Source organism: Dendrobates tinctorius, unplaced genomic scaffold (assembly GCF_039654945.1).
Source record: "Dendrobates tinctorius isolate UK_male_01 unplaced genomic scaffold, ASM3965494v1 ptg000116l, whole genome shotgun sequence".
NCBI lineage: Eukaryota > Metazoa > Chordata > Amphibia > Anura > Dendrobatidae > Dendrobates > Dendrobates tinctorius.
Window position 1 is genome coordinate 22443443 of NW_027361784.1, and position 241856 is coordinate 22685298.

Below are 241856 nucleotides of genomic sequence, written 5' to 3' on the forward strand. Positions count from 1 at the left end.
TGACCACAAAAGAAACAAAAAGACGACGTGGAAGAGACTATAAAAAAAAAGGCAAAAATTAAAAGAACGAAGCAAAGAACGCCGAACAGTAGACGAAGAAACATGTCCATGTAATTTAGAACTTAACCCCTTCCTGTCAAGGCCAGTTTTAGGTTTTATGCCAATTTTTTTTTTTGTTGTTGTTGTCGTTGTGCCTCAGAAGCGAAATATTCGTGGTATTATTCCTATATGTTCTATATGAGGTCCTGTTGTGTTTATTTTTTGGTGGGGGAGGACTGTGACGGGGGTGATGATTTGTGTTTGTCAGGGACATCATTTTTGGGAACCAAAAAACCTATTATCAAACTGTAATTAACTTTTTGTAGGCAGGAACGTCAGTATTGTATTGTTTTGTTTAAGATTACTGTACTTGTATGTATTATGTATACCCCTCCTCACATGTAAAGCGCCATGGAATAAATAATAATAATAATAATAATAATAATAATAATAATAATAATATTGGGTAATTGGGTATTTTTCGCCATGTTAAAATGTGTTTGTTTTTGTGTCGCCATTTTCTGAAAGACACAAATTTTCCGTAAAGACTTTCACTTTTCTTACTGTTTTTGGATACATATGACTTTTTGATCACTTTTTATTTCAGCTTCTCCCATAGGACCTGGAGAAACCCTCTCACCTCCCACACATGTGACTGATCACATGGCCGTGACATCATCACTGCTCATTTAGCTTCCTGCAGCAGAGGGAGCAGCATGGCCGGTCTGGAGCTGTTGTCGGATCAGGGCTACCGTGTGGACGGGAGGAAGGCCGGGGAGCTGCGCAAGGTCCAGGCCCGGATGGGGGTGTTCGCACAAGCTGACGGCTCTGCGTACCTGGAGCAGGGGAACACCAAGGCGCTGGCGGTGGTGTACGGACCCCACGAGGTGATGCACTTTGGACTGATTCATTTTTGCATTTGTACCTTTTTTCTTTGTTTACTTTTTTGGTGTTTTTTTTTTTTTTTTTTTTTACCTGTTTTTGATTTGCGCCTTTTCATGTTGATTTTTACTTTTCCAGATTTTTGCATGTGATAAATCAATTGCAACTTTTTATAACGTTTCATAATTTTCGTGCAGATTTACTCCAGTCCCACCTCCCCTACCATTGTAGTTATTTTATAGTCGCCTGACTTTTTTTTTTTTACTCAAATTTTGCAACCATAAGAAAAGGTGAAAAACAAAAAGCGCATTGTTTTTATTCACAAATCCACGTGCGTGATTAACGCCAAAAGAAAACAAATGATGAATCTCCCCAAGTTGTGTTGAAAATTTACTTCACGTTTTACTTTACCACAGTGAAGCTTTATTGACATTGTGCAGCGCTGACACTGGCTCCGTCCTTTCTGTTTCTTCTCTTAGATCCGCGGCTCTCGGGCCAAAACCCTCCATGACCGTGCAGTGGTGAACTGCCAGTACAGCATGGCCACCTTCAGCACCGGGGAAAGGAAGCGCCGGCCGCACGGAGACCGTACGTCCACAGAGATGACCCTGCACCTGAAGCAGACGTTTGAGGCCGCCATCCTCACCCAGCTGTACCCGCGCTCTCAGATTGATATATACGTACAGGTGAGAAGGGGCGACGCACGCGGTATCGGAGCACCATGTCCTTCTGTATTGTGCCGCCAGCTGTGTACAGTGCGAGCCATCAAAGCGCTGCAGGTTCAAAGCACTAAACCCCTTCACCCCCCAAGGGTGGTTTGCACATTAATGACCGGGCCAATTTTTACAATTCTGACCACTGTCCCTTTATGAGGTCATAACTCTGGAACGCTTCCATGGATCCCGGTGATTCTGACATTGTTTTCTCGTGACATATTGTACTTCATGTTAGTGGTAAAATTTCATTCAAATAACTTGCTTTTATTTGTGAAAAAAAACTGAAATTTGGTGAAAATTTTGAAAGTTTCTCAATTTTCCAACTTTGAATTTTTATGCCCTTAAATCACAGAGATACGGCACACAAAAAACTTGATAAGTAACATTTCCCACATGTTTACTTTACATCAGCACAATTTTGGAGCCAAAATTTTTTTTTGTTAGGAAGTTATAAGGGTTAAAAGTTGACCAGCGATTTCTCATTTTTGCAACACCATTTTATTTTTACGGACCACATCACATTTGAAGCCACTTTGAGGGGTCTATATGATAGAAAATACCCAAAAGTGACACCATTCTAAAAACTGCGCCCCTTAAGGTGCTCAAAACCACATTCAAGAAGTTTATTAACCCTTTAGGTGCATCACAGGAATTTTTGGAATATTTAAAAAAAAAAAAAATGAACATTTAACTTTTTTTCACAAAGAAAATACTTCAGGTTCAATTTTTTTTTTTATTTTACCAAGGATAACAGGAGAAATTGGACTGCAAAAGTTATTGTGCAATTTGTCCTGAGTACGCTGATACCTGATATGTGGGGGGGAACCACTGTTTCGGCGCATGGCAGACCTCAGAAGGGAAGGAGCGCCGTTTGACTTTTTCAATGCAAAATTGGCTGGAATTCAGATCGGACGCCATGTCACATTTGGAGAGTCCCTGATGTACCTAAACAGTGGAAACCCCCCACAAGTGACCCCATTTTGGAAACTAGACCCCCCCAAGGAACTTATCTAGATATGTGGTGAGAACTTTGAACCCACAAGGGCTTCACAGAAGTTTATAACGTACAGCGGTACAATTAAAAAAAATCATATTTTTTCCACAAAAATGATCTCTTCACCCCCAATTTTTATTTTCCCAAGGGTAACCGGACCCTAAAAGTTATTGTGAAATTTGTCCTGAGTACGCTGATACCCCACATGTGGGGGTAAACCACTATTTGAGCGCATGGCAGAGCTCGGAAGGGAAGCAACGCCATTTGACGTTTTTGGCTGGAATTGAGATCGGACACCATGTCGCGATTGGAAAGCCCCTGATGTACCAAAACAGTGGAAACTAGACCCACCCCCCAAGGAACTTATCTAGATGTGTGGTGAGCACTTTGAACCCCCCCAGTGCTTCACAGAAGTTTATAACGCCCGGGCGTGAAAATAAAAAATTTGTATTTTTTCCACAAACATGATCTTTTAATCACCAATTTTTTTATTTTCCCAATGGTAACAGGAGAAATTGAATCCCAAAAGTTGTTGTCCAATTTGTCCTGAGTACGCTGATACCCCATATGTGGGAGAAAACTACTGTATGGGCACATGTCAGGGCTCGGAAGGGATGTAGTGACGTTTTGGAATGCAGACTTTGAGGGAATGGTCTGCGGGTGTCATGTGCATTTGGAGAGCCCCTGATGTACCTAAACAGAGGAAACCCCCCACAAATGACCCCATTTTGGAAACTAGACCCCCTAAGGAACTTATCTAGATGTGTGGTGAGCACTTTGAACCCCCAAGGGCTTCACAGAAGTTTATAACTCCTGGGCATTAAAATAAAAAAATCATTTTTTTTTCCACAAAAATTATATTTTTGTCCCCAATTTTTTATTTTTCTAAGGGTAACAGGAGAAATTGGACCCCAAAAGTTGTTTTGCAATTTGTCCTGAGTACGCTGATACCCCCACATGTAGGGTAAAACACCATTTGGGCGCATGGCAGAGCTTGGAAGGAGCACCATTTGACTTTTTCAATTCAGAATTGGCTGGAACTGAGATCAGACGCCATGTTGCATTTGGAGAGCCCCTGATGTGCCCAAACAGTGGAAACCCCCAATTATAACTCCAACCCTAACCCCAACACACCCCTAACCCTAATCTCAGCCCTAACCCTAATGGGAAATTGGAAATACATTTTCTTTTAATTTTATTATTTTTCCCTAACTAAGGGGGTGATAACGGGGGGTTTGATTTACTATTTATAGCGGTTTTTATATTTGGCAGCTGTCAGACGCTAAAAGACGCTTTTTATTGTAAAGATAGTTTTTGCATCACCACATATTGAGAGCTATAATTTTTCCATATTTTGACCCACCGAGTTATGTGAGGTCTTATTTTTTGCAGGACGAGTTGACGTTTTTATTGGTATCATTTTCGGGCACGTGACATTTTTTGATCGCTTTTTATTCCAATTTTTGGGACGCAGAATGAACAAAAACCAGCGTTTCATGAATTTCTTTTGGGGGGTGCGTTTACACTGTTCCGCCTGCGGTAAAATTGATAAAGCGGTTTTATTCTTCGGGTCAGTACGGTTACAGCGATACCTCATTTAGGTCGTTTTTTTATGTTTTGTCGGTTTTATGCAATGAAAACTATTTTATATAAAAAATAATTATTTTTGCATCGCTTTATTCTGCGAGCTATAACTTTATTTTTTCGCTGATGATGCTGTATGGCGGCTCGTTTTTTGCGGGACGAGATGACGTTTTCAGCGGTACCATGGATATTTATATGCATCTTTTTGATCGTGCGTTATTGCACTTTTTGTTTGGCGGTATGATAATCATTATTTTTTGCTTCGTTTTTTATTTTTTAAGGGGTTCACTAAAGGGGTTAACTAGTGGGACAGTTTCATAGGTTGAGTCGTTATGGATGCGGCGATGCTAAATATGTGTACTCTCATTGTTTTGTTTTTTTTATTTACATAAATTAATTTATTGGGGAATTTTTTTTTTTTTTTTTACTTTATATAGTAATGTCCCCCCTCAGCGATCTGTCAGGCAATGTAGGAGGCTTCTCAGCGCCTGCTCTCAACAGGCGCTGAGAAGCCACCTCCCTGCAGGCCCCCGCGGCCATTTTGGATCCGGGGGCCTACAGGGAGGAGGCCCTCGGAGCAACGCGATCACATCGCATTGTTCTGAGGGTCTCGGAAGCACGCAGGGAGCCCCCTCCCTGCGCGATGCTTCCCTATGCCGCCGATACACTGCGATCATGTTTGATTGCAGTGTGTCGGGGGTTAATGTGCCGTGACCGCTCCTGGCACAAAGGGCCGAGAGTCAGCTGTGATAATCAGCTGACACCCGGTCGCGATCAGCTGCGCTCCCCCATGAGCGCAACTGATCACTATGACATACTATCCCGGCCATGGGCATACGGGCCCAGGGCACATAGACGGGATAGTATGTCAAATGTCAGGAAGGGGTTAAAGAAACCCGCTCTCGACCCATCCTGCACAAATAACTACAGACCAGTCTCCAATCTCACCTTCATCTCTAAACTTTTGGAGCGCCTAGTCTACTCCCGCATTACCCGTTACCTCTCCACTCCCTCCCTCCTAGACCCTTCACAGTCCGGCTTCCGCCCCCTTCAAAAAAAAAAAAGGCAAAAAACAATGCTTTATCATCATTCTGCCAAACAAAAAGTGCAATAACACGTGATCAAAAAGACGGATATAAATAACCATGGTACCGCTGAACACGTCATCTTGTCCCGCAAGAAAAGAGCCCATATACAGCATCATCAGTGAAAAAATAAAAAAGTTATAGCTCGCAGAATAAAGTAATGTAAAAATAATTATTTTTTATATAAAATTGTTTTTATTATATAAAAATATATAAAAGCTCCAAAACATTTAGTAAATGATATAAATGAGGTGTTGCTGTAATCGTACTGACCCGAAGACTAAAACCACTTTATCATTTTTATCACATGCGGAACGGTGTAACCCCCCCCCCCCCCAAAGGAAATTCATGAATTGCTGTTTTTTGTTCAATCTGCGTCCCAAAAATCAGAATAAAAAGCGATGATAAAGTCATGTGCCCAAAAATGGTACCAATAAAATTCAGCTCGTTCCTGAAAAAATAAGACCTCACATGAGGCTGTGTGTACACATTGCGGATTCTTCTGCGGAATTTTCCACGCGGATTTGTATAAATCCGCAGGTCAAAAGACCTGCGGTTTATCTGCGGATTAGCCTGTGGTTTTCTCCTGCGGTTTGACACCTGTCATGGAGCAGGTGCCAAACCGCTGTGGAATCCACACAAACAATTGACATGCTGCGGATTTAAAACTGCGGAAAATTCCGCAACGTGTGCACTGTGTTTTTCATTTTACATAGCTTTTAATGGTACTGTACACCGCAGCAGAAACTGCTGCAGATCCGCAGCAGAATCCGCAACGTGTGCACACAGTCTGACTCTGTGGGTCAAAATATGGAAAAATTATAGCTCTCAAAATGTGATGATGCAAAAACTATTTTTTGCAATAAAAAGCGTCTTTTAGCGTGTGACAGCTGCCAAATAAAAAAAATAAGCGCTATAAATAGTAAATCAGACCCCCCCCTTTATCACCCCCTTAGTTAGGGAAAAATAAAAAAAAATGTATTTCCATTTTCCCGATAGGGTTAGGGCTAGGGGTGTGTTGGTTACGGTTGGAGTTAGAATTGGGGGGTTTCCACTGTTCATCCACATCAGGGGCTCTCCAAACGTGACATGATGTCTGATCTCAATTCCATCCAATTCTGCTTTGAAAAAGACAAACGGCGCTCCTTCCCTTTCAAGCTCTGGTATGGGGTATCAGCATACTCAGGACAAATTGCACAACAAATTTTGGGGTCCAATTTCTCTTGTTACCCTTGGGAAAATAAAAAATTGGGGACTAAAAATCATGTTTGTGGAAAAATATGATTTTTTTTTATTTTCACGCCCGGGCGTTATTAACTTCTGTGAAGCCCTTGGGGGTTCAAAGTTCTCACCACACATCAAGATAAGTTCCTTGGGGGTTTTAGTTTCCAAAATTGGGTCACTTGTGGGGGGGTTTCCACTGTTTAGGCACATCGGAGGCTCTCCAAACATGACATGGCGTCCAGCCAATTCTGCGTTGAAAAAGTCAAACAGCGCTCCTTCCCTTCTGAGCTCTGCCATGCGCCGAAACAGTGGTTCCCCCCCACATATCAGGTATCAGCGTACTCAGGACAAATTGCACAATAACTTTTGGGGTCCAATTTCTCATGTTACCTTTGGTAAAATAGAAAAAATGGACCTCAAGTCATTTTTTTTGTGAAAAAAGGTAAATGTTCATTTTTTTTTAAACATTCAAAATATTACTGTGAAGCACCTGAAGAGTTAATAAACGTCTTGAATGTGGTTTTGAGCACCTTCAGGGGTGCAGTTTTTAGTATGGTGTCACTTTTGGGTATTTTCTATCATATAGACTCCTCAAAGTGGCTTCAAATGTGATGTGGTCCCTGAAAAAAAAAAAATGGTGTTGTAAAAATGAGAAATCACTAGTCAACTTTTAACCCTTATAACTTTCTAACAGAAAAAAATGTTGGTTCCAAAATTGTGCTGATGTAAAGAAAACGTGGGAAATGTTACTTATTAAATATTTTGTGACATTTCTCTGTGATTTAAGGGCATGAAAATTCAAAGTTGGAAAATGGCAAAGTTTTCACCAAATTTCCCCTTTTTTTTTTTTTTTTTTTTTTTTTTTTTCATGAAGTACAATATGTCACGAGAAAACATTGTCAGAATCACCGGGATCCATGGAAGCGTTCCAGAGTAATTACCTCATAAAGGGACAGTGGTCAGAATTGTAAAAATTGGCCTGGTCATTAACATGGATACCACACTTGGGGGTTAAGGGGTTAATAATGTTAGTGTGTTTGAAGGAGGAGGGGAAAATGCCCGAGGAGAGATTAAAGATTATAGTTTGGTGAGTTGGGACGACTGGAGAGAGAGACTGGAGGAGATGTGAGGGAATGGGGTCGGTAGTGCATGTAGTCGGACAAGAAGAAGAATGGAGCCTGGAGAGACTTCTTCTCTAATGGAATCAAAAGTGGAGAGTGAGCCAGGGGAAATGCAGGTAGGGAAGGGAGTCACAGCACTTAGTGGCTGGGAGCGGATTTCCTGACGGATGTTATCTATTTTCTCTATAAAGTGGGAGGCCAGGTCATCAGCACAGATGTCTGTGATAGAGGCTTGTGCTTTTGGCCTGAGCGGGGAGTGGAAAGTGTCAAAAAGTTTCTTGAGTGTTGGCTAGTGAGGAGATCAGGGTGGTGAAGTAGGTCTGTTTGGCGAGGTGAAGTGCAGCGTTATAGGTTCCTAACATAAGTTTGAAGTGGATGAAGTGTTATGGTGTGCGAGATTTTCTCCATCGGCGTTCAGCACTCCTAGAGCATCGCTGGAGAAGTCGAGTTTGCGATGTGAGCCAGGGCTGTTTTACTCTGTGTTTGGAGGTTCTGAGGGTGAGGGGAGCTACTTGGTCAAGGGTGCTTCTAAGAGTGTCATTGTAGTGATGAACAGCCAGATCAGGACAGGAAAAAGAGGAGATTGGGGACAGTGATGAGTGTGGGGAGTCTGAAAGTGTCCTGAGGGTTAATGGCTTGTAGATTTCTGTATTTGTGGTAGGAAGGAGTGTGCTGGGGTGGGCGAGGATTTGGGAGCGTGAAGGAGAGAATGTTGTGGTCAGAGAGGGGAAACGGTGAGTTATCTAGGTAGGAGATTGAACAAAGCTGGACAAAGATCAGGTCAAGGGTGTTACCGTCTTTGTGTGTCTCAGAGGTTGAGAGGCCGAGAGAAGTGGTTAGAAGCTGGGACGCAGCTGTGGAAGTGGGGCTGTTAACCGGGGTGTTGAAGTCTCCCAAGATAAGGGTTGGTAGTTCTGAGAAATGGTCAATGAATTGGGTGGGTGAGCCTGGGGGCCGGTATATGACCGCTACTGTGAGGGAAAGGGGAGGGAAGAGACTGGTGTAGACCTCAAAAGAAGAGAATGAGAGTGATGGAACTGAGGGGATGACCTGGAAGGTGCATTGTGGGGACAGGAGTATGCCGACTCCACCACCAAGTCTGTTTATGGGTTTCGGGGAATGGGAGAATTGTAAGCCACCATGGGAAATGGCAGCAGAGCAGACAGTGTCAGAATCCTGAATCCAGGTTTCAGTGAGGGCCAACAGATTCAGTGAATTAGTCATAAAGTAGTTGTGCAGGCAAGGAAGTTTATTACATACAGACCATGGATTCCAGAGGCACAATTAAAAGGAGATGAGGGAATGCAACTTATATTAATAAGGTTAGTAGGGTTTTGATGTGAGGTAGTGTAGGGGTTGAGGTTGGGAGATGGTGGACTGGGGTTGGGGGAGATGTCCCCTGAGATCAGTAGGAGTAGGAAGAAAAATGGCAAGTAGCTATTGGAATTATCAAAAGTTTTTTTCTGCAATGTGTTTGCGCAAGACGGGCTGAGGTTTTTCAGGGGTGAGAAGTGCATGGCAGCTGTACATGGGAGAGGGAAGTATAGAGGGGCTGAGGTGTATGGGTCGTGATGGAGGGGGGATGGGGCAGTGAATGTGGATGGCAAGGGAGCACAGGAGGATAGAAATAAAGCACATGGATAAAAGGGAGAGCAAAGTGTGGGTTACCTGTCTTCTGCCTTGACTAACTGCCATGGATTAACTTCTTTTTCTAGATGCTTTGCTAAAGGAATGCCTGCGCCCCACACTGCGTGCACCCCTTAGAATGCTTCTAAAGTTATAGGCCACACTACAGGGACAGCAGAGAGGGATTGTGGGAGCTGATTTGGGATAAATTAGCAGCAGCTGGTCTACACATCCTGGTGTGGACAGATGATCAGACGCAGTCCTGGCTCCATCTCTATGCTATAACACCTTTCCCAAGATAATATCTACACTGACTCCCCAACCATGGATATACAGCAGTGAGTACTGAGTACAATGGAACAGATTAAATATTCAGTAAGCAGAGTTCATTAAAATATATTGCAGGTGATGTGCAGCAGATGAGACAGCAGGCAGAGATGTGGAGTTGTACCATTAAAATATAATGCAGATGATGTGAGCGATATAAGAACAAAAAATGAACATCAATGGTGGGGCTTTTTGTTTTTATTTACCCCATTTGGATTCTTTCCCTCTTTATCAGTATGTTATATAGTATAATAAATGATGCCATTCAAAAGTACAACTTGGCCTGAAAAAAACACGTTCTGGTACGGTGATGTGGATGGAAAAATGAGAAATTTGTGGCTGTTGGAAGAAGGGGATGAAAAAAACAAAGCACAAAAATAAAAATTGGTCAAAAAGGGTTAAATGTGATGCAGAAAGTGCCAAATGCTGTCCCTTTCTGACCCCATCGCGGAGGATCCCTAGACCAATGGGTTATATAGGGGGAGGGGCTACTGATCTTTAAGGATCTGATTATAATGGAAGCCATAAGCATTAGATGGCTGTTTGCTGAAACCATGCTCCAGCGCTTCCTCTGCCTACGGCCGCCTCTCCCAGGCAGGGGAGCGCTTCCTCTGCCTACGGCCGCCTCTCCCAGGCAGGGGAGCGCTTCCTCTGCCTACGGCCGCCTCTCCCAGGCAGGGGAGCGCTTCCTCTGCCGACGGCCGCCTCTCCCAGGCAGGGGAGTTCTCTCCTGTATTCTCTGTGAGAAAGGCACTGACTTATCTCATGGAGAGGAATGTGATCAGTAGTCAGAAATCCGACATCTCCACTTGACATCTCTCCGGCCATCAGTCGGATGGCGCCCCATACAAATTAGACCGCTGGCCAAAACTGTCGATATCACCGGGACATCAATCTAATGTGTACAGAGCCTTATCTGAGCGGTGTTCAAAGCCCGGAGTCTTCTCCTACCTCTGTTTGCTGTATTACTATTGTGCTCTATTATCAGCCAAACAGACTGAATCTCCTCTTGTATCAGGTCAGGAGTGCCGGGCTGTCATCTGTTGCTCTCTGTTGTCAACCGTCTGTGACTGGGGACGGGCCATGTAGCAGAAATTTAAGTTGTAATACAGTATAATTATTTGATATTTTCCCCCTTTTAGATCCTGCAGGCTGATGGTGGCAATTACTGCACGTGTGTGAACGCAGCCACCCTGGCGGTGATCGACGCCGGCATCCCCATGCGGGACTATGTGTGCGCCAGCTCAGCCGGCTTCATTGAGGACACGCCGCTGGCGGATCTCAGCTACGTGGAGGAGTCGGCGGGGGGACCCCACTTGTCTTTAGCGCTGTTACCCAAGTCTGAGCAGATTGCGCTGCTGGAGATGAACTCGCGGCTACACGAGGATCACCTGGAGCGAGTGATGGATGCGGCCAGCAAGGCGTGTAAGGACGTGTACGCGGTGCTGGAGCAGGTGGTGCGCGACCACTTACAGGAGGTGTCGGCACTGGTCGGAGATCGGGGGACAGCGTAGATGAGACTCTGGATCAGTGTGTGGAGAGAGGAGCCATAAAAGCCGGATCTCCGCACCGATTGAGGGGAAGGAGCCGAGGACACCAGGGACAGATTCTTCTATGTTTTGGTTTAATAAATGTGAAAAGTTTTTGGTTTTTTTTATATTATTGCTCAAGTTTTTTGTTGAAGAGAAAATTTTCTTAAAATGGAATTTTCGGTTAATAATGAAAGCTATTTTTTCTGCAGTATTTTTTTTTTTCTGCTTGCTGTCAGTGAATGGAAATGATCTGATTTACATTCAATGGCTGTGAAGCTGTCCAGGTCTTCTCCTGCCCATAGAGCTGAGGGTTAGTGACAGTGTGTCAGTCCGTGATGTACCTGAGTTCACCAGCATTTCTTCCTGTAAAAAACGCTGACGTGTAAGAGGAAATGTGAACGGGAATATTTTCATTCTCTGACTGGTAGCAGAGGTTTGGAAATGGCGAGAAATCGAAGTGTGATGTACAGAATGCAGGAAGTGGCAGAAAGGTATCATGTGCGAAAAAATCACTCATTCAAATTTGGAGATAAAAGAAAAGTTGGGACATCGCCCAGTGCAGCCGCCTTTCCCTCTCCCATTGTCGGGGCCGTCTCCTGGTTCAGTCGCCTTTCCCTCTCACGTCGGGGGGTCGCTGCCCGGTATGGTCGCCTTTCCCTCTTCTTTCGGGGGGAGGGTCATTGGTCTTTCCTATTGTGGTCATCGCCCGGTATGGACACCTTTCGCTCTCCTATTGCCTGGTTCGACCACCTTTCCCTCTTCCGGCTGGGGGAGGGGTCACTGTCTGGTATCGCCGCCTTTCCTATTGTGGTGATCACCTGGAAAGGCCACATTTCCTTCTCCTGTCGGGGGTCATCGCCCGGAAAGGCCACATTTCCTTCTCCTGTCGGGGGTCATCGCCCGGAAAGGCCACATTTCCTTCTCCTGTCGGGGGTCATCGCCCGGAAAGGCCACATTTCCTTCTCCAGATTGGCCTACTCATCATTGCCATATGAGATGAGATGATGTGAGACCATAGATGGGGGCAAGTAAGTTCTGTGTTAAATATTTATCTTAAACTTTTTTTTGTGCTGGTTTTCATTTTTTTTTCTTCCATTTTTTTTTTTTTAAAGTTCCATAGAGCAGCTCAAGTAAAGGAAAAAAATCACTAGAAGGGTAAGTGCACAGGACTTCTTTTTTCTTTAAGTGAAGACTACTTTTTTTTTTTTTCTTTTTTATTTATATAAAATTTCTTGTCTCCTGTTTAGAAGATTTTTTTTTTTTTTTTCTTTACGTCTGGTGAGGTATTTCCAGTGTTTTAGCTTTTTGTGGGCATCTTCTGAGAATCCCCAGCTGCGTTATAAGCGAGTGCAACAATCCTCACAAGCAGCAGAACTGTCAGTGCTTCATCGCCAGGGCTGCGGCCAGAACAGCTGCTGTTAGGCCCGATGGTCATTGGGGAAGGAGCGGCTCCCGCTCTGGGGGTCTCTGTAATGATTCAAGGACCTAAATTTGAAGAGGCAGGAAAATTTCCTACAGTTCCCCAATTCTGAGCTGACATGTTCCTTTATTGTGTCTGGTGCTCGGCACAATGGCTCCTATGTGGCTTTATATAGAGAAAAGAGCCGCACTCAGCACTGCAGGATAATAATGGACAACCACTCCTATCATCTGCTCTCACTCCCGACCAACATCCCCTCAACCCGCTCACCCTCCCGACATCCCCTCACACTCCCAGACGTCCTTTCGCTTTCCCGACCGACATCCCCTCAACCCGCTCACCCGACCGACATCCCCTCAACCCGCTCACCTTCCCGACATCTGCTCACCCTCCCGTCATCCGCTCATACTCCCAGACACTCTTTCACTTTCCCGACCGACATCCCCTCAACCCGCTCACCCTCCCGACATCCCCTCATACTCCCAGACATCCTTTCACTTTCCCGACCGACATCCCCTCAACCCGCTCACCCTCCCGACATCCCCTCATACTCCCAGACAACCACTCACCCTACCACCGTCCCCTCATCCTCCTCCTGTACAGGATGCGGCCGGGCCTCGTAGTGTTCGGGATATTGGGGTGTTTGTCCTTGTGGGGTCACTTACACTGCTGGGCAACTGCCTGAACTAATAGCCTGGATGTCACAAGCAAGCTGTGGTGTAGAACACTTGTCTGTGTGACTGGCGCTTTATGTGCATCTGTAATACTATGGGATAGTGAGCGGATGATGGGAGTTGTCCACCTGCACCACCTCTGCCTTCGGGAGTTGTCCACCTGCACCACCTCTGCCTTCTCTCGGTCCTGCAGTGCGGCTGAGCTTCCAGCTGCCTTTTTCCTGCAGTTATTGACACCAAAATCCATTGTCTGTTCTGATTATTGCTGGATTTTTTTTGTTTCCCTTTTCTTGATGCGTTTGTGCTGCAGATTTGAACCTGTCACCCCCCAAGAGGTGCAATTTACCTCCAGATGTAGGGTTAATTTGCAGGTGTGAAGCATGTAAACCATGTCTGGATGCTGCAGCGTCTGCAGGGAAGAAAGTAAGGCTCTGTTCTCCCTGCGGCCACTCACTTCGAGTCACTGGGGCGGAACAGGGGGAGAAGTGTACAGTCACTGATCACTACACACTGAGCGCAGCTGTAATCACTCTCCGGCACTGACTAACAGTCTCTCTGCACACACACGCGGCAGAGCACAGATTACAGCTGCGCGCTCTGTATATTGATCGGTGACAGAAGAAGCATCACAGGTGAAAAAAACGCAAAGAAAAACACTGCATCGTGTGAATGAGATTTTAGAAAGGTGAGAGGTAATGTACTGTATAGTGCAGGACATTGGGAGCAGCTGAGGACAAGATATATTTTAGGGATGAGGACATGAGATAGGTAGGACCACTCGGACAACACAGGGTGAAGATAACACAGTGCGGTAATAATTTATTGAACCACAAATCAGGCAAATAACACACGGAACAGTCAGCAAAATACCCCAGATGGTGCACGTTACAGTCTCACCCTTCCACTCACTTGCTGGGATTAGAGCAACTGTTACTTCAGAGATTAGTGGGCCAACTACACCAACCAGTGGCTCACCGCATTTGGTAGGCACCCACAGAAAGGAGGTAACGAGAAGCTTAGGAAGTCGACAGTCCATCGAGGTAAGTGGCCAGGTGACCTGATTGTCCCAACTTGGCTTCTTGGAACGGCTCTCCATGGGGCCAGGTGATGGGAGGGTCCCAACCTAGCTTCTCCAAACATCTCCATGGGTTCAGTGATGGTCAATGGAGAAAATCTGTTTTCCTCCAGCCGGGTCCATGGTCCCTTAACCTGGCCTCCTGTAGAATGTCTAATCTGTATTCGTCTTGATGGAGCCACAGTGCCTAGCTGTTATTCTGTAGAGTCTCACTGGGAACAGAGGCAGATCCCTCCACACCATCATCCACAGGACACGGGGAAGGTGGGATGAGGTCAACTCTCATTGTTCGAGTATTCAATCAATCTGCATAGTTTGTCCTTCACTGTTTGCAGTTCAACAAGCTACATGGACTTATACACTCAACATATTAGCAAATCATTTACCATGCAACCCTGACCTCCAAAAATATCAACACAATGACCCCTAGGAGCTGTTATAATGGGTTACTTCAATCTGCAACAAGAGTCAATGTTCAGACTGATAGGAACACTAGCTCATGTCCCTGAGACTACTATATGGCGGGCATAACTAAGAATAAATGCAATAAGGCAATGACTGTAGTTTAGGCAGTGACACTAGGGTAAGACTAGAGTTAATCTTTGGGACTAGCCCATAGTGGGAGCGGCTTAGCCTTAGGGAAAGTGACTGCTTCCTGTATATAGTTAGATAGGGACAAGTTCAAGTACAAGTAGAACGTATTCTGTGAGCAGTGCTGCTATTGTGGAGGAACTACAGCCGAAGAGACTAAACAGTAGCGCGACCTACAACTGACTGAAGAGACAGAGTGGCCTTCCACCTTAAAGGGGTCCTTGGATAAGATGACATGTCATGACTGGTGGGGGTCTTGAGCGCTAGATCCAGGGTGCCACTAGTGGAAGAAATGAGATGTGGAGCTGCTGAGTGAGTGGAGCGACTTGCTGATCAAGACTATGGGGAAGAGCTGGGCTGTGATGAAGTACGGCGAAACACTGTGCTGCACCCCGGCCATGGAGTAGAACTCAGAGGGAGGAAACTGTGTGTGAGCGAAACGTCCATAAGACAGTACCCTCCACCCCGTGTCTATAACCCTAACCGAGGTACCGTTCTGTAAAGACTCGAGGGTCTCCTTTACTGAACTGGACCCACGCCTTCATGTAATGTGACCGGTGGAGACCACTGCCTCACCCACGGCTACCGTCCCACGGCGCACTACACGTGAGCAGAAAGGATGAGCTTCAGGCTGCTGCCATTACATCAATAAGTTCTGCTATTATAGGGGCACTGGATATCGCTGTTATTATGGGGGCGCTGTGGATATCGCTGTTATTATGGGGGCGCTGTGGATATCACTGTTATTATAGGGGCACTGGATATCGCTGTTATTATGGGGGCGCTGTGGATATCGCTGTTATTATGGGGGCGCTGTGGATATCGCTGTTATTATGGGGGCGCTGTGGATATCGCTGTTATTATGGGGGCGCTGTGGATATCGCTGTTATTATGGGAGCGCTGTGGATATCGCTGTTATTATGGGGGCGCTGTGGATATCGCTGTTATTATTGGGAGCACTGTGGATATCGCTGTTATTATTGGGAGCACTGTGGATATCGCTGTTATTATGGGGGCGCTGTGGATATCGCTGTTATTATGGGGGCGCTGTGGATATCGCTGTTATTATTGGGAGCGCTGTGGATATCGCTGTTATTATTGGGGGCGCTGTGGATATCGCTGTTATTATTGGGGGCGCTGTGGATATCGCTGTTATTATGGGGGCGCTGTGGATATCGCTGTTATGGGGGCGCTGTGGATATCGCTGTTATTATGGGGGCGCTGTGGATATCGCTGTTATTATGGGGGCGCTGTGGATATCGCTGTTATGGGGGCGCTGTGGATATCGCTGTTATTATTGGGAGCGCTGTGGATATCGCTGTTATTATGGGGGCAGTGTGGATATCGCTGTTATTATTGGGAGCACTGTGGATATCGCTGTTATTATGGGGGCAGTGTGGATATCGCTGTTATTATTGGGAGCACTGTGGATATCGCTGTTATTATGGGAGCACTGTGGATATCGCTGTTATTATGGGGGCACTGTGGATATCGCTGTTATTATGGGGGCAGTGTGGATATCGCTGTTATTATTGGGAGCACTGTGGATATCGCTGTTATTATGGGGGCAGTGTGGATATCGCTGTTATTATTGGGAGCACTGTGGATATCGCTGTTATTATTGGGAGCACTGTGGATATCGCTGTTATTATGGGAGCACTGTGGATATCGCTGTTATTATGGGGGCACTGTGGATATCGCTGTTATTATGGGGGCGCTGTGGATATCGCTGTTATTATGGGGGCGCTGTGGATATCGCTGTTATTATAGGGGCGGTGTGGATATCGCTGTTATTATGGGAGCGCTGTGGATATCGCTGTTATTATGGGAGCGCTGTGGATATCGCTGTTATTATGGGAGCGCTGTGGATATCGCTGTTATTATTGGGAGCACTGTGGATATCGCTGTTATTATTGGGAGCACTGTGGATATCGCTGTTATTATGGGAGCACTGTGGATATCGCTGTTATTATGGGGGCGGTGTGGATATCGCTGTTATTATGGGGGCGCTGTGGATATCGCTGTTATTATGGGGGCGCTGTGGATATCGCTGTTATTATGGGGGCACTGTGGATATCGCTGTTATTATGGGGGCGCTGTGGATATCGCTGTTATTATGGGGGCGCTGTGGATATCGCTGTTATTATAGGGGCGGTGTGGATATCGCTGTTATTATGGGAGCGCTGTGGATATCGCTGTTATTATGGGGGCGCTGTGGATATCGCTGTTATTATGGGAGCACTGTGGATATCGCTGTTATTATGGGGGCACTGTGGATATCGCTGTTATTATGGGGGCGCTGTGGATATCGCTGTTATTATGGGGGCGCTGTGGATATCGCTGTTATTATAGGGGCGGTGTGGATATCGCTGTTATTATGGGAGCGCTGTGGATATCGCTGTTATTATGGGAGCGCTGTGGATATCGCTGTTATTATGGGAGCGCTGTGGATATCGCTGTTATTATTGGGAGCACTGTGGATATCGCTGTTATTATGGGAGCACTGTGGATATCGCTGTTATTATGGGGGCGGTGTGGATATCGCTGTTATTATGGGGGCGGTGTGGATATCGCTGTTATTATGGGGGCGCTGTGGATATCGCTGTTATTATGGGGGCGCTGTGGATATCGCTGTTATTATAGGGGCGCTGTGGATATCGCTGTTATTATGGGAGCGCTGTGGATATCGCTGTTATTATGGGAGCGCTGTGGATATCGCTGTTATTATGGGGGCGGTGTGGATATCGCTGTTATTATGGGGGCGCTGTGGATATCGCTGTTATTATGGGGGCGCTGTGGATATCGCTGTTATTATAGGGGCGCTGTGGATATCGCTGTTATTATGGGAGCGCTGTGGATATCGCTGTTATTATGGGAGCGCTGTGGATATCGCTGTTATTATGGGGGCGGTGTGGATATCGCTGTTATTATGGGAGCGCTGTGGATATCGCTGTTATTATGGGGGCGCTGTGGATATCGCTGTTATTATGGGGGCGGTGTGGATATCGCTGTTATTATGGGGGCGGTGTGGATATCGCTGTTATTATGGGAGCGCTGTGGATATCGCTGTTATTATGGGAGCGCTGTGGATATCGCTGTTATTATGGGGGCGGTGTGGATATCGCTGTTATTATGGGGGCGGTGTGGATATCGCTGTTATTATGGGGGCGGTGTGGATATCGCTGTTATTATGGGGGCGCTGTGGATATCGCTGTTATTATGGGGACACTGTGGATATCGCTGTTATTATGGGAGCGCTGTGGATATCGCTGTTATTATGGGGGCGGTGTGGATATCGCTGTTATTATGGGGGCGGTGTGGATATCGCTGTTATTATGGGGGCGGTGTGGATATCGCTGTTATTATGGGGGCGGTGTGGATATCGCTGTTATTATGGGGGCGGTGTGGATATCGCTGTTATTATGGGGGCGCTGTGGATATCGCTGTTATTATTGGGAGCATTGTGGATATCGCTGTTATTATGGGGTCACACACTCACTGGCGGTAGCTCCTTCTATAGGTAGAGACTATTGGTGCAGTTCCTCTTTCTGTCGGTAGGTGTCGCTGTCTCCCCCTAGCAGTTTCCATGGTCACAACTTGTGGCCGCTCTGTCTTTTTCTTCCAGGTGGTCTCTATGATGCGGAGTTCTCTCTCTCTGGACTCTGCAGTGACAGTAGCTGCAAACGGAGAACGTGAGAGAGTGACGGGGTGCGGGGTCTGTGTGATAATTCGGCCCCTGTGTAATGACCGGACACTACAGTCATCGGGAGCGGTGTATGATAGGTGCACGATACACGGTGACCGGGACAGTGATGACTGCTGTGTAATTACATTAGTAATGGCTCCGATCACCTGTATATTATTATAGTGTCTCCCCTCAGCCCCCCTGTACATTATAGTGTCTCCCCCTCAGCCCCCTGTACATTATAGTGTCTCCCCTCAGCCCCCCTGTACATTATAGTGTCTCCCCCTCAGCCCCCCTGTACATTATAGTGTCTCCCCCTCAGCCCCCCTGTACATTATAGTGTCTCCCCCTCAGCCCCCCTGTACATTATAGTGTCTCCCCCTCAGCCCCCTGTACATTATAGTGTCTCCCCCTCAGCCCCCTGTACATTATAGTGTCTCCCCTCAGCCCCCCTGTACATTATAGTGTCTCCCCCTCAGCCCCCCTGTACATTATAGTGTCTCCCCCTCAGCCCCCCTGTACATTATAGTGTCTCCCCCTGTACATTATAGAGTCTCCCCCTCAGCCCCCTGTACATTATAGTGTCTCCCCCTCAGCCCCCTGTACATTATAGTGTCTCCCCTCAGCCCCCCTGTACATTATAGTGTCTCCCCTCAGCCCCCCTGTACATTATAGTGTCTCCCCCTGTACATTATAGAGTCTCCCCCTCAGCCCCCTGTACATTATAGTGTCTCCCCTCAGCCCCCCTGTACATTATAGTGTCTCCCCCTGTACATTATAGAGTCTCCCCCTCAGCCCCCTGTACATTATAGAGTCTCCCTCTCAGCCCCCTGTACATTATAGTGTCTCCCTCTCAGCCCCCTGTACATTATAGTGTCTCCCCCTCAGCCCCCTGTACATTATAGTGTCTCCCCCTCAGCCCCCTGTACATTATAGTGTCTCCCCCTCAGCCCCCTGTACATTATAGTGTCTCCCTCTCAGCCCCCCTGTACATTAGTGTCTCCTCCTCAGCCCCCCTGTACATTAGTGTCTCCTCCTCAGCCCCCCTGTACATTAGTGTCTCCTCCTCAGCCCCCCTGTACATTATAGTGTCTCCCCCTCAGTCCCCTGTACATTATAGTGTCTCCCCCTCAGTCCCCTGTACATTATAGTGTCTCCCCCTCAGCCCCCTGTACATTATAGTGTCTCCCTCTCAGCCCCCTGTACATTATAGTGTCTCCCCCTCAGTCCCCTGTACATTATAGTGTCTCCCCCTCAGCCCCCTGTACATTATAGTGTCTCCCTCTCAGCCCCCCTGTACATTAGTGTCTCCTCCTCAGCCCCCCTGTACATTAGTGTCTCCTCCTCAGCCCCCCTGTACATTATAGTGTCTCCCCCTCAGTCCCCTGTACATTATAGTGTCTCCCCCTCAGTCCCCTGTACATTATAGTGTCTCCCCCTCAGCCCCCCTGTACATTAGTGTCTCCTCCTCAGCCAGCCCCCTGTACATTATAGTGTCGCCCCCTGTACATTATAGTGTCTCCCCCTCAGTCCCCTGTACATTATAGTGTCTCCCCCTCAGCCCCCCTGTACATTAGTGTCTCCTCCTCAGCCAGCCCCCTGTACATTATAGTGTCGCCCCCTGTACATTATAGTGTCTCCCCCTCAGCCCCCCTGTACATTATAGTGTCTCCCCCTCAGCCCCCCTGTACATTATAGTGTCTCCCCCTCAGCCCCCCTGTACATTATAGTGTCTCCCCCTCAGCCCCCTATACATTATAGTGTCTCCCCCTCAGCCCCCTTGTACACTATAGTGTCTCCCCCTCAGCCCCCCTGTACATTATAGTGTCTCCCCCTCAGCCCCCTGTAAATTATAGTGTCTCCTCCTCAGCCCCCTGTACATTAGTGTCTCCTCAGCCCCCTGTACATTATAGTGTCTCCCCCTCAGCCCCCCCTGTACATTAGTGTCTCCCCCTCAGCCCCCTGTACATTATAGTGTCTCCCCCCTCAGCCCCCCTGTACATTATAGTGTCTCCCCCCTCAGCCCCCCTCTACATTATAGTGTCTCCCCCCTCAGCCCCCTGTACGTTATAGTGTCTCCCCCTCAGCCCCCTGTACATTATAGTGTCTCCCCCTCAGCCCCCCTGTACATTAGTGTCTCCTCCTCAGCCCCCTGTACATTATAGTGTCTCCCCCTCAGCCCCCTGTACATTAGTGTCTCCCCCTCAACCCCCTGTACATTAGTGTCTCCCCCTCAACCCCCTGTACATTAGTGTCTCCCCCTCAGCCCCCTGTACATTATAGTGTCTCCCCCTCAGCCCCCTGTACATTATAGTGTCTCCCCCTCAGCCCCCCTGTACATTATAGTGTCTCCCCCTCAGCCCCCCTGTACATTATAGTGTCTCCCCCTCAGCTCCCCTGTACATTATAATGTCGCCCCCTGTACATTATAGTGTCTCCCCTCAGCCCCCCTGTACATTATAGTGTCGCCCCCTCAGCCCTCCTATACATTAGTGTCTCCCCTCAGCCCCCCTGTACATTATAGTGTCTCCTCCTCAGCCCTCCTGTACATTAGTGTCTCCCCTCAGCCCCCCTGTACATTTTAGTGTCTCCCCCTCAGCCCCATGTACATTATAGTGTCCCCCCTCAGCCCCCTGTTTATTATAGTGTCTCCCCTCAGCCCCCCTGTACATTATAATGTCTCCCCTCAGCCCCCTGTACATTATAGTGTCTTCCACTCAGCCCCCTGTACATTATAGTGTCTCCCCCTCAGCCCCCTGTACTTTAGCGTCTCCCCCTCAGCCCCCTGTACGTTAGCGTCTCCCCCTCAGCCCCCTGTACGTTAGCGTCTCCCCCTCAGCCCCCTGTACGTTAGCGTCTCCCCCTCAGCCCCCTGTACGTTAGCGTCTCCCCCTCAGCCCCCTGTACGTTATAGCGTCTCCCCCTCAGCCCCCTGTACGTTATAGCGTCTCCCCTCAGCCCCCTGTACGTTATAGTGTCTCCCCCTCAGCCCCCCCTGTACATTATAGTGTCTCCCCTCAGCCCCCCTGTACATTATAGTGTCTCCCCTCAGCCCCCCTGTACATTATAGTGTCTCCCCCTCAGCCCCCCTGTACATTATAGTGTCTCCCCCTCAGCCCCCCTGTACATTAGTGTCTCCCCTCAGCCCCCTGTGCATTATAGTGTCTCCCCCTCAGCCCCCTGTACATTAGTGTCTCCTCCTCAGCCCCCCTGTACATTATAGTGTCTCCACCTCAGCCCCCGTGTACATTAGTGTCTCCACCTCAGCCCCCCTGTACATCATAGTGTCTCTTCCTCAGCCCCACTGTACATAATAGTGTCTCCCCCCTCATCCCCCCTGTACATAATAGTGTCTCCCCCCTCAGCCCCCTTTACATAAGTGTCTCCCCCCTCAGCCCCCCTGTACATTATAGTGTCTCCCCCCTCAGCCCCCCTGTACATTATAGTGTCTCCCCCCTCAGCCCCCCTGTACATTATAGTGTCGCCCCCCTGTACATTAGTGTCTCCCCCTCAGCCCCCTGTACATTATAGTGTCTCCTCCTCAGCCCTCCTGTACATTATAGTGTCTCCTCCTCAGCCCCCCTCTACATTAGTGTCGCCCCCTCAGCCCCCTGTACATTAGTGTCGCCCCCTCAGCCCTCCTGTACATTATAGTGTCTCCCCTCAGCCCCCTGTACATTATATTGTCTCCTCCTCAGCCCCCTGTACATTATATTGTCTCCTCCTCAGCCCCCCTGTACATTATAGTGTTTCCTCCTCAGCCCCCCTGTACATTATAGTGTTTCCTCCTCAGCCCCCCTGTACATTAGTGTTTCCTCCTCAGCCCCCCTGTACATTAGTGTTTCCTCCTCAGCCCCCCTGTACATTATAGTGTCTCCTCCTCAGCCCTCCTGTACATTATAGTGTCTCCCCCTCAGCCCCCCGGAACATTATAGTGTCTCCCCCTCAGCCCCCCGGAACATTATAGTGTCTCCCCCTCAGTCTCCTGTACATTATAATGTCGCCCCCTGTACATTATAGTGTCTCCCCCTCAGCGCCCTGTACATTATAGTGTCTCCCCCTCAGCCCCCCTGTACATTATAGTGTCTAGCCTCCTCAGCCCCCCCTGTACATTATAGTGTCTCCCCCTCAGCCCCCTGTACATTATAGTGTCGCCCCCTCAGCCCTCCTATACATTAGTGTCTCCCCTCAGCCCCCCTGTACCTTATAGTGTCTCCTCCTCAGCCCCCCTGTACATTAGTGTCTCCCCCTCAGCCCCCTGTACATTGTGTCGCCCCCTCAGCCCTCCTGTACATTAGTGTCTCCCCTCAGCCCCCCTGTACATTATAGTGTCTCCCGCTCAGCCCCCCTGTACATTATAGTGTTTCCCCTCAGCCCCCCGGAACATTATAGTGTCTCCCACTCAGTCCCCTGTACATTATAGTGTCCCCCCTCAGCCCCCTGTACATTATAGTGTCTCCCCCTCAGCCCCCCTGTACATTATAGTGTCTCCTCCTCAGCCCCCCTGTACATTAGTGTTTCCTCCTCAGCCCCCCTGTACATTATAGTGTCTCCTCCTCAGCCCTCCTGTACATTACAGTGTCTCCCCCTCAGCCCCCCGGAACATTATAGTGTCTCCCCCTCAGCCCCCCGGAACATTATAGTGTCTCCCCCTCAGTCTCCTGTACATTATAATGTCGCCCCCTGTACATTATAGTGTCTCCCCCTCAGCGCCCTGTACATTATAGTGTCTCCCACTCAGCCCCCCTGTACATTATAGTGTCTAGCCTCCTCAGCCCCCCCTGTACATTATAGTGTCTCCCCCTCAGCCCCCTGTACATTATAGTGTCGCCCCCTCAGCCCTCCTATACATTAGTGTCTCCCCTCAGCCCCCCTGTACATTATAGTGTTTCCTCCTCAGCCCCCCTGTACATTAGTGTTTCCTCCTCAGCCCCCCTGTACATTAGTGTTTCCTCCTCAGCCCCCCTGTACATTATAGTGTCTCCTCCTCAGCCCTCCTGTACATTATAGTGTCTCCCCCTCTGCCCCCCGGAACATTATAGTGTCTCCCCCTCAGCCCCCCGGAACATTATAGTGTCTCCCCCTCAGTCTCCTGTACATTATAATGTCGCCCCCTGTACATTATAGTGTCTCCCCCTCAGCGCCCTGTACATTATAGTGTCTCCCCCTCAGCCCCCCTGTACATTATAGTGTCTAGCCTCCTCAGCCCCCCCTGTACATTATAGTGTCTCCCCCTCAGCCCCCTGTACATTATAGTGTCGCCCCCTCAGCCCTCCTATACATTAGTGTCTCCCCTCAGCCCCCCTGTACCTTATAGTGTCTCCCCCTCAGCCCCCTGTACATTGTGTCGCCCCCTCAGCCCTCCTGTACATTAGTGTCTCCCCTCAGCCCCCCTGTACATTATAGTGTCTCCCGCTCAGCCCCCCCTGTACATTATAGTGTTTCCCCTCAGCCCCCCGGAACATTATAGTGTCTCCCACTCAGTCCCCTGTACATTATAGTGTCCCCCCTCAGCCCCCTGTACATTATAGTGTCTCCCCCTCAGCCCCCCTGTACATTATAGTGTCTCCCCCTCAGCCCCCCTGTACATTAGTGTCCCCCCTCAGCCCCCCTGTACATTAGTGTCTCCCCCTCAGCCCCCCCTGTACATTATAGTCTCCCCCTCAGCCCCCCTGTACATTAGTGTCTCCCCCTCAGCCCGCTGTACATTATAGTGTCTCCCCCTCAGCCCCCCTGTACATTATAGTGTCTCCCCCTCAGCCCCCCTGTACATTATAGTATCTCCCCTCAGCCCCCCTGTACATTATAGTGTCTCCCCCTCAGTCCCCTGTACATTAGTGTCGCCCCCTGTACATTATAGTGTCTCCCCCTCTACCCCCTGTACATTATAGTGTCTCCCCCTCAGCCCCCCTGTACATTATAGTGTCTCCCCCTCAGCCCCCCTGTACATTATAGTGTCTCCCCCTCAGCCCCCCTGTACATTATAGTGTCTCCCCCTCAGCCCCCCCTGTACATTATAGTGTCTCCCCCTCAGCCCCCCTGTACATTATAGTGTCTCCCCCTCAGCCCCCCTGTACATTATAGTGTCTCCCCCTCAGCCCCCCTGTACATTATAGTGTCTCCCCCTCAGCCCCCCTGTACATTAGTGTCTCCCCCTCAGCCCCCCTGTACATTAGTGTCTCCTCCTCAGCCCCCCTGTACATTATAGTGTCTCCCCTCAGCCCCGTGTACATTATAGTGTCTCCCCCCTCAGCCCCGTGTACATTATAGTGTCTCCCCCCTCAGCCCCTGTACATTATAGTGTCTCCCCCCTCAGCCCCCCTGTACATTATAGTGTCTTCCCCTCAGCCCCCTGTACATTAGTGTCTCCCCCCTCAGCCCCCCTGTACATTATAGTGTCTCCCCCTCAGCCCCCTGTACTTTATAGTGTCTCCCCCTCAGCCCCCCCTTACATTATAGTGTCTCCCCCTCAGCCCCCCTGTACATTATAGTGTCTTCCCCTCAGCCCTCCTGTACATTAGTGTCTCCCCCTCAGCCCCCTGTACATTATAGTGTCTCCCCTCAGCCCCCTGTACATTATAGTGTCTCCCCTCAGCCCCCTGTACATTATAGTGTCTCCCCCTCAGCCCTCCTGTACATTATAGTGTCTCCTCCTCAGCCCCCTGTACATTATAGTGTCTCCTCCTCAGCCCCTGTACATTAGTGTCTCCCCCTCAGCCCCCCCTGTACATTATAGTGTCTCCTCCTCAGCCCCCTGTACATTAGTGTCGCACCCTCAGCCCTCCTGTACATTAGTGTCTCCCCTCAGCCCCCCTGTACATTATAGTGTCTCCCCCTCAGCCCCCCTGTACATTATAGTGTCTCCTCCTCAGCCCCCCTGTACATTAGTGTCTCCCCCTCTGCCCCCCTGTACATTATAGTGTCTCCCCCCTCTGCCCCCCTGTACATTATAGTATCTCCCCTTCAGCCCCCCTGTACATTATAGTGTCTCCTCCTCAGCCCCCCTGTACATTATAGTGTCTCCCCCTCAGCCCCCCCTCTACATTATATTGTCTCCCCCTCAGCCCCCCCTCTACATTATAGTGTCTCCCCCTCAGCCCCCTGTACATTATAGTGTCTCCCCCTCAGCCCCCTGTACATTATAGTGTCTCCCCCTCAGCCCCCTGTACTTTAGCGTCTCCCCCTCAGCCCCCTGTACGTTAGCGTCTCCCCCTCAGCCCCCTGTACGTTAGCATCTCCCCCTCAGCCCCCTGTACGTTAGCGTCTCCCCCTCAGCTCCCTGTACGTTATAGTGTCTCCCCCTCAGCTCCCTGTACGTTATAGTGTCTCCCCTCAGCCCCCTGTACGTTATAGTGTCTCCCCCTCAGCCCCCCTGTACGTTATAGTGTCTCCCCCTCAGCCCCCCTGTACATTATAGTGTCTCCCCTCAGCCCCCCTGTACATTATAGTGTCTCCCCCTCAGCCCCCCTGTACATTATAGTGTCTCCCCCTTAGCCCCCCTGTACATTATAGTGTCTCCCCCTCAGCCCCCCCTGTACATTATAGTGTCACCCCCTCAGCCCCCTGTACATTATAGTGTCACCCCCTCAGCCCTCTGTACATTATAGTGTCTCCCCCTCAGCCCCCCTGTACATTTGTTTCTCCTCCTCAGCCCCCTTTACATTATATTGTCTCCTCCTCATCCCCGTGTACATTATATTGTCTCCCCCCTCAGCCCCCCTGTACATTATAGTGTGTCCCCCTCAGCCCCCCTGTACATTATAGTGTGTCCCCCCTCAGCCCCCCTGTACATTATAGTGTGTCCCCCCTCAGCCCCCCTGTACATTATAGTGTCTCCCCCTTAGCCCCCTGTACATTATAGTGTCTCCCCCTTAGCCCCCTGTACATTATAGTGTCTCCCCCCTCAGCCCCCTGTACATCATAGTGTCTCCCCCTCAGCCCCCTGTACATTATAGTGTCTCCCCCTTAGCCACCCTGTACATTATAGTGTCTCCCCCTCAGTCCCCTGTACATTATAGTGTCGCCCCCTCAGCCCCCTGTACATTAGTGTCTTCCACTCAGCCCCCTGTACATTATAGTGTCTTCCACTCAGCCCCCTGTACATTATAGTGTCTCCCCCTCAGCCCCCTGTACATTATAGTGTCTTCCACTCAGCCCCCTGTACATTATAGTGTCTCCCCCTCAGCCCCCTGTACGTTAGCGTCTCCCCCTCAGCCCCCTGTACGTTAGCGTCTCCCCCTCAGCCCCCCTGTACATTAGTGTCTCCCCCTCAGCCCCCCTGTACATTAGTGTCTCCCCCTCAGCCCCCCTGTACATTAGTGTCTCCCCCTCAGCCCCCTGTACATTATAGTGTCTCCCCCTCAGCCCCCCTCTACATTATAGTGTCTCCCCCTCAGCCCCCCTCTACATTATAGTGTCTCCCCCTCAGCCCCCCTGTACATTATAGTGTCTCCCCCTCAGCCCCCCTGTACATTATAGTGTCTCCCCCTCAGCCCCCTTGTACATTATAGTGTCTCCCCCTCAGCCCCCCTGTACATTATAGTGTCTCCCCCTCAGCCCCCCTGTACATTATAGTGTCTCCCCCTCAGCCCCCCTGTACATTATAGTGTCTCCCCCTCAGCCCCCCTGTACATTATAGTGTCTCCCCCTCAGCCCCCCTGTACATTATAGTGTCTCCCCCTCAGCCCCCCTGTACATTATAGTGTCTCCCCCTCAGCCCCCCTGTACATTATAGTGTCTCCCCCTCAGCCCCCCTGTACATTATAGTGTCTCCCCCTCAGCCCCCTATACATTATAGTGTCTCCCCCTCAGCCCCCTTGTACACTATAGTGTCTCCCCCTCAGCCCCCCTGTACATTATAGTGTCTCCCCCTCAGCCCCCCCGTACATTATAATGTCGCCCCCTCAGCCCCCCCGTACATTATATTGTCCCCCCCGTTACATTATAGTGTCTCCTCCTCAGCCCCCTGTACATTATAGTGTCTCCTCCTCAGCCCCCTGTACATTATAGTGTCTCCTCCTCAGCCCCCTGTACGTTATAGTGTCTCCCGCTCAGCCGCCCTGTACATTATAGTGTCTCCCCCTCAGCCCCCCTGTACATTATAGTGTCTCCCCCTTAGCCCCCCTGTACATTATAGTGTCTCCCCCTCAGCCCCCCCTGTACATTATAGTGTCATCCCCTCAGCCCCCTGTACATTATAGTGTCACCCCCTCAGCCCTCTGTACATTATAGTGTCTCCCCCTCAGCCCCCCTGTACATTTGTTTCTCCTCCTCAGCCCCCTTTACATTATATTGTCTCCTCCTCATCCCCCCTGTACATTATAGTGTCTCCCCTCAGCCCCCCTGTACATTATAGTGTGTCCCCCTCAGCCCCCCTGTACATTATAGTGTGTCCCGCCTCAGCCCCCCTGTACATTATAGTGTCTCCCCCTCAGCCCCCCTGTACATTATAGTGTCTCCCCCTTAGCCCCCTGTACATTATAGTGTCTCCCCCTTAGCCCCCTGTACATTATAGTGTCTCCCCCTTAGCCCCCTGTACATTATAGTGTCTCCCCCCTCAGCCCCCTGTACATTATAGTGTCTCCCCCTCAGCCCCCCTGTACATTATAGTGTCTCCCCCTTAGCCACCCTGTACATTATAGTGTCTCCCCCTCAGTCCCCTGTACATTATAGTGTCGCCCCCCTGTATATTATAGTGTCTCCCCTCAGCCCCCCTGTACATTATAGTGTCTCCCCCTCAGCCCCCCTGTACATTATAGTGTGTCCCCCTCTGCCCCCTGTACATTATAGTGTCTCCCCCTCAGCCCCCTGTACATTATAGTGTCTTCCACTCAGCCCCCTGTACATTATAGTGTCTTCCACTCAGCCCCCTGTACATTATAGTGTCTCCCCCTCAGCCCCCTGTACGTTAGCGTCTCCCCCTCAGCCCCCTGTACGTTAGCGTCTCCCCCTCAGCCCCCTGTACGTTAGCGTCTCCCCCTCAGCCCCCTGTACGTTAGCGTCTCCCCCTCAGCCCCCTGTACGTTAGCGTCTCCCCCTCAGCCCCCTGTACGTTAGCGTCTCCCCCTCAGCCCCCTGTACGTTAGCGTCTCCCCCTCAGCCCCCTGTACGTTAGCGTCTCCCCCTCAGCCCCCTGTACGTTAGCGTCTCCCCCTCAGCCCCCTGTACGTTAGCGTCTCCCCCTCAGCCCCCTGTACGTTAGCGTCTCCCCCTCAGCCCCCTGTACGTTAGCGTCTCCCCCTCAGCCCCCTGTACGTTAGCGTCTCCCCCTCAGCCCCCTGTACGTTAGCGTCTCCCCCTCAGCCCCCTGTACGTTAGCGTCTCCCCCTCAGCCCCCTGTACGTTAGCGTCTCCCCCTCAGCCCCCTGTACGTTAGCGTCTCCCCCTCAGCCCCCTGTACGTTAGCGTCTCCCCCTCAGCCCCCTGTACGTTATAGTGTCTCCCCCTCAGCCCCCTGTACGTTATAGTGTCTCCCCCTCAGCCCCCTGTACGTTATAGTGTCTCCCCCTCAGCCCCCCCTGTACCTTATAGTGTCTCCCCCTCAGCCCCCCCTGTACTTTATAGTGTCTCCCCCTCAGCCCCCCTGTACATTATAGTGTCTCCCCTCAGCCCCCCTGTACATTATAGTGTCTCCCCCTCAGCCCCCCTGTACATTATAGTGTCTCCCCCTCAGCCCCCTGTACATTAGTGTCTCCCCCTCAGCCCCCTGTACATTATATTGTCTCCTCCTCAGCCCCCCTGTACATTATAGTGTCTCCCCCCTCAGCCCCCTGTACATTAGTGTCTCCCCCCTCAGCCCCCCTGTACATTATAGTGTCTTCCCCTCAGCCCCCTGTACATTAGTGTCTCCCCCCTCATCCCCCCTGTACATTATAGTGTCTCCCCCTCATCCCCCTGTACTTTATAGTGTCTCCCCCTCAGCCCCCCCTTACATTATAGTGTCTCCTCCTCAGCCCCCTGTACATTAGTGTCTCCCCCTCAGCCCCCTGTACATTAGTGTCGCCCCCTCAGCCCTCCTGTACATTAGTGTCTCCCCCTCAGCCCCCCTGTACATTATAGTGTCTCCACCTCAGCCCCCCTGTACATCATAGTGTCTCCACCTCAGCCCCCCTGTACATTATAGTGTCTCCCCTTCAGCCCCCCTGTACATTATAGTGTCTCCTCCTCAGCCCCCCTGTACATTATAGTGTCTCCCCCTCAGCCCCCTGTACATTATAGTGTCTCCCCCTCAGCCCCCTGTACATTACAGTGTCTCCTCCTCAGCCCCCTGTACATTATAGTGTCTCCCCCTCAGCCCCCCTGTACATTAGTGTCTCCTCCTCATCCCCCTGTACATTATAGTGTCTCCCCCTCAGCCCCCTGTACATTATAGTGTCTCCCCCTCAGCCCCCTGTATATTAGTGTCTCCTCCTCAGCCCCCTGTACATTATTGTGTCTCCCCCTCAGCCCCCCTGTACATTATAGTGTCTCCCCCTCAGCCCCCCTGTACATTATAGTGTCTCCCCCTCAGCCCCCCTGTACATTATAGTGTCTCCCCCTCAGCCCCCCTGTACATTATAGTGTCTCCCCCTCAGCCCCCCTGTACATTATAGTGTCTCCCCCTCAGCCCCCCTGTACATTATAGTGTCTCCCCCTCAGCCCCCCTGTACATTATAGTGTCTCCCCCTCAGCCCCCCTGTACATTATAGTGTCTCCCCCTCAGCCCCCTATACATTATAGTGTCTCCCCCTCAGCCCCCTTGTACACTATAGTGTCTCCCCCTCAGCCCCCCCGTACATTATAATGTCGCCCCCTCAGCCCCCCCCGTACATTATATTGTCCCCCCCGTTACATTATAGTGTCTCCTCCTCAGCCCCCTGTACATTATAGTGTCTCCTCCTCAGCCCCCTGTACATTATAGTGTCTCCTCCTCAGCCCCCTGTACATTATAGTGTCTCCTCCTCAGCCCCCTGTACATTATAGTGTCTCCCCCTCAGCCCCCCTGTACATTATAGTGTCTCCCCCTCAGCCCCCCTGTACATTATAGTGTCTCCCCTCAGCCCCCTGTACATTATAGTGTCTCCCCTCAGCCCCCTGTACATTATAGTGTCTCCCCTCAGCCCCCTGTACATTATAGTGTCTCCCCTCAGCCCCCTGTACATTATAGTGTCTCCCCTCAGCCCCCTGTACATTATAGTGTCTCCCCCTCAGCCCCCTGTACATTAGTGTCTCCCCCTCAGCCCCCCTGTACATTATATTGTCTCCCCCTCAGCCCCCTGTACATTATAGTGTCTCCCCCTCAGCCCTCCTGTACATTATAGTGTCTCCTCCTCAGCCCCCTGTACATTATAGTGTCTCCCCCTCAGCCCCCCCTGTACATTATAGTGTCTCCTCCTCAGCCCCCTGTACATTAGTGTCTCCCCCTCAGCCCCCTGTACATTGGTGTCGCCCCCTCAGCCCTCCTGTACATTAGTGTCTCCCCCTCAGCCCCCCTGTACATTATAATGTCTCCCCCTCAGCCCCCCTGTACATTATAGTGTCTCCTCCTCAGGCCCCCTGTACATTATAGTGTCTCCTCCTCAGGCCCCCTGTACATTATAGTGTCTCCACCTCAGCCCCCCTGTACATCATAGTGTCTCCTCCTCAGCCCCCCTGTACATTAGTGTCTCCCCCTCTGCCCCCCTGTACATTATAGTGTCTCCCCCCTCTGCCCCCCTGTACATTATAGTATCTCCCCTTCAGCCCCGCTGTACATTATAGTGTCTCCTCCTCAGCCCCCTGTACATTATAGTGTCTCCCCCTCAGCCCCCTGTACATTATAGTGTCTCCCCCTCAGCCCCCTGTACATTAGTGTCTCCCCTCAGCCCTCCTGTACATTATAGTGTCTCCCCTCAGCCCCCTGTACATTATAGTGTCTCCCCTCAGCCCCCTGTACATTATAGTGTCTCCCCCCTCAGCCCTCCTGTACATTATAGTATCTCCCCTTCAGCCCCGCTGTACATTATAGTGTCTCCTCCTCAGCCCCCTGTACATTATAGTGTCTCCCCCTCAGCCCCCTGTACATTATAGTGTCTCTCCCTCAGCCCCCTGTACATTAGTGTCTCCCCTCAGCCCTCCTGTACATTATAGTGTCTCCCCTCAGCCCCCTGTACATTATAGTGTCTCCCCTCAGCCCCCTGTACAACATAGTGTCTCCCCCCTCAGCCCCCCTGTACATTATAGTATCTCCCCTTCAGCCCCGCTGTACATTATAGTGTCTCCTCCTCAGCCCCCTGTACATTATAGTGTCTCCCCCTCAGCCCCCTGTACATTATAGTGTCTCCCCCTCAGCCCCCTGTACATTAGTGTCTCCCCTCAGCCCTCCTGTACATTATAGTGTCTCCCCTCAGCCCCCCTGTACATTATAGTGTCTCCCCCTCAGCCCCCTGTACATTATAGTGTCGCCCCCTCAGCCCTCCCGTACATTGTCTCCCCTCCGCCCCCTGTACATTATAGTGTCTCCCCCTCAGTCCCCTGTACATTAGTGTCTCCCCTCAGCCCCCTGTACATTATAGTGTCTCCCCTCAGCCCCCCTGTACATTATAGTGTCTCCCCCTCAGCCCCCTGTACATTGTCTCCCCTCCGCCCCCTGTACATTATAGTGTCTCCCCCTCAGTCCCCTGTACATTATAGTGTCTCCCCTCAGCCCCCTGTACATTATAGTGTCTCCCCCCTCAGCCCTCCTGTACATTATAGTGTCTCCTCCTCAGCCCCCTGTACATTATAGTGTCTCCCCTTAGCCCCCCTGTACATTTTAGTGTCTCCCCCTCAGCCCCCTGTATATTATAGTGTCTCCCCTCAGCCCCCCTGTACATTATAGTGTCTCCCCCTCAGCCCCCCTGTACATTATAGTGTCTCCCCCTCAGCCCCCAGTATATTAGTGTCTCCCCCTCAGCCCCCAGTATATGTGTCTCCCCCTCAGCCCCCTGTACATTATAGTGTCGCCCCCTCTACATTATAGTGTCTCCCCCTCAGCCCCCCCGTACATTATAGTGTCTCCCCTCAGCCCCCCTGTACATTATAGTGTCTCCCCTCAGCCCCCCTGTACATTAGTGTCGCCCCCTCAGTCCCCTGTACATTAGTGTCGCCCCCTGTACATTAGTGTCTCCCCCTCAACCCCCTGTACATTATAGTGTCTCCCCCTCAGCCCCCCCTCTACATTATAGTGTCTCCCCCTCAGCCCCCCCTCTACATTATTGTGTCTCCCCCTCAGCCCCCTGTACATTATAGTGTCTCCCCCTCAGCCCCCTGTACATTATAGTGTCTCCCCCTCAGCCCCCTCTGTACTTTAGCGTATCCCCCTCAGCCCCCTTTACGTTAGCGTCTCCCCCTCAGCCCCCTGTACGTTAGCGTCTCCCCCTCAGCCCCCTGTACGTTAGTGTCTCCCCCTCAGCCCCCTGTACGTTATAGTGTCTCCCCCTCAGCTCCCTGTACGTTATAGTGTCTCCCCTCAGCCCCCTGTATGTTATAGTGTCTCCCACTCAGCCCCCCCTGTACATTATAGTGTCTCCCCTCAGCCCCCCTGTACATTATAGTGTCTCCCCCTCAGCCCCCCTGTACATTATAGTGTCTCCCCCTTAGCCCCCTGTACATTATAGTGTCTCCCCCTCAGCCCCCCCTGTACATTATAGTGTCGCCCCCCTGTATATTATAGTGTCTCCCCTCAGCCCCCCTGTACATTTTAGTGTCTCCCCCTCAGCCCCCCTGTATATTATAGTGTCCCCCCTCAGCCCCCTGTATATTATAGTGTCTCCCCCTCAGCCCCCCTGTACATTAGTGTCTCCCCCTCAGCCCCCCTGTACATTATAGTGTCTCCCCCTCAGCCCCCAGTATATTAGTGTCTCCCCCTCAGCCCCCTGTACATTATAGTGTCTCCCCCTCAGCCCCCTGTACATTATAGTGTCTCCCCCTCAGCCCCCCTGTACATTATAGTGTCTCCCCTCAGCCCCCCTGTACATTATAGTGTCTCCCCCTCAGCCCCCCCCTGTACATTATAGTGTCTCCCCCTCAGCCCCCCCCTGTACATTATAGTGTCTCCCCCTCAGCCCCCCCCTGTACATTATAGTGTCTCCCCCTCAGCCCCCTGTACGTTAGCGTCTCCCCCTCAGCCCCCTGTACGTTAGCGTCTCCCCCTCAGCCCCCTGTACGTTAGCGTCTCCCCCTCAGCCCCCTGTACGTTAGCGTCTCCCCCTCAGCCCCCTGTACGTTAGCGTCTCCCCCTCAGCCCCCTGTACGTTAGCGTCTCCCCCTCAGCCCCCTGTACGTTAGCGTCTCCCCCTCAGCCCCCTGTACGTTAGCGTCTCCCCCTCAGCCCCCTGTACGTTATAGTGTCTCCCCCTCAGCTCCCTGTACGTTATAGTGTCTCCCCTCAGCCCCCTGTACGTTATAGTGTCTCCCCCTCAGCCCCCCCTGTACATTATAGTGTCTCCCCCTCAGCCCCCCCTGTACATTATAGTGTCTCCCCCTTAGCCCCCCTGTACATTATAGTGTCTCCCCCTTAGCCCCCCTGTACATTATAGTGTCTCCCCCTCAGCCCCCTGTACATTATAGTGTCACCCCCTCAGCCCCCTGTACATTATAGTGTCTCCCCCTCAGCCCCCCTGTACATTTGTTTCTCCTCCTCAGCCCCCTTTACATTATATTGTCTCCTCCTCAGCCCCCCTGTACATTATAGTGTCTCCCCTCAGCCCCGTGTACATTATATTGTCTCCCCCCTCAGCCCCCCTGTACATTATAGTGTGTCCCCCCTCAGCCCCCCTGTACATTATAGTGTGTCCCCCCTCAGCCCCCCTGTACATTATAGTGTCTCCCCCTCAGTCCCCTGTACATTATAGTGTCGCCCCCCTGTATATTATAGTGTCTCCCCTCAGCCCCCCTGTACATTATAGTGTCTCCCCCTAAGCCCCCCTGTACATTATAGTGTCTCCCCCTCTGCCCCCTGTACATTATAGTGTCTCCCCCTCAGCCCCCTGTACATTATAGTGTCTTCCACTCAGCCCCCTGTACATTATAGTGTCTTCCACTCAGCCCCCTGTACATTATAGTGTCTTCCCCTCAGCCCCCTGTACATTATAGTGTCTCCCCCTCAGCCCCCTGTACATTATAGTGTCTCCCCCTCAGCCCCCTGTACATTATAGTGTCTCCCCCTCAGCCCCCTGTACATTATAGTGTCTCCCCCTCAGCCCCCTGTACATTATAGTGTCTCCCCCTCAGCCCCCTGTACGTTAGCGTCTCCCCCTCAGCCCCCTGTACGTTAGCGTCTCCCCCTCAGCCCCCTGTACGTTAGCGTCTCCCCCTCAGCCCCCTGTACGTTAGCGTCTCCCCCTCAGCCCCCTGTACGTTAGCGTCTCCCCCTCAGCCCCCTGTACGTTAGCGTCTCCCCCTCAGCCCCCTGTACGTTAGCGTCTCCCCCTCAGCCCCCTGTACGTTAGCGTCTCCCCCTCAGCCCCCTGTACGTTAGCGTCTCCCCCTCAGCCCCCTGTACGTTAGCGTCTCCCCCTCAGCCCCCTGTACGTTAGCGTCTCCCCCTCAGCCCCCTGTACGTTATCGTCTCCCCCTCAGCCCCCTGTACGTTAGCGTCTCCCCCTCAGCCCCCTGTACGTTAGCGTCTCCCCCTCAGCCCCCTGTACGTTAGCGTCTCCCCCTCAGCCCCCTGTACGTTAGCGTCTCCCCCTCAGCCCCCTGTACGTTAGCGTCTCCCCCTCAGCCCCCTGTACGTTAGCGTCTCCCCCTCAGCCCCCTGTACGTTAGCGTCTCCCCCTCAGCCCCCTGTACGTTAGCGTCTCCCCCTCAGCCCCCTGTACGTTATAGTGTCTCCCCCTCAGCCCCCCTGTACGTTATAGTGTCTCCCTTCAGCCCCCCTGTACGTTATAGTGTCTCCCCCTCAGCCCCCCTGTACATTATAGTGTCTCCCCCTCAGCCCCCCTGTACATTAGTGTCTCCCCCTCAGCCCCCTGTACATTAGTGTCTCCCCCTCAGCCCCCTGTACATTATAGTGTCTCCCCCTCAGCCCCCTGTACATTATAGTGTCTCCCCCTCAGCCCTCCTGTACATTATAGTGTCTCCCCCTCAGCCCCCTGTACATTATAGTGTCTCCCCCTCAGCCCTCCTGTACATTATAGTGTCTCCTCCTCAGCCCCCTGTAGATTATAGTGTCTCCTCCTCAGCCCCCTGTACATTATAGTGTCTCCTCCTCAGCCCCCCGGAACATTATAGTGTCTCCCCTTCAGTCCCCTGTACATTATGATGTCGCCCCCTGTACATTATAGTGTCTCCCCCTCAGCCCCCCCTGTACATTATAGTGTCTCCCCCTCGGCCCCCCTGTACATTATTGTGTCTCCTCCTCAGCCCCCTGTACATTAGTGTCGCCCCCTCAGCCCTCCTGTACATTAGTGTCTCCCCTCAGCCCCCCTGTACATTATAGTGTCTCCCCCTCAGCCCCCCTGTACATTATAGTGTCTCCTCCTCAGGCCCCCTGTACATTATAGTGTCTCCACCTCATCCCCCCTGTACATCATAGTGTCTCCTCCTCAGCCCCCCTGTACATTAGTGTCTCCCCCTCTGCCCCCCTGTACATTATAGTGTCTCCCCCCTCTGCCCCCCTGTACATTATAGTGTCTCCCCCCTCATCCCCCCTGTACATTATAGTTTCTCCCCTTCAGCCCCCCTGTACATTATAGTGTCTCCTCCTCAGCCCCCTGTACATTAGTGTCTCCCCCTCAGCCCCCTGTACATTAGTGTCACCCCTCAGCCCCCTGTACATTATAGTGTCTCCCCTCAGCCCCGTGTACATTATAGTGTCTCCCCCCTCAGCCCTCCTGTACATTATAGTGTCTCCCCCTCAGTCCCCTGTACATTATAATGTCGCCCCCTGTACATTATAGTGTCTCCCCTCAGCCCCCCTGTACATTATAGTGTCTCCCCCTCAGCCCCCTGTACATAATAGTGTCGCCCCCTCAGCCCTCCTATACATTAGTGTCTCCCCTCAGCCCCCCTGTACATTATAGTGTCTCCTCCTCAGCCCTCCTGTACATTAGTGTCTCCCCTCAGCCCTCTGTACATTATAGTGTCTCCCCCTCAGTCCCCTGTACATTATAGTGTCGCCCCCCTGTATATTATAGTGTCTCCCCTCAGCCCCCCTGTACATTTTAGTGTCTCTCCCTCAGCCCCCTGTACATTATAGTGTCCCCCCTCAGCCCCCTGTATATTATAGTGTCTCCCCTCAGCCCCCCTGTACATTATAGTGTCTCCCCTCAGCCCCCATGTACATTATAGTGTCTCCCCTCAGCCCCCATGTACATTATAGTGTCTCCCCCTCAGCCCCCTGTACATTATAGTGTCTCCCCCTCAGCCCCCTGTACATTATAGTGTCTCCCCCTCAGCCCCCTGTACATTAGTGTCTCCCCCTCAGCCCCCTGTACGTTAGCGTCTCCCCCTCAGCCCCCTGTACGTTAGCGTCTCCCCCTCAGCCCCCTGTACGTTAGCGTCTCCCCCTCAGCCCCCTGTACGTTAGCGTCTCCCCCTCAGCCCCCTGTACGTTAGCGTCTCCCCCTCAGCCCCCTGTACGTTAGCTTCTCCCCCTCAGCCCCCTGTACGTTAGCGTCTCCCCCTCAGCCCCCTGTACGTTAGCGTCTCCCCCTCAGCCCCCTGTACGTTAGCGTCTCCCCCTCAGCCCCCTGTACGTTAGCGTCTCCCCCTCAGCCCCCTGTACGTTAGCGTCTCCCCCTCAGCCCCCTGTACGTTAGCGTCTCCCCCTCAGCCCCCTGTACGTTAGCGTCTCCCCCTCAGCCCCCTGTACGTTAGCGTCTCCCCCTCAGCCCCCTTTACGTTAGCGTCTCCCCCTCAGCCCCCTGTACGTTAGCGTCTCCCCCTCAGCCCCCTGTACGTTAGCGTCTCCCCCTCAGCCCCCTGTACGTTACAGTGTCTCCCCCTCAGCCCCCTGTACGTTACAGTGTCTCCCCCTCAGCTCCCTGTACGTTAGTGTCTCCCCTCAGCTCCCTGTACGTTATAGTGTCTCCCCTCAGCCCCCTGTACGTTATAGTGTCTCCCCCTCAGCCCCCCCTGTACGTTATAGTGTCTCCCCCTCAGCCCCCCTGTACATTATAGTGTCTCCCCCTCAGCCCCCCTGTACATTATAGTGTCTCCCCCTCAGCCCCCCTGTACATTATAGTGTCTCCCCCTCAGCCCCCCTGTACATTATAGTGTCTCCCCCTCAGCCCCCCTGTACATTATAGTGTCTCCCCCTCAGCCCCCCTGTACATTATAGTGTCTTCCACTCAGCCCCCTGTACATTATAGTGTCTCCCCCTCAGCTCCCTGTACATTATAGTGTCTTCCACTCAGCCCCCTGTACATTATAGCGTCTCCCCCTCAGCCCCCTGTACGTTAGCGTCTCCCCCTCAGCCCCCTGTACGTTAGCGTCTCCCCCTCAGCCCCCTGTACGTTAGCGTCTCCCCCTCAGCCCCCTGTACGTTATAGTGTCTCCCCCTCAGCCCCCTGTACGTTATAGTGTCTCCCCCTCAGCTCCCTGTACGTTATAGTGTCTCCCCTCAGCCCCGTGTACATTATAGTGTCTCCCCCCTCAGCCCCCCTGTACATTATAGTGTCTCCCCCTCAGTCCCCCTGTACATTATAGTGTCTCCCCCCTCAGCCCCCTGTACATTATAGTGTCTCCCCCCTCAGCCCCCTGTACATTATAGTGTCTCCCCCCTCAGCCCCCCTGTACATTATAGTGTCTCCCCCCTCAGCCCCCCTGTACTTTATAGTTTCTCCCCCTCAGCCCCCTGTACATTATAGTGTCTCCCCCTCAGCCCCCCTGTACATTAGTGTCTCCTCCTCAGCCCCCCTGTACATTAGTGTCTCCTCCTCAGCCCCCCCTGTACATTAGTGTCTCCTCCTCAGCCCCCCTGTACATTAGTGTCTCCTCCTCAGCCCCCCTGTACATTAGTGTCTCCTCCTCAGCCCCCCTGTAGATTAGTGTCTCCTCCTCAGCCCCCCTGTACATTATAGTGTCTCCCCCTCAGCCCCCCTGTACATTATAGTGTCTCCTCCTCAGCCCCTGTACATTATAGTGTCTCCTCCTCAGCCCCCCGGAACATTATAGTGTCTCCCCCTCAGTCCCCTGTACTTTATGATGTCGCCCCCTGTACATTATAGTGTCTCCCCTCCGCCCCCCTGTACATTGTAGTGTCTCCCCCTCAGCCCCCCTGTACATTATAGTGTCTCCCCCTCAGCCCCCCTGTACATTATAGTGTCGCCCCCTCAGCCCTCCTATATATTAGAGTCTCCCCTCCGCCCCCTGTACATTATAGTGTCTCCCCCTCAGCCCCCCTGTACATTATAGTGTCTCCTCCTCAGCCCCCCTGTACATTAGTGTCGCCCCCTCAGCCCTCCTGTACATTAGTGTCTCCCCTCAGCCCCCTGTACATTATACTGTCTCCCCCTCAGCCCCCCTGTACATTATAGTGTCTCCCCTCAGCCCCCCGGAACATTATAGTGTCTCCCCCTCAGTCCCCTGTACATTATAGTGTCGCCCCCCTTTACATTATAGTGTCTCCCCTCAGCCCCCCTGTACATTATAGTGTCTCCCCCTTAGCCCCCTGTACATTATAGTGTCTCCCCCTTAGCCCCCTGTACATTATAGTGTCCCCCCTCAGCCCCCCTGTACATTATAGTGTCTCCCCTCAGCCCCCCTGTACATTATAGTGTCTCCCCTCAGCCCCCCTGTACATTAGTGTCTCCCCTCAGCCCCCCTTGTACATTTTAGTGTCTCCCCCTCAGCCCCCCTGTACATTATCGTGTCTCCCCTTCAGCCCCCCCTGTACATTATAGTGTCTCCCCCTCAGCCCCCTGTACATTATAGTGTCCCCCCTCAGCCCCCCTGTACATTATAGTGTCTCCTCTCAGCCCCCCTGTACATTAGTGTCTCCCATCAGCCCCCCTTGTACATTATAGTGTCTCCCACTCAGCCCCCCTGTACATTTTAGTGTCTCCCCCTCAGCCCCCCTGTACATTATAGTGTCTCCCCCTCAGCCCCCCTGTACATTATAGTGTCTCCCCCTCAGCCCCCTGTACATTATAGTGTCTCCCCCTCAGCCCCCTGTACATTATAGTGTCTCCCCCTCAGCCCCCTGTACATTATAGTGTCTCCCCCTCAGCCCCCTGTACATTATAGTGTCTCCCCCTCAGCCCCCCTGTACATTATAGTGTCGCCCCCTCAGCCCTCCTATACATTAGAGTCTCCCCTCAGCCCCCCTGTACATTATAGTGTCTCCTCCTCAGCCCCCCTGTACATTAGTGTCGCCCCCTCAGCCCTCCTGTACATTAGTGTCTCCCCTCAGCCCCCTGTACATTATAGTGTCTCCCCTTCAGCCCCCTGTACATTATAGTGTCTCCCCTTCAGCCCCCTGTACATTATAGTGTCTCCCCCTCAGCCCTCCTGTACATTTTAGTGTCTCCCCCTCAGCCCCCCTGTACATTATCGTGTCTCCCCTTCAGCCCCCCCTGTACATTATAGTGTCCCCCCTTAGCCCCCCTGTACATTATAGTGTCCCCCCTTAGCCCCCCTGTACATTATAGCGTCTCCCCCTCAGCCCCCTGTACGTTAGCGTCTCCCCCTCAGCCCCCTGTACGTTATAGTGTCTCCCCCTCAGCCCCCTGTACATTATAGTGTCTCCCCCTCAGCCCCCCTGTACATTATAGTGTCTCCCCCTCAGCTCCCTGTACATTAGTGTCTCCCTCTCAGCCCCCTGTACATTATAGTGTCTCCCCCTCAGCCCCTCCTGTACATTATAGTGTCTCCCCCTCAGCCCCCCCTGTACATTATAGTGTCTCCCCCTCAGCCCCCCCTGTACATTATAGTGTATCCCCTCAGCCCCCCCTGTACATTATAGTGTCTCCCCCTCAGCCCCCCTGTACATTATAGTGTCTCCCCCTCAGCCCCCCTGTACATTATAGTGTCTCCCCCTCAGCCCCCCCTGTACATTATAGTGTCTCCCCCTCAGCCCCCCCTGTACATTATAGTGTCTCCCCCTCAGCTCCCTGTACATTAGTGTCTCCCTCTCAGCCCCCTGTACATTATAGTGTCTCCCCCTCAGCCCCCCTGTACATTATAGTGTCTCCCACTCAGCCCCCCTGTACATTAGTGTCTCCCCCTCAGCCCCCCTGTACATTATAGTGTCTCCCTCTCAGACCCCTGTATATTGCCCCACACTGAGCTCTCTGTCTTCTACTGTTTATTATTCTCCTCTTATTCCTCCCGACTGTAATATCTGATGCTCATGACTCCAGCATGCTGGGTGCTATAATGTGCAGTCTCCAGTGTATTATGTAGGGTTCAGCAGGTTCGCAGGATGCAGTGACGAGACACGAGACTGAGTATGGTTTGTGGAATAAACTTTTATAAACTGTAGCCGCTGGGGCTATCTTGAGCAAACCAAAAGCTTTAACAACAACTAGTCCACGCAGGGACTCAACAATCCTACCAACACTTTCTTATTGCAATGCGATTAACCCGGTTTGCCCGGGTGCTCTAGGCCACATATGACCAAACTACGGGTCCTTAGCTCCTATATTAAACTTATCCTTCCAGGGGGTCTGTTAGGATCACAAGCGTGGCCACGTTGAGATCGCTGATGCCGCTGCCTTGACACCTCGATATTCCGGGACGGAACTGGGCTCGACAGGCCCTGAAGAGGCGATGCCGGTGGGGCGCAACAGGCCCTGAAGAAACGATGCCGGTGGGGCGCAACAGGCCCTGAGGAAACGATGCCGATGGGGCACAACAGGCCCTGAAGAAACGATGCCGGTGGGGCACAACAGGCCCTGAAGAATCGATGCCGGTGGGGCGCAACAGGCCCTGAGGAAACGATGACGGTGGGGCGCAACAGGCCCTGAAGAAACGATGTCGGTGGGGCACAACAGTCCCTGAAGAAACAATGCCGGCGGGGCACAGCAGGCCCTGAAGAAACGATGCCGGTGGGGCGCTGCAGGCGTCTCCTTGCGGCTCTCGTCCCGCCGCGGAGTTATGACGCAGTCTCTAAATATAGGCGTTCACTAACCTCTGCCTGAGGCCCCTTAGCCAACCGGACGGGGGACTCTACTGCCACCTGTAGCGAGGTGGCGCCTCCTGGGCCCGGTGATGACAGGGCCGCAGCTGTGGGAGAAGGCAGGGGGGCAGTGTCCTGACCTCTGTCAAGGAATGGTCTGTCATTGCAGCGGTCAGTGGAGATCGTGGACCTGTCACAATAGGGCGGGAAACAGCGGGGGCGGCTGAATGCGACCGTATGAGGGAAGCGGCCGCCGGTGAACGACTCTCAAGTCTCACGTGTCGGTGAGTCCGCAGTTTTCCTTTCACAGGCCCCTGTCGGTCTCTCCACAACACACCGTCCGCTCCCTCGGTTCTCTCTGTCTCCCCCGTCTTCCTGTCTGTTGTCCGGCTCCCTGTCAACTGCCACTTCAGCGCGCCCCCTGCTCCCTTTAAGCTTGCCCCGCCCCATTTTTCCCTGACCACTTCAGTCAAGTCTTTCCTTTTACTGTCCTCCCAGTATCGTTCCCTCAAGAACCCTGAAGGCGGTCCCCTGGGTACCTGCCCATTCACTGTCTGGGAGTCCTCCTCCCCACAATTATACTCCTATTATCGCTCCCTGGCTGTAATATCCAGCGTCTCCTGACTCCAGCACGCTGGGTGCTATAAAAGGAGTTTAATGCACAGGTGTGTAGGCCGCAGATTATAGCACCCAGCGTGCTGGAGTTAGGATTCACCGGATAATACAGGACACTGGGTGTTATAATGTGCGGCTTTCCCACAAGTGTATTATTCTCCTTTTATCCCTCCCAGCTGTAATATCCGGCGTCTCCTGACTACAGCACGCTAGGTGTTATAGTGTGCGGTCTCCACACAGGTGTATTAGGCTGTGCCTTTTCAACCACATGGAAATGGGCGAAAAATGCTATGCAATCCTTATCCCAGCTAATTCAGTGACAATCCTGAAGTGCATTGCACATGATTCCTTTGAGTTTTTGCAGTGCGTTTTTTTTCTGCAGCATCTCAATTCTTTGAGAATTTTTAGTGTTTTTTCACCCATTGACTTCTATTAAGTCCGTCAAATCCGCAGCAGAAACGCAGGTATAAAAATGATTGCGGATTTGCTGAGTTTCTGTTCGCGTTTTTACAGACTTCCTGTGGTTTTTCCCACCCTGTCATCTGTGCTACAGTGCGGGAAACATCGGCGAGGCGGTTGTGATCGGCAGTAACTTTACCACAGGTAAGATTGTTACTGTCAGTCAGAGCTCTGCGGGGTCACGCTGTCAGATGTCCGTGTGACCCCACAACTGTGACTGTGACCAACGGTAAAAAGCTAACTGCAGGTCACAGGCATCGGCTGATGAGAGACTTCTACTCCCATCATCTGATGCCTGTGTTTAAAGTAAAAAAAAAAATAATGAAATACATATTCAAATAAAAACATATACTCACCAAAAGCCCAATCCCCAATGCCATTGTCTCCTGTAAACAATCAAAAATAATAACCACCATATACTCTCCTGTCCACCGTGATCCAGTGTCCCACGGCGATCTCACTTGTAGAACAGTCACATCGGGAGATGTGACCGCTCTAACTGGTTGCCAGCGATGCACTGACACGAGGTAATCGCTCCCGCAGTGTATAGCACTGAGCTGCCGTGAGAGAGGTCATACGAGTTCATCAGCTGATGAGCGCCGGTGATCTCGCTTACGGCACCACCGCTGGCAAGAACCCCAATACTATTACCCCACTTATTAACGCATCAGAGCAGGTGGGAAGAGCAAGCCTAAGCGCCAGATTTGGCGCATCTTGTTGATGCGCCATTTCTGAGGTGGCTGAGAGCTGATGGTTTTTAATCTGGGTGGGGGCCAATATCCATGGCCCCTTCCTAGGCTATTGCTATCAGCCCTCATCTGTCTGTCTAGCCTTTGCTGGTTATTAAATATAGGGTGACCCTACATCATTTTTTTTTTCTGGGGTCGGCTTTCCCTCTGCTGGTTATGAAAATTACGGGGGACCCCATGCTATTTTTTTTCCATTTTTGTAAAAATTAACAGGTATTGTGGCGCATTCTGATTTCTGCCAGTTGCTGTTTGGTTACAGCCTATGTAGGTTTATTCTGTTAATTCTCCTACATAGGCTGGTGACTGTGTGTGTGTGTGTGTGTGTTTGTGTTTAACTAATTCCTTACCGGTTTAGTAATGAGGGTGTCTGGCTGACACCTCTTCATTTCCTAGGGCTTGGTGTCAGGGACAGCTGCTGACACCAAGCCCTAATCCCATTACCCTGATGCATTTCATTCTGATAATGAAAAAGAAGGGGTTGAACCAGAAAATTTACATTACAAAGGATTTTTTTTTCAAATATATTTTATTTAGCGCAAAAAAACATTCTTTGCTGTACAAAACTGCATGCATAAATGCACCAAAAACTTGTTTTTGCAGCCATGAGATGCAGAAACCTTGCAGAAATTTCTGAAAGCAAATGCTCAATGTGCGCACATAATCTTATTCTATTCTTCTGTAATGTCCGTCGTCTCCTGACTCCAGCACACTGAGTGCTGTAATGACCGGCCTCAATACCGGTATATTATGCTTCTATTATCGCTCCCCGGCTGTAACCCCAGCACCTCCTGACTCCAGCACGCTGAGTGCTGTAATAACTTGCCTCAATACCGGTATATTATGCTTCTATTATTCCTCCCCGGGTCTAACACCAGCATCTCCTGACTCCAGCACGCTGGGTATTATAACTTTCGGTTATAACGGTGCAGTCACTGACCTCTCGAGTTATCGTTTCTCCGCTTCATTCAGTTTTGTGTTTTATTACAGGGAGCAGACTGACACCATGGGCAACCTCTCCGACCCGAACCGGCGACAGGTGCTGGCACGTCTCATCACACGGCTCAACTCCCCGCTCTGGTGAGTGCACGAGCGGAGCTGGGGAGAGAGCGCGCGAAACTCTGGAGGAGAGAGTGAAACGCTGGGGGGGGAGAGAGAGAGAGAGAGTGAAACGCTGGGGGGGGGGAGAGAGAGAGAGAGAGAGAGTGAAACGCTGGGGGGGGAGAGAGAGTGAAACGCTGGGGGAGAGAGAGTGAGAGTGAAACGCTGGGGGAGAGAGAGTGAGAGTGAAACGCTGGGGGGGAGAGAGAGAGTGAGAGTGAAACGCTGGGGGGGAGAGAGTGAGGGAGAAACGCTGGGGGAGAGAGAGAGAGAGAGTGAAACGCTGGGGGAGTGAGAGAGTGAAACGCTGGGGGGAGAGAGAGAGTGAAACGCTGGGGGGGAGAGAGAGAGTGAAACGCTGGGGGAGAGAGAGAGTGAAACGCTGGGGGAGAGAGAGAGTGAAACGCTGGGGGAGAGAGAGAGTGAAACGCTGGGGGAGAGAGAGAGTGAAACGCTGGGGGAGAGAGAGAGTGAAACGCTGGGGGAGAGAGAGAGAGTGAAACGCTGGGGGAGAGAGAGAGAGTGAAACGCTGGGGGAGAGAGAGAGAGTGAAACGCTGGGGGAGAGAGAGAGAGTGAAACGCTGGGGGAGAGAGAGAGAGTGAAACGCTGGGGGAGAGAGAGAGAGTGAAACGCCGGGAGGGAGAGAGAGAGAGAGTGAAACGCCGGGGGAGAGAGAGAGAGAGAGTGAAACGCCGGGGGAGAGAGAGAGAGAGAGAGTGAAACGCCGGGGGAGAGAGAGAGAGAGAGAGTGAAACGCCGGGGGAGAGAGAGAGAGAGAGAGTGAAACGCCGGGGGAGAGAGAGAGAGAGTGAAACGCCGGGGGGGAGAGAGAGAGAGAGAGTGAAACGCCGGGGGAGAGAGAGAGAGAGAGTGAAACGCCGGGGGAGAGAGAGAGAGAGTGAAACGCCGGGGGGGAGAGAGAAAGAGAGAGAGTGAAACGCCGGGGGGAGAGAGAGAGAGAGAGAGAGTGTGAAACGCCGGGGGAGAGTGAGAGAGAGTGAAACGCTGGGGGAGAGAGTGAAACGCTGGGGGAGAGAGAGAGAGATTGAAACGCTGGGAGAGAGAGAGAGATTGAAACGCTGGGGGAGAGAGAGAGATTGAAACGCTGGGGGAGAGAGAGTGAAACTCTGAGGGAGAGAGAGAACATTGTGCTTTTCCGCTCTTTCTGTAATGGTCTGTCGGGGGCCTCCGTCTATGAAGGGTCTTCATTAAATCAGGGGTCACTCATAATTCTGTGCTCCCCCCCCCCCCCCAGCATCATCAGCTACCTGATCGGGGTCGGCTGGTTCCTGGGTTTGGCTGACACATTGTAACACGCCATTGGTACAGGAGGCAATCAGTGCTCGGAGCAGGGTGACAGCTGACGCTCGTCTGCTTTCTGCGCAGGGGTTCTCCTGTCGCCTGGCTGGAGAGTACGATGCGCAGGATCGGGCTGGAGGTTTACATCCAGAGCTTTGTCCGGATCTGCCGTTCCCTGACGAGTCCACGGAGCGCTACGTATGTGTATACTGGGGGATACGGCTGTGGCCGGAGGGGACGGCACCTGTAATAACCTTATCCTGCACTTCTGTTGTCAGATGGTGAAAGGCACCAACGTGTTGCCATCCTGCGGGCCCCCCACTCCGCCAGTACCGAGTCCCTGGTGTTCAGCGTCCCCTGCAGCGAGGGCCAGAACAACAACCAGGCGGTGGGGCTGCTGCTGGCGCTGGCCTCCTATTTCCGAGGTGAGACCACCGGAGAGGGGCTGCGTTATAATACGTGGCAGCCCCGGGGGTTCTCTGAGACCCCTGATCAATCACAGAGGTACCCTAACTTTTCTAATGTTCTTATGCAGCTCTTATAATTCATAGACCATTTTTGGAGACCCTCAACTTTAATTTTCCGTCGATGGAGCCGTGTGAGAGTTTGGGGTCTGAGCTCTGAGCTGATGTTATTAGCCCAGTTTTCGGTACATGTGCCTGATCACTTTTTTTGCAATTTTGGGAGTGGGGGGGAGTGGCTGCTGAATTTCTGCACTTTGGGCTTTTGCCTTCATGAATGTTTTAAAAACTTTATGGAGTTCACTTCAGAAGTTCTAACTTTAACTGTCATATTGTAAAAGTTGTTTTTATATTGCAGTCGCTGCATAGTGTTTCTGTTTGGTGGGGTTCCGGTCCTTAGACACCCCAGCGATCGCTCAAAATACCATTCTGCGCACACACATCATGTAGAAGCGGCACACACGTCTGTGTAAGGACCCGTACACTTACTATTGAGCCCATGCAGGCGCTGCACACTGCAGAGCGCTGCTTTGACTTATCGGTGAGGGTCTCGGGACCCGGACCCCCTCCGATTAGTGACGCAATGCAACACCTGCCACACATACTACACTTTTCCATAAGAGCAGGCAAACTTTACACCCTTTGGTGCACTATTTACCCCCCCATTAAGTGCTCGTTAGCCCCTCTGACGTGCTCCTTGACTGCTCTGTATGTCCTGGAGCGTGAAGGTGTTAATTTTCCCGCTGGTTCTGACTTTTAGGTTGGATTAGATGGAAGTCACCTCTGAGAGCTTCACATCAGTATAATCCATAGCACCTCCTAGTGTCAGATCATCAGATATTCCGGATTATTGGACAGTCACCATAAGTACATTAGATTCTCTGGATTCTTACGGCAGAAGCGGCGGCGGTCTGCACTGTATGTGAGGGGCCATGTACGGTAAATGGTAACATAGTAATATGGTTAATAAGGCCGAAGAAAGACATTTGTCCATCCAGTTCAGCCTATAAAATTCTGTCAGAATAAATCCCCAGATCTACGTCCTTCTAAAGAACCTAACAATAACTGTAAGATACAATATCGTTACGCTCCAGGAAGACATCCAGGCCTCTCTTGCACCCCTCGACTGAGTTCGCCATCACCACCTCCTCAGGCAGGGAATTCCAGATTCCCACTGCCCTAACAGTAAAGAATCCTTTTCTATGTTGGTGGAAAAACCTTCTCTCCTCCAGATGCAGAGAATGCCCCCTTGTGACCGTCACCTTCCTTGGTATAAATAGATCCTCGGAGAGATATTTGTATTGTCCCCTTATACATGGTTATTAGATCGCCCCTCAGTCGTCTTTTTTTTAGACTAAATAATCCTAGTTTTGCTAATCTCTCTGGGTATTGTAGTTCCTCCATCCCCTTTATTAATTTTGTTGCCCTCCTTTGTACCTGCTCTAGTTCCATTATATCCTTCCTGAGCACCGGTGCCCAAAACTGTACACTGTACACAGAGATTTGTACAGAGGCAGTATAATGCTCTCATCATGTGTATCCAGACCTCCTTTAATGCACCCAATGATCCTGTTTGCCTTGGCAGCCGCTGCCTGACACTGGCTGCTCCAGGTAAGTTTATCATTAACTAGGATCCCCAAGTCCTTCTCCGGGTCAGATTTACCCAGAGGTTTCCCGTTCAGTGTGTAATGGTGATATTGATTCCTTCTTCCCATGTGTATAACCTTACATTTATCATTGTTAAACTGCATGTGCCACCTTTTGGCCCAAGTTCCCAACTTATCCAGATCCATCACATAACACATCACATCACATAACAAGTGATCAGGCACATGTATCCATTCATAACACGCCTGTCACTCTGGTCCCGTGCACTCGCAGGTCAGATCTCCTGGGCGAAGGACATCATCTTCCTGGTGAACGAGCACGACCTGATTGGCATGGAGGCCTGGCTGGAGGGCTACCACGACGTCAACGTGACCGGTACCTACTGGGTTTTATAGTGCTGCAGGTCCACATGTAAATGCTAAATTACCCTTGATGTATGAGGTGCTGTTGTGTACCTGGCTTATTAGCAATATTGGAGCTGATCCTCTATCTAGAGCAGGGACGCCCATCTGATATCTTGACATGAGTGCAGTGTGAATGCCCCTCTAGTGCTGGGTGGGCCCCTTACATTCTTTTAGTGTCTGCTGCCATCTAGTGGCTGTCCTGAGTATTGCACGTGTGTTCTTTGCACTTTACAGACATACAGTGATGATAGGATGAGCGGGAGCCATCCAGGCCGCCTTGTCCCTAGAGATCAGCAGCGACGTCATCACCAGCTTTGATGTGGTCATGGAAGGGCTGAACGGGCAGCTGCCCAACCTGGATATGGTCAACCTGTTGCTAGTGTTCTGGCAGAAGGACCAGCTGCTGTGCACCATCCAGGGCAAGGGGAGGCACAGAGAGGCCGCTGCCGCCCCCGTCAGCTTTAGGCTATGTGCCCACGTTGTAGAAATGCTGCGGAAATGTCCGCAGTATTTCCGCAACTCCCCACCACGGGTAAAACGCATGTGGAATTCGCACAAGCGTTTTGAGCTTACAGAATGCTTGCGCTTTTCCAAGCGATTTGAAGCAAAAGTGATTGACAGGTTGGTCACACTTGAAGCGCTCACTTCACACATGGAGGGCATAGCCACATGAGTAAAGCGAACGTTTCAATGGAATCCTATGGCGGCGGAATCACCGCGATTCTGCTGAAATAATGGACATCCTGCGGATTTTACCGCTATGCGATTCCTCAGCATGGGCACAGCAACTGCGGAATCCCATAGGATTGCATGGGAGTGCGTTTTTTAAGCGTTTCTGCGGCCGCAAAAATGCTAAAAAAAGCAACGTGGGCACACAGCCTTACAGTGTCACATGTAGATGTAACTCTACTTTCTAGGCATCACTAACTTACACATACACCATGGCCCACCCCACCCCCTCCCGGCGTATGGGTGAAGTGCGGCGCTCCTTACTTTTCCTCCTGCTGACATCGCTTCCTTCTCTCATTGATCAGCTGCAGCGCAGTGACTACGACACCTTCCCCGGATACCTGCACACAATGCTGCTCATGGTCCTGAAGCAAGGCTCCGGCCAACCTCAGGGAGACCACAGCCTCTTCCTCCGCTACCACATCGAAGCCATCACCCTGCGCGGCATCAACAGCTTTCGCCAGTACAAATACGAGATGGTCACCATCGGAGAGTAAGTAACGGACAATGTGGTCCTGTGACTTCCTGGTACTGCACACGGTGGGTTCAGTAACACCATACATCTAGTACTGCACACGGTGGGGTCAGTAACGCAACACTTCTAGTACTGCACGCTGGGGGGTTCAGTAACCTCATGCTTCTAGTACTGTATGCGGGGGGTCAGAAACGCCATGCTCTTAGCACTGCACACGGGGGGGGTCAGGAAGGCGACGCTTCTAGTACTGCACATGGGGGGTCAGTAACGCCACGCTTCTAGTACTGCTGCGGTGACGGTGCCCTCCATCAAGCGTCCACTAGAGGAGGCCAAACAATCCTGGACCGGAACTGTTTCCTTTCTTTTCATTCCCAGGACTATTGAAGGGATGTTCGGCAAACTGAACAACCTGTCGGAGCGGCTGCACCAGTCCTACTTCTTCTACCTGCTTCCTTCCCCCTCCAGATTTGTGTCTATCGGGATTTACATGTCGGCCATTGGCTTCATTATCCTCATTCTCATCCTCCGAATATCATAAACTGCAAAGCTGTGTGTACAATAATGATTGGTTCATTTCCTGACACCCCCCGTATTGCTCTGACATTACCAGGGCGATGGCTGCACTCACTGAATCTTTCCTGATATACGTTGTTCTTGTCCTTCAACAGAAAAGTGCAATGATAACTAGCCACCACTAGAGGGAGCTTGTATACAGCATTGACTTCAATGGGAATTGTACACATTAGTATGTAGATGGCGCCCCTAGCGGTAAAAATGGTAAGAAAATGGAAATAAAAATCAAAGTAAAACAATCGATGAAAAGGAAAAATATTCAGCACCAATCTCTAACAGCTGCAAATGGTGCCAGCTCCGATTGCTGCTGTTTTACACATTTAGATCAATCACTGACTGCAACATTTATGTGGTTCCTTTGCTGGTACACATTGACCTCCATCAAAACAGGGTACTGATGGGTTGTAATGGCAGCCGGGGGCCAACGGAAGGCTCACATCGTAGCCATATTTGTCACCTACCTGTGTCTGGGCTTCATATGAGACCATTAATGTTCCCTATATTCTGCAGTGCTGGGATATTGCAGCATATAGTACACTGCTCAAAAAAATAAAGGGAACACTCAAACAACAGAATATAACTCCAAGTAAATCAAACTTCTGTGAAATCAAACTGTCCCCTTAGGAAGCAACACTGATTGACAATCAATTTTACATGCTGTTGTGAAAATGGAATAGACAACAGATGGAAATTATTGGCAATTATCAAGACACCCTCAATAAAGGAGTAGTTCTGCAGGTGGGGACCACAGACCACATCTCAGTACCAATGCTTTCTGGCTGATGTTTTGGTCACTTTTGAATGTTGGTTGTGCTTTCACACTCGTGGTAGCATGAGACGGACTCTACAACCTACACAAGTGGCTCAGGTAGTGCAGCTCATCCAGGATGGCACATCAATGCGAGCTGTGGCAAGAAGGTTTGCTGTGTCTGTCAGCGTAGTGTCCAGAGGCTGAAGGTGCTACCAGGAGACAGGCCAGTACACCAGGAGAAGTAGAGGGGCTGTAGGAGGGCAACAACCCAGCAGCAGGACCGCTAACTCAGCCTTTGTGCAAGGAGGAACAGGGTGAGCACTGTCAGAGCCCTACAAAATGACCTCCAGCAGGACACAAATATGCATTTGTCTGCACAAACGGTTAGAACTGACTCCATGAGGATGGTCAGAGGGCCCGACGTCCACAGATGGGGGCTGTGCTCACAGCCCAACACCGTGCAGGACGCTTGGCATTTGCCACAGAACGCCAGGATTGGCCAATTCGCCATTGGCATTGAGTGCATGTGACAGAGTCTGCAGATGCCGCGGAGAGCGATCTGCTGCCTGCAGCATCCTTCAGCATGACCGAGTTGGCAGTGGGTCAGTAATGGTGTGGTTGGCTTTTCAGTGTATAAACCCTAGTGCTGGGAGCGAGCAGGAGCTGCTGGATCTTGGGGGAAGGAAACCCGGATCAGCTCTGCAGTGCAGGCGAGAGGGTGAATTTCCCCTGTAACTGCAGTTAATATGGAATCCCAAGTTACAGGGGAAATCCGCAATAAATAAATGTGTTTAAGGCTATGTGCCCACGTAGCGTTTTAAAACGCTCAGTGAAAACCGGACTCCTTCCCAGAAATCGCGCGTTTAATTCCGTGCGATTTCACCGCGATTCTGTTCGCGATTTTGCCGCGATTTTCTCAAGCACTTTCCGAGCGATTTGAAGCATCGCTTGGAAAGTGATTGACAGGTTGGTCACACTCGTCAAACATAGTGTTTGACATGTGTGAGCAGCTTTTTACTATTGAGGCCGCCTATGCGGCTTCAATAGTAAAAGATAGAATGTTAAAAATGATAAAAAAATAAAAAATCGGGGTATATTTACCTTCCGACGTCCCGCGCTGCCATCCTGGGCCTCAGCGTTCCCAGCGATGCCTTGCGAGACCTGTGATGACGTTGGTCTCGCATTACTATAGCGATCTCGCGAGGCCACGTCATCACAGGACCTTGCCGCAAGGCATTACTGGGAATGCTGTGGCCCGGGAATGCAGCGCGGGATGTCGGAAGGTAAATATTTTTTATTCTTTTTTTTACAGGGGTATGGTACCCAGGGCCTGGAGGACAGTCTCCTCTCCTCCACACCGTGGGTACCAACCGCACATGAGACGCTTAACTTCCCGCATGGTGGGCATAGCCACATGCGGGAAGTAAGCGATTCTCATGCATTCCTATGGGTGCGGAATCGCGGCAATTCTTTGCGATTCCGCACAAAAGAATGAGCATGCTGCGATTTTTTCCGCGATGCGATTCCGCCGCGGAAAAAAGCGCAGCATTAGCACAGCATGTGCGGTATGCCATAGGAATGCATGGGGGGCGTTCTGTACACGATTTTTAAATGTTTTCGCGCCGAAAATCGTGGCAAAAACGCTTAAAAATCGCATCGTGGGCACACAGCCTAAATGTTGGTGTCTTCCAAAGGCCTTTATGACAAGAAAGATAAAGCAGGAAAAGAATAAAACAAAATTTAAAAAGAAGAAAGCGACAGCCAGTCTGAATCTCAGTCTCATGTAGAAAGTAATTGTTATGGAAAGTAGAACACAAATAAACATGTATTTAGTGGTCTGATTCCTACACTGTCATAAACTAGAAGAAAACATGAACAATAGACTCGTGTTTCCTTTATTTGCTTTAACTAAAGGTATAAAATAGAAATAAAACAATTTACATCAAAATTAGCTCCAACTAACCATGGAAAAAGGCAAAAGATATTTAATTGAATGATAAATAATTTTAGATATACATGTGTCATACAAAATGTGAATGTGTCCAGTCATAGAGGAAAATGACCGGATGTGGAATTAGTAGATGACCAGCCGCTACTGATGAGTGTCACCATAATATACTGTATAGTGCCGGTAGGTGAGAGGCCGCGCCGGCAGATGGGATGCTGGACATAAAGACATGGCACCAACCAGTGCAGGAATTGGAAGATCAAGGCCCACAATATAAAATCTCCAATACGGCCCCCAACTATTACAGTTTTTAACAGTTACTGGTCTCCTCATTTGGTCAAAAGAGACCTTTTTTTGAGAAGGAGGGCTCAGGGGTAACTGCAACGCCTGCACCTACGATAGTTACACCCCGAGACCAACCTGGAGGTCAGTACAGGCAATGATGGAGGAGAATCCATCAACAGAGCCAATTATTTTACCCACAATGCACCACTATGTGGAGTTAAACATCTGGAAGTTTCTGGTGGAAATACATCTCCATAGGATCCCATGTGTGTCATACATGTGTAGCTGCTGGCCGTACCCAATAATACACCATTATACGCATGGCTCCATCTATATAAGGCCCAGAGCTGAGCTGTAGGCCTGAGGTGGGGACCGGTTCATAAACTCATTACTGCGGACATCACATCAGCGTCTAGGAATTTGTGAGATTGCTTAAATCTCTGTCTGATAATGGCACTCTGTATATCATGTATACAGCAGTGATCAATATATATTATATGTCCATCACTGAGGCGCAGCAGGGGTCACTGACGTGGAGGACAAGGCATTGTACAACCCCTGTCCGGGGTCATTAGCTCTCCGAGTCCTCACACCCGTCCAGTATTAGACTCCTTATCCTCCAATCTAGTTTGCTCTCTGATCTTGTATTTTTCTTCTATTTGCTTGAATCTGACATAATTTTTTAATAATTGAAAGTTATACAATAAAGCGTCCCTGAAGTATGTTTTTAGTTTCACTCGCAGAGTGGTGTCACTAACGGCTGATCCCTGCCTGCAGTAAAATACATACCAGCTGCCATCTTCTGCTGTTCCTTGCGCTGCTCCGGTCCCAATCCGCTATCTTGTGACCACAACCTCTGACTTGCCGGACGTCATAAGCTCACAATGTAAGTCTATGAGAGCATCATTCTGACTCTGATAGACGTACCTTGAGACGTGACTTCTGCTCCGCCCAGCAAACTGCTGCAAAATCCGGCACAGAGAACAGCAGAAGACAGCAACCAGTACGTTTATAACAACTGGCAGGGAATATACACTAGTAACACAGATCCGGAGTGTAAATAAAAGACAGGACACTGGAGTGATGCTTTAATATAATTTATTTCATTTTTTACTTTATTTTTATTTTTTCATACATTTTTTATGTAACTATTTCCTTACTCCATTCCTAATCCCTTCCTAAACCGTTTTTGTGCCAAAATTATTCAAAATGGCGCATGCCGTTAGATTTGCTCAAAAATTTTGAGACTTTTCAAACAAAGAAGCAAATGGTGAATCGATGAATCATTTGTTTTCAAATAATTTTATTGGTTTTTTAGAAATAAACAGGGTAGGGAAAGGAAGGTAGGAAGGGAGGGAAGGGAGTGGGTAATAAACAACCTTGTACAGCTACGGAAAAAAAATTTAAAAACTAGAGAACCCACAAATAATCATTTGTAAACATCTGCGAAGCCTAACGCACACCCACAATGGTGAACCTAAAAAAACAGAAGGAAACATAAAAGTGATTTAAAAAAGGCAAATGAAATGAATGAATCTGGCACAAGCAAAAGAAAAAAACACACAAAACTGGAGAAAAAAGGAGCAAAAACAATAACGAATTGGCCTCTATGTGCTGATTATTCCAATGCGGTCCCTCTGTTCTCTTCCTCACTCCAGTTGCCTTCTATGTACACAAAATTGGAGAGACCTGGCAAAAAAATACAATCTACATAAATACTAATGCCATATAATGGCCAAACAATAACACCATATATGAGGGGTCTTTGGCTTTAAAGACCCAGAAAGAAACGAGATAGGAAGATGAAACTTTACATTTATTCCACATCCTCTCCACTGATCTCAACACACTTCTTACATCGGTATTCCAAGTTCTGTAAGCCTTGCGAAAAGATGGAGTTCTGTTGTGCCTCGTAACAGACATAGCATCAGAAATGGTGTGAAATTGGTACCCTTTGTCATGATCTCAGTGCGGGGTTGGTTCATTGGAAGGGGTATGGACCGGAAGACAGGTCCTGGGTACCGGCCCGGTTGATGCATGCTGATCGCCTGGTGCGGGCTTTCCATGCTAAGTACCCGGGCAAGCCTGGGGTCCAGAGGCCCCCCTGTTGAGAGGGGGGTACTGTCATGATCTCAGTGTGGGTTTTACTCGCACATGTGGGGAAAATGTCTGGAACCAGTGCTGATGACTGGCATTTCTGGAGTTAAAGGTTGTGGGGCTATGATTGTGGCCTCTCCCTGGTTCTGGGAGAGGCTTCTTACAGCCTCAGGACGCTCCCATCCCTGTCAGTTATACTTTCGCCCTTGGCATTGTGTGGTGACCCCTGAGTGTGTTTGTGCTGTGTTCTGGTTGCTTGATTATCTGTGTATGACTCGGTCTGTTCTCTGGATATTGCTTTGGATTCTGCTTGGTACCTTCTATGTCTGTTTGGTTTTGATCTCTGCTTGGCCCTGACTATCCGTTCTGTCTCATCCCTGGTACTTTACTGATATCTCTGTGTATGACCTCCGTTTTGCCTGACTCTGAGTATTTTTGTATAGTGTCCTGCCATCTCTGAAAGCAGGACGCTAAGCCCCGCCCCCTTGCAGTCACATGACCGTAGGTCCTGTGACTGCTTGCTAAACTTCAGCGTCCACAGGTCCTGTATATCTGTACTTTCCGGCTCTACCTGACCCCGGGCCCCCCTCCAGTGCGGGTGAGTCCCTGCTCAGCGGAGGCTGCACGCCAGCGCTGACAGGTTCCTGACATACTTGAGGTGTTTGTTCAGGTTTGGAAACTGATGATAGTCGGAGGGAGCAAGATCTGGTGAATAAGGTGGGTGGTCAACCAGCTGGAAGCCCAGCTCCGCCAGTTTGGTCTTGGTCGCTTGTGCAGTGTGAGCGGATGTGTTGTCTTGCAGGAACGAGATTCCTTTGGACAGCTTGCAACACCTTTTGACCTTCAGAGCTGCCTCCAATCGGTCCAAAAGTTCAATGTAATACCTTGCATTGCTGGTGAAACCCTTTTATAGGTAGTCCACTAGCAGCACGCCCTCCTCATCCCATAACACAGATGCCATCACCTCAGTGGCTGATTTTAGCACCCTGAACTTCTTTGGCCGAGGAGAACCACTGTGCCTCCACTCTTTTGACAGCTCCTTGGTTTCAGGGTCATACAAATGAATCCAGTTCTCGTCCATAGTGACCAGTCGATCCTGGAAGCTCTTATCAGTATGGAAATGCCAACAAATGGACCAGGAAGTTTTCACTCACGTGCTTTTCTGATCTGTTGTGAAACATTTGGGGAACCACTTTGCAGATAGCTTCTTCATGTCCAAATGTTCATGGATAATTACACAAACACGTTCACAGGAAATCCCTATGATGTCTGCTATTGCTTTAGCTGAAATTCGCCGATTCTCCAGTATGAGGTTGTGCACAGCATCGATGATCTCCAGAACAACAACCACTCTTGGTCGTCCAGGATGTTCCTCGTCGTTGGTGCTGAAGTGGCCCGTTTTAAATTTGGCAACCCAGTTCTTAACTGTAGAATATGAAGGGTATTGATCCCCCAATGTCTGCGACATATCACCATGAATATCCTTCACGGGCTTTCCTTGCAGGAACAAAAATATTCAGAATTAAGAGTCCTCAGTGGTTGATACCTTTTAATGGCTAACTGAAAAGATGGTAACAAATTGCAAGCTTTCGAGACTACTCAGGTCTCTTCATCAGGCTCTCAATCCTGAATATTTTTCTATCTACTGGCTAACACAGTACAAAGATATACATCTTTCCTTGGAGAAACAAGAATTTTATCACTGCTCTGTGATTGTTAGGGCTGTCGGAACGCACCAAATAATAACAGATGATCATAAGGTGCATTCGCAGCCCAGGGTCCACAGTGCAGAGATGGTAAACTGCTGCTTGGTAATGGCAAACGCTATATGGCGGTATAAAGGAAGACCACACGCGGGTTAACGTCACCCGGTGTGGACTCTGTTACTTCACAGAGCCGCACTACCGCGCAACATATATGCCGGAGCCTGTGTAAGCTCACAGAGCTCGGCAAGAGAGCGCTCAGTATATGGTCACAGAACTCAGCCCCAAGGACACGGGGTCAGAGTCCCTCTAGACCTACTAATCGTTCGGCGTCACACCTGCGGATGCCACTAATGGACGCTGGCTACCGTGGAGTACCGACCACGTGCACCGTGGCATACAGACAAAGCCACCGGTGGACACTGATGCCAGTCTCTGACTCTGCCTCCTACCTGCACATAAACCTGGGCGCTTAACAGGCTAGGCTACACAACACATGCCTACCAAGGGTAGGGGGTTTCATAATGCGTCATTCATCAGAGACATTCATGCATGCATACAACACTCACTCCACATCGTCTATAATCCATTTCTATATTAGCGCATGGCCGGGCGGCCATGCAAACCTTTTATAGTTGCAGCCTTCCGCTACCTTCCTGGAGGTCCAATCGGAGCAGCAACAGGACCTGAACATGTGACCTCCAATGAGAGGTCGTCCCACGGGCATGCTCAGTAGGAGAAAAGCAAGACTTAGTCCCAGGGGCGTCTGCTCACCACTGACTCATGCATGGTACAATAGCTGAGCCTGGAGGAGCAACCAGACGCCTATCATCACCCTAGGCAAGATGCTGGGACTGATGTCTCTGCTGAGCAGGAACCTCTGTGGCTGCAGAAGAATGGGAGACCGCAGAGGACACTGCTTAAGATTCCCCCTGTGCAGTGATAACTTAGTAAATTGATTAACTCCTGCTAGGCCATCGTGGAGCCGCCATTTTCTTCTCAGTGATTTTTTGGGGATAGGCTCGTTATGCGACAGGTGTGAATAGTTTTGCTTTGCTCTATAAGATTGTTTCATTAGGAGCCTTTATGATGTTTGAGTGACAGGACTCGGGCGAAGGGTCATATTTAGGACTAGAGGAATGTATCATCGTGTCTAGTCAGGCAGATGGTATGGAGTTCTGAAGTGTCAATTATCAGGAGATCCAGCTCTCACATAACTCGACGATCCTCACCTTCACCACTGACAGACGGGGGTAACATTGTACCGTGGTACAAACACGCGCAGGACCCTCAGGCTCACAGGGGATAGCGCCGCCTGAATGTAACACATTCTCATGATAATCCTTCTATGTATTTGCCGTTCTTTAAGTGAAGGGCTTATGAGGCAACAACAGAACTAATTACTTTTAAGGCTCCCTCATCAGGTTGACAAGGTCAATCCCTTAATACCTCCAAAGTGCATTTGACACCTATATAAAAATTGCCGCCTTTTCAGGAATACTGACATCGTCACAGTAAACAAAGGCACAAGTAAGCTCAAGTACAGATGTACGAGAGTCCATGGAAATTTATGGATATGCAACTTTTTTGATTATCCATAAACCCAGCCGTAATTGCCTCCATTAAAGTTGCCACCTCTACAAGTCCCCATAAAAGTTTGATGTCTTCATACATGAAAAAAATCTTTTTAAAGAAGTTGTTTCACTGGATTTTTTTTTAATATAAACTTAGTATTTCCTCCAATTGCAACAGCTCCACTGATTCTGGAACTTTTTCTTCTGTGATCCTCCATTCCAAAGTTAAAGGTTCTCTTTAAGGGGTGTTTGAAGACTCTAGAATCATAGAATGTTGGAAGGGACCTTCAGGGTCCTCGTGTCCAACCCCCTGCTCAATGCAGGAGGACAGGAGGCCTGTCCAGCCTCTGAAGACTTCCATTGAAGGAGAACTCACCACCAGATGTCTGTCCAGCCTCTGTCTGTAGACTATAGAATTGTCTACAAATGTACAACTATTTTCATATGAAGGACCATCATAACCAAGGTGGCCATGTCCTTAGCACTTGTTATTAGTGTGCGCATCTTTATAAGAGGGTCAGCTGTTTTAAAGGGGACATATTCATATTTAATATAAAATCAATTTTCTTAGCAGCAACCATTTTTATAAAGGATGGAGGCATAGATTAAGCAACCACCCAAGTGTACAATAAGATAAAGTGGATGCAGAAAGTAGACATTACCTATAAAGTGCCAAGTGCCAGGGAACCAGCTGCCATGTTTACTCTCTTTATCCACTTCACCTTTTATATTTGAATAGTGGGTATGGCTATCATGTTCTCAGGAGTTACATACTGCTTGCCTTGGTTGTGCTGCTATGCACTAGTCACTTTACTTTGAACTTCATACTATGGACAATTCCTGATTTCTTTTAAGTATTTATATTTTGCACTGTGCACTTTTTTTATATTCTTATGAATTAGTATTGTCTTTTTTCACTCTGTGTAAAGATTTAGATGATGAATTTTACTATTTGTTACATTTTGCAAATATATGAGTGCTGGCACTACTTAGCATGAATTCCTGCTCCCGTGCTCCTTTTCTCTTTTGTTCCTAAGGTTGATTACATAGAATATTTTTTTTTATCACTTATGTGTTTAATCTTTAATAAAGATTTCTTTGAATCTTTATTATCTTTTGCCATTTTATCGTCTTAAAACCTCAATATACACCTTTGAGGTTGTGTGTGTCATTTGTATGAATAGACGCTTTTTTGCTGTAAGGCTAGTTTCACACTAGCGCTTTTGAGCGCAGCGATGGCCTGCGCACGGCCGCCGCTAAGCCCCGCCCCCTGCCGCGCCTCCGCCGGTAGCTCCGCCTAACGCATACTGCGCACGGCCTGCGCCTCCAGTGATAAAGATAGGGGACGCAGGACGCATGCAGCGTCATGCGGCGATAGGCGGAGCTACCGGCGGAGGCGCGGCAGGGGCGGGGCTTAGCGGCGGCCGTGCGCAGGCCGTCGTTGCGCTCAAAAGCGCTAGTGTGAAACTAGCCTAACAAAGTTTTTTGAGACTGTGCTAATACATGGGCAGCACGGTGGCTCAGTGGTTTGCGCTGCAGCCTTGCCGCGCTGGAGTCCTGGGTTGGAATCCCACCAAGGACAACATCTGCATGGAGTTTGTATGTTCTCCCCGTGTTTGCGTGGGTTTCCTCCGGGTACTCCGGTTTCCTCCCACATTCCAAAGACATACCGATAGGGAATTTAGCTTGTGAGCCCTAATGGGGACAGTGATGACAATGTGTGTAAACTGTAAAGCACTGCGGAATATGTTAGCGCTATATAAAGATTATTATATACATGTCCCTTACCCACGCTCCTTGCGCATTTTATATTATGTTTGCAGCTGAGAGTGGTATTATTATAGAATAGAATCTAATTAATTTGGCTCTGAAATGAGTTTTGGTTCTATGTGGCAGCACCAAGGACTGTAACACAATGAACCCTGTCTAAATGCCTGAAGTGCACTCTCCCTACTCCAGCAGCTAATCCTACAGTCACTGCAGCTAAGAGCAGTCTTATAGAATAGAATCTATTTGAATTAGCCCTGAAAAGATTTGTTGGTTTGAACTTTCTTCTGCAAAGCCGATAACGCTCACTTTTCCTCCTGCAGCTCCTCTCCGTACTCCGTTTCTGGGGTACAGTGCAGTGTGGTGAGCGTCGCATCACTAGGTCTTGACGTGATGCAACCCGCCAAACCCTGGAATGCCAGTACCCAACATGGCTATGACATTACCATGATTGGCAGGCAATCCACGCATGTTTGATGGATGAAAAACAGTCACAAAACAAGCAGGGCGTTGAATCGAGCATGGAGCCCGAATACCCGGATATTCGATCGAGTATGAAGCGTCTCCAACACCATGATGTTCGACCGAGTAACGAGCAGTGCCAAGCACGGTCGCCCACCTCTGATGACCATCTTTATAAGGAGGATCATCTTTATAAATGTGGCCTTTTTTATAAGGAGGACCTTCTTCGTAAGCATGATCATTTTTATAAGGACCTTCGTTATGAAGGTGGTCTTTTTTTTTTTTCAGGAGGATTTCCTTCATACGGATGATCATCTAGATAAGGGTGACCATTTTTATAGGGAGGACCTTCTTTTTGTCAAGCCCAGCTTTATCAGATGCCAATTCAGTAAGAGAAACCATTTCCATAGCAGTGATCATTACTATAATGGAAGCATCTTCCAGGCCTTTCTTCTACTGTCGCCTCTAGGATGTGCTCATCATATCTGTGGTTCCTAAATTCCACTTTAAAGTGCCCCTCGTTTACGTTGTGTGGGAACACGCGGGTTCCTGTCTCTTACCAGATGTCATTGTGTTTATTGGCATGTAATAGCCGCGGATTGGACTGGATGAAGTATTTACAATTTGTGTATAATGGTCCATACGTGGCTCCGCATACCTCGCCGTCTTCTAAGGGATGGGAGAAATCACGTTGTCAGCAGCAACATAAATCACGTTAATTACGTGTCCTTGTGATGAAAGGTGAATGTCAAGTGTGGCCATGTTTATTTACGACGCTCGAAGTAACCCTCTATCTCATAGCCGATGTCCGATGTAATGGGCTAGCCTGCGGCAAGGAGCAGAGCCGATATTGTCCTGCACAAGTGGCATTGCTGGGGATAGGGACCTACAAAATACACCAGCAATATCTGCCGAAAGTGGTGACAATAATTGCGAGTGCTCTTCTTTTTCGCTGTTTTGGCATAGAATCCTAGAATGGTAGAGTTGGAAGGGACCTCCGGGGTCATCGTGTCCAACACCCCTGCTCAATGCAGGATTCACTAGCCCATCCCAGTCAGATGTCTGTCCAGCCTCTGTTTGAAGACTTCCATTGAAGGAGAGCTCACCACTTCTCATGGCAGCCTGTTCCACTCATTGATCACCCTCACTGTGTAAATGTTTTTTCTAGTATCTAATCTGCATCTTCTCCTTTAGGTTCTTAAGTTACACAGATTAGAGGTTACAGATACATCTTCTGATCTTTTCCCGTTGCTGGATCAAGGGTGTGAAGCCGTAGAACCATTTTTTAGAACCTACAAAAATGGCACAGAGCTATGTAAAATCAAAAACCCTACTTGGTATAGTTATATTACAAAAAAAATTATATATATATAGACAAAAAACCTCCTAGTGTGAACACGTGCAAGCTGAAAAAACTGAACAATATAGACAAGAATACAGCAGCACATGTACATGAATCTAGGCCATGTGAAAACACAGAAACACATTAAAACCATTCAATTTAGATAATAATCCTCAAAAATATTTTTTTCAAAAAAATGTTTTTAAACTTACAGTAAGATGAAAAATGAAGGTTCTTAGTGCACAAATTGACCAATTCATGTAAGCCCATCAACCACGGCAAGGTGACCTCCCCCTGATGGGTCCCTGCTCTACTGTACATAAGCCACTCCTGGGCCACCAGCCTTTTTTTTTAGACATATGAAAACCTCCAAAAATGCTGAGTTTAAAAAAAGGGTGTCACAAAAACATTAATTTGATCAGTAACATCAATTCATACTGATATACCGAAAGTTTAGAAAAGTTGAAAAATAATTTTGTTTCAATTTAAAGTCGTGGTACTAGGTAAGTAAATAATTAGTTATCAGAATGTGATAGTCATGGAAAAACGACCCGGGTGTGGAAATGTGGATCACAGTATTTAGTATACCACTGAATGAGATCTATACGACCCTACACTATAAGGGCATAGTGCATGAAATAAATATAGTAAAAAAAAAAGTAAATACGCTCATCATGACAAAGTGCACATTACAAGGCAGTAGGAAGTTGATCCATAGGCAGCATAATAAATTACACCATAATAGAAGAGTAATATTTACCAAAAACCACCATCTCACAGCTTTCTGTGTCTGACGCGTGTTTCGCCGTTGCTTCATCAGGGGACACGCATCATAGAAAAGGTGTTTTCACCACAAGGTGTTTTTCACGCATCATCATTAAAAGTTGTTTATAAATAGTGTTGAGTAATTCAATTATGATATTTATTGATTAACATATCTGGTCCTGTGCAAAACATGTCATTGAAGGACCTGAGATCCGTTGTTAAGTCAAAGAGTCACCCCAGACTCATAGAAATGTATTGACTCTGCGCACTCCGCTTCTTGTCTCTGAGCCTCTGTCTCCTTGTTTCCCACTGATTTCAATGTAGCTCCTGATACACTGCAGCCTGGGAATGAAAAAACAGATGGGACATTTGCTATTGAAACCTTAGAAAACTGGAGATGCTTCCCCACGGGAAAAAAAAGCCTCAGGCGACATCCCAACTATCGCTAATAATGAGATTTCAATTCGTTGGGTTCCCTTATAGCCTTTGGGCAAATTATCTCTATGCCGTTCTTTAATGCCTAGAAAAAGGGGGGAGACAACAAGCGCAATAGGGTCTTATGTGGTGGAGAAATTGTTTTAGGTGGGAGATATAGGAATTGCTCACCTTTTTGGGGTTGTATAACCCTCAGGTGTGCAGATCCCTCCTTATGGAGCAACCGGTAGGAGAAAAGGAGTAATAGTCTAGCTGCTGTATTAAAGAAGTCCAGAGGACGAGATAGGAATTGGACCATGCGGTTTATTCTCAACGCGTTTCGCAGTTTAAATCAACTCCGTCAGGGGAACCATCATTTCTTCAGTTTCTAAGATTGGACAACTCTTTCTTGTACCAACCTGACCACCGTAGTTTCAGCCATTCATTTTCTGGCCTTGCGCCCGCTACTGGAGGAATGAGGTATTACAAGGCTCCATTTCAAATGAATGGCAGGCAATGTAATGTAACGCATCACTACTTGTTTTTCTGGCTGCTATTAAAGGTTTCTGAGCAAACATCCCCCCACCGCCCAAAAATGTCCATATGGGGGGGGGTCTCAGAACTTGAAAACCCACCAATCATAAAGTGATGGCACTTTTATACCACCTTATAGGATGGGAAGACCCCATGAAAATATTGTATTTTTGTGTTTGTATTTTAGTTCTTGCACACGTTCAGCCCCGACTGTATATATGCACATTTAAACTCTGTAAAAAGGCACAGAGATCTCAGACTTTTTACTACTGCATCGATGATAAGCTATACAGAACAACGCGGGATGCGTAGATTACACCTGTATTCCATTGCTTTCTTCTGTTACAGTTTGCACAATGACCACTGGATGGCGCCTGCGCTTTACAGAAAACCATTTTTATACATCAGCAGTGAATAAAGTTTACGGGACAAAATACAGTTTCCTAGGCTAAGATTTGCAATTAATCTGTAAAAATCGGACGCTATATGGATGATCTGATTTTTTTTTTTTTTTTGGGGGGGGGGGGGGCCGCCATTGACTTGAATAAGTGAGTCGCAATCAAAATAAGGAAGGGACTAGTGCAGGCTTCGATTCGGTCCAGGTGAAAAAAAAAATGTCATCCAAGTGAGCTAATACATTTTAACAAATTGTCAGTTATGTGAGCAGAGCATCGTCAAAAAAGCCAATCTATTTAAAGTGCCACTTCTCTTTTAAACCCCATGTCATTCATTTTGTGCCTTTTAGTTTCTTAATAGATCTTCATAGGAGTAAAAGCTCAATTCTCTGATTAAGAGTTCCAAATCAACTACAAGGGTAACATAATAAAATTTACACTACTTGCAGCCACCACTAGGGGGGAGCAGAAGAGCTTACTGCATACTGCTTTATCAGTAGCGTAAGCTCACAAGCTCCCTCCAGTGGTGACTACAAGCAGCCAGAATGTTGAATTTTGATGCAGGGGATTTGGTGTTCTGGACATTCACCTTAATGAACTGTTACCATTCCGAACTAGGTTATCCTTTTTGCGTTATATTTAATGAAATGTTCAGATTTTAAGGATTTTTTTAGTGCACATTATACCGTCTCAGCCAAGCAGAAGCTTGTACTTTAGCTGCAGTTTCTTATATAATAGTAGCAATTTCTCGGTTTTGGTCCTGGATAGATTTTATTATTTATTCATCCTTTGAACCCTCCGTGCAGGACACCACATCTGTGCTGTTTGACTCTCGCCTTTGATGATAAATGGAAGGAGTTAATCACAGGTCTCATTGGCTACAAATGATCCCTTCCTACCTCATGCTGATAGAAGCGGCCACCACATGACAGCAAAAGGTAATAGCTGCTGCGTTTATGAGTTCCTGTAAATGGCGGCGATGACTACAGGATCAATGGGTATGGAGACATCGCGTCTGACGCGCCTGCACATAACATGACTGCATGATTAACCTAGGACTGAGCATGCATGGTGCCAACCCAGGGTGCAAAGTAATGGTGGCACACAGTGCCAGGATAACACCACCATACAATGTACAAAATAATGCCGCCACTTTGCCCAAATAATACAGCTATATAGTGCCATAGAAATAATGCGATATAGAGCCCCACTAATACCACCATACAATGTACAAAATAATGCCCAAATAATACAGCTACTGTATATAGTGCCATAGAAATAATGCCATATAGAGCCCCAATGATACCACCATACAATGTACAAAATAATGCCGCCACTGTGCCCAAATAATACAGCTATATAGTGCCATAGAAATAATGCGATATAGAACTCAACTAATATCACCATACAGTGTACAAAATAATGCCCAAATAATACAGCTACTGTATATAGTGCCATAGAAATAATGGCATATAGAGCCCCAATGATACCACCATACATTGTACAAAATAATGCCACCACCATGCCCAAATAATACAACTACTGTATATAGTGCCATAGAAATAATGGCATATAGAGCCCCACTAATACCACCATACAATGTACAAAATAATGCCACCACCATGTCCAAATAATACAGCTACTGTATATAGTGCCATAGAAATAATGGCATATAGAGCCCCAATGATACCACCATACATTGTACAAAATAATGCCACCACCATGCCCAAATAATACAGCTATATGGTGCCATTGAAATAATGCCATAAAGAGCCCCAATGATACCACCATACAATGTACAAAATAATGCCGCCACCGTGCCCAAATAATACAGCTATATGGTGCCATAGAAATAATGCCATATAGAGCCCCACTAATACCACCATACAATGTACAAAATAATGCCACCACCATGCCCAAATAATACAGCTACTGTATATAGTGCCATAGAAATAATGGCATATAGAGCCCCAATGATACCACCATACATTGTACAAAATAATGCCACCACCATGCCCAAATAATACAACTACTGTATATAGTGCCATAGAAATAATGCCATATAGAGCCCCACTAATACCACCATACAATGTACAAAATAATGCCACCACCATGCCCAAATAATACAGCTACTGTATATAGTGCCATAGAAATAATGCCATATAGAGCCCCACTAATACCACCATACAATGTACAAAATAATGCCACCACCATGCCCAAATAATACAACTACTGTATATAGTGCCATAGAAATAATGCCATGTAGAGCCCCACTAATACCACCATACAATGTACAAAATAATGCCACCACCATGCCCAAATAATACAGCTACTGTATATAGTGCCATAGAAATAATGCCATATAGAGCCCCACTAATACCACCATACAATGTACAAAATAATGCCACCACCATGCCCAAATAATACAGCTACTGTATATAGTGCCATAGAAATAATGCCATGTAGAGCCCCACTAATACCACCATACAATGTACAAAATAATGCCACCACCATGCCCAAATAATACAACTACTGTATATAGTGCCATAGAAATAATGCCATATAGAGCCCCACTAATACCACCATACAATGTACAAAATAATGCCACCACCATGCCCAAATAATACAACTACTGTATATAGTGCCATAGAAATAATGCCATATAGAGCCCCACTAATACCACCATACAATGTACAAAATAATGCCACCACCATGCCCAAATAATACAACTACTGTATATAGTGCCATAGAAATAATACCATATAGAGCCCCAATAATACCACCCTACAATGTACAAAATAATGCCGCCACCGTGCCCAAATAATACAGCTATATGGTGCCATAGAAATAATGCCATAAAGAGCCCCAATAATACCACCATACAATGTACAAAATAATGCCACCACCATGCCCAAATAATACAGCTACTGTATATAGTGCCATAGAAATAATGGCATATAGAGCCCCAATGATACCACCATACAATGTACAAAATAATGCCACCACCATGTCCAAATAATACAACTACTGTATATAGTGCCATAGAAATAATGGCATATAGAGCCCCAATGATACCACCATACAATGTACAAAATAATGCCACCACCATGCCCAAATAATACAGCTATATGGTGCCATAGAAATAATGCCATAAAGAGCCCCAATGATACCACCATACAATGTACAAAATAATGCCACCACCATGCCCAAATAATAGAGCTACTGTATATAGTGCCATAGAAATAATGCCATATAGAGCCCCACTAATACCACCATACAATGTAAAAAATAATGGCAACACAATACACAAATAATAGAGCTGTATAATGCCACACTAATACTTCCATATCAAATCCTAATTATACCCACCATACACAGAACATACCACTGCAATACCCAAATATCAGAGCTATAAATTGCCTCGAAAATATTACACCATGGAGTCCAAAAAATAGCACCATACAGTGAACAAAAACACCACCACAATACTCAAATAATAGCTGTCCAGTGCCTCAATAATACTGACATGTAATACCACAATACAATGCACAAAATAATACCACCACAATACCCAAGTAATAGAGCCATATAGTGCCATGGTAATACTGACATATATTGTAGTGCCTTAATAATACCACCATACAATGCATAAATTATTGCTGCCTCAATATAGAGTTCTAAAATAGAGCTATATAGTGCCTCAATAATACTGCCATATAGAGTTCTAATAATGCCACCAAACAATGCACAGAATAATGCCACCACAGTATAGTTATATAATAGAGCTTTTTAGTGCTTCAATAATACCGCCATATAGAGTTCTAATAATACCACCAAACAATGCACAGAATAATGCCACCACAATACCCAAGTAATAGAGCCATGTACAGTAGTGCCTTGGTAATACTGACACATAGTACCCTAATAATGCCACCATACAATGCACAGAACCCTGCAACCGCATTATACAGAGTTATGTAATAGAGCTATACACTGCACCAATAATACTGCCATAGAGTGATAATAAATGAAGGTACATCCCTTAGCTGTGGAGGATCCGACTCATCCATGGATTACCTAAACAACTCATTGATTTAACTGATTTATGTGCAATGCCTAATCTTTCCTGCGGGGGCACTGCAGGGAGACTGAACACTGTTTGTGGGTTACAGATTACGGTTGATTGCTGGATCACAATACTCTGTAATTTTTTGTAGTTGGAGGACCCGGCTAACAAAAACGGCTTATCCAAAGAAGACAACCCCTTTAAGAGCAGATAGCACTTCTTTCCCCAAGCATACTATGCAGCTGTATTGTTGTATATAACAGACTCAGCTCTGCTACTTCTGTATCTGTGCACTAGATTCCAATAAAGCGGACCTGTCATTTGCCAATATATTTTTACCTGGTGTGAACGCCACTGTTCTCCTGAATCTGGCGATGTTTCTCTTTTGTTTCTGCGTCTCTTTGTTCCTGAGATACGGCCTTCTCTTCCCTGTGTATAAATCTAGGCTTTTAAGACAACTGGGCGTGGTCATCAGCCGTTATCTGTGGGCGTCGACTTGAGGACGACGCCCTTTTGGCTAACAAGAATAGATTTTTATACACGGAATAAGTGGCCGTATCTCAGGAACGGAGAGGCGCAGGAACAAAATAAAAACATCGCCGGATTCAGGAGACCAGCGGCGTTCACATCAGGGAAATAATAAAAAATATGTATTAATAACACGTAATATGTACTTTTTAAAGTTTTTTTTTTTTAACATCTGCCATCAATCTCCAATCATATGGCCTGCCCAGAATGGTGTTCCAGAAGTGCTAGAAGAGCTCAGTGCTCCCCTCCAGGCTGCCCATAAATATTTAGGGTGGGGGGGTCAGTGGTATAGTCTCCAAAAAGAAGAGACAAAGAGGCTTAAAGTGATTTCATAAATATACACAATTCATCTAATGTCTTATTATGTGTATTTTTTCCTATTTTGTGCCATAATTTCCTCTTATTTTGCTCTGGATTCCCACATGCACCTGTGCACTGGTGAGGGGGGAGGACAGTGAGGGTCCTGGCATTATTCAGAGCTGGGGGGGGATAGTGGAGGGAGGGGCGGCCCCAGATGTGAGTGTCAGGGATTAGCTGCTCGCTCCCTCCATCCACCTTCTATTCTATAATTGCCGTCTTCCCTCGTCTCCAGTTCTCTATCTGATCCAGTGCAGAGCAGCTGCCGGGGAAGGACCCTCACACCTCACCCTGAGGGGCCCAGGACAACCTCTGGAGGAGCTGGAACCTTTCTGTGACTTTCTGGAGGACATTACCAATCCACAGCTAACAATCACTAATGAAGGTACAGGTAAGACATCTGCTGGAGTGACCGTGTGTGATGTCGTGTAATATCTGTGGCTTTACATAGGACTGCTGGCAATATTATCGTGACTTAGTAATCGTAGTGTGCAAAGAATGCAGAAAACAAAACAATGCAGCACTGCTATATCTGTATATCACCATCATATCAGACAGATAGAGAATAGATAGATAATAGATACATTGTGTTCGGAAAGTATTCAGACCCCTTTACATTTTTCTCTCTTTGTTTCATTGCAGCCATTTGGTAAATTCAAAAAAGTTCATTTTTTCCTCATTACTGTACACTCTGCACCCCATCTAGACTGAAAAAACAGAAATGTAGAAATTTTTGCAAATTTATTAAAAAAGAAAAACTGAAATATCACATGGTCATAAGTATTCAGACCCTTTGCTCAGTGTTGAGGAGAAGCACCTTTTTGAGCTAGTACAGCCATGACTCTTCTTGGGAATGATGCAATACGTTTTTCACCCCTGGATTTGGGGATCCTCTGCCATTCTTCCTTGCAGATCCTCTCCGGTTCCATCAGGTTGGATGGTGAACGTTGGTGGACAGCCATTTTCAGGTCTCTCCAGAGATGCTCAATTGGGTGAAGGTCAGGGCTCTGGCTGGGCCAGTCAAGAATGGTCACAGAGTTGTTCTGAAGCCACTCCTTTGTTATTTTAGCCGTGTGGTTAGGGTCATTGTCTTGTTGGAAGGTGGACCTTCGGCCAAGTCTGAGGTCCAGAGCACTCTGGAAGTGGTTTTCATCCAGGATATCTCTGTACTTGGCCGCATTCATGTTTCCTTCAATGGCAACCAGTCGTCCTGTCCCTGCAGCTGAAAAACACCCCCATAGCATGATGCTGCCACCACCATGTTTCACTGTTGGGATTGTATTGGGCAGGTGATGAGCAGTGCCTGGTTTTATCCACACATACCACTTAGAATTATTACCAAAAGTTCTATCTTGTCTCATCAGACCAGAGAGTCTTATTTCTCATAGTCTGGGAGTCCTTCATGTGTTTTTAGCAAACTCTATGCAGGCTTTCATGTCTTGCACTGAGGAGGGGCTTCTGTTGGGCCTCTCTGCCATAAAGGCCCGACTGGTGGAGGGCTGCAGTGATAGTTGACTTTGTGGAACTTTCTCTCATCTCTCTACTGCATCTGTGGAGCTCAGCCACAACAATCTTTGGGTTCTTCTTTACCTCTCTCACCAAGGCTCTTCACCCACGATTGCTCAGTTTGGCTGGACGTCCAGGTCTAGGAAGACATCTGGTAGTCCCAAATTTCTTCTGTTTAAGGATTATGGAGGCCACTGTGCTCTTTGGAACATTGAGTACTGCAGATATTCTTTTGTAACCTTGGCCAGATCTGTCCCTTGCCACAACTCTGTCTCTGAGCTCCTTGGCCAGTTCCTTTGACCTCATGATTCTCATTTGGTCTGACATGCACTGTGAGCTGTGAGATCTTATATAGACAGGTGTGCGCCTTTACAAATCAAGTCCTATCAGTGTAATTAAACACAGCTGGACTCCAATGAAGGAGTAGAGCCATCTCAAGGGGGATCACAAGGAAATGGACAGCATGTGACTTATATATGAGCATGTGAGCAAAGGGTCTGAATACTTACATGTGATATTTCAGTTTTTCTTTTTTAATAAACTTGCAAAAAATTCTACATTTCTGTTTTTTTTTCAGTCAAGATGGGGTGCAGAGTGTACATTAATGAGAAAAAATGACCTTTTTTGAATTTATGAAACGGCTGCAATGAAACAAAGAGTGAAAATTTTAAAGGGGTCTGAATACTTTCCGTACTCACTGTATATAGATAGATAATAGATAGATATTAGCTAGTGCTTCATTGCTGCCCGGTGTCAGTGAATGAGGCGGGCTCTAGCTCCCTGCACGGCCCGGAGATCCGGTACACCCTCACCCTCACTCGGGCTCTCAGACGTTGGCCGCCACCGATCATCGTTCCCCTTTCATCTACAATCATTTATTATTATTTGTGTATGATTTTCCAGCTTTGTGTCGTCTCTCGTCTGTCCCTGATCTGCTGACAGTGATTGACTCTTGATTTATCCACACCGTCAGCAGGAACCTTGCTCCTCGTAATGGCTACCACTGGCCTATGACACCCTCAGCTCTGAGCTGAGCGCAGAGTGTGACGGTCTTGTGTCGCTCTCACGCAGAGCTTGTGTCTTCCTCCGCCGGTCGGTAGGAGACTCTTATGGACTTTGCATTTCTTGGACTTTGTGACAGATGGTTTATTACTGACTTTTCCATTATCAGGAGGGTCAGCGTTTGTCTGGGGGGCCGGCTTGGTGCAGGCGGACTTCTCCGTCATTGTGCAGATAGTGTAGTTGTCTTACCTGTTGCCCTATGGAAAGTCAGAAAGCACGTTGTAAAGCTTCGGTGGATTAGACCAAATGACACACTCAGCTCTGCTTCATTGTGCGCCCCTCCATGGGATTTACTGTGCTTAGTGACAGATCAGTGGAGTGTTACTGCTCCAGATTCCTCAATTACGCTCTTTGCACTGGTTGGGCTCTTAGTCTTATCTTACATGGCGGTAATGCAGAATGGACAGATTTCTATATCGGCTCCGATCTTGGAGGAGAGTAATAATATTCCCAGCTCCATCAGGTCCTAATATCTGCTGCTCTGGGTGACACAGGTTTATTGCTCGACCTGAAGAAAAAGAGATGAGTGTTTCCTTAAGAATTCCACTGAGAAAGGTGTTTTGGCCTCAAGCTACAAATCTGAGAATCTACTCATCAGTAAGTGTCGCTGATGAATGCGTGGAAGCTCCTCCGCCCTGCGCTCATCTCCTGCGCCTGACACATCACTCTGTAGGTATCAGCACATGGATTACAGCACCGGAGTCTCGAGAAGCTTGTCAGGACACAGTCACCAGTAATGTATGTACACAGTGACTGCACCAGCAGAATAGTGAGTGCAGCTCTGGGGTATAATACAGGATGTAACTCAGGATCAGTAATGTAATATATGTACACAGTGACTGCACCAGCAGAATAGGAAGTGCAGCTCTGGAGTATAATACAGGATGTAACTCAGGATCACTAATGTATGTACACAGTGACTGCACCAGCAGAATAGGAAGTGCAGCTCTGGAGTATAATACAGGATGTAACTCAGGGTCAGTAATGTGATGTATGTACACAGTGACTGCACCAGCAGAATAGGAAGTGCAGCTCTGGAGTATAATACAGGATGTAACTCAGGATCAGTACTGTAATGTATGTACACAGTGACTGCACCAGCAGAGTAGCGAGTGCAGCGCTGGAGTATAATACAGGATGTAACTCAGGATCAGTAATGTAATGTATGTACACAGTGACTGCATCAGCAGAATAGTGAGTGCAGCGCTGGAGTATAATACAGGATGTAACTCAGGATCAGTAATGTAATGTATGTACACAGTGACTGCACCAGCAGAGTAGCGAGTGCAGCGCTGGAGTATAATACAGGATGTAACTCAGGATCAGTAATGTAATGTATGTACACAGTGACTACACCAGCAGAATAGTGAGTGCAGCGCTGGAGTATAATACAGGATGTAACTCAGGATCAGTAATGTAATGTATGTACACAGTGACTACACCAGCAGAATAGTGAGTGCAGCTCTGGAGTATAATACAGGATGTAACTCAGGATCAGTAATGTAATGTATGTACACAGTGACTGCACCAGCAGAATAGTGAGTGCAGCTCTGGGGTATAATACAGGATGTAACTCAGGATCAGTAATGTAATGTATGTACACAGTGACTGCACCAGCAGAATAGTGAGTGCAGCACTGGAGTATAATACAGGATGTAACTCAGGATCAGTAATGTAATGTATGTACACAGTGACTACACCAGCAGAATAGTGAGTGCAGCTCTGGGGTATAATACAGGATGTAACTCAGGATCAGTAATGTAATGTATATACACAGTGACTGCACCAGCAGAATAGTGAGTGCAGCTCTGGGGTATAATACAGGATGTAACTCAGGATCAGTAATGTAATGTATGTACACAGTGACTGCACCAGCAGAATAGTGAGTGCAGCTCTGGGGTATAATACAGGATGTAACTCAGGATCAGTAATGTAATGTATGTACACAGCGACTGCACCAGCAGAATAGTGAGTGCAGCTCTGGAGTATAATACAGGATGTAACTCAGGATCAGTAATTTAATGTATGTACACAGTGACTGCACCAGCAGAATAGTGAGTGCAGCTCTGGAGTATAATACAGGATGTAACTCAGGATCAGTAATGTAATGTATGTATGGGTCGCCCTCCCAGGGCTGTGGGGTACTCGGTGCCGGGCCGATGTCAGCGGGATGTGTCACAGCAGCAGGGACCCGGTCCGTGGCCCTGGGCGCCCAATTAACAGGGGAAGTTGAATGGTGGAATGTAGTTAATGGAATAGTTCGTGACGCCACCTGTGGTGCTTAGCAAGTGAGATGTTAGGCCGATGCTGCATGCAGATCCTCTGGGACTGGTGGTGTGTTGCAGCCAAGATGGTGAAGCTCCCCACAGGTGAAGCTATAGCCCCAGGGCAGTGTAGATGTAGGGGTAGAGGAGAGGCACAAGCGGTGTAGTAGCTGGTACCTAGATGTAGCGGTGCTGGGTGTGTTGGCGCAAGAGTGAGTGGAGGACACCAGGGCTTGTAGTTCCAAAGCTTTACTCACAGTCTGTAGTACACACAGGTGCCTGCCTCCGTACTGTGTCTCTGGGTCAGAGGCTCAATCAACCTCCAGGCCAGATGGAATGCTCCCTTCCAACGCTCCGCCAACATGTGCCTTTCTGAACATCTCCCTCTTATAGCGCCTTTGAATGAAGTACTCTCAGTACTGAGTTACACTGGAGTTCCTCCTGTCAGATGTTCTTATGAACTCTACTTGAACGGCAGACAGCTGTAGCCTGCTTCGGGGACTCCTTACTCCTGAGTCCTGGCTCACTATCAATGTTGCTGTTGTGCCCCAAGTCTTAGTGCATTTACAGCCCACTACTCCACCGGTGTCTGCTGCAGAACCATTAGTGTCCATACAACCTCGGGGACCGGGCCCCGGCCTTGCGCTTAGAACTTCTAGGCAGGGTTCTCCTCTAACCCACGTCCTCTGTTCTCTTTTACTCCTTCGTTCCGTACTAATCTGTCCTTCTCATGGAAGATCAGGTTTCAGTTCAATGTCTTTCTCCTTCTTTCCTTTCCCGTGCCAGCAGACCCAGGTCACTGAGGTCTGCTGCAGCACCTCCTTCCTCCATCCCTCTCTCAGGGATCTTCTTTCCTCACTCCTCTCTGAGTGACTCTCCGACTGACTGAGCGCTCATCCTAAGGCCTGTTTCACACTTCCGTTTTTGACCATCAGTCAAAATCCGCCAGTTTTTTAAAAAAACGGATCCGCCATTTTTTTTTTTGCAGATCCGTTTTTTCCCCCATTGACTTGCATTACCGGCGGATCTTGACAGATGGCCATCCGTTTGATCCATTTTTTTGCGGATCCGCCAAATTTTTGGCGTCCGCCGACATGCCTGGACGGACCTTGCAACGTTTTTTTTGCTGCAGGATCCGCATTTTACAGTGCGCATGTCCGGAGGAAGGAATTCAGCCGGAATTTTAACCCTGAAATCCTTTCTGGCGGATGGAAAAAATTCTCTCTCTCTCTCTCCTGTGTTGTGTGGGGTGCAGGTGTTGGAGCGTGGTCAGGAGCCTCCAACTTACCTGGATGGTGGGGTACCACACCTCAGGAGGAGGTGCAGTACCTCTGTGGTGACCGAGCCTCAGGGGCGCCACATGTACACTGTGACTGCACCAGCAGAATAGTGAATGCAGCTCTGGAGTATAATGCAGGATGTAACTCAGGATCAGTAATGTAATGTATGTACACAGTGACTGCACCAGCAGAATAGTGAGTGCAGCTCTGGAGTAGAATGCAGGATGTAACTCAGGATCAGTAATGTAATGTATGTACACTGTGACTGCACCAACCGAATAGTGATTGCAGCTCTGGAGTATAATACAGGATGTAACTCAGGATCAGTAATGTAATGTATGGACACAGTGACTGCACCAGCAGAATAGTGAGTGCAGCTCTGGGGTATAATACAGGATGCAACTCAGTATCAGTAATGTAATGTATGTACACTGTGACTGCACCAGCAGAATAGTGAGTGCAGCTCTGGAGTATAATGCAGGATGTAACTCAGGATCAGTACAGGATAAGTAATGTAATGTATGTACACAGTGACTGCACCAGCAGAATAGTGAGTGCAGCTCTGGAGTACTTTATAATGCAGGATGTAACTCAGGATCAGTAATGTAATGTATGTACACTGTGACTGCACCAGCAGAATAGTGAGTGCAGCTCTGGAGTATAATACAGAATGTAGCTCAGGATCAGTAATGTAATATATGTACACAGTGACTGCACCAGCAGAAGAGTGAGTGCAGCTTTGGAGTATAATACAGGATGTAACTCAGGATCAGTAAGTGGGAAGTAGTAGAGCTGAGCTTGTGGGATGTAGTAGAGGTTAGCTTGTGGGATGTAGCAGAGCTGAGGTTGTGGGATGTAGCAGAGCTGAGCTTGCAGGATGTAGTAGAACTGAGCTTGTGGGATGTAGAGTTGAGGTTGTGGGATGTAGTAGAACTAAGCTTGTGGGATGTAGTAGAGCTGAGCTTGTGGGATGTAATAGAGCTGAGCTTGTGAGATGTAGTAGAGCTGAGCTTGTGGGATGTAGTAGAACTGAGCTTGTGGGATGTAGTAGAGCTGAGGTTGTGAGATGTAGCAGAGCTGAGGTTGTGGGATTTAGTAGAGCTGAGCTTGTGGGATGTAGTAGAGCTGAGCTTGTGGGATGTAGCAGAACGGAGCTTGTGGGATAAAGCAGAGTTGAGCTTGTGGGATGTAATAGAGCTGAGCTTGTGGGATTTACTAGATCTGAGCTTGTGAGATGTAGTAGAACTGAGCTTGTGGGATGTAGTAGAGCTGAGCTTGTGGGATGTAGTAGAGCTGAGCTTATCAGATGTACAGAGCTGAGCTTGTGGGATGTAGTAGAGCTGAGCTTGTAGGATGCAGTAGAACTGAGCTTGTGGGATGTAGTAGAGCTGGGTATGTGGGATGTAGCAGAGCTGAGCTTGTGGGATGCAGTAGAGTTGAGCTTGTGGGATGTAGCAGAGCTGAGCTTGTGGGATGTAGTAGAGCTGAGCTTATCAGATGTAGCAGAGCTGGAAAGACTAGAAGCAATGGGATGAAACTGAATGGGAGGAGACACAGATTAGATATTAAAAAAAACTTTTTGACAGTTAGAGTGATCAATGAGTGGAACAAGCTGCCACGAGAAGTGGTGAGTTCTCCTTCAATGGAAGTCATCAAACAGATGATATGCTTTATGCATCCATTAGCCCTCTGTGTCTGTACTGTTACACACTTAACATTATGGCTGGTCCATACAATCAGAGCAACTGTTACCACCCACCTTTCGTGTCTACCTCTTTCCTCATAGACTGTAAGCTTGCGAGCAGGGCCCTCACTCCTCTTGTTATTTGTTATAATCTACTGTATGTGATTATTGTTATGCTGTAATGTCTATTGTCTGTACAAATCCCCTCTGAAATGTAAAGTGCTGCGGAATATGTCGGCGCTATAAAAATAAAAAATAAAATGTATTATTATTAAACAGAGGCTGGACAGACATCTGACTGGGATGATTTAGCAAATCCTGCTTTGAGCAGGGGGTTGGACCAGATGGCCCAGGAGGTCCCTTCCAACTCTACGATTCTATGATTCTATGATTCTATGAGCTTGTGGGATGTAATAGAGCTGAGCTTGTGAGATGTAGTAGAACTGAGCTTGTGGGGTGTAGTAGAACTCAGCTTGTGGGATGTAGTAGAGCTCAGGTTGTGGGATGTAGCAGAGCTGAGGTTGTGGGATTTAGTAGAGCTGAGCTTGTGGGATGTAGTAGAGCTGAGCTTGTGGGATGTAGCAGAACGGAGCTTGTGGGATAAAGCAGAGTTGAACTTGTGGGATGTAATAGACCTGAGCTTGTGGGATGTAGCAGAGCTGAGCTTGTGGGATGTACTAGATCTGAGCTTGTGAGATGTGGTAGAGCTGAGCTTATCAGATGTACAGAGCTGAGCTTGTGGGATGCAGTAGAGCTGAGCTTGTGGAATGTAGTAGGGCTGGGCTTGTGGGATGTAGCAGATCTGAGCTTGTGGGATGCAGCAGATCTGAGCTTGTGGGATGCAGTAGAGCTGAGCTTGTGGGATGCAGTAGAGCTGAGCTTGTGGGATGTAGCTGAGCTGAGCTTGTGGGATATACTAGAGCTGAGCTTGTGGGATGTAACATAACTGAATTTGTGGGATGTAGTAAAGTTGAGCTTGTGGGATGTAGTAGAGCTGAGCTTATCAGATGTAGCAGAGCTGAGCTTGTGGGATGTAGTAGAGCTGAGCTTGTGGGATGTAGCAGTGCTGAGCTTGTGGGATGTACCAGAGCTGAGCTTGTGGGATGTAGCAGAGCTGAGGTTGTGGGATGTACCAGAGCTGAGCTTGTGGGATGTAGCAGAGCTGAGCTTGTGGGATGTAGCAGAGCTGAGCTTGTGGGATGTAGTCAAGTTGAGCTTGTGGGATGTAGTAGAGCTGAGCTTCTCAGATGAAGCAGAGCTCAGTTTGTCGTTGCGATGTCTGGACGTACTGTCTGGCTTTTTACTTCTCATATATGTATTGCATGTTATTGACTCCGAGAGACCCACAAATTTAGCAGCCGCAAACATTTCAGCTCAGCTACATCTACTACATATTTGGTTACAACAAGTAGAATACTTATTTTGCAGTTTTTATTGTAAAAAGTAGGCAGATTGCACAGGGGATTTAGTACAGAGGTGCGGCATAAAATACCATCCTATCCTGCCAAATCCTACATAGGAGGCCGTAGTAGGTTTCTATGAAGCACAGATTATAGAAGATGGGAATTAGATGTAAATGGATAGCGGAATGTCAGGGCTGTCAGTCAGAATGTTCCTCCAGGTGAGACTGCAGAATGTATGAGAAATGGGAAAATAAGGCAGAGGCCCCTAGTCATGTCCCTGAGATCCACCACAATCCATAGGTATCTGGGCATTGCCAGGAAGAATCACACATTCACTTTGGCTAAAATATGTCTGGTCATGGTCGACCATAATAACCAAGCACTGCACTGGTTAAAGGGGGTCTTCAGAGGTTTAACGGAAACCTTCCAGCATGTTTTTTTCATATGAAAATAGTGATAAGGGATGTGTAGGGACTTGTCATTCAAGAAAAATTATATTTTTTTGTAGAGACCTGATGTCAGAGCCTTGAAAAATCTGGTATAAGAGCCATATGCAAAAGGGGCTGGAAGTGCATATTGACAGAAAGCTGCCAATCAGTACTGGGGGTGTGGTTGGACTAGGAGGCACAAGACAACTAGTCATGTGATAATTTCCTGCTGATAAAAATATTGATTTTATTGATATAAATACACAGCCTAGTACATGACACATCGCTGGAATCAGGGTCTCTGCCCCTACATAATGCTGCTCTCGTATTACATATAAACAATCTGCTGATATATTCCCTTTAATATCTATTGGCTTGGGGTCCAAGCACCAGCTGAGTGAAGAAAGCTCCATATTCCCTTCATTTTGTGGCCAGGCACAGTACTATACCAAGGTTAGTCTCTGTCTCTGACTTCAGCTGGACACCAAGTGAACAGACCTGAGCTACAGTTCCAGGCACAGTCACAACTCTATGTATGGTGCAGTGTCTGGCAAAAGAATTAAAAGTAATCTGTCAGCAGGTTTTTGTTATTTAAACTGAGAGTAACATATTATAGGGCACAAGAGCCCGATTCCAGGAATGTATCACTTTTTAGACTGTGTGTTGTAGTTTCAATACAATCAGTATCTTACTAGCAGGAGATTATCACTACAAGACTACATCCCACATGCAGACCAATCAGGCTAACTTGTGTAACTCCACTTCCACTACTGATTGGCAGTTTGCACACAGGAGGCTGCCAATCAGTGGTGTGTGTGGGGGGGGGGGTTTATACACAGCTCAGCAGTCTGAACTCTGCTACATCTACATCAGAGAAACAGGGATTCTATCAAAACTGCACCAATCAGCCCAGTAAGTGACACATCACTGGAATCTGGCTTTGTCGCCCTATATTATTCTGCATTGAGATTATATAGCAAAAACTACTGACAAGTTCCCTTTAAAAAAAGAGAAAGGGCTTTTAATGATGCTCTGATCCCTAAGGTCCTCCTACAATCAAATTTCTATTCATCGCCAACAAGTAGCAATCTTGAAAACCCTGATTATTTAATACATATTTAATCTGTTCTATTTCCATACCAAAAAATTTCTTTGTTTGATGGCTTGTGACTATCCATCTTCCTCTTGATTACATTTCGGGGGTTTTCAATGGGGTTCAGGTCTGGAGATTGGGCTGCCCATGACAGGGATTTGATGTGGTGCTCCTTCATCCACACATTGAGTGACCTAGCTGTGTGGTATGGCGCATTGTCCTGCTGGAAAAACAGTCCTCAGAGTTGGGGAACATTGCCTGAGCAGAAGGAATAAACTGTTTTTCCAGGATAACCTTGTGTGTGGCTTGATTCATATGTCCTTCACAAAGATTAACCTGCCCAATTCCAGCCTTGCTGAAGCATCCCCAGATCATCACCGATCCTCCACCAAATTTCACAGTTGGTGCAAGACACTGTGGCTTGTACGGCTCTCCAGGTATCCATCTAACCATTAGATGACCAGGTGTTGGGCAAAGCTGAAAATTAGACCCATCAGAGAAGATTACCTTACTCCAGTCCTCTATGGTCCAATCCTTATGGTCTTTGGTAAACTTCAGCCTGGCTCGCCTTTGCTTCTCTTTGATAAAAGGCTTTTTTCTAGCTTTACATGACTTGAGCCCTGCCTCTAGGAGCATGTTATGAACTGTTCTTGCCGTGCACTTCACCATTTGCCATTCCTTTTGTAGGTCACTTGATGTCATCCTGCGGTTGCTGAGTGACAATCGAATAAGACAACGGTTATCCCGGTCAGTGGAGAGTAGTTTTCGCCCTCTGCCGGTCTGTAGCTTTGTTGTCCCCAATGTCTGCTGCTTGACCTTGTTGTAATGGACTGCCGTCTTAAAAATTTTAAGGATGGAGGCAACATGACGCTCACTGTATCCCTCTGCTAGCAAAGCCAGAATTGAGCCCTTCTTTTCCTTACTCAAGACTTTTCTTTTCAACTCCTTTGGCATGGTTAAAAGTTATTTTTTCATTCCTGTTACTTTTGGGATATTCCTAGCACTTGTTTTGCCATCCAGCTTGTCTTATTGCAAGAGGATTGTGAACACCACAGCAGGGTTTTTTATACTTTCCATCGTTAAATAAGATTTGGTTCAGGTGATCACCTAATCAGAAGCACATTAAGGCTGTGTGCCCACGTTGCGTTTTTGTAAGTGTTTCCGCAGCGTTTGTACCGGGACGCTGCAGAAATGCTTACAAGATGCTTCTAATTCATTTGCATGCGTTTTTGGCTTTTTGTGCCAATGCATGCGTTTTTAACCGCTCAGGAATCGCTTAGCGGCTAAAAACGCAGCATGCTCATTATTTTCCGCATAGCTGAGCGTTTTTAGCCTTCCCCAATGTTCCCAGAAATCGAGTGTCAAAAAACGCGTCAAGAAACGCGCGTCTTTTTCCGCGCGTTTTCTGGGAAAGGGGATCCTTTTCCTGAGCGTTTAAAAACGCTAGCATGGGCACATAGGCTAAGTAGAATTATGTGCACTTTGGTTGGAATTCAACTGACACTGGAATGGAATGGCTGTCAGACATGTAGAGAGGCTGATTTTTATAAAACTGTGCAGTGGTCTCATGCCAGAGCTGTATATATATATATATATATATATATATATATATATATATATATATATATATATATATTAGAGTAGATGTCCCTGCAGTCCTATGTAAAAGTACAGATAGCATAATACCGTCAATTGGGCTACATCACACACTCAGCTCAGCTGCCTGACACATGAATGGTCGCTGACTCATACAGTAAGTGAGGCGGATTATATGGCTCGGATGGTGGAGCGCTGCCATTACCAGTGTCCATTAATATATAACATTAGACATGTGCTGTCCCAGTGGTCGGACTCTGTGACTCGCGCTCACACGTGGCAGTGCTGTGACTGCTGCTCACCAAAGGCAATGTTCTCCAACCTGCGACTCTTCAGCTGTTGTGAAACTGTAACTCCCATCATCCGTGACATCAGCTCAAGCTCATGGGTTCCAATGCAAAGTTTCCAACCAAGCCCCATGGGTATTTAAAAGATTCTCCGTCGGTTATTGTCTGCAGCGCTGACTTCATGTTGACAGCACTGCAGCCAATCAGTGAGCTCAGTGGTTCTGCTGATGTAGACAGCACGTGATGCCGAGTACACTGATTTGCTGCCACTGGGATCTGAGCCGTCGATGTGATGTCACTGCCGCAGCCAAAACACTGAGAATGGAGAGGTGACGGGGAGCGAGTGCCGGACCCCGAGGAGGGCCACTACCTGCTCTGCTTGTTGTGTTACATATATAAAAGCATTTATAGTCAGCTTGACTTAATATGGAAAACCCCTTTAAGTAATGTGCCGAAACTTTCAACCGTCCATCTGATACCTCTGATAATAATAATAATAAATTTTATTTCTATAGCGCTGACATATTCCGCAGCACTTTACATTTCAGAGAGGATTTGTACAGACAATAGACATTACAGCATAACAATAATCACATAGATTATAACAAATACCAAGAGGAGTGAGGGCCCTGCTCGCAAGCTTACAGTCTATGAGGAAAAAGGTAGACACGAAAGGTGGGTGGTAACAGTCGCCCTGATTGTATGGACCAGCCATAATGTTAAGTGTGTAACAGTACAGACACAGAGGGCTAATGGATGCATAAAGCATGTGGGAACATGATGCGGGGAACCTGGTTATGGTAAAACTTTTGGCTGTGCCACACAGGGATAGATTAGGTTAATGTGTTGAGGCGATAGGCCTGTCTGAATAAATGTGTTTTCAGGGCACGCTTAAAATTGTGGGGATTGGGGACTAATCGTATTGACCTGGGAAGTGCATTCCAAAGAATTGGCGCAGCACGTGTAAAGTCTTGGAGACGGGAGTGGGAGGTTCTGACTATTGAGGATACTAACCTCAGGTCATCAGCAGAACGGAGGCCGCGGGTAGGGTGGTATACTGAAACAAGGGAGGAGATGTAGGGTGGTGCTGAGCTATGGAGGGCTTTGTGGGTGAGGGCAATAAGTTTGTACTGGATTCTGGAGTGGATGGGTAGCCAGTGTAATGACTGGCACAAGGTAGAGGCATCGGTGTAACGATTGGTGAGGAATATGATCCAAACAGAAGCGGTAAATACCAAGAATTGTGAATGGGATGTCCTCTATTCCCGGCGACCAGAATTCTGCTGCATTGAGAGAAGAGGATGAGAATCTATTCGACACAGGACGTCCATTATGGCGGTCACATGACCATTAGCGTCTATCATCTATAGAGGGCTATCCTGACAGTGTGCCTAAAGCGGAGTGTCGGAATCCACCAATCTGCAGTCACATAGAGTGACAACAAAAATACACCCCTTTAAAGGGGTACTCCCATCTCCAAGATCCTATCCCAGTATGTAGTAGGTATAATAATAATAATATTAGCAAATACCTCCAATTAGAAACGTAGTATAGTTCTTCTGATTCGCTATGTGTCTTTCCTCATGTGCAGACATTGCAGAGCCTTAGGTATCCATGGTTATGACCACTAGCTAACTGTCACTATATCCGTTGCCGTAACCATGGATACCTAAGGTCCTGCAATGTCTGCACATGAGGAAAGACACACAGCGAATCAGAAGAACTATACTACATTTCTAATTGGAGGTATTTGCTAATATTAGTATTATTATTACTACACCGTCTACATATTGGAGATACCTTCTGCGAGGTCTCCTGTTTGCGACCCCAGGATGCTTCATAGTACACAGTGGTGCAAAAATGTAATTAAACAACATCCCTGCAGGACTTCCCGATGCTCCTCTGTACTAATACTTGTCCCCTGTAGAAGTAGTAGTCATGAGACTGACAGGACCCCCATCCGCGATGCAGAGGAATGACAGGGGGGTTTTTTTGACTATGGGCTAAATTTTAACATCGTGAAGGAAGTGGACAATCCCTTTAAAAATGTTTACAGATTAAAAACAATTAAAGAACCCAGAGGAACCTCATGAAAAAAAGTGCATGAGCTCTTGTACAGTGGCGGGTAGGACCCTTCCAGCCCTGTTGGTGAGGTGGTTAGTGAACACTTAAAGGCATACACACGTTAGACAGACATTGCCACTGTCATAGGTAGAAGCTGCTGTGAACAGTGAGGATCAGTAGAGGGCAGCAGAGAGGGCAGAGCAACACAATACTAACCTAAAGTATAATCTATATATATATAAACGCCTTATCATGTCTGTCTGTAACTAAAATCCCGACACGCCGCAACCAATCAGCAACAGGCACAGTGCGCAGGTGCAGTCTGCAATTGGCAGGACACACGCCACCACTACTGTGCCATCGGGAGATTGTGCCATCTCCGGGCGCACGGGCGTCAGCGGCGACGCAGCTGGAGATGCCCGGTGCCAGCCGGTACCCAGGGTCTGGAGGAGAAGAGACTCCTTCGGACCCTCGGTACCATAAACATGTAAAAAATAGAATTAAAATAAAAAATAGTGATCTACTCACCTTCCGGAATCTGTCCCTCCTCTCCACACTGCCGGCATCTTCCGTTCCCAGTACCGCTTTGCGCGAAATACCGCTGATGAAATTGAGCTCTCGTGAGAGGACGTCAGCAGCGGTCTTTGGCGCAAAGCAGTACTGGGAACGGAAGATGCCGGCAGTGTGGAGAGGAGGGACAGATTCCGGGGGCCGTCGGAAGGTGAGTAGATCATTTTTTATTTTAATCTGCTGCTGGCCATATTCTAGAGTACCCGATGCTTTAGAATCGGGCCAGCAGCTAGTAGTAGTAATAAAACTCTAAAATGTCACAAAATGTGGATGCGATATTGCGTCTGGGGAAACATAAGGAATCTGCTTGGAGTTGCAATTTCTCAGCTGGCGAGCCACAGGTTGGTTATCTGATGGGGGATTAGTGCCCATTCTACTATTCAATACGAGCTCATGTGCAATATGCGGTGATTTGATCCATACAATGTGTATATCTGGCCAGAGCTAGTAACAGGTTATTATGGGGGTTGCTGGGTATCGGACCCCCACATCTGACATTAGTGTCTTATCCTGAATAAAGCTCATTCATATCCTGAGGATAGGTCATTATTATCATAGTATTGGACAACCCCTTTAATTGTGATTTAATAGTGGGAAGTCTTCTGCTTAGTTCCCTGGTTTATTATCTAGAGTGGAAAGAAGCTAAGTGGAGTATCTCTCTATCTGTCGGACCCATCATTTTGATGTGTATACCAATGGTGTGTTGATTTTAATGGGAAATGTGTAATACTCTACTTGCCCTGCGGAGGCAGTGTAGGGAAATGAAACACTTGCTGCATTAAGATCCTACATTATGGATGTATCTACAATCCATTTCCTTTATTGATTCCCAACCCTCGGTTGGAACCATCAGGGTTGGTATTATTACCTCTTCATTGCCCTATACTTCTAGGAATGTTATTACTGACTCCTTTATTGCCATAGACAATGGTAGGATTAATATCGTAGAAATGGACATCCCCTTTAATTGTAATTTAATAGTGGGAAGTCTTTGGCTAATAAACCAGGGATCTTAGCAGGAGAGGAGAAAAGCTACATAGAGTATCTGCCCATTTGGAGGACTCGGCTTGTTGGTGTGTAGTAATAACCTGTTGATTTCAATGGGAACTGTGTAATACTCCACCTTCCCTGTGGAGGCGCTGCAGAATAATTGAAAAATTGCTTCTATGTTCAAAGAGGTTACCATTGTTTTTATGATGTTCTAGATCATTGTTTTTGTGATGCTTTGCTTATATAGCGCCATCTTATTCCCAGCGCTTTCCAGATTTAATCATCGCTGTCCCCATTGAGGCTCACAATCTAGATGCCCTATCAGTATGTCTTTCGAGTGTGGGAGGAAACTGGAGGAAACCCATGTAAACACACGGAGAACATGCAAACTCCTGGCAGATGTTGTCCTTGGTGGGATTTGAACCCAGGATTCCAGCGCTGCAGTGCTAATCACTGAGCCACCGTGCTGCCGTAGGTCATCAGAGATGTTACCACTTTCCTTTCACTGCTATAGACCACTCGAAATGTAACTGTAAGGCCTCTCTGTCCTCCCTAAATGGAAACTGTCACTTCTATCTCTGGCCATTAATTATCACTTTTCCTCTCCAAAGGCTTTATCTCTTTAAAGGGAATCTGTCGGGAGGTTGTTGCTATGTAATCTGAGAGCAGTGTAATGTAGGGACAGATACCCTGATTCTAGTGATGTATCACTTAGTTTACTGGGTTCAGCAGTTATGATAAAATCACAGATTTCTCTGCTGCAGATCTAGCAGAGCTCTCAATACTGAGCTGTATATAGCCCCGCCCACGCCACTGATTGGCTGCTTTCTGTCTACACTGTATATTGTCAGCAAGCTGCCAATCAGTGGTTAGATCGTGGCTAGACCAGGAGGCACGAGACACCTAGTCCTGTAGTGATAATCTCCTGCTGAAAAAACACTGATTGTATTTAAACAACAAAACACAGCCTAATAAGTGACACATTGCTGGGTCTACATCATGCAGCTCTTAGATTACATAAAGAGCTAATCATGTCTGGGCTCGATTAGTGGAGAAGTGGCCACAGGGTACAAATTTAGCTATGTTCTCCCAGCAGCCTCTAGTTTCCTGTATCAGGGTGATGGAGGGAACTGTCACAGCCAACTCTCGCTATACAGGGAGCGAGGCTATAATCCCTCCCCGGCACATTGATTGATAGCGTGCTCTGCAGCCAGTGTGTGCAGCGTGTGTGTGCACAGAGCAGGCTGTCAATCAATGTGCCGGGGAGCGGCTACAGGGAGGATGTAGCTTCATTTTCTCTCTGTAGCCGCTGCTCCAGTAAAGAAGCCAGACTTGACTGAAATAATGCTTTTTACCTGCAGACTAACCCTATATTTGCAGGTAAATCGTGTTTCTGGGGATGACAAGTTCCTTTTTAATATCGAAAGGTCCCATTGGCAGCCAAAAGAAACAGTCCGTGGCTAGCTTTAACATATATGTATTTCTTTGCAGACTTGCTGACTGGGTTCCTGTGGAGAAAATGAGGACGCAGCACAGCGCACACACCATGGTCTTTGTGTCGCTCCTGGCGGTGACATTTTTCTTATCCAATCTCGGACGCAGCCAAGGTAATAATTGTAGAAGTGCATTATATTCTGTCTTATATCTCGCTGGTTATCTGGTGTGCAGAGGTTAAACATATGTAAAGGTTACCCTTAGCTGAATATATTTGTTATTTATAGGTACAAATTGGTGTAATGTTTCTCCATGTGGATAGTGACATGCCAAGCTTGGCAAGTCAGAGTGAAGAGATTTATAGGCCATGCATGCTCCTCTGGGAAATTAAATATGCAAATTGTCTCTTCAGAAAGGAAGAGGACTAGAACTCCACCTATTGGAAGCAGCAATTTTAGGATCACTATTTCCAGTAGGTGGCGCTAGAGTTCTAGAACTCTTCCTCTCTGAAGAGACAATTTGTATATTTAATTTCCCAGAGGAGCATGCATGGCCTATAAGTCTCTTCACTATGACATGCCAAGCCTGGCATGCCACTCTCCACATGGAGAAACGTTAAGCCTTAGAACCTTATTTAGATGTGTAAATGCTGATATCTAACATATTCCTTTATGGATCTGTATTACACGGGATATAATAACCATTATTTCATTACAGGGCTCCTGATTCTGTAACACCTTTTTGCTGTTGCTTAATATATTTACTAGTTGATAGATAATACAGTAGATTTGTGTCGCCTTTGTACCATCACATAATACGTACAATGTTGGTCTATTGACTTGTTTTATCCAGTATTTTTTTCAAGACCGATGTTGCCTTATACGCTCTTTTTTTTTTTCACTGCACATATGTTGATCTGAGTTTTGAAAAGTTTCAAATTCACACAAACTTCAAAGACGAATGAATGATATGATGTAGTTATCTGTTGTAGAACTCATACTACCACCCTTATACTAGAGGTCTTGAATGTATTTTTTGTCATTTATTGAGGTTGCGAACACAGACGTGTAATTTATTATTAGGATATACTGTATGATTGACTGATAGACCTTTGGAATTTTGAACATAAAATGCTGTTAGAAAACGACCCTGGCAATCACAGTGTTAATCTTGCAGTATAGAACTGTCTTCTTAGTTCACAATACAATTAAATGTTCGCTGTAATTTTCACAAACTTTGCATAAATTAATAGTACAGGTAAATCTAAGAAACGTTGTAATACACCTTATCAGAGAAATAAGCTTCTTTCTCCACTAATGAGCCCTTTTGTGCACTATGAAAAAACCCCCATCTCAAATCCATTTTAGTCAAAGCAAGAGCAACAGCTAGTTCACTGAGGTGTCAGATTACAGAGACTGTTAACCTCTATAGATACTTTATCAGCTATATAAGCATCTTCCTCCCCTCATGAGCCACTTTTTCTCCACCCTCTGCCTCCTGAAAAAAAGAAAACATCCCAAATCCTTCTTAGTCAAAGCAAGACTAAAGGCCCCGTCACACACAGCGATCTCGCTAGCGTGTGACGGGGATCAGCGACTTGCCCCCCCCCTCCACTGGGTATCGCTGATCGTCCAGGATCGTCCTGGGCCGTTTTTTGATCGCTGGTCTCCCACTGGCAAGAGCGCATCGCTGTGTGTGGCAGCGGGAGACCAGCGATCAGCGACGCTGGAAGCTGGTTTCTAATGTAAACGTTGGGTATCCAGAAGCCGCAGCTCCTGGATACCCGCTGTTTACATTAGAAACCAGCTTGCTCGCTGGTCCTGATCGCTGGAGGGGCTGTCTATGTGACAGCTCACCAGCGATCAGCCTAACGATGTCCCAGCGATCCCATCCATGTCGGATCGTTGGTGGGATCGCTGGGACATCGTTATGTGTAACGGGGCCTTAACAGCTACCTCACTCAGGTTTTAGATTAAAGAGTCTTTTAAATTCTATGGCTTCCTTATCAGAAAAATAAGCTTATTTCTCCACTTATTAGCCACTTCTTCTCCTCCGCCTGAAATCAAAGCTGACAGCCAGCTTACTGAGGTGTCAGGTTACAGAGGCTTTTAAATTCTATGGAGGGGGAAAGGGGAAAGAGGACTGAGGAGCACTCGGCATCGTGACAGACCAGGTGGATAAAAGCAGATCATGCTGCAGATTCCATCAAATGTATTTCACTTTAGTGCTGGATGCACAGCCACACATCTCAGTACTGCAATAAAGTGTCTTCCATGCTTCTGCTACCTCTGTGTTCTATAAATAAAGAAGAGCGGGAATCCAACATGTCTCTGTGCGTACTGTATATAGAAGACAACATACTGTAGCTGCTAGTCTCTATCCATTAGCTCAGAGAGAGCTGAAAATTAAAGATAATTTGGGCAGAGGGGAAAATTGGTGAAAAATTCAGGATACAAATAATTTTGTTCCTCACGCATGGCAGCTTATTCTGAAAACTTGGCTGAACTTTCAGAAATGCTATGACTGCAGGGAAATAAAAACTCTGAAGAAGACAATTTTTTTTTTTACTTTATATACTGCTATTATTGTTGGGACTTTTTTTTCTGGGATAGAGGCCGGGGAAATGTTTCCTTCAGAGCTTTGAGAGAGTAGAAGGAACATTACTGCCACTGAGGTCTTATACTGTTGAGTAGGAGCTGAGTTACAGTTCTCAGCACCAGTCACTACACAATATACAGAGATATTCAGTCCCTTCAACTCTGTACATCCGACCGGCACTGGCACTAATACCAGCTGATCAGTCAGGAGCGCGGCACCAGTCGGGATCCCACCTGTCTGACATTGATGACCCCTTTAAGCCTAGAAGTACGTTGCACGTGCAGGAATACAACTTTGATTTTACCCCCTATCAAGGGGTGCCTCCTTTTCGACAAGAATTGCACAGTGTCCATTCCGATAAATGGGGTAAAGCGGTGTAATACAAGGCAGGACAGAACAGGTCCTCCAGATAGGACCTCTCCACTACCATCTAATGATGAGGCTCCTCAACTGGAGACCACTCTCGATTAACTCAGTATTTCCTAACAGGCGTATATTAAATATGGATTTTCGAGGCAAGAGAACCCCTTTAAATGCCCTTTTGTACATAACTGATTCATCCACATTGTCTTTATATAAATCTGCTTGGCTTTATTTTGAGTTGTGGATGCCCCAGTGTAAAGTTGATTTCCCAGATGATATTTTTTTTTGTTCCAAACACATTTCAATCTTCCCACAATTGTGATTTGGTTCGAGAAAAATGTCATTATGCCTCCAAAATATTTGGATGACCAACAATGGGTCAAGATAGGTCAAACCTGAAGGAGTTTCTTGTTTTTGAAGGGTGCGTAGAGATTTTCCACAATGATTTTTAGTTGAGTCTCATTGTGACAATAACCTAGTTGTTTATTAAACTTTTTTCTGCCATGTTTTTTTTATGGTCTTGGTTTATTCTCTTGAAGCCCATTCATACACTTTAGATGGAGCTCGGAAGCATCCATTGATTTGGCCGGCCATGTAATGTCTACCGGAGCCTTTTGACTCTTTTCGATGAAAGATGGATTGGCCAGTTGGAATTTTGTTGCCTGATTATTTTGTTTTGAGGCAGATTAGGCCTTTGACAGAGTTGTCAAAACACATGAATGCTCATCCGAGAGTGCTCAAGCTTTAAGGTCACAGTCATCTTCATGTATTTAGGACATATAAGAAGGATGCCAAATATTTTTATCTTGGAGGAACCCCTCAAAAATGTGTGTCCTTCACTGTAGGGTTGGATTACTATGTAACACACGTCGCCCAACTTTTGGTCTTCACCACTAATATCAATGATTCCAAATCTTTTTACAATGGGAGTTCCTTTATATATGTTTCCTCTTAGGTAACCTCAACAGGGTTAGCATCAGCAGCCAGAAAACCTAAGCACATGCCAAGGCCAAGGGCACAGAAGCACCATTAGGGGTATTTGGCTTAATATTTGTCACATTTTTTGCATTCAGTATCCCACTGTAATATGATTTGGTCTTTATCATATTTAGCATGTCAAGATCAATGTCACAGTCAGCCATCTTTGGGTCTTTATCAGATATAAAAATGATTTCTAATCCTATTACCATGGGGGAAATGTCACGTCCATGTCTGAACCTGCTTCTATTACCTTATCATATTGCTAGGCAGCGCTTCACTAATATTGTGGATGCCGTTGGGTGATGGCAGCATGTTTCAATGCAACTTTAGGATAGGGAGACTTATTGTCCCTACTGACATTCAACCTGTGTGTTTCTAATTATATCAGATGTGATTAACCCTCAACAGGGATTTTCGTATGTTGAATCCCTAGCAGTCTGTTTCTTGCTGCCGGTTATAAGTCATACTTACCTGGTTCACGCTTTTATTACTCAGCTCCTGCTCAGCTTGTTTATTTCCTGTTACTGATCTTGCCATTAACCTGAACACATCCCTGATCTCTGTTTTTGACTTTGAGCTCCTTGAGGCAACTTAGCTTGGTGACCCTTCTGTCTCCCAGCTTGCTCCACAGGCCAGCAGCCACTCTGTAGATGTAACCCAGGGAGTCGTGTATAAATCTATATCCTTATACAGAAGATAAGGGTGAAGTCCAGGGTTCCCCTCGGACTTGCTTAACACAAAGGCTTGAGCAAAGCTTGTCTGTGAAACCCTATTAAAAGCTGGGAGCTTTCCTCAGACAGTGCATTGATACAGAAAAGCATTGAAAAATAGCTTTTCACCCAAGAATTGTCAGCCAGGTTGGCAGCAGAAACTAAGACCGTTAAAAGCTAGGTACAACTGGAATATGTGCCATGGTGATTTGGGTTCACATTTTTTGGATTAACAATTGTTTTTCCAAAGAGAAACCAATGTAAATTTTAGTCTTCGTAGAAAACCCCTAGTCAAAGCGGTGACATGCAGCTCACACGCACCCATTACACAATTGTGTCACTGTTGAGCAACCATTATATAAATTGACTTGAGACCCTGACTCAGTACCCCTGATGAAACTGCAAGCGAAACGCGCGTCAGGGTACTAGGCAGTGTGGTCTTTATCTATTATGGCTCACTGTGGGTATAGAATTGTTTTGCTTTTAATCTACCTATTGTGAGTTCTGCTTCTTATTTGGGATTTATATAACGTATCCATTGATATTGCTGGTTATGCAATGCTTTAGAACCCTTTGGCATTTAGGGACCATTTATACTGTTCAGTGTCCTTATAATCTGTAGGTTTCTATAATTAGTGTTTATGAATATGTTCCCTATACCCTCATTATTCTAATGTAATGATGGGTTGCACTTGTCTTGATTTTTTTTTTTTTTGCATATTTGACAACACTGCTCGTTTTATTTTGGTTTTATGGTGTATTTTTTAATGTTTTTTTTTTCTTTAGTATTTGTGTATTATTATTTCTAATTAATAACAAAATGACAGATTTTGGATATTGGTTTCTTGGCCTTTTTTATTTAATTTTCTTTGGTGTGGTAATTATATTTTTACAATATAAAACCATAGTGAAGCCTACAGAGGTTCAGTCAATGGTAGTTTGATTTAACATGTTCTACACTTATCAAGATCGATGAAACAATCAGTCATCTTAGGGTCTTTATTCATTATAGGAATGAGTCCCAACCTTTATTTCATGGGAGAACCCTTGAAAAATTGATTATCTCTTATGAAACCTCCTGAAACAAGCCTAATAGGTGGGCCGTGTTGACTCATAGAATCATAGATTCTATGAGTCAACACGGCCCACCTATTAGGCTTGTTTCAGGAGGTTTCATAAGAGATAATCAATTTTTCAAGGGTTCTCGAAAAATTGATTATCTCTTATGAAACCTCCTGAAACAAGCCTAAGACTGTTGCTCTTTTCTTTCTGGGGCTCTTGGCCATCGTTGTATCGCGGTGAACACCTGAACTACATTTCAAGTTGGGAAACACTCCTGTATAAAGACAAAAATCCAGTAAAGTCAATATTAGATTGTTCGATTTACAAAGATGCAACATTAGGGCTTATCATGGTACATGTTGTAGAAGACCAAGTCAAACACCAGGGGTGACAATAATGGCAAGTGCTGAAAGATTTAATTTTAAATGTTGAAACGGCTTTTCTAAATATTTTATGGAAGGAATCAGCAACAAGTGACTGATTTCAATCAGATGATTTCAGTTTTATCACAAAATGCAAATCATTATATCCCTTAGCCGACGGCTATCTCTCCCAACCGGCGTCCTATGTCTCTGTTGGGAATGGCTGACGTAAGGAATCAACTCACTGACACTTTTTGCATCGGCCAAACTATCCAAGAAATAAAAAGATTCAGGGTGTTGAAATCCAGCTAACCCGATCCTTATCTACTACTGACATCTGCCATGATGGGATATTGAGGAGGCCCCATGCACATCAGATGGTCAGTCATGGTGAAATCGACAGGTTTGTCTGAAACATCAGGGAAAAAAAGGCACCGCTATCAGATCACCAGGTATGGCCAAATACCTTGAATAAAGATGTGGTGCACAGAGGCTCCAGACTGGCTTTTGGGCAATGAGGACAGCAGGAAGGATGAGTATGGTTCCAGAATCCACAAAATGGTAAGTGAATTAAAACATCATGTTTAAAGTAAGCCTAAAATCTAAATCAGAATGAAAAATGAGGATGGAGAGACACCGGTTCTCTCCTGACAAATAATGTGTCATCTCATTGTATATTGTAACTCTCTTCTAATCGGTCTCCCTCTTACCAAACTCTCCCCCCTCCAATCTGTCTTGAATGCTGCAGCCAGGATCATATTCCTCACCAATCGTTACATCGATGCCTCTACCTTGTGCCAGTCATTACACTGGCTACCCATCCACTCCAGAATTCAGTATAAACTTATTACCCTCACCCACAAAGCCCTCCATGGCTCAGCACCACCCTACATCTCCTCCCTTGTTTCAGTATACCACCCTACCCGCGCCCTCCGTACTGCTGATGACCTGAGGTTAGCATCCTCAATAATCAGAACCTCCCACTCCCGTCTCCAAGACTTTACACGTGCTGCAACAATTCTTTGGAATGCACTTCCCAGGTCAATATGATTAGTCCCCAATCCGCACAATTTTAAGCGTGCCCTGAAAACGCATTTATTCAGACTGTCCTATCGCCTCAACACATTAACCTAATCTATCCCTGTGTGGCACAGCCAAAAGGTTTTACCATAACCAGGTTCCCCCACATCATGTTCCCACATGCTTTATGCATCCATTGTCCCTCTGTGTCTGTACTTTTATACACATAACATTATGGCTGGTCCATACAATCAGGGCGACTGTTACCACCCACCTTTCATGTCTACCTCTTTCCTCATAGACTGTAAGCTTGCGAGCAGGGCCCTCATTCCTTTTGGTATTTGTTACAATCTATGTGATTATTGTTATGCAGTAATGTCTATTGTCTGTACAAATCCCCTCTGAAATGTAAAGTGCTGCGGAATATGTCGGCGCTATAGATATAAAATGTGTTGTTATTATTATTATCTCAATGGAAATTTAAAAAGAAACCAATTGGGACAAGTAAAATGCCCTGTGAAAACCCCTCGGAGAAGATTAACCCTGAGTGGTTTTCAGACAGGCATGGTGTGTGTAGGCAGGTATGGCTGGTATACAGACTGGCATGGAAGTTGCAGGCAGGTACAGCTAGTATGCAGACAGGCACGGCAGGTGCAGACAGGTACGGCTCGTATACAGAAAGGCATGGCGGGTGCAGGCAGGTACGGTTGGAACACAGACAGGCAAGGCAGATACAGGCAGGTATGTTGGAAGGTATAAGCAGGACAAGTAGGAACAAGAAAAAGCAACTGGGTACTGATAGGTACAGACAGGTGCTATTTGGAACTAGTCGGTACTTGAAGGTACATACATACATGGGACTTAAGAACTAGCAGGCGTGCAGACTAACTGATTAAACAGGTTGCTCAGGCATCTCCCAACAGGTGGAGGTGCCTTAAACGATAGGTGTGTCACAGCCATTGGCTGGGGACTTTTTAAGACAGTGTGCACTGTCCTTTTAGGAGGGCGTGAGAGTGTGCCATAAAAATAGTGCCCGGGAACGGCGAGCAGTGCGAAGACCCCAGGCAGCAGAAAGAGAGGGAGGAAGTGCAGGACGGGGCCCGCTGCGGTGATTAAGTCAGCATCCCTGCCGGGGCGAGAAGGAAGCATGCAGGGATGCCTGCTCTGCAGGCAGTCAGGGAAATTGAGGATTCAGAGTTGGATGTTTGGCTTACCGACTCCACAGCCCTGCTTCTATATCTGGATGACATCTTGGTTAAAATTCTATCTTCTAGAGTTAGGATTTCTGCACGCGGAGCTCTATCATTGGGTAACATTCTTTCACCGAGCCTTTTTTCTAATGAACCTAGTTTATTAGGTATAATGTAATGACACCAGGTCGCCCAATCGTCTAAATTTCAAAATTTACCTCATGTACCTATACGAAGGCGGCTATAACATCACCTGTTGATCAATCATTAAATTTACTTGTCCCCTTTTCTAAACCTTTTTTTATCTGCTTATACATTGATACATCATTAGATTAATCTATTGCTATACACATTTATGTATTTCACAAGCTTATATTTTATAATTACGGTATAAAGCAACACCAACCAGATCCTTAAGTTAAAAGTCCTTTATTGCATACATCTGGACATCATTCTAGTGGCGTGCAGGTAAAACAAGGGAGTTAGGCCAGGGGAGGAACATGGATTACGGCCGTTTAACGTCTTGCTGATGCTTTTACGGGTGTCTCTCCATCCTCATTTTTCATGCTGATTTTAAATTTTCCTTGTTTTTAAGTTTAACAATAAACATGACGTTTTAATCCACTCACCATTTTGTGGAGGCTGGAATCATACTCAACCTTGGCCGATCTATACCTAATTTTTGCCAGCTTTACTAATAAACAGAATCTCACTGTCTATTTGTTAAAAGGGATTTCCTTTTTTGGAAAACTCTTGTTCCCCAGTTATTCACTGTTCTGGGGTCTGGCACTGAGTCTCCGCCTTTACTCCCGACGTCTGTTACTGTCTGCAGTGGTAAGACCCAATCAATGAGCTTAGCGGCTCTGTCCAGTTTACGGCACAACCTTCTTAAAGCGTTGTAGACAATAGACATTGGAAGCATCGAGAGAGATTGAGATTCAGCTCTGAGCATGAGAAAAGTAAGTAAAGTACAGATCTGATAGTGGAAAACCCCTTTAAGGTGGTCATACATAATATGTAAGTCCATAAAGGCTGTTATCTTCAGTATAACCAATTATTCCTATCAGTCTACACAGGAGGGAACATAAAAGCTTTGTGCAGATCGTGTCCGTGGTTGGCTTTGAACCAGGAGGGCTCCTAGAGCTGCAAAGAAACTCTGAACGAGTCTGGGGCCCCTAAAAGTGACATGTAAGCCTGACATTTGTGTCTTCTGGTCCAAAAGTCCTAAGAATAGTTAACGAGAGAGCATCAGGAAAGCATGGACTTCATGTGAAGATGCAGGGATGGAGGAGAACTGGACCTCTGTGTTGATCTCTTTGCCTATCTTCAGACTCCTCACCCCTACTTTTTCACTTCCCTATTCCTAAAGATCAACTACTCAAACAACTTTTAGCACTCATGAATTTTCAATATTATGACACGTTTATGGCCCAAAGTATGTTGGATCAACAAGTTTTTGGAACAAGGTTAAATAGTTCTTAATGCTCACATTCATTTCCAAGCCTAACTGTTACTGAGATCATTAGATGCTTATAACACATACTGATTTTATATTAGAGTGATGTCCCGGCCAAGAGTAGTTTGCTACAGGGCCTATGAGTAGGTGACTGATGATTTCAATTCATTTGCGGGTAGGCTGGAATAAATGCCAAAAAAAATACACTCCTTGAGATCCTGATGATTTACAGAGCTCATAATCATAGATTGCCCCCCATTCTACCAATAATGTCAATTTTTTGCTTTTTTTTTCAGCAGGATTATAATAATTAGTAGCAGTAAATATGCAGCTAAGAAACCCAGTATACTAGTCTTGGCGGGAGGAAATCTGACAGGTTTCTACACGTCTCAATCCCGAAGCCAATCCAAGATTGTTCAAAAGGACCGGTTTATTGCCTTGTTAAAAAGCAAGGAGCTGCAGACAAGGTACAAGCAATATTTTTCTTGGGCGAGGTCTTACTTAGTCTTAGCCAGGGGTGAAAGATGTAGAATGTATAGAACACGGTGGGAATTTTCTGCAGATGGTATATCAATATACTTTATATATACAGATGAAACCAGAAGTTTCCATATACTATGTAAAAAGACACATCTGCATATTTTTTGTCAATCTCTGACATGAAATCAGAATAAACCTTTCCTGTTTTAGGTCAATTAGGATTACCATAATTATTAATATTTGCCAAATGCCAGAATAATGAGAGACAGAATGGTTTAATACATTTTTATTACTTACTTCAAAGTCAAAAGTTTCCATCCATTTCATTAGTATTTGGTACCATTGCCTTAAGGGCTCGTACTCGCTTTCGAGAGACTTGCACGATTGTCATGCGAGTCTCTCGCATGAAAACCTGGCACTGCCACCGGTACTCGGACCAGAGCGTGCGGCTGCATAGAAATACATGCAGCCGCATGCTCCGGTCCGAGTGCTTGCGGCAGTGCCAGGTTTTCATGCGAGAGACTCGCACGAGAATCGTGCGAGTCTCTCGAAAGTGAGTATGAGCCCTTAAACTGAATGACTTGAATCAAACGTTTGGGATCTCCTTCCACAAGCTTCTCACAATACTTGGTCAGAATTTGGGCCTATTCCTCCTGACAAAACTGGTGTAACTGATCCAGGTTTTTAGGTCGACTTGCTCGCACTGGCCTTTTCAGCTTTGTCCATAAATCTTCAATAGAATTGAGATCAGGACTTTGTGATGGCCGCTCCAAAACATAAAACTTTGTTATCCTTAAGCCACTTTGTTCCCATTTTGGTAGTATACTCCAGGTCATTGTCCATTTGGAAGACCCATTTACGCCCAAACTTTAACTTCCTGGCTGATGTCTTGAAATATTGCTTCAGTATTGCCACATAATGTTCTTTTCTCATGATGCCATCTATTTTGTGAAGTGTACCAGTCCCTCCTGTAGCAAAATAACCCCACAACATGATGCTACCACCACTGTGTTTCACAGTTGGGATGGTGTTCTTAGGCTTCCAAGCTTCTCCCTTTTCCCTCCAAAAGTAAAGATCGTCATTATGCCCAAATAGTTATTTTAGTTTCATCAGACCACATGACGTCTCCAAAAATTAAGGTCTTTGCTCTCATGTGCATTTGCAAATATTAATCTGGCTTTTTTATGTTTCTTTTGGAGTAATGGCTTATTCCTGGCAGAGTGGCATGCCACTTGACTACCGAGTCAGTCTGTCCATTGTCAGGAGGAGATGCTGCGGTATGAATGGAATGAGCCTTAGTCTCTGTATCCCGATCCCCCTGAGATTTAGTCTGTTCTTTGGACCGACTAGGAGAGCCCAAAGGATTGGCGAAACTGGGTGCCAACCTAATCCTTTGCCTACACTGCGCTCCTTACAACCTTCGTTCAGCAAACCGAAAGTCAATACAAGTGGATATGGTGATTAACTTTTCCAGTGTAGTGGGAATCTCCCTCGTGGCCAGCGCATCCTTAACATGGTCAGCAAGTCCTCTCCAAAAAAACGGAATCAGGATCTTGTATGACCATTCCAGTTCGAAGGCTATAGTCCGAAACCTTATAGCGAACTGGCTGGTTGGTAAGGAGCCCTGCGTAACAGCCAGGAGTTTGAGTGCGGCGTCATGGGTGACCTGTGGTCCCAGAAAGACCTGTTTCAGAGTGCACAAAATGCGTGCGGTTCTCCGAACCACCAGGTCCTTACGTTCCCACAACGGCTTAGCCAACTCCAACGCCCTGTCTGTTAAAAGAGATATCACAAATCCTACTTTGGCCCGCTCGGACGAGAAACTTGAACCCAGTAGCTCTAACTGAATCGAGCACTGGTTCACGAATCCCCTGCAAGCCTTGCTATCCCCAGAGAACTTATCGGGGAGTGGGAGATGCGATAAAAACGGAACAGGGGTCGCAGCAAGAACCCTGGTAGCGGCTTCGCTGGAAAAGTTTGAGATTATTGGCACAGACTGCCATGGCTCTGTGAGATGTAAAAAAGGTGACCCTGATGGTTTTTACTTGTGTGGTGCCCATGAAGCATGATGTGGGGGGTAACAACATTCTGCAATGACATGCCATCTCATCTGGTTGGGACATGGCCTCCACAATCAACTGACCTCATCTCAAATTAGATGTTTGGGATGAGTTGGAGGCAGAATAAAGTTAAAGCAGCCCACAAGTGCCCAGCACCTCTGTGAACTCCACACTGTTGGAAGCCATTTCAGGTGACGATCTGATGAAGCTGCGTGACAGAATTCCAAGGGGGTGTAAAGTTGTCATCAGAGTAAAATGGGGGTACTTTCAGGAATCAAAGGTATAACACATATTCTGTTTTGTTTTTCTTTTCTCCTTGTTTCTATGTATTATTCTCTCGATAGCGGCCAGCCATAATAGGTAAAGACAATTCTCCATTTTAGTAACCTATGGAGGTCCCAGCTGTCAAATCTCAACTTATCTAACATTATTAGTAATCCTATTCTCAGTAATGGAAAATGCTTGATGAGGTTGGCGGAACGCACCAAATGAAATATAATAATAAGGTGCATTCGCAACCCGGGGTACACAGTGCAGAGATGGAACCTGCTGCTAAGTAATGGCAGAACAAGATGGCGGTTGAACACCGAAAACATGCGGGTTAAATGTCACCCGGTGTGAACAGCGGCGAACTCTGTTGCTCCACAGAGCTGCAGCAACAACATAATAGAACGCTGTTCCCTGTCAAACGTCACAGGGCTCAGCAGAGATGGCGCGAGTGAGGTCTCTAGGCTCAGCCCCTAGAACAAGGGGACTCGAGTCTGACCGGACCCACAATGCGCACGGCGTAGCACAAGCGACGCTACTACTTGGCGCAGACGCTAGGCACTGACTGTGCCTCCTACCTGCACTATCAGCCTGGCACTAGCTGGCAGGGCTGAGAAACTCATGCATACCAAGGGTAGGGGATCTTAATGAGTGAGTCACCAGAGACAAGCATTCGTGCATACAACACACACCACATGGTCTATACGAGCACACGGCCGTGTGGCTGTGAGATGCCTTTTTAGATCCCAGTCTGCCAGAACCTTGTTAGTGGACCAATCCGGGCTCGCTTGAGGACCTGAGCAGCTGACCGCCGACCACCAATGAGAAGTTGCCACCTCATGAGCATGCTCAGTAGGGTGAAACCCGGACTTAGTCTCAGGAACGACTGCTCGCTGCTGTTTGCTGTTGATTGCTATAGCTGAACATGGAGAGGCAGCAATCAATCACACAGCACGGGTCTGAGCAATACGCTGAGACCGACATCTCTGCTGAGCAGGATCCGCTGCAACTGAGACTAAATGGGAGACCGCAGGAGAAGACATGGCTTCGGATTCTTCCTGTGCAGAGGGAGAATCCCGGCGCCTAACACTGCTCTACTGCATTCCTGGACATTTGTCCATTTTTACCTTTTTGCAAATGTTGTCATAGATACCAGTTTCTCAGTGTACAAGTCTGAATACTTTATGGTGAGGTGCTATCAAGACCCGGGACGGACTGCAGTTCACACCATTACTACTGACTGTCTACATATAGGCACATAGGGCATAAACATCTCCCATTATATTATCTCACATTATATTATTTTACCAACTGTCCTGAATTTCATAGAGCATCATAAAGGAGCAAAGTTTATGTAATCCCTGAGCAAAAGCAGGCATTTAGGGGCTGACTGGGGCATGGAGGATGTTCACAAGAGGGCTGAGGTTGGGTTTGGAAGCAGAGTTTAAAAAAAGATCTGTCATCAGATGAAAAGTAACCAGTGTTTCTTTTTATTTTATTTCTGCTGCTGTCCTGAGTAAGCCGATTTTCTTTTTTTTTTTTTTTTTTTTTTTACTTCTGCCATACGGTTCCAAAGATATGGGGTCTTTTTATTTAGTTTCAATTTTTTAAGTGACTCACTGGATCCTCGGGGGCGTGTCTTTAGTCTGATTTGCATAATTGCTCTGTGAACCACGCCCGCTTGTAAAAACAGTAAAAAAAAATTGCATTAAATGGAAAAGTCTATATCTCTGGAACCATATGGTGGATTTGAAAAAAAAACAACTCGGGAAAATAAGAGCCAAAAACGGATGATTTTTCAACTGGTAACAGGGTCCCATTTTAACCATCTTTCCTAATGTTGGCAACTATGCCATTACTATCCAGTCCATAGTGCAAACCAGCTGAATATACTGTATAGATCTTGATCCAAAAAGGAATTGCTGAGAGACGTGTAATCAGGAGGCAGCAGAATTGTGAATACAGCTCTGGATGAGAATTGTTAGGATACAGGATAAACAAATCAATGTACGGTGCTCTGTATGGAGTTTTATTTCATACAGTATATGTAGAGGAATAAAAACTACACTTAACAAAAGAAGCGGTACTGTGCGGCTGCTATAACATGGAAAAATATGATGCTGAAAGTACAAAAATTGGCCAAAAATCCAGTTTTTACTGTAGGTGCTTTGAGGTGACTTGAACATCACCAGGAGTTCTCATGACATATTATTACAAGTGATAAATCACGCAGATCTTGGCACTGACTGGGAATTCCCGCACAGACAGGTTTTATTAGCGGGATTAAAGCCAGATAAAGGTAAATTAAGTTATTCCTTTCTGCGGGAGGGCGAATGAAGACGCATGCCATCATCAAGTGGTTGATTGAGGTTTTATTATCTGATATTCTTTAACATCCTGCCACACAGGAGGCTCGTATGCAAAAATGTTGTATTATGCACTAAATAAAAAAAGATAATATATACAATACCGTTCAAAAGTTTAGGGTCACTTAGAAATTTCCTTATTTTTTAAAATAAAAGCACAGTTTTTTCCAATGAAGCTAACATTAAATGATTCAGAAATACACTCTATACATTGTTTATGTTTGCTAACTGTGTAAGAAAGCAAATGGATGGTTAGAATACCCTTGAAAACCCTTGTGCAAGTATGTTAGCACAGCTGAAAACAGTTTGGCTGATTACAGAAGCTATAAACCTGACCTTCCTTTGAGCTAGTTGAGAATCTGGAGCATTACATTTGTTGGTTCCATTAAACTCTCAAAATGGCCAGAAAAAAAGAAGTTTCATGTGAAACTCGACAATCTATTCTTGTTCTTAGAAATGAAGGCTATTCCATGTGAGGAATTGCCAAGAAACTGAAGATTCCCTACAATGGTGTGAACTACTCCCTTCAGAGGAGAGCACAAACAGGCTCTAACCGGAGTATTATTAGATTTTATGTGAATTGCAAGTATTCTAATTGCCCTGGAATTATGAGAGCAGCTCAGAGGGCTCCTCAGATGAATCCAGCGCATTTCAAGCTCAATAATGCAAACATCCTTCACAACCACAAAACATATCTGGCTGTGGGTGAATGGTTGGTAACTGTTCATTGTTCATCACTGCGGTGCTGTCACACACTATCAGCAATGTTTATTCAGTATCTTTATCTCTAAACTGTGAGCTGTGATGTCCCCTCACTATCCAGATTGACTGAAAAATGGCTGCATTTATACAGACTATGATAATCCTTTGAGATGTCAGCCACACTGAGGCCATATGGGCCGGCTCTGGCTGATACAATCTTCTGCAGTGATTTGATCACAAATTATTCAAAATCACCTAGTACAGCAAATTCTTACAACTTCATCAGGAATCTCATCTATTAACTATCATCTGTCTATCTATGTATCATCTATCTGTTATCTATCTATGTATCATCTATCTGTTATCTATCTATGTATCATTTATCTATTATCTATCTATGTATCATTTATCTATTATCTATCTATTTAACTACCTATCTATGAAAAAAGAGAACTAGAGCAGCGCAATAAAAAAGAGTAGAAAGTCCAGGTGCAACGCTCACACAGGCTTAAACCTTGTAATGCAGGAATCCAAAATACAGGAACCGCACACCATTGTCAGAGTGAATAAGAGCTGTTCGGTTTTGGTTCAGAAACTTGAAAAAGGTTTGCTTTCTGAACCGAAACATCGCACTCATGGGCTAAATATAACAGCTCTAATTCACTCTGAAAACGGTGTGCGGTTCCTGTATTTTGGATTCCTATCTATCTATTATCTATCATCTATCTATTATCTATCTATCTATCTATCTATCATCTATCTACCTATCATATCTATCTATTATCTATCTATCTGTTATCTATCTATTCTATCTATTATCTATCATCTATCTAGCTGTTATATAGCTATTATCTATATATCTATCTATTTGTTATCTATCTATCTATTATCTATCATCTATCTAGCTGTTATCTATATATATATATATATCTATCTATTATCTATCATCTATCTAGCTGTTATATAGCTATTATCTATATATATATATCTATCTGTTATCTATCATCTATCTAGCTGTTATATAGCTATTATCTATATATCTATCTCTCTATCATATCTATCATATCTATCTATTATCTATCTATCTGTTATCTATCTATTATCTATCTATCTATTATCTATCATCTATCTAGCTGTTATATAGCTATTATCTATATATCTATCTATCTGTTATCTATCTATCTGTTATCTATCTATTATCTATCATCTATCTAGCTGTTATATAGCTATTATCTATATATCTATCTGTTATCTATCTATCATATCTATCTATTATCTATCTGTTATCTATCTATCTATCTATTATCTATCATCTATCTAGCTGTTATATAGCTATTATCTATCTATCTATATATCTATCTGTTATCTATCTATTATCTATCTACCTATTATCTATCATCTACAGTATCTAGCTGTTATATAGCTATTATCTATATATATCTATTATCTATCTATCTATAATATCTATCTATCTAAAATCTATCTATCTGTTATCTATCTATCTATTATCTATCATCTATCTAGCTGTTATATAGCTATTATCTATATATCTATCTGTTATCTGTCTATCTATATATCTATCTATTATCTGTCTATAATATCTATCTATCTATCTATCATCTATCTATTATCTATTATTTATCTATTATCTATCTCTCTCTGTATTTATCTATCTATGTAAATAATAAATGTCTATATTAGTTCTGTCACTTATCCGTTCATGGCTCTATGTCACTTATGGCATTGATGGGTCTGTCTATAAGGTACTTTTGTCACCAATTCCTTTGGCACAATTTTTAGCCACATTGTCGTTAACAACGGTTTTCTTTGAATTATTTCTGTAGGAAATGCCATTAAACATAAACTTTCATTTATTTATTTATTTTTGTATCTTAAGCATCTTTGTAGATGTAAGCCTGTGATAAGCATTGTACTCAGTGTCAGGCAGCAGCTGTAAAGGCCGTCAATCTCGTTTTAGCCGCAAACCGACACAAAGCTCTTTTTAATAACCTTGAGAAGAAAACGTGAAAGATGTTTTTGTATTCTAAAAAGGCAGTCTTTTGTGTGTATATACTGTACCTACTTATACATACATAGATATATTGGTGTGTGTCTTTTTTAATGTGTCAATTCATAATTTTTTGACTTTTTCATCATATTCTCTTATCTTGGATCCATATGTTTATTTCCAATCACTTTGCTGGAATTTAAAAAAAAAAATGTAATTTAAAAAACTTTTAAACAGGCGATGGATAGACGCTATTTTTTCACATTGCGTGTACTAATGTTTGTGATACCTGCTTGTTTTATTATAGGTGTGTTCCATGCTTTTTTATGCTTCGTATATTCTTTTATGTACACTTTACTTCCCACAAGAAAGCAGGAGCCATCTGGACAACTGGTCTTCAAGTTGGGACATGACGTGAAAATACCTTTGTCCTAAAACGCCGAAAATGCTGAAGGGATCCCGCCGCGGAACGATCACTATTTCTCAACAAATCTATTAATCTTATCTGATGAACTGAATGCTGAGTTTGTTACATTTTCAGGAGTCGGGAAGAGCGTTTTTATCCCATTTTTTAATTTATTTATTTTTATTTTATTTTATTATGAAATTAAATGTATTAATGATTTTAAATATTAAATTTTTATTTATCATTTATTTATTTTTATAAGTTTTTTTTTTTTTTTAAACCATAAGAAATTAGTTTTATTCCACTAGGTGCCCACTGACATAAAAAAAAAAAAGACAATCCGCACAGGTTGGTGACTCAGAAGAGTAATCCCAGTTTTATTTTTTCGTGTAGATTTATGTCTTAGTCGTTTGTGTGTTTTTTTGTGTTTTTTTTTGTGTGTGTGTGCCAATTCACATAACTAGTTGTGCAATGAAAAATATAAAATAGTAAAAAATACATACATATTTTATATATATAAATTGTTAATAAACATAATTGAATATAAATGAAAAAAATGTAGTTTTTTTCATCTGCTTATAATTTTTTATTTTTTTACATCTTTTTGGCTTAGTTTTTTATACACTAGTGTTGTGACTATTGGCACAGATACTGTAGTCTCGGAAATCTACGGTAGTCTATAAAGTGTGGGCAAAATACGTCTTTTCTTGTTTAGACGGTTGGATGGTGTCGTCTGTGACGGGTATTGGGCAACTTTTTTGTTCTTCGTGGTGATGGTTATTTCCTTGTTGTTATTTTTGCTGTTAAGTTTATCGTTATATGTAGAATTTTTTATATATTTAATGGTTTGGATGATTATTTATTATTCATATGTAGATTAAAATTTCATGATATTTTAACACTTTGACAAAAGCAACTAACTTCCATTACATTACAAGAAAGTTTTATTTTCAGAAACAGCGCCTCCTCTGACTAGGATTTGTGTCTGGTATTGCAGCTCGGACCAATTAGCTTAAAAGGGGTATGTAATGTTATCAAATAAAGACAAATCTATTACTTACCCCTTTAATCCCGACCATTCCAGCTCTGGTAGTCCCCACCTGTCCACCAGTCATGGCGTCCAATCGATCATTAATGTGACTGCTGCAGCCAATCACAGGCCTCAGCAGTCACATGGTGTACATGCACACATGACCACAAAGGCAAGTGATTGGCTGCGGTGGTCATGTGAATAATTGATGGGACGTCATTACTACAGGATCGGTTGGAATCACCGGAGAAGTGGTGTCGTTATCGGGTAAGCAATTGCAAAGACCCCTATTAAAGGGCCTAATACCACATACAACCCTTAGACAAGGGGGGCACCGTTTCTGGAAAGAACAAAAAAAACAACAACTTTTTTTTTTTAACTTTAACATACTTTTTAAATCATAAAAAAAAAAATATTGGTACAGAATTAAAATTTGAGTGGAATTCTCCGGTACGAAGGACAACTGTACACGTCTTATTTCTGATGATAAAAGTTGTCCAATTATTGCCTTCAGGAAACTCGCGTGTTTTTTTTTTCCATGTGTAGCATTTTTTTTTTCGTTTTCTGAGCTCTTGACAATTTTTTCAGCCAACTTATTTTTGAGAATTTTTCCAGATTTTTTTTTTTTTTGTCATTTTTAAATTATTATTATCATTATTATTATTATTATTATTAATAATAATAATTTAAAAACGACAAAATCTAAAAAAAAAATCTGGAAAAATTCTCAAAAATAAGTCGGCTGAAAAAAATTGTCAGAGCTCAGAAAACTCTAAAAAACAAAAAAATGCTAAACATGAGAAAAAAATCTCCATTCAGCAATGAAAAAAAACAAAAATGCTGGCAAGACGCTGATAAAGAATCCTGATAGTCTTTGGAGCTTTTGCCATTGACTTGTATTAAAGGACTATTCCCACCTCCAAGACCCTATCCCAATACGTAGTAGGTGTAATAATAATAATAATAATAATAATATTAGCAATTACATCCAATTAGAAAAGTAGTATAGTTCTCCTGATTAGCTATGTTGCTTACCCCAGAAAAGGCATTGCGGTAGCTTAGGTATCCATGGATACGACCACTAACAACTAACTGTCGCTATATGAGTGGTCGTAACCACGGCTACTGCAATGTCGTGCATGGGGTAAGCAACGTGGTGTAAAATCCATGATAAACGAGGGAATAAAGTACGTGAAAACCAATCGTCTGAATGCGCCCATACAGGTTTTAGGGTCGTAAAGATCATGGACAGCACATGGATGCCACCTGTGTGCAGTCGGTGTACTTTCCTTTTTTTATCATGCTTTATTACTAGTGGCTGTTTTTGATATTGCAGCTAAGCTGCAATACCATTCACAGCCACTAACACATACAGAGCGCTGTGACTCACAGTCTGGGCTGGAGCTCCGTGGTTCCTTCTCTCAGCTGATAGGTTGATATTTTTTACCTATCCAAAAGGGCCTGGATCCCTTTTTTTGGGGTCCACATTGCAGTAAAAGAGGCTGAACTGTCTTTCCAGCCTTACAAACTACGTTACCATCACGCAATATTCTAAATCCAGAAAATCCCTTTAAGGCTCCACTAAAGCTCCGACAGCTGTATGAAGAAATAATTAATTGTATAATTAGGCATTAATTTAAATTTAAAAAATATATCCAGAATAATATGGAAGGTTTTACATTGACTATATATTAATTTCTATTTTTTCTTTTTTTTTTTTCAAAATTTTTGACATTTTTCGTTTAGAATTCTTACTAGAAAGTTGCGAGCAGCGTGTCCGTACATTTGTTTGATCTTGCAGATAAAGAATGGAAAGTATGTAGGTTCATTAACATGGGCCGTGCGATAGATATGTCGCCTCGGAGCTACTCATAATGGAATATTCCCGCCAGCGTTCTGCGCATCTGAATGTATTAGATGCTAGGAAGGAAGCGGACGGCTCACCTGAGCGTCAGTGCTGCTCCGGATTCCTGTCTCATCTTGCCCGAAATCTACAACTTCCAAAAAGAAGTCACTCACCAAATTAAACATTGCGCCTAATGAATTCCTATTTGAGTCTCATTGCAGCAGATAAAGGGTTAAAATAAAGTTCAAATTGGTAACGACTCACCATGAAGATGACAGGTGTTCTAATAGTATGAGGGTCTGTAACAGGAGCCCAATTATTACACCCCCTCCCTAAGTGCTTGCAGACCATGGGGCCCTTGGGTGTTGGCAGTTCAAGAATTTTAAGGAGTTAAAAGAAGTTATCTTCTAACCATTGGAAAGGTGAAAACGTATAGATTGGTGGGGGAGGTCTGAAAGTTGGGACCCCACCGATCTCCAGAACAGGACACGTTTATCATTCTTATAATGAAGGACAGAGTGTATGCTCAACCACTTCTTCATTCATTCTCTAAGGTGAATTCCTGGAAGTCCTATAGAGGAGAAATGAGTCGGTGGTCGAGCATACGCACTGTCCTCCAAGGGCTCTTGTGAGAAACGGGCCGAATTATTCAAATGACACTCTGATCACAGTTTGATCCGATTCTTTCAGATGAGAAGACAGAGAAAAGAATTTCCAATTGGGCTGCACTCAGATGTCATCCGAGTGCAGTCCGATATTTTCCATCAGTGACTTGCATGGCCGAGTGCGATCCGAACTGTGATTTTTTTTTTTCCTTGCACAGTTTCTCCGAGTAAAATATTGGACATGTGCGCAGCCCCATAGAATAACAATGGTCCGAGTGTGATCTGATGCTTTATCGGATCGTTCTCTGCCTGCACCTGCTTTTTACAGTGAGAAGTGTCCTGTTCTGGTGATCAATGCCCGTTCTAGTGCATTTGGTCCCCTACCAATCTATAAATCACCACCCATCCTGTGGATAGGTGATAACTTGAGACAAATCGGGCACTTGGCTTACAACATACAGAGGGGGAGATAAGCCATCCGGCGCCTGGCAGCAGCTTACTCCCCTCACCCCATTTAGAACATGTGTACTCTTACCCAAGCTGAGCGTGCATGTGAGTCAAGTGGAATAGTCCTTGGTTGAACAAAACGTTGACCAACGACTATGTGAAGTCTTCAGCCATCTTTGCTCTTGTTCATGGGTTGTATGTGACAGTGTTGCTCAGTCAAGTGAGGCCGAAGACCCCCCAATGAGGCTGAAGACCTCATAAGGCCGTCCATCTAAGGCCCCCGAACTGTCCCCTGACAGATTATCTAAGGGGACGTCGACCAGTTGGAATTCAATTGCGCAATGCTTGTGTTCTTCCTCTAGATAAGCCGATATCAGAGGAGTCTGATAGTGGGTCTCTGATGTAGAACACAGGCACGCTCCGCTGAGCCGAGCATCCAGTGTACGGGGGGGGGGGGGGAGTCGGGAGAGGAAGGTGCCAGCCGAATAGTCATTTAGCCGACCGCTATCTAATGTGAATGAGCAGCTATAGAAGTAATACGAGACCCAACCACTTTCTGGAAAAAGAACATTTGACCTTATAAAGTCAATAGTCACTTTTTTTATTTAAACTTTAAAAAAAATTAGTTTATTTCCTACAAATTCATTGAATTTATATATATAAATATATATATACAGTATATATATATATATATATATATATATATATATATATATATATTATCCACACAAAACGACCAAATGATAGCCAAATATCCAAAACCTTTTAGCTGAATATTCCCGGATAACATTTGTAGACCTCTATAATTCAAAAGCTTAAAGTGTTTTTTCATCAAAAATGTAAAGTTCTGAAAAACAACCCGTCCGTCTGTGTTTCGTCGGTGTCGTTGACTAATGTCCAAACCTCTAACATGATTCGTCTTGTCCTAATTTAGGGGGATTGTCAGTGGTATGTCATGCGGGATGTCATCCATGTTGGTTTCCAGATAGTAACCGGTGGGGTTTCTATAGAACATCATCTCTCTCTGGTTTATTTACTTTTGTTTCTTTGGTTTTTTTGCAGTGACCCAACCGACAAAATTAAGGTTCCATGTAATAGCGCAGGATAGTGTGCAGATATCATGGAAGGCCTCCAAAGATAAAATTAAAGGCTATAAACTTCTGGTGACCCCAAAATCAGGTAAATCCGTATTTTATCCCCAACAAGCCAGCAAGAATTCTGTCTCTCACAGATCTGTTAGTTCTTCCTTAAGAATCTCTCTAACTCTGCACTCATTACCTGTATTAATTGTACCTGTTTGAACTTGTTACCTGTCAACACACTCAATTAAACTCCAACCTCTCCACCATGGCCAAGACCAAAGAGCTGTCTAATGACACCAGGGACAAAATTATAGACCTGCATAAGGCTGGGATGGGCTACAGGACAATAGGCAAAATCCTAAAAAGAAAAATGTACACGTGAACCAAAAATAGTAAAAAAGTAAAAAATTTTATTGGTGAAACAAAAAACAACACAATGACAGACAAGGTTAAAAAGTGGGAAATCACCAATTGCACCAAAACCCATCATATATCAAATAGAGGCTGTACACAATAGGTTATATACTAGAAAAAACTTTCCAAGGTAATGTATACAAAAAAAGAGAAAATCATGTAGTCATGGTACTCACAAAGGAAAGTACAAGAAATCCAAAAAGCAGATGTTCAGTAGAGTACAAACATTACCTCTTGTGGGTGATGGTGTCCATACACTCAATCACACTCCAGCCTCTCCACCGTGGTCAAGACCAAAGCACTGTCTAATTACATCAGGGACAAAATTGTAGACCTGCACAAGGCTGGGATGGGCTACAGGAAAATAGACAAACAGCTTGGTGAGAAGGCAACAACTGTTGGCACAATTATTAGAAAAAGGAAGAAACACAAGATGACTGTCAATCTTCTTCAATCTAGAGCTCTATGCCGAATCTTGCCTTGTGGGGTAGGAATGATTCTGAGAAAGGTCAGGAATCAGCCCAGAACCACATGGGAGGATCTGGTCAATGACCTGAAGAGAGCTGTGACCACAGTCTAAAACATTACCATTAGTAACACACCACGCCATCATGGATTAAAATACTGCAGGGCACGCAAGGTCCCCCTTCTCATGCCAGCACATGTCCAGGCCCGTTTGAAGTTTGCCAGTGACCATCTGGATCATCCAGAGGAGGCATGAAGGAACATCATGTGGTCAGATGAGATCAGAATAAAACTTTTTGGTAACAATTCGACTTGCAGTGTTTGGAGGAAGAAGAAGGATGAGTACAACCACTAGAACACCATCCCAATCATGAGGCATGGTGGGGGAAACATCACACTTTGGGAATGCTTTTCTGCAAATGGGACAGGATGACTGCACCGCATTGAAAGGAGGATGGATGTATTGCAAACTTTTGGCCAACAACCTTCTTCCCTCAGTGAGAGCATTGTAGATGGGTCGTAGCTGGGTCTTCCAGAATAACAATGACCCAAAACACACAACCAGGGTAACTAAGGAGTGGCTTTGTAAGAAGCATTTCAAGGTTCTGGAGTGGCCTAGCCAGTTTCCAGAAATGAACCCAATAGAAAATGTTTATAAGGAGCTGAAACACATTGCTGCCCAGCAACAGCCCTGAAACCTGAAAGATCTGGAGAAGATCTGTATAGAGGAGGGGGCCAAAATCCCTGCTGCAGTGTGTGCAAACCTGGTCAAGAACTACAGGAAACATCTGACCTCTGTAATTGCAAACAAAGGTTTCTGTACCAAATATTAAGTTCTAGAGTTAAGCAGCAGGTGGTCGTGAAGAAGGAGTCAGTAGACTCTGAAACTCGTTGACGATAAGCCCCACAGTTCAATTTATCTATATATGTGACTTTATTATCTATCTATCTATCATCTATCTATCTATTATCTATCTGTTATCTATCATATATCTATTATCTATCTATTATCTGTCTATCATTTATCTATTATCTATATATCTATTTATCTATCTATCTATTATCTATCTATCTACCTATGTCTGTCTAAATATTTCTTTTTTTTTATTCAATAGTTTTTTATTAAGGTTTTCTGAGTATAACAGGTATAAAAAGGGGGGGATAAATGAACAGGTTCATCATAAGTACAATATAGTGTACAGTGTTGATACATTGAAGAATAATATAACAAAAAATACACTGAAGTAATGAACCAGGGAACGAGAGAGGATAAACTGAAAATGTTGAAACTTTCCTCTCGGCTGGGGAAGGGGGAAGAACAGGAAAATCAAAACAGTAAGTTAGCAAAGGGGAAAAAAAAAGAAAAAAAATATGTATATATATGAAAGGGTATACTCTCCAAGTGTAAAACTCTATAGGAATCAACCAAGTAAGTTGACTAGTTCAAAATTCCACAGACTATCAGATCGTTTCCCTCAATGGTGGAAGGTGTACTTGCTATACATAGATTTGTTAAGTACAGAATAATTTTTTTACGTCAGGCCACGCGCTCCATCTTTGTTGAGTTTTATCCTTTTTAGTAATGTCCCATGATAGAATTAGTTCATGTGAATAGAATGAGTCCATTCTCCGCCAAATGTCATCCAGTGATGGGACCAATTGGAGGCGAGGGCTTGTCTTGCGGCAGTTAGTACAAAAGAACAGATCCATCTATTAGCATAAGGAAGATCAGTGATGCCTATGTTTAATAAAGCTAATGCGGGGCTCATTGGAACTGCGCATCCAGTACAAGCTGATAGCATCTGAAATATATCATCCCAAAAGGGTTTTAATTTACAACAAGACCACCAAGAGTGTAAAAGCGTGCCTATTTCGCCACAGTTTTTCCATCAAAGAGGGGAAGATCCTTGAAAGAAATGGGCTATACGATTAGGGGGAAGGTACCAGCGAAGTTGACTTTTTTTTGCAATTTCCATATGGTTAATACACGTGAGCTTTTAAGGGGCCAGGATATGGCTAATTGCCATTGTTCTTGGGTAAAGGAAGTGCCTAGGTCATTTTCCCATTTGACCATGTATTGAAGCTTATAATTTGTGGGAGAGTTAAGATAATTGTAGGCGACTGAGACGCCTCTAGAAAATCCTTTTTTCCCCAGGATAAAATGTTGGATTGAAGACGGAGCTACTTGGGAAAAAATTGGATGAGAGGATAGGAAACTTTTCAATTGGACATAGGAGAAATAAAAATTACCTGGGAGTCGGTATGATGATCTTAGGTCCTCAAATGTTTTGAGGAAGACTCCTGAAAGTATGGCTTGCAAATTAGGCACACCATAATCATCCCAGCGATGGAATTGGGAAAATGGGACCACCAAATCAAAGCTCTTAACTGAGACATATTTGAACGGGATGTGTATCAGCTTTCTAGAGTTCAACTCTTTCCACATTTTGAGGGCGTGTTCCATCACAGGAGCAAGACTGTGATCCCGGGTGTAAGAACTCCACCTCCATCATTAGTCTAGTAGAGTGGAGTTTGGTGTTGGATTTTTCCATTTGCACCCAAGAGTGTTTGAATGTAGTATCCCACCACTCTTTAAGGGCGTCAATCATGCATGACTTATACTAAAGATGGATATTCGGCAGTCCCAAGCCTCCCTCTCCCGTCTTATAAAATAGCAAAGAGCTCTGAAATCTAGACTTTTTACCACCCCAAATGAAGCGGAGTAGCAGGGACTGAATCTCATCCAGCAATTTTCTAGGTATGGGTAGTGGGATACATCTTAAAATATATAAAATTTTTGGCAAAAATATCATCTTACAAGTCTGTATGCGTGCCATCCATGAGATTTCTAGGGCACTTATTCTATTTAATTCAGGCTTAATGGAATGTATTAATTCCGCAATGTTTTTGGACACTAATTCATTGGAAGGGGAAACCAGGTGAATTCCCAGGTAGGTAATAGAGTTTTTAGCCCAAGTAAACGGCAAGGAGTTTTTTAATCTAGTAATCAATCCGGGAGGACAACCAATCGGAAGGGCCATCGACTTTGAGGAGTTCAGTTTGTAAAATGATACTTTAGAAAATTGAGAGAGTATAGATAAAAGAGCTTGAAGAGAGTTTTTGGGATTTGTCACAATGTCTAAATATTTCTATCTATTTATTAATTCCAATTAAGAATTAAAAAAACTAAATTGAAAGATGGCAGCACTTATATAAGGACCGTAGTCCGGCGTTGTTCTTGAGCAGACTTATCTGGGGAGAGAACATTCCTCGGTCTGGATGATCCAACATCAATTAATTATGCCAATGAGATTAAGGAATTTACCAAATGATCCAAAGGTCCCATATTGGTCTGAAGATCTAGAAGATCTGGACATTTCTACACTCCCCATATTCTTTATCTGCTTCTGTTATTAGATGGATCTGTGTCTGTGAAAACATGTTTAGTGTCTGAGACACAATAGTAGATTGTTCCCAAATAGTCTTGTCTCATTTCATAGGCAGCTGACATATGATGGGAACAATACACCAGTTTATTCCTGTCCTATCACAATATTCACTGTCCTCGTTCACGCCGAACACAAAGCATCCGAGGAGACGTCAGAGCTTCTATACTGCGATCTCAAAGCAAAACAGAATGTGGAGTTCTGATAGAGCACAATGTCAGTCTGTGGGCAGAAAGGAAACTATTATGTAGATGTCCGTAACGATTTCCTATTTTAAAGACCATTACACATTCTATCATCAGACAAAAGAAAAATGATTGTTACAGAAGTAGGACCGTAAATGGAGATGACCAAGTGCAAGCAAAAAACTCAAAAACTACAGTAAATAGTTGGGTGGTTGACTAGAAAAAAATAATTTCCTCTGCTTGTCCTTCAGCATAAATCCCTTACCTAGATGGCCACTGCTCCTGTGTACAAGAATATAACTACTATAATACTGCCCCCTATATACAAGAATATAACTACTATAATACTGCCTCTATGTACAAGAATATAACTACTATAATACTGCCCCTATGTACAAGAATATAACTACTATAATACTGCTCCTATATACAAGAATATAACTACTATAATACTGCCCCTATGTACAAGAATATAACTACTATAATACTGCCCCTATGTACAAGAATATAACTACTATAATACTGCTCCTATGTACAAGAATATAACTACTATAATACTGCTCCTATGTACAAGAATATAACTACTATAATACTGCCCCTATATACAAGAATATAACTACTATAATACTGTCCCCTATGTACATGAATATAATTACTATAATACTGCTTCTATGTACAAGAATATAACTACTATAATACTGCCCCCTATGTACAAGAATATAACTACTATAATACCGCTCCTATGTACAAGAATATAACTACTATAATACTGCTCCTATATACAAGAATATAACTACTATAACACTGCTCCTATGTACAAGATTATAACTACTATAATACTGCTTCTATGTACAAGAATATAACTACTATAATACTGCTCCTATGTACAAGATTATAGCTACTATAATACTGCTTCTATGTACAAGAATATAAATTCTATAATACTGCTTCTATGTACAAGAATATAACTACTATAATACTGCCCCCTATGTACAAGAATATAACTACTATAATACCGCTCCTATGTACAAGAATATAACTACTATAATACTGCTCCTATATACAAGAATATAACTACTATAACACTGCTCCTATGTACAAGAATATAACTACTATAATACTGCTCCTATATACTATATACAAGAATATAACTACTATAATACTGCTTCTATGTACAAGAATATAACTACTATAATACTGCCCCTATTTACAAGAATATAACTACTATAATACTGCCCCTATGTACAAGAATATAACTACTATAATACTGCTCCTATGTACAAGAATATAACTACTATAATACTGCTCCTATATACAAGAATATAACTACTATAATACTGCTCCTATGTACAAGAATATAACTACTATAATACTGCCCCTATGTACAAGAATATAACTACTATAATACTGCCCCTATGTACAAGAATATAACTACTATAATACTGCCCCTATGTACAAGAATATAACTACTATAATCCTTCTCCTATGTACAAGAATATAACTACTATAATACTGCTCCTATATACAAGAATATAACTACTATAATACTGCTCCTATGTACAAGAATATAACTACTATAATACTGCCCCTATATACAAGAATATAACTACTATAATACTGCCCCTATGTACAAGAATATAACTACTATAATACTGCCCCTATGTACAAGAATATAACTACTATAATACTGCCCCATGTACAAGAAAATAACTACTATAATACTGCTCCTATATACAAGAATATAACTACTATAATACTGCTCCTATGTACAAGAATATAACTACTATAATACTGCCCCCTATGTACAAGAATATAACTAATATAATACTGCCCCCTATGTACAAGAATATAACTACTATAATACTGCCCCCTATGTACAAGAATATAACTACTATAATACTGCTCCTATGTACAAGAATATAACTGCTATAATACTGCCCCTATGTACAAGAATATAACTACTATAATACTGCCCCTATATACAAGAATATAACTACTATAATACTGCCCCTATGTACAAGAATATAACTACTATAATACTGCTCCTATATACAAGAATATAACTACTATAACACTGCTCCTATGTACAAGAATATAACTACTATAATACTGCTCCTATATACAAGAATATAACTACTATAATACTGCTTCTATGTACAAGAATATAACTACTATAATACTGCTCCTATATACAAGAATATAACTACTATAATACTGCTCCTATGTACAAGAATATAACTACTATAATACTGCCCCCTATGTACAGGAATATAACTAATATAATACTGCCCCCTATGTACAAGAATATAACTACTATAATACTGCCCCCTATGTACAAGAATATAACTACTATAATACCGCTCCTATGTACAAGAATATAACTACTATAATACTGCCCCTATGTACAAGAATATAACTACTATAATACCGCCCCTATATACAAGAATATAACTACTATAATACTGCTCCTATGTACAAGAATATAACTACTATAATACTGCCCCTATGTACAAGAATATAACTACTATAATACCGCCCCTATATACAAGAATATAACTACTATAATACTGCTCCTATGTACAAGAATATAACTACTATAATACTGCCCCTATGTACAAGAATATAACTACTATAATACCGCCCCTATATACAAGAATATAACTACTATAATACTGCTCCTATGTACAAGAATATAACTACTATAATACTGCCCCTATGTACAAGAATATAACTACTATAATACTGCCCCTATATACAAGAATATAACTACTATAATACTGTCCCCTATGTACAAGAATATAACTACTATAATACTGCCCCTATGTACAAGAATATAACTACTATAATACTGCCCCTATGTACAAGAATATAACTACTATAATACCGCCCCTATATACAAGAATATAACTACTATAATACTGCTCCTATGTACAAGAATATAACTACTATAATACTGCCCCTATGTACAAGAATATAACTACTATAATACTGCCCCTATATACAAGAATATAACTACTATAATACTGTCCCCTATGTACAAGAATATAACTACTATAATACTGCCCCTATGTACAAGAATATAACTACTATAATACTGCTCCTATATACAAGAATATAACTACTATAATACTGCTTCTATGTACAAGAATATAACTACTATAATACTGCTCCTATGTACAAGATTATAGCTACTATAATACTGCTTCTATGTACAAGAATATAACTACTATAATACTGCTTCTATGTACAAGAATATAACTACTATAATACTGCCCCCTATGTACAAGAATATAACTACTATAATACCGCTCCTATGTACAAGAATATAACTACTATAATACTGCCCCTATGTACAAGAATATAACTACTATAATACTGCCCCTATATACAAGAATATAACTACTATAATACTGCTCCTATGTACAAGATTATAACTACTATAATATTGTCCCTATATACAAGAATATAACTACTATAATACTGCCCCTATGTACATGAATATAACTACTATAATACTGCTTCCTATATACAAGAATATAACTACTATAATACTGCTCCTATGTACAAGAATATAACTACTATAATACTGCTCCTATATACAAGATTATAACTACTATAATACTGTCCCTATATACAAGAATATAACTACTATAATACTGCTCCTATGTACAAGAATATAACTACTATAATACTGCTTCTATGTACAAGAATATAACTACTATAATCCTTCTCCTATGTACAAGAATATAACTACTATAATACTGCCCCTATGTACAAGAATATAACTACTATGATACTGCTCCTGTGTACAAGAATATAACTACTGTAATACTGCCCCTATGTACAAGAATATAACTACTATAATACTGCCCCTATATACAAGAATATAACTACTATAATACTGCCCCTATGTACAAGAATATAACTACTATAATACTGCTCCTATGTACAAGAATATAACTGCTATAATACTGCCCCTATGTACAAGAATATAACTACTATAACACTGCTCCTATATACAAGAATATAACTACTATAATACTGCTCCTATGTACAAGAATATAACTACTATAATAGTGCCCCTATGTACAAGAATATAACTACTATAATACCGCCCCTATATACAAGAATATAACTACTATAATACTGTCCCCTATGTACAAGAATATAACTACTATAATACTGCCCCTATGTACAAGAATATAACTACTATAATACTGCTCCTATATACAAGAATATAACTACTATAATACTGCTTCTATGTACAAGAATATAACTACTATAATACTGCTCCTATGTACAAGATTATAAGTACTATAATACTGCTTCTATGTACAAGAATATAACTACTATAATACTGCTCCTATGTGCAAGATTATAACTACTATAATACTGCTTCTATGTACAAGAATATAACTACTATAATACTGCTCCTATGTACAAGATTATAACTACTATAATACTGCTTCTATGTCCAAGATTATAACTACTATAATACTGCTTCTATGTACAAGAATATAACTACTATAATACTGCTCCTATGTACAAGATTGTAACTACTATAATACTGCTCCTATGTACAAGATTATAACTACTATAATACTGCTTCTATGTACAAGAATATAACTACTATAATACTGCTCCTATGTACAAGATTATAACTACTATAATACTGCTTCTATGTACAAGAATATAACTACTATAATACTGCTCCTATGTACAAGAATATAACTACTATAATACTGCTCCTATGTACAAGAATATAACTACTATAATACTGCTTCTATGTACAAGAATATAACTACTATAATGCTGCTTCTATGTACAAGAATATAACTACTATAATGCTGCTTCTAGGTACAAGAATATAACTACTATAATACTGCCACTACAAGAATATAACTACTATAATACTGCCCCTATGTACAAGAATATAACTACTATAATACTGCTCCTATGTCCAAGAATATAACTACTATAATACTGCCACTATGTACAAGAATATAACTACTATAATACTGCTCCTATGTACAAGAATATAACTACTATAATACTGCTCCTGTGTACAAGAATATAACTACTATAATACTGCCTCTAATAATAATAATAATAATAATCTTTATTTATATAGCGCCAACATATTCCGCAGCGCTTTACAGTTTAACAGTTTCAAAACACAAGTCATAAGTAACAACGCTAACAATACAATAATTAAAGCAAAATAAGACGAAATAAGACGACCCTGCTCGTGAGAGCGTACAATCTACAATGAGGTGAGGGAGATACAGAGTACAGGTGTGTATTTACAATGGTGTATTTACAATGAAGGTCCAGCCATCTTGCAGGAGTGAAGGATGGATGGAGATAGTGAATGGGCTACGCACGCACACTTACACAGAGAATGACTTTGATTAGTGAATGTGATAGGCCGCTCTGAACAGGTGTGTTTTGAGGGAGCGCCTAAAACTATGCAAATTGTGGATAGTCCTGATTTCTTGGGGTAGAGCATTCCAGAGGATAGGAGCAGCACGGGAGAAGTCTTGGAGTCGGGAGTGGGAGGTACGGATTAGTGCAGAGGTTAGTCGAAAGTCGTTTGCAGAGCGCAGCGATCGGCTAGGCCGATAGACAGAAATGAGAGAAGAGATGTAAGGGGGTGCCGCACTGTGGAGAGCTTTGTGGGTGAGAACCAGTACTTTGAATTGGATCCTATAATGAATGGGCAGCCAATGTAAGGACTGGCGAAGAGCGGACGCGTCCGAGTACCGATTACCCAGATGGACGATCCTGGCTGCTGCATTGAGTATGGACTGGGGGATAGTCGAGTGACGGGGAGGCCAATTAATAGAGCGTTGCAGTAATCCAGGCGAGAGTGGATCAATGCAACAGTGAGGGTTTTTGTTGTTTCCATAGTGAGAAAAGGGCGGATTCTAGAGATGTTCTTTAGGTGTAAGCGGCAAGAGCGGGCAAGGGATTGTATATGGGATGTAAAGGAGAGATTGGTGTCAAACATAACACCCAGACAGCGCACCTGCTGCCGGGGTGTTATTGTGGTACCACCCACGGAGAAGGAAATGTCAGATTTAGGGAGGTTAGTAGACGGCGGGAGCAGAAGAAGTTCAGTTTTGGAGAGGTTGAGTTTCAGATAGAGAGCGGACATGATATTGGAGACTGCGGACAGATAGTCACTGGCGTTCTGTAGTACAGCGGGGGTAAGGTCGGGGGAAGACGTGTATAGTTGTGTGTCATCAGCATAAAGATGGTACTGAAAGACAAATCTGCTGATGGTCTGTCCAATTGGGGCCGTGTAGAGAGAGAAAAGAAGGGGGCCAAGGACTGAGCCCTGAGGTACCCCGACAGCAAGAGGAAGAGGAGATGACGTGGAGCCAGAGAACAAAACACTGAAGGAGCGGTCAGAGAGATAGGAAGAGAACCAGGAGAGTGCAGTGTCCTTAATGCCTAGTGACTGGAGCCTAGAGAGTAGGAGATGGTGGTCAACAGTATCGAAAGCTGCAGATAGGTCAAGAAGAATGAGCAGAGAGTGGTCACCGTTACGTTTTGCTGTCAGAAGGTCATTGGTCACTTTGATGAGTGCAGTTTCAGTCTAATGTAGGGGGCGGAAGCCGGACTGTGAAGGGTCTAGAAGGGAGTGAATGGAGAGGTAACGGGTAAGGCGGGAGTAAACTAGGCGTTCCAAAAGTTTAGAGATGAAGGGGAGATTGGAGACTGGTCTGTAGTTGTTTGTGCAGGATGGGTCGAGAGCAGGTTTCTTTAGTAGTGGAGTAACGATGGCGTGTTTGAAGGAGGATGGGAAAATGCCCGAGGAGAGGGAGAGATTAAAGATTGTAGTTAGGTGGGTTGTGACGACTGGAGAGAGAGACTGGAGGAGATGTGAGGGAATGGGGTCGGTAGTGCATGTAGTCGGACGAGAAGAAGAGAGGAGTCTGGAGACTTCTTCTTCTGTTATGGGATCAAATGTGGAGAGTGAGCCAGGGGAGATGTAGGAAGGGATGGGAGTCACAGCACTTGGTGGTTGGGAGCAGATTTCTTGACGGATATTATCTATTTTTTCTGTAAAGTGGGAGGCCAGGTCATCAGCACAAATGTCTGTGATAGGGGCTTGTGCTTTTGGCCTGAGGAGGGAGTGAAAAGTGTCAAAAAGTTTCTTGGGGTTGTTGGCTAGTGAGGAGATCAGGGTGGTGAAGTAGGTCTGTTTGGCAAGGTGAAGGGCAGCGTTATAGGTTCTTAACATAAATTTGAAGTGGATGAAGTCTTCTGGTGTGCGGGTTTTTCTCCATAGGCGTTCAGCACTCCTGGAGCATCGCTGGAGAAGTTGAGTTTGCGATGTGAGCCAGGGCTCTTTTACTCTGTGTTTGGAGGTTCTGAGGGTGAGGGGAGCTACTTGGTCAAGGGTGCTTCTAAGAGTGTCATTGTAGTGATGAACAGCCAGATTAGTACAGGAAAGAGAGGAGATTGGGGACAGAGATGAGTGTAGGGAATCTGAAAGTGTCTGAGGGTTAATAGCTTGTAGATTTCTGACTGTGTGGTAGGTAGGAATGAGCTGGCGTGGGCGAGGATTTGTGAGCGTGAAGAAGAGAATGTTGTGGTCAGAGAGTGGAAGCGGTGAGTTGTTTAGGTGGGAGATTGAACAGAGCCGGCAGAAGACCAGATCAAGGGTGTTACCGTCCTTATGTGTCTCAGAGGTTGAAAGCTGTGAGAGGCCTAGAGAGGTGGTTAGTGATAGAAGCTGGGATGCAGATCTGGAATTAGGGCTCCATGTACAAGAATATAACTACTATAATACTGCTCCTATGTACAAGAATATAACTACTATAATACTGCCCCTATGTACAGGAATATAACTACTATAATACTGCTCCATACCTTGGCTGGTTGCCATAAGAGTCGCCGTCCTGTGCTATGTAAGCAGATACAGTCAGGCTGCACTTTCATTATTTCAGCTTGATGATAGATTTCTGATTTAATGCCTTCTTATTTTCAGGTGGGAAAACCAACCAACTAAATCTTCAAAACACGGCGACCCGAGCAGTCATTCAGAGACTTGATCCTGACCGCAGTTATGCTGTGCAGGTCATTGCATTTAATGAAGATGATGAAAGCGTGCCGATACGAGGAGAATTTAGAAGTAGGTAACCGTGACTGATTGCAGATACCCAAGAAAGACAGGAGAAGGGGCAACACCGGTGACGGCGGCTCTCAGTTACATCCACATCACTTTCCACTCAAATTATTGGATCATCAAGCTAATCTTGCATTCATAGTGATTAGTACATATGCATACCTTTATTTAGAGAGGTAACGTGAAGTTTTGGGGCACTACTGTAAAATCTGTATCAGCCCACCTCCCTCCCCATTAAACAACTTTGATCTCCTCATATGTGAAAGTTTTGGACCCCTGAAGTCGAAGATCCCAAGTATCACTTCAATCACTTCTCTGTGGAGAAGTTAGGTAGGAATACATTCCTTCAGGTTACAGCAGCCAGAACTTCTTTCTGGTTGTTGTAACTTGATCCAGGCATCAGCTCTAGGGTGACGGAAAGATGTAGATGGGGGAGAAAGTTCTGAGAGCCTTCCTAATGTGTGTAATGTAGCTGTATGGCATGTGTAGAATATATGTGTGTGATGTGTATGTAGGTATTTTTTATGTATACATGGGGTGTAATTTGTATATACATATGATTCACTGCTGCTATGTTTGTGTGCAGTATAGCGGTACTATGAATGCGACAGAATAATTTATCCCCTAACTATAAATATGTGAGAAATGTAAAATCTTGGGGGTTCCACTGCTGGACCCTCACCGATAGCTAGAATGGAGGACCCAAGTCCTCACTCCTTCATCATAATTAGTCCTTCATTTTTACTCTCAGTGAAGTTCCAGTGGTCGGAATCCGGTAGATAAGCGATGGATATGTTTGGCTGGAATACCCCTTGGGGGGGTTTCATAGTCTTAAGGTACTGTCACACTTAGCGATGTACCAGCGATCCCGACCAGCGATATGACGCGGTCAGGATCGCTGGTACATCGCTAAGTGGTCGCTAGTGAGCTGCCACACAGGCAGATCTCACTAGCGACATCGCTGGGGACGGGGATCGCTACTTACCTGTCACACCAGGCGATCCTGCGTCCTCCCGCCCGGCTCCACGCGTCGCTCGTCGTCACAGCAGGAAGCGCCGCAGGAAGCTGACGACGAGAAACAGTCCAGGACGTTCTCGCGCGATCAGCGATAACCAGCGGGGGAGCCGGTCGTAGGTAAGTATCAGACACAGCGATATCGCTAGCAATATCGCTATAACGTCACTAGTTATAGCAATATTGCTAGCGATATCTCTTAGTGTGACATGCCATTTAAGGTTTAAAGAAGACCATCAAGTTCAGCTTATAACCTATCATGCTGATCCAGAGGTAAACAAAAACCCCAGGAGGCAGATCCCAATGGCCCCATATTAAGGGAAAAACTACTTCCTGTATTCAAATACGGCAATCAGACTAGTTCCTATTACAGAATCTTGTTCCCATAACCTGCAATATTATATTTTTCAAGAAAACTATCCAGCCCCTTCTTGAACTTTTTTAGTGACTTAACTATTACAACATCATGTACAGAGAGGTCCATAGTCTCACTGCTCATATACTAAAGAATCCATTGTCTGTAAAGAATCCAGAGTTTCTCTGCTCATACAGTAAAAAAAATCCATAGGCTCAATACTCGTACAGTAAATAATCCATAGTTTCTCTTCTCATACATTAAATAATCTTTAGTCTCAATGCTCGTACAGTAAAGAATCCATAATATCACTGCTCACACAGTAAAGAATCCATAGTCTCAATGCTTGTACAGTAAAGAATCCATAATTTCCTTCTAGTACAGTAAATAATCCATAGTCTCACTGTTCGAACAGTACAGAGTCCATAGTCCCACTGCTTGTACCGTAAAGAATCCATAGTTTCATTGTTTGAACAGTAAAGAATCCATAGTCTCACTGGTTGTACAGTAAAGAATCCATAGTCTCACTGGTCGTACAGTAAAGAATCCATAATCTCACTGCTCGTACAGTAAAGAATCCATAGTCCCACTGCTCGGACCGTAAAGAATCCATAGTCTCACTGCTCGTACAGTAAAGAATCTATAGTCTCACTGCTCGTACAGTAAAGAATCTATAGTCTCACTGCTCGTACAGTAAAGAATCCATAGTCTCACTGGTCGTACAGTAAAGAATCCATAGTCTCACTGCTCGTACAGTAAAGAATCCATAGTCTCACTGCTCGTACAGTAAAAAATCCATAATCTCACTGCTAGTACAGTAAAGAATCCATAGTCTCACTGCTCGTACAGTAAAAAATCCATAGTCTCACTGCTAGTACAGTAAAGAATCCATAGTCTCACTGCTCGTACAGTAAAGAATCCATAGTCTCACTGCTCGTACAGTAAAGAATCCATAGTCTCACTGCTTGTACAGTAAAGAGTCCATAGTCTCACTGCTGGTACAGTAAAGAATCCATAATCTCACTGCTCGTACAGTAAAGAATCCATAGTCCCACTGCTCGGACCGTAAAGAATCCATAGTCTCACTGCTCGTACAGTAAAGAATCTATAGTCTCACTGCTCGTACAGTAAAGAATCCATAGTCTCACTGCTCGTATAGTAAAGAATTCATAGTCTCACTGCTTGTACAGTAAAGAATCCATAATCTCACTGCTAGTACAGTAAAGAATCCATAGTCTCACTGCTCGTACAGTAAAAAATCCATAGTCTCACTGCTAGTACAGTAAAGAATCCATAGTCTCACTGCTTGTACAGTAAAGAATCCATAGTCTCACTGCTCGTACAGTAAAGAATCCATAGTCTCACTGCTTGTACAGTAAAGAGTCCATAGTCTCACTGCTGGTACAGTAAAGAATCCATAATCTCACTGCTCGTACAGTAAAGAATCCATAGTCCCACTGCTCGGACCGTAAAGAATCCATAGTCTCACTGCTCGTACAGTAAAGAATCTATAGTCTCACTGCTCGTACAGTAAAGAATCCATAGTCTCACTGCTCGTATAGTAAAGAATCCATAGTCTCACTGCTTGTACAGTAAAGAATTCATAGTCTCACTGCTTGTACTGTAAAGAATCCATAATCTCAAAGCTTTTACAGTAAAGAATCCGTAGTCTCAATGCTTATGCAGTAATGAATCGCCATCTGTGATGATGATTAAGCCTTCTTTACTCTAGGCATACAAGATGTTCAATTGTCCAATAGGCTTAGATGTAGAAGGATCTCTCTACTGCCCATTTGTATATTTGCACATTGTAATAAGATCAACCCTATGTCTTCATTTTTCCCACCCGATTAATCCCACGTCTGATAACCTGTCTCGGTTCTGCAGCAGCACACCGACTCCCATGGGATGTAGAAGATTGTGAATAACATTTTCTCCCAATGTTGTAAAGACAGACTGGCTCCCTAGCACGGCTCCTATATATATCGGGGGGTAGGTATAGGTACAGCAGGACCCCTAAAAATATAACAATGTCGTATCACAGATCTCTACAACTCTAAGGCTTTTACGGATGAAGACTTACAATACATTCTGGTTAATTCGGCGATACTTATTCTTTATGTCCATTTCACTTGTAGTCAAAACTTTGGAGAAGAAAAAATCTGAAAGAAATCGTAAGGGTGAAAGTGAGAACAATGTCCCAGAGGAAGGTAAGACATGAAATACACAGTCTTTTTTATTCTAATTTTTCACCATTTATACAGACTACAACGGCCTCATTCACAATATGACTTTTGCTTTGGTATTGTATAAAAAAAAAAGTTTTTTTTATTAGCAGACGTGACCTATTAGTTGGATTTGGCCGAGATTCTGAAAACTATGATAAATCGTGTCGGTTTCATTCATTCCATTGAGATCCATGTTTCCATGCAGTCGTGGAAATTTAGGGGTATTTTCTGTTGTGATTTTGCAAAATTGGGAGCCGAATACGTGTGCTGTACATTATAATTGCCCGAGACCAGTGATCGGATGCAGCGGTCATACGATTGATGAATGGAATGCCATCACTTCCGATAACAGTGGGGACCACAGAATTGGGACTGCATTCTTTGGTTTATCCACCATGTTACTTCTCATTGCTTAAATAATAACTATCATTTCTATTTTTCTTTCTATAAATCAGTCAAGATAAGATATGTTGTGATATATCTTAAAAGACACAAATAGAGCTAAAATTTCGAGTGAATGTTTTATCTTGACCCAGAGCTGGATTCACAGCTACACTATTCAGTCCTGTTGCAGATTGTCCTCCATGCTCCTTCTGCTGCTTTTCAGGAAGCGTTACTTAGAAAGAGGGGAGCGGGATCTTACATGTATAAGTGACAACAAAGCTGGTTGTGAAAACAGATGAGAAAGCTGCTAAAAAAAATCATTTATAAGTGACTTAATGACCAAAAATAATATAATTTCTAATGCAGCGGTGCCCATCACAGTTTATCCTGAAAAGTCAACCGAATGACTGAATATTTTAAACAATACAGTGGGGAAAAAAAAGTATTTAGTCAGTCAGCAATAGTGCAAGTTCCACCACTTAAAAAGATGAGAGGCGTCTGTAATTTACATCATAGGTAGACCTCAACTATGGGAGACAAACTGAGAAACAAAATACAGAAAATCACATTGTCTGTTTTTTTTTCATTTTATTTGCATATTATGGTAGAAAATAAGTATTTGGTCAGAAACAAGCAATCAAGATTTCTGGCTCTCACAGACCTGTAACTTCTTCTTTAAGAGTCTCCTCTTTCCTCCACTCATTACCTGTAGTAATGGCACCTGTTTCATAGAATCATAGAATCGTAGAGTTGGAAGGGACCTCCTGGGCCATCTGGTCCAACCCCCTGCTCAAAGCAGGATTCGCTAAATCATCCCAGTCAGATGTCTGTCCAGCTTCTGTTTGAAGACTTCCATTGAAGGAGAACTCACCACTTCTCGTGGCAGCCTGTTCCACTCATTGATCACTCTAACTGTCAAAAAGTTTTTTCTAATATCTAATCTGTGTCTCCTCCCATTCAGTTTCATCCCATTGCTTCTAGTCTTTCCTTGTGCAAATGAGAATAAAGTTGATCCTTCTACAATGTGACAGCCCTTTAGATATTTGTAGACAGCTATTAAGTCTCCTCTCAGTCTTCTCTTTTGCAAACTAAACATTCCCAAATCCTGCAACCTTTCCTCATAAGACAGGGTTTGCAGACCGGTCACCATTCTGGTCGCTCTTTTCTGAACTTGCTCCAGTTTGTTGATGTCTTTTTTAAAATGTGGTGCCCAAAACTGGACACAATATTCCAGATGAGGTCTGACCAAAGAGGAGTAGAGGGAAATAATGACTTCACGTGATCTAGACTGTATGCTTCTGTTAATACATCCTAGAATTGCATTTGCCTTTTTTGCTGCTGCATCACACTGTTGATTCATATTCAGTCTGTGATCTATTAGTATACCCAAGTCTTTTTCACATGTGCTGTCACTTAGCCCTATTCCTCCCATTCTATATATGCTTTTTTCATTTTTATTGCCCAGATGTAGTACTTTGCATTTCTCCCTGTTAAAAACCATTCTGTTAGTTGCTGCCCACTTCTCCAGTTTATTTAAATCTTTTTGAATCCTCTCTTTCTCTTCTCTAGTATTAGCTATCCCTCCTAACTTTGTCATCAGCAAATTTAATCAGTTTACCCTCAATTCCTTCATCTAAATCGTTGATAAAGATGTTGAACAATACAGGGCCCAGGACAGAGCCCTGTGGTACTCCACTTGAGACATTCTTCCAACTGGATGTGCAGCCATTTACGACCACTCTTTGGGTCCGATCACTAAGCCAGTTATGAGTCCACCTAACAGTTGCCTTGTCCATTCCATACTTAGTCATTTTTTCAATAAGGATTGTATGAGAGACTTTGTCAAATGCTTTGCTGAAGTCAAGATATACTATATCTACAGCATTTCCTTGATCCACCCAATCAGTGATACCGTCATAGAAGGAAATTAAGTTAGTCTGACATGACTTATTAGTTACAAACCCATGCTGACTCTGTTTAATCACTTCATTCTTATCCAGGTATTGACATACATGTTGTTTAATAATTTGTTCAAAGATCTTTCCTGGTATAGAAGTCAGACTCACCGGCCTATTTAAACTTGTTATCAGTATAAAAAGACACCTGTGCACACCCTCAAACAGTCTGACTCCAAACTCCACTATGGTGAAGACCAAAGAGCTGTCAAAAGACACCAGAAACAAAATTGTAGCCCTGCACCAGGCTGGGAAGACTGAATCTACAATAGCCAACCAGCTTGGAGTAAAGAAATCAACTGTGGGAGCAGTAATTAGAAAATGGAAGACATACAAGACCACTGATAATCTCCCTCGATCTGGTGCTCCACGCAAAATCCCACCCCGTGGGGTCAGAATGATCACAAGAACTGTGAGCAAAAATCCCAGAACCACGCGGGGGGACCTAGTGAATGAACTGCAGAGAGCTGGGACCAATGTAACAAGGCCTACCATAAGTAACACACTACGCCACCATGGACTCAGATCCTGCAGTGCCAGACGTGTCCCACTGCTTAAGCCTGTACATGTCCGGGCCCGTCTGAAGTTTGCTAGAGGGCATTTGGATGATCCAGAGGAGTTTTGGGAGAATGTCCTATGGTCTGATGAAACCAAACTGGAACTGTTTGGTAGAAACACAACTTGTCGTGTTTGGAGGAAAAAGAATACTGAGTTGCATCCATCAAACACCATACCTACTGTAAAGCATGGTGGTGGAAACATCATGCTTTGGGGCTGTTTCTCTGCAAAGGGGCCAGGACGACTGATCCGGGTACATGAAAGAATGAATGGGGCCATGTATCGTGAGATTTTGAGTGCAAACCTCCTTCCATCAGCAAGGGCATTGAAGATGAAACGTGGCTGGGTCTTTCAACATGACAATGATCCAAAGCACACCCGCCAGGGCAACGAAGGAGTGGCTTCGTAAGAAGCATTTCAAGGTCCTGGAGTGGCCTAGCCAGTCTCCAGATCTCAACCCTATAGAAAACCTTTGGAGGGAGTTGAAAGTCCGTGTTGCCAAGCGAAAAGCCAAAAACATCACTGCTCTAGAGGAGATCTGCATGGAGGAATGGGCCAACATACCAACAACAGTGCGTGGCAACCTTGTGAAGACTTACAGAAAACGTTTGACCTCTGTCATTGCCAACAAAGGATATATCACAAAGTATTGAGATGAAATTTTGCTTCTGACCAAATACTTATTTTCCACCATAATATGCAAATAAAATGAAAAAAAAACAGACAATGTGATTTTCTGGATTTTTTTTTCTCAGTTTGTCTCCCATAGTTGAGGTCTACCTATGATGTAAATTACAGACGCCTCTCATCTTTTTAAGTGGTGGAACTTGCACTATTGCTGACTGACTAAATACTTTTTTTCCCCACTGTATATGCAGCATTAAAGGGAATCTGTCACCTCATTTTTCAGCTATGAGATGCGGCCACTGCCTTTAGGGGCTTATCTACAGCATTCTATGATGTAGATAAGCCCCCGGTCCGACCAGAAAGAGAAGAAAAACAAGTTTTATTATACTCACCCGGGAGCGCGGCCCCATCCAATGGGTGTCGCAGGTCCCGGGTCCGGCGTCTCCCATCTTCATGCAATGTCTTCCTTCTGCTTGCTTCGTGCCGCGCTACTGCGCAGGCGTACTGATCTGTCCTTTTGAGGGCAGAGCAAAGTACTGCAATGCGCAGGCGCTGGGCCTCTGTAACCCTTTCCGTCGCTTGCGCGCTGCAGTACTTTGCCCTCAACAGACCCAGAACTACAACACCCATTGGACCGGACCGCGCCCCCGGGTGAGTATGATAAAATTTGTTTTTCTTCTCTTTCAGGTCGGATCAGGGACTTATCTACAGCATTATAGAATGCTGTAGATAAGGCCCGAAAGGCAGCGGACGCATCTTATAGCGGCAAAACGAGGTGACAGGTTCCCTTTAAAGGGACTCTGTCACCAGGTTTTACTACCTCATTTAAGATCAGCATAATAATGTAGAGACAGAGACCCTAATTCCAGTGATGTGTCACTAACTTGGCTGCTTGCTGTAGTTTTGATGACATCGCTAATTTATCAGTAGGAGATCAGTATGGGAAGAGTCTTGAGGAGATCATTTGCATATTCCCAGTGCCTTCTGGGATAAGTGAAGAGTCTCCGCGAGCTCAACGATCACTGGGTTTTGGCCGTTGCAGCTGAAAAGAGGAAATCGGAAAACCAGGGGAAGAGTCTTGAGGAGATCATTTGCATATTCCCAGTGCCTTCTGGGATAAGTGAAGAGTCTCCGCGAGCTCAACGATCACTGGGTTTTGGCCGTTGCAGCTGAAAAGAGGAAATCGGAAAACCAGGGGAAGAGTCTTGAGGAGATCATTTGCATATTCCCAGTGAATTTGCCTATCGGCGCGCGAATTTGGGCTCATCTTTCATCGTTTTTAAGAAATCTCAAGATGGAAGAGGCCAGGAGCCATTTGGTGAGCTGCATTTCTTGCTACATGTTCACAGACTTACCAGTGGAAAAGCCAAACTTCACATGCCACAAATGCAAGCTTGTGTCCCTGTTGGAGGAAAAGTTGCAAAATCTCGAAGAGAGGTTAGCTACGTTGAAGATCATTAAGGAAGGTGAAGAGTTCTTGGACAGAGCAGAATTATCTCTTCATGTTACAGAAAGAGAAGAAATTCGAAGTGCACCTGAAGAAACAGAGGAATGGAGACATGTGACCCAGAGAAGCAGGAGGATCAGGAGGCAGTCAGCACCCATACTTCTCAGGAACCAGTACCAGGCTCTCACACAGGAAACCAATGAAGAAATACATCAGGATAAGACTTTGCCAACAAGCAGCAACCTTGTACGCCTTCAGAGTCCTCCTGGATGGAGAAAGAAAAATGTTGTGAAGAAGAAACGGAGAGTGGTGGTCATGGGGGATTCCCTGTTGAGAGGAACTGAGGCCGCTATCTGCAGACCGGATATAACTTCAAGAGAAATGTGCTGTCTTCCAGGTGCAAAAATTAAAGATGTGTCTGACAGGATATCAGGACTCTTCAGACCTACAGATGACTACCCATTCCTGCTACTACATGTGGGGACAAATGACACTGCAAGAAACGACCTGGAAACCATCTGCAGAGACTTTGAAGACTTAGGCAAGAAAGTGAAAGAACTGGGAGCGCAGGTGGTCTTCTCTTCCATCCTCCCAGTGGATGGCCATGGAACAAGGAGGTGGAATAAGATTCTGCAGGTGAACAACTGGCTACGTCGATGGTGCCGTCAGCAACGATTTGGATTTCTGGATCACGGAGTGAACTACTTATACGATGGACTACTTGCTAGAGATGGGGTGCACCTTACGAAGACTGGTAAGCATGTATTTGGAAGTCGCCTTGCTACACTTGTAAGGAGAGCTTTAAACTAGAACAACATGGGAAGGGAAGCAAAAGACCAGAAAAAGCCATACACCTGACAAATGCTATTGAGAACTCTGCTATTAGAAGTGGAAAGGAAGAACAAAGACGAAAGAATCTAATTAATAAAAATATTGGAGAAAGAGAAACCAATCACAAACTAAAATGTTTCTATACTAATGCACAAAGCATGGGCAACAAACAAGGAGAATTGGAACTACTAACACAGGAAAAGAAATATGATGTCATTGGAATCACTGAAACTTGGTGGGACAATACACATGATTGGAATACAAGACTAGAAGGATACAACTTATTTGCAAGAAACAGACTTGATAAACGAGGAGGGGGTGTCGCATTGTATGTTAGAAACGCGTATATCTGCACAGAGATTGAAGCTTCAGAGACTGGGAGTTCTGTGGAAACTGTTTGGGTAAGAATACAAGGACAGAACAATGGAAAGGACACCATTGTAGGCATTTACTACAGGCCGCCTGTGCAAGCTGAAGCTATGGATGAACTCTTTATGCATCAAATGGCCAAGTTCTCCAAAAAATATGACATAGTTGTCATGGGAGATTTCAACTATCCAGACATTTGTTGGGAATCTCTCTCAGGCAAAACTAACAGGTCAAGGAAATTCTTATCCTCTCTTGCTGACAACTTTATCTTCCAAAAGGTAAGGGAGAAAACAAGGGGAACTGCTACCTTGGATCTAATCCTTATAAACAGGGAGGAAATGGTTGAGGAGGTAAAAGTGGCTGGGACCCTAGGAGGTAGCGACCATGCTATTTTAGAATTTTGGATAACTAGAGGCGGAAGACCTGTGAAGACTCAGACGTCAAGGTTAGATTTCAGAAAGGCAGATTTTAAGGGATTCAGAAAGAGAATTGGAGGCATCCAATGGCTGGATATCCTTAAAGACAAAAATGTCCAGGAAGGATGGGAAATCTTGAAAAATGAAATTCTCAAAGCACAGTTGTTAACAATTCCGAAAAGAGGGAAGAATAGGAAGCAGTTAAGGAAACCAGGATGGATGAACACAGAACTTAAGCACATGCTAAAAAGGAAGAAAAAAATGTTTATAAAATGGAAAGAGGGAGGCATATCTAAAGAAGAATATAATTCTGTCTGCAGAACCTGCAGGGCACAAATCAGATTAGCTAAAGCTGAAAATGAATTGAGGCTTGCAAGAGATGTCAAAAGCAATAATAAAGGATTTTGGGGATATGTCAAAAGTAAAAGAAAAGTCAAAGATGCTATAGGATTTTTACAGGATGAAAATGATGAAATGGTAAGACAGGATGTTGAGAAGGCTGAACTTTTAAATTCCTATTTTGCATCTGTTTTCTCTCAGAAAGGAAATGTAACATCAACTGTTATTCACTGTCCTATTAAGGGAATAGAAGAATCCAGGATATCTATAAACAGAAAGATAGTGAGGAAACACTTAGCTAGCCTAAATGAATTCAAGTCTCCAGGTCCAGATGAATTACACCCCAGAGTACTGAAGGAGATAGCAGAAGAAATTTTTGAACCCCTCTCTATAATCTTTGAAAATTCTTGGAGAACAGGAGAAGTGCCAGAAGACTGGAGAAGAGCAAATGTTGTTCCTATCTTCAAAAAGGGGAAGAAGGTGGACCCAGGTAACTATAGGCCGGTGAGTCTGACTTCTATACCAGGAAAGATCTTTGAACAAATTATTAAACAACATGTATGTCAATACCTGGATAAGAATGAAGTGATTAAACAGAGTCAGCATGGGTTTGTAACTAATAAGTCATGTCAGACTAACTTAATTTCCTTCTATGACGGTATCACTGATTGGGTGGATCAAGGAAATGCTGTAGATATAGTATATCTTGACTTCAGCAAAGCATTTGACAAAGTCTCTCATACAATCCTTATTGAAAAAATGATTAAGTATGGAATGGACAAGGCAACTGTTAGGTGGATTCATAACTGGCTTAGTGATCGTACCCAAAGAGTGGTCGTAAATGGCTGCACATCCAGTTGGAAGAATGTCTCAAGTGGGGTACCACAGGGCTCTGTCCTGGGCCCTGTATTGTTCAACATCTTTATCAACGATTTAGATGAAGGAATTGAGGGTAAACTGATTAAATTTGCTGATGACACAAAGCTAGGAGGGATAGCTAATACTAGAGAAGAGAGAGAGAGGATTCAAAAAGATTTAAATAAACTGGAGAAGTGGGCAGCAACTAACAGAATGGTTTTTAACAGGGAGAAATGCAAAGTACTACATCTGGGCAATAAAAATGGAAAAAGCATATATAGAATGGGAGGAATAGGGCTAAGTGACAGCACATGTGAAAAAGACTTGGGTATACTAATAGATCACAGACTGAATATGAGTCAACAGTGTGATGCAGCAGCAAAAAAGGCAAATGCAATTCTAGGATGTATTAACAGAAGCATACAGTCTAGATCACGTGAAGTCATTATTTCCCTCTACTCCTCTTTGGTCAGACCTCATCTGGAATATTGTGTCCAGTTTTGGGCACCACATTTTAAAAAAGACATCAACAAACTGGAGCAAGTTCAGAAAAGAGCGACCAGAATGGTGACCGGTCTGCAAACCCTGTCTTATGAGGAAAGGTTGCAGGATTTGGGAATGTTTAGTTTGCAAAAGAGAAGACTGAGAGGAGACTTAATAGCTGTCTACAAATATCTAAAGGGCTGTCACATTGTAGAAGGATCAACTTTATTCTCATTTGCACAAGGAAAGACTAGAAGCAATGGGATGAAACTGAATGGGAGGAGACACAGATTAGATATTAGAAAAAACTTTTTGACAGTTAGAGTGATCAATGAGTGGAACAGGCTGCCACGAGAAGTGGTGAGTTCTCCTTCAATGGAAGTCTTCAAACAGAGGCTGGACAGACATCTGACTGGGATGATTTAGCGAATCCTGCTTTGAGCAGGGGGTTGGACCAGATGGCCCAGGAGGTCCCTTCCAACTCTACGATTCTATGATTCTATGATTCTATGATTATCACTAGAGAACTACAGCAAGCAGATCAGTATGTGACATATCGCTTGTCTGTCCTTCTACATTTTTAGGCTCTCAGTTGAGGAAACAAAAACCTGGTGATAGATTCCCTTTAAGAGCAATAATTTTTTTGCAACAGGCCATTATTAAACATTTGGAACAATTTGGCTTCTCTCGACTTCTGTATATTACAGAACATAACCAATTTCAGAATGAGTTAACAGCTAATCCATCAGGAAGACCGACTGTCATTAAGGTCTATATCTCTTTATCATTCCTGAATGATCTTTTAATCTAACTTACATACAGTTCTCTCTGCTATACAATGCACTGCTTCTTCTTACTACACAGGCTTGTTTAAGATCTAGCTATACGATATAGCATAAAATTAACACAAGGAGGAACATAGAGTACAATGCAGCCACTTGTTTAAAAGATGAAAACTATATTATTTCCTATTAAAATGTTTTAGCAAGTGGAATGTTGATTTTTAGGGTTTGGAGTGAAATTGGCACGAGTGTGTCACGTCCTCCTGAGAGATCTGGGTTTAGAAAATAATTACGTATTGTGAATCACAGATCTTCCATTTAGCCTATGTGTTTGTGTCCCATATTAAATGGATTTGGTTTCCTTTGGTGCTGAAGAGGTTAAAAACCCTTTTTATGCTGGTCTAAAATTTGCAGCTCCTTTTTCTGCTGCTTCTGATCTAGTCATTACCTCTCCCTATAAAACCTGGACAGACCTTCTCTGCCTTGCCAGTGAAAGCTTTGCTTCCTAGCTCCTTGGAGACTCTGTGCTGAATTGGAGATCGTTGTTGCTGCTGGAGATTGTTGCGTGCTGTTTTTGGGTGTATGCTTTCCTCATTGTCCTATTCCCATTTGGTTGGTACATTCCTATCCTTCCCTGTATACCTCTTTATCTTTGGTGAGTGTTTGTATGTTTTTGCTTTCTGTTATCCCTGTTTTGTGTTTGTGTGTTGTTTACCTTACATTTCTGTCCCATACCTCATGGGATAGGTGAGGGGACAGATCAGGGTTTAACAGGAGAATAGTAAGGTCGGAAACTTCAAGAGTGCCGCCGGGACAGGGATAGTTAGGGTCCCACTTCCAGGGACAGTTTGAATCCCCTCTTCCTTACCGAAGACTGTCAAAGAGTGACAGAAATTATTTGTAATATTTTGATTATTTAGATTTTTTTTTTTAGCCTCTCGAATCATTCGTAATACTCGACACCACTAATTGCTGTAGGTGTCCGTCCAAGGTGTTCATCATGACAATATAAATGGGGAATACTTACACTGATGACATCAAACACTCACTGGTAGCGAACCGAGATCAAAGACTAGAGATTGTCAGAAAGCTGAAAAATGCAGGTGTTTGTAGGACGCTGAAAGTAGCCAGCGTTTTATGATGTCGTGACAAGACTGTTAGATCAAAGACCAAGAAAAGAGGTAGGACATTGAGAACAGCGCAAAGGATGGGCCTTCCGCACAAAATTACATAGTACCTACACCACTAAACCTTAATAGCAGCCTGTATGCCTTTTTACTGACCTAACAAATAAGAGAATATCGCCCCCCGATGCAAAAAATGCAGAAAGTGTCTTGTGTACACGATAGCTGACACTCTGCTGCATTGGCCATAATCAGTGCTGGCATCAGTTAGGGCTATTGAACCCCCATATATTGCTGTGTATAGCGACAGCAGCAGTTAGATGGCTGATAGCAGTAGAGGGCTCCATCTTGAATCCCATAGGCACTCCACAATCACGTTTAATGGGTGGTATTAATGGCTGCCCTGGCAACCTGAAGCCTAATAATGTTGGAATGTTAGCAACAGTTTAGTGGAAAAAACTGTAATTTTTCATTCCATTCATTCCATTGTTGCATCAATTCTAGTAAAGCACCTGAACTCCCTGAGAACAGTTTGGAATACTTTGAGAGATTCTGTTTTTAAAATACCACTTTTGGGGGTTTACCGACACATAGGATCCTCCACTGTTCAGAGACACCTGCACAAATATGGCCTTCGTGGGAGATTCAATAGAAGAAAACCTCTCCTGCGTCCTCACCATGGAATTCAGAGTCAGAAGTATGCAAAAGAACATCTAAACAAGCGTGATGCATTTTGGAAACAAGTCCTTTGGACTGATAAGGATGAAATAGAACTCTTTGGCCACAATGGTTTAACAGGATCCTCAAAATCACTTCAAAGATGAAGTCTGAAATGGAACGCAGATTGGGGAAGAAGGGGTGGCTAGAGACAAATGGAAGGCACAAAGTAGGGTGACCGTACATGAGCAATGTACAGTATAGTCATTTTTCAGTCTGAGGGTGTAGGGTCTTATTAATCATGATAGGACCCAAATCATTTTTTGGCTGTTTGTTAGGCTATCCCTGCATATGTTGCGGCTCTCAAACAGCAATGAGACATGCAGCCGCAGGGATTGGAACATAGTATTCGAGCACGTCGAAGACACTCGGTTAGCAGATGAGCAAGGTCAGATGACACCTTATTGATGCTTCCAATAAGGCTGGGACTATTTGATGACTTTGGTAGGGACATTTCATGGCCAAAGTTACCGTGTAGGCCGAGCCGTATGAGAGGGTGTTACAATGCTGTGCCGTCCCGGTAGCATCATGGACACAGTTTGCGCTTGATGGACTCTGTTCTCTTACTACGACGTTAGTCGGGTTCTGCTAATATTTGGCTGTAAGTCCTAGGTTAATAGTTAATAGAAACAGCTGTCCCAAGTAAAAAAAAAAAAAAAGGGCGACCCACAATTTAAAAAGTCGATGTGCAAAAATACAGAATCTTCTTATCGAAAAAAATCAATTTTGAAATTTTTAACAGCTTTAATTTAAAAATTGATTCCGGACCAGGAATCCTGAATATTTGCTAAACTTCAAAAAAAATGGAGAAAATGAAAACAAACAGCTGACAAAATCTGTTTAAATGATTGCGCTGGACTCAGAGGCAGTAAAATATTTGGCTGAAAACGAAAAATTGACTTTTCCACGTTGCCCAGAATTTAAATGTGGAAATTCCTTCGCAGTAAAAGTTTTGTCATTAAATCTGAGTTTTGCCCCTTTTATTCTCCTTGGCAGACATGAAAGTGCTAAATGCCATGTGGCACGCTCATCTGCCCTTCCTCCTGATGAGCCTGACATCTGTCGTATGGCTGCAGTCTTTCTGGCATTGTGGTACAGTCTCACAGATCGAATCAATGCAGAATAATGGAAGGTTTTGTTCTTTTTTTTTGTTTAAAGACGACCTGTCACTTGCTATAAATATGTAGTTTTTTCCCTAAATTCTAATACTCTCCTGATTCCGGAGTTGTTCAACTTATCTCTAGATTCCTGAGATACGGCCCTTTCTTACTTTGTGCATAAATCTAGCATTTTAGCCAAGTGGGTGTGGTCATCAACTTTTCTGTATGGGTGTATGCTTGAGGACAACGCCTAGTTGGCTAAAAAAAAAAAAAAGACTAGATTGGTATACAGGGAAGAGGAGGCCATATCTCAGGAACGAAGAGGAGGATTCAGGAGAAGAGCTGCATTTACACCATGTAAAAAAATACATAAAGCCTATAAGAAAAATGGAAGTCTGAGACCTAAGAATAAAGTCACAATGAGTTTTATTAAATTACAAAACAATATTAAAAACATATAAAAAAAAAATAAGAAAATAAATAAAGGCAAATAATGCTGCAAAGTAATAAAATGGATAATGGCGGTAACAATATTTACCAAAAATTTCAAAATGAAAGTGAAGTTTCTGAGTGAAAATAAAAAGCACACAAAACCCCTTATCATACATGGGTATTGTTTATGCTTTAGTACGAAATTAAGTTTAAAGGTCATAAGTCACTGCAAATGGTTAGTAGATATTGCCGAAACAAGAGAATAAAAAAAACAGTGTCTTGCAAAATATATATCAAAACCAAGTGGGGAAAATCCACACACGAAAAAACTCAGCGTACCCGCAAGAGTACAGTGGCATGTAAAAGTTTGGGCACTCCTAGTCAAAATGACTGTTATTGTGAACAGTTCAGCAAGTTGAAGATAAAATGATCACTAAAAGGCCTAAAGTTAAAGATGACACATTCCCTTTGCTTTTTAGGCAGACAGAAAAAAATATTGTCTTTTTTTTTTTTCATTTTAAAAATTACAAAAAGGAAAATGGGCCGATGCAAAAGTTTAGGCACCCTTGGAGATTTGTGTGCCCAGGTAACTTTGGCCATGGTTCAGACCTTAATTAGCTTGTTAGGCTTATGCCGCCACAATCAGGATATGGCAGTATTTTGTACACAGTGTATTTTCACTGCATCCAAAACATTGCATTCTAATCATGCAGTTAAATCCACATGTGTTCATTGAAGCATGCAGATTTACAACATCTAATGAATGGCTATGGGTGAGACTACGCAGCGGAGACTAGTGTCTCCCCTTCAGATAATTGACATGCTACTGCTCGTAAACCTGAGCTGCAGGTGAGTTTATACAGCGTTAAATAGAAGCACAGTGGGCATGGAATTTCTATAAATCCCATCCACTGTGCTTGTACTGTACAACGCAGCATTTTGGATGGAGCGCAAGTGAGCTGTGTCCAATACACTGCTATTCCGGATCGTGGGCACGAACCGTGTTATGGCTTGTTCACTATCATCGTTAGGAATGGCCAGATAATGCAAATTTCCCAGCTTTATAAAAGCCCGGCCTCCTCTAATCTTGTGCCAAAAAAACACCGCCATGGCTTCATCTAAGCAGCTGTCTAGCACTCAGAAAATGAAAATGGTGGAGGCCACAAATCAGGAGAAGGTTATAAGAAGATAGCAAAGCATTTTCAAGTTGTCCTTTCCTCAGTTCAAAATGTAATTAAGAAATGACAGTTACCGGGAAAAGGTCAAGATAAGGTCTGGAAGACCAAGTAAAATTTCAGTGAGAGCTGCTTGTAGGTTTACTAGAGAGGAAAATCAGATCCCCCGCTTGACTGTAAAAGACCTTCAGAAAGATTTAGCAGACTCTGGAGTTGTGATACATTGTTCTACTGTTCAGAGACACCTGCACAAATATGGCCTTCGTGGGAGAGTCAATAGAAGAAAACCTCTCCTGCGTCCTCACCATGGAATTCAGAGTCAGAAGTATGCAAAAGAACATCTAAACAAGTGTGATGCATTTTGAAAACAAGTCCTTTGGACTGATAAGGCTAAAATAGAACTCTTTGACCACAATGATCAAATGTATGTGTGGAGAAAAAAGGCCAGAGAATTTCCGGAAAAGAACATCTCGCCAACCATTAAGCATGGGGGTTGATCAGTCATGCTTTATGGTTGTAATTTTTAAAATGTAAAAGATGAAAATATATTTATTTTTTGGCCTAAAATACAATGGAAATGTGTTATCTGTAACTTTGTGCCTTTTAGAGATCATTTCACCTTCAACTTGCTTAACTGTTCACAATAACTGTAACAGGGGTGCACAAACTTTTACACGCCACTGTAACTGACATGCTGCGGATTGAAAACAGGCCCCACAGGTCAATTTAAGCACATTGGGCAGGAGATTTCTATACAGAACTCACCAGGTACTCACTGTGGGATTTTAGCCTTAGGGCTCATTCAGTGATTTTTCTTATATGCAAGAAATGGTCCAAGTTTCATCAGTGATTTTTGGTATCAGAGCTCAGTCAGTGTCAGAGTTTCATCAGTTTTTCCCGGGTAATAAATGAACTGGCTGAGGTTTCTCAGGGTTCTTTTATCAAACGGTCTGTGAAAGTTTTTTTTTTAAAAAAGTACACCCATGGAATCCAAGTGCTGTCTGATTTTTTTTTTTCATGGACCTATAGTCTTGGTGTATTTGATCCAAGTTGACTCAGATCAAAATCAGACATGTGTCCGCGATTTGCGCTGACCACTCGTTCTCCAAAAAGACATGGACATGTCAACAGCTCCATAGACCATAACAGAGTCCTAGTCATGAAAACTTTGACAGAAGTCCTATGTAAAAAATGAGGCCTTCAAGGAAAATAGTGTAATTCTGAAGCTTGTGTGATTGTAAAGCAATGACCGCCCCAAGCAGCAGGGCTTGTAGTGAGCACAACCGGGCCCAATAAATAATCCATGGGATCTGTACATGAAAGAGACCGTTGTTGATAGCACTGATATTACAGGCTTTCTGCCAAAGAAAGTTAATGACAAATTTCCGGCAGCTCTGCCTCAATCAGCAGCATCTAAGCCCGGTGCATATCAGGACAAAGGCTGTTGTTCTGTAATCTGAGGAGATGCTGTATACGAGGCGGCGACTCCGGTACAGGAATGAGCACTTACTGCAGTGCTCTGGAATCATATCTACTAGTATGAGGGAACATGCTGGGATGAGGTGTTATCTGAGCATGCTCGGGTGCTGAGTGTCTTCGGCGTGCTCGTAAAATATGTTCTAGTCCCCGCGGCTGCATGTCTCGCTGCTGTTCGACAGCCACAGCACATGCAGGGATTTCCTAACAAAGAGGGATTCATCCCTGCGTGTATGGTCGCTGTCGAACAGTCGCGAGACATGCAGCCGCGGGGACTAGAACGTATTTTTAGAGCACGCTGAAGACACTCTACTAGCACCCGAGCATGCTCAGATAACACGTTCGCTCATCACTAATAGGTTCTAAAGCCAAAATATCAAAAAATGTTAAATAACAGCTACCACTGTAATAAAAAAATTTTTTTTTTTTTAAAATGCTCGGTACTTAATGTTTTCCTTGGCGACCCAGCGCTGACCCAGCTGCGCCGCCGCTCTTTGTTCATGCGATCCACCTATGGGACCGTATCGGAGAAGTTTTCTGGAGGACCCTGAAGAATCCTCAGTTCTTCCTCCAGTTACCGTCTACTGACCCTCACATTATTAAGGCCAATAATAGTGATTTCACATTTATTTATTTTTTTGTTGAGCTCCATCCTAATCCTGGTACTAGACATGGATTTCCCCTTAAACTTTCAAAGAAATGTCATTTCCAGCCGGTCTCTGTGGAAGCGATATCCTCCATGTATTTAACAATTGTCTGGATGGAGCAGGTGATAGACGTCTCACGACTGTACATAGGACGGCACGGAAAATATGTGTCTTCAAAGAACTTACAAAATCACCCTTCGTATAGATAGCAGTGCGGTGTGATGACGTACTGTAGTCATAGATTCAAGATGTCGGCACATTGCCCAGCTCCATATAGCAGTGCATAGAAGATCCTGTGCATCCAGAGACTTTTTATGTCTTCCTACCCCCCCATGGTGTTATATGCCAGAGATATTCTCCCCTAGAAGCAATGAGGGGAACCCATTCCTAATATACTGTATGATCGAGCCTGCTACAGTTTGCTATATAGCAGCCATACATATCTATAGGAAGCTTCTACACCTTCTTCTGCGCTCCCTGTTACACCTCCAATATCTACCAGTAGATACTGCGTAACATGAAGCTCATGGGCCCCAATATAATATTTCCAACAAGACCCCTAACTATCTCCCGAATCACAAGCCCCAGATGCAACTGCAGTCCCTGCACCCATTGTAGGTACGGCATTCATAGAGAAGAGAGACCCACAGATAAATCGAGACGTCGTCATGGCGGTGGTCACCTCAGCACAATCCCTATATCTAACAGCAGTCCTGGCCCCCCTCTTTTTAATGCTCCATATGTTAGGAGTCGGATATCTGCGTTTACTCGGCAGGGATCCAGATCCTCACATTCTGCACTCTCCTCCTATTTTTCCACTGCAGAGGAGATTGCAGAGGAGATTGCCTTGCAGCAAATCTCTCCTGAGGCTAAGTCCTTCTGTCCTCTTACTGGGCATGCTCATGGGACGATCTCCCATTGGAGATCGGGAGTCATGTGCTCAGGTCCCGCTCCAGTTCTCATTGGTCCATCTCAGAGATCTGAAAGCGTGCAGAAGGTCCCGGCTGCTATAAAAGTCGCTCATGGCTGTTCCGCCATGCGCTAGTATAGACTTACTTGCTGCTGTGTGTATGAGGACGGATGTATGATTCTGGTGACTGACTCATTTGAAACCCCTTCCCTCTGATATTACGCATGTGGATAGGGACTGAGTTAGAACCAGCGCCAGCGCTCCTCTGCTGCAACATCCACAGCTGCTAGCGTCCGACATTGTGCTTGCGCCTTGCCTTTGTCGTTTAGCTGCAGTAGCAGCCTCCTTTGCGTTTGCAGTTGCAATGCCGCGCACACGGTAGGTCTAGACGGACGTAGTGCTGCTGTCTTGGGCTACTCCTGTGACCGTATACCGTGTGTGCGTTTTTTACTGAGTACTGTGACTACAACAGGCTCAGTCTTTTTGTGTTTGTACTTTCTGGCATCTCTGTAAGTTAACTGAGATTGCTCTGCGCACCTGGGTGAAGTTTAACCCTGTGCGCATTTCCGCCATATTGCTCCTGCCACCACTTGGCAGCGGTTATATCACCTACTGCACGGTGGACCCCGAGCGGCGATCGCACTTTATTATTATTTTTATTTAGTGCGTTCCGCCGTTCCTAACACCATATATGAGAGAGGCGGCATTATCTGACCACCACCACCCCTGTGTTTGGTAACGCTCCAGTGCCTATAGAGAAGGGGAGACCTATACAAGCTTCCTTTACCCAAGGGAGAGAGGATTTGGGCCAAGCCCAAAATAGAGAATTTAAGACAAGTTCTCCATCTTGATCCAGTTCACATCCCCACAATTTTCATTTAGCAAAATGTTATTATTTGCACCCTGCTGTCCACACCTTAAAGGCGGACCGTCACTTGCTATAAATGTGTGATTTTTTTCTACCTGATGTAAATGCCGGTGTTTTCCTGAGTCCGATGTTGTTGCGTTTACGTTCCTGCTCCTCTTGGTTTCTGAGATGTGGCCCTCCTTTCCTTATACTGATAGCTCAGCGGGGGTGGTCCTTAGCTCTTCTCTGTGGACGTCTTCTTGAGGACCACGCCTGCTTGGCTATCAAGAGTAGATTAATATTCAGTAAAGAGGAAGCCATATCTCCAGGACACAGGGGTGTAGGAACAAAAGAGAAACAATTTCGGATTCAGAAGAACAGCGGCGTTAACTCCAGGTAAAAATATCACATCTTCATGGCAAGTGACTGTTTCTCTTTAAACAAAAAAGAGCTTCACAGCTAGTCCCAACCTTCTGATATTGGTAATGTTGAAGTACCAGTTAAGAGGAGTACACATTGCCCACAGGTGTAGGAAGATGTTGACACAATGGTGGGCCAAGTGAGAAGATTGCATGTACCCCCTCTCAGCACTAGAAACCACACCACACCAAATGACGTGACATTTGTTGTCCACGGAAGCCCCATCAGTGCCCTCATCTTCAATAACCACACCCAGGCTCATGTCCTGCTATGATGCATTATTAAAGATTTTTTGTTTGGTGTTTGCACAGCGCTCCTACAATGCAATGCATCAGAAAAATAAAGATATTTAAAAAAAATAAATAAATTAATAATAATAATAAACTGAGAAACGCTTTTCTTATGTTGACTAATTATAATGTACTTTTTTATCTAATAATCTCACTCTTCTTTATTCCGTTTTAGGGTCGCCAGTTAAATTCATCTTAAAGGAGCTGCGCAAAACAATTATTTATGACTGACCTGTGTCTTTATTGTCCAAAAAAGTCCTCCAGCACTTCCAACGTCCCTACCGGACACCATCTTAACCCACAAATCATATTTCTATACTTTTTTTCTTTTTTTTTCATATTAAACTTGACATTTGATTTTTAATCTATTTATTTGATTCTTTTTCAGGAACAAACACATTATTATTATTAATATAATTAATATTTTTTTTATAATAATTTGCTAAGTGAATTAATTTTTTGCTAGTTTGGTGTGAAATCAACTTTGCAAGTGTGTATGTGGGGAGTTGGATTTACCAAAACTATTGCAAATGGAGAAAAAAAAGGAGATATTCTTAGCAATCAGATTCTACCTCTCATTTACTTTGACTATTTAGAAAATAATTAATTACTGTGGGAAACTGCTATATTGGTTCCATTATTTTAGACCATTGACTTGCAGGTGGCTAAATACATTTTAGAATTTAAGCTGTGATGGTCAATAAAGGAGTATTCCCATTTCCAAGATCTTATATCAATATGTAGTAGGTGTAACAATAATATTAGGAAATGCCTCCCATTATAAATGTAGTGTAGTTTATCTGATTCGCCGTGTCTCTTTCCTCATGCGCAGGCATTGCAAGACCTTAGGTATCCATGGTTATGACCAATAATACAGTGACAATTAGTTAGCTAGTGGTTGTAGCCATGGATACCTAAGGTCCTGCAGTGCCTGCACATAAGGATAGAGACATAGCGAATCAGAAGGACTATACTACATTTCTAATCGGAGTTATTTGTTAATATTATTGTTATTACACCTACTACATATTGGGATAGGATCTTGGAGATGGGAATACTCCTTTAAGTCTGTAGGAAGGATGTTAGAGAGCAGGAGGAGCTGATCAGATTGATAAGACATTTTTTGTGGGCAAATTCCAGTTGGCGGTCCTAGTCACTGATTGACAGTCTTTTTCCTGTATGCCAATGGAGAGATAGCTGTCAATCACAGGTAGGACCGCCCACTGGACCCATTCACACAAACACCAATGAAAAAAATACAAGTCATGCAAATTTTTCCCAACTAACCTTCATATCATTCTGCTCAGCTTCTCCTTTGCTGTCCACAGATCGGACTATGTGTACAATGTGACTGGTTCCCTTTAATCCTGGGGAACCCTTCTTACAAAAGAAAACTACTCGTATATCTAGCACTATAAAATTGATTTCTCCAGTATTTAGTTTCCATCCTTATAACCTATGATTCAGTCTGCACACCAGATAACAGTAATCTATTAATAATGATCATTCATCATCATTTTTTTCCCCACAATTATCGCAACTCCCAGTCCTCATTGAAACAGTTTCCTATTTATTTTTTTTTTTTTTCAATTCTAGATGTTAAATTTTCTTGTAAATCGCCAGCAAATGCAGACATTGTGATTCTGGTGGACGGCTCGTGGAGCATCGGAAGACTTAACTTTAGACTTGTCCGACTGTTCATAGAGAACCTGGTCAATGCATTCAACGTTGGCACTGATAAAACCAGGATAGGTAATGTGACCTCAGCTCTCTTCTGAGAAACTTGTAGAATTTGTGTTAAGTGCTGCTCTGTATGTTCTTCTTTATGGTCCAGGTTTGGCGCAGTACAGTGGAGACCCCAGAATAGAATGGAACCTGAACACCTATGGCACCAAGGAAGCTGTGTTAGACGCTGTCCGTAACCTACCTTATAAAGGTGGAAACACACTCACAGGTACTGACATAGGAATAGCGTTCTGGGTAGAAGGGCAAAATGAGCAATTGTAAGTACAAAGCGCTATATCCTATGTGCACAAATTATTATTATTATTATATTATTTATTTTTAAAGCACCATTGCTTCCATGGTGCTGCACATGAGAAGGGGTTATATACAAGTTACAGATATCACAGTAAGCAACTAACAATCACAGACTGATACAGAGGGGAGAGGACCCTGCCCTTCCGGGCTTACATTCTACTGGATGGTGGGGAAGGAGACAGTAGGTTGGGGGGTTGCAGTAGCTCCAGTGTTGGTGAGACGGTACCTCCGGTAGTGGAGAGGAAGCAGCGGGGTCATTGCAGGCTGTAAGCTTTCCTGAAGAGATGGGTTTTCAGGTTCCGTCTGAAGGAACCGAGTGTGGTTGATAGTCGGACGTGTTGGGGCAAAGAATTCCAGAGGATGGGGGATATTCGGGAGAAGTCTTGGAGGCGGTTGGGTGAGGAGCGAATAAGTGTGGAGGAGAGAAGGAGGTATTGGGAGGACCAGAGATTACGTGAGGGAAGATATCGGGAGATTAGTTCAGAGATATATGGAGGAGACAGGTTATAGATGGCCTTGTAGGTCAGTATTAGTAATTTGAATTGGATACGCTGAGGTAATGGGAGCCAGTGAAGAGACTTGCAGAGGGGAGAAGCGGAGGAGTAGCGAGGAGAGAGATGAATTAGTCAGGCAGCAGAGTTAAGGATGGACTGGAGAGGTGCGAGGGTGTTAGCAGGGAGGTCACAGAAAAGGATGTTGTAGTAGTCGAGGCGGGAGATGATGAGGGCGTGCACAAGCATTTTAGTAGATTGTGAGTTGAGGAAAGGATGGATTCTGGAAATATTTTTGAGCTGGAGGTGACAGGAGGTGGAGAGAGCTTGGATGTGCGGTTTGAAGGACATGGCAGAGTCAAGGGTTACTCCGAGGCAGCGGACCTCCGGTACAGGGGAAAGCGTGATGTCAAGAATATAACTATTATTATACTGCCCCCTATGCACAAGAATATAACTACTATAACACTGCTCATATGTACAAGAATATAACTACTATAACACTGGTCCTATGTACAAGAATATAACTATTATAATACTGCCCCCGTGGACAAGAATAAAACTACTGTAATACTGCTCCTATGTACAAGAATATAACTACTATAATACTCCTATGTACAAGAATATAACTACTATAATACTGCCCCCTATGTACAAGAATATAACTACTATAATACTCCTAAGTACAAGAATATAACTACTATAATACTGCCCCTATGTACAAGAATATAACTACTATAATACTGCTCCTATGTGCAGGAACATAACTACTATAATACTGCCCCTATATACAAGAATATAACTACTATAATACTGCTCTCTATGTACAAGAATATAATTACTATAATACTGCTCCCTATGTACAAGAACATAACTACTATAATACTGCCCCTATATACAAGAATATAACTACTATAATACTGCTCTCTATGTACAAGCATATAACTACTATAATACTGCCCCTATGTGCAGGAACATAACTACTATAATACTGCCCCTATATACAAGAATATAACTACTATAATACTGCTCCTATGTGCAGGAACATAACTACTATAATACTGCCCCTATATACAAGAATATAACTACTATAATACTGCCCCTATGTACAAGAATATAACTACTATAATACTGCTCCTATGTGCAGGAATATAACTACTATAATACTGCTCCTATGTACAAGAATATAACTACTATAATACTGCCCCTATGTACAAGAATATAACTACTATAATACTGCCCCTATGTACAAGAATATAACTACTATAATACTGCTCCTATGTACAAGAATATAACTACTATAATACTGCCCCCTATGTTCAAGCATATAACTACTATAATACTGCCCCTATGTGCAGGAACATAACTACTATAATACTGCCCCTATATACAAGAATATAACTACTATAATACTGCTCCTATGTGCAGGAACATAACTACTATAATACTGCCCCTATATACAAGAATATAACTACTATAATACTGCCCCTATGTTCAAGAATATAACTACTATAATACCGCCCCTATGTACAAGAATATAACTACTATAATACTGCCCCTATATACAAGAATATAACTACTATAATACTGCCCTTATATACAAGAATATAACTACTATAATACTGCTCCTATGTACAAGAATATAACTACTATAATACCGCCCCTATGTAAAAGAATATAACTACTATAATACTGCTCCTATGTATAAGAATATAACTACTATAATACTGCCCCTATATATGAGAATATTACTTCTATCATCTTGTATCCCTTTTCTATTCCATTGTTCCCTAGGATTGGCCTTAACATTCATTTTGGAAAACAGCTTTAAACCAGAAGCAGGAGCAAGAACTGACCTTCCAAAAATCGGTATTTTGATTACGGATGGAAAATCTCAAGATGATGTTATTCCACCTGCCAAGAGCCTGAAAGATGCAGGAATTGAACTGTTCGCTATTGGTAAGAGCTGAAGAATCGCTTGACTCCTGTATAATTGGGTTTTATGTTTTACTATTATTCTTTTATAGCACCTTTTATTTCCTTGAGAACTTTACCTATGAGATACATAAAAAGCAACCATAATTAATATGGGCTCCCTGAATGGCAGATTGGGACTAAGAAAAGCCCTGTCTGTGATGTGTGAAGGATAGAGGAAGTAGTTCTTCACCAAATGGTTAAAGTTGGGTAAAAGTGGCAGGATGTTTGCTTTTCTAAAGAGAGAGGGGGGTTTCAGGTTGGAATGGTGGAAAAAAAGCCTGAGGTTGGGTTCACGTGTTTTGACTGCGGTGCATTTATTTAGAGTATTCTAAAATTTTGGCAAAACAAATATGGGCGCAGTAATATATACTGTCTATTTCTCAGATAGTGGCAATATAGACAAGTCAGTCTTAAAGGAAACCAGTCAGTAGATTCATGCTGCGCTAATCATTCACGGGCAGAATGAATCTGAGCCAATCTTCACGATTATTCTAAAACTCTCCGGCTTTCAAAGTTTTAAAACAAGCGAAAGACCATAGGAAGAGACCGGACTAGTCCGGCTCCGCCCCAGCCTGTTAAATGACAGGTTTCTCCCGTGTTAAAATATGGAGAGACTTGTCAATTAATTGGAGTGAGGGGCAGGAGAAGCCAGCCGGAGGCCACATGGGACCAGTCCGGTTCCTCCCTATATCCCTGGCATGAATCTATTGATATTGACTGGTTCCCTTAAAAACGCGCCAGATTTATTATCCTAGCGGCTGATTGATAAATCTGGTGCATGTTTATACAACTATTTAATTTCCGCCACCTGTTATTTTGCTTATTTTATGCTGAAAAATTGTGCCAAAATTTTGTCCCCAAGGTGTCACCTAGTCAAGCCTTGTCCCACTCCCTTTTGCTGTGTAACCAAGCCCCCTGGTTAGACAAGTGTAAAGCACACATAAAGTACGGCACAAGTCATGAGAGACATTTTGTGACACAAAATGCAACAGAATCCTGGTGCACTCAGCTTCATAAATCTCCCTCACTTTTTATGAGACGATTGAAGGAAAACGATGCAGCAAAAAGTTGGGCGTATATGATTAGTAGGATTTCTGAATGAATTTGCTGGGCAGCGAGTGGCCATTGACAGGGCTGGGAGTAGTAAGGGGAGCAGTGGATTAAGGATGGAGAAGTTCAAGAGTGATCGAGGTAGGAACAGAAAGGGTGTTGCAGTAATCTGGGTGGGAAATGATGAGAGCATATACAAGTACCGTATGTGGGATAGCGCTGGAGCTATTGAAGGGGTTTGTGTCTCTGTTTATATGTCGTCGTGGTAGGTTATGTGACTGTAATAGAGAGACTGGGATTCCCCTCTCTTTGTCAGAAGAGAGAGTAGCTATAAACGGCATATCTTATCTAGGAGAACCTAAAACGGAAAATTATCACAGGAAATATGTATTACCTTATTTTCCCTGTGGGGGCGCTGACAGATTCCTTCACAGATTACACTTCATTGTTGTCATATGTGAACATCTTATCATCAAGGGACATATCTAATTTAAAAGGATTTCCCAAAGCTGACATCCATAAATGAATGGAAAAATAGATAATAGATAGATAATGGATAGATAGACAGATAATAGATAGATAAAGGATAGATATATAGATAGATAATAGATGATAAATAGATAGATAATAGATCTATAATAGATGATAGATAATAGATAGATAATAGATATATAATAGATAGATGGTACAGTAGATAGATAGATGATCGATAGATGATAGATAGATGATAGATGGATGGATAGATAGATGGATAGATAGATAATAGATAGATGATAGATAGATAGATGATAGATAGATGATAGATGGATGGATAGATAGATGGATAGATAGATAATAGATAGATGATAGATAGATTGATAGATAGATAGATAGATAGATAGATAGATAGATAGATAGATAATATGTGGCCAATAAAGAGCACCTTATAATTGTGTACATGGAGTGTTGTTTCAATGTTTTTTGACTCTATCTACAAGGTTTGGTATATGCCTGTGAAACTCTGCACCCCGTGTTTTGTGTTGTGCATGATTTCTTTTGTTTTGATGGATAGATAATAGATATGACATTGATAGATAATCTTAATTTAATATCTTGTTTTTCATTTTTTTTCCTCCCTAAACCCATTAAAGGTGTGAAAAACGCTGATGTTAATGAGTTGAAGGAGATTGCCTCCGAGCCGGACAGTGACCACGTGTACAATGTGGCCGACTTCAACATCATGAACTCTATTGTGGAGTCGCTTACTAAAACCGTGTGCGAGAGAGTGGAGGACATAGACATCACTATTAAAGGTAAGAGAGGATCAGCGTAGATTTATTTGTCTCTACCAAGGCAACAATTTTCATCATTATGTTCCCAGCAATGGACACAGAGGCCCATCTGCCTCATAGAAGGACACCGGTGTGAAGAATGGCAATCATCCTTCCATAGATTTTGCACTGAGACACTAACGCCATAGAGGTTTTTTAAAAGGATGGTCTGAAACTAACACTGGTCATCATCCTAAACGTCTTTCTCTCGTTTAGTAACAAGAAAACGATGTGCGTGTCAGTAAATAACTTCATCACCCCCCGACATTTCATGTTTTTAATCCCCTACTTTGTCACTGCACACCTACTTGTGTTTTCAATAAAGTTTTTGTGCTATTTTTATATGGCTATACCAATTAGTGTCTATACCGATTGGTCTAAGTACTGTGTCCAACAGATATACAGTGACAAGTAAAAGTTTGTGCATCCCTGGTCAAAATTTATGTTATTGTGAACCGTTAAGCAAGTTGAAGATTAAATGATCTCTAAAACGCCTATAGGTAAAGCTGTCACATTTACTTTCTATTTTAGGAAAAATATATATATATTTTTTCATCTTTTACATTTTAATATTTACAAAAAGGAAAATGGGTCAATGGAAAAGTTTAGGCACCCTGCCTGGCTAGTACTTAGTAGCACCCCCTCTTGCAAGTGTCACAGCTTGTAAATGCTTTTTGGAGTCAGCCCAGAGTCTTTCAATTCTTGTTTGAGGGATTTTCATCCATTCTTCCCTGGGACATTCTTCCAGTTCTGTGAAATTCCTGGGTCATCTTGCATGCACTCCTATTTTGAGGTCTCAGATTTTCAATGATGTTCAGATCAGGGGACTGTGAGGGCCATTGAAAAACCTTCACCTTGCGCCTTTTCAGGTCGTCTATTGTGGATTTTGACGTGTGTTTAGGATTATTACCCATTTGTAGAAGCCATCATCTTTTCATCTTCAGTTTTTTTCAGACATGGTGTTATGTTTGCATCAAGAATTTGTTGAAATTTCATTGAATCCATTCTTCCCTCTTCTTGTGCAATGTTCCCCGTGCCATTGGCTGCAACACAGCCCCAAAGCTTGATTGATCGACCCCCATGCTTAATGGTTGGCAAGATATTATTTATCTGAAATTCTGTGCCCTTTTCTCTCCGCACATACCTTTCATCACTGTGGTCAAATAGTTCTATTTTAGCCTCATTGGTCCACAGGACTTGCCTCCAAAATGGATCAGCCATGTTTAGATGTTCTTTTGCATACTTCTGACTCTGAATTTTAGGCTGGGATCACACATGCAAGGAAAATGGCCGAGTCTCGCATGTTAATACCTGGCACTCCTGGTAATACGCTCCACTCCTGAGTGCCGGCGGCAGTTCCGGGTATTAACATGCAAGACTTGATCGTATTCCTCGCGTGTGTGATCCTGGCCTAATTGTGATGATGCAGGAGAGGTTTTCTTCTGATGACTCTTTCATCAAGGCCAAATTTGTGTCTCTGAACAGTGGAACAATGTACCACAACTCTAGATTCTGCTAAATGTTTCTGAAGGTCTTTAGCTGTCAAGTGGGGGTCTGATTTACCTCTCTAGCAATCCTATTAACAGCTCTTACTGAAATTTTTCTCGGTCTTCCAGACTTTATTTGAGCTCCACTGTTCCTGTTAACTGCCATTTCTTAATTACATGTTGAACTGAGGAAAGGGCAAAATGAAAACGCTTTCTTCTTATAGCCTTCCCCTGCTTTGTGGCCTCCACCATTTTCATTTTCTGAGTGCTAGTCAGCTGCTTACAAGAACCCATGGCGGCTGTTTTTGACACAAGGTTAGAGGAGGCTGGGTTTTTATTAAGCTGAGAAATTTGCATCACCTAGCCTTTTCTATTGATGATAGTGAACATGCTCACTGTACATTATTCTTCTCAATGCACAGTAGCAGTGCGCTCCCTTGTTGGCTCTAATTATAAGTGATGAGCTGGCAACAGAGCGCATTGTCAGTGTGCATTGTAAGGAGAGCATGAGTGAGCAGAAAGACTAGCCCCGCTCTGTAAGTGATGCCTGCTTCAGGGATTGGGGCTGGTCTCGGATCACCTGGTAATCTTAATACAATGCACAATGACAGTGCGCTCTGTTGTCTGTTCTAATTTTCTAATTAGAGTTGGTGAAGGAACTCACTATCACTGTGCATTAAGAAGAATATTGCAAAGTAAGAAGGGCTCTTGTACTGAAGATATGTTGGAATTGAAAATCAACACATGCTCAAAAGAGCAGAGACTAGCCCAGCCTCTGACCCTGACATTACTGACGACGCTTCATGCCAGGGTGGGGACAGAGGATGGAGCAGTGACCACAGCCTCGGCCCCCTGATCACGTACCATTTGAGTATTCCAGCGTTGTACTGGGGATTTTCATATGAAGCATCATGAAACAGGAAGTAGGTAAATAAATAATATAAAGTATAAAGCGGTTAGGTTAGACAGGGAATGGTAAGGACTTTTTAATGGAACCATATTAGATACACTTTTACACTTTTACATTAATTAAAATAAATAGACTAATATTTAGAATAAAAATCTTGATTAGTTTTGGACCACCTCTTTAAGGTAAATTTTTTTTAGGGCACAGGCGTCCTCTATCTAAAAATATCAAGTCAGCCTTACCGTATCCCTTGATGCTTCAGCACTGCCTCTCTGCAACTGATGACAGGAGGTATCATCACATCTACAGTATATGACCGCTGCAGCCAAAACAGGGACTCCGCAAACTTGTACCCTTGGCATTGACATGATTGATGATCCCAGTGATTGACTTGCTGTAGTCATGATGTCACCACTGCAGCTGCATCAAACAAGACCAGGGGCAGAGAGACAGCAATAAAGTGGTAAGGGCAAGTGTGAGACTGAATTTCTTTTTTGTAGATAATGCAAGTGTATGCCCTATAAAATTCATACTTGGAAAACCCCCTTAAAGGTATACTTCTGATCATGAATGATCAACCGGGATTAGAGTTAAGAAGTTTCCTGAGTTGGAAGACAAGTGAGTGTCTGTATGTGCATGTTATTCCTCCCGGGGCCATCAGCTGGCTCTTTACACTCCTGTTTGTTGGGTGGATATAATGTGACAAGGATAGTTATCTCTTATATTTGACTGCATTGCCGACAAATCCACAATGACAATAAATCAACATTATCTACGGTGATGACTCATTAGTTTGTGGGTTTTTAAGACCTTGCTATTGTTTTTCACATCTCAGGATTATTCCTTCCCCGGGCTACATTTTAGCAATAAAGTCAATAACTACTGAGGCTGCAAAATTATTATAGAAGTTCTGCTTCTATAAATATATTCCTTCAAGACCCAGCGAGAAATTGGTCAAGAGATGGCCACGTAGAGTGATGTAATTACACTCATATATTACCTGTGTGGGTTAATCTCTATACCAAAATCCATCCATCTGGTCTTGACCCATTGTAATGATCTGATTCCTTTACTAGTCATTGAATTAACCAGGTTGTACAATTTCACCTATGGAATCCCTCTTTTCGAAGACATTGGTTAGGCTTGATGTAGTTGTTGAGATATTTAGGTTCCCTTGGCTGATCCAGTGTTTGAGTTCCTGGATAACATCTTCTAGAAGTGGAACCAAACCATTTAGGAATTTTAAAGTAAAAAAAAAAATGCACAATACCAGGGAAAGATAGAAATATGGGATTTCAGGAGCAAAAGTCAAGCCAAAAGTCAAGGTCCGTCAGGACCATTGAGGCATGCAGCACCAAGGTATAAACATGAGTGTACTAAAGGTGATTCCTTTCATACCTTTCCTCTTGGTTTGACACCAGCTTTAAAAATGAAAACATCATTATGTGATGCTGCGTCGAGATGTTCAACCATATGTGACCAATCAGAGGTTTTGATGTAATTTGCAGTGTGCCAAGGGTCTTGTTAGCATGTTGTATAACTGGGCATTGAGAACTAGATTTGAAAGTTATCCCCTATCCGAATGATAGGGGATAACGTCCCGATCCCTGGAGGTCCGACCACTTGATCCCACACCAATCTTGAGAACAGGGCCTTTGAAGAGCCCTGGCTGAATGGAACGGAGGTTGATCATGCACACTGCCTCTCCATTAATTTTTAACGGGACCGTTCAGCTGGTCTTTAGCATTCCCATTAATGTATGCCCATTCACAGTGGGGCTCTTTAGAGATCCGGTTCTCGAGATCAGGGGGGACCCAAGTGGTTGGAGTCCCAGTGATTTTGACGTTATCCTCTATTCTATAAATAGGAAATAACTTTCAAACTGGTAAATACCCCTTTTCTTTATGAAATTCGCAGAAGATAAGATGTTCGGGTTCTTCAGGACAAGTCAGGTAATTAAATAAAAGAGTGAGTAGAAATCCATTGTCCTCTCAGTCGTAGGGCAAATACACTTAAAACTACCAATGACTCCAATTTGTAGTCCACTTTTCTCTATAGTTGGCCATTTGCTATACACTTGTGCCACTTGACATCTCTGCCAGCCCCTCCGCAAAACTCACCATGGTGTATGGAGGGAGAAAGAGACAGTACCAGTGAATGACGGAGTACGTAAATCCAACATATTAGATAACCAGAAAAGTGGATCATATGATGGTTGGTTCGATCAAAGTGAGACAAGACTTGTAGCTTCAAGTTGTTTGGATGGTCCACTGCAGAGTCTGTACCAAGGCGTGATCCTCAAGGCTGTAATGGGTAATAACCAACTGTGGTGGAAAAACTTCTTGTAGTCCTGGAAATCCCAATAATCCCAATACCTTCTTCACCTCTTGGATGGCTATCTCATTGCCAGATGTTCTCCTAGATGAAACATGGAAGTAACTGAGTAGAATTTGGTCATCTTGGTAGAAAAAAACACCTGAAAGATTTCTGACGTAAGCCTTACGGACAGCCGATGCTCCACAAAAATATATAGTGGGCCATAGTTTTTTTTTGGCCATTCTTTGCATATGTTCCATTATGGACAACACTGTTATCAAAAATTCATAAATTCCTCGTTAGATGTGTTGAATGAAAGTAGTATAAATGATAAAATATGTATGTCTGCAAAAAAAATGCTTGCTGAGATTATCATGAAATTTTTTTTGGTTTCTAGCTGACATAGTTGAGGAGATTGGATCTCCATCTGAATTAGAAACGTCAGAAGTAACGGCAAGAAGTTTCCGTGTTAGTTGGAGTCACGCTCCAGGAAATGTTGAAAAATACCGTGTGGTATATTATCCAACCAAGGGAGGACAGCCAGAAGAGGTGAGTACTAGCAACTAAGACACTGAGATATTTTTACTTACTATCATGGAACGGTTTGGTCACCAAAAAGTGACTGTGTGGTCATCTCTGACACCTACATTCGGTTGGTTCTTGCACGTATTATAGACTTATGCCGTGTTGGCTTTGCAGGTTATAGTAGATGGCCGCGTGTCCACCACCGTGCTCAAGAACTTGATGTCTCTGACAGAATATCAAATAGCCGTATTTGCTGTGTACTCAAGGAGCAATTCGGAAGGACTGCGCGGTGCTGAAACCACGTGTGAGTAACTTCTATCCTTCTGCATAGAAAAATAGTTTTACTCAGTACTGTGATGGGTGATCCAGATAAGCAGGGAATAATCCAGTAAATCATGCATTTAGAAAAGTAAGATATTGGCGTAATGTGTTCGAACTATTGTAAATAGGGTTATCAGGTGATTTACAAAAAGCAACAGCAAGATCCATAAAAATCCAGTCTGTATGATAGAAAAGCCATACTAAATGTCATTCAGTTACTGTAAAAGGTTCCTCTAACCTCACTCAACGTGACCTATGTGATCAACAGATTTGCAAATAGCGTGATCTCTAGGTTATGTTGTCTTGCCCCAGAAAAATCACCCCAAATTACTGGTCACAAGATGTCTCCCTTCTGTGTAATGTGCTGTCTACTGAGCAACAACAGAAGAGAATAAAGTATATGTGCCATTTAAAAAAATACCTTTTATTAAATAGAATAAATTAAAACATAATTTTAATTTAAATATTCTCAAAGGCTGCAATGCCAGTTATAATGAAAGGGAGGACTACAAAATATATAACATGATGTTACCAAAAGAGTACCAGATAAATGCTGAGTAGAACCATGCTACTAACAGGTAAAGTGCATAACAAGTAAGGTGCTGCTCTAAGGTGCATGAGAAATGTCAGGAAAAAGCACAGTTAACACTTTGGCGACTCAGTTGCAATGTAGTTGCTCCCGCCGCCCCAACGCACGTTTCATGGAGTCACTTCCTCAGGAGGCGTGTCTGGTGTTGCTAAATGTGATATTTTGAGTTGTGCACCATAATTTATATTTAGGTGTTTTTTGTTATCAATGTGCTTTCTACTGCCTGATGTCAAGTGTAGTCTGTCGGGTGGGGATGGGCCTTTGTCCCTCTACAAATACTAATGGTGGGTCTTTGTCTCTCTACGAGAAGAGGGGGAAGAGCTTTGTCTCTCTATGAGAAGCAGGGATGGGTCTTTGTCTCTCTTCAAGAAGTGATGGTGGGTTTTTGTTTCTCTAGAAAAAGTAGGGGTGGCTGTTGTCTGTCTTCAAGAAGTAATGGTGGGTCTCTGTTTCTCTACAAGAAGATGGGGTGGGTCTTTGTCTCTATATAAGACGTTATTGTGGGTTTCAGTTTCTCTACAAGAATTTGGGGTGCGTCTTTGGTCTATATAAGAAGTAATGGTGGGTCTCTGTTACTCTTTAAGAAGTTGGGGCGGGTCTTTGTCTCTGTACAAGATGTGGGGGAAGAGCTTTGTCTTTCTACAAGAAGTAGGGGCAGGTCGTTGTCTTTTTACAGAAAGTAAGGGTGGGTCTTTGTCTCTCCACCGGAAATCGGGGTGGGTCTTTTTTTTCTCTACAGGAAGTGATGGTGAGTCTTTGTCTCTGTGCTCCTGCACTTTTCTATCAAACTGCAATACCGCAGAACAGAAAGGTGGGATTTCATTTTGGGGCAAGACATTTAACAGTGATATGTGCAATGCATGCTGGGAAGTGTAGGGAAAGGAAGTTCCTACACTTTTGGTGATGGAAGAATGCTGAAGAAGAGGAACCACCCAAAAAAATAAGTAGTGTCAAGTTACAGAGAATGAGAATCTGCACAGCTCCTGGACATGTTAGACTGATATGTGCACTAAAAACAGTTTTAACTTGTGGGGTATGAGGACAGTGACACCGTGCATTTCTCCAATTTTTATGTGAAAGCACAGGTATGCATTAAAGGGTATCTGTCAGTTGGATCAGCCCTCCTAAGCCGTTTTTATGGGCATGTAGGTCATAGAAAGTTGAATAAAATTACACTTTGGTATCTGTGATCTGATGTCTTATTCCAGATACTGTAAATCCATGGGTTTTTTTACATGTAAATGAGCTGTGAAGATCTATGGGCTGGACATAGATCTCCCCGAGAATCTGCCTCCAGAGCTTATTTAAATCAAAAGGGGGTTACCAGTGTGAGACATGTAATGACTGACCGTCTGCTCTCTTGATCTACATAGCAGAAAAAGAAAAGGAGAACAAAAGCAACCAAGACCATCGGGTGATACACTTTTAGCTACAAAGGAAAGTAAAAGGAAGTTGCTCACCTGAACAGGTTGTGTGCAGGTGTATCTCCAATAAACACCTGGAGATGTTAGTGTGAGGAGAGGGGAAGGAGAGGACACTACGATGTGGACTAATAATAGGATTGCAAAGGGGATAGCGAAAAAAAAAATAAAAATAATATAATATAAGGAAAAAAAGAAAGTCAAGCGAGCAAGTGGAAAGAAACAAATAAAAGCAACAAAGAAATGAGGTGAAAAAAGAAAGGAGTAGATTGGTAAATTGGAGGAGTGTTGGGCGAGGATCGAACCCTACAGCATAAGGAAAACAAAGGGAGAAGAGGGTGAAAGTATTGATTGAGCTATTGAGAGGAAGAGAAGTAAAAGACAACTGGAGAGTGGGGATAAGAAGTAAAAGAACATACCGCAGAGGCAGGGATAAGGGAAGAGGGAACCAATGCTAATTGTTGTAGAGAAAGAAAGCGTGGAGTGCAAGAAGTTAGTGCGAGAGGCAAGGAAAGTGGTAAAACAGGTAATGAGAATGGAAGACATATGGAGCCATTTAGGCCAATGGCCGCAGTGGATATTTGGACAATGTAATGTAGTAGAGAGGATTAATATGAAAATGATCTAAAATATTGAAACATAGAAAGAATATTAAAAATAAAAAAAACTAACAAATAAAAGTAATAATAAAGTCATAAAAATCTTAAGTGGAAGTGGAAAGGTGGATTTTTTATTCGGGGAGAGATGTTGATTCTGATCTACATGTCTCACATTGGTATCGCCCCCTTTAATTTAAAATACACTCTTGAGGGAGATTCTGAGGAAGATCTCTGTCGGGTTCATAGATCTTAACAGCTCATTAGCATATTAAGAAAAATATGGATTTCTCTGGAATAAGACATCAGATCGCAGATATCAAGGTATCACTTTGTTCCACTTTCTGTGACTTACATGCCCATATAGACGGCTTAGGAGGGTTCATCTTACTGTCAGATGTCCTTTAAAAGCTGCCTTATTAGAGACCTTATATGAACTACTCAGATTGAATCTCTCAGGCCCAGATATGTCAAAATCAGTCAGAAAAAAACTGTGCACCTTATTACTTCTAGTTCCATTGATGTATTGCTACTCTACATTTTTCCTTTTCAGTGGCATTGCCCATGGCCTCTGATCTTGAACTGTATGACGTCACTCACCGAAGTATGAGGGCAAAATGGGTTGGCGTAGCAGGTGCAACTGGGTATATGATCCTCTATGCTCCTCTCACCGAAGGATTGACTGCAGATGAAAAAGAGGTAAATTCAAATGGCACAACTAAATATTTCAGATGGTTAATAGGTTCTGACTGTACATTATGTAGAAGATCTCTTTGTTGTGCACGGCCATGTACTCTAGTATTCTAGTACTCTAGTACTGGTATTTTAACCCAAACCTGGGCAAAGTGCAGACCAGGAGTCAGGACAGCCAAATGCCTGAAAATAGTGGCGTACCACACAACACATCTCAGTTTCCGCCTTCATCTGCATGCTCTGGAATGACGGTGTTGGAGAGTAGCCGAAGCTGTTGGTGATAATAACCACTTTACTTATTCCAGATGAAAGTTTCCAGTTCAGTGACAGATGTTGAGTTGGACGGATTGACTCCCAGTACGGAATACACAGTCACAGTCTACGCTATGTTTGGAGAAGAAGCCAGCGATCCACTCACCGGACAAGAAACCACATGTAAGATGTTCATATTCAGAACGAAAGGGGTAAAAGAAGTGGGTCCATATATAAAGTGGTAAATGTGCCATATTTAAAGTAAATTTTTAATATTTTTTTTAATAAAATGGTATAAAACACCAATAGTTTAGTTATGGACCTATTTATCCCATCTCAGATGTTTATGACCTATGCATAGGATGCATAAATATCTGATGTGGAACCCACTTCTGGGACCCATACATATCTCAAAAATGAGGGCCTGTCTCAGAATGCCAGGACTGGAGAGAAGGCAGATGGATCATACTCAATGTTTTATGTTTCCACAGTACCACTGACCCCACCTAGAAACCTCCGGTTTTCTAATATTGGTCACAGCACTGCCACGGTCTCTTGGGACCACTCCCATAAGAATGTAAATGGATATCGTATCATGTATGTGAAGACCGGAGGAGCTGATATCAATGATGTAAGTCAATTTTTCATCTCGAAATATATGAAAAAATACCTCTATGTACAATGGGGCAGTTTACAGTATCTTAAAAAGTGTGGACTTAGACTATATTATTATTAATGGCCTTCAGCTCGATCTCGAGCCTTGGCGACTTGATGGATGAACGATCTGTGGGAAGATCGATCTTGTGCAAGCAATGATAGGTCCACCTGGGTCTTTTCCACCGTTAGCTTGATAGTATCAAGCCATCAGTATGAAACTTAGACGAGACAGTCTTAAAATTCACCAGATGGCTGGGGCTGGTTTATAAATTTAGTGCATGGTTAAACGGCCTAGTCTACGTTTTTTGGCTCTTAGCTCTTCTATCTTGCCCCAATAGTTATTAACACGTCACCAGCTCCTCTCATACTCCAACGTATACCAATGTTCCTCCAGAATTGTTATCCCTCTGTCTTTTACTCATGAATGTCATCATTTTTGTGTTTGTTACTTTTCCAAGTGAGCGAAATCAATAATTATTTTACATATCAGATCTGATGACCATTAGAAGAGTCATTTGGTTTTCTCCAAAATTACATCACGTATCAGGAAGGAGTGAAACCGTAATAAATTGGAGCGTACTCGGATGACCCATGGACGGCAACCGCGTGCTGATTATTTCTTTCACCAACTTTTATTAATGACTCAGATCCACTAAAAAACACGGACATGTGAATATCCCCATAGACTACGATGGGTGTGAAAACATGGATAAAACACATATGTGAAAAACAGATGACTGAACGCGGCCTTACGCTCTACAGCCAATCAGAATGATGCTAACATTTTCTCCAACTCTCATTGGTTACCTTAGAGATCTTCCCGAATCTTATCACAATTCTCTTTGGCTCAGATTCATTATTGCATTTTTCACCTGTTTTCTGTTTTGTTTTTGGTATCTTTCACTCGTTTTTTCATTTTTCGATTAATTCTTTTCGTAGTTTGCGCCTTTCTTAAAGTCTAATTTTATATGTGTTCTCCTATTCTTTCTTCTGTTTGCAAATGTGGGCAGAATTTGGGATTTCCAAATATTTTCACCTAATTCATCAATTGTGACTTTTTCAAATTTGGCAATACTTGGTGCAACTGTACTCCAGTTTAAAAAAAAAAAGGTTAATGATGGGAAAAAAGTAAATTTTTTACGCCACGAAAAATTCATGAAACACATGCGCCATTTTAATGAATCAGTAAATACCATGAGATAAAAGAGAAAACTGAGTTTGAAAAAAACGCGAAAGATGAATCGGGGCATTTATTTCTAATTTTTTTTATATATGTTTGCCCAATTTTTGAGTGTTTTACTAACCATTATCTTCCTGATCTTCCATTTTCTATCTATTCTCTTCACTAGTCCCTCCTTACCCATCCAAACTTTCTGCTGTCAGAGGGCCCTTCCGTCTTGTTGGGTTATACGCCAGGTATTGACAATGTGTAGACTGTTAATGACGATGTGTAGACTTTCCCGGGTAAAATATAATAGAAATCCATTTATTTGACAGGTGGAAGTCGGGAAAGTTGCAACCGTTGACTTAAAGAAGTTATCCTCACTGACTGAGTACACGGTGGCTGTCTTCTCTGTTTTTGACGAAGGCCAATCTGAGCCCCTCACTGGCACTTTTACTACAAGTAAGTCTAGAATAGGATGATTGGACCTGGACTCATAGAGTATGTCGGCCAAGGGTGTACATACAAAATAGTCCTCCCCGGGACCATAGAGAATAGGTACCTGGCTCAAGTTGGGCCTACATCCCTTCTAATTGAATGGTATGAATCTGTATAGTTCTTACATGGTCCTCTTTAATAGTCTTGTTCAACTGGTTTAGAAATCACATTTTTATGCTGCCTATGATGGATGCCTTTGAGGAAAGACTATAGTTGATAGTATCGGGAATAGGTGCTGTCAGCAGAACAGCCACTGAAGACGACGTCATAATTGTCAGCGAAGAATGGTTTCGGTATCCGAAGTAAGGCATCATACCCTAAATCAGTCTTTGAGGATGTTGAAATCTGTCTGTAGAAACAAATTTCCTAAAAAAACATTGTGTGAATGTAGCCTGAGTGTTCAGTTTCCCTGCAGCACCTCCGCAGGGGAAATTAAGTATTACACAGCGCTCATTCAAATGAATGGGTTGTGTGTGTAATACAGGACAAGAAAGTTCCTCCAGTCCTCCCTTCTCCATTTCTAATCTGCTGATGACTCATGTATCATTATAACATTATAAGACTTGGACATTTCTACATTCAGAGCCGGTCCCTTCTCCTCGGGATCTCAATGTGAGAGATATCACCACACACAGTTTTAGAGCTTACTGGACACGATTCGCTCCAGATATCGCCATGTACAGACTGACATGGACGCCCCGCACTGGTGGTGCCACTCAGGAGGTAAATGTCCTTTTTATCCCATAACATAATTTTGGGTGATTTGTTCTGAGAGCAGTCCATGAAAATCATATATGTATATATGTCCTGGGAGGTATCTCTATCTCTTCTTCTTTTTTTCCCATCCAATGTTAGAAGGGGCTGGTTGCTCCTCCTTTCTGTAGACATCGGGCACTTTTCTTCCAGAGTCTTGAATGTAGTCGATCGGCGCTCATTACTGGCCTGAAATCGGCTGGTGTAAATGGCTCATATCCTATTGGCAAATTAGTATTTGCTTTCTAATTTTATTTTTCCTTTAAAGGGGTTTTAATGACTTTTTTTTTTTACTTAAATACATGTATTATTGGCTAAAATTCATTTTTGTACTTGGGTTTAATGAAAAATTTTGCACCGTTTGCCTTCTACAACCTTTGTGATGCGCCGTTTAATGCAGGCTTTAGAATGAGAATATGGCAATGAGCGCATTCTGACTGACCAATGGGAACATTTGTAACTCTTTAAGCTCCTCCCAGAAGATTTATGACCACAGATCACATCTTGTGCACGAAACAGATAGGCTGTAAGAGCCAAATAGTACAAAATTTTTAATGAAACCCAATTGCAAAAATTATTTTTAACCCGAAATACATGCACTTAAGCAAATAATAAAAAATATCCGCATATATGGACAACCCCTTTAAGTAAAGAAAAAATGAAAACTTTTGATATTTTGAACTAATAGAAAGCAAGTTTTATTCATTCTCATCAACACTTTCCATAGGCTCTTGTAAAGGGAGACATCTCCTCCTATCTTATGGATGGCCTAACTCACAGCACAGAATATGAAGTTACCCTTTCCGCCATATTTGCTGATGAAACAGAAAGTGATTCCCTATCGGCTTTGGCTACAACGCGTAAGAAATCGCTACTTCTGTAAATGAAAAAGTCTTAATTTTGTAATTAGAAATTACCTAATATGTTCTTTATAATGGGCGGAAGGGGCAGATGTTGGGGGCAAAAAAGTCCCACGGTTCCCCTGAATGTCATATTCTGCGGACAGATTCCTATTAACTTCCTTGCTCTTTGTTCTTGTAGTCAGGGCCAGAAAAGGTCTGTAGAAGGTCTTATGCTTGTAATTGAAATCTTCTAATGTTAGGAAAATCCTAGGTCAAGGCAACTAAGCTAAGGTGGCAACACCTTATTTATAATGCTATCATACTGCGCTAAAGTGCCTCAGTAATATAACCATACAGCCCTTAAAGAGGGAGTGTCACCAGATCAAGAGTGGAAATTTTTTGCCCTTATAATATTCCAGCTGATCCCCAAATATTCCATTTTTTTGTATTTTCTAAATCCGTCATACGGTTCCAGAGATATGGGGCTTTTAGTTATGACCTATTTTAGCGGTTCTTTAACAAGGGGGCGTGGCTCACAGAATTCTATGGGGGCGTGTCTTACATTATTACCCTGTGAGTTGCGCTCCTTGGTAAAGAATATGAGTACATAAAAAGGCTCATGTCTCTGGAACCGTATGGCGGATTTTAAAAAAACAAAAATGGGAATACTGAGTGGAACAGCAGGATTAAAATAACAATAAAAACTGGCCACTTTTGACCTGGTGACAGGTCCTCCTTAAAGGATACCATGGTCCTAGAAAACAGAAGAACTGACCTTATTATAGTTCATCAGTATTAAATCGTTGGGGGTCTGAATCTTGGCACCTTATACCGTAATTTGATTGACTATCCTGATTTCTTATTTCTTTTGGACCTTTTTTGTCTATTTTCTGTCATTTTAACAGAATATTCTGCTTTTTTTGCTCTCAAAAGAGGCTTTTTTGATTTTGTGCAACATTTATGAACCACGTATGCTTTTTGAAGAAGCAAAAAACTCAACAAATGCAGTAAGACACCAAAAAAGGAAATTGACTTAAAAAAAACACATCAGCGATGAATCGGGCCCTCTTTCATTGTTTACCAGGCACAGAGCCACACTCACTTCATTAAGAATGAGTGATCTGTTCTCTTCGCAGATCGGTGAAGTTCCAGGTATCAGAATCCTCCAAAGATCCGACAGTGATGGCCTCTCCTGAGGATAGGAAATCAATTTTGTAGACTCAGAACTTTTTAAAGTAAACCTGTAACCAAATCAAAAGTGGCCATTGTTTGCTCTTATTTTATTCCCACTGCTCCTTTATTTTGTTTTTCTTAAATCCACCATATGGTTCAAGAGATATAGGCCTTTTTATTTAGTGCTAATTATTATGGTCTTCATCCTGGTGGGCGGTGCTCACGGGTAATTAAGACACGCCCACCAGAAAAACCTACAGTGAGCCACACCCCCTTAGAAAACCCGTAAAAATTAGCAGTAAGTAAAAAGGCCAATATCTTTGGAACCGTATGGCAGATTTAAAAAAAAAAACAAAACCCCGAATACTCAGGGGAGTAGCGGGAATAAAATAAGAGGAAAAACTGGACACTTATGACCTAATGACAGGTCCTCCTTAAAGACAGTGTCATACAGCGATCACATAATATAACCGTCACATAGTAAATACATAATAGTCCAATACAGTGCCAAAATGATATAATGTAAGAATTTTTTTTTATATTTGTATTTACTACTTAATACTTAGAGATGTATATAAATATCACACGGGCTTCTACTTTCAGTGACGAGAACTACAACTACTCCAACTACCGCAAGACCTACAACACCAGGTATGTGGAATTTAATGATTATTACCGTCTCTTTTTTTTGCTAGCCCTGTAAACTTCTACCTTTCATTGGGATAAGAAATCTGAAATTTGAAGAGGTTAATTCCACGTTATGTGAGTAGATGGGGCGCCAATCCCCTTCCAATGTGATCAATGCATATCAGACGGCAGCGATATATATACCGTAAATGGTGTAGTATAGCGTTTAAAAGGTTTTATGTAATTAATGCCGAATCACCGATTAATGGAAAGTTCGTTTATATACTTTGTGATTTCAAATTCACTGATTGCTGTCAATGAATGGAAATATATTCTTGCTCAAAAAGCAGCGCAAGTCTTCCCACCTGAACGTTTACTCTGTATTTGGTTATGTGCACATGTTGAGTATTTGCAGCAGTTTTTTTCTGCAGCAAAAAGTAAAGTGTTGGTCGAAAAAACTCTGTGTAAAATACTCACGTTTTTTCATGAGTTTTAACTTGCAATGTTTTCCCATTTATTTGCAAAAACCGCTTAAGGCTGTGTGCACACGTAGTTTTAGGTGCTGCGGATTTGTCCGTGCGGATTTGGGAAAATCCGCAGGTCAAAATACCTGCGATTTATCTGCGGATTGGCCTGCGGTTTTGCCCTGCAGTTTATCACCTCTACAATGGAGGAGATGGTAAACCGCAGCGGAATCCGCAGAAAGAAGTGACATGTCAATTCTTTCTGCCGATTAGAAACCGCAGCAAATCCGCGCGGAAAATTCCGCAGCATGTGCACAGCGGTTTCCATTTTACATAGAGTAAAATGGTACTGTACAACGCAGCAGATTCTGCTGCGGACCCGCAGGGCCAGAAACGCTGCGGATCCGCAGCAAGATCCGCATCGTGTGCACATAGCCTAAAGATTTGACATGCTGCAGATTTGAAAAAATCAAATTTCATGGGGAAAAAATGCAGCAAAAATGCAGCGTGTGAACAAGACCTTTCAGTGAATGGCAATGTTTCCTAATTGTACAGTACAGTGGCATGTAAAAGTTTGGGCACCCCTGGTAAAAATTACTGTTATTGTGAATAGTTATGCAAGTTGAAGATAAAATGATCTCTAAAAGGCCTAAGGTTAAGGATGACACATTTCCTTAGCATTTTAGCCAAAAATATATATTTTCATCTTTTCAATTTTAAAAATTCTAAAAAGGAAAATTTGCCTATGCGAAAGTTTTGGCACCCTGCATGGGTTAGTACCTAGTATCGCCCCCTTTTGCAAGTATCACAGCTTGTAAATGCTTTTTGTAGCCAGAGTCATTTCTTGTTCAAGGGATTTTCATCTATTTTTGCTTGGAAAATTCACCTGGTTCTTTGAGAGTCCTGGGTCGTCTTCCATCCTCTGCTGTTGTGAGGTCTAGCCACAGATTTTCAATGACGTTCAGATCAGGGGACTGTGAGGGTCATTGTAAAACCTTCAGCTTGCGCACTTTCAGGTCGTCTATTGTGGATTCTGACATGTGTGTAGGATCATTATCCATTTGTAGAAGCCATCCTCTTTTCACCTTCAGCTTTTTTACAGATGAAGTTATGCTTGCATCAAGAATTTGTGCAAATTTAATTGAATCGATTCTTCCCCCCTAATCGTGAAATTGTACCATTGACTGCAACGTAACCCCAAAGCATGATTGATCCACCCCCATGCTCAATGGTTGGTGAGATGTTCTTTTCTTGAAATTCTGTGCCCTTTTTTCTCCACACATACCTTTGATCATTGTGGCCAAAGCATTCTATTTTAACCTCATCGGTCCGTATGACTTGTTTCTAAAATGCATCAAGCTTGTTTAGATGTTCGTTTGCATACTTTTGATGCTGAATTTTATGGTGAGGACACAGGAGAGGTTTCCTTCTGATGACTTTTCTATGACGGCCATATTTGTGCAGGTGTCTCTGAACAGAAGAACAATGTACCACAACTTCAGAGTCTGACAAATGTTTCTGAAGGTCTCTTGCAATCCAGCGGGGGCTTGCCTCTCAGCCTTCCTACGAGCAGCTCTCCCTGAAATTTTGCTTAGTCTTCCAGACCTTATCTTGACCTCCACAGTTCCTTGTTAACTACTTTTCTTAATTATACTTGAACTGAGGAAAGGGCAACATGAAAACGCTTTGCTATCTTCTCATCACCTTCTCCTGCTTAGTGGGCCAACACTATTTTCATTTTCAGAGTGCTAGGCAGCTGCTTAGAAGATCCCACGGCTGCTGTTTTTTGGCACAAGGTTAGAGGAGGCTGGGTTGTTATAAAGCTGGAAAATTTACATTACCTGGCCTTTACTAATGATGACAGTGAACAAGCCATAACCCTAACAGGCTAATTACGGTCTGAAACCTTGGTCACAGTTTTCTGAGCACACACATCTCCAAAGGTGCCCAAACATTTGCATAAGACCATTTATATTTTTGTAAATTTTAAAATGTAAAAAATGACAATTTTTTTTTGCCTAAATACAAAGGAAATTTGTCATCTGTAACTTTAGCCCTCTTAGAGATCATTTTATCTTCAACTTGCTTAACTATTTACACTAACAGTAGTTTTGACCAGGGGTGCCCAAACTTTTACATGTCATTTTATATGTTGATCTGAATTTCTGATCTGTTTATTTAGCATTCTGAGGCTAGTTTTACACTAGCGTTTATTCGACGCAGCGCACGGCGCCGCTAAGCCCCGCTCCCTGCCGGCTCCCTGCCCGCCCCATCCGGTCATCGCCGCCTACTATCGCACATGGACGCTTGCGATCTGCGCACCTTATCTTTAGCATAGGGTGCGCAGATCGTGCGCTAGTAGGATTTTGGCGTGCGCTGTGCACCTTTGAAGGTGCGCCGTGCGCGCCGAAATGCAACATGCTGCGTTCGGCGCGCACGGGCGCACCTTCAAAAGTGCGCAGCGCACGCCAAAATACTACTAGCGCACGATCTGCACACCTTATGCTAAAAATAGAGTGCGCAGATCGCAAGCGTCCATGTGCGATAGTAGGCGGCGATGATCGGATGGGGCGGGCAGGGAGCTGGCAGGGGGCGGGGCTTAGCGGCGCCGTGCGCTGCGTCGAATAAACGCTAGTGTGAAACTAGCCTAAGCTTTAATATTACTTAAATGGGTTATCCATGACGATATAATTTTGGTTATCGGCTTAAGAACTAACAGGCAGGTAGTTGCTAACTACCTGCCTGTTGTGCCTGGCGCTGATTTGTGCCGGCACACAGTGGTCACCGATGACCCCTACTGGCCATTGAGTGACTTCCGCTAATATCACATCAACAGAGCAGCGGCTGTCGTGCTGATTGACAGCCGGCTACCTGCGGCCTAACTGAGCCCTGGAGCCTAAGGGGACCCAAAAGGTTCCTTTAGGCCATATGAAAAGACCAGTATCGTCAAAGACCCATGATAGTTGGGGGCCATCCTGTTGGTGATTTTGCATTGATGCCCAGGATTTTCACGTTACACAGCACTGATAGTTATACGTTATTATCCTTGCAGTGGTCCGTTTAGGTATCAGAAACCTTCTAGTAGACGACGAGACCACATCCAGCCTACGCGTGTCATGGCAGATGACGGACGGCAATATTCGCCAATATCTGGTATCCTACGTCACGGCATATGGAGATCGGGAAGAAGTGGTAAGACGTGCAATTAAAATATGTAGATTAATATAACGGGAATATATCAAGTCAGTTTTTCTAGTGGCTGCGATCTGCGTTACTGTTATAGCCACTAAATTTAACGAAAAGTCGCCCAAGGGTTGATAAATTCCGCGCATCTTTAAGATATAGCGCTTCTTTGTACTGCTGTTTTTACACTGTCTCTTTTTTAAAGTCTATTTTATATCTGTTTGCTTGGTTTGTTTTTTCTCATGTTCATCATTGTAGGTTTGTTTTTTTTTCAGATATTTTCGGATGCAGCATTTTTGCCCTGAAATATACTTCATCCCCTCTCTGAAGTGATTTTTATGTATGCCTACAAATTTTTGCTCAAATTTTCAGACGTTTTACAGAACATGCAAGTAAAAAAATTTGCTTTATTTTGCACAAAATTCATGAACCACAGGTGCCGATTTGAAGAATTTGTTGCAAAAAAAGTCAATAAATACTGAAAAAAAAGCAAAAAAAAAAAAACCGATTTAATGGCCCCGATTCATTATTCTTTTTGTCTCCTTCTTTTCTCTTGTGGTATTGATTGTCCATTTTGTGCACATATTTTTTTTCAAAATGGTGCACACATTTCTTGAATTTTCCCCAAAGTAAAAAAAATCATCTTCATTTTTTTGTTTTTAATCTTGTTTTCCTTTTTTTTTTTTTTAGTTGCAAAAAGTTGTATATTTTGGAAAAGGGCGAAAAACTTGCACACAAAAATAAATTCTCACATACATAAAATCACTCTGGTAGGAGGCCTGGAGAACATTTTGCAGAAATGTTCAAACTTTTAAAAAAAAAAACAAAAACGCAAAATCATGAATTAGATGAAAACTTCTGGAAAACCTAAATCCTGTCCACAATGGCAAACTAAAAAAAAAAAAAAAAATAGATGAACAAATAAATTAATTAGTTTAAAAAATGGACAAATAAAAAGATGAATATTGAGCAAATATTAACAGGGGAAAATACACAAAAATAGACCAAAAAAAAGGCATAAAAACTGTGATGAATCAGCCTCTATGTATTCAAATAGCAAACATTCATTGGATTTTCTGCCTGTATTACTATGCCGGGGTAGTCCATGAGATGTAAAGAAGTTTCATGCACTGGCTGGCAGTGTAAATTATTATTACTTATTATTATAGCGCCATTTATTCCATGGTGCTTAAATTGTCAAGAGGTGCAGGTTTATATCCGCAGCTCGTGAATATATGCTGTGGATGTCACCATTTGCACATAGCACTGCGGATATTGCTATAGGACCCCCACAATAAAGACGTTGGGTGGGAACGTAGCCTAAAGTGGCTTTAGACATGATAATGACTAATAGGACGCAAAGATTATCGTTACATGTGTCCTACTGATCTCGTCCCAAGTAGACAACTCATATGTGTGTACTCATGACCTTCCTTCTATTATCCAGAGTGGTGAGCCATTACAAAGCCCATTTATTTTGATGGTCACCATGCAATACCACAATTCCCCTGTTGTGGTCACTGTAGTGAAAATGCGCAGTTACTTGCAGCTTCAGGCTTTACTTGACAGATCAATGGATCGCCACACACACTTCTTGCTTTGTGCAAATTGATTTGCAGGAACTCATCCCATCAGCTACATCAGTTATCGGTGGCCACTAGACAGGAGCCTAGAGAACCTCCACCCACCCCCCAACATCCGAGGCTCCTCTTTTGATATGCCAAACTGGCGCAAGATCAAATGAACGTCATGCCAAATGAGGATGTTTCGCCATGCTGGCTAATCAAAAGAGAAGCCATGGATGCCAGGCGGTAAGAGCCAATTCTCAGGGCTCCCGTCCAGCTGCCACATACTACTGCCGTGGCTTCATACGTGGTCCTGTGAATTGTTTCGCAAAAACTCTAGATCCAAATTGGTGATGGAATCCTACAAGTATTTAGTCCATTTTCATGTAGAAACCACATTTCAACAAATATGTGAAGTTTGGATCAGTAACATTTAATTCCATCTTTAGCCACGCAGAGCCAATACGATAGGTGTGCCTTATGCTACACAATGCTGTTTTGTTGTATTTGTGACTTCATGTCTCGTCTTCTGCAGAAAGTCGTATCCGGAAGGGAAAACGAAGTCGTGCTGCCGTCTTTGCTGTCTGACACTGAATATAGAGTCACGGTCACCCCTGTGTATTTCAATGGAGAAGGGATTGCCGTGTCATCGTCTGGGAAAACATGTATGTTTTAGTATATAGAATTATTACTTTATGCCTATTATATATATTTATACAGTCTATCAAAGACAATTGGAAGGCAGCAGTGAGGAGGTTGCAGGGCAGGCCTGTCTGGGGTCGTTAGCTGGAAATGACAGCGCCCTTATTCTGTATAGTCATAGCGCGCGCCCGTGCCCCGGATATGTAGCGCGGGAGTGAGGAAAGCCTTATAGCCAGTAGAAGGGGATGGAGGTCCCATGGATCACCTGAGGATTACGTTATATCCTGACTACATCAGTTATGGTGTCCACCACCTCTGTGAAGCTTTTGTGTTCCTGTTGTCAAGCGCTGAACTTCAGAAAGGTTGCCTACGGGTGTATTTCACTATGATACCAGATAAAAAAAGCGCACCCTGAATGCCAGAAAGAATAAACCTAAGCCATTGCCTGTAAAAAAAAAAAAAACTTTCTGTGCATATGTACAGTTTTCTGATCATTTTTTTTAAACTCCTTTGAGTTTACAAAGACCCCAAACGGTTAAAAGAAGCTACAAGTCCATTTTTCAGGTGTCTTCCATTCTGACGGCTCAAAATGCATCCAAAAGATGTCCAGACTAGAGATGGGCGAACCCCAACAGTAAAGTTCAGGGTCCGTACTGAACACCTACTGCTCGGACACGGACCCCGAACACGGACTTCTCCAGGAAGTCCATGTTACTGTTCGGGTAAAAAACCTCACGTTACATCACTGAGGTCAGTGAGTTCACCGTGAGAAATTTCACAATGTGAACTGCTGTGAACTCACTGAGCTCAGCTCTGCACTGTTATTAGCAATCAAACAAATTGCTGTCCAGAGGTCAGCGTAGGGTAAACATATAATAAATCACAAATTGCCAAAAGCAAAAAACCCTAAGGACCATAAAATTTAGCTTTTGGAAAATATTAAAACCGCATTGGTCAGCATATCTTAGTGGACACTAACGTATTATTTATTAGACTCATGTCTTTAAGGTGCTAACAGTCCCTAGATTTCATTTCATTCAGGGGCATGGGATAAGGTGCGGCCGATACCTATATTCTGTTGAAATTCCACACCATTGATTCACTGACTGTGCTATTAAAAAATTGCTCCTGAGCCTCCCCAATATGTTTCACTAGTTAGACTGGCGTCATCAGGGGATTGAGGCTGTACAGCGTGGGAACTGCAGATCTCTGACCGGCACCAATGATCTTACTGACGATCAGAGGCAGTGTTTGCCGTGTGGTCATGAAGATGACAGCATGGCAAACAATGAATGTTGTGACCCCCCTATTCATGTGAATGGGGTCCAGGTTTGGGTACTGTAGTGGTACCCGAACCAAGCTTTTTTTAACTGTTTGGCCGAACTTGCTGGACTTTAACATCCATAGGTTTTTTCATTGTTGAGTAGAGAGTAAAAAAAAGTGTTCAGAAAATGTCAATAAAAAGATGTCCCAAAAAGGCTGAAAAAATCCCCAAAAGAGAAAACTTTGGTGGTCAACAAATGTCGAAAAAGCACTTAGGAAACAAAAAAAGAATGTTAAAAAAGATACTTCAAGAAAGAAAAAAAATTGTTGGCATTTCCTGAAACGTCTTTCTATTAAAAAACTTGGCAGGTTCGCTCTCTTGAAAAAGATGTCATGTGCACATACCGATAGGTTAAGTTCACATGAAGTTTTTTAAATTGCTCAGAAATAAAGAGTTTTTCAAGGAGAAAGTACTATGGGAAACACTCTTTTTTTTGGCAGTTTTTAAAGAGTTTTTCTTTAATACTTACACTTTATATCACAGCAGCCAGTATGTGGGAAAGTGCAGTGCATCAGAACCGAGAGGAGTGCTGACAGAAGTGTTTGTAATGAAACAAAGCTCAGCTCTGCTGTACCGGAGTGGACATACCATTGATGCAACCTGTACAGCTGAACAGGGGCCCCAGAACTTAACATATCACTGAAAGGCAGATTTTCAGAGAGATCTATGTCCGACCCATAGATCTTAACAGCTCATTAACATATTAAGAAAAATGTGGATTTCTCTGGAATGAGACAACGGAATGCAGACGTCGAGATATCATTTTATTCAGCTTTGTCTGGTCATATAGAAGCTTATTATATGAATTGATCATTCTTTATCATTTTATTCATGCTGCCCAAACCTCAGACTGTATGAATGACAGCCAGTTATCTTATTCTCTGAAACGCAGAAGGTATAGTTAGAAGAGACAATAGTTTGAGACAAGCCTGGTCCGTTTCTTGATTTTTGGCCGGCTCTTCCCAGCGCTGTTCTAGGTGATCGACAGGTTTCTAGCTCACGTGTACATAGGGAACGACAATGAGCGAGATCAATTTGCAGTTTGAGATAGGATAGGACATGTTGAGAAAATTGCCTAGAGGATATTGAAGGAAGTACCATGGCCCCAGGGTAACGCACTGATGAATACTTTGTCTCTGTAGTGCCGTTATCTGCTCCCCGGAATCTGCGTGTCTCCGATGAATGGTACAACAAGCTGAGGATAACATGGGACCCTCCACCTTCCCCCACATTGGGTTACAGGATTATATACAGGCCTACGAGCGGTAAGAATCCGAAAAGGAAGCGTTTTACCTCCAAAGTGGGTTTAATATTCGCTAACTAGAGCAATTCCATTGGGAATGTAGAACCGTTCTGTGCATCGCGTTGCCGTCGCAGAATTCTGTAACAGATCCTTTATCCCGAAGCCAAGTCTCAGACACTTATATTTCACGTCCAAGTTCATTCTACCAGGAAATTTTAAAAAAAAAAAAATTACTGTAAAACTTTGAAAGCGTCTGGACGGCTCTTCGATGAGGCCACGTTCTCCTAAGGCGTGTTCAAATATGCGGCTCGCCACAAGTGTTTTAATGCTTCCAGATGGCAGCGAGGGTAAATGTTTATAGAGTGACACTGGCAGCATAGTACGGTAATAGAGAAACGCTCCACGGCTAGAGTATGATTAAAGGGGTTGTCTACTTTTGGGGGAAAAAAAAAATTAAAAAAAATAATTTTTGCAATTGGGTGTCGTTAAAAAATGTTCACCGTTTGTTTTTTATAAGCTATTTACTGTCTTGCAAATTCAACTTTGAAGTGGTCATAAATCAAATAAGAGGAGCTCAGGAAAAGACAGACAAAAGAGTTACAAACTCCCCGACAGACCAGGAATATGAGCTCACTGACTGATTCTCAGTTAACTCATTCTGCAGCCAGCAATAGACAGCGGAGCACAGAAGCTACTAGAAAGCAAATGGTGCAAACATTTTTTAATGAAACCCAGTTGCAAAACTATATAATTAGCCCCATTTATATATAAAAAAGTTCCTAAAAGTGAAAAATCCCAATAATAATATTCACTGATTTATCATCATCATGACTCTTTATGATCTGTCATTCGGTATTAAACAGTGATTACTGCAGATCACATTATTTTCCTTACAAAATCCAACTTCTTTGTATAGTCATAAAGTTAAAGAAAATCAGTCACCAGGTTTTTGCTGTACCATCTGAGAGCAGCAAAATGTAGGGGCAGAAACCATGATTCCAGCGGTGTCACTTACTGAGCTGATTTCTGGAGTTTTGATAAAAGTTTTAGCTGCTGCCAGATCTAGCAGTTTTCTGAATGCTGAGCTGTGTGTAACTCCGCCCACATCACTGATTGGCAGCTTTATGTGTACATTCAGCCAATCAGTATTGGAGGCGGGGTTGGACTACATGGCAGCAGGTTTACTAGTCCTCTAGTGATAATCTCCTGCTGATAAAACTGTGATTTCGTCAAAACTACAGCAAGCAGCTCAGTAAGTGATTCATCACTGGAATTATAGTCTCTGCATCTACATTATGCGGCTTTCATATTAGGTGGCAAAAATCTGGCGACAGATTCCCTATAACCAGCTGGCAATTGATAATGAGTTCACTTAGGTTGCTGATCACACAACATTACTAAGAGCAAGGCAATAGATGTGATACACAGTGACAGCCCCACTGAAACAACAGGGATCAGAGGAAACTTTGGTCTCTGCCATTTAACTCTTTGAATGCAGCGATCAATGATGCGAGAATCCCTGTGATGCCATCGGGGTCTTCAGCTTATATGAGCACAAAGGTCTATCCTAGGGCATGAGGTAATACCAAGCCGTGGCTGCTGATTTCCAAGGAGTTGGGGTAAGGAGATCTGCGGCCCGTCCAAACGCTGTGATCATCAATCATACCTGATTGATCTTTTGAAGTCTACGCATGGCTCGTCTGAAGGACTCAAGGTCTATCTAGATGTGTCTCCTGATGTTAGGGCACATGATTGGTCTGAAGTGCAATACCACACGTGACCTGTTTACAGGAGTGGCACAGTTTTTAGTAGAAAACAGCCATGTTTTCCTAATACTCAGCCCCTAGACATGACATTGTGTCCTCTGATCAGCAGCGTCAGATATGCTTTTTAATCAGTTTTTTTCAAATACAGGTGATGATGAAATATTACTATTTTACATAATAAATATTAAATATAAATTCTTAAAAAAATAATAATAATAATAATAATTATAAAAAGTCTTAAACTTAATTTCTTCTATATAGGACCCCCGAGCACCTTATTACTATGAATGTGTGCTTTGGATGAGAAAAAAAAACTGATTTTCGCATCAGTAGATAAATATTTGCAGATCTGAAATCTCCAAGTGTTCCATTTCCGTGTGCTGGGATCACACGGGCCACATGAATGGTGTATAGTTTGCTTGGACTGGACGTGTCAGGGGTGTGGATGGCTTCTAAAATTAGGAGCCTGGGGTAAGTTATCCAAGGGTTTAGTATATGTTGGCCCTGTGATGATTTGGGGTTCTGGACTTTGTTTTCAGGAGCTGGCGCGGCTCTGGAGACCTTCGTTGGAGATGATGTGAACACCATGCTCATTCTCAACCTTCTCAGCGGGACTGAATATAACTTAAAGGTCCTGGCATCTTATCCCACAGGATTCAGCGAGCCATTATCTGGAGTGGGCAAAACACGTAAGAAAATCTTTATGTTCTATCACCTATATACAAGGAAGATCTAAAGCATTGAAATAGGAGCTGTAGGCTAAAACTTGGTGGACCAAGCCTCTATACCGGAATCTTTGTCCTTAAAGGGGTAGTCTTGGCTTATATATTCCCTATTTGTTACAATAATTCCCTAATATAAAGCTGATTACAGAATATACCGTTTCTGGGACCTCCAGCGATCATCTGAAAATAGTAGAGAAACCCAGCAGCAGGTGTTCAATTTCTCTAGAGTGCCACCTCTGGTGAAATAAAGTATTGCACAGTGCTCACAAAAACCAACTGACTGTCCAAGTAATATCTTTTCAATGCAAAATTAAGCAACTTTCTAAATAGTCTTCAATCATTTTTTTTTCTATCATTTTACTGCTGCAGAGTATCTGTAAGTCCATTCTCTGGCCGAGTGCTTTTGCAAAAGTATTACAAATCCGTCAGAGCGCCTGCTCCTGATTTTGATGTCTTTCTTTTCTCTTCCCATCCCTCATCTCAGTGCTAGAGCGAGGGAAAAGGGTTGTACACAGATCGGTAGTGTTGAGAGGCAACAAAGTATCTAATCTCAGGTAGGGCAGGAAAAAATAGGCTGTAGACAAAGAGGAAAGCACATGGATTAAGCACAGAGAAATAAGTGCAGGATAGAAGCTGTGAAAACAGCAGCACCTTTGATATACACTGAGCTCAAATTCAGCTTATATTACTGGGAGAGACACAGAGTTCACATCCAGCCTATATTACTGGGAGAGACACAGAGCTCACATCCAGCCTATATTACTGGGAGAGACACAGAGCTCACATGCAGCCTATATTACTGGGAGAGACACAGAGCTCACATGCAGCCTATATTACTGGGAGAGACACAGAGCTCACATGCAGCCTATATTACTGGAAAAGATGCATATTGCTCACATCCAGCTTGTATTACTGGGAAAGATACAGAGCTCACATGCAGCCTATATTACTGGGAGAGACACATAGTCCTCACATCCAACCTATATTACTGGGAGAATGCATAGTGTTCAAGTCCAGCCTCTATTACTTGGACAGACACAGCTCAAATCCAGCCTATATTACTGGGAGAGATTCATAAAGTTCACATTCAGACTATATTACTGGGAGAGACACACAGCTCACATCCAGCTTGTTTTACCGGGAGAGGTACAGAGGTCACATGCTACCTATATTACTGGGAGAGACACACAGAGCTTACATCCAGCCTATATTACTGGGACAGACACAGAGCTCACATCCAGCCTATATTACTGGGACAGACACAGAGCTCACATCCAACCTATATTACTGGGCGGGACACAAAGCTCACTTCCAGCCTATATTACTGGGAGAGACACAGAGCTCGTATCCAGCCTGTAATACTGGGAATGATATAGAGTTCACATCCAGCCTATATTACTGGGACAGACACAGAGCTCACATCCAACCTATATTACTGGGTGGGACACAAAGCTCACTTCCAGCCTATATTACTGGGAGAGACACAGAGCTCACATCCAGCCTGTAATACTGGGAATGATATAGAGTTCACATCCAGCCTATATTACTGGGAGACACACACAGCTCACATCCATCCTCTGTTACTAGGTGAAACACTCTCACAAGAGAAAAATCTGAAACTTGGATCAGGCTGCAAACTGCATGTCAAGGAGTTTGAATGTGAAAGAAGGAATGAATATTACAGACAGAAACATCTGTAATACCGTCGTTAGCACTGTAAGCCATGTAAGCCCGTCGTTAGCCATGTAAGCCAGAATGAAGAGCCATTCTGGTGGAACTATTTTTCCATGTATGACATTGTAATGCCTTCATATAATTCTACATTAATGGAGCAATGACCAGCCAGGCGCAGGTAAAACTAACTAGACTTGTGAGGATCAAATGATTTACAGGTAGGTTGATTTAAAAAAGAAGTCTCCCTCATAAGACAATTAGTTCTTAGAAGGCACCGCAGGCCTTATATGTAAAGGTGATTTTCTTCATTTAATTTCTCTTGTAACCCCTTTTTTAAAGTCGTACTATTTTTTTTGACTGTTCTAATCCTTCCAATGTCTATGATTACTTTACAGTGTACCTCGGAGTAACCAATCTGAACGCCTATCAGGTTAAGATGACGAGCATTTGCTCCCAGTGGCAGCAGCAGAGACATGCAACGTCCTACAGAATCATCATTGAGTCACTAAGAGGTATGTATGGTAAGGGATGCTCCTTGCTAGGGCTCATGCAGACTTCCACAGGCTGACGACGGGTCTCCCGAACGTGACAGATTCATGTATTTCTATGAGTCTGTCACACTCGGGTCAGGAGAACCGTGGCCGGTCCATGCATTGCTGTCCGATCTTGGAGAGATTTGCATGGACGTGTGGGATTGAATCATTTGTATCACATGAGACACAATTAGGAGATCAGACACAATTACTGTTGAATTTCATTAAAAACAAAAACCTCTCAAGATTCATTTAACTTTTACAGGCTGTTTGATTACATCCATCACTGAGCATGTTCTGATGGGAAGTTTATAACTGTTTTGTTAGTCCTTTACTGAGCTCCTCTGTGCTGATTTATGACCACATCAAAGTTCAGCTAAACTTTGATGAGGTCTGTGATCATAAATCAGCATAGAGGAGTCCAGAAAATGAAAGCGGAAAACTCCCCAAACTCCCCGTCAGAACAAACTCACTGACAGATTCTCATTTAATATCCATATCTTTTAGACAGACTTCAGGGTTCTTGAACAAACATGGACAATTATAAAGACAAATGAAGGCAAAGTAAAGTTCTACCTAGGGTTTTACAATGCACTTTTTTCAGTCAGCAAATTGTAGAAGTTTATCTTTCTCTAAAGTAAAAAAAAAAAACATCTTTGGAGGAGTAATGGACAATCTGTCTAAGATGTTGAGATTCTCCTGATCTGCTATTTTTCCAACATTGGTTATATTTCTGTAAACTAACTGCTACAATATTATATTACATTCCTGTGGCAGCCACACGTTTCTGAAAATGGGGTGAAACAGTCCAGATACGGCTACTCGTATCCAACTTGCAGTGTATTTAATAGAAACTGACATTGGATTGATGAATAATCTGTATGTCGGTGAGACATGTGGTTCTCCTGTTGGCTGGATGACTTGTTTTTAGGTTACATCGGTCATAATAATAATTTCAAATGGATTTCAATGTAATGCCTAATATGAGTAAACCTGAAAAGAGATTCATGAAAAAAACAGCTAAATTAGAGACTTATTATATAATATACCTCAACACCATCCTTGGGATTAATGGAGCCCTGTGCAGTATCTTCTGTTCTTGCTCTGTGATAACGTGTCTCATATATTGCACAGTTCATACAGTCATCTAGAGCACAAATAAAATTTCCCAATTATTAAACTTACTCTGTCGCCTCATTGGGGGACACAGAACCATGGGTGTTATGCTGCTGTCCACTAGGAGGCGACACTATGCATAATCTGAAAAAGATTAACTATGGCTCCATAGCTTTGGTTATTAATTGTAGAAAGGGGAAGAATGATCTTGGTACCCAGGTCAAGATTTTCACCCTTGAGTAAGTACAAGTGTTGTGCCCTGTGCATTAAGACAGGTAATATTATTGTATTGGCCCGGACAGACCCCTAACCTCAGGAGAGGTCACCAACATGTTGTCCTGGATAAACTCCCAATCTCAGGATTATTATTATTATTTATTGTTATAGCGCCATTTATTCCATGGCGCTTTACATGCAAACCCCAAATAGGTCATCAACGAGTTGTCCTGGACAAACCCCAAGCTTAGGATAGGTCATTAATATGGAATCCACAGAGGTTCAGCTGTAAGATCCCCTTTAATCAGCAGAGTGGACTACAGCAATCTAGTTTGGATTTATCCAAGGACAAGGGCATGTGAACCGTTATGGTTCATTCATATAGTATTGCCAGATCAGTAGGGTTTAAGAGGTTTGACCTCCCAATGAGATGTCATCAGTAAATTACCCTCAACAAACTCCAACCTTAGGATGAGACATCATCGTATTGTCCCTGACAAACCTTCAACTTCAGGGTAGGTCATCAACGTATTGTCCTGGACAAGCCCCAACCTCATGATAAGTCATCAATGTGTTTTCCCAGCCAAACCCTAATGTGGTGTTTTGAACAAACTTCCAACCTCAGGATGGTTCGTCAACGTGTTGTCCTAGACAAATCACCATCCTCAGGATAGATCATCAATATGTTATCCCAGACAAACCCCCAACCTCAGGATAGATCATCAAAGTGTTGTCCTGGCCAAACTCCAACCTCAGGATAAATCATCAATGTGTTTTACCAGCCAAACCTCAATGTGTTGTCCTGGACAATCCCACAACGTCAGGATAGGTCATCAACGTGTCATCCCAGGCAAATCCCCATCCTCAGGATAGGTCATCAACGTTTTCTCACGGACAAGAGCCCAACCTCAGGATAGGTCATTAATATGTTGTCCCCGACAAACCCCTTTGCTTAGGATAGTTCATCAATGTATTGTCCGGGACAAACCTCCAATCTCTGGATAGGTCATGAAGGTGTCATACTGGACAAACCTACTACCTCAGGTTGCTTCATCAATGTGTTGTCCCATACAAACACCCGGTTGTCGTGGAGAAACACCCAAGCTTAGGATAGGTCATCAGTTTGTAATCCATAGAGTTTCAATCGCAAGATCCCTATTAATCAGTAGAATAGACCATTGCAAGAAAACCAGTTAGGATTTATCCAGGGACAATGGCATGTGAACCATTGTGGTCCATTCACTTTGCAGATCAGTAGGGTTAAGAGATATTGTAAAGTAGCTGAGAGCGGTAGTCATGACCGAGCTACTGTGCCATTATGCTCTGGCACTTTACAAGAAAACCGTGTGCCAGTCCCTGTGTGCAGTCAGGTGTGGGGTGCATTACACTCACTTGTAGTCCGCAGGCCTCCACTGTCTCCAGGCCTCCATCGTCAGGAGCTGCCACATACAACTCAGAGGACACGTTCATTTCAACCAACAGAAGTTTACTGGACAGTTCACATTAATCAGATTTTAACATGTGGTATAGGACACAACACATCTTCAGCCCTATTCTTTTCTTCCTCCTGGATTATCCATATGCCCACTGGCTCTGTCAGTCCCAGGGATTTCCTCTCCAGTTCCGCAGTGCACCCAGGATCCGCTATTTTCCCTTCACAGCATTTTGCGTCCATCTTGGCCCCTATGCCAGGCCTTGAGCTCGTGACATTGCCTGAATGTCCATACGGAATTCTAGTATGACCTCCCACTGCCTTGCACGTTCGGAACATGCTGGCCATAGCATCCCACTACACTTGAACCTAACCTTATGACTTCCCTTTCTGTGTCACTACCAGGAAGTGCCAGCTTTTCACTAGCACAATTCCCCTCCAGCTGTGAGCTCGTCCCAGACACTAACTGTATCTTACCTTATATCCTATCCTTATACTGTACGCTATCAACATTATGCGCTACCTACATGTCCTATACGGCTGCCACATACTATGCATATCTTCACATTACTCTATTAACAGTATTTATATTACACTATATCACAGAACACACTAAATGCATAGAAATGCATGACACGATTCACAACTATTCACATTACACAATATTGATGCGATTGCTGTCTTCACCAATCTTCTGGTCTTTCCTAGCGAATCAGTGTAGTCTCCATTCAGAGAGACTCTGGTTTGTCTGGTTCCCAGAAAGTTACAGCTCACATTTTGGCTGATCACTCACCAGCTTCCACACGCTCCACTCTGCTCAACACCCAGCAGACTGACACCAGGTGAACCCATTTCCTGGTTCTTAGTCAAAGCTAGTCAGGGCATTTAATTAAGGCCTGCTCAGTTAGGATTTAACCCAGTCATACCTGGCATTTCTATAATATATATTTATTTATATATATAATTTAATAGGCATAAAGTTATTTTACATCCAGACTCCATTTTCTGTTTTCTTTTACTTTGTCATATAGATGGATCCAAGCAAGAGGCCAACCTTGCCGGAGGAACATCTAGACACTGTTTCTATGAACTTCTTCCAAACTCTAGATACAGGATCACCGTATATGCGCAAATCCAAGACAGCGAAGGTCCCGGAGTGAGCATCATGGAAACTACATGTATGTTGCATGATTATCATTCTACATAATACTGTATTTAGAAAAAAAGCTTTGGTAGCTTTACACCAATATAGAGTATTGGGTTACATGACTATTGGCCATTATTTTTTACATATTTTGTACAGAAATGTTGTCTATTATACCGCTTAGCATTATATCAGTGTATGGAATGTATGTTATGGTTATCATGTATACCTTCCATATGTTCTTAGTGCCAGTGCCAACTTCTGCCCCAACCCGACCACCAGCAACAGCTCCTCCTCCAACTATTCCTGCTGCCAGAGAAGGTAACAGTAACCTCACTTTCAACACTGACTATTAATGGGTATTAAACACACTGTAATTAAGGAGTAACCAATCTTTTGGCATCTTTGGACTATAATGGAAGATGAAGAGTTGTCTTGGGCCACGCAATAAGCTTTGGTCACGTCACTATGATATCACCAAAGGTCCCTTCTTCCCTAGGAAGCTGTGCTGATTATGCAAAACTGCCATTATCCGTGCAGTTTCTCTTTTTTTTTTTAGACAGACATGCCAGCGAGTAACTATCCCACTTCACCTGACTCTGTGTAGGGTCTCGAAGGGGCAACTAAACAGGTCCTCCCTTCACTCACAGGCCAGGCCGTGCCCACCAGGTGTGAGTTCACTGCTAAGGAGTTTTTCTTTACTTCTTTTCTTTTCGTTTTCTTTACTAGTCGCGCAGGAAGAGGAGTTATGTAGGCTGCCGCACCACGCTCAGTTTATAAGTAAAGCAGCATGTGCGTGCCTGTACAGCATGCAGTCTGCAGCTTTAAATAAAATACATTTGACTTAAAATTGTGGCATTAGCATGATTTGGGGCGTTGGATCTATAATTCGAGGGCCAATTCTATAGACTCATAATATTTTAGATAATGTTATGTTTTTGCGTTGCTCCTCATTCCACAGGTTGGACACCCCTGCTTTAGATCAATATGTTTTAAAAAGGTCCCAATTCATCATTTAAAGGAAACTTGTCACCAGGTCAAAAATGGCCACTTTCTTATATTTATTTGTATCATTGATTTATAACAAGCTTGTTGAACTGACCATCACTATCCAATCATTTTTATAATCTGAGATCAGAATTATCATAACGTTGCCCCCTGTATTTGATCCCCTATGGTTCTGGTGGCCGATTGGTGGAGTTGCCCATTTTTATGATGTTGGCTTGCTTGCATGGTTGGCATCTTCACAAAAAAAACCATGTACAGTTCTGTATATTTCTCACAATTTCCTAGGGGTAATTTTATATTGAGAAAATGTAATAAGTACGGTCACTCTCATGTGGTTACTAAACGCTTCCGATACTTTAGTGTGTAAATCCGCCAGAGCCGATCTTGTCTTCCTTGTGGATGGATCCTGGAGTATCGGAGATGACAACTTCCACAAAGTCATCCGTTTCCTGTACAGCACTGCCGGAGCTATGGACGAGATAGGCCCCGATGGTACCCAGGTAAGATCCTACAACATCATATGTGGCTGACTGAGATACCATGAGACATCTTTCCTCTAATAAACGAACCTTACGTCCATAACCTACATAAGCTTTTTGCTGCTTACAATAATTCTACAGGCGGCTACCTCTTGACTGACCTTCTGACTTGACAAATTACTATATAGGCTCTAGGGGTAACGTTTCTCCATGTGGAGATTGACATTCCTGCTCCGACATGTCAAGTTAAGGAGGCTTATTCGCCGTGCAATACTCCTCTGGGAAATTTTATATGCAAATTGCCTCTTCAGAGAGGAAGAGGACTTGAATTCTATAGCTCCACCTGTTGGAAGTAGCGATCCTACAAGTCACTATTGACCCTTTAACGAATCTTTAAGTTCTGTTCACACACAATTTCCCAGTGCAGTCAACAGATGCTAAAAAGGTGTACTTTTTAGTGTTTTTCGAGCAGATATGTAGCAGTTTAGGAGCATACTTTTTTTTTTGTTACGGTATTCTACAGCAGTTGACTACATTCTTCATCACAGAGGCATCCTACAAAAAAATGTGCACACCTTCCATAATAAAAGCCTATAAGTGATGGGCTGTATTCTAATAGCAGTGATCTAGATTGAGAGCATTTCCCAACAAATGCCACTAACATACAGTAAGCCTGTAATACGCAATGAGGTGGTCAACAATGAATGGTATGTCGCACATGTAGGAGCGCCACATTCCCATCAGTGAGCTGAGGTCACGGAGGTTCATTGATTAAGGATTGTCAAAGTCAAGAAAGAAAAACTCTAAGCTAGTTTACCTAAAATTCTTTATAAAAACATTCGGGAAGGACTAGAATTTGGCATTTTAAAAAAAGACCTGGAATTTGTTCAAAAAATTTAGTGAAACACCTTGTAAAAATCCCTGAGCTCCCTTTATTCTGACTCTCTTTTTCGTTTTGCTCTACACCTCTCCAATGTAAAGATATTGACATTTGTTTCTTCCGGAGCGCAGCATGTGAAATCTCAGCTTTAAGTCTAACTGAGCATTTCTTTGCAGTCCGGTGTAGTGATGGTGGTGGTGGGGGGGGGGGGGAGATGAACCTCTCCCGTCCAGATGCTGCCAATCACAGTTCAGCATTTTATTTAGTAGTCTTTAAATCTCAGACGCTTCTGAGCCGTAATTGTCATCATCTTGGAAGGAGGGGTGAAAGCTCACATCCCCAGAGAAGACACTGAAGAAACACTCAATTGCACTGCAGGCAGAGATTTCACATACTACTCTCCAGAAGAAACAAATGTGAATATCTCTAAAATGGAGTGACGCAGAGCGAAACGGAAAAAAGTGGCAGAATCAGGGGAGCGGAGGGATTTTCATAAAGTATTCAACTCAATTTTTTTTTGCGCAAGTGAGTCTACGGTGCCAGTCAAAGAGCTTCCATATAGTCCATTTCATTCACCAACGACCGTATCTCAGAATCCATAAGCAGTCGAAAGACGTCTGGCACCCGCTCTTCTCCAATCTTTAATTGTAGCTTTATTTAAGCTTGGAAAACATTACATAATCTGAGACAGAACGTTTTTCTATTCTTTCATAATCTAAATACAAGTACAATTATAGCTTGCAGAAGGAGGAGTTCTGCTCGTCTTTCTTTTGCATGGTTATGGGATGCCATGAAGTTTCTGAGGGCCAACAGGATTTTTTTCTTTTCTAATGCATAAGCACTGCCATAACTTGAAGATCGTAGTCCCCCATGCAAAATCTCCATCCCCCCTCCCAAGCTTTTGCAGGTCTTTAATATAATTGGCCAAGAAACCTTTTAGGAGCTTCTGGACTCCCGGTGTGACTGTAACTCTTCTCCCACTATGGTGACGTCTCTGTATGAGATGTTTTTGTTCCATCATTTTGCTGACTTTTAACTCGAATTATTGCTTTCCAGGTTGGCATTGCTCAGTATAGCGATGACGCCAGGACAGAATTCAGGCTAAACTCCTATAAAAGCAAGGAGTCCCTTTTGGCGGCAATTAACAGGATATCGTACAAAGGAGGGAATACAAAAACAGGTAGGTGCCTGGGTGACCTCCTAGATGTGTCCTCTGGTGTTAAGGAGACACGTAAGGCGAGATACGTGAATGTTGGCTCTTCATATCTTCCAAGCCGGTTTATTTGAGCTGCAGATATGGAGAGCTATGTGTTTTGGCTCACACTTTATGATGTAGAGTTATTTGGTTCTGTAGGAGCAAGGACTGAGCTGTTTATTTAGGCTGGAGTGTAGGCCAAAAATACAATTTATGCAAATTGTTCCAGTAAGAGAAACTCAGAACAGAAATCTCACATCCAAAAATTTAGAAATTCTAATAATCTTAAAACAACAAAAATGAACCCAAAAGGATTAGACAGCACCAAAGCAGAACAATATATGACTTATAGCCTTCATTTTTCACTAGTTTTCCCCTCTACAGGCTCTATGTCTAATTTTCAGTTGTCTTTGAGCTAGTGGGTGGAGGCTAGCTGTTATGCCTCCAATACACAAAACACACAGCCATAAGGTATTCCTGATCTCCTTGTCTCTATATAACACACAATCAGTAGCAACAGCATGGATGACATTATATAATAGTTCTGAGCAATATAGCTGTGAATCAAGAGTGTGGTGAGATAAAACACTTACTAGAAGACTGCAGCGCCTCTCTATGTCTCTGCCTCAGCTCTCCCACTCCTCTTTTTTCCCTTCCATTTCCCTAGACTTTATTAGGCAGCTGTAATCTGATCTCTCAAGATAACTGTCCTCATGTTCTGATCAAGACTAATGGTAGTTGCATTTCTGAGTGATGAATTCAGGGAGGGGAAATGGCTCATAAATGAAGAAAGAAGCATATTTCAAAGTTTCTTTTACTATTGATTGATGCAAATTTTGTTGGGCTGAGAGTCACCATGTCAGCGTTGTAGTTTTTATATTACAGTGTTCACAAAGAACATTGACATTTACTTCTTTTTCTGCAACTTGTTTCAGCTTTGCTGGGTAGACTAGGGCAAGGCCAGCGGAGCCATTTCTATTGTACTGCTTGAACAGAATAGTTAAACTGTACACACAGATAAGGCTCTGTATTCACTGCTCTGTCACTCCTGGTTTCGAGGGATTGATAGAAAAATCAACTGAAAAATCATAGCACAGATAACTCTGGTGAACCATACATATTTGCATTTTACAGGCAGGGCAATCAAGCACGTTCGAGAAGACATTTTTACTGTGGAATCCGGCATGAGAAAAGGTGTGCCAAGGGTTCTGGTGGTGATTACCGATGGACGTTCCCAAGATGAAGCCATCAAAATTGCTCATGAAATGCAGCTGGAAGGTGAGATGTAGTTCCCATTCCAAGCAGTGATAAGTTTTGTGACTTTTTACCCTAAATTTTCAAAAAGTGGGTAAAACTTAGCAAAAATTTGTCGAACATTATGTCTAATTTGTATGCCGCCTCCTAGCTGGAGTAGATTTTATTTTTTTTGGCTAGCGGATGGCCTACAAGAGGAGCCAAATTTATTCTATTTAATTACTCCAGCATCTAGAATTTTAAGACTAATGAACAAAAAGTCTGTGTTGATAAATTGCCCCTAAAGTCTGTAAGAAAATTGGAAAATGTTTCATTTATACATAGATAAATCACATATACGTATAAAACCTTAAAATCACGTTAAGACTGTGTTCACACCAAGTGTTTTTTAGGAGTTTTTGGAGAAGAAACTGAAGGAAATGTTCCATTTTCTCCTCAAAAGCTTAGAGTTTCTGCTCCAAAAACTCAGTAAAAAGTCAGTGTGCACATGCACTTAAAGGGCTTGTGCCAAGTTTGTAGTTTCTTCCAGATGCATGTGATAGGGGATATATTACTGATTGCTGGGGATCCACCAATGGGACTTCCATCAGTCCTGGGACGGGAGCTCTGCCTTGTCTAAATTGAGCTGAGGTTGAATATGTATGCCACAAACATTCATTTTCAATGGGACTGTTGACCCTGTTTAGAGATCGAGGGGGTCCCAGTGGTCGGACCCCCCAGTGATTAGTAAATTATAGTTATAACTTACAAGCTTGGCACAGACCTATAGTCACACCTGCTGGTGGTGCACATGGTTTGTGGACCCACTGTGTTACAGGGCCGGACCTGCCTAGGAAAGGGCAGAGCTAAGCAGCAACCTGGTGTTTGCTGGAGCTCCTGATGGTGGGGATAGACTGGGCTTCAGGTACCACTCCTAGACAGGCAACGGTACTGCAGCTGCCAATCCCTAGGGTGGGGTTTGCTGACGTGGGAGGTCACTGACAGACTGTACGGATAATTTGGATAACGAAGATTGGTTCTTGTTCACACAATTAGTTATCAGGAAACAGTTCTGGAGCTGGCCGCAGTAGGACCAGGGACAACAGACTCAAGACGGCCACACCGGGACCAGGAGAATTTGCATAGGTACCGCAGACGCGGTTTCAGGATTAGGCTGCCACCGACAACACTGTCAAACTATACTAGGCAAACGGGAACACAGGATACGGAAATACCTTTGACTAAGGAAGGGGGACCTGTCAACAGACAGATACACACACCAACCTCACTAAGACTAACTGTAGGGGTTGGTCAGGCACCTCCTAATAGGGGAGGGTGCCTTTTATACAAGATGCCTCCCAGCTATTCGCGGCTGGGAGACACCTTGCAGGTGATTACTTTAATTAAATGCCTCCACGCTGTTAGTTGGGGGCATTTTACCATGTACGAGTGGTGCCCATTTAAAATCAGGGGAGCGTCCACACGTGCAATAGGCACGCCGCTGGAACACATTGCGGCGTGCACAAGGGAGGAGGAGGAAACTGACTACAATGCTGCCCCGCGTGGTGGGAGGAGTGGAACCATGTAGAGACGCCGGCAGACATTACACCTATCACAATGCGCAAACAACCCCTGATAAGTAAAAGCAAATTCCCCTCTGCTACATCTGCGCTCTGATCCCAAATTTCCTTGTAGAATAATGAATCCATAACTTTCCAGAAGACATGAAAGCTGAAAATAAGATTTATCCCGAATAGACTCATTAAAACGCTCAGTGCTAAGACTCTTGTGAAGAGGTTTATTATTATTGGATACATAAAGGAAGGTATTTGGCCAAGAATTTTTTTTATCTTTTTCAACCAACCTCGGAGCTATAAAAAAAGAATCAGACAATGGAGTCAGATTATGATTGATGGTCCTGCTGAGCTCTGAAAGGGACCTCGGCCTACAGAAGCCGGGGGTGAACCGCATGAATGGCTTACGAAGCTGCGATTAGGAGAACAGTAGACTTCAATAACGTGAAGCAGCGAGACGTCCTGTGATGTTTTGTTTTTCCCATGACACCATCACCAGCCACTTCAGATTGGTTTATAAGTAGCGAGACTGTGAGACGCTGTTTGATGTCTATAACACTTAAAACCAGAACAGAGCGTGCATGTTCTCCTTGTATCCACGGTCAGTGCTCCAGGTGATCCACATTCCCCCGAAATACCAAAGTCGTGATCAGTAGAGATCAAACTGGGGCTGAATGACAACTTTTCTAGCTGTTCTTCACCACCACAGACTCATATCGATAAAGGAAGAATTGCAGCTTTTGTGCTAAGGCTAAAGTTCTGGTCGAAAGAGGAAAACTCACTTGGGTCTTTACTAGAAAATGGGAATGGTCCAAGGCATATACAACATGGAGGTATACGGAAGAGCAACTATGGGGTGAGGGGTCTATTCAGCTATTCAACTGGATAGTGAGAACCTCTGCTGGACTCCTGGGGGAACTGCTTATTAGCAAGATGGTTGAGAATTGCCATGGAGGGAAAACCATCGATGGGCAAGATAGGTTCTGTAATTCCCACTAGGAAAGGGAATAGAGCCAAACCTATCTGTATGGTTTGCACACTTTTTGGTTTTGGTCCTGACAATTTTGAGATGACAGGACTTGGTACCTTGAATCATAAGTGGAATATTTCCGTTTCCACTTGGCTGGTAGCTCTTCTACCCCACCTTGAATGGAGCAGAGATGTCCATGCTTGATCTATGCTCCATTCCTTTCCGAGGACACTGCAGTGTGCGGTACTTATTTTTGTCCCATAGACAATAAATGTAGAGAGGGTCGAGCATGCGCACCTCTGCTTTATTCCAGATGGGGCACTTCACAGCTGATTTCCTGGGTTCCAGAGCCCCATTCTCGCTTTCACTGGGGGTCCTATCAGTTGGATCCCAGCAATCACTAAGTTATTTCCTGTTCTTATGGATAGGGGACAGTTTACTATTTTGAAAATAATCCTAAAATGGTCACTGTCATTTCCTAAACTTAGGCTTATGTGATGACTAATATAATAACTAATGAATTGCAATTACTTTATCTTCCCAAAGCGATATTTGCAGCCCCAAAAAATACCCCATAGTGCCAAGGACTGGGTAAGAAAGCACCTTTAACATTGAAAACACATTTAAACAATAGGTCATTTTCTGTCAATCTTACTGTCATTTGTCTGTTATAAAGCAGCAGTGATGCCAAGATGGATTACAGGAAGTGTGGGTGGGGCTTTGTTTCGCTACAGGAAGTATGGGTCGGGTTTTCTTTTTCTACATGAAGTGTGGGTGGAGCTTTCTTTCTCTACAGGAAGTATGGGTGGGGCTTTCTTTTTCTACAGGAAGTATGAGTGGGGATTTCTTATTCTACAGGAAGTATGGGTGGGGCTTTCTTTCTCTACAGGAAGTGTGGGTGGGGCTTTCTTCCTCTACAGGAAGTGTGGGTGGAGCTTTCTTTCTCTATAGGAAGTGTGGGTGGGGCTTTCTTTCTCTACAGGAAGTGTGGGTGGAGCTTTCTTTACAGAAAGTACGGGTGGGGCTTTCTTTCTCTACAGGAAGTGTGGGTGGGGCTTTCTTTCTTTACAGGAAGTATGGGTGGGGCTTTCTTTCTCTACAGGAAGTGGGGGTGGACATGGTTTCCCTACTCCTGCTCCCCTGTCTGACAAATGGCATACATGCTGTTGTGAATGGGAAACCGAGGAGGAAAAAAAAACAACAAGCTAAGTCTCAGAAAACCAGAGAAGTTGGTAACTATGCAGATTGCAGATCCCTGATCTTAGCCGCACAACTAGCAGCAGTCGTGGAGCGTTCCTACGTTGGTCCTAGATGCCTCTTCACAACCGGAGAACTACATAAGCCTAAAGCAGGAAAAGAGGAAAACTAACTGCCCCAGAGCAGACCCCAAAGGAAAGACAGCCCCCCACATGTATTGACAGTGAAACAAGATGAAAATACAAACGAAGGCATGAAAAATAGGCTGAGCAAACGATGGGGCCCGGCTAACTAAAAAGGACAGAAAAGGAAAGACACTGTCTGCAATCTGCCAAAAACAACCTACAAAAATATTGTCCAACACTTCTGATAGCAAAATTAACCCTGAAGTCACTAGACTTCTAAACCTATATCAGCACTCTGAAATATTCTGAGACAGAGCAAAAGAGAGGCCAATCTAATAAGGGACAAAAAGCAGATTGGCAAATGCTGATTAATAGGAGTGGAATTTCAGCATAGCCCCAGCAGGGGCAGGCTGATTACACAACAAGCTGAATTGACCAACAAGCGCAAGTGTGAACATTAGCAAAAAACAAACTTAACTTGAGAAGACTGGAAGAGAGCTGAAGTCCAGGACCTGAGAAGCAGACTGAATCACCAGCACCCGGATAGGGCGTCGGCTGTCTTATATCCAGTCTGATACTCCAGAGATCCAATCGTTATCTTCCTCATCAGGTGGCAGATCACTACCACTTAAACCAACCAAACTACCTCCTGTCACCACCAGAGTGAGAACGGAAGGGGAACTCTCAACTGGTGGAGCAGAAAATGAGTTCATGACACATGCATACCAAAGAGATGGACTTTCAGTTCCACAATATTGGATATTGCATGCTGGTGATGAAGTCCAAGCACCCATTGTGCTGGAAGAATTCTAATGAAGAGGGAAAACACTTTAAAAAAAGCAAAGGCTAAGTTACAGAGCATAATAATTTGGACAGTTCCCAGACATATTAAACTTGTCTGTGCACCAAAAACATTTTTACCTTTTTTTGTCGGTTATGGGGGCAGCAAGACTTTTCTACGGGTTTTGTGTGAAAGGACAGGTAGGCTTTATGGACTGGTCTACTTTGCGTATGGATGGTGGATGGTCTCTGGTTGGCAGGGAAATGCAAAGCTACAATGGTGAGTCTTGTATCATTCTCCTACCCAGAGTATAAGGGAAACGTTCTCCAGGTTCTCTTAATGTGAATGTTATTTTTAAGTCTGTCTTCTAAAGTAAACCATATGGTCGTCCTGTCTGCCGCACCTGTCATCTGCAGTCTACGGCAGTCTACGGCTCTGATGATATCATGTTTCCTTTTGGCTATGACCTGTGTATTTGCACTTGCAGTAGTGGGAAGTTGACTGTCTGCCTAAACTCCTGTGCCCTCTCCTCCTCCCAGGCTTCAGCATTTTTGCGATCGGAGTGGCGGATGCAGACTATGCAGAGCTAGTGAACATTGGCAGCAAGCCCAGCGAGCGGCACGTGTTCTTTGTCGACAACTTTGATGCCTTCAAGAAAATAGAAGATGAACTGATCACATTTGTCTGCGAGACAGCAACAGCAAGTAAGAGCCAACATCTAATGTCTTCTCATCCTCCTCCATACGGACTCAAAAAATCCGAAAAAGTTCCTTGCAGGCCCTTTTTTATGAGCAAGAAAACTTCTTTGTGTTATGTGCACATTACATCTTTTAGACTCTGGCGCACCTTCAGCGCTTTCCCAGGCGAAGCTTCTCCAGGAAAATGACGGGGTCCCAGGCGAAGCTTCTCCAGGAAAATGATGGGGTCCCAGGCGAAGCTTCTCCAGGAAAATGACGGCGTCCCAGGTGAAGCTTCTCCAGGAAAATTATGGCGTCCCAGGGGAAGCTTCTCCAGGAAAATTACGGCGTCCCAGGCGAAGCTTCTCCAGGAAAATTACGGCGTTCGTCATCCTGAAGTGGCTTCGCCAGCTTCATCTTTTACTTTATACTTTCAAGTATAGAAAATGAGCAGCCTCCGGGCAGCCCAAAGAAAATCTCAGGTCAAAAATATGAGAAATTAAAATATATATTGGAAAATGTATGTGCCAGAAGATGCATGATCTAGTTCTCAGTCCCCATTGTCCTCTTCATGGCTAATGGAATAAGAATGAGCGTACGGGTGGAATAAATATTCTGTATTAACCGTTACCGAGTGTTAGACACAACAGTAACTTAACTCTCAGCACAAAGATGGAGGTTCATCGTCGTCACCTGCAAGTCATTTACTAGCTCATAGCCCACTTGGTTTTTCCAGATTTTAAAGGGTTTGACCACTTTAATTTAATAAATATTTAGGTGTGTTTCACTTATAAATATGTAGAACTTTAATATACTTTTTTCTGATCTCCAACGTTCCGGCAGTTTCGCTTCCATTTTGGGCTGCCTTTCCTGGGATGACTTGTCATTATTGGTGAAGAGGGCTGAATGCCATCCCCTGCCGTGTGTGTGTTTCAAATATGTGCATTAAAAATTATGGGGTCCACCTTTCAAAATTGCCATTCTTCCCCAAATAAAAACAAAACAAAACATAAAAACAATAATTTGAGGAGAAAAGGGGTTACTGCCATTAGGCTGGTTGCAGTCGCAGAAGAGTGCATCTCACAACTTTTAAAGACAGGGAAGAGAGACTTGTATTGCAGCAAGCACACTGAGACTCAGACACACGGGCTGTTTGGTGGAGCATGGAGCTGACAGCTCCCCGTTCCACCTTTCAAGTCAACTATACAGTATATGCATCCTGAGCATACAGATTCTCATGAATTCAGGACACCAGGTGAGAGGAAGGGTCCAGAGTGTCCACGTGGTCGTTTCTCATTCCATCGCAGGTAAGGAGGTCGGCTTAGCTCTTGAAATGAGCCACTTAGCCAAGTCTTAATTAAAATAAGCTGGACGTGGTCTCAATGGAGCGCTGACATAAGCCACACCGATAAAGGGGAAAGTGAATGCCAAGTCTAAGGCCACACCAGCCGCAGAACCTCGATGAGAGATGAAGACTGTGTAGCAATAAACTGCAGTCAGAAGGGCGCAAAGGACGAGGAGGATGATTGTTTGATGTCTTTATTCCACAACGCGTTTTGACAGCAAAAATGCTGTCTTCATCAGGTGGGTACCCTGATGAAGCGCGTTGTGGAATAAAGACATCAAACAATTATCCTCCTCGTCCTTTGCGCCCTTCTGACCGCAGTTTATTGCTACACTTGGCCAATTCTATCACACACCTCCATGTTCTGAGTTGAACACAAACCTGAAGTGGACCTGAAGGTACTGACAGTGTTATCAGGAGATCGGGGAACCTTAGTAAATAAAAGTGTATACAGTAAGTTCTTTATATTTATGGATGAAACACTGCTACATAGATTTGTTTTAAAGTGGACAAACCCTTAAAATAGGACATGATGAAATGAAAATGCACCAACCAGCAGAATGAGGGGCATGGTGCTCTAGAAAGCCCCTTCATCCTTTGGCGCAGTGACTGGTCCTTATAGGGGGCTTTACACTGAGTCTGGGTGAGCAATAAAGGGGCTGGGGTGCCTGATGATATATATACTGCCTGTGTAACTTATACGTCTGTATTTTTCAGCTTGTCCGTGGGCGTACATTCAAGGCAACAGTGTGTCAGGTATGTTTGTCCCCAAGGTGAATTATTCCCCGTTGGACCCCTTGTGATTTTAATTCTCGGCTTTGATGCTATTTTGCTTTTTACCTTATTATAGACATGTTTTACTCCTACATTGGTAAGATGATCAGTGTACAAGTACAGAAACTCAAACATTAACATTGTAACCAGCTAATTTCTATGTATTTACAGGATAACAATGCGTGTGTTATTCTACACCAGCTAACGATGCCGATTCTGTAGAATAATCCTGCTACCTTACAGATACTTTACTTTTATAGTTTTTTTTTAAACTGATTTTTTTTTGGTATTTTGAGTTATTATTTTTTAACCGATTTCTTGCGAAATTCTGCTGGTTGCCCTTGGAATCTGACAGCAGTTTGGCTTCACCCCTTTGTCTGCTGAATTCCCATGTTGCCCTGATCTCTGGTGAAAAGTAATGAGTATGGTCCATATATCAGCTTTACATAGGCAATCTGGAAAAAGAAAAGCAGAGTATTTAAGTAGACTTTAGGGTATGTTCACATGCAGTGTTTTTGCTGTAGATTTTTATGTGCTGATTGTTGGCAGGAAAAACAATGTGCTTTTTTATACTTTTTTTTTACTGCAGTTTTTTTCCCATATGTTTGAATGGGTGAAAACCACTGCAGAAACTCGTAAGGAAGCGAAATGCTGCGGATTAAGAAAAAAAGACTCCCAGCAGGTCAAGAAACTTAAGGGAAAAAAAAAACGTAGCTTGTGACCTAAAATACCAAACACAGCCTGTAGACAAGAGTGGCGCTGTTTCTGGAGAAAAGTGATCACATTTCTCTCATTCCAACCTCTTTAGGTGTTGATAAGAAAAGTTTTCATTGGATGATCAAAACCTTTATGGATTTTTGGCCTTCTGTACAGGTAGCATGTGCCAGCTGCCGACTACTAAACTGCTATTACAGTGATCATAGGCAATGTCCAGCTTTCCAAAGATGGGTAACAATACATAATTGGTTCCAACATGTTAAAGTCCAGAAATTCTACAAATGATGGTGGAACGTCTCAGGGAGTTGTTCTTTGGAAGGATGACAAAGCAACACATGGAGAACCATTGGCCATCTGTCTAATGAATGGAAAACCCCTTTAAGTTTTTGTATTTTATATGTTATTTTGATAGAGTAGCCTTCCTACCTCTAGGAGATACATATCTGAGTAATAAAGATACTTTCATTGTACAATTCCAGGGTTCAAAATGATGGAAATGTTTGGCTTGGTGGAGAAGGAGTATGCAGCCATTGATGGGATCTCTATGGAGCCAGGAACCTTCAATAACTTCCCTTGTTTCAGAATACACAAGGATGCGCTGGTGTCCCAACCCACCAAGTATGTACAAGTCTAATGGATGATGTCCACATATGTATATTTTTACAAATCGGTTCCCATTAGCCATAAGACTAAGGAAACACTCACAGGGTTTTTTTTTCTGGGAATGGACCAGGTCAACCAAGCTTGCAAGCACTATTTTTGTGAGCGTGGTGGAAGCAGGACTCACAGGCTTTTTCTATGAGTGGGCAGGAAAAGCAGGACTCAGGTGCTTTCTCTTTGAGCAGATGGAGGAAACAGGACTCCCAGGATTTCTCTATGAACATATGGAAGACACAGGGCTCAGAGGCTTCCTCTATGAGAAGGTGGAGAAGCTGGACCCACAATGTTTCACTATGAGTAAGCGGAGAAAGCAGGACTCACACGCTTTCTCTACAAGTAGATAGAGAATTCAGGACTCACAGGATTTACAAGTCTGCAGTCATATAGAGTGACTGCAGACTTGAGCCCAAAGCCTGGACAACCCCTTTAATGAGGGAAGCAGACTTTTTCTGAGGTACAGAGGGAAGTGGGACTCCAAATCTTTCCCTGTGAGTTACAGAGGGCAGCAGGACTCCCAGACTTTTTCTGAGTTTCACATGGAAGCAGAACTCCCAGGCTTTCTCTAGGAGTTACAGAGGAAAACAAAAATCACAGTCTTTCTCTGTGAGTTACAGAGGGGAGCGGGACTCCGAGGTTTTCTCTATGCGTTACAGAGGAGAGCAGAACTTCCAGGCTTTCTCTATGAGTTACAGAGGGGAGCGGGACTCCCAGTCTTCCTCTGTGAGTTACAGAGGGAAGCAGGACTCCCAGTCTTTCTCTGAGTTACGGAGGGAAGCAGGACTCCCAGTCTTCCTCTGTGAGTTACAGAGGGAAGCAGGACTCCCAGTCTTCCTCTGTGAGTTACAGAGGGAAGCAGGACTCCCAGTCTTTCTCTATAAGTTACAAACGGAAGCAGGACTCCCAGTCTTTATGAGTTACGGAGGGAAGCAGGACTCCCAGGCTTTCTCTATAAGTTACAGAGGGAAGCAGGACTTCCAGTCTTTCTCTATGAGTTACAGAGGGAAGCAGGACTCCCAGGCTTTCTATATGAGTTACAGAGGGGAGCAGGACTCCCAGGCTTTCTCTGTGAGTTACAGAGGGAAGCATGACTCCCAGTCTTTCTCTATGAGTTACAGAAGGGAGCAGGACTCTCAGACTTTCTCTGTGAGTTACAGAGGGAAGCATGACTCTGTCTTCCTCTGTGAATTACAGAGGGGAGCAGGACTCCCATAATTTCTCTACGTGTTACAGAGGGAAGCAGGACTCCCAGGCTTTCTATATGAGTTACAGAGGGAAGCAGGACTCCCAGGCTTTCTCTATAAGTTACAGAGGGAAGCAGGACTCCCAGGCTTTGTATATGACTTGCAGAGGGGAGCAGGACTCCCAGGCTTTCTCTGTGAGTTACAGAGGGGAGCAGGACTACCAGGTTTTCTCTGTGAGTTACAGAGGGCAGCAGGACTCCCAGGCTTTCTCTATTAGTTACAGAGGGAATGAAGATTCCCAGGCTTTCTCTGAGTTACAGAGGGGATCAGGACTCCCAGGTTTCCTCAATGAGTTACAGAGGGAATGAAGACTCCTAGGCTTTCTCTGTGAGCTACAGAGGGAAGCAGGACTCCTAGAGTTTCTCTATGAGTTACATAGGGGAGCAGGACTCTCAGGCTTTCTCTATGAGTTGCAGAGGGAATGAGGACTCCCAGACTTTCTCTGTGAGTTACAGAGGGGAGCAGGACTCCCAGGCTTTCTCTGTGAGTTACAGAGGGGAGCAGGACTCCCAGGCTTTCTCTATTAGTTACAGAGGGAATGAAGATTCCCAGGCTTTCTCTATGAGTTACATAGGGGATCAGGACTCCCAGGTTTCCTCAATGAGTTACAGAGGGAATGAAGACTCCCAGGCTTTCTCTGTGAGTTACAGAGGGAAGCAGGACTCCTAGGGTTTCTCTGAGTTACAGAGGGAATGGGGACTCACAGGCATTCTCTCTGATTGAACAATAGAAATTTAGATACAAGCTTTCTCTAAGTCGGCAGTGGAAGCGGGACTCTCATAAGTGATCCCTCTTAATCAGTCAGCCAAGGTGGTTATCTATTAGAAATGTATGATCCCCTCCAGAATACAATACTTAGTTTCAAAACAACATATGAATGTTGTATCCTTGTACACTAAATCCTTACCCCATGTTCTCCTTGTTACAGACATATTCATCCAGAGGGCCTTCCATCAGATTACACAGTTTCCTTCCTTTTCCGAATCCTTCCTGACACCCCTAAAGAACCATTCGCACTCTGGGAAATCTTAAATAAAGAATATGAGCCACTAGTTGGTGTAATACTTGACAGTAAGTTGTTATGGAAAAGATGGATGTGGGATTACTTTGTTCTTTAAAGGGTTTGTAAAGTTTTGCAGCCCTTCTTTTACATTTCTCCAATTCATTATAAATACAGCTCCTATGCAGACCTACAGTATGGGCCTCCTTGGATACAGACTATAAACTATTTCATTGCCTATACCTCGTCTCCTACAGTAGGTTTGTAGTCTGTAACTGTGGAGAAACATCGCTCTGCATAAGAGCTGTACGCACAAACTGGTGGGACTTATAGCATTTGAAGTAATAAAAATAGTTACAAAAGCCGACAAATAGTTTAATAGGCTGGAATTATTAATTGTAGTGTGAATCCGAAACGAAAACACTCTATGTCTTGCATCTGGGACACGGATCGCGATGCATGGACCGGGAGCAGATCTCAAGACCCAAACTCAACAGTCTTGTAGGCACATATTACGCTGTCAAGTTTGGGTCAGGAGACCCATGGCCGGTTTGTGCATCGCGATCCATACTCGGACCGTGGAACACGGATGCGTTACTGTTTTTACATTTTACGTTTATACTTACATGAGATTTGTTTTCTGTACAGACAATGGAAAGACCTTGACTTATTTCAATTACGACAGTAAGGGGCAGTTTCAAACCATTACCTTTGAAGGACCAGAAGTTAGGAAGATTTTCCATGGCAGTTTCCATAAGGTCAGTGTAAAAGGTCCACATTATAACATCAATATCAACGGGTTCTTTACAGTTAGAGCAGTCACACTGTGGATTGCTGACCGGAAGACATAGTAATGGCAGACACTATATCAGCCTTTAACTGGGGAAAAAAGAAATGTTGATCTTGATAGATTTGCATCTTTTTATAACCTATGTATCTATGTAGCATCTGGGGACATTTTTGTTTTGACTTAAAGGGTTTTTCCCAACTTCTTAAATGGTTATTGTTGGATAGTGCTATACATTTTGGTATTGATGGATACTGCTTATAAAAACAAGCTCCTTTGTAATTTACTGCTTTTTAAAATTTGCAACCATTTTTGAGATATTAAAGGGATTGTCCACTACTAGGACAACCCCTTCCCATTCCTCATGTTTGGCTCTGATAAAATAAAAAAGCTTATACTCACTTCCTGTGCCGCCGCTGATCCAGCAGTGTCAGTACTCACGGTCAAGGGGCTCTCACGAGGTTGTTGTGACACGTGACCCCAGCACCCAATCAGCGCCGGCGTCACTTTTCCCCAATTAAACATGAAGAGAAAGTGAGAGAGCAGCTTCCCCCCTGACTTCCATTTCATTCATGCGAAGGCGGAGACAGTGAAGCCAGCTCTGATTGGTCGCCATGCTCACATGTCACAACAACCGTATGAGAGTCCCGGGACCATGAGTGCCGACACCGCTGGAACGATGCCGTAACGGTGCCGGCACGGGCGGTGGGTATAAGCTTTTTTATTTTATCAGGGCCAAACATTAAGATCAAGAAGGGGCTGTTGTAGTAGTGGACAACTCCTTTAACATTTTTCTTTTGCTTACATCTTGTTGCTTTGGAAACCGACCACAGCTGCTAAACAGTAGAACATGAGCAATGCTTGCAGATTGTTTTCTGTTGAGCTTGTAGGTGCTGTACTGAGGCTGCTCAGGATCACTAAAAAGCGCAATATTACCTCCTAATCCTGACCAGCTTCAGCGCACTGCTTACAAGCTAGACAGCTGCGATGGTCGGTCTCCGAGGCAACGAGCTGTAAGCTTAAGAAAAGCATTAATATCTCAAGAACGGCTGCAAATTTTAAAAAGCAGTAAATTACAAAAGTGCATGTTTTTACAGGAACTTTCCAACGACACCAAAATGTAAACATGAAGATAACCCTTCAAATGCATGTATTTTGGGCTTTGAATAACTTTTGCAATAGGGTTTCATGAACCCATTTGACTTTTAGTTTGTTTCTTTGCACTTTGTCGGCTGCATAAGGAGTTAACTTAAAATCCACAAGCAAGTCGAATTTGATGGAGATTATCACTTTTCGATATGACTTTTTCTGGAATCTTTTTTACCACTGATCACAACAAAGTTGAGCTGAACTTTGATATGGTCGTAAAACATCTGAAAGGAGTTCAGGAAAAGAGAGGAGTATACCAAACCATGCCGTACTGTATATACTGGAATAAAATAAGTTATAGGGTGGAAATAGCATCTATCAGACATTTCTGTGGATGTTTGACATTTAAATTGCATATAAAGCCCCCTATATAATATCAACAGAAAACTCTTGAAAGCAAAAAAAAAAAAAGCAGAGTCCTCTTGTGTCACAGATTTATGACAGTATTTATCTTCTAGGTACACATAGTAATAACCAAGACGACTGCCAAACTGGTCATCGACTGCAAACAAGTGGGCGAGAAGCCGATAAATGGCGCTGGAAACATCTCTGTCGATGGCTTGGAAGTCCTGGGAAGGATGGTTCGATCTAGAGGACCAAAGGACAACTCTGCTCCAGTAAGTGCAATGTGTCCCACCATTAGGCTTTCTGACAAAGGGCCATTCATGACTAAACCCACTCAAATTCCTGCGGTCCGTATTATCCCGTTAGGCAATAAATTTACATTTATGAGATTACTCCATTGTCTGTCCTCAGTATGGAGATAATGCGCTAACGCAAACACATCGAGCACGAGAGATAGTAAAAATAATTGGTTATTGTAGATCGGCCTAAACACAAAAAAGAGCCTTGTACCCAATGGCTGCTTCATTAATAACCCGACCCCACTCACAACGAGAGGGAAACAAGTGGCTGCATTCCAACAAGACGTCAACGTAACGAGGACGGCTCATTAATGGACTCCATTGTTTAGTACACGGAAAGGAAGTTTTGTGTTTTTGTGAAGGTCTTACAAATTTTATTGGTTTACCAGGCTGCCCACTTATCGAAAAATCCTCTTTTTAGGAAAGAAGTTACTGAGGGAGTTGTAGGTATTCTGTTTATTTCATTAATTAACCCAATAGACCCCTAGAGCCTTACAATTAAGGTCCAAATTGCTTTTTCTTACATCATTCCAGGTTCAGTATTTTAGGATTATAAACTAGATGTTAATCTTGTTGTTGACCCAATGGTGGGATTACTACTTTGTGCTGAGCCAGTGGTGGTATTGCATTGATATCTCCCAGGTGTGTACATGATCCACTAGTTCATAGGGATTTTCGTGATGTAGCATTCCACTTTGGGTTACCGAGTTAAAGATTTTGTTCCATAAAAACCATGCATCACCTTACTATGGTAATAAATGAGTCCAACAATGTGGTCCCCTACCAATTCCAAGAATGAGCATTGCCAAGTCCCCTTTGTAAGTCAAGCTGTTCGCCATTATTTCTGAAGTCCTGTAGAAGCGAATCCTCTGAAGCGGTGGTCAGACATGACTATGGGAAAGTATGTAAATTATGTTCATACTAGAAAATCCAGTGATTTTATTTGATTTATTTGGGAAAATGTCATTTATCAACCTTCCATAGAGAGTTAGTAGGTAAGCCTGGATCCCTAGTGATCCACTGTTTAGCTCTCAGCCTTGGTCATGTAGTATCCATTCTTCCAATGATCTAGTGTATTTATGATATATCTGTTGGTCACTTGGTAATCCTATGGTTTAGCCTCGGTTATGACTGTATAAGCACACTCACACGGATTACATACAAACCAGGAGAGTCAAACCTCTGTTCACAACAGGTCCCTGTTCTGACTAAGGAAAGTCCCTACTTAGACCCCGATTTGTCCCTGCCTGACCTCGAAGGTTGTCACCCTAAGTTTAGTGTAGTGTGGTTAAGGGTCGCATAGTCGATGGGAAGTATGTGTCACAGAGTTGGCTTGTCTCTGTGATGTAGCCCAGAGTGTTTCTCTAGTGCATGAAAGCACTAAGATGTTCGTTTGTTGCACCTGGGTCTGGGCTGCGGGTAGCTATGAGAGATGGGAAGGCCTAGCTACCCACATACCTCACTTCTGGGTGTGGTTACAGCCTATATAATGGAAGCTGTTGTTTGGCACATGGCCTGTGTGTTGGGAGGGAGAAGGCCTCCTGTGTGTGTTTGGCTCCAGACTGAGCCTGAAGTACTGGACATTATCACAGCCTGTGTGCCCACAGGACTGGAAGAGCAGAGCCCTGCTATGGACATTTATACTTTGTGTTGCCTGATCTAAAGGCTGTTTACTTTCTATTTTTGCATTTGGGTTTATGAAGCAATAAACCCACATGAACTTTTAAAGGAACGTGCCTCCTGTCTTCCTCCCATCGCACCTGAGCGAGTACAACCCCTACAGTAGACAATGGTGCACCAACTCAGCATTGGTTTACCGTGAATGTCCTTAGCCGCACACTCTCTATAAACTATGTGCAACACTAGAACAATAATTACTATAAAGTGAAATACACAAAAATCTGAGGAAAAGGCACAGGCCTATGAATGTGTTCACAGGGAAAACGGAAGAAAATAAAATGAACCACACAACAAAAAGAATACATGGAAAACCTCCCAGGCCCCAAAAGTAAAAGAAAGGAAAGGGTACTTGGTAGGAAGATGCACAAAACAAACTGTAGAAAAAGCAACAAAGGTTAACCAGGTGAAATAATCTCTATCTGAGGAGCTGGATCTCCAAACACCATCTGTCTTGAAATCTAGCCAGCAAAGATGCAGGTGCAAGGTGAGTATAAATAGCCCCTCCGAAGAAGTGATAGGACAGAACCAAAACAGGAAGTGAGAGAAACCAGAAAAGAAGCAAACCACAGATAGGATAGAAAAGATAAAAGAACCATCGGTAGTTGGATAGAGACTAAACTGGCTGTGGCTCAGCAGAAAGAGAAACTGGTCACACAGCAAGAGGTCACCAGATCGAGTCCTGAAACCGAGGGATGACAGCCTAGTATCCAAAGGTTTGGTAGCCATTTCTGGTAATGCAGAGGGGTACAATAAACCTTTTATGACCCAATGTCAATCCCTGTTATTCCAGTGGGTTAGTAACGCAGTGTTCATTCTCAGCCTTCTAATAGATTACCGCCTATCCTCAGTGAGGATTTACAGTAGATTTCTGAAAATCAAAGTGTTAACGGTGTCTTCTGGTAATCCAATGGTTTAGTCTGAAGCTAGCCATACATATCAGACGGCTGTCTGCTGAACAATGCTTTGGCTGATTGTTTGGCCATCTCAGTTGTCTTTCCTTGACATCTCTGCTGGTGTCTTATCTCCGGGAGACCAAATCAATCGTAAGGCCCAAATCTGACATGGCCAATTGATCTATCTCAACGACGATCAGTTTTCCGGCTCCCCCATACATATTAGGTGTATGGTGTTTGCAGAGTATGTTAACGCAGAGTTCTTTTATTTGAATTTTCAAGAGGACCCACTTTAAAATCAACATTAAAAAATGCTTGAAATCTCTTTGATGTGGACTTTTTGAAGGATCGGCTTTAAAACCCACTTAAAAAAGCAACTAATCCTCAAAAAAAATGCTTTCAAATTTCTATGAAAAGTCTCCTATTAATTTCTATAAAAAAAAGTCCAGTTTGCTGTTCCTATTAGAAAATTTTTGATCTGATTTTTATTCTTAAAGAGGTTTTTCAAAAACAGCTGATGGAAAAAAATAGTGGCATTTTCTGCTCATAATACCTCTGTACCTTAAAAGATGCCTTGAGAACGACGATAGTGAAAAACACCGGCAGCCAAAGCCATCAGAACAACGCGTCTGAAATGAGCGAAAAACTACACAAAATATTCTTCAGAAAAAAAAACTGCAGATCTTCCAGAAGTGTCTCCTACTTGAAAATCTTGGCATGTTCGCCTGAGTTTAAATGACATTGTGTTCTTATAGTTTGAGATGCTTCAAGAAAAAGAGAAACTCTGCCGAAAATGCCCCAAAAATGAACGTTTCCTGAAGCGGCTTGAGCTTGAAAAACTCATAATTTTTTAACGCTTCAAAAAACTTAATGTGAACATAGCCTTATTGTTGGTTTAACACGTCCCAGGTTTTAAGATTCACCACGACTCCAATAAACATAATTTCATAGTATTGTAACCAGTTTAACAAATCTGTACGATACCTAACGTCATTCATTTCACATTTTAATAAATATTGAAGTTTGTAGAATAGATTCTATCACCGTATATCACCAAGATCGCTACATAGCAGGGATATACCCGGCCTCATGTCCTGCAGTGGTAATTTCATTATCCATTCCAGTCACTTCATTGTATCCAGCGACTATGACATTTTTAATCTGCATGCTGTGTTTTTGTCTTTAGTTCCAGCTCCAGATGTTTGATATTGTTTGTGCTTCTTCTTGGGCCAGTAGAGATAAATGCTGTGAACTTCCTGCACTGGTGAGAACCGTTGTCGTTAGTCTACATTGTTCCTAATATTCTTGATACATTCTTTATGTTATAGATCGAATCTAGAAACTTTGTAAGTACATCCTGTATTATACTCCAGAGCTGTGCTCACTATTCTGCTGGTGCAGTCACTGTGTACATACATTACATTACTGATCCTGTACTGATTCTGCAGCATTCGACACTGTGGATCATCAGCTCCTCACTATGCTCCGCTCCATCTGCCTCAAGGACACCGTTCTCTCCTGGTTCTCCTCCTATCTCTCTGACCGCTCCTTTACTTTTTCTTTTGCTGGCTCCTCCTCCTCTCATCTTCCTCTTACTGTTGGGGTTCCTCAAGGATCAGTCCTAGGCCCCCTCCTCTTCTCTTTGTATACTGCCCCTATTGGTCAAGCAATCAGTAGATTTGGGTTCCAGTACCATCTCTATGCTGATGACACCCTATTATACACTTCTCCTGATATCACGCCTGCCTTTTTGAAAAACACCAGCGATTGTCTTACTGCTGTCTCGTGTCCTCCCTCTATCTGAAACTGAACCTGTCAGACTGAACTCCTCGTGTTTCCTCCCTCTACTAGCCTACCTATGCCCGACATTGCCATTTCAGTGTGTGGTTCCACCATTACTCCCCAGCAACATGCCCGCTGTCTTGGGGTCATACTTGATTCTGAGCTTTCATTCACCCCCCACATCCGATCACTGGCTCACTCTTGTTATCTGCACCTCAAAAACATTTCTAGAATTTGACCTTTTCTTACTTTTGATTCCGCAAAAACTCTTACTGTTTCTCTTATTCATTTTCGCCTGGACTGTAACTCTCTTCTAATCGGTCTCCCTCTTACCAAATTCTCCCCTCTCCAATCTGTCCTGAATGCTGCAGTCAGGATCATATTCCTCACCAACCGTTACACCGATGCCTCTACCTTGTGCCAGTCCTTACACTGGTTACCCATCCACTCCAGAATCCAGTACAAACTTATTACCCTCACCCACAAAGCACTCCATGGCTCAGCACCACCCTATATCTCCTCCCTCGTCTCAGACTACCATCCCACCCATGCACTCCGCTCTGCTAATGACCTGAGGTTAACATCCTCAATAATCAGAACCTCCCACTCCCGTCTACAAGACCTTTCACATGCTGCGCCAATTTTTTTGGTTGCACTACCCAGGTTAATATGATTAATCCCCACAGTTTTAAGCGTGCCCTAAAAACACATTTGTTCAGAATAGCCTACCGCCTCAACGCATTAACCTAACTATCCCTGTTTGGCTCATTCAAAATTTTTACCATAACCAGGTTCCCTGCATCATGTTCCCACATGCTTTATTCATTTAATAGCCCTCTGTGTCTGTACTGTTACACACTTAGGCTGTTACTGGTTCATGCAGCATTACATGAACACCCAATTCTTACATTATGGCTGGTCCGAACAATGAAAGCAATTGTTACCATCCACCTTTCGTGTCTCCCCTTTTTTCTCATAGATTGTAAGGTTGCGGGCAGGGCCCTCATTCCTCTTGGTATCTGTTTTGATCTGTGTTTGTTATGCTGTAATGTCTATTATCTGTACAAGTCCCCTCTAAAATGTAAAGTGCTGCGGAATATGTTGGCGCGATAGAAATAAAATTATTATTATTAATATATTATTATTACTCCAGAGCTGCACTCACTCTTCTGCTGGTGCAGTCACTGTGTACATACATTACATTACTGATCCTGAGTTACTCCTGTATTATACTCCAGAGCTGCACTCACTATTCTGCTGGTGCAGTCACTGTGTACAAACATTACATTACTGATCCTGAGTTACTCCTGTATTATACTCCAGAGCTGCACTCACTATTCTGCTGGTGCAGTCACTGTGTACATACATTACATTACTGATCCTGTACTGATCCTGAGTTACATCCTGTGTTATACTCTTTATTTCTTTCTTCATTTTTTTTTATATAGCGCTAACATATTCCGCAGCGCTTTACAGTTTGCACACATTATCATCGCTGTCCCCGATGGGGCTCACAATCTAAATTCCCTATCAGTATGTCTTTGGAATGTATACAAAGCCTCACCACCACTTCCTGTAAAGAGACAAAGTCCCTACCCCATTTCCTGTAGAGTGACAAAGTCCCTCTCTTACTTCCTGCAGAGAGACAAAGCGCCAGCCCCACTTACTGTAGAGAGACCAAACCCCACCCCCACTCCTAGAAATCCGGCTCAGTGTCTCTGTTGCTGGAGATGGATTACACCTGACAACAGGCAGTGGGACGCAAGTTACACACAAGGGGTGTACATAGTTGCCAACACTTAGGCGTGATGTTTTTGAGGTTAAGTCTGTTTCTCACATTTTCTACACTGATCGGACATTTCGGATATATCCAGTCTACGCGCCGTACGTATTTGTAATGGGCATGACCCTTTTAAGTAACTGCATTACAGAGTATAAACTGTGTCCACCATGAGTGGCTTTGGGTGACACCTGCTTTCCTTCCTGTTATGTCATATAGCAGATTGACAGCAAAAATGAACCAGACCTGTTTCTTTTCTAGAGAGATGAAGCCACGTGCACCCCTCTTCCAAACTCCTGCTCATGCGCCCAGGAAAATAAAGGGTTACCCGGACCTCCTGGCAGTCCGGTAAGACGCCTAGCAGCAGTGTGTAATGTGGAGGCTGGTGTAGTTGTGGATCTGTAATGCACGGGAGGGATTAGTGACCGACGTGCGGTGTTTGCGGTACGGACCATAGTAATGTGCAGACTCAGCTGTGTCACTTGTCTGCTTTATGTCGGGCGTAAAATAAGAAAAATCTGATGTGTATGGAAAATAATGTGCAATAATATGTACATACAAATGCCCCGAATTATCTCTTATACAGAAGTAATGCCCTCAGGGCCCCTTCAAGTAATAATGACCTGAGTTCCTCCTTAGAAAATACGGTAATCATGTCTCAAGTGCCACTCACATGGTTGGGGACCCCTGACATAACAGAAGAGAACAGGGTCTCTAGCAGAGATCACAATCCTAGAAGTCTGCATTGACCCAATAAAGATCCTTACAATAAGGAATCTTCTTTTGTTTCTGTTTTTAGGGCGGTTCAGGAATGAGAGGCCCCCAAGGAGCTCCAGGAGAAAAAGGTCTTCCTGTAAGTTATTTTATGTGGACGTATCAGATAAGAGTCGGCAGATGTACCCTGGGACTCTCTATTTAAAGGGTTATCCCTATCTCAGCCTTTCATGGATGAAAAGAACTCCATCCAGCTTCGACACACAGGAAGTAGAGCTTCAGAAAAAGCCAAGAGTGGCTGAGCTCTTCTGTTTCTGCAACTCAAGTGGTCGGAGCCAGAGGTAGTTATTCCCGAGAGAGGCTGAGATGAGAACAACTCTAACAGCTTTGCATGGATTTCAGAGGAGCTTTGAGAATAAAGGCTTAACAAAGAAAATGAGACGAGTCCAGCATCTTAGATGGGTGCTCACCCTCTGCCCTTCATTGGGACCAAAATGGAAATATGTCCTGCAAAATTGTATAGCCCTGATTCAACAAACATGTTTTGCCTTTTAGAAATGTCACTAAAATTTTTGCACAACTTATAGTTTTACAAAAATACACAACTTTAGCATTTTTACGCCAGTCCTGGGCAATTTTTTAACCTTAGGTAATTTTGATATTTTTACTTGGTGCATGACTAAGGAACAGGTACAAAGCTTTACTATAGAGAAGCCGGGTATGCTGCAACATCTCATCACGCTCTGCCATAGTAATCACAGGTTTGTGAAGGATTGTTTAATATTGGCGAGCCAAAAGAAGTTATGCCAAGAAAAAGATTGAAGGGGTTGGCTAGGATTATAAAAACATGGCTACTTCCTTCCAAAATCATCATCTCACCTTTCTATAGGTTGCAGTATTGCAACTTGGCTCCTTTGAAGTAATTGGGATTGAATTGTAGTACCACACACCGCCTGTAGACAGATGTGGCGCTGTATTTGGAAGCAGCTAAACTCTGGATAACCACTTTAAATTAGTAACTAATAGTCTGGAGGAAAGGCTGCTATTTTTGCCGATAATCCGATCACTTTATGTCTTTATTTCACAGGGACCAGAAGGACCCCGAGGTCCAGTAGGTTCACCAGGAGTCCACGGACCATCCGGACCCCAAGGACCTAATGGTCATTCTATTCAAGGACCACCTGTAAGACCCTCATACTTTATATTGAGAGAAAACATACATGCTGACGCAGTCCTGGGAGAATCCGCAGATTGGCTTGCATATTATCTGCTTACCCACTTCTGGCTTCCATGTGGATGCCCCTTTCATTTTTTTATGTCGACAGAAGAATAAACAGTTGTGGTTTTTGAAATGCATGAATGAAAAATATGAAAAAGAAAATCACTCTCAACTGCTGCCTCCAGTCTTTGTTGATATGGCTGCAGCGGTGAAATTTCGCTGACATCACATAACCGCTGCAGCCAATCTCACCGGGCAATGGTGCCATTGTAGATGGTACCAGGACACCGAGCCCATTGTTTGACTGCCACATGATATCATCCTTACAGCAAAAATCGGAGGCAGCAGCGGAAAATCGGTACTGGCGTGCCAGTGGGTACAGTTGTATTTGTAATTGTTTTTTGCAAAGAAAAACAAGCCAATGGAACAAAGAAAAATTAAACTGGACAATTTCCTTATGTACCAAGCTAGGCCACATTAAAGGGGGTGCCTCATGAAAAAAAATTATATTTGATGCAGGCCCCTTGGAAATCCTTCCTTGTAAAGTGTAATCCTTATGTATATATGTACTAAATATCGGGTGTCCAGGTACATATGACTATATCTGAATGGTTACTTGAAAACTATGAGCATACACTTGAAAGCAATGTTTTTTAGGGACCAACTGGATCGAAAGGTGAAAAGGGAGAAAGTGGAGGCCAAGGAGCTCAGGTATTATTATACTAGACCACCATTATTATTTATAATATGTAATGTCCTGGCTTATACAGAGTCAGAGTCATTGTCAACCAAAATGTTTCCCACTTTACTTTATTTTCAGGGGTCTCCAGGACAACCAGGGACTCCTGGACGTGATGGACCTGAAGGACAACGAGTGAGAAATATCATCTTTACTTTACTAAATAACTCTGGAAAAAATCATGTGATCAGAGATAAGCAGGGGCAGTGCCAGGAATCATAAGCGTGGGCGGGGACACTCTACAGTAAATGCACAGTATTTTGCAACCCCCGATGTATAGCGGTGACCTCTTTCTCCACCCTTCTCGTCCTTGATTGACATCTCTGGTTTCACTGGAACCAGGGAAGAATGGAGATAAATAGAAAACAAAGTAGGTGGGAAGGTGCACTGAACTGGTCGGACATGCCAAGAGTGCACCGTCATTGTCTGTTGACTCCCAACATTATGGGGGTCTTCTAGAGGGAAATATACAGCAAGGGTTCTGACTGTTTTTGATTGCAGATTGTTGGAGGGTTTGCTTTATAAGACACAGAATACATTACATTTGTGCCAGGTCTTGCCATGATCATGATTGATGGTGTTTACAGTCTTCCTAGCAGCCTTGTATGTAGAACAGCTGATATCCAAGTGTCGATATTTGTTATTTTGACAGTATGCTAAATCCTTATAGTCTGCCAAGTACTTTTGTTTGGGGAGTAGTCTAAACATATCTTGTTAATCTTGATGAATTTTTTAACCCTGCGCCAAACCCATCAGTTCAGGCAGCAATGTGAAAAGCTTCGACCCGTGACTGTTATTGGGTAAACACCGCAATGTAAGGTGGATATATGGCACCTCCTGTTTGTCTTAAATTTGGAGAAGACTGAAGATTCACTCTTTCAAATCACAATCTATAGGGGGCAGCGTTACAGGGCTTAGTGCTGATGTAGTAAATATATTAAACTCATTCAGTGAAATGGATGATTGGGAATGATAAATTACAACCTCTTTATGTGCTGAGAGATGTTGTCATGTCCCTTACATCGGTGATTTTGGCACCTTCTGAAAAGTATAATTACCCAGTAGGAGGCAGTCCAGGAAAAAGCCAGTCTACGGCATATAATCATACTATACTAAATCACACTAGAAGCAAGGATGGTGATAGTAATCAGTAGGGGCAGTTATAGTAGCGGACATCATAAGCGGGGGTGGGGACAGTATCACAATAAGCACTCAGGCATCATAATTATGGACAGGGGCCCACTACAGAGGACACAGGCATAAGCATAGGTGGGGACACTAGCATCATAAGCATAGGTGGGGACACTTTCAAAGTATGAACATATGCATTATAAGTATGGGCGAAGACACTTTCATATTAAGAATCATAAGCATGGGCAGATAAAGTTTCAGAGTAAGTACACAGTCATCATAAGTGTGGGAGGCGACTCTTTCAAAGTAAACACACAGGCATCAAAAGCTTGGGCGGGAACACTTTCAGACTAAGCACATAGGCTTTATAAGCATGGGCGAGGACACTTCACAGTAAGCTCACAGGTATTATGAGCATGGATGGGGACACTTTCACAGTAGTCACATAGGAAATGTCACGTGGACCCGTCCTGTGTGACGCGTCCAGCAGGCCGGTAACTGAAACAACAAGACACGGCACGTGAAACTGTCCTGTGTGACACGGCCCGCAGGCCGGTAACTAAAACAACAAGACACGGGGGAAGGGGAAACAGTTACAAAAGTGGGCCTGCGATAGGGAATGTTGACGTGGAGACCTCCTGCACGCCCCTGAGTCAGTGTCCCTCACACTCCTAACGTTCCCTAGGCCGGTTCCGCACCGGGCGCCGATAAGGATACCTGTCACCCTAGCACACCCTACACCTATCCCTTGCTAGGGAGCTGGGTGATGCAGGCACTGGCCCCATCGCTGTACTAATACACACCAGGGAAAAATACAAACAGGGAAACACCACTTAGCTTTGCTCTGTTGCTCTTGCTCCCAGCAACAGAGTCCAGCACCAGAATGCAGCTTTCCTCATGAATAGCTGCCACCAAGCTCTGTCAGAGCTGCAAGGAAATTCCCTCTGACTCCTTCCACACCAGGGCTCTGACTGAGCTGCCAGGACCGCTCTCTAGATCCTTCCTCCACGAAGGATGGTTGAAATGAACACTATCACCAACCGTGATTGCAACACCTGACACTCTTTTATAGCAGAGCCAGAGCAATCACACCTGCTTTATAATCACATGCACTAAACTAAAGAAACCACAGTGTAATGACGCTCACCCCCATCGGGGGCAAACTAGAACAAAAGACACCACTGTGTAATAATCCTAATGGCCACCGGGGGCAAAACCAAACTTAAGCACACAGCTTAAGGAAAAAAAAAAGGTTACATGTGCTTTTATCTGTCATGATCCAGCATGGATCATGACAGTACCCTCCCCTTAATGAGGGGCCTCTGGACCCTCAAGACCGCTCCTCATCAGGGAACCACCTACAGCCGGGACGCCCAGGTCCAGAGTTCACCCCAGCAACTACCTGCACGTCAGGTTGATGACAAACGAGCACCACTGGTATTGGCAACGTATGTTCTGGAGGCACCACACATCTCCGAAGCACCGACCTGGGAAACGAGTTGTGTATGTGTATGTTTGGGGGTAACTCGAGTTGGTAAGACTCCTCAACACGCTTCCACTGGATGTTTTTTGGTGGCCACCCATACATGCTTGTTCACACACAGGTCCGGACCTGAACGTTTATTGCCACACATTCGTTTGTCACAATACGGTGAACTCTTACTGGAACTGACAACAGAGGCGTCCTCCTGTGTCACCACACTCACACCCCCGCAACTCACCACGGGGTACAACACCCTCCAACCCCTTCCACCATGAGGTCTGCGCGACTCCCAGGGTTGGCCAATGGCGAGAGTTGAGACTTGCCCCTACTCTCCTGCAGCACATCTGCTGCTCTCACTGGAGAGAAAGGGGTCGGTTGAAGAGAGACGGCAGAGACAGTAGTCCCTAGGCAGCAGCCCTCACACGACTGCCCCCAGCTGACTACTTCCCTTGCCTGCCAATCTATCACCTCCGGTACACCGCCAGCCAACACCTCTGCTGACATGGTACCTTGGGAGGGCAAAATGGAGGAAATATACACTCCCTGGTTGCCTCCCTCCAAGTGACCAGGGGAATGCGGCTTCTCAGATGGCACAGATAGTTTGGCGCGGGTTGGGCAAGCCTTCAGGACATGACCAGTCTGCCCACAGTAAAAACATGCTGACACCACTCCCCGAACCGTAGGCAGCTCCGTACACAAACTAGCTCCTCCTACTTGCATAGGTTCGTCTGGAGACTTGGTATGCACTGGGCAGGCTCTCATGAAATGGCCAGGCTTCCCACAGGAAAAGCATAGCCCCCCACCACGACGAGCCGCAGACACCCCCTTTTTTGTACCAACAACACCGGGCTGTCTGGGTTCCTCCGTTCGCACTGGTGGGTCCTCCTCAATAGCGAGGACAACAGGGGCACATTTTGTGTATGTCTCTCCCTAAGGCGTCTATCCACCCGGATGGCAAGGGACATGGCGGCCTCCAGCGACCTGGGGGCGGCGTACTGCACCAGAGTATCCTGCAGCTTTGGAGACAGACCCTGCACAAATTGACTCCTAAGTGCAGGGTCATTCCACTGAGTGTCAGTGGCCCACCTCCTAAACTCTGAGCAGTACTCCTCAGCAACCTGGGCTCCTTGTTTACACCTACGGAGTTGGGATTCCGCCAGGGCGACGCCATCAGGATCCCCATACACTAGCGCCAAAGCTGCAAAAAACTCGTCCACGGACTCTAATGATGGTGAATCGTCCGGTAGGGAGAAGGCCCAGGATTGGGGATCCCCCTTAAGAAGGGACATAATGATTCCCACCCGTTGCTCTTCACTCCCTGATGAACAAGGGCGCAGCCTGAAATATAATTTGCAGGCTTGCTGAAATACCAAGAATTGATCTCTCCCTCCAGAAAACCTGTCAGGGAGGGATATCTTGGGTTCTGGCTGAGTCTGTCTCTGAACCAAGCCCCCAAAGCCCACCAACAGCTGCAGTTGCTGCACCAACTCACCGCGCAGCCCCCTAATCTCATCCGTAAAGATTTGCAGCATTTGGGCAAAGGACTGCATTGGGTCCATGGCTCAGCAGAAAAAAAAAAGGATGGTTGGTGATAATGTCACGTGGACCCTTCCTGTGTGACGCGACCAGCAGGCCGGTAACTGAAACAACAAGACACGGCACGTGAAACTGTCCTGTGTGACACGGCCCGCAGGTCGGTAACTAAAACAACAAGACACAGGGGAAGGGGAAACAGTTACAACGGTGGGCCCTGCGATAGGGAACGGGGACGTGGAGACCTCTTGCACTCCCCCGAGTCAGTGTCCTTCACACTCCCAACGTTCCCTAGGCCGGTTCTGCACCGGGCGCTGATCAGGATACCTGTCACCCTAGCACACCCTACACCTATCCCTTGCTAGGGAGCTGGGTGATGCAGGCACTGGCCCCACCGCTGTACTAATACACACCAGGAAAAAATACAAACAGGGAAACACCACTTAGCTTTGCTCTGTTGCTCTTGCTCCCAGCAACAGAGTCCAGCACCAGAATGCAGCTTTCCTCCTGAATAGCTGCCACCAAGCTCTGTCAGAGCTGCAAGGAAATCCCCTCTCTAGATCGTTCCTCCACCAAGGATGGTTGAGCACTATCACCAACTGTGATTGCAACACCTGACACTCTTTTATAGCAGAGCCAGAGCAATCACACCTGCTTTATAATAACATGCACTAAGCTAAAGAAACCAGAGTGCAATGACGCTCACCACCACCGGGGACAAACTAGAACAAAAGACACCACTGTGTAATAATCCTAATGGCCACCGGGGGCAAAACCAAACTTAAGCACACAGCTTAAGGAAAAAAAAAAGGTTACGTGTGCTTTTATCTGTCATGATCCAGCATGGATCATGACAGGAATCATAAGCATGGGCAGGGAAAATTTCACAATAAGCACATAATTGTGGGCGGGGACCCTTCACGGTAAGCACACACAGGCATAACCATTGATGTGGACAATTTTCACAGTAAGCACATAAGCATCATAAACATCATAAGCATGGGCGGGGACACTTTCAGAGTAAACACATAGGCATTATAAGCGTGGGCGGGGGCACTTTCAGAGTAAACACATAGGCATTATAAGCGTGGGTGGGGACACTTTCAGAGTAAGTACATAGGCATTATAAGCGTGGGCGGGGGCACTTTCAGAATAAACACATAGGCATTATAAGCGTGGGTGGGGACACTTTCAGAGTAAGTACATAGGCATTATAAGCGTGGGCGGGGACACTTTCAGAGTAAGCACATAGGCATTATAAGTGTGGGTGGGGACACTTTCAGAGTAAGCACATAGGTATTATAAGCGTGGGTGGGGACACTTTCAGAGTAAGCACATAGGCATTATAAGCGTGGGTGGGGACACTTTCAGAGTAAGCACATAGGCATTATAAGCGTGGATGGGGACACTTTCAGAGTAAGCAAAAGTGAATGTTGATCCAAATATTTTTTTCAAGCGTAAGCATCCAAGACACACACACATGCAAAATGAAAAATAGAGGATTAACCAGTGACCGTAACCAAAAATTTACATTTATGTTTTTTTCCTTTATCTGTACAGGGAATCCCAGGGAAAGATGGTCCGACTGGCCCATCAGGTCCTCCAGGCACAATGGTAAAGTGTTTCTTTATGGTATTTAGAAATCTTTGAATCTCTGATGCAATCTTGAAATACAGATAACCTGAGACTAAGGCTATGTGCCCACGTATGCAGAAAAAAACGCACTTCTTCCCAGGAAAAACGTGCTGAGGCTGCCTATGCGGCATCAATAGTAAAAGATAAAATGTTAAAAATGATAAAAAAAAATAAAAATCGGATTATATTCACCTTCCGGCGTCCCGTGCAGCCTTCCCGGGCCTCAGCGATGCTTCTGTTCCCAGCAATGCCTTGCGAGACCTTTTATGACGTAAAGTCCTGCAATACTGTAGTGGTCTCGCGAGATGGGTACGTCATCACAGGTCCTTGCCGCAAGGCATTACTGGGAACGGGAGCATCCCTGAGGCCTGGGAAGGCTGCGCTGGACGCCGGAAGGTGAATATAATCTGATTTTTTATTGTTTTTTTTTACAGGGATATGGTACCCAGGGCCTGGAGGACAGTCTCCTCTCCTCCACACCGTGGGTACCATCCGCATATGAGCCGCTCACTTTGTTGCATGGTGGGCATAGCCACATGCGGGAAGTAAGCGGATCTCATGCTTTCTTAAGGGTGCGGAATCACGGCAATTCTTTTCGAAATTGCGGCGATTCCGCAAAAAGAATGAGCATACTGCGTTTTTTTCCACCACGGAAAAAATCGCAGCATTAGCACAGCATGTGCGGAATGCCATAGGAATGCATGGAGTGCGTTCTGTATGTGTTTTTTAAGCGCTTTTGCAACATTTTCGTGGCAGCAAAAATGCTTAAAAAATCGCAACGTGTGCACACAGCCTTAGAGTATCTTTTGAGAGGCTCAGCTGATTGCAGCATTTCTACATCCTGATGCATAAATGTTTCCTTCTTGGTGTTGGTGGGGACTGAATGGGTCCTTTGGTTTAATACATCATAGTTTGTTGGGTGTAGACAGGGGTAAAACGCGATACTGATTTATCACTGAATTTTATGTATTAGAGCACAGCGATCTTGAAGGTTCCCCAATGGGGTGACAACAGGCCTTTTTACATAAAATTGATTTATAACAATCTGTGGCTTTACTTTTTACTGCAGTTGAAATTCATAACGTGTGCTCTACAACAGAGTTCCCCAACTCCAGTCCTCAAGGCCCACCAACAGATCATGTTTTCAGGATTTCCTTAGTATTGCTTAGGTGATAGTTGCTTCACCTGTGCAATACAAAGGAAATCCTGAAGACATGATCTGTTGGTGGGCCTTGAGGACTGGAGTTGGGGAACCCTGCTCTACAACTCCGCTATACATGGAAGATGTGCGCTGTGTAAAACTCATGTGGTCATTGTTATTGCAGGGTGCACCAGGCAACCCAGGATCTCCGGGTGTTCCAGGAAGCAAAGGACCTCAGGGTGATTCTGGACCCTCGGTATGTGAGTTGCGATATCGATGTGAGGTGGTCTCTGAGAATGATTGTATGTAGGCGGTAAATCACAGCAGAACATGCTGAAGAAATGGGAGAATCACAACCTGGTACATGGCCACGGAAACTGAAATGTTAATCAGAAGAGGCATTTCACGGAGTTGTCCAGTACTTTAGGAGAGGTCATCAATATCAGATTGATGGGGGGGGGTGACAAAAAATAGTTTATAACAATAACATAGTTCATTTTATCAATAAACAAAATGCAAAGTGAATGAACGAAAGAGAAATGTAAATGACTTCAATATTTGGTGGCCGCCTTTTGCCTTCATCAGTTCTTCTAGGTACCTAGCACTCAGCTTTTGAAGGAACCTGGCAGGGAGGTTGTTCCAAAAATCTGGGAGAACTGACCCCAGATCTTCTGTGTATGAGGCTTGTGCTAATCCTTCTGTCTCTTCAAGTGATCCCAGACGCCTAACTGCTTGTATTTCTCAGCTGAGGACACAAAGAAATGGGAAACACTGAGGACTGTAGATACAGCAGTTGGTCAAGCTTCTCTTCAAAAAGAGAAGAAAAACAGGACATAATGCAAAATGGGGCCCCAACTATTACTGGTTTTTAATACTGTGCTCTTCTCATATGGCCCAATGGTATCTTTTGAGGTATTTTTTGAGGCCCTCTAGACTCCAGGGATCGGGTATGGCTACAACCCCTGCACTCATTATCGTTACACCCTTGTCCTAGTGGTACAGATGATGACAATGGTAAAAATTATACAAAAGCAATATTAGAAAATGTTGAAATATTTTATTAGTTCAAGACTAGACAACCCAAAAGCCAATTATCCGCCATCATCTCCCAACCAGTCCATGGTGGTTCATCGTTTAGCAAAATGTTCTAGAATAACCCTGCATGTTACCGAACAGCCCGCTTTGCTATAATGAACACAATCCCCCCTACCCCCCACGTGTTATTTCAGTCCCGACCTGGGTGGGGGGGAATATAATAAACGTAGCTGTGTTTTTCCAGCTTTCGTTAAAATCAAGGAAATCCTGAACAAATATGAATTACCTGGAGCTGAACTTCGGGGGTGCCCACCAGGAAATTGCCCGAGTCCGACATTACCATAGGGTTACACCGAGGGAATTCTGCAGGACGTATCTGTACACTGTCCCAGGGCTCAGCTGTCAAAGCAGCGCTCAGAATATGCCACTGTGTAACTGGTGCCTTGGGGGCGGGAGAGGGGGCACATACTTTATTTTCATAAATGCAGGATAATGACATTGGCAAACTTAAATTCCTAGTAGGGAGGTCCCCTGGCTCCCACCTGCAGAGGGAACTGAGTCCACACACACATGCACACCTCTATTCATTAAAGTCTATGAAGTTAATGAAAGAGCTGTATTTTGGCCACCTGTCCATTCATCAGCCTCAGCGAGGACCAGGGGACCCTCATTTTCCTCGGATCACAGATGCTTTGAACAATTGTAAATACGGATTTGGAACTATGAGACTTTAATTTTCTTATACTAATTTTGAGCTCCATCTCTGGGCCAGAATTATGGGGTAAAAAGCTTTGAAAAGGTGCAAAATTTTAGCACAAATTGAGGCTAAAATTTTGCAACTTTTGGGGTTCTCATGTCAGTTTATCTCACTTTGACAAATTGGACAGAGCTGATGTGGGATGGGGGCACTTGCTACCCCACAAATGTCACTCCAGCAGCGACTGTGCCTATTAATGAATCAGGAGCCCCATACCCCTGATGAAGATCGCTGCTCTTGATGAATGGAGACCTATGTCCTTAAGTCTGCATTACTATCCGTGCTGATTTGACACAATCCAGAGAAATTGGACCACAAGTGGTGGGTGGGGTGGGTGCTTTGAGGGTGTCCCTGCCTATTTTCGGGGCGTTCCTTGGGTGGAGCTTAAATGTCACGATTTTACCCTTTGAATTGTTGGTAAGTGTGTCTATTAATCTCTATTAAAATCCTGTTAGTATTCACGGCAATGTCCACCTTGTTAGGAAATTCTTGTTATTGAGGCAACTTTAGAAAGAAGCCTAACGAAAAATCCCATTCCATTTTGTGTCTCCATGGTTACAGACTACAAAGAAACCCTGTGTAGTCAGATCCAGGAATCATACTCCCACTTATTCGTCTAGTTCCTAATACATCTAAGTGAGAAAAAATTAGAGAGACGGGAATATAACTTCAAGATCAGACTATAGAGTTTGTTTGTAGTCTGTAACTATGGAGACACATCGGTCATTCATAGGAGCTGGATACATAAAGCGGTAGAGGATTTTTAATCTAGATAATTTTCCAAGTGGTTTTTTTTTTTTCATTTTGACACAAACAATTGCTGTGATATTACGAGAAGACTCTCTACATATTAGACATTTGTGCTGAGGGAACCAAGCTGTCAGCTCCTTGGGATATTTCAATAACATCTGGTCGGTGTAATTATTCTTCATAAAACATTCCAGAAAACGACGACAGCCATGACACGAAGCAACTGCTGGAGGAGCCATGATGTGTTCATGCAAAATGTACAAAACACATCATTCATAATGACTTGTGGGGAAAAAAACCTAACTACTACGATGTAATAAATCACACATGACGGAGACAGTGCTGGTATTCTGCAAGAATTCATGATGTGTTAAGGTGCAAATCTTCTACTAAATGTATATTCATGTGCAAAAATGATGCATTAGGTGACCGCAGGGGTACAGGAGCTGAGCTGAGGACAGAAAGGACGAGATTACAGAGGGGACGAAGCTGCAGGGGTACAGGTGCTGAAAATGGGGGACGAGGCTGCAGGTGTACAGGAGCTGAGGACAGAGGGGACGAGGCTGCAGGGGTACAGGAGCTGAGCTGAGGACAGAAAGGACGAGGCTGCAGGGGTACAGGAGCTGAGCTGAGGACAGAAAGGACGAGGCTGCAGGGGTACAGGAGCTGAGGACAGAAGGGACGAGGGTGCAGGGGTACAGGAGCTGAGGACAGAAGGGACGAGGGTGCAGGGGTACAGGAGCTGAGCTGAGGACAGAAAGGACGAGATTACAGAGGGGACGAAGCTGCAGGGGTACAGGTGCTGAAAATGGGGGACGAGGTTGCAGGGGTACAGGAGCTGAGCTGAGGACAGAAAGGACGAGGGTGCAGGGGTACAGGAGCTGAGGACAGAAGGGACGAGGCTGCAGGGGTACAGGAGCTGAGGACAGAAAGGACGAGATTGCAGAGGTACAGGAGCTGAGGACAGAGGGGACGAAGCTGCAGGGGTAGAGGTGCTGAGGACAGAGGGGACGAGGCTGCAGGGGTACAGGTGCTGAGGACAGAGGGGTACAGGTGCTGAGGACAGAGGGGACGAGGCTGCAGGGGTACAGGTGCTGAGGACAGAGGGGACGAGGCTGCAGGGGTACAGGTGCTGAGGACAGAGGGGTAGAGGTGCTGAGGACAGAGGGGACGAGGCTGCAGGGGTACAGGTGCTGAGGACAGAGGGGTACAGGTGCTGAGGACAGAGGGGACGAGGCTGCAGGGATACAGGTGCAGAGGACAGAGGGGATGAGGCTGCTGAGAACAGAGGGGACAAGGCTGCAGGGGTACAGGAGCTGAAAATGGGGGACGAGGCTGCAGGGGTACAGGAGCTGAGGACAGAGGGGACGAGGCTGCAGTGGTACAGGTGCTGAGAACAGAGGGGACGAGGCTGTAGGGGTACAGGAGCTGAGAACAAAGGGGACAAGGCTGCAGGGGTACAGGAGCTGAAAATGGGGGACGAGGCTGCAGGGGTACAGGAGCTGAGGACAGAGGGGATAAGACTGCAGGGGTACAGGAGCTGAGGACAGAGGGGACGAGGCTGCAGGGATACAGGAGCTGAAAATGGGGGACAAGGCTACAGGGGTACAGGAGCTGAGGACAGAGGGGATGAGGCTGCAGGGGTACAGGAGCTGAGGACAGAGGGGACGAGGCTGCAGGGGTACAGGTGCTGAGGACAGAGAGGACGAGGCTGCAGGGGTACAGGTGCTGAGGACAGAGGGGACAAGGCTGTAGGGGTACAGGAGCTGAGAACAGAGGGGACAAGGCTGCAGGGGTACAGGAGCTGAAAATGGGGGACGAGGATGCAGGGGTACAGGAGCTGAGGACAGAGGGGATGAGACTGCAGGGGTACAGGAGCTGAGGACAGAGGGGATGAGGCTGCAGGGGTACAGGTGCTGAGGACAGAGGGGACGAGGCTGCAGGGGTACAGGAGCTGAGAACAGAGGGGACAAGGCTGCAGGGGTACAGGAGCTGAAAATGGGGGACGAGGCTGCAGGGGTACAGGAGCTGAGAACAGAGGGGACAAGGCTGCAGGGGTACAGGAGCTGAAAATGGGGGACGAGGCTGCAGGGGTACAGGAGCTGAGGACAGAGGGGATGAAGCTGCAGGGGTACAGGAGCTGAGGACAGAGGGGACGAGGTGCAGATAAGTGCCAGAAAGGGTTTCTTCCTCTGAAATCATTTATCACTTTTTCACAAGAAGATATGTGATAAAAGTATGATTTCTAGGGGTCCAACTATTGGGGCCGATTATGGGTCACAAAATCCCTTGCGTGAATAGAGCAATAGTGCGAATACATGGCAACCACTACATTCATTAATATGCTGGGTCGCCTATATCCTTCGGTCCAATTCTAATCAGTCAGTGTGAATTTCGTCAATTTGTTCTTTAAGAGCTGTACGTGTGATTCCTGATAGAAGTCTATTACAGAGTTACTTAAAGGGTGGTCCGAAACCAATATTGATTTTAATCATACATGTCTATCAATTTATTGTAATAATCTAATCGCTTTTTGCAATGCACTTTAATTAAAAAGTCCCTATTGTTCCCTCTCTACTCTAGCTAACGGCTTTATTTTTTTTTTTTATCCACTTCCGTTTTGATGACACTTCGTTTGAGAATCCCCAGTGCATGCTGTGATACTGAAACAGAATTTTATCAGGGGGCAGAGGCTGCAGCAGTGACCACCCCGAAACAGAGTCATCAGTGATATCCCTTTCAGGGACTGGATTAGTCCCTGCTTTACTGTGCATGCATTGTTTGTCAATTCCAATGTATGCCTAGTAGAGCTTCCTTCTCACTGTGCGATATTCTTTTTAGTGCACAGTGACAGTGTGCTCCCTCATAGGCTCTAGTGAAAAGTGATGAGTCAGCAAAAGAGTGCACTGTTAGTGCACACTCTAAGAAGAGAACAGGGCAAGTAAGGCGAGCAGAGATCAGTACAAAGTTACACATGTTTCAGTGTGGTAACAGAGGCTGATGATGCCACAGCACTGACTGACAGCCAGCTCGGCAGTGCATCCGTGAAGAGTTGGCTGTTAGTGTCGGGGCATGCGACTGATTGCTCGGCTATATCCGTTAATCCCACTCTAATGACCAGTCACTGTGAATTTAGATTAAATATTAAACTGCCCTTTAAGCACTATAAAGGTGTAATTCCTGATAGAAGTCTAGTACGGAGTTACCAAAAGTCTCTGAAATTCAAGAGGGGTATCCCTTAAAATGCTGTCATGTTTCTGTATTTCAGTGCTGAGTAATTTATTAATATATCATTAGCAGGATCAGAGCTAAATAATAGTTACATAATAAAGTTTTGTCTGACTGCATCCACCTTCAGGGGGCGCCTCAGGGCTTGCTACATACTGTGCCAATATAGAGTTTAATACTTCTAGTGGTGGCAATCTGTACACAGGTCGTCAAGATTTGGAGAATATTTGGAGGATAGAAGTGTTAATAGTTTTTTTAATTAACAAAATGCAAAGTGACTGAACAAAAGAGAAATCTAAATTGCATCCAATTTTGGTGCCACTGCACTTTGCCTTCACAACATCATCATTTCTTCTAGGTACACTTGCACAAAGTCAGCAATTTTGTAGGATTATCCTGATGTATGAGTAACCAATTATACCAAACAGGTTTAATCATCATCATTTTCATATGTAGTTTGAAACAGTCATTAACTGAAACAGAAACGGCTGTGTGGGAGGCTTAAAAAGGATCCTGTCAGGTCCAATAATGCTGTTAAGGGGTTAATCTGCAGGTTAATAGCGTTATGTAAATGTCCAGCTGCAGTACAGAAAGTGCAGCACATGGAGAAAATTAACTTTATTTCACCCAGGTGCTGCCAGCTTTCAGTCATGTAGGCATAACTGAAGCAATTACAGTCAGTGCTCACAGCACTGAGAGCGGCAGCTGATACTGACTGACAGCTGGCTCAGCAGTGCGTCAGTGAAGAGATGCAGATTAACCCTAGATCTGCAAGTTGTAGGTGCCTGGTCGCAGTACTGAAAGTGCAGCACATGGATTAAAATTAGTTTTTTTTTTTCTCCCAGGAGTTGTGGGCTTTCAGTCATGCAAGTATGCCCAGAGCAGTTACAGTTAGTACTCACAGCACAGAGCTGCGGATGTAACCATACCCCAGCACTGACTGACAGCCAGGTCAGCAGTCTATCAGTGTACACCGAGCTATCAGTCAGTGCAGGGACATGTTTATAGCTTCCGCTCTCAGTGCTGTGATCACTGACTATAATTGCATTGGTCATGTCTGCATGACTGAAAGCCGGTGGCCCCAAGGAAAATTAAAGTTCAATTTCTCATGGATGCTGCACTTTCAGTACTACGGCCGAGCATCTTCATAACGCTATTAACCTGCAGATTAATCCTATATCTGCAGGCTAATAGCATTATTGGACATGACAGGTTCTCTTTAAAACTGGGTGAGAAACAGCCAAACTGCCACAAAGGTAAGGTTTTGGAAGACCGTTTCATGTCACAGGTCAGACACCATGACGAAGACTGAGCATAACGAGAACCAGGCAGTTATACTGCATCAGCAAGGTCTCTCCCAGGTAAAAATGTCAAAGTAGCCATGCATCTGATGTCCAGATTCCACAGGAACAAGACAGGCAACTCCTCACTGGTTGGATCCCTCGCTGATGGGAGTGGATCCCCCCAGTGGGCACAGGCTCCTTGGCAAATGCAGGTCCATAAGTCTTAAACAGGCTTAATTCTGTATTCCAATCTCATTACAGACAGTTTCCTGATAACATGACTGATTCCAGGAAAACTGCACTACTGTGTCCATGATCAGTTATCAGGTAATCAGCAACACATTATTGCTTGGTTTATTCCTGTATTGTTAGTGATGTTTAGAGGCAGATTTGGACTCAGATCGCCATTGGTCCTGTATGCGCTTTAATCCTAGTGAGGCTGTTGTTGCTGGTTAACTGATAACTAATCATGGACACAGTAGTGCGGTTTTCCTGGAATCAGTCATGTTTTCAGGAAACTGTAATGGTGGCTGATATTGGAACAGAGAACTAAGTCTGTTTAAGACTTATGGACCTGCATTTACCAAGGAGCCTGTGCCCACTGGGGTGATCCACTCCCATCAGCAAGGGATCCAGTGTGGAGTTGCCTGTCTTGTTCCTGCGGAATCTGGACATCAGATGCATGGCTGCCCAAGATGGCCCCTGCCAGAAAACTCCAGCACCAAGGTGGGTCCAGGAATGCCCACTTTAGGCTACTTTCACACATCAGGTTTTCGGCGTCAGGCGCGATCCGGCGTCGTGCCGGAACGCCGGATCCGGCAAATGTTTTGTAAAACCGGATGTGACGGATCCGGTTTTCTGCCAGATCCGTCTTGTTCTTGACAGACAAAACCGGATCCGTCTCATCCAGTTCATCCGTTTTTCTATCCGTTTTTCGACGGATTACGCCGGATCCGGTTTTTAAAAACACCCCTTGTGGCCTTCCGAACGGGATTGGCTACTGGAAAACTATATATACCATGTTCCTACAGCCCTTCTTTGACAGGTTGTAGAGGAGAAAGTGCAGGTTGGAGAGAAGAGCAAGTTACTGGCGAAGATGGATGTTGTCATTGGAAATATTTTGAAGAATTTGGCGGATTTTACAGCGGAGGCGAATCGTTTGAGGGTGATTGTTCTGGAGAAGGAGAGAGCGAGACAGCAGCGCATCAGGCATCGTAGACGACGTTTGTGGATCCACCCCATCACAGCCAAGAGAATGACGCGTGGGGTCTATTCTACACTCTGCATGGACCTTAGACGAAACCCGGAGAAATTTTTTTGGATATGTTCGGATGAAAATGGAGAATTTTGATTACTTGGTGGAGCGCATTGCACACCTCATAAGAAAAGCGGACACCTATTGCCGCTTCTCTGTTTCACCCGCAGAGCGTCTGATGGTGACTTTAAGGTAAGCCACATTTATTGGATGTGATCGCATCAGAGCACACTTTCACTGCAATCTTGTTGGTGGTAATTTGTATCTCCAAGTGTTATAGGTCAGTTTTGGTATGTAATGCCGTGATTTAAAACTAATTGATTGTTTTTTAATTCCCCACAGATTTCTTGCAACTGGAGAATCCCTTTCGTCACTGCATTTCCAGTACAGACTCGGGATTTCCACCATATCTGGAATTGTGAAGTACACATGCCGTGCACTGTGGGACTCCTTAGCTGAAGAGTTTTTACCAGAGCCCACAACAGAGAGGTGGATTGAAATTTCAGAAAAGTTTCAACAGATATGTCAGTTTCCCAACTGCTTGGGCGCTGTGGACAGGAAACATATCCGCATTGTAAAGCCAGCCGGATCGGGATCGGAATATTTCAATTACAAGAAATATTTTTCAATTGTCCTCATGGCCATCGCTGACGCGGAATACAAATTTATTGCTGTTGATATTGGGGCCTATGGCCGCTCCAATGACTCAAGTTTTCAAACTGTCTGCCATGGGGCGTAAACTGTATGGAAACACCTTCCAGTTCCCACCCCCTAGACCGCTGCCGCAAACATCTGGTCCACCTATGCCATTTGTCTGTGTAGGGGATGAAGCCTTCCAGCTGTCAGAACACCTTTTGAAACCGTACTCTAGCAGAGGACTGACAAGAACAAAACACATTTTTAATTACCGCCTCACAAGAGCAAGAAGAATGGTTGAATGTACCTTTGGTATTCTGACAGCCAAATGGCGGGTCCTATTGACTGCGATCAACCTCAAGACAGAAACTGTGGACGAGGTGATCAAAGCTTGCGTGGTACTCCACAATTTTGTTATCTGCAAGGAACCCATTTCCATTGAGGACACCTCTGAAGAAACCACCTTGCAAGATTACCATGACATTACCACTAGAAGTTCTGTGACGGTTTCAGTAATGAGGGACAATTTTGCACTATACTTTATGTCACCTCAAGGCAGAGTACACTGGCAGGATGACAGAGTGTGAAAGATTTGTGCCCTTAACCAAACTTGTGTACCTTCTGTACCAACAGTATATACCTTTGCCAACCAAAGTTGGCTATCTTGTCATGGTCTTACTATTTTTAGCTTTAGGCCACAGGTGTGTACCTGGTTGTGTTTTATGCAAAGTATTTCACCTTTTAACAAAAGTTGTGTACATTGTTAGGAAATCACCAACAATAAACACAACTTTTCAGGTGAAATTCTTTGCTTCAAACACAACCAGGAACACAACTGTGGCAAAAAGCTAAAATTTACCCACAGTTATATACCTGGTTTTGAATACCTTTGTACCTTTTAAATACCCTGTATTTAACCTTTTTTTTAAACATATTTCGCCGCAGAAAGAAATGACAGACAACCAGTGTAAACGATAATTTAACTTTTATTTAAAATATTTTTTTTTTGTAAACTGTTTTTAAAGTTAAAAAAACTTTTTTAATAAAGGTTTGAAACCAACTGGGCATTTTTATTACAAAACACATCATAAATCTGTGTAGTGTGGGGTGGAAATACTGCTGGAGGGGCTGCGGGACACTTCGACAATGGGAGTGTGGAGAGAGGACTGGGATCGTGGTGGGGAAGGAACAGTTAGAGGTGAAGGTGTGGAAAAAGCTACAGAATGGGTGGACATGTGGGAGGCAGAAGAGGTGGTGGGCGGTGGAGTGGAGGGTTGGGCAGGGACTGTAGGAGCAGATGATGTTGATGGCAAGTTGTATGGGGAAGGAGTTTGGTATGGGGCAGGTTGCTGGAAGTGGGGAGATGTCTGGTACTGGGGAGGTTGCTGGTACTGGGGAGGTTGCTGGTACTGGGGAGGTTGCTGGTACTGGGGAGGTTGCTGGTATGTAATAGGAGGGGGAGGATGGAAAGTGGCTGGAGGGGGTGCAGATGTAATAGGAGGGGGAGGATGGAAAGTGGCTGGAGGGGGTGCAGATGTAATAGGAGGGGGAGGATGGAAAGTGGCTGGAGGGGGTGCAGGTGGAGGAACTACTGGGGTGGGAGGAGGAGGTTGGGAGGTAACGTGCTGGAGAGCACCGTGGCACGAATGCATTACATGCATCTGCTGGGTAGGAGATAGCGTTTCCATGCGCTCCACAACAGACCTGAAAAATGTGTGGTTTGGCGAAGATCTTGCTTCTGAATGCATGGTTTGCAGAAGTGTCTTCACCTCCAGAATGCTGGAGTTGATCTGCTGAAAGCCTGCGGAGATTTGCTCTGACAAGACTTTTAGACAGTTCTGGAAAGATGCATTCAGATGCAAGAACTCTGGCGCATAAGTCTTTTCCTGACCCCTCTGCCGCTGCCGCCCAGTACCCGCAGGTGTACTAGAGGCGGCAGGGGCAGAAGGGTGGGGTAAAGGGAAAGCGATCTCCTCACCAGCAGCTTCATGTAATGTAGGCGGCCACGATGCTCCTGTGCGGGTGGATGGGACAGATGGGTCGAATGTGTGGGAAGGCTGGGAAGGTGCAGATGTACCGGGGCGGTCGAAGTGTCCCTCGGTGCCGGTCTCCTCAGGGATCGCCTCAGAAGGGTCCAATCGTGCAGGCTCCCGAGTGCTGCTCACCGTGCTGTGGAATAAAGAGAAAAAAAAACAATTAAAATAGTGACATGGCATGGCCCTGGCTGAAAAAAAAAAGTTACATCTAACATTTTTTTTCACATGTGGTGTGTAATATTTACCTTCTGGTGAGCATTGTTTCCCGGAGGAACGACAGGGCTCGTGCGTACTTGTACTTGCTCCTGCGTCCTCCAGATCCACTCGGGGCCCGCATCTCTTTATTGAACTCCTTCTTGAAACGATCCCTCACAGACCGCCACCGCTTCACAATTCTGTTCCCTGAAACGAGAAAGGAGTGGTTAGTATACAACATCAGTGTTTCCCAAACTCCAGTCCTCATGGTCCCCAGGGGTCATGTTTTCAGGATTTCCATAGTAAATAGAAATCCTGAACACATGATCCGTGGGGACCACGAGGACTGGAGTTCGGGAAACACTGGTTTAAATCAAGCAACCGGTACTGTATATACTTACGCTCTTTAATCTGGGCCCGAGCATCGAGGTCCTCCCAGCGGTCCACAAGGAGCGAACAGATTTCCTCCCAGAGTCGTCGGGTAACGATCAGGTCAGCGTGGCGGCGGTCAGCCATATTCCAGAGCGGCTCCCTTTCTCTGACGAGATCGATGAGGTGGTCCACATCGATTCCTCCATCCTCACATCAGAGTCGGGAGCACGCTGTGAAGGCTGTTAAAGAAAAAGACAAAAATAACATAATTAGCCTCCACAAAAGAAATGAAATAAAAAGTGCAAAAAAACAAAGCAAAAATATTTATACTTACACGCTGGTGACCGCCGCGTTGCTGTCGCCGACGACCCTGGGAGGCACTGCGAGGACCTCTTGGCCAAGCACCAGATTGGGAAGACTAGAGAAGAAAACAAAAAATGTTATGTCTTTGGATGTAGGCATTTGTTTGCTGTGTGTGGTCTGCAGAACATTGTTTTCTATGTGTTGTGTGTAGTGTGATGTTGTGTTTCTGCGTTTGATGCAAAAAACTTACCAATTGTGAGCCCACTCCAGGTGTCTGTCCACCCCTTCCTTCTTCTTCTGGGAGCTCCTCTTCATCTTGTGATTCCTGTTTTGAAATAAAAGGCAATGAATAGACATATATTACAGAGATGATGGATTTTGGAAATAAAAACTTACCGTCAAACGCTGACGATGCGAGGGAGGGCTCCCAGAAGATGTACTGTCTTCCGGCTGGCCAGACTCCATGCCTGTGGGTGGTGGTACTGCTGCTGCAAGTGCTTCCAGTGCTGCTGCTGCTGCATCTCTTGGGCGGCTGTTGAATAAAGAGAAACAAAGGGGCAATGAATATCTTGATATTCCATGGCCCTAGTTTGGAGGAATGGGGGATTTGATAATTACCGTCTCTCATCTGCTGCTGGACTCCACTCCCGTTGTTCAGCATGCTGCTCCATTTGGGGTGGTGGTGGTGCTGATGGTGCTGCTGCAGATGTCTCCTGCCTTGTCCTGCGCCTGGTTGCTGTCTTGGGTGCCATGTTGGGTGTGGCTGAGGGTCCCACTGTCTTGCTTTTATATATATGTCTTGTGGGCAGAGCTACTGAGCATGCTCAGACCAAAAATACCGGATCCGGCGCATTGCGGCGCTCATAGGCTTTCATTGTGTGAAAAAGCCGGACGCGCCGGATCCGGCGTGTCCGGCTTTTTCGCCGGAGACAAAAAACGTTACAGTAGCCGTTTTTTCCAGACGCCGAATTGAGACAATGCCGGATCCGGCGAAAACCGGATGAAACGCATGGCCATCCGGCGCGATCCGGCGCAAATGCAAGTCAATGGGGGGGAAACCGGATCCGGCATTGCATTTCGCCGGATCCGGTTTTTGTCAAAAGCGCCGGATCGCGCCTGACGGCTAAAACCTGATGTGTGAAAGAGGCCTTAGGTGCACAAAAATGTCAACGTAGACAGGTATTTTACGATGAGATGTTCAAGATCTTTTGAAGAAGCACCATGAAATGGTGAGGATGAGGACCATAGACTAAGTGGTCGGCCAAAGAAACTTAATGTAGCAGATAAAGGACACATCATGCTTACTTTTCTTCGCAAACGGAAGATGTACAGCAGTGCCATCAACTCAGAACTGGCAGTAACCAGTGGGACCCAGCTACAACCACATGTATATATGCAAATTAATAAATTAATCAGCACAGAGTGCTGTAACTAAAAATTACAAGGTGTTAATCCACAGGATTAATTATCATATTAACATTTTTTTTCCTTATTTTAGGGTCTTCCAGGGACAAAAGGGGAAAGAGGAGAAAGAGTAAGTAATTCCTAAATATGTCATCAATATAATTTCCTCCGGACATGCAGCTGCAAACTATGTATAAAAGGGGACAAATCTACAGCAATCAGCCATAACATTAAAACCAAAAATTATGTAGTCAAGACATCAACTTCCATATTAGGCAGATGATCGGATACAGATCTGGGGAATTTTGAGATTTAAGATTATACTGAATATTTGGTCTGTTAAATGTTTAGGCCGGGACGATGCGTCACAATGCTCTTCATATGGCTTTGTGTTGTTCTTACTGCAGGGCGACACCCAGTCCCAGAACATGGTGCGCGTCATTGCTCGGCAAGTGTGTGAGCAGATCATCCAGAGTGAGTATCTAAACCTTGGCTTAACCTTCAGACATTATTGCCGTGTGCGAATCGATGCCTCATTTATCATCTTGAGTAAACGTATATCAGATCCTGAGTGGGAAGTGACTATATGGTGTCCACTCGAGCCTGACATGGCAAAGGTGTTGATCTCCAGTCCTTCTTCAGGGTCTGGTCAGATTTTAAGATGATAAACATAACTGTGATGACCAATCAGACCAAACAGTCTAGTTGGCAGTAACATGGTGGCATTCAGTGAAGGGCATAGTGTGGTCTTCATTGTTGACTTTATGAAAGGTCAACCTAAGGTGACTGTGGTGTCCACCATGATTCCTACAGCTCTGCCATGGACCTATGGATGCTTTTCTCTGCAGGAGAGGACTTTTATGCTCGGAAGTAGCAATAGTTTGGTCACTAGAGACATAAGTTACATAATTGCAAGCTATAAGTCATGCAGAATTAATATATGGTTACGTGCTCCAAAGGAAATAATATTGCCTTTAGGTGAGTGCACACAACTGTCTCTTTTAACCCCCCTGTTGAGTATGGGTTTGATGGCACCACCGTCATAAATATTAGAAATGCATATAACCTGCTGAACAGCAGTGCAGATTCCTGTCCTGGTTTAGATCACTGATTCATTTTTTTTGGTAGGTCACATGTCAAGATTCAACTCACTCCTGAACCAAATACCAAGTCAGTCCGTGTCTGTTAGGAGCATCCCAGGACCGCCAGGGCCACCTGGCCGACAAGGTTCTCCAGGAACACCAGGAGAAATGGGATCACCTGGAGCATCAGGATTTCCCGGAAGTCCTGGAGGCCCAGGAGCACCCGGAGAAAGAGGTAAATTCTGTTCATAGAATATGGTTGGGTCAGGATGGATTTGGACAAGGGAGGAATGGATGTAGCATGTTGAGCTTGAAGCAACATCTAAAGCCACGTTCACATGTTCAGTATTTGGTCCGTATTTTACATCAGTATTTATATGCCAAAATCAGGAGTGGAACAATCAGAGGAAAAGTATAATAGAAACACGTCACCGCTTCTGTATTTTTCACCCACTCCTGGCTTTGGCTTACAAATACTGATGTAAAATACTGAATGTGTGAACGTGACCTAATACTAAGCAACACTGCACACAGTATATTGTCCTGGATATTACATGATGCTTCTTTCGCCAGTCAATTCTGTTCTGTTCATTCACATTATGGGTGCAGGGGACACAGTTTTCTCTTTTCTATAGAAGTGTGTCCTGTAAATGCTACACTGTCCAGGCATTGAACAAGCAGAGAGCGTCAGGGAAGGTGACCGGTATTAGAACTAATGGGAAATGTGAATGCACAAGTGGAGTAATGGGTCTTATCCGAGCATGTTTGCTCATCACTAAGGGTATGTTCCCACAATCAGTAAACGCTGTGGGTTGGACGCTACGTATATCTGCAGCGTCCAACCCGCAGCAGCCAAAATGTAGTGAAAATCACATCTCCACTTTGCGTGCAGGGACGCCTCCTGCTTCCCTGCATACACGCATATGCGGCGCATTTTTCCCGAATGCAGCATGTCTATTTATCTTGCGAAGACGCTCAGTCTCCGCAAGATAAATATCACCAGGGCAATATATTGGGACGCAGTGATTTCACATGGTTCAATGAACACATTGTGTTCAAAATCCAGCAGCGCTTTGGACGGAGCGGACATGTGCGGCGTCCAAAGTACTGCCGGTTTCTGACCATGGCAGGGCACATACCCTAATGGAGACAGTGTATTTCAGGATGTTTGCCGGTGGATTGTAGCTTGGGGTAATGGATTATTAAATAAGTGGCCTATTTTATGGTCTATTCTCTAAACCCAAGGATTCACAAATTCTATAGTTCTAGTGATTATAGTACTTGTGGTGGTTGCCTACCGTTGATAACAGGGGCCCCTAGCAGATGGACCCCTTACAATTAGCCACAGTCGTAGAATCCAAAACCATACACATTCAACCATGATCTAGACGTGGCCACTGGTTGGATCCAGTTTAAGAACCGAAAAGATTTCTTGCTCTTGAAGCCAACTGCTCGCTACTTTTGACCCTTCTTCCGTGGTGACTTAGTGTGGACCTTGTTCACTCCAATCACTGTAATTGTCTAATCAAAGCTTCGTCCAATAACTAAAAATTTATTTATTTTTTATTATCTCACAATAGGTCTACCTGGTGAAAAAGGAGAAAGGGGAAACTCAGGAGTCGGAACTCAAGGCCCACGAGGTCCCCAGGGACCTCCAGGTAAAAATATTCAATGCAACAGCCCTTCATTGTCTGAAAACGCTGTGATAGAAATGTATAGAATATCCTACAAGTTGTGCCAGCTAGCCAAAAGGAGAACTGTAACATTGCCAAGATTTAGAAATCCCATCTATACATTATTACTTCCCACGGGCTATAACATCTCAAGAATTCTTTTACCTTTTGTTCCCAACAGAAATTTTGTATTCCAGATCTTACAATGCAGAATTTAGTCTAATGAACATTAGTTCCATGTAAGGAATTTTCTTTTTGAATACTTCTTTGAAAACTTATGAGCTTCTTCTAACAGGACCCCCAGGAGAAGGTCGAACTGGAAACCAAGGACCTGTCGGGCAACCGGGACAACGTGGATTGCCAGGTCCACAAGGAAATCTTGGTCCATCGGGACCTCCCGGGCCACCAGGATATTGCGATGCCTCTTCTTGTGCTGGATATGGTGAGCTCTAATGATTATTGTAGAACTTTTCCAATGGATAGATGTTATCTTGACTGCTAAAAATTCTGGTAAATTGTATTTTTTAAAAATTGCTGCAAAATTTTTTTTTGCTAAAAACGGCACATTTTATACCTCTTGGGAGCCATTCATTAGCACATCTTTTTCTGACTTTTGTAAGTTTCACCCACTACCTTTACTTACTTTCGCTCAACTATCATTTTTAATCTCATGCTGAATATCTTTCTACTTATTATGCGATGACATCGAATAGAAAATTACCGTTTGCTGTGCCAGAATAAGTGCAAATTCCTGAAAAATGTACAGTACCCGTCATACAAATCTGTAACTGAATATTCCCTCGAAATGTCACATATTAACCAAACATGACATTGCAAACAGAGATTTGCATGATTTCGTCATCGTGTTTTTGTGCAGTTTTGTCTGCGTCGCTGTGTTTGTCACTGTGTATTGGTCAAAGAGCTATTGACATTCCTATGAGATTGCTGAAAAGGGGACTGTACCTTCAAAACACTTTACAGAATTAATACATGCCAATATAAAAAAAAAAACTTTGTAATATATTTTAATCAGAAAAATCTACTTCTTTCTCCATTTATAAGACACTTCTTCCCTCCCCCCCACTGAAGTTGTTATACACTCTTAAAAGAAAATAGCTCATCTCTGTCTGCTAGTATAGTGAGGTGTCTGATTACACAGCCCCATTACATGAAGGGAACACAGTGAGAAAACAGGCAGAGCCAGACACATAAAGATGGTGATGCTGAGCTTTCTCATAAGTCTTTTATCTTATTCCAGAGCTGGAATCACTTCTACACAGCTCAGTATTGCTTTAATTGTCCTTTATGCTTCTGCTTCTCTAAAGACTGAAGGGTAGTAATCTCTCGTGTCTGTGTCTATCGAGTATGGCAGTCCTCATAGCAGCTAATCACCACCCACCAGCTCAGAGTCAATTGCAAAGTAGAAATAGAGCTTATAGAGGAGAAAACTGATGAAAATGTTTCCACATTCAAAAAACTCATTGTGAGTTTACCCATAAGCCATGCCAAAAAAAACTGATGGCCGTATCCTGTTGCACCCTAAGCATTTATCACTGGAGATGGTGTGGACTTATTCGCAGCACCCAGTCCAGTGGCCAAGTCATTTATCAGAGCCGGTTCCTACCTCCCAGTATCCACAGCTCTTCTAACTAGTAAGCCTTTTGCGACATCACGTGTCTCGCCGCAACGATGCTGGACCACACAGGTTAATCAAAATAAGGATGTTGTCGGGTAAGAAGCGGTTCTCGGGGCTTCCAACAAATGGCCAAAGATTACTGACCTGGCTGTTGGACCGGATCTTGCGAATCCATTTGCACAATGTCAGCTTATTTATGTAAAGGCTAGATTAGTAGGTCCAATTTGAGGGACCACCACTGATCTCACCAGCAGGTGATTCCAATCGCCATGCACCTTAGTTTAGACATATCTCCCTAAAAATGCCAATGCATCGTATCAGTGTAAATCCTTGTTCATTGTTGGTTTGCATTTGTCTCTTGGTGTAATATTTATGTACTGACATTTGTGTTTTTTTTCCTCTTTTATTCCTCTCCAAATGTCTCATTTTACACAATTTTACACATATCCAATGAGAAGGCTTGATACCTTACAATGACTACCAGCCTTGAAGAGCACGACCGTTTGTGGTACAACTCGGCATTGCCAATTGGCTCAAAATCACCAAATGGAAAATAGTCCGTAAAACTAGACAGTAAAGAACTTGTCATTAAAACCCCACAAAAAACATTCACTAAGTGATGAAGACGAGAGGATAACGCTCCATGGAGGTTTCTCCTTCCGCTTCCATTAGCTGCATATCAAGCAGTATCACATGTACATTGCTTGGGACAGCCCAGAGCTGAAAGAAACCAAGATACTGTGACATTGTTCACTTCATTGATGTAAATGTCTGTGGTCGATTACACGTTCCTGGTGACGGTTTCCTGGTTAAGTGTTTTTTTTTGTCTTGTTCGTATTAATTGTTCCTTGTTGTAAATAAAGGTACAGTATTTAAACCCTTGTATAGCATCTAGGCCCTGTTGTCATGTTTAGGGTTTTATTTATACCCTGTTGTATATGTATTTAATCAATTATACACTCGTGGTGGTGGCGGGTCAAGGTGGATATGGCGGTGAACCTGGCCAAGGAAGCCCTGAATCCTATGGCCCAGGAAGTCCTTATGATGATGACGACGACAGAGAAGATCCGTATGGTGGATACCAAATGCCCTACCCTGATGCCTACTCCCATCCTGGCTACCACCAACAGGAGTTTACACAGGTCCAAGAGGAGGATTCGGTGGAGGTGAGATCACCTGGGATTAGTCGCAGGGCCAGAAGTATTTTGAAAAAACCATCCAAATCCTTGAAAGCTCTTCAGGATGGCTAAGTAGGACTCATTGAGTATGTAACTCATTCTTCCGTGGCGGGACAGTCATCAAGCATTGTCTACAATATATTGTACATAAGAAATGTTCTGTCTTCATGGAAATTGTTTACATAAATTGTAATTTCGAATGTCTGTTTTTTGTAATCAATATATACTGTGACACCAAAGCTAAAAGCAATCCTTTCTCTTCTGCTCAGAGTCCTGTAATATGGATGTAGCAATAGACAACAGTTAGAATAAGCTAAACATACTGTAATAAACATGGCGTTGGACCACTTGAACCCTCAAATTTTGGTGGTAAATGCCCCAGGACTCTAAAAACAAAAAAGGCACTAGTCTCATCATCTTCTTTATGCCGATTGTACAGTAAACAGCATCGACTAATGAGGATTGAGAACCAAAGGAACGCTTGAGGTTCAGAGTCTCAGATTTCTTTTGACCTAACCCAAAAACTAATTTAAACTTATTAAATTTGAAGAGCACACTTTTGACTGAAAACACCTAGCATCAAAATCGATTAAGATGAATGTAAACCTTAGATAGCTGGTGTGGTCAAGAATGCAAAACAGGAGCCTTAGCTAATGAATGAACACAAGAAAGTGAAGTTCTAGGTGATCCATTCTTCTTTCCCTCAACATTGTATGGCAGGTAAAGTCAGCTGGTCAAGCCGAACAAAGTCAAGTTTGGCCAACTTGAAGCCAATGTGCACGCGGGCCTTTAGTCTTCTCATGATCTCTGAATATGCCCAATCATACATTGTTCTTAATTACTTGAGATAGACGAGACATTTGGTATCGGAAAGTTATTTGTGCCTATGGTAACTATGGTCTTCTTATTTTTGAGGAAACTGGGCATCTGATGTGTGTGAGACCATTAGTCTTTCAATCTCTTGATCTCACATTGTTCTTACATACTTGAGATAGACATTCATTAGTGGGATATTGTTCGGGCCAATGGTGACCCTTGTTATCATTTGCACGAATAGCTGCCCACTAACGAAAATTTCAAGTCTTTCTCAAATATGTAAGAAGATTGTGGAATCAGGCAATTTAGGGGGTCTTGAGAAGACTACAGACCTCCATGGGTATCAGATTCATGTCTGAAGGACATGACAATTTTGGATCTCCCGGGTCGATAGTAAGGAGTTGAAGGATAGTCCTAGTGTGTGTTTATTTGGGGGGGGGGGGGAGATTAGAAATGAACCCTAAGGCTCAAATTCATTATTATATTCCCTGAAATGAGTTATATGTCGGGACTCTTACCTATATAGTTCTGAAGACCATTTCCATAACCTCAAGAAAATTGCTCATGAGATGGGTAATTGGTTCTCTTGACATAGAGCATAATGTGATCAAGTTTAATATCTGATAACCAAAGTATGGCATTCATTATGTGCTTGGGCTAGACTCATACAAAGGCAACATTACATTCCCCGAGCCACCATGGACAGTCATTGTCTTATTATTCTCGCGATCGCCATGTTGGAACTTTATTATAAACCAAAAACCTTTTTGTAGGGTCCCATACTGTTAGTAGCAATATACTCATCAACCTCATGTAGTGACCAGCGCAACATTCAACCACAGCAATATTCCTGCTGCTCCTCGCCTTTGTCACCATCATCTCCTATCTAGACATAACATTGGCAAAATGTTTCCACCCAAACACACCAAATTCCCATAGACCATTTGTATAACCAGAGATTTATGTACAACTGATTGATTTTTCGACTGCTTGTAGTGATGTTATGGATTATTTTAGTTTTTCCCATATTGATACCTTTTGTTATTTGTAGTAATTTAAATAACTTTTATATTGTATCTAGACTTTTTATAGCTTCGTGGTCACTTGTGCAATAAATTTGTATACCGTCACTTACTATTTTTCTGTACCAGGTGCTGAACTGACCAGAAGTGAAAACGAGGGTAATTTATTGTAAACCAATTTCCATTATTTTTTGTAAAGACAAATAAAAGTTTGTTACAAGTTCCAATGTCTTATTATTTACTAAAGCCGTGAATGATTGGGCGGAAGGTTGTGGTCACACTTAGTAGTTCCATCTAAAATGCTGCATATAATTTTCTTCATTAGAAGATCAATATTATTTTCTTGCTATATATAGACAAAAATGTCCCATCTTAAAAGGAAACTACAAACTATTGTTTAACAAATTATTTTATGTTAAATGCTCCTTTTATTTTTTTTTAAATTTCCCATATTACCAGCTACTGTATATTAAAAATAACAAATCTTGTACTTTTCACATTGGCAACTAGGGCTAATATCAGGCTCTTACATCCAGTTCTGTACAGAAGAATTTTTTAAATTCTCAATCAGTAGGATTACACTGTTAAGAGACGATAACAGCGGCTCCACCATATACAATAGCTGAGGTCACAGCTCACCTCCTCCTGTACAATGACTGATAACACCTCTATATACAGTAGATAACACAGGATCCACCATATACAGTGCCTTGTGAAAGTATTCAGCCCCCTGGAACTTTTCAACCTTTTCCCACATATCATGCTTCAAACATAAAGATACTAAATGTAAATTTTTGGTGAAGAATCAACAACAAGTGGGACACAATTGTGAAGTTGAACGAAATTTATTGGTTATTTTAAATTTTTGTGGAAATTCAAAAACTGAAAAGTGGGGCATGCAATATTATTCGGCCCCTTTAACTTAATACTTTGTTGCGCCTCCTTTTGCTGCGATTACAGCTGCAGTCGCTTGGGGTGTGTCTCTATCAGTTTTGTACATCGAGAGACTGAAATTCTTCCTTGGCAAACAGCTCGAGCTCAGTGAGGTTTGATGGAGATCGTTTGTGAACAGCAGTTTTCAGCTCTTTCCACAGATTCTTGATTGGATTCAGGTCTGGACTTTGACTTGGCCATTCTATCACCTGGATACGTTTATTTGTGAACCATTCCATTGTAGAGTTTGCTTTATGTTTGGGATCATTGTCTTGTTAGAAGACAAATCTCCCGTCCCAGTCTCAGGTCTTTTGCAGACTCCAACAGGTTTTCTTCAAGAATGGTCCTGTATTTGGCTCCTTCAATTAATTTTAACCATCTTCCCTGTCTCTGCTGAAGAAAAGCAGGCCCAAACCATGATGCTGCCACCACCATGTTTGACAGTGGGGATGGTGTGTTCAGGGTGATGAGCTGTGTTGCCTTTACGCCAAACATATAGTTTGCATTGTTGCCAAAAAGTTCGATTTTGGTTTCATCTGACCAGAGCACCTTCTTCCACATGTTTGGTGTGTCTCCCATGTGGCTTGTTGCAAACTTTAAATTACACTTTTTATGGATATCTTTGAGAAATGGCTTTCTTCTTGCCACTCTTCCATAAAGGCCAGATTTGTGCAGTGTACGACTGATTGTTGTCCTATGGAAAGACTGTCCCACCTCAGCTGTAGATCTCTGCAGTTCATCCAGAGTGATCATGGGCCTCTTGGCTGCATCTCTGATCAGTCTTCTCCTTGTTTGAGATGAAAGTTTTGAGGGACGGCCGGGTCTTGGTAGATTTGCAGTGGTATGATACTCCTTCCATTTCAATATGATCGCTTCCGCAGTGCTCCTTGGGATGTGTAAAGTTTTGGAAATCATTTTGTATCCAAATCCGGCTTTAAACTTCTCCACAACAGTATCACGGACCTGCCTGTTGTGTTCCTTGGTCTTCATGATGCTCTCTGTGCTTCAAACAGAACCCTGAGACTATCACAGAGCAGGTGCATTTATACGGAGACTTGATTACACACAGGTGGATTATATTTATCATCATTAGTCATTTAGGACAACATTGGATCATTCAGAGATCTACAATGAACTTCTGGAGTGAGTTTGCTGCACTGAAAGTAAAGGCGCTGAATAATATTGCACGCCTCACTTTTCAGTTTTTGAATTTCCACAAAAATTTAAAATAACCAATAAATTTCGTTCAACTTCACAATTGTGTCCCGGAACTTGTTGTTGATTCTTCACCAAAAATTTACATTTGCTATCTTTATGTTTGAAGCGTGATATGTGGGAAAAGGTTGAAAAGTTCCAGGGGCCGAATACTTTCACAAAGCACTGTACAATAGGTGATGGCAAAGCTCGCCTCCTCCTCCTGTACAATGACTGATAACACCCCTATATACAGCAGGTTACACAGGATCCACCATTCACAATATATTTCATCCACAATCTCCATTTCTTTTGCCCAGATCAGAACATCAGTCTATTGCTGCTAATGTCCATGTGAAGAACAAAGCAGGAGTCTAAAATTAAGCCTAGTGCCCAGTGGGTAAATTTGCAAGATTTTTTTTTTTTTTTTTTTTTCAGCAATGTGAACCCTTAAATAAAAACCATATGATGTACATCCCAGTTTTTTGTATTTAGACATTTTTCATGGTTGGTCTGTGAGGACATTTTCAGTCACATGGGCAATGTACAGACTAACTGCACCCAAAGGGAGTAAATCCGCCAGCTGAAATCAAATGTGACCCCATAAAAGTCTATATACTAAAACCGTATAAAGCTTATGTCTTTCTCTCGTCGGTATTACCAATGAAATGTCTGCCTGAAGCAAAAAAGTTTTCAGTTCATATAAAGACAGTGGACATGGGGTCTTCCAATTAATTACGAATGAGGCTTTCTGAAATCAGAAATTCTCAGCCGTAAAAAATGGGCAGACAGCTGAACGAGAGCCATGAGGACAGAATACGAGATCAAAATATTCTGTCTGGAATGTATCATCCTGCCAAGAACAGCGAGAGGACAGCTGTCTGAAATAAGATCCTATAGCGGAGGTGAGACCTTTCTTTTACTCACATCTGCTACCTTTCAGTGGGGACTCGCATCAATTCCAAACAGAAGCTCCTATACTCGAGCACGCACTGGATTTTGAGAGGCTTATAAACCGGAGAGTGAAAGTGAATTTGAGTAGGATGTTTCCATGGTGTTCAAAAGCTGCTAAAGGGGTTCATGGCATGAAAAAAGAACCCCTGATCTGATGACTGCACGATCTCAGTCACTGTCACCGATCTGCTCCTCTTCTTCAGACACCCTTCTGCTCCTCTTCTTCAGACACCCTTCTGCTCCTCTTCTTCAGACACCCTTCTGCTCCTCTTTTTCAGACACCCTTCTGCTCCTCTTTTTCAGACACCCTTCTGCTCCTCTTCTTCAGACACCCTTCTGCTCCTCTTCTTCAGACACCCTTCTGCTCCTCTTCTTCAGACACCCTTCTGCTCCTCTTCTTCAGACACCCTTCTGCTCCTCTTCTTCAGACACCCTTCTGCTCCTCTTCTTCAGACACCCTTCTGATCCTCTTCTTCAGACACCTTTCTGATCCTCTTCTTCAGACACCCTTCTGCGCCTCCTCTTCAGACACCCTTCTGCTCCTCCTCTTCAGACACCCTTCTGCGCCTCTTCTTCAGACACCCTTCTGCTCCTCTTCTTCAATCACCGATCTGCTCCTCTTCTTCAATCACCGATCTGCTCTTCTCTTCTTCAGACACCCTTCTGCTCTTCTCTTCTTCAGACACCCTTCTGCTCCTCTTCTTCAGACACCCTTCTGCTCCTCTTCTTCAGACACCCTTCTGCTCTTCTTCAGACACCCTTCTGTCCTCCTCTTCAGACACCCTTCTGCTCCTCCTCTTCAGACACCCTTCTAATTTTCTTCTTCAATTACTGTTAATGGTATACTCCTCTTCAGTTACAGTCAACGGTCAGCTCCTGCTTCTTCACCATTGTATCTGCTCCTTTTCTAACCTCCAATTTTCCTTCTAAGCGTCTCACAACCTCAGTGTTGACCCCCATGGATGCTGCAGTTTTCTAATTTTAGGTTGATATTTGGAACCTAA

General features: G+C 44.0%; 2 protein-coding genes and 1 pseudogene across 6 annotated transcripts; all 3 read left to right on the forward strand.

Moving 5' to 3' along the window:
• Nucleotides 1-661: 661 nt before the first annotated feature.
• On the forward strand, nt 662-11255 carry EXOSC4 (exosome component 4). The gene is made up of 3 exons (XM_073590263.1): nt 662-926; nt 1401-1607; nt 10741-11255. Exons 1-3 carry the CDS (start codon nt 756-758, stop codon nt 11110-11112), a joined length of 750 nt encoding a protein of 249 aa, XP_073446364.1. The 5' UTR covers nt 662-755; the 3' UTR covers nt 11113-11255.
• A 3622-nt stretch (nt 11256-14877) lies between these two features.
• On the forward strand, nt 14878-50348 carry LOC141101382 (glycosylphosphatidylinositol anchor attachment 1 protein-like; annotated as a pseudogene).
• An 18955-nt stretch (nt 50349-69303) lies between these two features.
• Nucleotides 69304-235637, forward strand: COL14A1 (collagen type XIV alpha 1 chain). Of its 5 annotated transcripts, none has more exons than XM_073590265.1 (49): nt 69304-69488; nt 86816-86931; nt 109780-109896; nt 122309-122452; nt 125954-126025; nt 145827-145982; nt 146065-146184; nt 148556-148720; nt 150919-151080; nt 156206-156357; nt 156508-156637; nt 159814-159959; nt 160259-160388; nt 160697-160836; nt 162360-162486; nt 163106-163245; nt 164003-164135; nt 165894-165941; nt 169434-169573; nt 171665-171794; nt 174238-174360; nt 176644-176793; nt 178899-179015; nt 182832-182978; nt 183191-183265; nt 184313-184452; nt 186368-186491; nt 187641-187784; nt 192926-193090; nt 195126-195164; nt 195259-195279; nt 196379-196517; nt 198729-198871; nt 199449-199558; nt 201195-201353; nt 205140-205217; nt 207777-207863; nt 208315-208368; nt 209317-209412; nt 210106-210159; nt 210269-210322; nt 215895-215948; nt 217295-217366; nt 230459-230494; nt 230772-230838; nt 231493-231681; nt 233027-233104; nt 233415-233561; nt 235214-235637. In XM_073590265.1, the coding sequence occupies exons 2-49, from the start codon at nt 86844-86846 to the stop codon at nt 235243-235245; spliced, it is 5334 nt and encodes a 1777-aa protein (XP_073446366.1). In that variant the 5' UTR covers nt 69304-69488; nt 86816-86843; the 3' UTR covers nt 235246-235637. The 5 variants fall into 5 exon arrangements, with proteins under 5 accessions (XP_073446366.1, XP_073446367.1, XP_073446369.1 ...); XM_073590266.1 differs by having other exon boundaries at nt 69304-69482; XM_073590267.1 differs by lacking the exon at nt 69304-69488 and adding an exon at nt 85659-85795.
• The last annotated feature ends 6219 nt before the right edge of the window (nt 235638-241856 follow it).

Excerpts from the sequence above, each read along its gene's own strand:
- COL14A1 (XM_073590265.1), top strand. The coding sequence starts at position 86,844 with ATGAGGACGCAGCACAGCGCACACACCATGGTCTTTGTGTCGCTCCTG. Across the intron at positions 179,016-182,831 it reads CATCATTGAGTCACTAAGAG|ATGGATCCAAGCAAGAGGCC; the intron begins GTATGTATGGTA and ends TTTGTCATATAG. Across the intron at positions 182,979-183,190 it reads GAGCATCATGGAAACTACAT|TGCCAGTGCCAACTTCTGCC; the intron begins GTATGTTGCATG and ends ATATGTTCTTAG.
- EXOSC4 (XM_073590263.1), top strand. The coding sequence starts at position 756 with ATGGCCGGTCTGGAGCTGTTGTCGGATCAGGGCTACCGTGTGGACGGG. Across the intron at positions 927-1,400 it reads TGGTGTACGGACCCCACGAG|ATCCGCGGCTCTCGGGCCAA; the intron begins GTGATGCACTTT and ends TTCTTCTCTTAG. Across the intron at positions 1,608-10,740 it reads AGATTGATATATACGTACAG|ATCCTGCAGGCTGATGGTGG; the intron begins GTGAGAAGGGGC and ends TCCCCCTTTTAG.